We start from the raw sequence: 288358 nt of genomic DNA on the forward strand, positions 1-288358 counted from the left end.
GGTGTGGAGCCTACTTTAAAAAAAAAAAGTGTGAAGCTAATAGAGCCCTATTTGTTTCAGTCCTTCCTGTTTTTAGTTCTATGTGACAAAACAGATTATCACAGTTGAATACCAAAGTACGTTGTCTACGGGCAGAGTTTTTTCAAGTTTGTCAAGAGCTGAAATAAGAATTGAAGAAAATTTTAATGGTCCTCCCTTTGTTAATTACTAAAAAATGGTCGGTGCCTTATTTTACTTACGTCCCCGAGCATCTGATGGGACTTAACCCAAAACTGCAGGGACCATGTGGAAAGAATACATTAACATTTACCAACGACGTTCATTGATTAAACCTTAGAAAAGTAAACACAGTTCCTCAGTGATGTTTCAAACAATATGAATCCTAGAGAGGAATAATTAGGTCTAGAAGAACAGCAGCTGATGAAAAGCTTTATCATTATTTTAGGAGACTTGATCTGAGCAAAAAAAAAAAAAAAGTTTGAACAAAGTAAAAATTCACTTATTCAGCCACAATAAATGCCAATTTTACATTTGCTCATCAAAGAATAGGAATTACTAGATTTAAAGAATGACTGCATCACTAACTACAGGCAAGGAGATCAGACTATCAAAATGTGGGTGGATGATGAGAAAGAAGTCAATAGGAGCAAAGCAGCAAATACTCTTCTTTCATTTGCTGTCACCTGCTTGTGAAGTTGCTCGAAGCATCAGGAAAATAAAGAGATCACATTAGGGGTGCCTGGGTGGCTCAGCGGTTGAGCATCTGCCTTCATCTCAGGTTGTGATCCCAGCGTCCTGGGATCGAGTCCCACATCCGGCTCTCTACAGGGAACCTGCTTCTCCCTCTGCCTGTGTCTCTGCCTCTCTCTGTGTGTCCCTCATAAATAAATAAAATCTTAAAAAAAAAAGAGAGAGATCACATTAAAGGGACTCCACCAGGAATTATGGGTAGCAATTTCAAGCACATAATTGGATTAAAAAACAATTATATTCATAAAAACACACTCAAGTTCCTCATTAAAAAATTTAAAAACATTTTATTTGTAAGTTTTATACAAATTTAGTATTTATTATCTTTTGCTTGGTAGTTTTATTACAATTGTATAATATAAAGAAAATATAATGATTATTTTCCCCAAGACTCACATAAAAAGTCCTCCAAATCTCTCAAATTTACAGTGTGCTACATCATTATGTTCATTTTCTATGTGAGACACTGACACAGAGTCTGAAAAGCCCTACATACAGCTCAGCAGGGTCCGAGGTGGAATTATCCAATTTGAAAGAATCATGAATAAATACCTTCACCTCAAAACGGTGGAAAACTTCAAAAGAACCAGAGAAACTGTGTTGATTTACATAAAGTCCATCTCTACAAAACTTTTTAAAAATAAAGAGTTCCACTATATTGACAAAAAAAAAAAGCAAAACCACACATCTGAAGACATAAAATAAACCTAAGTGATCAAAATGACAGTTAAACTTTAATCCGAGGCCATCATTGTCATCACATGATTAATTTGAGTAAATATTAGATATTAAAAGCCCAATAATTCTGTTATATACTAATCTGAGTTATTTCTTTCTAGCAATGGCTCTGTTGAGGAATTGGTCCATGTTTTCTTCTGTTCTTGCGGTCTTATCTTATTTTCCCCTAAATCTGGCAAGATGAATCAAAGAGGATGTTTTTCCCTCCAAGAAGACATTTTTCCTTCATGGCCTCTAAAGATCTACCATATAGGATCATCTAGAGAAAGAATACAACAGCGAGCCCACTCTTCTCATAGGAAAAGCACGAGGGGCCCCTAACCCCTAACTCAACAGAAATCATATCAGGCCTCAAAACTGGTAATGAAAAGGCACAGGTAGGACGTTGGAAGTGGAAACCCAAGACCGAGTATTAGGAGCTATTTCCCTATAATGCGTGATCACATTTACTACTGCTGTAGACAGAACGTTCATTCCAGGAAGCACGAATACAACATATTCACGATAATAATGGTCAGCAGCAAATAGTTAATTTGGGGGCATGAAGAAATGAGAAAGAAGGAAGAGCATCTACCACATAGGCTGTAATACTATTCAATTCTCCAAGTCTAATAAACAATAATTTGAAAAATATAGGAGATGCACATTAAAACACAGTTGAAGCAAAATCTTTCAAGTAACGAGTCCCTGGAACCGTAAAAATTATTAAAATTGAAGTAAAAATAAGAATTGCTGCTATTGGTATTAGTCTTCATTATACTGTTTTCATAGTAAGGGAAGTCATAGACACTGTATCTCCAGAAGGTGCAAATCCTTAATAAATACATAGAGTTTATAGGAAACATGGCCTTATTGGAATGCCCTTTACGTTCAATTAAAAAGTAAAAAATTAAAAAATTAAAACCTCAACTAGATAGCAGCTTCCAAGATAGCAAAACCATTTAAGTCCCTTGTTATCTTTGGTTATTTTCCTTAACTCCAACCTTGAAAAAAAAAAAAAGAATTCAGGACACTAAAATCAGATACATTGTATCTAGACTGGAATTACGTTTTACTAATGTATATGAAAAATGCCGAGCATTAGGTATGAACTCTGAACTATTAGCATGACTTCGAATTATGACACAGTTTAAAAAGCTAAACATTTAGAAAAGAATTATTGGTGGGACATATATTTCACATTCAAAATCATGGGCTACTACGATACAGTTTTCCAGTTTTCGGCTGTCAGTAGAGGATCAAATGCAACAACCACAAAAAAAAAAACATACTGCAACATGTTTATTTAAATTAGCTTAGACATAGCAGGTGGAGTTCAAACATCACGAACAAATATTCCATCAGTGGAGTCACTGCAGCAGTTATTTTAACACCCAGAGCTACACCAAGTAGGGGTGTGCAGACAACACAGACATGTAATAGTGCTAAACATGTTAAATAACTTGCTGCTAGTTAACAAAAAATCCCTTTTGAGTTATTTTTGGCATCATGCCGGAGACTGCAGGGAGCCGGTGCGGCGCTGCTAGGGTTCAGGCTCGCAGCGGCTGGCACAGGGCATCTTCAACCGTCGCGCAGCTAAAACGTAGGCTTGTTCATATATTCTTCCATTGTCTGAAAGAGAGCAGGAAATTAGAACAATTGCCCCTTAAACCACAGCCTCTGGCAGAATGGGAAACCTTTTGCATTCTCTTACTTATTTTCTGCCACACAGAAGTTTCCGAAACACATCTGGACATACGTATCTTTGCTTTCGGGCGGAGAACGGCGATGTAAAGCTTGAGGATGATTTGCAAACGTGACCATATGGCCAGGACTAAATAACTTTCAACAGGCTTGATCATAAAAAGAATGTCTGATAAGACAAATGCTAGAGCCGCAGCTGCCAGTGTATGACCATTGACCTCAGATAAATGTGCCCACTAAAATGATCGTGGAGCCGCCTCCGGGCACAGGTATTAGAGCAATCTCCATTGTATTCGTGTAACATACGCCTCATACAGATTCTGGGCAAGAGCCCTTCGTGCGCTTATTGGCAAGCTACAGAGGGTAAACAGACCACGACTCCCCAGAATCTCCTCCATGTATTTTGAGGCTTTCCTCCAAGTATGCAAACTGTCTCCATCCCCACAGTTAGCTCGTTTGCTAGCACGCCACGGGACCGTCATCTTTTCCCAGCACTTTAAAAAAAAAAAAAATGCTTGGACAGATTCCCAGTTACAGGTAAGTCAAAATATACAGCGATGCTGCAAGCGCTTTACTGTGCAAGACAAGCGGGTTTTCTCTGGCGCTCTTTTCTGTTGTGAACTTAGGTATTTGTATTACGCCGGGCTCCTGGGCTGAATCAGAAAGAGGGTTCAGGGGGCAGCCTCGGGCAACGGCCCCGCCTCTCCCGTGCCAGCCGCGGAATCGGCGATGCACAGCCCGTTCTCAGGCTTGGGTCGCGGGTGCGGGATTCGCTTGCCCCGGGCAGGGGAGGCATTGACGGGCAGGGCCCAAACAGCAAGGCCATGGCTAAGCAACATTGTTCACAGGATAATAAAGTTAAAAATCAAAACAAAAACAAAAACGAAATAAAGTTAAAAACCAGGTGTTCAACTGTTTCTCACCAGGTCTGTTTAGAATTCCAGGGCTCCTCTGCTGCAATACCAGTGCCCAGTCACCCACACTTCCTCCTAAAGCTCTTTTACCTGCTGGATGGGCACCGGCCAAGAGAAGCCCACATCCTGCGGCCTTTCCCCTGCCTCCTCTTAACGGACGCCGTCTTCAGCGTTAGCCGGGGTATCACGCTGGCCCGGGGCCCACACCTATTTTGTGGGATCTAGAGTTTTTTATACCATTAAAAAAGGAACACAAAGGGGCGCCCGGGTGGCTCAGCCGGTGAAGCGTCCAACTCTAAAGACTTTATGACTTTGATATTCCATTTTACATAACATACTTTATAAGATATTCATTGCGTGTTATATCCACTTTGCACGGAGATATCCTACCTTTGCAAACCTGACATACGAGCCTGCAGCCTTGGAAGGGGCTCGGCCCAGCAAAAGGCTCTGGAATTGTCACTCTACTGGCTTCCCAGCTCACTGGCCCCTAGTCACCGGCATGCCTCACGGCCCTGGCTCAGTCTAAGCGCCGCCCTGACTGCTCCCCCTGAACCGTGCTCCTCCTCAAAGCACAGAAACCACCAGCACCCAAGATTAATATTACCTTGAGCTGGCACTTCAAAGGTTGAAACAGAGTTTTAAGATTGACACGACCCTAAGAGCCCTGCCCTGGCCTTTCACAAAAGGACCCAAATCTGTCCCTGGGACCCTTCTGTTACCCATCTCGCACCACCAAATTTCTCGTGGCTTCAGCATAGGCTGTACGACAACTTTGTGCTGCAGCTCGGCGTTGCTTGGCTGTTAACAGGGGTTGTGCTTTTCAGGGTGACGATGTTGGGGTGCCCCCAGGCGCTTCTCACCCATCCACACAGACACAGGCAAGGTAGCCTATGGTTCCCTGCTAACGAGGTAGCATTTTGACCCATGCTTCTCATTCTGCGCTGGAGCCTCTTCTGTTGCCCCTGGCAGTGCAGCCAGGAATTGCAACCCCCACAGGTAACCAGCACCATCTTTCCATTCAGTTTCTAGTCCCTTCTCCTTCATTTTTTTTTTAAAGATTTTATTTATTTATTCATGAGACAGAGACACAGGCAGAGACACAGGCAGAGGGAGAAGCAGGTTCCCTGTGGGGAGCCCCATGCGGGACTCGATTTTTCTTTTACCAAAATCAGTTGTCCTTAACAATAGAGTAATCATATAAGAGGAAATTTCATTATAGATCTATCCTTTACGTGTTTGATGAGGATTATATATTGTTGTAAAGATAATTTTTGTATAGAATGGCAAAAGACCATGATCTTGCATGCATGTTAAGTATTCTTGAGGCCATCTTTGTCTGAAAGGAAATAAAACAGTGCTGATAAATGTTAAATGACCAAGAAAAAAAATATATTCATTTAATTAAAAAAAAAAAAGGATCCCTGGGTGGCGCAGTGGTTTGGCGCCTGCCTTTGGCCCAGGGCGTGATCCTGGAGACCCGGGATCGAATCCCACGTCAGGCTCCCGGTGCATGGAGCCTGCTTCTCCCTCTGCCTGTGTCTCTGCCTCTCTCTCTCTCTCTGTATGACTATCATAAATAAATAAAAAAAAAATTTAAAAAAAAGCAGCACCTAGATAAGTGATGGATTGAATAACTAGGGTAGGAGTATTCAAAAAAAAAAAAAAAAAAAAGCCTGAGCCGAAGACAGATGCTTAACCGCTGAGCCCCCAGGGTGAGCTCAGCTCTATTCCCTTCTCCTCTGTCCACAGGTTGTTGCTCTCAAAGTAAGGCCCCTCCTAAAGTCACCCCCCAACCAATTAAACTGTTCTCTTCTTAATCCACATCACTCATGTCAAGCCCTGGGACGCTCAGGATACCTGTCAAGCATTTGGGAGATTTAAGACTATGTACGTATCTCCTTACTAAGTATGTGAGGACAGGCCAGCCTTCTTTATTCTAAGAAACCTTTATTAGGTAAGAGTCGGGAAAGTTCCAGGGGCTAAAAGCAAACGGATATTACAAAGGCCTCCTTCAATCTTTTGTAGCTACAGATAGTTGCGTGGGTCCAAGGACGGGGGCGGGGGGGGGGGGAGAAAGCAGTCATTCTTTTTGTCTTACATAATTATATTACTGGTGCCTGTTCACGCTAAACCCTGGTTCATCGACTCATTGACCGAGCTGAGGCCCCAGCGCCCAGGAGAGTGCTGATGACGCGGTGTCCATCTGGCAGGCGCTGCGGCTTCCCCATGGCCCTCACGACATGGCCCACTCATGCTGGGGCCTTGGGGCTCACGAGGGCCCCCGAGGCCTGCCCCTCGCGACCTGGCACTCACGCACCGGGCGCCTCAACCAGCAGTTAGTGTTTCACCGTCAGAGGGGCTCTCCCTTGAAATCCGCGCTCCCCAGAGCTCAGAGCACCGGCACCTGCTGCGGCACAGGCTCTTTACGAGTCCCCACTTCTTTCAGAGGAGGAATTCAAAATGACCCAGGTGTGCTTGGCCCCAGTTCAAAAAGCTTTCATTACTGTAACTGCCAAAGACCCTGGTTAAAAAAAAAAAAAAAAAAAAAAAAAGTCCCTTTCTTCCGTAAAGCTGAGATTCCACAGCCAAGGGCCCCGAAGACAGAATTATAAGTATTCTAAGAAAGGTTCTTCTGTGGAATTTCCAGACCACTGAGTTCTCAAGGACCCCGTGCAATTCCCTTCCTGCGCATTTGGAGAGAGCCACGCAAACACCAGAGTTGGAAAGCACTGCCCGAGGCGAGAACACCTCTGCAAAGAAACGCCCCGGCAGAGGCCTTCCTTGGGTCCGTCCGTTCGCCTGCGCGCCCCCTGCGCGGGCAGCAGCAAGCCATTGGTCGGCCAGGAAGAATGGCTTTAATGCCAATTTTTAAAAGAGAGTTTATCATCCTCTGGGATCTCCTGACCCGAGACTATAAAATAGGCAGGCAGGGCGGCCCTGGTGGCTCAGCGGTTTAGCCCGCCTTCGGCCCAGGGCCTGATCCTGGAGACCCGGATCGAGTCCCACGTCGGGCTCCCTGCATGGAGCCTGCTTCTCCCTCTGCCTGTGTCTCTGCCTCTCTCTCTCTCTCTCTCATGAATAAATAAATAAAATCCTTAAAAAATAAAATAGGCAGGTGGAAAAACCCCAGGATGCTGTGTGAAGAAGCACCCAGTGGTGGTGGAGCTGGGGTACAGCTCAGCTTGCGCTGGAGCAGGTGGGGTCGCTCATCAGGGAGGCCGAGGGTCAGAGGGGACGTGCCCCTTCTGGTGTCCTTGGAGGAGTGACGGGGCATCGCAGGGAACCTCCCTGACTGGGCATGAGGCAAATCTGCACTGTGCCCAAAAGACCTGCTGCGATTTATATAAATATCACAGAGGCAGGAGCACGACCCCCTAGGATGCTTCAGGGCCCATTTATGCCTCGGCAAGCAAGCCACAGTCTTCCCAATTTATTTCTGCAAATAGGAGCACCCATGCAGCCTCACCGGGAGGCGCAAGAAATTTTAATTAAAATTATAAATGCCATCTCCAGTAATAAAGTTCTAATATCTCCCGCAAATGAAATAATGATGTCCTCCTCTTCTCCACTCCCAGGGGAGCACAGATATTTTAATGAAAATCTTTTCATACCTTTCATGAAATTCTGGAAAAACATAGCACCGAGCTTTTGGTACCTTTGTGACAGTGAGGGGACCTCACTAAAGAAACTCAACCAAACAGAAGGAGCGAAGACTCTGGAGCCCAAGGTCCTGCCATCATATCTCCATTCCACACTTGCTGGCTGTGTGACATCAGGTGGACTGTTTGACCTCTCTGTGTCTCAGTTTATTCATCTTCAAAATGAGGGTAAAAATGCTACCCACCTCTTAGAGCTACTGTGATAATTAAATGAGTTAAAACAGGTAAGTCACAGGGCACCCAGGTGGCTCAGTGGTTGGCATCTCCCTTCGGCTCAGGTCGTGACCTTGGGGTCCTGGGATCAACTCTCACATCGGACTCCCCGCAGGGATCCTGCTTCTCCCTCTGCCTGTGTCTCTGCCTCTCTTGCTGTGTCTCTCATGAATAAATAAAAATCTTTAAAAACAATTTTTTTTTAAATACAGTTAAGTCACTTAGAAACTGCATGCTGCCCAGAGTACGCGCTCAGTAAGTGTCAACCGATATATAACCATCACCACCACCATCAGCATCTCTCTCCAAGGCACAAGCACTGTGTACTGACCTCCTGTAACATATCAGAATCTTCAATGGCTTTCACAGCAGACTTTTTGGACGTTTCCTGAATTTCTCCACCCATTATGAACTCGTCAAGAATAAAGTAAGCCTTTTCAAAATTGAAGATAATATCCAGCTCACAGACCTGGTAGGACAGAAACAAAACATTTCGATAAACTTGCAGGGTTATCGGGGCAAACGTACGTCAGCGTCTCAAGCTTTTTCAACACTTACACCCACGTGGGACCCCGAAGGCAAGGCCATCAGATGGTGCTGTGAGGCCAGAGACACAGAAGCAGGGACTCCCAGGGCTTCAGCGAAAGTAAAACCACATTCCATTAGGCAGACAATTTCCTTAAATAATATTCTTTTTATTCACAACAAGAAGTTTGAGAGTTGGGACAGGAATCAGGCAGCTCGGCTCATGTTTCCTTCGGCACAAATGGAAGCCAAGTCCCCGCTACGACGCCTCCTTCCTCCTGCTGTCCTGTCTGTAAATCTTGGCTCGGAGCGTTAGGACCCTCCGAAGCTTCCTCCTCAAAGGCAAATTAGCTCAACCGTGCTAATTTTTCTCAAAATTATGTCACAAGCCAGTGGTGCTCAACCTTCAAGAGCATAGGTGAATCACCCAGAAGGCTCCTTTAGGGACTCGCTGCTGGGCCCCAGCCCTATAATTTTGTGACTCAGTGGGTCTGGGGAAGGCCGAAGAGTCTAAACTTCTAAATGGTTCCCTGGTGATGCTAATGATGTGGGCCTGGGGACCACCCAGGGAGAACCACTGTCCCAGTTTGAAGCAGAGGCTGAGATGGGGTGCCTGGGTGGCTCAGTGGTGCCTTCGGCTCAGGGTGTGACCCCAGGGTCCTGGGATCGAGTCCTGCATCGGGCTTCCTGCAGGGAGCCTGCTTCTGTTTCTGCCTCTCTCTCTGTATTTCTCATGAATAAATAAATAAATAAAATCCTAAATTAAAAAAAAAAGCAGAGTCTGATAGATTTTGCTGTTTAAGTGAAGCAAGTGGCAAGAGCAGCCCCATAATCCAAATAGGCCTTGTTTCCAATTCCCGACCAAAGGCCACTCAGGCAGTCTGCTGGTGTTTTCCTCCTCACTTACCCCTCAACTCCCAACACTTCCCTTTCCTGTTCCACACCCGCTTGAAGGTTTCCACCGTCAACTGGAAGCTTTTAGCCCTCCCCAACCTTGACCTCTAAGCAGCACTGGATACCCTTCCCCAATCTTTTTCTTGAAAATTCTCTCTCCCTCTTGCTCCCCAACATTGGCAATACCATCCAACGCCAGCTCTTGTCCTGCATCTCCGGTGACTCCTCCTCAGGTTTGTCAGATGATCTCTCTCCCCGTACTTTGCATTTGGCTAAGATGTATTTATGGAGTGCTTGGGGCGTCAGTCAGCAAACCAACATCACTGCTGCATGTTGCTTACATTCCAGAGACCCAGCTTCTTCTTAAGCACTGGTGTTGCTCATGAGAGCCTCTCCTCTTTGCAACGCATGTGTTACAGACAATCCCATGGACGCTCTAGAGCGTGTCTAGCACGCAGGTGTCTTAGCAGACCTAGACATCTAGCCCTGATCTCCTGCTAGAGCGAGTCCAATACTTTCACCTGCTCATTAGACATCTCTGCCTGGAGATTCCTCGGGCCAACCAAGTCACCCACCATGTGCCAAAGTGAAGTGAAGCATATTCTTTTCCCAGTAAAAGATGTTTTGCTTAGTAGCTGCAATGTCTGTCTATCTGTGGTTCAATCAAATTCATCCCCCGGGTCCACTTATTTCCCCTCCCCTTCAGCCCTTTCCATCCTTCGGCATCATCCCTCTCTGCTTGATCACCAATTCCTATGGATTCTATGGTGTAAATGAAACCCAGCCTTTCCCGTCTTCCCCCCATTCACCACCATTGCTCAGGCCTGCACCCTCTCCCCTTAAGGCCATGGCATTGACCCCACTCAAGGCCAACAACCACTAACACTCTGATGAAGTGATGATCTTGTGCCTGCCCCGTGTGAGGTCTTATGTTCAGGGCAAAGCGGTAATTCTTTGGCCTGGCGCAGAGAAGTCTCACCACCCAGCCTGGATGGGCTCTCTGGCTTCCTTGTGTCAGCGCTCAGCCTACACCACCACACTCCACTAACTCACCATGTTACCTCTTTACCCTTCGCACATCCCAGCAATTCCTGGGATGGCCTCCCCATGCCCTCTCCTTTATTCTGCTGGTAAAATTAAGCTCATTTTTCAAGGTCAAATTCAAAAGTCAGGGGCACGCTGTTTCCACCAAAACCTCCTTTCCCCCATTTCAGATTTTCCACCACTTGCTCTGTGGTCTCTCTTGCATCTTGTGGGCCAGAGTATATGCTGACTTACCATGCTCTCCCCCAGGACTGCGAGCTCAGGCACAGACCTTATCTTAGTCATCTTGCTATGCCTGGTATCTAGCACACAAGAGGACGCGATATACGTCCGCAGGATAAATGAGTCATCACCACTTAGGCCTTGTTTCTATGATGTTGGGCACTAATGGCTTCCCAGATCCGCAGTTCTCTGATGCTACAGAGTGCTACCACTTTACATAAAACGGATGTCAACATTTTAGCAAACTGCTCCATATCGTTAGGAGTTAGGTCAGAATCCACAAGGTAAACGGTTAGGTAAATACCACTATCGTAAAGGGCCAGCTCAGAAAAACTCATCTAACTCATCTGCAAAGGTCACGGTCTCCTCATTCGTTAGAAAGCACCATCTGGTGGGTAAATCAACAACCAGCAGGTGTATATGTCCACAGCTACCTTCATCCTCCCTCAATAGTCTGCCTGCCTCTGTCTGCCGTGACGACATGGAAATTCCACGTAGAAGTTGGAAAGAATGACATAGATTTCCATAGACAGTCGTGGAAACTACTCCAAGATACATTTGTAAGGAGAGGGGGGAAAAAAGAAAGTTGCAGAATAATATGCATAATGCAATCCCATGTAAAAATAAAACCATGTATGTCTACAAGGATATGTAAAAAAAATGCATTCTTTTGCAATTTTTAAACAGTACAGATAAACCAAAAGAAACACAATACATCAGACATCCATGCTTATTAGAGAAGGAAGGAGAAGCAAGCAGTTACCAGAGGTCAGAAGAGGCGAGAGGTCAGGAGCTAGAGTAGCAAGAGCTGAGGAATCTCAGAGGCAGGCGGAGACCAGGAGTCGAGACAGACAGGAGCCTCGTGGGGAGAGACCAACAATCAGAATCCTGCAAGGTGAACCTGGCAGGCCCTAAATCCAGTTCTCTAGGACCATCTTGACCCCCCCTCAGAGCAGCGACCAGTCGGGCTGGCTGACACCCATGGGGCCTTCTTTCACTGCATCCAGTTTCAAGGGATGGGAATCAAGTAACATGGGATGTGCACACAACACACACACACACACACACACACACGCACACGCACAGGCAACCTGGATATACATTTACTATCTCCGGATCATGAGGAAATGGACCTTCTATTGGAATTACAGAGAGTATTATGAATGAGCCACCATTTCACATACAGCAACTCTAAGATGCTGCTTTTATGGTTCTGCTTTGAGCCTAACCTCAAGGGGTATCTGCAAGTAAGAATGGGAATCACCTCCCAGAATTCCTTAGACCAAATGCAGACCAGTTACTCAAATACTTGTGGCTCCGCCTCTAGGGTACCGGCCCAGTAAAGCAAGAACGTATCCCCCGTGCTCAAATGACTGCGTTTCCTCTAATTATGCAAAAACAAATAGTGTCCGTGTTTATCAACACATGAGCCTATTGATTTTTTTTTCCTGCTTCTGTGTATCTATACCCTGGATCTCTCAGCCTGCGCTTCACTATAATTCAGTTTGCAGGTCTTATAGCAGAACACGTGATGTAGAAAATGGTTTCTGGTATTTGAATAACTAAATACTTTCAGATGGAGTCTAAGAACCTTCTCTTACTAAATTCTCTTCTAAAGTAAATACAGGGGTGCCCCGGTGGCTCAGTGGTTGAGCATCTGCCTTCAGCTCAGTTCATGACCCCAGGGTCCTGGGATCGAGTCCCACATCGGGCTCCCCACAGGGAGCCTGCTTCGCCCTCTGCTTGTATCTCTGCCCCTCTCTCTGGGTCTCTCATGAGTAAATAAATAAATCTTTAAAAAAAAAACAAATATAAAATATTTAAATTACATACAGTTAAAGTATCAGACCATACATAAAATAATTAGAGTTTATGGTACAATGACATAGCAATTGGCAGTTTGTAATGTATTATTAATTACACAGTCTCTTTGATTCTCCCCACAGCCCCATGAGATTATCAAAGTAAATATTTCTATTAGCCTGTTTGAGTGTTATTTTTCTTATCTGTAAATTAGAGATCTATTCCGAGCCAAAGCACGGGTCTAGTTAGTGAGTGAGTCAACACCAGACCCAGTAGGACTCAGAAGCCTCCTCCTCCTCCAAGAAAACTTCCTAAATCAAGATCAAATGTCTCTGGGATAGGAACACCAATGCCCTCTGAGCACATCTGTAAAAACTCATACTATAGTCTATGTTGGGAAAATATGGCAGCCGACTAAATTCTCAGACAGACCTTTATCTACTGGGAGACTCTGTTGCACCTCCCCTTAGCCTCTGTAAATTGGGGTTAATGCTGTTGACTGAAGATTGAAAGATTAACTAGCTAATCCTTGTAAATCTCCCTGGAATTAAAAAAATTCTCCAAAAATGCATAAATTAGAAGACAGAGATTTTGATTTCTCTCTCGTAGAAAGGTAATATTTTCCAATGTTATAAGAGAAGCTCAGTACAGAGTTTTCACTTCAATAATATTAAGGACAGAGTTCCAGGAAACCTTCAGTATTAACACAAGGGAAAAAGAAAGCCAAAGAGAAATATATTATTACTGAGATGATGTCAATGAGCATGAATACTGGTAGGCTTTGCTCATCACAGTTAATTAATAAGAACTGAACACCTACTGGGCAGATAGCCTTGAATTGCTCTTAGCTGTTCTTAGTTTAATAAAAGATTCATTGAATTTTTTAGCAAATTAAATTTTGGTCCATGGCAAAGACAGAGCTTCTAGAAGTATGCCAAAATAGGATGAAAAATTAATGTTGGAGAAATAGGAATTCATTCTGATTCTCCTTATATCTTAACTAGGTTTGGCATTGGTGAAGGTGATTTAGATTCTCTTAAGAAAGCAACATGTTCTGAAATAGCTAAAATCTGTCCAGATAAGATTGAGATCAAAACTTAACCCCAATTCACATTACCACAGTCGGGTAAATCTAGAAAAACACAAGAGGCCAAACCAGAGTGCAGAAATTATGGGCAGAGGCAGGTCCTAGGAAAGCCTGGGCCTCAGGAAAATCCTTCAGGCCTTTCTAAAAGGCCACATCTGCAGTGGGTTTCAAAATGTCAGGCTTCATTTGAATAATGGAAAGCATAAAATTGAGTAATCTCAAGTTCAAAAACATGCTATTACACATCTGCACACCTCTCTTTAAAAACTAAAAATAAACACGGAGAATCAAGAGAAAGAGAAAGAAACATGGTCCGGCTGTCTCACTCTCTATACTGACCAATGACCTAAAATCTCCAAAGCAACGTGTAAGGTCATCTTCTAACATCACTGACGAAGGGAAATGGAGGGGAAGAAATAGGATGAAAGGAGGGAGGGAGAGAAAAATCCCTTCAAAAACCTTTCAAGTACTCACCCTGTGAAAACTGTTCCAAGAAATCTGATAACACCTCGGCCAATACTGCAAATGCTACTTACTCCATGGAACAGAGCACATAAAGTCTTGTGGAAGCGAACTCTCCCAACAACACTTAATAGAAATAAATCTACCGTGAGCCAGGGAACAGAAAAGAGAGCATCACTGAGAGAAATTACATCCCAAATCCAATGATTTATTTCTGAAGACTGTGGCCTGGATGACATGTTTCTGGAATGTTTGTTAAAATCTGGCCCAGAGCTGCTCACAAGTGTTGAAAAATCAAACAGCTAAGTCCCAGGTCATTATCTCGAGAGACTTGGGGTCTGGTGGTCATACAAAGCCGGCACAAGTTAAGGGTAATACCGGGCTGTTCCATGCGGCTGGACTGCTGAGCATGTCGGGGATAAAAAGAGAGGGCATGGCAACAAGGTTGGAGACGTGGCCTGGGACTGAAGTCTAGAAAGCTTAGAAGTTTGGCTTTTATTCATCTTAGATGATGGAAAGTGACTGGGGACATCTGTCACCTGGGTCCCTGCACACCAGGAGGACGGTAACTAACCACCCAGGAAAGGGTAGCAGAGATGAGCTCAGAGGCAGAAAGAGCCAGAGGTGAGATTTCAAAGGGAAACCACGTAAACCTGTACTAGTGGGAATGGAGGGGAAAGGGTGGATTTTAGTCCATCTGAATAGATAAAGGCAGCCTTTAGTGAAGGGTGGAGAAAGAAGAAAGAAAGGACCACTGAAGGATCCTGGGACATAATAAACTCAATCGTAAGACAGAACAGGTTTGCAGAAGAGGATTTTAGTTCTTGACATGTCAAGACTGAGATGGCTGGGAGAAGCCTGGAGAAGCCCGTCCTCTGCAGAGGAAGAGACAGCCATCTGGTCATGGATTCCAGAAGCGGAAGGCAGGTAGACACCCAAGGAGAGTAGGAGGGGTGGGGGGAGGAAGGGAGTTCGGGACAGAAACCAAGGAGAGGCCTTTAGAAACAGGCTGAGAATCAGCAGAACCCAGCGATGTGGCAAAAAAATAATAAAGAGGATCACTGACAAGCAAGGACCAGTGATGCAGAGAGGTGAGGTGGGTAAAGACTGGTGTTGACCATGAGGAAGGGGCCACTGGGAACTATGATTTCCTTGGAGGCTGAGCTGTAAGCTGCCACAGTGCGTGGGTTCTAAGGATGGCGGCACCTCATACAGGATATTACTTGGCACTAAATGCATGGAGATTAAATACCAATAGGAAAGAAAGGGATTTTGGTATTCTTGTTTATTTGTTTGGCATTTTTTAAATGTATAAATAATATTAAATAACCTTAGTAAAGAATCCAGAGGGAAGATTAAAAAATAAAAATAGAAAAGAGATGATACACAATGAAGAATGAGGAGGAAGCCTTCACAATTGGGGCATCTGGGGGGCTCAGGCAGGTAAGCTCAGGTCATGATCCCTGGGTCCTGGGGTCGAGGCCCGCATCGGGCTCCCTGCTCAGTGGACGGCCTGCTTCTCCCTCTGCCTCACCCCTCCCTTGCTGGTGTTCTCTGACTCTATCTCTCTGTCAAATAAATAACATCTTAAAAAAAAAAAAAACAGGAATCCTTCACAATTAAATTCTTGATCATTAAATGAGGCCTCTAGTGTGGTTGTGGTCTGAAGATGGAGGGGACACGGCCTGCCTCTTGAAAACTTTGGATCCTTTGTTTACAAAGAATTATGGGAAGTGGAAGAAGGTCTCATATTCTGATCCCTGCACAAATGCTTATTTTAGACATGACAGAGAGAGAGAGAGAAAGGTTGTGATAAGGACAGAACTGACGTAAGAGCTGAAACAAGGACTGATTCTAAATACACCTGAAAGACACTTACATTTCCAAAGTATTTGTCGAGCAACTCCACGTAACGATGCACAATCTCTAGTGTCAGGAGCTCGTTGTCCTGATTTTCTACTGCACAGCAAAAATACAAACTGGCATACCTTGAAAAGAAAAAAAAATGAAGAAAGAAAAGTAAAATTTGACGGTACATCAACTAACCTGAAGTGGGTGTTTTCCACAGCACCTATGCAGAGTTACCTCTTCCCCAGGGACTCTCCCCACCAGCATCCGAGAATGAAATCATCATTTGTCACCTCCACAGCCTCCCAATGTTAAGTCGAATGCATGAAAATATGGTGGCCATTGGGTTATTTCTGTTAATTACCTGAAATATTGTCCTCCGAGACCGCACGGTGAGACAGGGCCCTGGCCCGCAGCAATAGGAGGGTCTGCTCACGCCCCTCTCCTGCTTGCGACTGTCCTTTCTCCACTTCACCCCCCCACCACGGCTTTCGCTTCACACTGTGCTGCACCCACACATCTGTGTCCCACGCTCGGCCCAAGCGGCCCATCCTCCTGAGGCCTCCGCTACCCAGGATACTCCACCCCATGGCTCCAGCCGGTCCACGCCTCCCGTCCCGGCTCGGAGCTGGGAGGCCACGTCTTCTGGGAAATCTCCAACGCCCCTAACCACACCGGGCGCCTCACTCCGCTCGCCTGCGCTTCTCCCTCCGAGCAGCCAGCGCTCCTCGGCTTCCAAGCAGGCCGGGCTGCCCGGGCAGATGCTGAGGCTGCCTTGCTCACGTCCTCCCCACCGTGCACCCGGAGCTGCGGAGCTGCTGGGAGCTGCAGTAGCTTCCAGGAGCTGCAGTGGGGGGGGGGGGGGGCAGCACAGGCCCAGTCTTTACACAACGCTTTACATCACAGAGAAGCTCCAAGTCTGAAAATCCCAGCAGGTGGAGAGCAGCAGGGACAAGCTTCTTGTTGACAAGTGCTTCCTGGGCCTTCGCCTTCTGTCCCCCGGGCGCCTGGTCCTAAGGGGCCCTTGCCAACGTCTCCCCAGACGCTAGTACTGAAAGCGTTGGGCCCAGCAGAAGCAGCTTTGCCCAGGCACTTCCTGGCCATTTACTCTGTTAAATACCACCTGCCAGGCTGCCTCTGCTCCTCCCTCTTAGGTCTTACAAACGGCCTCGGCAGGAGCCTTCCCAGTGCGCGTCCTCACGTGGGAGCCACAGCAGGATGCGGAGTGCAGGGCCAGCTCGGCAGGTTCGGGTCCTGCCTTAGACATCAGTTATGTGGGGCTTTTTGGGGGGACTGCCCTATGTCTCCGGGCCTCGGTTTCCTTACCCATAAACTGAGGATGCTCACCAGTCCCGTCTTGCGACGGCAAGCCGCTGCAATCATGAGACATTATATAGGCTTTAAATCCAGAAGGAAGGGTGCCTGGGTGGCTCCATAGTAAAGCATCTGCCTTTGGCTCCAATCATGATCTCGGGGGTCCTGCTCAGCAGGGAGTCGGCTTCCCCTCTCCCTCTGCCCCCCACCTCCCACTCACGTGCTCTCTCTTTCTCAAATAAATGAAATCTTTAAAAAAATAAAAATTAAAAAAGCCAGAAGAACATGGATTTGAATCCTGGCTCTCCCAACTGCCATTTAGCTACTGCCCACTTAGAAACTCTCTGTGGCTTCGGTTGCCACCTCTACAAATATGGGTAATAATAGCAATGGTAAGAGCTGCCCATGTCTCCAGCATTTTATCCTGCATTTTTTTTTTAAAAATTATTTATTTATTTGACAGAGAGCACAGGCAGGGGGAGTGGCAGGCTGGGCCCCCGCTCAGACCCAGGCCTGAATCTCAGGACTGTGGGATGATGACCAGAGCTGAAGGCAGAAGCTCAACTAGTTACTGGACTGAGTCCCGCAGGTGCCTGCGTTCTCCCCACAGCAGGTGTCACTACCGCATAAGGTCTTGTTTGCCTGACCAGCGAGCACGCTGCCCAAGAGCTGCACTGTGGTGTCTCACTTGCTACGTCATCCACAGTCATTAGAAGGGCCTAGAAGCAATGCCTTGGATGCACTTGTACGTAATCCACACATAGAATCCATCCTGGCACGTGGAAAGCCTTTTGGCGAATGAGACCTCTTTTCTGTTAGTCTATTGGTACAAGTATTTGGAGTCCAGACTCCAAAGACTTCAGTAAGAGACAGAATTGGGTGTTGTAGCTGAAAACATTCAGATTAAACAGCCCAAAGCAATGATGAGAAAGACCGTTCTCATAAAGTTACTCACACCTTTTATAAACGAGTTTGAGCTCCTTCCAGTCAACAAAACTGCTCGTCCTCTGACCACGAGAGAGGATAATCTGAACAATCTCCCGGGTGATCTTTTTCCTTTCTTTGTCAGGGAGCGTCGTGTACCATTTCTGCAGCCGTAATTTCCCCTGTCGACTGAAAAGCAATATGAAATGTATCTAGAACAAATAAAGGACAGAGAAAAACAGAACTTGATCAGCTAAATCATTCTGCACAGACACTGGAAATTAGATGGCAGGGTTTACAAATGATGGTAACTCTGAACAAATGAAAAAATTCTCACCGGCGTGAGAATGATCTCATCCAAAAACTCCATTTACCCCATCTGAGAACAAAGAAACGTGTGCATCGAAAACACAGCTTATTGATATTAGGGGGGAGAGATAAGAGTTCAAAAAACATGATTCCTTTTTTTGGAGTCATGAGGCAGAAAAATCATATAGAAGACATACGTAACTCCTTTGAGAACACGATAAAATGTTCCTTCATGAGGCAAAAGTAAGGGTTAAAAACAGTGGAAGAGTTTACTTTAAAAACTACAGCCAAGTTCCCTGTCACAACTATGGCAACATGATGACAAGAGAGGAAGAGAAGAGGGAAGGAGAGGAGGACACGGTGTGGGCGACGGTGGGGAAGCCACACAGGACTGATTCTCAGTCCACTTCGGAGCAAAAATCGTCCACCCCGAAGGCGCACCACAGGGATGTGATACGGGTCGTGGCGGGGTGGCTGCTGCCGTCGAGCCCACCGACCCACCAACGTGTCACCGCCTCACATGGTGGCCACAGCGCGGGCCCACAGCTCCTCACGTCTGCTCCCAGCAGGTCTCCAGGACTCACCCCAGGGTCACGGCCTGCACTCAGTGGCGCCAACGGCAGCCTCCAGACACGCACAGCTGCGCCTTCGTGCTCCTCACCCAACCTCTCCCCATCCTCCCCCTTGCCCCCCCCCCCATGACCACCGTCCTCCCCGACGGGCCTCCGTGACTTTGACATTTCAGATCCCACATGCCAGTCAGATGGCGCAGGATTGGGCTTTCTATGCCGGGCTTGTTTCGGTGAACACGAACCCGGGTTCGTCCAGGATATCACGGACGACAGGATTTCTTCCTTTCTTATAACTGAACGTGTTCCATCGCGCGCACACACGCACACACACACACGCATGCACGTATATCCCACATTTTCTTATCCGCTCATCTGTCGGTGGCCACGCATCTTGGCTGCAGTGAATGAGGCTGCCACGAACTCGGGACAGCAGGCATCTCGTCAAGACACTGATTTCACCTCCTTTGAAAACATACCAGAGCGGGCCTGCGGGCACATAAAGGAGCTCTCCCTGCCATTACTCGAGAAAGCGCCGTGGTGGCCACACGGTCTGCAGTCCCACCAACAGGGCTCCGTTTCCTCCACACTTTCACCAACACTATTGTCTCTTCGGTAACAGTCACTCTAATCAAGGCGAGGTGATCTCCTACGGTTTGGATTTGCAGCTCTCTGATGATTAACAATGTTGAGCATCTTTTTGCATGCCCGTTGGCTATCTACATGTCTTCCTTGAAGAAATATCTGTTCAGGTCCTTTCTCCATTTTTTTTAAGATTTTATTGATTTATTCATGAGAGATACAGAGAGAGAGAGAGAGGCAGAGACACAGGCAGAGGGAGAAGCAGGCTCCATGCACCGGGAGCCCGACGTGGGACTCGATCCCGGGTCTCCAGGATCACGCCCTGAGCTGAAGGCGGCGCTAAACCGCTGAGCCACTGGAGCTGCCCCTTTCTCCATTCTTTAATCAGGTTATTTATTTTCTTTCTATTGACTTGTTTGAGCTACTTGTGATTTTGGATATTAACCTCTTAACAGATACATGGTTTACAAAGATCTTCTTCCATTCCCGGGTGGTCTCTTCCTTCTGTTGATTGTTTCCTTCGCTGGGAAAACGCTGTTTAGTTTGCTGTAACTTCATTTGTTTATTTTTGTTTTTGTTGCCCTTGCTTTTGGGTAATAACCAAAATATCCCCGCCCAGACCAATGTTATGAAACTATTTCCTTACGCTTTTTTCCTTTCTGCAAATTCTTAGATTTGCAGTTTCAGATCTTACATTTAAGTCTTAATCCATTTTGAGTTGATTTTTTTTTTAATATGGACGAAGGAAGGGAAGTAGGTAAGGAAAGTAAGAGAAGGGTGCAATTTCAGTCTTTTGCAAGTGGATAACCAGTTTTCCCAATGCCATTTATTGAAAGAATGTCCTTTCTCTGTTGTGTGTTCTTGGCGTCTTTGTTGAAGATCAAACTAATTCTTTTTTTTTTTTTTTTAAGATGAAACTAATTCTTAAATGTCTTTACTCCACTTTGTGGGTAACTTGGCTGAGAGCTTTAAAATAGATTACCTCACATAACAATTGTCTTTGTCATCACAATAGATTTGTAATGATTTAGATGGTGTGTTCATTATGTTTGGAAGCAACCCAATCTTATTTCCAATTAAGTTTCAAGATGTGTATTTTAAATAAATGTTTATATTTCAATGCATTTTAAAAGCATTAAGCAAATGGAAGACACCATAACATGCAGAAATTTACTTTGGTACTTTACAGGTAAGTAGACAGGTTTTTCAGAAATTATTAAATGTTAATCTCTATTTGATGGAAGAATAAGTTTTCTCAAGGTACCATGTGAGAAGTTTAGAATCATAATGTATTTCATCAGGTTTTTCCTTTTTTTTTTGTTTTTTTAAAAAATAAAGTTCATTGTAGAGGTTAAGTGTGTTATGGAAAGAAGAACAATATATACTGAAAGCCAAAATAATGACAGTTTTATATTTTATATTATTTATTTTGTAAGTAAGATATTCACCTCCTTTTATTGAAGAGGTTTGGCTTTGAACATCAGGGCATAAGTCATAAAAACTCACTAGGTGGTGATACCTGAGGGCCAAAAGAAACCAGGGCTCTTTCCTCAGAGGTCCCCCTACACCAACCTATAGAATCTGAGGTCTTCTTAATAAGGTTATATTCTGTCTTAGAAAGAAAACATCTCTTAGAACAAGGATTCGAAGACCAAGGCATCGCAAGTGAGGAGAAAACAAGCGTAAAAGCCCTGCTCATCTAGCAGCTTCAAGATATATCACCCTGAGTCTGGAATCTTAAATATCTGCTGAGAACATAGCATTTTCTTAAATATCAATTTCACTATCAGCACAGGTATAAATAATTCAGTAATGGAACACAGTGACTATTTTCTAAGAATTAAGTTGAGAACAGTATTCTTACTTCCAAGAAGACATCATCCCAAAAGTGACATTCTAAAAGTACAAAGTTCAACAGTGAACCATAAAACATGGGGCAGCTGGGTAGCTCAGTGGTTGAGCATCTGCCTTTGGCTCAGGGCGTGATCCCGGGGTCCTGGGATCGAGTCCCACATCGGGCTCCCTGCAGGGAGCCTGCTTCTCCTTCTGCCTGTGTCTCTGCCTCTCTCTGTGTCTCTCATGAATAAATAAATAAAATCTAAAAAAAAAAAAAAAAAAGAACCATAAAATCTCAGGGTCTTGAGAGCAAGGCTCAGCTTTGGATCATCACCAATGGATAAGTCTATTCCATCCAATGTCCAGCAAATGTCCAGACTTTCACTAGAGAAATGAAATACACACATTTTCTTCATGTTCACTTTGCATTTCCTGTCAGAAAATCTTTCTTCCCATCTAACCTAACCTCTTCTGTTATAGTTTAAACCAGTTTTTCCTGATTTTATCCACCATGTCTATTAAAAGACAGTAAGTCACTGCCCCAAGAGTAATAACCAACTCCACATGTATTTGAAGACAGCCTTTCAGTCTACCATGAATCGTCTTCCTTCAAGAAGAAATAACCCTGGTTTCATGCTATCTTCTTCTTGGTTCTATTTCCAGATCTCAAAAATCATCCTTGCTGTGATTCCTCAGAATGCTAAATGTTACTAAATGCTACTTTTAATTGAGGGCACTCAGATCGATGCCCAAAGTTCCAGTGCGAGACTGGAACTTGGGCTGAGTTTAATTGTGGATGCTTTGTAGTTCTGCATCGTAAGGGTCTCTCAAGCTCAGGTGCCTTCTTGATCTTAAACATGGATCAAGAATGTAGGACAATGAACAAAGAGCAACTCTTTATGTAGCAGTGAGTTCAGAAAGGATCATCAGGAACATAATACACACGTCTGTAAAGTCCACATAAAATACAGAAATACGATCTAAAATCAAAAGAAACAACAAATTGCTTCAAATTTAGCCCATGATTGCCTTGCCTAAGACAGTGTTGATTCAGCCCTCCTGAGTTCTGCTCTGAGACAAACCTCGCTCCTGTGGTGTCTGGTGTCTGTCACGCCTCCAGAGTCAACGGTGTGGCTTGAGAGAACCAGCAGATTAAACTGCAGTGATGCACACGAGTTCCTCACCTCCGGCCATTAATTTTATTCAATTTATCAGTTTAGTCATTCAAGGCAGATTTGAATAATAGGTTTCAAGAGGCTAATCAAACACCTTTATTGATTAGCCTTAGCTTGAGAGTAGGAAAAAGGCCATTGGAAGAGTTTTTTCAATATTTACAAAGAGCCAACTGACATTCAAGTTGATGTCATAAACAATCCCCATATGACTTCAGAAAACAAAACCCAGACTTCCTTCCATAATATTGCTGAGACGAGAGCAGTAATGGAGAGGCTGACCGGTAATACTCTTCTAGAAAATGCCAGAAATAACCATAAAATCCAATGAAGTGTGTTGAACAAGGTTGACTTCTTACATTTCGCCCAAATGCTTTGGCCTCAGGTGGACACTTAGCTTCGCCAAGACCTCCCATTCCTATCCCAGAAGCCCTTCCAAGGGGTCTGGTTTTATACCAGATAATCCTTTAAATCCCAACATGTCAGGTTTGGAATCCAAGGAATCCGTTTGGAATTCCCTGTCCTCAGAGCTTCCGCTAGTATAACCCTTGACCTCACTGGGTACGGCCTGAATTTCTCATTTTGACCCAGAATGCAAACTGCTCGGGGCATTTTTGTGATTCTATTTCTGAAGCGTGTCCAGGGAGGTACCAGTAGGCCTTTGCAGGAAGCACAGAGCAGACCAATCTACTTAGTCCGACGCTTTGAACCAGCGTTAGCATCTTCCTTCTCATTGAAGATAAAAGGTGAAAGCAACTAGCAGCACCTTTGGTTCATGATGTTTGCCAATCTCCCTGCTGCTGACCTGAACTCATGTATCAGACCCACAACTCCCTTCCAAGAAGAGAGGAATCCAGGAATCTTTCCCTATCCCCAACACTGTCACCTCATGAACACCACCTATTCCAGCCTGGCTTGTGTTTCAGGATCTGAGCGGTCAATACAAACGCACAGAATATGTTCCTTCCCTCCGATTCCATCAACCTGACAGGCCCAGCCTCTGGTGCCCTGGATCCCACAACACATCAGTTAAACAGCACTAATGCTAGAGTCCTCACCCCCTTAGCCCCTCTTCCAACTTCTGCAGCCTCTCTACCAACTCCCAACCCGGATCAGCGCGTCCACCCACATCTCCGCTGCTACACTGGGGCACCACGTACTGCTGAGAAAAATCACAGAGGACTTTGCAGATTGGAACTACTTTCGATGGATGATGGTCCAGCTCGGCGAAATCTCCAGTGTTACCTGGAAACTCTCCATCTACCTCTTCACGTCAAGGGTTGCTAAGCAACTCCCCCTTCTATTCCCTGCAGAGGTTATTGCAAGTCACCACCAAGCCCCTCCTATTCCATTCTGACTCCCTGCTCTGGGAAGATAAAAGTCAAGAGGATAAAAATCACGCTGCAGGATTTCCTTTCCTCCTCCCACCACCTGCACACCGTTTGGCACAAATCCAGTCACCCCCACCTCCACCCTCGCCAACGTATTTTCTCCCTGTGTCAGAGAACACACATCTTCCTCTGCCCTGGCTTTCCACCTCACCTATGTCTTCAGGAATGTGGATCCAGCATCCTGACACCCACCCTCCCTTTGAGACTCCGTACATATAGACACTGAATAATGCTAAGTTGCTCTCGTGTTTAAAAAACAACAGTCCCGGGGCACCCCGGAGGCTCAGCGGTTGAGCATCTGCCTTGGGCTCAGGGTGTGATCCTGGGGTCCCGGGATGGAGTCCCGCATTGGGGTCCCTGCGTGGAGCCTGCTTCTCTGTGTGTCTCAGGAATAAATAAATAACATCTTAAAAAACAAAAACCAAAACCAAAAAAACAGCTCTCTCTAGAATCTCAACCTTGACTTACACTGTCGAGTCCAGAAAGTGCCCATACCTTCTGCCCCAATAAGCCTACTGCTTACATCTCTATTAAGGATGGCCTTAAAATGCAGATATTTAAGCATTAATGCTCACTGTAGAGTTCTTTACAGTAACACAAAAAAATAAAACTGCAAACTACCTAAATTGCCAATAAGAGGAATTTTAAAATGCTATTTGTTAAACGATTTCAGTAAGTGAGAATGCCTACAATATAATGTCACATTAAAAAGAAACGGACTACAGCATAGGACACGGAGTACGACAACAACACTTTGAAACCATACTTAGGTAGACATCATATAAAGGAAAGACATGAACTTGTTCATACTGTTCATCCTGGAAGAGGGAATTATAAATGTCATCTTCTTCTCTGCACTCGCCTGGAACTTCCCAGGTTCACATACACGGTTTTAGAATTAGAAGGAAAAAGGGCTCATTGAAAAGGACGTTCGTTGGCAAGTTCAACAGAAATCAGTGGGCGTTCAACCTGAAGGCCAAACACCAAGCAAATGCCAAAGTGCTTTCAACACATAAAACTACACCCACAGGAGCCGTGGGCTACTCCCTGGCCTCAGGGCGGGGGCTTTCTAGAACATTCTGGTTTTTCCGGAGATGACCTCTGAAAAGCCCGGGGTTTTACTGAGCACCCCACGAGGACAGGGAAGGGTTTTCCTCCAGCTGCAAGAGACCTCGGGCCGCGGGCCCAGAGAGCTCGGCCGGACCCACAGACTGGGACGGGCAGCTGCTGCGCGGACCCGGGGCGCGGCTGCACAGGCTGCGGGGGGGCTCGGCCTCCTTGGGGCCCGGCCTGCGCCCCTGCACCGCCCTCCCTCGGGCCGCCCCTGGGCAGCGCAGGGCTCTCTGGAAGGTACGGGACAAGCACGGCTCCCTTCCCCCCCACAGGGTTCCCCTCCTCGGGCCCTAGGGCGCTCCCTCCGCACCCCCAATGTGCGCAGACCCTCCCGGCTCCTGGGGGATAGCCCCCAACACCCCTACTGTGTGCAGACCCTCCCGCTGCTGGGTGGTGGCCCCCAACACCCCCAGTGTGCGCAGACCCTCCCGGCTGCTGGGTGGCAGCCCCCCAACACCCCCAGTGTGCGCAGACCCTCCCGGCTCCTGGGGGTCGGCTCCCCCCAACACCCCAAGTATGCGCAGACCCTCCCGTCTCCTGGGGGGTGGTGGCCCCCCAACACCCCCAGTGTGCGTAGACCCTCCAGGCTCCTGGGTGGCGGCCCCCCAACACCCCCAGTGTGCGCAGACCTCCCGGCTGCTGGGGACGGCCCCCCAACGCCCCAGTCTGCGAAGACCCTCCTGGCTGCTGGGGGCGGCCCAACACCCCCAGTGTGCGCAGACCCTCCCGGCTCCTGGGGCGCCCCCCCAACACCCCTACTGTGCGCAGACCCTCCCAGCTCCTGGGAGGCGGCTCCCCCCAACACCCCCTGTGTGTACAGACCCTCCGGGCTCCGGGTGGGCTGCTCCCCCTGCAACACCCCCACCTAGTGTGCACAGATCCTCAGGGCTCCTGGGGGCGACTGCCCCCAACACTCCCACCTAGTGTGGGCAGACCCTCCTGGCTCCTGGGGGGCAGCCCCCCCAATACCCCCAGTATGTGCAGAACCTCCCGGCTCCGGGTGGGTACCCCCTCCACACCCCTAGTGTGCGCAGACCCTTCCCGCTCTGAGTGAGCGGCTCTCCCCCACTCTCCCCCCTAGTGTGTGCAGAACCTCTGGGCTCCTGGTGGGCGCCCCCCCTTGCCCCCCACACCCCTGCCAGGCCCTCTTCACAGGGGCCGCACCCCCCCAGCAGGAACCAGGGGACAGGTGCCGCCACCAACCTGCCCTGGCTCCCCTCTGGGGCCCTGCGTCCTCACCTGTGAAACAAGAGGGGAGCAGGGTCCCAGACTCCCATCCCCCTCACGGCTGACACAGGGCGGTCACCTTGCACGTGAGGGTAAAAGTCCCGGGTGATAGAATAGAGGGCGGAGGGACAGAGTGGCCCGGAATGGCTCCCTGTGACTAAGGGCACAGGCACAACCAGCCCCGCCAAGGGAAGTACCAGCCCGTGTCACCGGGTCTTCAGACTTTTTCTTTTCCAAAAGAAGCCTGAAATCCGGATGCTTATGTAAAATACTGGGATTATTCTAATGTTGGCAACTAATGTTAATAATAATACCAACAAAAGGGCCTTCAAGCCACGCACAGGTGAGTGGCCATGGTCTGGGACCGGCTGGGGTGGCGGCCTGGGCGACCTGCTGAAGGAGGGTCTGCAGAAGCCCCTCCTGCCCGGCTCTTTCTGTGGCATCTGCCCGCCGCCTGCGCACTTCCTTTGTTGGGATTCCTGAATCTGTCTGAGGAAGTGGCCCCGGGCCCGGGAACCTGCTCCCACGTCTCGGCCCAGGGTCACCGTCCAATCTCTCGTGACTCGGAATCCCCTAAGAACTTAAGGCATCAAACCATATAGGTTTCCTGTCCCCAAGATTTCTAGCTCCGGTTACTGTTTCTACAGTAGGAGAAGGTAAATCTAGCGCGGAGAGTGCAATCCACGCCACCGTCTCAGAACCTCATTTTGGCTGGTTGTGTCAGCCTTTCTGCTAAAACAAAATATTGAAGAGCAGCAGCTGCATAGGCCAACATCTTCGATTCTTTTCCCGGTCCTCGCACACCACCTGGTGGCAAGACAGTCCGCTCAGAAGGCCTGAGGTGCCCAGGGAGGGCGGCAGCCTGGGCCCTGGGCGGCAGGAAGCATTGAGCATCTGCTCAGGGGCATCGAGAGAGGAAGAAAGGAATGAGATCTGAGATCTCAGAAACAGAAGGTAGAGATAATCCACAAATTAAAGGATTAACTGCCGAGAATTAAAGGATTAACTGTGGAGAATTAGCTCCTGACCATTTACATAAAATTTTAAAGGTCCCTCTGCAAAGAAAATTCCTCATAAAACTGCCTGGTATCCACCTACCTGTACCACACCGCACAGTAGTGTTCACTGGAGGGAGGAGGGAGGAGGAGGCGGGGAGAGGGAGGGAGGGCCGGGCAGCAGCTCTAGGACAGGATAAGCAGCCTATTAGGGGTTGCACTGCATCACCCTAGAATTCTTATGTGAAGGTCCTGACCCCTAGTAGCTCAGAACGTGACCTTGGTCCCTGCAGATGTAATGAGTTAAGTCGAGGTCATACTAGACCAGGGGAGCCCCTACCCCAATAGGACACGCATCATTCTAGACATTTGTTGATTTGTTGACTTAGCACAAGCAGGGGGAGCAGCACCCAGAGGGAGAGGGAGAAGCAGCCTCCCCGCGGGAAGCCAGATGTGGGACTTGATCCCGGGACCCCGGGGTCACACCCTGAACTGAAGCCAGATGCTCAACCGCTGAGCCACTCAGGCGCCCCCCTTTTTTCATCTCAGAAGGCATCACTGCTGTTGTCTATGCCAGCAATACCTGCCATAAAACCCAATCATCTACGTTCTAGAGATAAGGTGAGCAGATTCCAGTCAACTTTGCAAATATTTATTCGGTGTCTACACAGTGAAGTATTTAAAATGAAATAATCCCTCATTCCTGGACTCTTAAAATGCTGATGTGAGAAAAGACAACAGAGCTGCTTCGGGGCAAACCCCGTCCTCTGAAGAGAAGGAACTGCAGACCCAGAGAGCTGATGGCTGGACCCGCAGTTGGGCAGTTAAAACAAGCTCCTGCTTCCCAGTCCATTTTTTCTATTTATGCAAATAATTATAACTGAGCCTTATGCTAACACCAGACCTGCTTTTAATGGTTGGTGTATGCTGAGCATGCGTAGGCACACGCTAAGCACTTCACCTGCAATACCCCCGTGTCATCCTCATCAAAATGTCATTCCCACTCCCACGTAATTGGTAAGGAAACTGGGGCCCCACAAAAAGCGAAGCACCTGCTCCAGGTCAATCAGCCTAGAAGACTCCAGAGCTGGGCTTTGATGCTAGAGCCCACTCTTGAAGTGGTTATGTAACGTCGCCTCCTTGAAGGGAAAACTAGCACCAGTGGGGCTGGCTTCACCACGTTTAAAGTCCCTACGATGCTGAACCACCCTTTGTAGCCAAAAGGCGACATTTTTCCATGACTGTTTGAACTGTGTTTAGGGCAACTTGAAGCCGCAGCGATGTTATCAATGGCGAACAAATACATCCACCAGCAGCCAAGTTTCATTTTCTTCTTGTAAATCACTGGTGCTCAGTGAAGACAACCCATCCCAAGCCTCAGACCTTCCATCCTCAAATACATCAGAAGTTCACTTCTAGGTCTTCCTTGTCCAGAAAGATAAAAGCCTTAGTCAAACATTGATTTTTAAATTTATATCTCAGATGAATCCAGAGGAGCCAAAATGACATGCAAATATTAGACGCTGTGGAGGCATCGAATGGCCCCCATTTCAGTTTTTAAAATGCAGTTTTAGTGTTATGAAATGTTACCTCTCGGAACGCCCCGTGTAAGTGCTGTTCACGTCCACGGCACGCAACAGTTAAGTGTCTTCTCCTAACAGCAGGGCATCCAGCCCGAGGGCAGGGGGATGGGTGCAGCCGTGCTGTGTCTCAGGCCAGACTGCTCTGGAACGTCTCAGCACAGCAGGTCACCCACGCAAATTGTATGCCTGAGTTCAGAGAACACGCGGGGAAGGTGCTGTGATTAGAACCAGAGAGATGAGCCTCGGTGACGGCAGTCTCGGCTCCAAAAGACACTTAAGAAGGACTTCCGTTTTCCTGGCCTTTGAGTTGAAAGCCAGCAGAAATGTGGGATGCGAGGCTGTCAGAAGTCGAACTCGAGCCGAATGCTGAATCCTGCCTCCCCTGCCCCGTATGTCTCTTCCCACAGGCTGAACGACAGCCCTTTAAAAACAAAGCAAAAAAATAAAAAATAAAAATAAATAAAAATAAAAAAAATAAAAACAAAGCAAACAGAACCAAGCAAAAAATAAACCCCCCAAATTATGGCGATGACAGAGCCAGGGGAAGTGGACACGCAGCCCCCCCAATCCATGCCTCGGTTCCTACTCCGGAACATGGGCCCCCCCAAGAGCTGAGGCTCAACCGCAGGGCCATCAGGCCCCGGCTGAGCTCACATCCCGAACGCTCCGAATTAGTGGCTGCGGATCTGTGCTGCCCACACGGAGGCCAAAGCGCTAACTAACGTCACTGTTCAGGTGCCGTGCACATGGCCAATGGCACGGTCCCTCTCTCCAGTTTTCCAGCTCACTGACTCCAACCTGTGGGATGACAGAAAAGATCAGGATCTTTGGAGCCAAACGGAAAGAAGGGAATTGTGCCAGTTGTGTTTGCACGTCCCTCTGGAACACTGAATCTTAGGGAAAGACGCAGCCCTGCATCAGGGTTATGGGCAGGAGACCCTTCGGTGCTGGGTACTCAGAAATCCCTGTCAGCCAACACGTGAAATGACGCAGGCTTGACACCTGTACAACGGTGATTCATGGCAAAAGAACCTGGGAGAAAATATATAGGGAGAAGCCACCACAGAAACGGTTTGCCTCTGAATGGCCCAGGCAGGAAAAGGCCGGCATCCAACAGAAGCCCGGGCCACCCGGGCTCAGGAAGAAGGAAGCAGTGACCAGTGCAACTTCACACACATTTACGTGCGATTTCCTGAAATCCTTGTGAAGACCGTGTTTCCTGCCATTACCATCACGACACACGGGGCTCCCCTTCTGAAGTCAAGACAAAAGCGCTCAGTCCCCACGTTGATCCTGCCACCTAAGTGGTCCATACGCTCCTTGAGATGTGTAGCCAACGTGTTCTAAACTACTCGGAGTAATAACACACACTCAGTACATGCTAACACCTTATGGTAGCTCAGGGTTACATCCCCCTTCTACATACTTGGGGGAAAATGTAGTTTGGAATATTACTCGGCCATAAAAAAAAAAGGGTGAAATCTTGCCATTTGCCATGACAGTGATGGAGCTACGGGGTATGATGCTAAGTGAAATACATCAGTCAGAGAAAGACAACTACTGTCATTTCACTCTTACATGGATTTAAGAAACAAGACAGATACACAGGGGCACCCGGGGGGCTCAGCAGTTGAGCTTCTGCCTTCGGCTCAGGGCATGGCCCCAGGGTCCTGGGATCGAGTCCCACATCGGGCTCCCCACAGGGAGCCTGCTTCTCCCTCTGCCTGTGTCTCTGCCTCTCCCTGTGTGTTTCTCATGAATAAATATAAATAAATAAATAAATAAATAAATAAATAAATAAATAAATAAATTTTAACAAACAGATGAACATGGGAAAAGAACAAAAAAGAGAGGGAGGCAAATCATCAGAGAGACTCTTAACCATAGAGAATAAACTAGGGGGTCCCTGGAGGGGAGGTGGGGGGACAGGGGCTAACCGGTGAGAGGGATTCAGGAGGGCACTTGTGCTGAGCCCTGGGTGTTGTATGTAAGGAATGAATCGCTAACTTCCACTCCTGAAACTAATAACACACCATGTATTAACTAACTAGAATTTAAGTAAGAACTTGAAACATTAAAAAATAATAATAATAAAAATATTTAGAAATGTAGTTCGGCATCTCATAGGCTGACCCGTACCTATTTCGTGTTCAGGTTTCCAGGAGTCGAAGCGTTTGTTTTCCCTTTTGCTCTATGCCTTTTACCCAAGGAATATGCATGATTTACAATGGTTTTCAGAACTTTTGCAGGCGACAATGACTCTAAGATTGACCCTCTTTCTGTGTCTTCGCTAGTCTGCGCACGGCAGAAACCTCCGTGTGTAATGGGGACCGACAACCACAGACGACACAGGAGAATTAGTACCGTAGTAAGTAAGGGTTAGAGAGAGAAGGAATGTCAAACATGTAACGTCTGGAAGAAGAAAAACACAGACTTGACTACAAACACTAGAAAAACTGCATAGCTCTCCAGCAGGCGTGCCTGCCAAGTTTAAGAGAAACCAGACAGGTTCCGAATGACCACGTGCTTTCGTTACTGTGCCAAGCCCAAGGAACCCCTCCCCATAACCACTAACACACGCCTTATTAAATTCACAGTCACACTTCCATTTTTGATACAAGCGAAGGATTATTCTGTATCACTTTACGTACATATTTTTATATCGTGTAGCTGATTATTTTTATATCCTATCACTTGTGTTTTAGCTACCTATTTTTGCTGCCTATCATTTTGTATCATTTTTTTCCTTTTTTTTTTTTTTTAAGAAGGGGAGGTGGACAGGCAAAGGGAAAGAGAGAGAACCCCAAGCAGGCCCCACACCCAGCAGGAAGCCCAACACAAGGGCTCGATCTCACCACACTGAGATCAAGAGTCAGATGCTTAACTGATGGAGCCACCCCGATGCCCCCATTTCATATCATTTCAGATTCTCCCTTTTACCTATCTTACTTTTGAAAGTTGACTTGATATTTTCAGTATTTAAAAATATATATATATATTCTTTTATATATGTGTGTGTGTATGTGATTGAGACTCTAAATATTCTTTCTTGGGGCCCCAATAATTTCAGATATTGTTCATGTTAGCTTTTTACACTATTTGGAGGAAAAAGTAATTGTATAAACAACATCGGAAGGCTCGCACAGGCATCATGTCAGGTGGTTTGTATTTTCCTCTTTGTATTTGTTTTCTCCAAATATTCTGTAATAATTATGTACCAGCTATAGTTTTTAAAATGTAAGGGGAGATCGCTATAGGAAGCTATAGGATACAGTAGCTGCCACATAACACAGGGAAGGAAGAACTGGGTTTTCTGGGACGCTGGGCAGCTGGAAGCAGAGCTGTCACTCAGGGGCACCAGAGCAAGCACTCACACACCCCAGCTCCCTGGCCAAGAAAACATGGCTTTGCCGACGCGAGCTTGAGGTCAAGAAACAGCCCAGTATTTGTAAGCATCCCCTTCATCAAAAGTGAAAATAGAGTTGGCATAAATTCTTCCCAAAGGGCAGGTAAGCCCCAAAACACAGGGAGGTAACAGAGCTAGAACTGGGAGTCAAGGATTTAGGGAGCACCATCCTGCTCTGAGGGCATCGTGGGCAGCTTCCACCCAACACTGTCCATGAGGTCCTGGGGACCCAGGCTGGGAAGTGCTGCCTCTCATCCTCCCCATGTGACCGTCTCTCCCTTTGGATACATTTTCAATTCTAGGCTATTACTGAGAATTTAATGGAATGCAGCATGGAAGGGGGCATGGGTGGGGGGTTGTTTCTCCTTTGGGTTATCTCGCAAACCAGGCCACAGAAGAAGGGCTCTTTGCAGTCACATTTACATTAGAAAGTTGCATGACAAATGATTTCTGCTTTAAATAGCTTATCTTTTTCATGAAGACAGACCCAAAAAGACCTCTACACTTCGATACTTTGATGGTAAATCAACCAAGAGGCCCCGGACTAATAGGAGCGCTAGAAAAAGGCGAAACTAAAGTTCCTTAAGATGATCAACATTTTCTCTTCAATAAAGTCTAACAGGTGGTGAAGTTTTAAGAGACTTGATTAAACAGGTCCTGACAATGACTTCGTCCACTACTCCCTTACCATCTGTTCTTAATATCGCAGCCAGATTGAACGCAGGACAGGTCACTCCTCTGCTCAAAATGTTCTCTCCAAGAAAAAGCCATGACCAAGTCTCCACCATGACCGAGATGACCCTACTCACTGTGCCCGTCCCTCCCTTTGATGTCACTGAACACTCTTCCCATTCCTCAGCCTGCCCTAGGCGTACTAGGCACCCTACCTCAGGGCCTTGGCACCAGCCCTCCCTGGACTCAGTGCACTCTGCCCCCACGTATCTGCATGAGTCACTCTCTCCACTTCCATCAAGTCTATTCGAACATCCACTTCTCAGTAAGGACTACCCTGACCACTCTACATGGAATGTGCTACCTGCCATCGCTGGCCCACCCCAAGACCCCTAATCCTCCAACCCTACTCCAGTATTTTTCAAAGTATTTGTGACTTAACATTTTACTTTATGACTGTATTATCATCACTCCACAGCATACAACATATGCTTCATGAGGTGGTCATGTAGTCTCTTGTTTATTGATGTGTCCCAAGCTTCCAGAACAGTGCCTGGCACATAGTAGGCCCTCAATAAATGCTTTTTGAATGAATGAATGAATGAATGAATGAATGAATGAATGTGGCAGATCTGCCTCTTGTAAGAAGACAATGAAGCAGTCATTTACTCAATAGTATTTCCATAATACAAAAAAAGAGAGAAAAGCTAACGTGTAAATGTAATCAGTCAACTCACAATAGAGCTGTGAGGATTTAGGAGATTAATGCTTAGAATAATATTGATAGCTTTTGAATTATGTCTAAATCAACCACTGCTTTACATCGTAACGGCAGAATTTTGCCCGTGGGAGAGAAGACAAATTAATTTCTCTGGGCAATGTTGATGTACTATCAGCACGCAAGTATATTTGGTGTCAATCTTTGGTGGATAAATCTAGAACAACAGATGAAAAAGCAACATGAAAACACGATGAATTTTTCTTCCTATAAATTTTATAGTAAAAAAAGGAATAATCCATCATATATAGTCAAAGAAAATCTCTCTTAGCCCATTTACTGGCAAGACTAACAATCATGAAGTAATTGCTAAGAGGATGTCATGTTTAGTTGATTCACATTGAACTTTTCGACAGGATGCCAAATATCTCTTCTTTCAGAACATTCAATATCACCCATCCCAGAAGACACCATCCAAGTCTCTGCTTTCAATTCTTTTGGACACGTACCCAGAAGTGGAATTGCTGGATCATATGGCAATTCTATGGTTAATTTTTTTGAGGAGCAACCATAACTGTTTTCCATAGCAGCCACACATCTTCCATTCCCACCAGCAGCGCCTAAGAGTCCCAGTCTCTCCACGTCTTTGCCAACACTTGTTATTTTCTGGTGTTTTTAAATAGTAGTCATCCTAATGGGTGTAAAGTGCCATCTCATTATCACCCTGATTTTTTTTTTTAAGATTTTATTTATTTATTACTGAGAGACACAGAGAGAGGCAGAGACATAGGCCGAGGGAGAAGCAGGTTCCCTGCGGGGAGCCCCGATGTGGGACTCAATCCCGGGATCCCGGAGGCATAACCTGAGCCCAAGGCAGACACTCAACCGCTCAGCCCCCCGGGCACCCCATCATCCTGAATTACATTTCCCTAATGAATCATGACATTGAGCTTTTTTTTCCATGTGCGTATCTGTCATTTTGATGTTTTCTTTGGAAAAATGTCTATTCAAGGCCTTTGTCCTTTTTTTTTTTTTCATTGAGTTGTTTTGGATCCATTTTTAACAATTCCATCTCTATACAATGGTAGATGCTGGGGACATTCTGATTTGACGGCTATTTGGAACTTGGGAGTCGTGCTTATGTGGTGGGGGCCTCTTGGACATAAGTTGTAGAAACTAGAATATGTGATTTGATAGTTCTTAGGTGTCCTGTGAGTAGTTTGAGGCTTGCTTATTCTCTTCCTATTTACTGTTCAGTTAGTAGAATAATAGCCTTAGGAAAAAATAACACAGCCTAATGGCGTAAACTGTGGTTACAATTCCGGATTTTACCAAGAACCAGGTCCATGTGATTATGCAATTTGGCCAGCATCTCTGGGGTGCTGGGTCTGGAATAACTTCCACAGTTCCTTTCAAACCCAATAGTCTGACACTAGATATCTACCGCACGAGGCAATGATAACCATATATTCTTCAAAATAATGGAAGGCAGAGGGTGATTCTCCAATGGGCAGTCATAAGGCATTTTTTTTGTACTTCTCAGATACCAAATATGATAGAAAAACACAAGTATCACATTTGCTGACCAGAGTCTTCTCCCCCAGGTATGTGAGCCATTGCTTACCTGGTGTAAGGCAAGTTCAATAAAACTTAGTTCTCTTCTAGCCTTTGCCCTTAGAGAAGGGGTTTTCAAGTTTGAGGGACTTTGTTTTTGTTTTGTTTTGTTTTGTTTTGTTTTAAACACAGACTGCCTATATCTAAATAAAAGTGAATTACAAAGGGTAAAAAGTGAAATCTGAGCAGCTCTGATTAAAGAGATGTTGGGGGCTTCAGGATCTCCATGGAGCCCTGCTTGCACAACATTGTCCCAGTGTTCAAATAGTGAAAAGAGAGGGAGGGATAAAACCAGAAATGTGCCATCAAGTCACAAAAACAAGTAAACTGGAATCAAAACTAGTAATAAGGCTAATGAAAAAAATTTACTTTTCAGAATGCCTGTGTGTCTCAGTGGTTGAGCGTCTCCCTTTGGCTCAGGGTGTGACCCCGGGGTCCTGGGATCGAGTCCCACATTGGGTTCCCTAAACGGAGTCTGCTCCTCTCTCTGCCTGTGTCTCTGCCTCTTTCTGTGTCTCTCAGGAATAAATAAATAAAATCTTAAAAAAATAAAAAAAAAACTGAGGACAGTCTTTGATTCTCCTTGTGTGGTAAATTTTAGTCGTGGCTCCCGTGTATGACACATATTCTTTGGGAGGAAGAGTCTGGAGGAGGGAAGTCTGGGAGAATCTGTCCAGGGTTGGTTTTGGATACAATCCAGGGAAAGCAGAGAGACTGGGTTAATTAATTCCAGAAAGACCTAAATAACAATTCTTTTAGGTTCTGATTTAACCCTCAGAGAACAATCACCTTCCCTCCTAAGTTTACGAACCAACCTCAGACCGTGTTAGTTGGGCATGAACTAACCTACAAGGAATGATGCGCAGGCTTGTAAAACCAACCTAACCCGTGAACCTTGCAAGGAAAACTAAAGCAACGGGCCTAGCTTCCTAAGAAATCTAAAAAGGTTTTAAGTCCACAGCAAAGAATAAAAGCACATAAACCATTCTTACGTGTATATTCCACAGAACACAACACTAGCAGAACAAACCTGACCCTCTTAGGTTAATTGGCTTGATTAGGAAAGTCAGGTGAACTGGGTGGTTATTCCTTTCATCCCCATATGTTTGGAAAAAACCACTTCAGTTGGTCACTTGACCAAAACAAATCAAGAGATCACATGGCCCTTCAGGAACAAAGTCAGGGCTCCAGGCCACGAACACGCAGCATTGCTAAGAGAAGCAGGAGGCATGAGCAGCCACGAGCTGTCACAGTCATGACAACCACAGCAAGGACCAGAGAGCTCACATTCATGCGAGGCCCCGGAGAGACCTCCTGGAATAGCCGTGCGGGGGGCCAAGCTCACAGGCTGGAGAATGGCAGAGAGGGACTCTGACACAGAAAGCCTGCGGTCTTCCCATCGCCCACACACCAACCCTTCCTACCAATCAAAGGTAGTCTTCAAATGCGCACGGCCACCGGAGACTGCTAGCTACCCCTGTCCCTGTGGAGCCATCGCCTCTGTGTGAGGTGGATGCGTGACTCTACAGAACAACACTGCCCGCAAAGGACCACAGGTAATCGCCATCACCTGGAAACTAGAATAAACTAGAATAAACTAGCCCACAGTGGTGAGATTAGCTCTCTATAGAAGACGCAGTCCAATCAACCTCGGCATGGTCGCTCCGTGGCTGGCATGGAAACCAGTAGGGGGCTTCAGGATCTACTCAACAGTAGCTTGTCTGAGGACAGATATGTTAGCAGCACTGGTCTGCCCAGAGTCCTTGGGGAAAAAGGGACAATTTGGAAGAATTTGTCAGCAGATCTCTAGGGGGAAAGATGCCCAGTGTGGCCCCTCTGAGTATCCTCTGTTGACCTGTTCACCAGGGTGGAGGTGGATATAGTATCATCTTACCTGACGGAGATGACACTAGAGACTGCCCCGTCTCACTGCTCTGATCCCACAGTCTCCCAAGAAACCTGACCATCGTTGAACTTCTCAGGGACCCTTTCTGTTCAGGAAGCCTTGGGTCTCTTGACTGTTCAATATGAACATAGTGTTCCACGTGGCAACTATATTTATCAGTAAAAACAAACCACTGAGGGGCGCCTGGGTGGCTCAGGTTAAGCGTCTGCCTTTGTCTCAGGTCATGATCTTGGGGTCATGGGATCAAGTCCTGCATCTGGCTCCCTGCTCAGTTGGGGCATCTGCTTCTCCCTCTACCCCACCCCCCACCAACTTGTGAGCTCACTATCTCTCTCAAATAAATATATAAAATCTTAAAAAAAAGAAAGAAAGAAAGAAAGAAAGAAAGAAAGAAAGAAAGAAAGAAAGAAAGAAAAAACAAACAAACCTGGGACACCCAGGTGGCTCAGTGGTTGAGCGTCTCCCTTCAGCTCAGGGCGTGACCCCGGGGTCCTAGGATCAAGTCCCACATAGGCCTCCCCGCAGGGAGCCTGCTTCTCCCTCTGCCTGGGTCTCTGCCTCTCTCCCTGTGTCTCTTATGAATAAATAAATAAAATATTTTAAAAAACAAAAAACGACCCATTGCATGGTAGGCACAGTTTGGGGTAAATTTATATGTAATATATTGTTTAATCCACATACTTAGGCGATGTATCATTTTGAAGATAAAAGAAATTGAGTTGTTGACACTTAAAAGACTTTCCTGGAGTCACAAGATACAGGTGGCAGAGCTAGGGTTTGAATTCGGGTAGGATTCTATATCTTCATAATAAACGCCCAAGGCCTAAGGATGACATAAAAGGGAAAGGGGTGCTGGTAGACTTCTCAAAAGTCTATGCAAAATTTTAGAATCATGAGCAATTGCTCTAGGGAACAGGTCCAGAAATTTTAGCAGATTTTCAAAAGGGCTTCTTATCCCAGAGGACGTCGAGAACCGCCAGCCGGGTATCTTCTGCATGCTCCACGCATCACGGGGACCTTATTTCCTTGTCACAGATGTAAGCTTTAGTCATAGGTAGACCATTTAATGCTATTTTAATTGTCATTAATGTGACCTCAGGGCTAATTATTTGATAGTGAATCTGACGTCCTGCCCGAATCTCATCATACGATGCCTTTCCGGGAGATGTGAGTGACCGAGGGCAGGAGCTGAAATAAAGATGCACTGGCCAAAGCACTTGCCCCCTACATGGTGGCCTCCAGGGCCTGCCCGCGAGAAGCTGGGGAGGGCACACCTCACCCTGCCCCGGCCTGGCCCAGGTTGAGGGGGAGGGGGGTGGATCACGGCATCCGCCCTGTGCCCAGGGGGCTGAAGATGGGCTCCGCATCCTCAGCCCTGAGCCCGCCTCCCTCTCCTCTGCCCTCCCAAATAGCATGAAGTGCTTCTGAAAGGGAGGATACAACAGATGTTTCGGGATCACGTTTGCTGGAAATAACCATTCTTTACGTCACCCAGGAGAGGAGCTACCAATGTCAGAAGAGTACCCTCTATTTTCTCACTCCTTTTCCTTGCACAACATGTTGAACAGTTATTTTAAAATTCAGAAATCAAATCTAATTTTAGCAATGTGTAGCTGCAGAATAGACTCTCAAGTCATTGGCACCCAAACATGTGTGAGTTGGCAGGAAAGCTGATATTTAATTATAAATCTTATCCAATCACAAAAAAAAATACCACCCCAAGATTTGTTGGTCAATTACATCTCAATAAAACCGGGGAGAAAAAAAAGATGCTTTGTAAAGAAAAGGAAGTCCTATTCTGTTTATGATTGTCTTATTTCGCATGAATAAGAAAAAGAACTTTATATCTCTTGGGGGCCACTTTTGTTCAAGGTCTAAAATTTTTAGCTCCCAGAGTTAAGACTAGTTACAGAATATGATTCTAAATTAGAAGTATATTTTAGAAACATTCATGTTGTAGACATTTGCTGGAAATACAATGATTATTGCAGATCTACTTATCTTAAATCTTCTATTCTTTGAACTCTTACTGATAAAATATCATATTCACTGGCTATAAGGAAGAGCTCAGGAGAATAGGATTTAGAAGCTGGTTTTATTAAAAAGTCTAATGCCACTGTGTTAGGAAAACTTAGTGTGGTCTTTAAAACATCAGCATTTTGACCTTGAAACTGATTTACGTGGCACAAAGAGGACACCGACGCAAATTGTACTGGGATAATGTTTGCTAAGCCAGTTGCTCCAAAAATTACTTTCTATCATGATTTAACAGACACTTTTGATATTGATTTTACTCATAAATATGGATAAGCATCACTTACTCAGACAGGCCCATTACTTCAAAGAAGGTCACTTCAAAAAAACTTTTTTCTCAGAGCACAACTTGTTTATCTTGCAACAACTGACAAAAGGATAACAGTCTTTTCCAACGTTACACAAGGAGCCAAAGTTGGAGTTTTTAAGTAAGTCTAATGTATGAATTTTAATAGGTATTGACATAGAGCTGCTCAATAAATACTGCCTGGATTTTGTTTATTTTTTTTAAGGTTTTATTGATTTGAGAGGAGGGGGGAGGCAGAGGCAGACAAGAGAAGCAGACTCCCCCCTGAGCCGGGAGCCAGATCGGAACTTGATCCCAGGACCCGGCATCATGACCTGGGCTGAAGGCAGACGCCGAATGGACTGAGCCACCCAGGCGCCCCTGAATTTTGTTCTAAAATGATCATAGGCAAAGGCAGGCTTAAGTTTTCCTAAGAAATGGGTATGGTTGTTCAACTCACATCCCATAAAAAAAGATGAACATAAAACTTTAAAATTTCATCTTAAAACTTCAAATCAGTGCCATGTACAGACTACCCTATACAATACCCTATATAATACTGCAGAGGGGCAGAGGTTTAGTCCAGGTGTCTGTCCCAAGCGCAGCCCGTCATGTGGCCCGTCCCCATCCATGGAGTGACGCTCCTGAACAGGAAACTAAAAAGCCAGCCCCTCGGACTGTCTCCCAGATGATGGACACGGAGAAACCCTCCTGTCTCCCAACATCTCCCACCAAAGTGCTCCACCTTGTGAACTAGATATCTGGGTATTTGGGGAGAGTGCGTGTGTGTGTGTGTGTGTGTGTGTGTGTTCCAAACCCACTCCCCCGTGGGCCCTGTCACCTGCTTGCAGGCCCTGAGACCCCTCCTGCCGGGGCCCACCTGCCACCCGCTCCTCCTCCCTGCCCACGTCTGAAGCACCCCTCCCCGAGTTCTGGACCCCCCTTTCAGGACCCACCTCCACACTCCCACCTCCCCGTGATCCCGAGCCCCTGCTGACCACATCTTCCTTTTCAACATTCTCTGAAGAAACCCCGAGTTGGGGGAAGCACACAGGCTGCTCTACTTAGCGGTCCCCACGGGACTCTTAACAATCTCCAATTCTGGGTTCAGACCACAGCAGGCGCTCAGGAGGCTTGTACCTAAAGCGCAAGGACAGCGCTGGGCTTCTCTGACACCCGCCCCGCCTGAAGCCCAGCGCACACTCACATCACTCTGCAGCCGAGCAGCCGAGCAAGCGATGCGATGACCCGCGATGCCGAGCTGTGCACCGTGGGAACGGCCCCCGCGCCTTGAGGCCAGCGGCCGACAGGCACCGCACCTGCCCGCTGCACCCAGGACAGGCCCAGCTCCTCGTCCGCAGGACACAAGGCCATGCGGGTCCGCCCCTGAGCTCCAGGCCGGCCCTGCCTCTCATTCTGGCACATTCGGAAAACAGGCGTATATCAGGTTTGCAGAGGCCCAGGGTCTTCTCGCGGCTGAGGACGCTCTGTGAGAGCCCAGAAGGCTGCTGACACCAGGCCCCAGGTCCAGGCCCCCGCGACAGCAAGATCCAGCAGGAAAGGTGGGGGAGCAGTGCAGGGGGGGATGGCTCCAGGGCCCCTCACTCAGCGCAGCAGCCACGCCGAGCGTTAGGCTGTTCGGTCTTCCTAGCACTGGCCATCCCGTGCTGCCGCTAAATTGATCTTTCCCTTTTTTTTCAAGATTTTATTTATTTATTTATTCATGAGAGACCCAGAGAGAGAGGCAGAGACACAGGCAGAGGGAGGAGCAGGCTCCCTGCAGGGAGCCCAATGCAGGACTCGATCCCAGGACCCGGGGTCATGACCTGAGCCAAAGCCAGATGCTCCACCGCTGAGCCCCCCAGGTGCCCCTAAAATGACCTTTCCTTTTCGAAACATGTGAAAGTGGGAGAAGAGAGTTTGGGGACAGACACACAGGGCAGTAGAGGGAAAGAACAGCAGGCGGTGTTTGAGAGAGAGATACACGATGGAACTCGGCCACCTGAGACAACACACGCCACTGGAGCACACGCGCACGCACACCCTTAAATACACCTGCAGATTTCAGGGACGTTGTACCTTGGCTGCCAAGAAGGCAAAACTTGTCTCCAAAACCAAGCAGTGGAAAAAAAACAAACAAACATACAAAACCAAGCAGTGGGATGAAATGAGTCTGCCCCTGACTTTGGACAAGCCTCAAGATACTTTTGATCTGTTTCCCCCAAATACTTGAGGAGGGTATTGACATTTTTTTTTTTTACTCTAAAATTCAAACACACACACACACACACACAACACCGTGCTCTTGAGCTATCTGGAAACCTACTTGTGAGAAGTATGGCTCTGGGATGACACTGGAGGAATCCTGTCCTAGTGGGGTCGACGGGAGAGCAGAGTGAGACAACGGGGTGCGGGGGGCCAATGGGAAAGCAGGCTCTCCCCAGGATCGGCACTTCCTCACCACCGGCCTGTCTCTACGGTCAGCTTATTAACCCTCCCCACTCACACACACAGTACAGTGTGTTCCGAGGAGCTCGAGACAGGATCGCGCTGCCCTTCCGGACTCAGGCCTGTGGCCTTGAGCCCTCCCGGGTCCTGCCTCATGGAATTCCTGCAGCCAATATATAATCTCACCCACAGACTATATAATCTCACCCACAGACTTTGGTGCTGTCACTCCCACACTCACCTAGATTTTCTATGCACGTAAGAAATTTCTTCCCAACAACACAAGCTTCTTGCCCTCAAGAAACAGATCTGACACTTGTAGGTTTTTCTTTTCCAATAACCTCCCCGGTTAAGAACTCAAAGAGGAGAACAAGTGAAGGGGGGGGGTACCCAGCCTGAAATGTGATTCACATATTATTTCTCCACATATCACTTCCTCTGGACAGAGTGATCGATTTGGAATATCCCAACGATACCTGTTAATCATCTGATTTCTGTCTTCTGGTAAATATGCCTGTAATTAGGATTTTCTCCTGGAGTCTTCTGAGACGCAGCCTGGCCTTTGGTTCTGTTTCAAATCACTTAAGGACCAAAAAGATACTGGAAATAGAGGGATAGCATTTCCAGGCGACATTTCCCTATGACTCCCTATGAAGCTGCATGAAACATTAAGAACTTGGGACCCTATTTGTATTTCACAGTGATGCTTATTTGGTCTTTCTTAATATGAATTTTTCTATAATCAGGAACAGTTTTGTTTAAGAGGCTGTGCTTGCGATGCAGCCCGCAGCACCCTGCCTGGTGATGACCACTTAAAATGTTTATTAAGAACTTTCATTTTCTCCCTAATGCAGCCTACCTGGCACTCATTAAAAAAATCTGTCCCCGGGGCCTTTATGCCTTGACAACGACGTCTACAGCCGTGAACGAAATTTGCTAGGAGGTGGGAGATGGCACATCCATCGTCCTCTTTGAAAAGTTCAAGTTTGGAGCCCCAGGGTGGCTCGGCGGTTGAGCATCTGCCTTCCACTCAGGGCGTGGTCCTGGAGACCCGGGATCGAGTCCTGCATCGGGCTCCCCCCAGGGAGCCTGCTTCTCCCTCTTCCTGTGTGTGTCTGCCTCTCTCTGGGTCTCTCATGAATAAATAAATAACATCTTTTTTAAAAATTAAAAAAAAAGAAAAGTTCAGGTTCAAGCTGAGAGATGGACCTCCCTTGTTATATAGTCGCTTCCCCCTTAGATTTTTACCACGACTGTGGATGTAGAGTGGATGGATAATCTGAACCCTTCAAGCATGCATGTCATGAGGCCCAAAGAAAGTCTGAAAGGTAGGCCTCATCCGCAGTGTACTTAGATCAGAGGACTTGGCTTCTTCATAAAGAAACTGAAAATACTAGTCTAAGCAATAACAGAAAAATGTCCCATCCCATATACACGCTGGGCTTTGAACCTCAGTGGAGAAACACTGTAATAGTGCAGTAGCCCTGACACCTTCTCTCACCTCCCTGCTGCTTACAGTCTAGGCTGTTTTGTTTCTTTCAGTTCTTTGGTTCAAATAAGTTTCCTAGGGCGTGGAAAACACAACTGATGAGCCATTTTTAAACATCTTGCTGGGTTTGTTTTTTGTTTTCTTCTGTTTCTCTTTAAACAAAAAATCACCTAGTTAATGTGGATGGAATGCGCTCTAGGTGCGAGGCCGCATGCCAAGGGCTTGCACTGGGTTATCTTGTTCAATCTTCAGGTAAATTGAGGAAGTCGGGCCCGTGCAAGGGGGCCAAGCAAAGCGCCCCAGGTCACAGGGCTCACACACAGGCCCGGGGCCGCGTGCCTCTCGTCTCATCCTGTCCCGGACACACCGGCTGCCGGCCGGGGCTCTGCGAGGGGGCACATGGAGGCGCAGGCCGGGCTGCAAGGCGCGGGGTGCCCCTTCCGCGGGGAGCAGGGGCTGTCCTCCCACGGCCCGCGATGACATCCCAACACTTCTCTCAAAAGAAACATGTTTCCAAGCCTTTTATCGTTTCACCTGCATCATGAAGAGCAGATGCCTTTTTTTCCCTTTTTTAAGGGAAGGCAAGGAAGCTGGTGGGGGGGGGGCGACCCTGGAACTGGGGGCAGAACAGTTGGGCGGTAATGGGAATCCGATGCCCCATGCGGTGGGGCCTTCCTCACTTTTTCAGGGACGTGACTTCTTAAAGTCGCTGGAACATTTGGCTGCTTCTGGAACGGAAAGCTGAGGGCCCGACCCCGGGGGTCTGAGAACCAACTCGTACTTGAACGGCTGCGTCCTTGAAGGGACTAGAGACATTCCACATTGTGACCAAAAACCTCCAGGGTTGGGCAGCCTGGGTGGCCCAGCGGGTTAGCGCCGCCTTCAGCCCAGGGCGGGATCTTGGGGACCCGCGATCGAGTCCCACGTCCGGCTCCCTGCACGGAGCCTGCTTCTCCCTCTGCCTGGGTCTCTGCCCCTCTCTCTCTCTCTCTCTGTGTGTCTCTCATGAATAAATGAATAAAATCTTTAAAAAAAAAGTTCAGGGTCGCTGAAATGAGAAAGATGAAGCACATTTTCTTCCCCTCGGCTATTCTCGGTTCTCAGATGAGAGCAAGGTGCGAACAGAAACCTACACGTCTAGCCCAGAGCCCAAGTTCCAGAAGCCTCTGTGCGCGTGCGTGTGCGTGTGTTTGTTTTCAGGGAACTACTTCAGCTTCCATCCCGATTCTAGACACATCCAACCTTCAGAAGTTACGAAACTCAGGGGAAAACAAGACAGAGAGTTTTGCTGGAGAAGTAATGAAAATGGCAAAATATTTTAAAGTCATGTTTCACATAATTCAGAAGAGACAACATTCAAATGGAGAAAACTGCATGGTCTGATAGAACATGTAATAAAAAGGGAAAATTAACCACACCAGATGCTTAGAGCCCTTCCCAGAAAGAATCGCTGCTGCTTGCATATCCTCCTGGAAGCCTCCAGCTTAGATCCTGGCACATCTGCCTTATGTCACACACATGGGGCCCTGACGTACAGGATGTACGCTGGCAAATTACACCACACCTGGATCCTTAGGGCGAACCTGCGAGGGGCTGGGGAAGCCAGGGTGTCCCGCCCCCCAGGCTCCGCTCTGGGAACAAGGCCTGGGATACGGATGCTGGACTCTGTCCAGCCAGGACCGGGTCACAAGGTGACCGAGGGTGGAAATGAAGGGACCCACGTCCTCAGGCCACAGAGCGCTGAAATGGCAGGGCCTGAAGTAGCCACCAAGGCGGGTCTGCCCCAGTCCACACGCCCCCACCGGTCCCCACATCGCCAGCCTCAGAAATGCCTGTGACGTCCGTGCAGTAAAAAATGCGATGACGATGACTCGCCAACGCTTTATCCTTTCTTCCCCTGTGTGATTGGCACAGAGTATTCCGAGAGTTTAGAGAACTTCCCACCGAGAACACAGGCTCCTGGACAGCGTGAGCTTCTGGTGGACGAAACACAACGCCTGGGGCGCAGGCCCAGGGCTAGTTTCCATGAACACAGGGTTCTTACCTGGAGCCCCCAGTTCAGAAGGATCCTGGACTTGGTCTGATGCTCCGCAGTCACCGTGATCAAGAATTTCCGAACAAGGGGTCCTCATTTTCATTTTGTACTGGGTGCCATCCTCCCCGGAGCACGCCTACCAGAGGGCGGCTACCCGATTCATTTGCCAAATCCACAGTGAATTCATGGAAGTCACCTTAGGACATGGGTCAGCAAACCACAAGGGAGAGCCCAGTGCTGGCCCTCCACCTGCTCTTATAAATAAAGTTTTATGGGAATATTGCCACACCTGTTTGCATCTTGCCCATGACTGCTTTCACTCTGTAACAGAAGAGTGACAGGGACACAGACTCTAGGACCCAAAATACTCACAAAGTATTTGGTTTTCCAGAAAAACTTTTCTGACCCCTGCCTCAGAACACCATCTCTCAACTTTTTCTGCCGAAATAACGGGAACCGCATAAAAAGGCAGGTAGCCTTGAGGTGTGGTGCGCTGGTCCCAGGCAGCTAGCCGTAAACAAGCTATTTCTGAGGTTTTTATCGTTAAGGTTGGTAAGCATTTTGCATCTTGGACCCAAATGCACTCTTGGTTTTGTGTAGAGAAGTTTCTTAAATCTAAAGCCATCTGTATGAGTCGCATTTGTCCCTTGCTGTCTCCTCCCTACAAGAATGAGTACAAGCTCCTCAGCTCCAAGCCACGCGCACAGCCTTAGTTTCCCCCCTTCAATGACCCAGTGTGGAAAGAAGGTTCCTGTAGAGTTTCAGCATCCACTGACCCACACCGCACTGCTGTCATTTCTTACCAGCCCTGAAGTCCTGCTAGAAGAGATCCAGCGAGGATCCTAAAGCACAGAATCCTGAACGCCCTCGTTCCAGACCAAAGCGACTCTAGCTCTGCGCCCTGTCACGCTGAGAGACTAATGAAGGCCTGTATTATTTTCGCCCAGGCACGATTCACAAACCAGTTAGGAAGCCAGTCCAGGTCTGAGTGCTCAGGTCTGCGGCTCTGTTGGAGATTTCTGGAGGCCAGCTTCCTCGAGATAGTCAGGGGCCCTGCATTCCTGTAAATAGTTTGCAGCACTCCCGCATCACAGCTCAAATGCACAATGTGTCCTGCTTTCAGGAGCCCCGGGATTCACCCATTTCCCCTGGCTGCTCGGGTGCGGGCGATCAAGGAGGGGCTGTGCCTCTGGTTCCTGCGCCCTCCTCTCAATCACACCATCTGGGGGATCCGGGCGGTCAAGGGGGAGTTGCTCCTTGGTAAATAGCGAGGATACTTTACAGAGAACAAAGAATTTTCCATCAGGGAAGAACAAGATGTGCCAGAAAGGAGACCTTATGAGGGACCAGTCCCAGGAAAGAAGTAACCCCTGTGACGTCTCTCATTGGGAGAACCTCTGGTCGGGGTAACAACAAAATAATATCGAACAAATGACCCCCGGAGCTATCCCCACATGCTCATCTCTGGGGGCTCTTCAAGGAGTCTCCTTGTTTGTGTTGGGGGGATGAAGAGGAGGGGAGTTAGTGTCATCTATTATGTCTTAGTCCATAATGACGTCATTCATGGGGCCCAAAAGGACACACACGGAATCACCCTGTGCCAGGGGGCTGGGGGTCCGTCAGCTAAGCCTCTGCCTCACCTGGGTCGTGATCCCAGGGTCCTGGGGTCCAGGGCCGCGCTGTCCTGCATTGTCAGGCATTGTCATTGTCGGGCTCCCTTTCAGCAGGGAGCCTGCTTCTCCCTCTGCCTCTCCCCTCGAATAAATAAATAAAATCTTTTTTAAAAAAATGTATTTATTTATTCATGAGAGACACAGAGAGAGAGGCAGAGACCCAGGCAGAGGGAGAAGCAGGCTCCCTGCAGGGAGCCTGATGCAGGACTCGATCCCAGGACCCGGGGGTCATGACCTGAGCCAAAGGCAGCTGCTCAACCGCTGAGCCACCCAGGTGTCCCTAAATAAAATATTTTTTTAAAAATACCCTGTGGCAAATACACAATCTGCTGACCATTTCCTTCCAGCTGCTGTTAGTGACCTGCTTGCTGTATAAAAACTGTGAGCTGTTGATGGGACTCGCCACAGAAGCCAGTAATGGAAACTCGAAAAGCAACAATCCCAACAGGCAGGGGTAAATACAAGTCTCACCGGTGTTGTTGAGACACCTTTCTCCCTCTGGGGACAAACGAACACCACAGAGGGACAGCTCCCTCTATTCCCAATCCCCTCTATGCCACACTGACCTCTGGCCAGCAGCCCAACCCAGGCCTCAGAACAGGAAAGGACGCATTACTGCAACAAACTGCCTCACCCTCAACCTAGACCTTAAATTGCCAAAATACACGCTTATGACAATTCACTTAAGCCTTGGACAACTACAGTGAGATACTGGGGGTGGGGAGAGGGGGATCGTTGCAGGATCGACGGGTTCACAGTTAGATTTCTCCCACCCTCTACAACTCCTCTTCCTCTTCCCTGTTTCCAGGATCAGGAACGAACATGAACTTTGAATTTCTTGATTGAGGAGAAGGGCACTCATGCTGTTTCAAACTATCAAGTTTTAAAATCACACAAGAAAATTTTTGATTTTTTTTTTTTACTGTAAGTCTATCTCATTTTAGACAAACAGCATACATTATGAGAACTGGATCTGTAACACAAGATGACAATGATTCACATTTCAGAAATGGGGCACCACATGAGTGTCTTTCAACTGGTAACTCCACTCTCGTTCACAATGTGGTTTTAAGAGTCACTTCAACTTTTCAGAAGCATGCAGACAGCATAAAGCAAAGTCCACTTGCATTTTTACTAAAGGTGTCTTCAAAGCCTTTCAAACTTTACCCTTTAAATCCCCACTGTTATCTTCTTCCAGGAAAACAAATAAAAGAAAATCCTCCTTTTTCCATTGACATTGTTGACCATTCAATGGTAAATGCTTCCCACTAAGATGTTTAACTACACCCGGGGTCAGAAACCACAGGAGTCCCTGAAACACAATAGCCCTACATTGTTTTCCATGGCAGAGGTTTCTAAAACAAAGGGTGCAGAAGTACAAAGTTGATTCCTACAAAATAGTACAGATACAAACACAGCCCCAAGAAGCACGAGGTCTGAAATCTCTGGGCCGGAAACCTGGACCACTGTCACAATGGAATGAAGAACCATTTCCTGTGTGGAGGTATCAGGCGGGATGCTGCGAGCGCTTTTCAGTTTCCTAAAGTCTTGAGAGCTGGCAAGACCCAGGAACAGAGCAAGAAAAAAGACAGAAAGTCACACAGTGGTCGTTGCCCAAAAGTCAAGCCGCTGGGCAACAGGGAGGGTCACTTGTTCTCCCCTAACGCACGGCAGGAGTAACAGATGAGGTGTCATATCCCTGCGGTCTTACGGTGGGCAAAGCTCTACATGCATTCACTTGCATTAACTCACCAAACCTGTGACTCCTTTACACTCTTAAAAATAGCCCCAAAGGCCTTCTATTCTCGTAGGCTGTGTCCCTTGGTATGTACTGTAATATGCATTTAAATAATATTAAATATGCACTTAAATGGGAAAAAAATTTTTTACATATTCACCAACTCATTTTTAAATACTATTACATGTTAACAGAAATAACTTTTTAAATGAATAGTAACAATATTTTCTAAAGCAAAAAAAAAATTACTGAAAAGAGTGGCACTATTTTATAATTTTTCAAATCTCCTTAATGTCTGGCTCAACAGAGGACACCCGGACACCCCTAGCTGCTTCTGCATTCACAGTGTCACACCATCCCAGGGCGTGTGAGCCTCAAGCAAGGTCCACATACAGTCACATGGGAATGAATGTGGAAAAGGCAAAAAATCTCCCAGTGCTATTAAGAACCGTTATGAAGATACTTGGACCTTGTGGACCTGTGACAAGTTGTAGGGATTCCTCAGATCCCTCAGACTGCACTTGCAGAACCCCTTCTTACCAGTTTGGAACAGTTTCTATCCCCATTTCACAGAGGAGCAAGCTGTCGCGCGGGGAGGTCAAGGGGACTGTCCAGAGACTCGGGCTGAAACAGGCCGGAGCAGGTAACGGCAAGGAGCTAACACTAGTGTCATCTGGTTGCTGCAAGGTTGCCGGAGAGGGGGTCGGAGGCCGAGGGCCCGGCGGCCTCCAGAAGAGCAAGAACAGGAGCGCTGCTGTGGGGGAAGGCCTGGGGGACAGGCCTGGGGACTCCACACACCTCTGGCCACCTGATCGTGTGACACCCGCAAGCACCAACAACCCTGCGCAGCCAGTGCTGTCCGGAGCAAGGATGCTGCCCTGCAGGAGGCGGAGGCCGCGGTGGGCTGCTCGGCCATGCCGGGCCTTAGCGCACCCTCCCTTCGGGCAGTGGCCAGCCGGGCGCACTGTCCCCCGCTCCCTGGGAAACCCGAGCGAGCCGAGCAAGGCGGCAGAGCTGCTCCATCATTTACGGCCTCCTTTCGGCATCGCGCTGTCCTCCCGGGAAGCCTCCGGGGGAGCAGCGGCCCTGCTCCGGGCAGCAAACCTCCAGGATCGAGCCCCCGTGAGCCCCGCGGCCCCGCCCTGCGCCCCGCATCTGCCCTGGACGCGGGCGGTGAGGGGCCTCGGGAGCGCAGGGCGCAGCTCCGGCCACCGCAGCCCCAGGGCAGGCCGAGGCGCCCGAAGTACCGCCGGGCCGTGCAGCGGGTCCCTGTCGCCGGGGCAGGGCTGCGGCCCCCAGCTTCCCCCGGGCCCTCTTCACACCCGCCCCGCCCCGCCCCGCCCCAGGCCCCGCCGGTGCGCGCCGAGGCTCCACCCGCCCGCCCTCTGGGTCCCGCCCCCGCGGCTCCGGCCTCGACCCGGTGCCCAGGGGTCGCCTCCCTGCGCGGTCTCCCTGGGCGCCTCTGCAGCCTGCGCCCCGGCCGCGGGCTCGGGCTCTCCGTGTCGCCCCGGAGCGCTTAGTGTCCCGGTAGACGACGCGCCCCCCGCGCCTCCCTCCTCCTGCTGCGAGGACGCAGCCCCCGCCCCAGCACAGGTCCGCCGCGCCCCGGCCCCGGCCCCGATCCTGACCCCCGCCCCGACCCAGACCCAGACCCCGGCCCCGACCCCAACCCCGGCCCCGACCCCCGACCCCAACCCCGACCGCAACCCCGACCCAGACCCCAACCCGGCCCGACCCCGACCCCCAATCCCAACCCCGGCCCCGACCCGGACCCCGACCCCGACACCGGCCCCGACCCCAACCCGGTCCCTGACCCCGACCCCGGCCCCGACCCCAACCCGGCCCCGGCCCCGACCCCGGCCCCGACCCCAACCCCGACCCCGCGCCTGCGGACCGCGGAGTGAAGGGAGGAGCGCGCCCACCGGGGGGCGGCGAGCGTGTGTCCCGTCGGGCGGCGGCTCCCGCGGCCGCAGCAGGTGCCCCCCCGTCACTCACCATGGTGGCCGGGCCTCCGCCCCCAGCCGAGCGCGGACCGCCGGGGAGGCGCGGGGGCCCGGGGCGCAGGCGAGCGCGGGAGCCCGGCCGACAGGTGAGCGGCCCGCAGACCCGGGCTGCTTCCCACAATGCCCTCGACCTGAAAGTTGGCAGACTCCTCCCCGCGCTCCCCGCTCCCTCCCGGCCCTCCCCTCCCCTCCCCTCCCCTCCCCTCCGCTTCCTCCCCTCCCCCCCCCCCCCCCGCCTCCTCCGCAGCTCCCGGCGGCGCCCCGCAGGCGGCAGCAGGTGCACTTGCACCTGCCGGGCCTCTGCACCGCGGGCACCCGGCAGCCCCGAGCCCGAGCCCCGAGGGGCTGGATTCTGCCCCGGAGCGAGTCGTTCCTTCATCTGAGAATCGTGCGTCTGCGCGGGCACCTGGGGAAAGTGGCGGAGGCGGGTGGGCCTAATCCGCCGGGGGAGCGGTTGGAGAGCGGAACCGGAGGCGACTGCGGGCCACGATTCCTTGCTTGCTTGCTTCCTTGCTTTCCTCTCAACCCTGCAACCCGAGGACAGACGGTTTCTAGGGCCTGGTCTTAAGATGCCTCTCCTAAGACTTCGTGGCTTCCAGTCTCCAGTCTCTCCCCGTCTCCACTTCATTTTTCTTGAGCCTCCAGTTTTTACCTGTGGCGGTGGAAGTCTCCAGAACCCCCACCCCCACCCCCACCCCCGGGGCTGTAGGCAGAGTTTTGAGTGTATACATCCGTTCTTTGGGGAGAGACCTTTGGTTTCCCCGAGTACCTACAGATCCCTGCCTGCCGGAGGGTGTAAAGGCTTCACCTGGGTGGTCCCTGGAAGCCAGAACAGGTGGAAGCCCTTCCCAGGACGTGCTGTGTAAGTTCCGCGGGGTGGGGGCCAAAAGAGGTGAGGGGAAGCCAGTCATGCTCCACCCACCCAGGCCTGCATGCCCCTCACTCCCTGCCGGTCCTACAGAAGGAGATGGGGGTCCCATTGGGCACAAACAGGCTTTCTCCAGAGGCACACAGTTTCTTGTGGGACAGCAAATAATAAACAGGTAAATAAATAATAATGATTTGAAATAATAATTATCAAGTAAGATGAGCGTTAAGTAGGTGAGAAGATTATAAGGAAGGTGAGCGCAGGTGGCAGGGATGGGCTGAGGGGAAGCCACCTTGAGCCTGGTGGGCAGCAAAGGCTGCCCCTGAGGCAGTGACACAGACCTGGAGGTGAGAAGCCAGTCTCAGAAGGAAGAGAGTGGCATTTCCCGAAGAACCTAGACTAAGCCTCTGTGTCAGGACTTGCATGATAGGACGTCAGAGAGCTGGCCGGAGCCAGAAGGCAGAGGGTGTTCTCTGCAGCAGGGCACCGTGCACACTCAGAGCCCCCACGGCAGCCTCAAAGTTCTCCCAAAGCTCCCCCCCCCCCAGGTTGCTGCACACCTCCTGCTGGCTCCCGCCCCGGGGGTTGGTTCATCTTCCGGAGAGTTCTGGAAGAGGGTGCCTAATAGTTACACCCCAGCCAATGGGGTGCTTGTCTCTTGACAGATGATCCATAATGTACCATGAATTTAGGAGACCTTTCTAAACGTGTCATTGTCACCCAGGGTGCGTTTGCTCCCTATCTCTGGCCTTTGACTTTACCCAGTGCAACTCTAACCTCTGTGTGTCTTTTTCTTTCTCGCTCCGGGCTCCAGTGCGGGACCCAGCCCTGCCCCACCTGCCTTGCCGAGCCTGGGACAAGCCCCCAGGGCCCTCTCTGCTTTAAGGGTTTTATTGCTCAAGGAAAGAGCTGGGATGCTCAAGTTGTTCTTGAAAACTCAAGGCATCTCAGTGCTGGAAAAGAAGAAGCGGAGGAAGTTCCCTTATAGTGTGACCCATGTTGGGGAACGTTTGATTCAAAAACGAGGGGAGTTTAACTTAGAAACTATTAATATCCGGGGTACCTGGGGGAGCCCAGGGCATGACCCCGGGGTCCCAGGATTGAGTCCCACACTGGGCTCCCCACAGGGAGCCTGCTTCTCCCTCTGTCTGGGTCTCTGCCTCTCTGTGTCTCTGATGAATAAATAAATAGGATCTTAAAAAAAAAAAAAGAAAATCCGTTTTCTTGACAAAACAGGATATGTTGATTCCAAGTGGAAGCACCTTACCCAATATATTTTAAAGAATATTTTCAGAAAAATTTTCAGTTAAGGATAATACAGGTTCATTGGAGATGAGGAAAACCAAGAAAAGTGTTGCCTTAAAATCCCCTTCTTGATCCTACCCTCAAGAAATAACCACTGCTCTATGTGGTGTAGTTCCTCTCAGATTTGCAGTTCCGTGGAGACAGAGGAGGAGAGGGACGTCGTTTTTTAAAACGAAAACTGGAATCCTGTCATGTGACTCTCTTACCGTCTGCTGTGGGCTCTGTTTGGTTTTTAGAGCATAGTTCTTGAACGGACGTTACCGAGCACGTGCTCTGTGCCCAGAGCTGTGCTGGCGGCGCACGAGGACAGCGAGCGGAGGAGACAGGGTCCCTCTCAGAGTGAGGGCGGGGTGTTACGGGAACGACAAACCCTAAGCAAATGATGGCATACAACAGTTACAGGCCCACAAACATCACGGATGCCACGGAAGGGAGGGATCAAGTGCTCAGCAAACGTGAAGTAAGAAAACTCCCCGTGAGACATACAGTGTTTGCCTCTTGAGGACCCGTTTCCCCTGCTTCCTGCACTCCTAGTTTAGGTTTGGGACCCACCCACGAACTCTTTGTCTGAGGGGTGGCCCTGGCCTAGTCTCAGCCGATCAGAGCATCGCCCATCCACAGTGACCACGACTGGTTCTGAAGCAGGCCAGTGAGTGCCCCGAGTCCGTAACCCGAGCCCACAGGACTGAATTCCGGGTCACTCTTGGAGAAGTAGATCCCCTCTCCCCACCGGGGCTGAAGGAGGATGAGGCAGCAGGAACAGCTGCAGCCATCTCAATCCCAGGAGGCCTCAGCTTCTCTATGGAGCCAACGCCAAGCAAATGGGGTCTAGAGGTGGAGACGCAGTCAGCCCTGGTGACTTGTTCTGTCTTGAACTGAGCCTGAAACTTACCTCGGGGTCGGCAGGCGTCTGAACTAGTTTGCACGGTCACAGCTTGGGGACATGAAGGTGACTGGGGATGTGAAGGTTTTCCCCGAGGCCTGGAGGTAGAAGAAGGCGAGACCGCGGTTGGCCTGGCCCGGGAGGGAGCTGAGGAGCACAGCCGAAGTGGAGGGAAGAGCCCGGGCATGGTCAAGGGCTGGAGAATGTGGGAGCCCGAGAGCCTGAGTGTGGGACCGGGCAGGTCACGGCCCCGGAGGGCACTTCATGGCCAAGAGATGAGAAACCATTCAAGGCTTACAGGCCGGGAGTGCCCGGGTCGTGCTGTAAAGAAGGTCACCCATGACCCTCGTGCGCAGACTTCAGAAGAACCGTGGACGCAGGGGACTCCCCGAGAGCTTCGCAAGCTCCGCAGGGGCCCGGTGACATTGTGACTGCGACCAGGATGCTTACCATGGGCTTTTTTACTTCATGTTATTTTGTGGGAATTTCTCAATATCGGTTTCTAATGTGAAAATAAACAATACTTAGAGGCCATACGGATAGGAGCCCGTTCTTGGGCTTATTCTATGTCCTTGTAACTGAGACATGAAATTCCTGGAAATCTAAGTCCTGACGACTAAGAACTGAGATTGTTTCTGGGTTTTATTTATATTTATCACGATGAAAATCTTGTGCATAAAATTTTGGCCCACGCTACTGATTACATGAGGATGAATCCATAAAATTCAAATTATTGGTGGGGTGGCTGGGGGCTCAAGTGGTTAAGCAGCTGCCTTCGGCTCAGGTCTGAGGGTCCTGGGATCCAGCAGCATATACAGTTCCTGGGTCAGAGAGGAGGCTGCTTCTCCCTTTGCCCCTCCCCCTGCTCATTCTCTCTCTCTCTCTCTCTCTCTCTCAAGAAAATAAAATCTTTTTTAAAAATTGAAATTACTGACTGAAGGAGTAAACCATGACCAGGCCTCTCTCTATATATACGTATATCCATCAAGAACGACTGTAGCAATTTACACAGAGACAGTTCCCAGCAATAATACACAAGCCCATGTACCTCTGGAATTAAGAATATATTTCACTGCCCTCTGGGTGGCTCAGTAGTTGAGCATCTGCCTTCAGCTCAGGGCGTGACCCCAGGGTCCCGGGATCGAGTCCTGCATCAGGCTCCTCACAGGGAGCCTGCTTCTCTCTCTGCCTGCGTGTCTGTGTCTCTTTCTGGGTCTCTCAAGAAAAAAATACATAAAAATCTTAAAAAAAAATAAAAAGAAATTCATGCCCACAGATTTAAATAGGCCCAGGGCAAGCTCACCAGCCACCTGCCCTCTCCTGGAGGACTACTTACCATGTCCCTTCCTGCCTCCCCTTCAGCGCCGGGGCCTCCCCCTCAGCCTCTATTGTGCTGAGAAAATGGAAGCAATCAGAGCAGAGCTTCCTCATCCTTGGAACCCAGGTTGGCTTCCCGCCTTCCCCCACCTGGGCTACAGCTCATCCCTCCCAGCCTCCCGGGGTGCCCACTGCCCCTCACCCCTCCTCCCATCCCAGGGGCACTCTGTGGCCCTGCAGGGATACCCTGCATCTTGCAGAAAGAAGCCAAGACGTCCACTGGCACCCCTTTCCCCCCCTTCCCTTGTGTCTGCCCCCATGTCTCTAAGTCACACTCGCCGTTATTCTGTCTTCCTTTCCGCGCAGCCCACATTCCTTTGAACTGACTGCCTGGGTTTGGGCCTGGCCAAGCTGCTCCCATCCAGATCCCAGTGAGGTCCCAGTGCCCACGTGGTGGAGCAGCTCTGATCACGGGCTCCATCCGCTGGCGGCCCTGGACCCCAACCGCTCCTGACCCCTGGGAGCCTGGCTAGTCAGCCTCCGGGACAGCACTTTCTGGGCTCTGCTACCTCACTAGCCCTGTCCTTTTCTCCTTTGCTGAATCCCCTTCACCTTACAGCCCTCTACCCCTCGGCCTACCCAGTGGCTCAGCGTGTGCAGCCCTCTCGTCTTCACACTCACTCCCCAGTCTAGCTGAGATGCAGGGCAAGTTAGGACAGTGGGTGTTTTAAAGTGGCAAACGGACCAGTTTTTAAAGGGCACTGGTGCCAGTCAGTGAATGTACACCTTGCTTTTAAACAATGAAGAGCTAATGGTTTTCTCAGGCAGGGTGAGAGCACGGTGCAGGGAGTCCAGGAGTGCAGGGGAAGGGGCTAGTGTGTGCTGGAGCACAGCGGTGCTTGAAGGACACTAACCTGGGGACATGTCCAGCTGCAGGCATAGGGCACGATGTCTGAAGGAACTGTTCTAACAGCTCCGTGCTCCATTGGGTAGGATTTTTCGATGTACTTTTAGAGATTTGAGAAAAATGAGTGATCCTGGCCAAGAAATTCAGAGTGTAGGTGTAACTTAATTCACAGACACGCATGCGTGCGCGTGTGCACGTGCAGACACACAGACACACCACGTGCAGGCTCCTGCACAAGGACACCGTTCCTTTATGGGTTTTATCACTTCCTGAAATAAGTCACCAGGGAAGGCAACGCATGCGCTGTCAGACTGTTTCCATCTACATCAACAGACTCCCAACGTGGTTTCATGCAGTGGGGATTTACGGGAAGCTGCGGTGGGACCGGGACACATCCTTGAGAAGGGGGAAAGCCAGCAAGTGAGCTGCTACAGATACACCTCACCCCCACCTGTTCTCCTGGGCAGATACCTTGAGTAGGTCCCTGCCTCTTCAGGTAGGTTCTGGAATGCCAGCCAAGTCCTTTTGGTCCATCCTTAACCCGATTGTGTCTATTATCTCTAGAGACCACAAACTGGCTTTAAAGGCATCACTACATGCGTTGTACCAAGAGCGATCTGGCCTGTCACCTCCTCTGGGCCTGTTGAAGGATTCTTGCGTGTACGTCAAACCCTCGAGAATGTGAATTGATTCCAGAAGGAGACAGATAACCCTGCAGAGACCTGCATCCCTGCCTTAGAGTTTTTAATCATCCATCCAGACAACGTATATGCCAATGAACACTATTCCACTGTTATTTCATCACACAGCAGATGCCGTATTTTCTTTAGAAAAGACAAAGGTGCAAAGTATGCCATTTTCTGTGTGATTATGGAAAGCACTTCCTGATGGCTCCTGCCTTCAGAACCATAAATCTTTGTGACTAAGTAAGACTTACTGATACCCAGCAACACGTGTCAGGAAATGTGCAAGGTCTTTCTTTCCGATCGTAGTGGCAATCTGGTTAAAGGCTAACTAAACTAAAGATAAGTGGGGAGGGGAAGAGCAGCTCCTGGGGTTCTCATTTGATTCGCCAAATATGAGATACCTCAGCAAAGCAGGCCGATGGTTATCACCACAAAGTGGAATGCAGACATGCTCTGATGTGGGCCGGCGGCTGCAGTCACCATGAACAACGCAGGAGGAGGTACCTGGGGGGTTAAGTGTCTGACTGGACCTCAGCTCCGGTCTTGATCTCAGGGTCATGAGGTCAAGGCCCACACTGGAATCCATGCTGGGCGTGGAGCCTACTTTAAATAAATACATAAACAAAATAAAAATAAAAATGCAGAGTATGGTGGCGTCGTGGGTAAGACCAAGTACCTCTGAAGCAACCAAAATGTCTCATACGTGAGGATTAGCCTTTGATTTGATCTGTCTGCGTTCCTCGGCTCACCTTCCCCGCTCTGGGTCCCTGTTGAAAGGGGTTGGCACCATTCCAGATTGCTGCATTCCACTTGTGTCTGATTTCTGCTACCATTTCCTTACGACTCATATCCACCCTGCTTTGGAATTCTGGAGACTCAGACAACAGCCACACCCCAGGCTCCTGGGCATATACGGTGTTAGTGCTGATGAACTGCCCAAGACACAGATGTCACATTGAGGGGCCCGGTCTAGAGCTGGGTAGGAGACACCTTCCCGTTTGAGAGGCCTCTGGTTCGGTCTGCAGCTTGATGCCACATTGGTATATACGTTGCCAGCCTCTTAAGGAATGTGCTGGAATCCCTGGTTGATGCTTAAATTCCAGCATCAAGCCGAGAAGTGCTGGCCCCGGGCTCCCAATGAACAGTCTTTGCTTCTCTGTAGGTTTTACTTGTGAAGCCCCCATGCAGCCCCGTGAGCGTGGGTAGCTGAGCATGACAAGCACAGGGTCCCTGGATAAACGTGTGTGTCAGGCAAGGAACCAAACCTCTCAGCTGGTGATTCAAGAGCTGGAAGAGGGACCAGGAAGGGTGATGGAGAACAGAATCACCTAGCTGTGCCCTGGGAACTGTGGCCACAGACCTGTCTCGGTGCTGGGGTTGCCTTAGATGACGAGAGGGGCCTGCAGCCAGAAGCCCTGAGTGCCGGGCCGGTTTCTCCTCCGATAGGTCATGTGACTTTGGGCAAGATGCTTAACCTCCTTGTGACTCAGTATTCTCATCTGTAAAATGGAGCTATCATTCTTATGCCTCCTAAAGACACTGCCAGGATTTAAAAGTCAGTACTTGGGGCCCCTGGGTGGCTCACTGGTCAAGTGTCTGCCTTCGGCTCAGGGTGTGACCCCAGGGTCCTGGAATCGAGTCCCGCATCAGGCTTCTCCCTCTGCCTGTGTCTCTGCTTCTCTCTGTGTCTCTCATGAATAAATAAATACAATCTTAAAAAAAAAAGTAGTTTTCTTCTTCTGTCGAGAGAGATCAAGAACGTTGACTTCTATTTCTGTCCCTATGACATCACACGGCCATAAACCTACGTTTCCACAGTGGCTCTTCCTGGTGTGGGTCAGAGTTCTAAAGCCAGTGCAGTGCTCCCAGGCGAGACGCTAACCGTTAACCTTATCTCCGAGGCGACCACTCCGGCCTCGATGCTGCATCCTGAGAGTGGAGTGAGCACACAATCGCCAGCCGTGCATCCGACGGTGGAGGTTTCCCGTGCAGGCTCCTTCCCCCCTTTATTGTCATCGTAAAGCACGTTCTTCTCCCCTACCTCTCGTTTCCTCTCTGGTCACACGTTTTGGAAAGAGATGCTCCAGCTGTTCTGGGTAAGTCACTGGCTCCCTTGCACAGACGAGGAAACCGAGGCTCAGAATGGTTCGGCTTGTGGAAGGTGCGCAGCTGGGGTTCAGATGGGCGTCCCTGCCTGCACAGCCCGCTGCCCTTCCAGTACGGGCACCTTTCAGCCCCCAGCATGTTTTAGACTCTGACCTTTCCTTTATCTCGTCCTCTTTGCTCCCAGCTCTCTGGGGCATTTCTCCGGCCAAACCTTGCAGCGTTTGTGAGTAAGATTCTGAAGAGGGTTCCCTCTCCCCCGCATGGCGGCGCCCACACCCTCCTGCAGTCACCACCCTCCACGCGGGTTGGCTTCCGCCTAATGAGGAGGGGGACCTCACACACCTGCGAGGAAAGCCCCGTGGAGACCGTGGAGGCCCCCAGAGCTCTCGACCCCTCTCACTAGGCCCGTGGCCCTCAGGCTTCCCTGTGCGGGGCCCGCTTCCCGCTCGGCCTGTGTCTCTGCCTCTTTCTGAGTGTCTCTCATGAATAAATACATAAAATCTAAAAAAAATGAAAAAAAAAAGGGAAAGTCTGAACGTTAGCTCAGAGCTGGATTTCCGGGAAAGTGAAGCTCCGGAGCAGCGAGTAACCCTGAGGGGTGGAGTAAGCCCTTCAGGAGGAGCAGGAACCCGGGCTGGTCGAGGCCGGATGGGGGAGGTGGGGGGGTGGAGACCCCAAGTGTCCATCCCGAGCAATAGCTCCCGCGCGAGCCTTCCCTTCTAGGGAGGAAAATTGACCCGCTGAAGTGGGAAAACGCTTAATGCGCCGGGGCCGTTCCTCGGGCCTCATCCATCCTTCACCAGAGGCCACCTGCCAACCACAGCTTGGTCAACGAGAAGCGAGCTTAAGGGCGGTGGAGCTGGGACAGGGGCTGCGGAGCCCTGGTGTCAAAACAGAAGGTTTGGGCCCAGCACCGCCCAGGCCCTTTCCAGCTCTCCGGTCCAGGAGCCGCGAACCTGGTCCTCGCCTCGCCCGTTGCCTTGCCCTTGGCTGGCGTGGCCAAGTCCTTGGGCCGCACCACGTTCCGAGGTCACAGACCAGGCGTGGGGTCGATTCCGCGCCCTCTACTCTTGTCAGGACTGTGGACTTGCTCCTTTCCAAATTCCCACCCCACCTCCCGGGCCTGGAAGAGTCGCGGCCGCCTGTGCAGGGCTGCGGCCTCCCGGCCTGCGCTCGGGCTCCCCTTCCACGGCCGCCTCTGCCTGCAGGAGCCCCGCGCGAGTCCCAGGGACCAGTCAGGCAGCGGACAAGGAAGGTTCCGGCCGAGCCACAGCCGCGGGCCTTGGGCCTTGTCACAGCGCCAGCGGCCAGGCTGCCTGACCCCCCCCCCCCCCCCGCTGGGGGCAGCGACGCTCGGAGCCCTGCATAGTCCTTGAAACTGTGCTGTTCCCGCCTAGCTTGATGGAGGAGCAAAGCTCGGATCTATTGGGCATCGAGCAGGGGGCGGGCCGTGGTCAAAACCCTGCGTGAGGGGGCGCCTGGGGCCCGGGGGGGGGGGTGCAGCGCCCGCTGCTGCTTTCTGCGCAGGTCGTGACCTGAGGGTCCTGAGCCCCAGCCCCACAGTGCGCCCTCCCAGCAGGGACTAGGGTGCCCTCTCTCTCCTTCTGCCCCCCCCCGCCCCCTCTCATGCACTCTCTCTCTCTCTGTCTCGCAAATAAATAAATGTATCTTTAAAAAAATACACCGTCTATGTATTAACTCATGTAATATTCGCTATGACAGTGTCTAGACATATTTACTGTCCCACCTTACAGGTCAAGACATCTGAACCCAGAGGTCACAGAACGGGTCTGCGGCCACCAGCTCCCCGGGGGGATTCCGGCCCAGGGGCCGCCGCCGCAGCGCCAACACACGCTGAGGGAACCGATGTCCAACGAAGGTTTAAAGCCAAAGGGAATCACCTGAAGATCCCAGGGAGAAAGGTTCCCAGGGTCCAGAGCCCCTAGCACCTGCCCTGCCTTTCTAGACCTTAGGGGGTCTCTGCCAGCAGCTCCAGCTGGGACCCTTGCAGGGATTCTCCCCGTGACTTCGGAGCACTCGGCCCCCCTGGGAGACTGCGGCCCCCCCACAGCCCCAGGGCTGCTCATTCAAGTCCTCTGTGTTCCTTCTTGAACTGGCAACAGGCCCCCAAGGGGCTGGGCCAGAGAACACCTGCACGGCACTGCCAGCTATCAGCCTTTCTAAAAGGCTGTGAACCAGGGGACGCCGGGCTGGCTCCAGGGTTGAGCGTCTGCCTTCAGCCCAGGGCATGATCCCAGGGTCCTGGGGTCCTGGGATCAAGTCCTGCATCAGGCTCCTCGCAGGGAGCCTGCTTCTCCTTCTGCCTGTGTCTCTGCTTCTCTCTCTGAAGAATCATGAATAATTAATCACTAATAAATAAATAAAATCTTTTAAAAAAATAAAAGCTGTGAACCAGGAACTCCAAATGGGATCAAGCCACACATCCCAAGTCTACCCCAAAGTGAGCTTTGCCTCGAGGGGGGCACATGCCACACAGCGTTCTCCTCTTCTCCATCAACCTCTCCAAAGCAGGTTCAATCCCTGCTTCATCTCTGTCACTTCTAATTGAAGTGGGGAGAAGAAAGGTACTGATATTTATTATCTACTACGGATACTAGGTCACCTACTTTAAATGCCTTAATCTTTCTTTCTTTCTTTTTTTTTTAAAGAGAGAATCTTTAATTAATTAATTATTATTTATGATAGTCACAGAGAAAGAAAGAGAGGCAGAGACACAGGCAGAGGGAGAAGCAGGCTCCATGCACCGGGAGCCCGACGTGGGATTCGATCCCGGGTCTCCAGGATCGCGCCCTGGGCCAAAGGCAGGCGCCAAACCGCTGCGCCACCCAGGGATCCCTAAAGAGAGAATCGTAAGCAGCCTCTGTGCCCAGCACAGAGCCTGAAGCAGGGCTCCATCTCACAACCCTGGGATCCAGACCCTGGGGTCATGACCTGAGCCGAAATCAAGAGTCAGACTGACGCTTAACAGACTGAGCCTTAAGTGCCTTCATCTTTATATTCATGATATAATTGTACTTATTTGCCAAGTAAGGAAAGCAACAGGCGCCCAGAATGTTTGCAATAGCTTGCAAGTGTTAGCTTGGCAGGTGAGCAGCTGCTTTGGAATTCAAACCCAGATAAGTCCAGGGCCAAAGTCTGTGCTCTTTCTGCCCCAGGTGTCCTGAAGGTGGGCCTGAGCACTTCCTGCTGGCCTCCTGTGCGGGTCTGTAACCACTGTGTGGGAAGGGAGTGAGAGGGTGCATTTTAGAAGCAGAAAACCTGGAATTTGAGGACCGTTTCTACAGAGCATGCTTAAAAGGATTAAATCAAATAACCCAGGTGAAGAATTTGGCACCGAGGTTAGAAAAGAACAGGCAGGCGGTGCAGGTGAGCGATCCTGCTCCCCCAGGGCCGGAAGGGGGAGCGTGGGGAAGATACTCAAAGGAACAGTTAAATAAACAGATGAACCCATATCTAGATCCTCTTCCAAACGGTTCTTCAACGCTCCACGTTTTTATTTGGTTTTGTTGAAATAACCAATTGACTCTAAGAAATGACCCACTTTTCCCTAAATTTCATCAGAGATACCTAGAAAAACATAACGAGGCATATGTTTTCGTTGAATTGGCTCTAACAAAGCCCCTGATGCCAGAAGAAAGGCAAGGGCTGTGAGCCTCCCACGAGGTGCACACACTTCCTTTTATGTTCCTTTCAGTATTTGCTGCTCAGATCCTGAGCGCAAACACCGACACCAAGTCTCCAATGGTTTTCTGTGTTCTGAGATGTACAGGCCCCTCCGGATCCTGCTGTGACTCGGTTCTGAGACTCAGGCCACAGACAACTCCAGCGCTTAGGCACCTAAGTAGAAGCTTCCCCGGCATCCATTAGCAGGCAGGTCAATAAAGAGGTGATCAAAGGGCTATTGAAATGATAGGAACCCAGAAACATCCTTGCAACTGGAGAGAACTTTCCTAAATTGCGTTTTTCAACACAACTAGGTGCTTATTTGTGTCCTATCCTTAGTTAATGCATTTTAACACGAAAAACATTAGATTTGTTTTTAAAGCTACTTTTGTCTACTTACTGCTTTTGGAAATCAGAAAATAAATACATGAAGACTCCTTCTTACACTCTCCCCAATACGTTACTAAAGTTTTAAATGGTTCAAATCCACTCACGTGTAATTTGCTTAATGTTTGGGGGTAATTTTTTAAGTTTCTCTAAGACATTTGTACAGTGCCATGTGAAAACATACACTTCACCTTCCCAGACACCAGCCACAATTTGACTCAGCTGCATGATGAGGTCTTTGGTCATTTTTATCAGAATTAAATATGAAGATTTGAGATAACACACTGTACACTTCCTCGTTTCCATTTATGCACTTTCACAAATTGTGGCTGAAATGTGGCAGAAAAAGTCTTCAAATAATTCGCGATCATTGTGTCACTGATATCCAGGTTTTATGAAAAGTATAGTTTCTCGGGACAAAGAGGGGAACACAAAATAGTAAGAGCACTCAGCACTCAAGCAATTAAAGAATTCAGTCAAGAAGCAGGATATAATTTCAAAAGACAAAAAACAAACACAAAACAAAACCCAATAACCTTTGTTTGTAGGATTATCGGTTCAAAAATCCCGTAGTAGGCAGATGTCTATTTACCACAGCAACAAAAATAGAAAAAAAAAAATCACTTGGGAATAAATTTAACATGAAATGTTGGAAACCTCATTTGAGAAAAAAAAAACAAAATTTTCCTGAAAGACACAAGATGTAGATTTAAACAAAAGGGCACACGTTCTCGGTTTTCCATAGGATTACTCAACAGTATAAAAGCATCCGTTCCAGTAAAAATACCAAGACATTGTTTAGGGAGCAGGGCAAGTAGGAGTAAAGATTATCTGGAAAGATAAACGCAGGAACAGTCAGGAAACATTTAAAAAGAAGCGCTTCAGGGCAGCCCAGGGGGCTCGGCGGCTTAGCGCGCCTCCAGCCCAGGGCCTAATCCTGGAGACTGGGGATCGAGTCCCGCGTCGGGCTCCCTGCATGGAGCCTGCTTCTCCCTCTGCCTGGGTCTCTGCCTCTCCGTCTCTCTGTGTGTCTTTCATGAAAAAATAAAATCTTTAAAAAAACAGAAATTAAAAAAAAAAAAAGCGCTTCCGCATGGGACCAGGCCTGCTCAACGCGGCCACGTACACGAAGTCACAGAAGCTCTAGAAAGAGCCCCGGCACCCTGGCAGGTCCACGACAAAGCTGGCACCTCCAGGAGGGACGGGGCAAGGATGGGCTTTTCTGGATACATGATGAGGGGACAGTGATTCACCATCTGGAAAAAGATAAAATTCGATCCGTATCTCACAGCACAGAGGAGATGAACCTCCAGGTGAGTCACGGATCTGAGTGACGTACTTTGGGGATGTTGGTGAGGTGCGGAGGCCGCGGAGGCCACGGAGGCCACGGAGGCCGCAGCAAGAGTTGGCCCGACGACTTGGGGGCAGGCAGGGGATTTTCTGACAGTGGGGGGGGGGCGCTGATGACACACCTGGGGGTTGGGGAGGCAAGGCCGAGGGAGGTGTCCGAAGTGACTGCCGCGTGCCCCTGGAGACCCAGGCCCCGGAGGCCGGGCTGCCGTCCAGCCAGGGCGGGGTCTCCCTCGGGCAAGGCGCCCCGCGTTGGCCCGGGGCGGGCTGGGGACTGGGCAGTCGGGCGGGCTGGGACTGGCAGTCGGGCGGCGGTGGGGCCTCGAGGAGAAGGCTCCCACCTGGAGAATCACGGAGACGTTGGTAAAGGGCGGGACACTCCGGGCTGTGAGCTCGGCTAGCTGCCCCTTGGCTTTCCCCTCCCCAAGCTTCAGGCAGCGGGGTGCGGGGTGCGGGGGGTCCCCTCTAGTGCCCTGCCTCAGCCAGCCCGCTGCTCCCTCACCATGAACGTGGGGGGAAGAAGAGGAAGGGAGGGCCGCCCGGGGCCCGGCGGAGCAAGGCCTCGGCCCAGGGCGTGACCCCGGGTCCCGGGATCGAGTTCTGCAGCGGGTCCCCGCAGGAGCCTGCTTCTCCCTCGGCCTGTGTCTCTGCCTCTCTCTCTGTGGCTCAGGAATAAATAACTAAAATCTTAAGAAGACGAAAGGCCAAGTCCTTGCCAAGGCCGTCAGGCCCTGCACACACAGCCCCCACCGAGCTCTCCCCGCGCTGGAGCTCCAGCCTCCCACGCTCTGCAGCAGCCGCTCTGGCTCCTTGCTTTGCCTCAGACACAGGAGGCTCACTCCTGTCTTGCAGCATTTTGGCTAGAGCTATGGTCTCTGCCCGGCACCTCTTTTCTTGATTTTCACTCAGCTAAATTTCTCACCTCTTTCAGATTCTTTGAATGTGCATCGTCCTGATGACTCCAGGATGGAGTCAAACTGCCCCTCGCCCATGTGCTTTCTGTGTGTGCAGTAACCTGCTTTTTCTTTCCTCCACAGCACTCATCACCTTCCAGCATACTGTGGAATTTATCGTTTTTAAAAAGATTTTATTTATTTATTCATGAGAGGCAAAGAGAGAGGCAGAGACACAGGCAGAGGGAGAAGCAGGCTCCCTGCAGGGAGCCCAATGCGGGACTCGATCCCGGGACCCCGGGGTCACACCCTGAGCCCAAGGGAGGCACTCAACTGCTGAGCCCCCCAGGCGTCCCAGAATTTATCTTTTTATTAGGCTTATGGCTTATCGTCCGGCTTCCTCTCCAAGAACGTGGATTCCACAGGAGGGGAGATCTCTGTTTTGTTCGCTGATGTTCTTTTAAGAATCTAAACTAGTATCTATATGTGATAGGTACTCAATACATGCATCCTATACAGTGTAGTTATGTCGTCCATGCTCAGGAATGGAAAATTCTGTTAATTCCAAGCTTTCCGTGCCCTAATCATGTTGCACCGCTGCATAAGGAGCAAAAACATGGAAAAATCTGAATACCTTTCAATGTGGCCAATATAAGAATCTAATATGCTTAGTCCAGGCTGGGTCAGTTCAAACCAAATTCAACGTGACCAGAGGGAAGACCTCAAGGAACAATTTGGAGAGGAGGCAGGGGGTCGGCAGTGGTGGATAGAACCACGGAGAAAGTCGGAAGAAAATCATGAGGACCATGACTCCTTGGCTACAGGCTCTTCACGCACACTTGTGGGAGAGGAACCTGCTCGTGAAGCTCACCGGTAGGACACTGCCTTGTGTCCACATCACTTGTGTCTCTTGTCTCAGGAATAGACACACAAGGTCCGCCCTTTGGATACCAGGTGGGAACGGAGTCCAGTGGCCCACTGGCAGGTGGCTGTCGCGTGTGGCCAATCACCCTGCAGCTTAGAAGCTGATAGCAGCTTTTTTATTTTGTTCAAAATTTGGAGGGTCAGAAATTCGGGAAGGGCTCACGTGGGCAGCCTGGGGTCTCACCGGGGCCCCGGGGTCTGGATCAGACCTGTGGAACCAGTGCCTGAGTCCCGGAGGCCCAGGGCATTTCCTCATGTCGCTCCTGTGCATGGCCTCCGAGGCCTCCCTATGCCCTCCTCCAGCCGCTCCTTTCAGCCCCTGGGAGTGGGACAGCGGCCTACGGGTGGGATGGGACGGGCAGGGGTGGTGGCGGAGGGACAGCCACCCACACCGCACACTTGCACTCGTCCACACGAGCTCTTTTGAGTTGACCCACATAGGACCCAAACTGCACAGACGAGCATCATTTATTAAGCACCTACTATGTGCCTGACACGGAGCTCAAAGTGATCGTGTCAACAACTTCCTTGTCCCGAGAGCAGTTAGAACGGGGAGAGCGACAACTGTGAGGGCGGACGGGAGTATGCAGGGAGAACACGGACCCGGGGGGTGGGGGGCGGGCCACGTTGGAGCGTGGGCCTCTAGTGAGCGGGATGAGCTGAGGGTTTTGTGCACAGGTGTGCTGGGAACAGGACCCAAGGGGCAGGGGCAGAGCAAGGATGGTTAGGAGGCTAATGGAATCTGGGACGCAGGGTCAGGTCGTGGTCCCGGGGTCCTGGAATTGAGTCCCACGTCAGGCTCCCTGCTCAGCAGGGGTCTGCTTCTCCCTCCCCGTTGGCCCCTCTCCCCTGCTCATGCTCTCTAATAAATAAAATCTTAAAAAAAAAAAAAAAAAAGGAGGCTAATGGAATCATCCAGAATGGCACTGACCTGGACCATGGTAAGAGCAGCTCGGTGGTGCCAAGGGGCCATGTTGGGGGACATTCGGACAGTGGAGCCCACAGGCTTGTACTAAGGTTTGTCTGCCAGCCTGCGTGTGTTTTCAGCACACGTGCACCTGGGACCCATTGGATAGACCAGCGAAGGCTCCACGTGCTGCCGCACGGTACGGGCCGTCACTGCCTGCCGCGGCTCCACGGGAGCTCCGGCTGCGGGAAACGTGCCACAGCACTCCTGCTGTAAAGAAAATTCCACTACCCTGTCTTTCTCCAGAACGTCACACTCAGGACTTAAAAAAAGGAGCATGGGCTTCGAGGTCAGACAGACTGGGCTGGAACCTTCAGTCTCCCGTGTGGGTTTGACGCAGGAAATAGTTTTAGGCCCCTTCTACCCTGCAAGTGACCACACCGACGGTGGTCCTGGAACCCACTTCTCCACTTTCCTGAGAAACCGTAGGTGCTGACAGGTAATGGGCTTCCCGAGGGAGAGTTTGCTGCACAGTTCAAGGAGAGAGACCTAAGAGAGAGATCTAAGAGAGAGACCTAAGAGAGAGATCTAAGATAGAGATCTGAGAGAGACCTAAGAGAGACCTAAGAGAGAGATCTGAGAGAGAGACCTAAGAGAGAGATCTAAGATAGAGATCTGAGAGAGACCTAAGAGAGAGATCTAAGATAGAGATCTGAGAGAGACCTAAGAGAGACCTAAGAGAGAGATCTGAGAGAGAGACCTAAGAGAGAGATCTAAGATAGAGATCTGAGAGAGACCTAAGAGAGACCTAAGGGAGTGATCTAAGAGAGAGACCTAAGCCAGAGACTCAGGAGCTGAAGGGGGAAGGGAAGGAAGCCTGGGACTCACACACGTGAACCACTCACCTAAGAACATTTCCTCTTACAAATGTGGAGCCCTAAGCTAGGTGAAATCTCAAAAGGGAAGGCGAGAACAAGAACTTGCTCACGTGTTTCCACTTTCCAAGTGAAAAGGGGTCACCTGACCGTCCGGCAACTTTGGCAATGTGCACATCAGGTTGTCACGATGGCATCAGTCATCCAGTCGGCCTTTCTCCCTCTGGGCCCTTGGCTGCTCAGGAGCCTTCTGGTGCTGACCTGGGTTCTACCTAGACTGTCCTAAAGACACATGGTCTGGGGACACCTGGGTGCTGCAGCCAGTTAAGCGGCCGGCTCGGTTTCAGTTCAGGCCGTGATCTCAGGCTGGTGCGATCAAGCCCCACATCAGGCTCTATGCTCAGTGCAGATTCTGCTTGAGACTCTCTCTCCCTCTCCCTCTGTTCCTTCTGCTTGTGCTCTCTCGCTCTAAAATAAATAAATAGATAAATCTTAAAAAAAATCAGACATGTGGTCAGGTTGGGAGATACAATTCTCATTTAAAATAATAAACTGGGGATCCCTGGGTGGCGCAGCGGTTTGGCGCCTGTCTTTGGCCTGGGGCGCGATCCTGGAGACCCGGGATCGAGTCCCACGTCGGGCTCCCGGTGCGTGGAGCCTGCTTCTCCCTCTGCCTGTGTCTCTGCCTCTCTCTCTCTGTGACTATCATAAGTAAATAAATAAAAATTTTTTTAAATAATAAACTGGAATTCCATATGTTAAGGCATTAAGATATGTCCTTTTATTCCCTGTTCAAAGTAAGAAAATTCAAGTGTTCGCAACAGTGTGAAGGTATCAGCAGTAAGAATAAAAAACTTAAAATATGCATATTCTTTTTTTTAAAATTATTTATTTATTCATGAGAGACAGAGAGAGAGGCAGAGTCGCAGGCAGAGGGAGAAGCAGGTTCCCTGCAGGGAGCCCAATGCAGGACTCAATCCCAGGACTCCAGGGTCACACCCAGAGCCAAAGGCAGATGCTCAACCGCTGAGCCACCCAGGTGCCCAAAACATGCATATTCTTTGACCTAGTAATTCCTAGTAATGTTAAGATCTATCCTGTGAAAATAATTGGAAGAGTGGGCAAAGGGACGCCTGGGTGGCTCAGTGGTTGAGCGTCTGCCTTCAGTCCAGGGCACGATCCTGGATTCTGGGGATCGAGTCCCACATTGGGCTTCCTGCATAGAGCCTGCTTCTCCCTCTGCCTATGTCTCTGCCTCTCTCTCTGTGTCTTTCATAAATAAATAAAATATTAAAAAAAAGAAGAGTGGGCAAAGGCATGCTGAGTTTAGTATTCTTAGTCTTTTAATTAAAATTATTAATTTAATAATTAATAAATTAAATATTAAATCACCTGGTGCAGGCTGGGTGATGCCGCAGTGCACACACACATGCTCACCCTACCTCAGGGGGCTGAAACTACAAAGCCTTACTGATTCCCCAGGCAGGGTAGTCGGGCTCCGGGGCATCTTCTGTGTCTGGGGCTGTGGGAATCCCACGGGGGCTAAGCCCCTCACCTGCCAGTGACGGCTTCCCCTGCACTTCTTTGGCCAAAGCCAGTCATGCGGCCTCACTGACCCTCAGGGCCCCCAGGGCAGGTCCCACAGCACAGAGTCGCATCCCTAAGTGAAAATGCTCCTGCGGAGCTCTGTTCTTTGATGCGGGCCAACAACCCATAATACAACAGGTGGGGGCAGGGGGAGTACAGCCCCTTAAAACTGTATCCACAGGCGTTTGTTACAGATGCGCGCACACATTTAACAAAAACACTGCGAAGACCTCAGCCCGAGTTGAACAGTGTTTTCTCTGTGTGGTGGGACAGAGGGCCCAAGACTAATTTTAATACTTTTTGGTATTATCTTTTTATTTTTGCTTTCTTTTTATTCTTTATTATATGTCATTTTATTACATATTATTTATTAGATAAAGCGAGATTGCTTTGGGGAAACACAGTAAACTGCCATGCTGGTTTCTAAGAAATCAACTTCTTATCAGCTGAGCAGAGGAATCAGTTCTCCTGGGTCTGAACCACCCTGTGTTTATCCACAGAACTGAGCGTCTGATGTGGAGAACACGGCACGGACGCCCAAGTCTCCGTGGGACTCAGGGAGCCTAGGCGTCCAGAGCCATTGGGCTTCGAGGCTTCACCAACCTCCAAGGAGGTAATAATACTTGACCCCTAACCCTGACAGGAAACACTCATTACATGCTAGCGCGTGAAAGCAGGTGGTATTGGAGAAGGCAAGTGTTTTCGAGTCAGACAGACGGACAGACGGGTTTTCTCATCTGTAAAACAGAGATAATGATGCTCTGCAGAGGAGCTGCCAGGACTGAGAAGTATCATGCAGACAGAGCCCCGGGCACAGCTGGTGGCTCTATTACTGCCTTATGTACAAACAGAACAGAAGCTGAATTAAGCAACAGAGTAACAAGCAAGGAACATTTTATTGTGTATGTATATTCTCAAAAAAACCCACAAAAACTGAACCCACAAACAGGAGCAAAGAACAAAGTTTTCTAACTCTCTGGGATACACAGGGCACCGCATCTTATAGAAACAGAGCTAGTACAAGACAAAATGTACTAATCAACACCGCCCTTTGCTTCCCCCCGTCAAAAAGGCTATAGAGTAAAACACTTTAAATTGTATCCTAATATAAATTTGTTGCACAATTAATCGATTCACTCAAAGAGTTACTGTACAGTAAACTGCAGAAAATAGAGTAGGTGTTCAATGACCTGCTCATAATTAACAATTAAGCAATAGACACTTGAATAAATACAGCATGTATCACTTATTTGTTAGACCTCACATTTATAATGGGCAGATGGTTATCATTAATAGTAACTGGTTCCTTACATTTTAGAAGACATCAGATCCAGTAACGGAAGTAGGAAGTAAATGAACGAAACCTCTCATTTTAGAAAATATTGCCTCGGGTCTGAGTCACTATGGAATTTATTATATATGCAGGTAGGCCAGTTTCAACCAAGTGCCACATTCTAGAGCCCTATTTTTTGTTCATATCCTGCGGGCAGCAGGCCAGAAGTAGGACGTGGTGAATAGAGGTGTACAGTACACTGAATAACCTGTGGCCAGCTAATGCCATGGGGGTGTTTTTATCATTTGCACTAAAAAAAAAAAAAAAAAAAGCAATTTTAGAACATGTCTCCAATGAAAGATTGCATTTCCTTATTGCATCTGTACTAGATCTAAAACCCAAGAATCTTCTCTAACATTCTGTACTTCTTAACCCCTAGCTATAGAAATCCGCGTTAAGTATTCAGGAATGGAAAAACCGTGAACTGTTAGTTGAAGAGCTACTTTAAAGGACCCGTTTAAGAGTGATGCAGACAAAATAAGGCAGGACCTAGAAGTCTAGCTGGGTTTTCCTTATGTGTCCAGTCGGCAGAATTCAGAAAATAATTTTTGCCCACCTCTATAAAAAATATTACCCCATTTGCTCCCTGGTGTGTGGTAGAGACAAGACAAACCTGCTGTGTGTGTTTTTAAAAAGCAAAGTGCAAACAGGCTCTGGTAGAGAGAAAAGTCAATGAAAACACACTTGTCTTTTCTGGATACCCCTCTCCATTCTTCCTTCCCTGTGCCTTTCCCTTCTGGTTTATATTAGCTTAACCCCTAATATTAGGAGGTGCTCTCACGACCTTATGTTCCCTACAGAATACTGGGTTCTTCATTAAGAATTTTTTAAAATAAAAGAAAGTAGAAAGCTACGGCATGATATTGTGCTCAGTCTACCACAGATTATAAAACCACATTTTCCAGAAGTTGAAGGCAAACAAAACCACAGTTCAGTACTCGTCAAAAGGCAAGAAACAGATCCTGTCCTATTTTCCCTTCAGGACGTTGGTGAAATCCCCAGTAGAGCACCTGTGTACGCGCCGGACCATTAGCTGAACAGGAGCTGCCCTGGAAGGTCCCCTTCCTCCCGTCTCCTTCCAGCCTGTCTTAGTTAGCATCAGTCGTTTTGCAAGGATTTTACAGACCAGTCTTTTTTTAGAGGAAACACGCTCCTCAGGTGATAGAACACAAAGGTTACACGGAGCGACAAAACCCTTCCGTCTTATTTCTGAAAACAAGTCCATTTTTAATGCAGATCGTTCTAGAATATGAGCTGACTGACCTCCTTTCCTTATTGTTTGTGTCCCTTGGCCAGGAGCACATCTCCGTTTAATTACCAGTCTTAGACACGATAGTCCGTCTCAGTCGTTAAAAACCAGATTTAGTCCCTTCCTGCTACCGCACGGAGCCACCACGCCGCCTTCATACGACCTCGGCACAGTGACGCAGTAGTGAGTTTTTCTCAATTTCCACTAGGAAGACTCACAAAAATGTTGCTGCTATCTACTTTAAAATTTGTCATTAAGACAGGTAGGCCTCTCTGCACTCACCTGCACAGCCCTAAAGTAACAGGTACATGGACTACCGTTAAACAGAGAAGTAAATATTGGAATATTCAAGGACAGGCTCGCCGTCCCCCGCCGCTTCCCCATCCTGGTACCTTCCCCACTTGGTACCGAGTGGCCCAAAACTCTAAAAATGCCATTTGCTACGGGAGCAGCTTACAAGGTAGGAAGGACCGTGCGGGCCCGGGCAGGGATTAGCGCTCCAGGTGACTCACTCCCGTCCGTGACATGGTCGTGATAGTCCTTACAACGAGAAGTCAGCAGAGTCTGGAAAGCTTTGGAGTTGTTCTGTTTTGTTCTTCTGAGGCGCGTGGTCCCCGAGCGGCCACCCCCGCAGGGGCCGCCTGCCGCCCACTCGCCCCACTGAGCAGCAGAGGACGTCAGGCGGCGGCGGCGGCTCCCACCTCAACAGCACCAGGAACACGTCGTCCTCAGAGCACATGCGGGGAAGGGGCGGAAGGCGGCAGGACGACGGCCGGCGAGGGGCCCGCCAGGCGCAGGGCGAGGAGGGTCCCACGTCCGAGGAGCGCGAGGCCTCCCGCAGCGCGGCCCAGGGGAAGGCGCCGGCCCGAACTGCTCCAGGAAAGTCGGAAGCACGACGCCCTCGGGGACGGTTCTTTCCTCACAAAGTCGCGTGGGCCAAAGGGCTCCCTCAGCCCACGGAGCTCGCTGCCGGCGGGGCGTCTCACCCAAGTCACTCCTCGCCTCAGGGAACCGCTACGGATGAGCTTTCGTCCCATGCTCGTCCCCACGGGTAGTTCCACAAATGTCCCCAACACACCTTACGTTTTTTGTTTTTTTTAAATGTCGTCGTGTTCTGTTCTGTTTCAGTGGCCGCTGTCCATCCAGGTGACAAGCGGGGAGCCACGGGAAGGGCCGCGCGGGCAGGTGCGCGGGCAGGTGCGCGGGCAGGGGAGACCTCGCCCGGCTCCCGGGTCAGCGAGGGGCGAAGCCGGCCGCCAGACTGCAGCCCACCACGGGCGTCATGTCCCATATCTGCAGAGGAAGGACAGGCCGCAGAGGGCAGCGCTCACCACGGGGTCCCAAGGCAGAGCTCACCCCGAAAACAAACGGAGTTAAACCTGAACAGGGGTCCGAGGGCTCACTCGGTCACTCCGTCACTACGGACCCTTCTCAAGACCTACACAGTGAGGAAGCCCTGGCGCACCCACACGTGAGTAAAGCTTATAGGTGGTTGCCTGAAGGTTACGTGACAACGTGTGCCATAAATTTAATTCCAGTTTTAATAAAAGGCCTGCTGGGAAAAGCCCCTCTTCAAAATGAAGCGTGTCATGGTCTCACAACTCCAGAGCCGTGCTCAGTGTAAAACCCCTGCTGTTAGCTTCTGTGCTAGCGGCCGAGGGACGGAGTGGACTGAGTGAAAACAAATGTGTGGTTATTTCTGACAGTGAGCAAACCCGTCCAGGACGACAGCCACACCAGCCAGGAAAGGGGGACCAGGAAGGGGCTGGCTAAGGCCCGACGGGCCGGGGGGGCAGGAGCCCCGGGCGGATGCAGGGCTCTGAGACAGAGCTGGTGCAGGAAACCCCTGGAGTAAGCAGCCACGGACCCACGGAGACTCAGGGCTCCCAGCCGGCCACAGGTCGCAGGCTGCTTATAAGAAGGGAAGGCGGGACGCCTGGCTCAGCGGTTGAGCGTCTGCAGTCGGCTCAGGTGGTGACCCCGGGGTCCCGCAGGGAGCCTGCTTCTCCCTCTGCCTGTGTCTCTGCCTCTCTGTGTGTCTCTCGTGAATAAAAAAAAAAGGGAAGGTAAGGACCTGCTGGGTGGCTCTGTCGCTTAAGGGCCTGCCTTCGGGTCAGGCTGGGAACCAGGGTCCTGGGATGGAGCCCCACCTCTGGCTCCCTGCTCAGGGGGGAGCCTGCTTCTCCCTCTGCCCCTCCCCCTTCTCCTCTCTCTCACCCTCTCTCTCAAAAATAAATAATAAAACCTTAAAAAAAAAAAGAGCGGGGAAGGCAAGCCTGCCCATCAGAAGCTGAGACTGCAGCAGTATCCAGCCGTTCGCGGCACAATCACGAGCGGTCTACGCACCGCGCACGTCGGGACAATGGAGGTTACCTTTACGATGCGGTCGGTCCCACAGGTCACCATCAGTCCCCTGGCTACGTCCATGGACATGTGGGAGATGTTATGCTTTCCTTCGTGAAAGGTTGCTAGAGAAGTCCGGCTGACAAAGAGAAAAGAGGAAAGAGACGGCTGAGAGCTCCCCCGTTTCCAGGGCCGAGGGAAGACTTGACCATAAACGAAACAGTGTTAAGATTTACTTCTAAAAATGGGGCTACAGTTTGGAAAACTTCATAATTAGAAGGCAGAAGGCACGACCAGCTGCCAGGCTGCTTTACGTAAGGTTGGACGGAACTCCCTGAGTAACTGCTTCCCGTGGTGTCAGTGGAGAGGCCGCTGTGTCCCCGACACAGGGCAGGGGCCTTGGGGCGCTGTGGGGGACCCCGCCCGGGGGAGCGAGGCAGGCCCGGGGCCCCAGCGTGCCCGGACCGTGTCATGCTGTGCGAGCTTTCCAAGTTCGGCCTCTGCCAAGGTTTGCCACTCTAGCACTTTCGAAGAGGATTCGAAGGGAAGGAAAAGAAAATTAAACTTTCCATGCGGGTGTGCAGAGGCTGGTGCACTGGGGCGAACCGGCTCTGCCACCGGGGCCGCTTGGGCTCATCCCCGCAGGGCACCTGGGTGCTCCCGGGGCCGCACCTGAGTGCTCCCGGGGGCCGCAGGGCTGCTCTCCTGCTCTGCGCAGCCCCAGGCCTCACCACGGCTGGGAGCACCTCCTCTGAGGTCACAGGGCAGGGACGGAATTCCTGCCCCAGAGCCCAGCATGTGGGCAGACACACAATCACGTCACTTCCCAGGCTCCTCCCCCCGCAAGGTGCACAGTAGGAGCAGGGCCCGCCAACACTCACTCCTCATCCTTGATGGAGTCGTAGCAGGAGTCACACACCCGGACCTGGAACTCGAAGCCCATGACGGGGTAGCTGGAGCGCTTGCTGCTGCACTTCCCACACACCGCCTGCCCGCACTTCCTGCAGTGGTGCTTCAGCATGTGCGGAAGGAGGGAAGGGAGAGGAACTTTCACCTCATGCTCCTGATTTCCCCTCAGGGTGGGGGCGTGGGGTGGGCAAGATCCGCCCTGAGTCGTAACTACCCCATTTGGCATACCCATTAACACAAAAGGGAGACGGATCAATACTTGTCAAGGATTTCCAAGTATCCTTGGTTTTACTGGTCAAATGCTACTTTTTATTCATTCATATTATCCACGTAGATGTCAACAGGCAGCATTATTAAAACCAGTTTCAAGTTCATTTAGGAGCTCAAATGAGTACAGGTTTCAGGGGAAAAAAATCTACTCCCATGTCGGAGAAAAGTTTTGAAATAATGTAATATGTTCTCACGAAAAACTGAATATCCATAATCATGTATTTCACTGTTTCTTTTAATCTTTCAAACTGAAATTCTGGTAATAAGCTTCAAGAGCATTCAGAATAGTCTGGTTAGTTAAGTTTGTCATATTCTTTAAAAAGTGTAGTGACCCATACCTTTCCTCTCTTCTAGTACTTAATTCATAAGATGGAAACTAATTTCCTCGCGTTTCCTGTAGAGGCAGGGACCATGTCGCCCATCAGCTACAAGGCACTAGCTCCCACAGGGCAGGCACTGTGGGGAGCAGGCCTACGATGGGGCATCAGAACGCCACAGGAGTGCTAAGATCACACCTGCGCGGCCTGCCAGCCTCACGTTAGACCTTGTGGTACGGCGGCTTTGCGGGTACAAGTAAAGAAGGTTTATTTAATACACACAAACTTTAGGCCAGTCCCTCCTACAGGTGCAAAGACATAAAATCAGCATTCTTTCTTCACTCACCTGCACCAGTTCATAGTCAGTCTACTGGGCGACCTTCAAGGTTGCATAGAAATCTGTTTTTTTGTAGGACTTTAGAATTATATGAACACCTAGTGATAAGGGCATCTTTGAAATCTACAGGCTATTTGGGACATGTTTCTTTAATCCAAAAAGAAAAAAAGAAAAAAAAAGTACCAGAAACATGCTCAATAAAAGTGTTCCAGGTTCGCTTTACGGATAATTAAGGTTCTTAGTGTTGGGAGTGTTCCAGCGAGGGCCAAACTGTCACATTTTTTAACAAACGATGACAGCATAAGGCTCACAATCACATGAGCTGCTTCACTGTCATTCTGTGTGTGGCGCATGAACAGTGCCTCCAACGAGCAATACCCCTAGATGAAGGCTCTTCCGTGCACTTACAAACAGGCTCTCGGTGTTGCACACACATCCCTGCTTTCCCAACACCAGACAAGCGATGGGACACACAGATAACCATCTCACAGGCCCCGGGAAGGCCCCACTCATGTTAGTCACACAGAGACCATGACGTCAAAATGCCGGCATTCGTAGCACTTGTACGAAAAAGTGTAATTCCAAACAAAATGACAGATTAACACCACACATAAGATACATGATTAACACAGTGACCGTTCAGCGTTGGCTACTCACTTGTCTCAACCCCAGCGTCTTTGTGTCCCACATCTGCTTTATGTTCCAGAAAAAGGGCTGCTCGCACTTCTGGCAAGAATCACTCTCCAGCCACTGAGGAGCCTGGGGGAGGGGAAAGCCAAAGCCACCGTTAGAGCATCTCCTGGTTTCCTAGGATTTCTCAGGGTTAATGCAATGGTTTTAGGCCTTGTTGGTTGTTAGCATTTTTTAAAAAATTCCTCGTTATAGCTGTTGCCATATTCAGTGTTATGTGTGTTCGGTGATCTCCATCATTTTAGCAAGGTTGACAGGACTGCTCGATTTTTAATCTAGAGATAGGAAGGAGTGATTCGGTCTTCACTGTGAACTCCTCAGGGCTCTCTTCATGTGGTTCTTTTCTATGCCAGAGTTGTTGAGCACCTAGGTCAGTCGAGCGAGAGCCCGTGTCTTACAGAACCTGGTGAACTAGCACTTGGGATGTCTGGTGGGGTCACAGGGTGACCAACAGGAGAGCTCTTTTGTGTGCGTCCCCCGTCACACAGACTTGCCACCTCCCAGCTCCTATGAACGTCCCCCCATCCTGTGTGCGCACGGTACCCCCAGCCCCTCTCCATGCCATCACCCTTCATGCACTCTTCCTTTCTGCCACTAACCTGTTACACACTGCTCTTGCCCATCCTTGTATACAGATGGCCTGTCACGGACGAGGTTCTCAATGAATTTTTATTGAAACAGGACGATTAAAGTCTCAGCATTACTTTAACAAGAACTTAGAAAATATTTCTCCAAACAAACCATTACAAATCGTACCCGATCAGGGGCCCCTGGGGGGCTCAGTCGGTTAAGGATCTGCCTTTGCTCAGGTCACGATCTCAGGGTCCTGGGATGGAGCCCCAATGTCCGGTTCCCTGACCCTCCCCCGACTCATGTGCACACGTGCGCTCTCTCTCTCAAATTAATAAATGAAATCTTTAAAAAAACAAAAAATTGTACTCGATTACAAGATAAAGCTGTTCAAATCTATTATTTAACCTCAGTCACTTATTATATATGTGCAATAACAACAGAAAATACGTATTTCTGTCAATTAAACCAAAGACTGAAGAAACAATCTTTTCTTGATCGTAAAGTTGAACATTCAAGAAAAATACACATGGTAAGAGGAGACAATGCTGGGAGAGCCAAAGACACCCCATCACACCGGCCCTTTGCACAGAGGTGGAGACAGAGGGCTTCCCCCGCTCAAACGGGAACTGCCAGGGGCTTCAAGGGCAGGTGACTCTGCTTCCTTCTTTTGCTTCCTATTGCATCAGAATTTTGGGGGTTCCTATTTCTGATTTTAGATGTCACTAGAAACAATGCTACACCTGATGGCCACTACAAAGGGGTTTCTTGGTGGGGGCGGGAGTGAGCGCTCCCAAATTGCATGTGGTGGGCTGAGACCCAGGAGAGGCACCCGGGAGAGAAGGGAGGCTGGGGGGCAGAGCAGGCAGAGGCGGCACGAGGAAGCTGTTAGCCGGTGCCACCACCACAGCAGGGGAGGGGGTTTGGGAGCACCGACACGGTGGGCAGCGGCTTGGGGACTCCGCAGGGAGGGAAGCTGGGACCCCAGCAAGCCAACGGGGCCAGATGGCCTCAGGGCCACCCCATGGAGGGAGTGTGGTGAGTGCAGGCCATGCCCCGAGGGGCTGGTGCCCCAGCAGCGCCCTAGGCCACACTGGCCGATGCCCGTGCCTGTCCGCCCCGCCCCATGTGGCAACACCCGAGCATCCCTGCGCATGGATCTGGGCGCCAGGCCCAGCAGGGGCTCCCTCAGGGGCTCCACTCCGTCTTGGGGCTCAGAAGACAATATTGCTTTGCTGAGCTGGAGGGGACAGGGGCTCAAGGGAGGAAACGTGCACATGAAGTGATTTGACAACATGACAAACAAAAAACATCAGAAATAAATAGGCTTTCTGATTTAGTGTAAGAAATACCCATCATTTTGTTTCTTTTAACAGGACGAAGTGCTGTGCTCCAAGCTGTAAGAACCATCCTGTTACGTGCTTGTTCTGTACAGAGAAAAACAATTTCTTTCCTAAGGAGAGCAAAAGAGAACGTTACCCAGGCTTCCTGACTGTTCCGCTCTCTTCTACATACTGTTCCATCTGCCCAATTGTCACAAAGATGACGTGGCAAGAATAATCCCCCTGCACCGCTGTTATCAATTGCTGTAATAATCCCCGCTGTACTAAGGCAGACCATACACACTAGTCTACACCGCTATACACCCACTATCCAGCCGTTGAAAATAATGTCCTCTGTTAAAGAGGATTCATAATTAATTATGAATTATTGCTAATTATTACTTGCTCATCTATATCTCATGCCTACTTCCAGAAAGGAGCAGGGAGGCAAATGTACTTCCAACCTGCCCAATCAGTATTTCCAGGTAAGTCAGAAAGAAATTCCAAGCAAGCAGGTGAGGCTAACCGATCTGGGACGCACTCCGTATGCCTTTGCCCAGGGAAGTCCTACACATGGTGCAAACCCTCACTCAGGGCCAGGGCCTTATGGATCATAGGCTGTTGGCCTTCACACTATACTCTGCTGGTTAAAAAAAATTACTACTACTAAAAATAATGCATTTTTTAAAAAAGATTTACTTATTTATTTGGGGGAGAGAGAGTGTGTGGTGGGGGTAGGGGGCAGAGAGACTCTCAGGCAGACTCTGCACTGAGCGTGGAGCCCGATCTGGGGCTTGACCTAAGATCCTGAGATCACGATCTGGGCTAAAAGCCAGGTGCCCCAATAATGCATCTCTTTGACATAATTTGCTCCCCCACCGACACGGTCAACTATGGAGAGGGAAGCTATTAGAGCATGATGTGTTACCAGCCAGTGTGACATGACCTGGGGTGACCTTCCACAGACGATCGAAAGCAGGCTCGCCTGCACAGGAGGCATCCTGAGTGACAGGGCTGTCTTTTCTTTCCCTAGATGTACAGATAAACTCCACCATCACGTAACCTTGAAGGTGGGAATCTTGCTTTTATCTTTTAACTTTTTTTCCTAAAGGAATTTACCAAGGATGAGAATCGTGGACTGAAATCCACGTGGGTAAGCCCTCAGGAGAACCACCAGCAGCACTGGCCCCAGGGGTCACCGTCCCACGCGAGCCAGGGAACACATCTTCTGTCCTCAACAACCACAAACAAACAGGCCCAGAGTCAGGGGAACCGAACAGTACACTAGCTGTCCTCAATGCCCATAACCAGCAGCTGCTGTAAAACAGTTAAAATTAGTCTTTGTAAGGAAAGCGTTTATAATTAATATCAAGCCAACGTTGTATGTATTTAATACGAGTCACCTTAAGCTGTACCAAGATACTTTGCCAGTACACAGGTAGTCAAGAGTTCCTCTACTTAACTCATCTCACTGGGTTACTACAAAAGCTAGCAGTCACCACTTCCCCACATTATGGACTTCATTTTATTCTTTATAGGGTCGTCAATTTCCTTCCTGAGATTACAAGCCTATAAAAAGCAGGCAACAACCCCTGGGTATAGAGCATGGGGGCCATAAAGTCTGGAAATGAGTAACGCCGCTTAGTTTTTTTTTTAACAGATCAGACCCCTTGACTAGGTCTTCTGTGACACGGAGAAGACGCAGGTTTATTGAGTGAAAACGAGACTCCCAAGGAATCGGAGGCGACGCAAAACAGGCGCACAGTCTGGTGGGAATGCCGCACCCACACCGGGCGGCTGCTTCTACGGGGCACAGAGCCGGCCTCCCCTCCGCACAACTCCCATCACGTCGCCCAGCACAGTGCACAGCGCCATGTGGTATCGTAAGCCCTTGACGATGCCCGCGTGCCTGCGTCCAGGCGCCGCAGCCACCCTGCGGGGGCTCAGTAAATGCCTGCAGTTAGACTGTAAGTCCTCGGTCTCCCAGACTCTGAACTCTCTTTTGAGTCAACAAGAAGTCTCTTCTGCTATTTACATCACAGGCTGGAAAAGACCGGTAATACCCGTGCTGGCAGACATGAGAATGGAAATCCTGCCTGGAAGTCACCGGACAACATCTATAAAAAGCAGTAAGAATGTACATCTCCTTGTCCCAGAAGGTCTATTTTCAGAAATTTGTCTGAAATAAATAACTGAACATGCACACAGTGACGAGATCAAGAACAGTCGCTGCAGCATTATTTAAAATAGAAAAAAAGACCGAGTTGGCCCCAGGTAAGGGAACAGACTGCAGTCGCTACAGAAGACAGTTGGAGGGGGGCAAAGGGTGAAGGGGGTCAAAAGGCACGAACTTCCACTTACAAGGTAAGTCAGCCCTGGGGACGTGACACACAGTAGGGGGCTAAGGCAGGCTGCACGGTGTTTTTCAAAGTTGCTAAGAGAGTAAGTCTGAAAAGTTCTCGTCATAAGAAACGAAGTTCTGTAACGATATGTGGTGCTGGGTGCTGGGTGCTGGGTGCTGACCAGGCTCACTGCGGCGATCACATCCCACAATATATACAAATGCTGGATCGCTCTGCTTACACCTGAAGCTCATATAATGATACGTGTCAGTTATTCCCCAATTTAAGAGGAGGCGGGGAGGTTGTGTAGACAATCAGATGGGTCTCAAGACCCAGAAGCAGCTTTGGAAGTTGTGTGGCTGAATGAGTTCAGTTTATGGGGGGAGGGAACAGACCCTGTGAGAAACGGTGACCCTCCTCTCAACAGGGTCTCACGACTCTTCGTGGCCCAAACAAATGAGAACTCAGGTCTCCTGAAAAGAACACCATAGCGACGTGCACTCCGCGGAAAACATAGCGGAGAGCAGAGACAGCGTTTCCCAGGAGAACGTCAGGCTCCGGGCTGGTCCCCGGCACCGGTCACAGCAGGCCTCCAGGCATCGGGGACAGGGATGCTGCAGCCGCGTCCCCGGGCTCGGGTGTCTCTGTCAGCTGGGTCTGCAGGCGATGCCTGTCACTGCGGAAACCCTGAGACAGGGAAGGGATGCGCCGCACTGGGACCTGCAGGACCCCGTCAGACGACACCGGGGGTCACGAGGGCAGGGGCCCCCCGCCAGCCGTGCCTGCTCGTTCTCTTACCTCCTCTCTGCTAACGTCCATGTTCCACACGGCGATCCCTCCATCCGAAGAACAGGAGACCAGCTGCCTCGTGAGCTGAAGGTAACACAGGGCCTGCACCCTGTCACTGCAAACGACACACAGCGGTCACTCGTCTCAATGTGGAAAACACAGATGCTGTCTGCACCCAGGCGCGGGTCCCTCCCCGTGCTGGAACCAGCGGCTGGCATTTCATCACTGGCAACTGGGGACATACTACGGCTTCTAGCGTGAACGTTAGCCAGAGTCCTGTGACTTACTCTACAGCACAGTCTACGGTGTCTACGAAAGAAACTCTACTTTCACATCAGTCCCTCAGAACTGCAGGCCCCACCCAGGATGGCGGCCACGGCTCTCAGGGCCGATCACTGATCTCCACTCCTCCTCAGGTCCACAACATTCACCCACCGGCCTGCAGATTCGCGTGTAGACTCTTTCCTCGGCTACTTTACAGCCAGGTTCTGCTCCACTGCACAGCAACAGCCTGACCAGCAGGGAGCAAAGCAGAGGCCCATGTGTCCTTGTCCTCTCAAAACGGGAAGGTAAAGGCCTGGGTATCACACTGTCACAGTTTAGGTGACCGCGTCAAACCCCCCCCCCCATGTTTCAGAATAAAAGAGCAAGTCAGGCATTCAGGCAACCCTCCTCTCAGTCAAGGTCCTCACCTGCACCCCCAACCCAACCCCCCGTGTCCTAAGCAGGTATTTCAACAGGGTGGTTCCTCGGGAGAGACAGGTGGCAAGGGCTCTTTGGACTAAGAAGGAAGGCGAACGTGGCTCTCTCTGCTACGACAGCAGACACCCAGGACTAACAGGAAAGCAGCTGGAAGGGCCTGAGCGAGCCCCAGCAAACGGCCGTCTTGCCAGACGGGGTTTGAGAGAGCAGCAGTAGAGTGCGAACGCCGCCCCACCTCCCACAGGCTCAGATCCTGCCCCCAGCCCTGCAAACGGTCACAGCCACGGTCACGCACTGGTGGCCCTGCAGCAGGAGCGTGCGGCCTTTGCGGCCGCCGATGTCCCACATGATGATGCTGTTGTCAGAGGCTCCAGAGAAGAGCAGCCGCTGAATGGGGTCCCACCAGAGGCAAGCGATGCTACCTACGGGGAGAGAGGGACAGGTAAGTATAGCCCCACACCTGGACACACGCCCCAGAAGTCTTGCCTTCTACAGATTTCTCACTCAGGGTTCTACAGATTACTGCTTGCCTAGGAAAAATGATTGATACACTTCATAAAAGTGACCCAGTCGCACAAGTTGTTTGTATTTTCATGGCTACAGAGAAGACTGATAACGTCATATTCCCAAGCAAACAACAGGGACTAGCTTCTAATGGAAACTTAACGTTAAGTGAAAAATGAAGTGTTCTGCAAAACCGGCCTCAAGCAACAATTATGCATAAATTTAATCCTGGGCCCCATAGGCTTCAGCTAGAGGCCTGCCAGCAGATCAACGTGGTCCTATAAACGCCACCAACCAGTTACCAGAAGCCAGTCTGTCCTTAGCAACACAGACTACGTGGGAGCCTGGGGATCATGAGACCATTAGTCATAAACACAAGTGGTTTCCTTAGGGGCTGTGCTTTCCTGCCCAAGTTCATTCTGACTTCTATTCTTCTCCGTCTTTCTTTTGCTGTACAAGGTCCATGATCTGACACACTCAGTTTCACCCAAATAGCTTAGCTAGAAAGCACCGAGTACTTGTTTCACTGGTTACACTTAAAACACTATTTTCATAAATAAGTTCATCATCAAGTCTTTGAACAAATCCCTGAATCTTCGATGTAAACCAGACAGTGTCAAAGCTTCTAACTTGTTACCCCCCCTTACAGCCAATGGGGTTTTCAAACCCTTCCATGGAACCTGGCCAACTCACTGCACTATAAAAATAATAAAATTCCACCCATTCTTTCCCTTCAGACTCACCAAGCAGAGGCAGAAGTAGCCCAGACATTTCTCCTAATTGATTGCTCTAGCAGGTCTTGTACAGTATCTCAGATACTGACAAATTAAAAAAAAAAAAATCTTGGCGCTGCCTGGCCGGCTGAGTTGGTTAAGAGCCTGCCTTCAGCTCCGGTTGTGATCCCGGGGTCCTGGGATCAAGTCCCACATTGGGCTCCCCGCTCAGCGGGGAGCCTGTTCCTCCCTCTGTCCCCTACTCATGCTTGCTTTCTTTCCCTCAAATAAATACATAAAATCTTCAAAAAAAAAATTCTTCTAAAAATATCACCATTTCCAAAAAAATTTTCAAAGCTCTTCTAAAAATAAATTAAAAAGGCAAGCAAAATAGGAAGTATTTATCCACACAAGCAATCTGGAAGGGATTTTGATGACACAAAACCCGAGGTCCCACACCCCACTTTCAGTTAGCTTTCAGGTTCTAGCTCTCGGCTCCACGTCTGGCTAATCACACTGAAACTGGCAGTCTTCAGAGCTGAGAACTAGGTCTGGATGCTCACATTAGGTCATCACATGCCCTACCTTCATGGCCTTTGAGGGTTGTAATGACTGAGCAGGTATTCTGTTCCAGCTTCAGCAGGGTGATCTGTCCAGAATAATCACCAACAAAAGCATACTGAGTATCAAAATCGTATCTGTGGAGAAGCAGTCAAGGATATACAACACAATCCATCGAAAAGCTTTAAAAGAGAAAAACGTGCATTTTAAAGAATTAAGCACAAGTCTAACACAGGACAGGAAGTACCCAACTGAAATTTGGGCAATATGTAAATATTCAAGAAAATAAGCTGGAAATTTTCTTGGGAAAGTTAATTTTCATTCATTCGACAAGAATTCAAGTACCTATGACTACTCCAATCAATACCCTAGGAGTTAGCAGTAAAAAAGAGCTGACAGCAAAGACAGGCAGGGAAACAAGTAGTTATAATCAAATTATAGTAAACTCTAAAAAAAAGTAAACTACTCAGTATTGAAATGGCGAGACAGAACTGGAAAAAAATGGGTATTTATGAACTATCTCTGGAAATAATGTAAAACTGATAGACATGAACACCCATCTTTCTTTTGGCGTGGATAAAACTGCTTTAAGTGAAAAGCATGGTTTATTTTAAATTGCCCTGGAGAGTTTAATCATCCCAAAGGCAGTTATTTGGGGTAGTGGTAAACTTAAATTTAAAAAATATACTATTAGTAACAGCTGATTACTTTCTCGGCCACTTAATGGCCATAGACATTTGCAGCCAATCTGCAGTTTAAACACATCAGGGTAAGCACTGCTTTAACTCCAAAACACAGGAGAAAAGGAGCATCACAGGCTGGGCCATGACTCTGTGCTTCTGTGCCATTTTTTATCAATCCATATGAAGAGCCTAGCACATCACAGGAACATTTATTTAGCACATGATATATCTGAGTATTTCTCTCTTACTTGGTTGTAAAGTGTCTGGTACTGCTTTACTGTTCACTGTAAACATCTCATGCCATGTATCCATATGTAGCAAACCTTTTTTTTTTTAATATTTTTTTTATTTATGATAGTCACAGAGAGAGAGAGAGAGAGGAGAGCAGAGACACAGGCAGAGGGAGAAGCAGGCTCCATGCACCGGGAGCCCGATGTGGGACTCGATCCCGGGTCTCCAGGATTGCGCCCTGAGCCAAAGGCAGGCGCCAAACTGCTGCGCCACCCAGGGATCCCGTAGCAAACCTTTTTTATAGAGGTTTTTGATGGGGAAAAAAAAGAATTTACTATGCTAGACATCTGACTCTAAAAAGAAACGACTGTGGGGTGTTTGTCTTGCTGACAGCCTTGCTCCTGCTCTCACTAAGATACACAGCTACCACGGGCAGCCCAAAGCAAGGGCAAATTCTACATGAGACAAATTCCATACAGTGGTGAAAAATTGTGAAAGCAGTAATCCTGAGGCACTTTCAGAATATTGAAAGGATCATGAACCCTCTCCACGTTCACACAATCTATAAAATTCCTTTAAGACCGTTTATGAACTTCAGGATCACAATCCTTATTATATTCTCTTTCAGGGTCTGCAAATAACCAAATAAAAGATTGATTCCTTTTTTGTCCCTCTTTATTGAACAAAAAAGTCCTTTCTATCACCTTGAAATGCAAAGGAATGAGGGGGTGGGAGGTTTGCATTAATGAGGTTTAGGTTTCCAGGATTCTATTATAAATGGACAGTACCTCTCAATAAGAACAGCAATTCATCTCATTATTATTTTTAATATGCCCATTTTATACCAAAGAAAAGCAGATACAAGTCTTGGATTCCATGTGAAATACACAGCAATCACTCAGCCTTTGGATCTCTATGGACAATACGGTCATGCTCCAAGCTAATTACTGAGAGGAGGAGGTGCTGGGCAGGAGAAGGTCCAGCCCTTCAAAGGATACTGTAAACACGAGGCCCAGGAAGTGAAGAAGTGCCTCCCGAGCATGTTTCCACTGCGGGTGCACATCCAGCTGACACACTTGTCGTGGCCGGTGCTTATCACCCACTCTGCCGCCAGGCTGAAGATAATCGCAGACACCCGGTTCTGATGAGCTGCAGGAACAGAAAAGGAAGTCTGTGCCCTTCACAAAGAAACGGGGCCTTCCGACTCAGAACCAAGGCGCACCTCCTCAGGCTGCTCGGCCTGGAGGCTCATGGTCTGAACAATCCTCCCATGGAGACGCCCGTGCTCTGTGAGCAGCTTTCCCATTACCTGCACCACCCAGCTCACGACTGCAGGCTTCCCTGGGTCCCCCCAGCCCCCACCACAGTCTCCCTGCTTGGTAGACAATCAGAAGCACAGACGACTCAACACTGATGCTCAAGAGGGATTCCAATAACCAAAGGCCAGACCTTCTTTCCCTTTTTGCTGTCCTCAAGAGAAAATGTCTACTTTGCTCTTATTATCAAGGTCCATATGGAAAGTGGTAGTCTTTTCTTAAAGGAGCAACATTATTTTATTGTCTACCACTTTAGTATTTTGACCTTCTAGAAAACACTAGCATTGTAGCGGCACCTGGGTGGCTCAGTCGGCTGAATCACCGACTCTTGGTCTCGGCTCAGGTCATAATCTCAGACATGGAGCCCACGCTGGGCTCCAGGCTCACTCAGTGGGGAAGTGGGAAGCCTGCTTCTCTCCCTCCGCCCCTCCCCCCCTCCTTGCATATCATTCTCTCTAAAATCAATCAATCTTAAATGATACTGGCATTGTAAATAATTTTCTGAAGTTAAAAAAATAGTGTAAACTTTTTGTTCCTGAAATAATTTGTGTGTAACCTATTATTTATAAAGAAAAAGTATTTATAAAGTTCTGTATTCCAAAATAATAGCTGAGAATGAGGAAGGTATTCTATTACCTAACTCCTAAGATGTCTGCATTTCCAGGTTGATTGGGAGCCACACTGGGCCAGTGACCGTCTAGTCTCCTTCATCTACTACAGGACCTGGCAAACAGCAGGTATCTAGTAAGTAAGTGCCCAGTCTGATGAACAGAGTCAGAGGCTAGAGAGAGAAACTTCTGACCTTGCTCTAACTGTATAGGTTGCTTTGGAAGAACTGAGAGACACTTTCTTATAAATTAGAAAATAGCATACTCTGTGGATATATGGGCAAAATCATGAACATTCATCAAAGGTAACAAACGATTGACATTAAGGAAAGCTTAAATAATTTATAAATTGAACTGTTTTGACTATCCAACTGGCAAAAAAAACCTTTTTTTTTTTTAAGATTTATTTATTTATTCATGAGAGACACAGAGAGAGAGAGAGAGAGAGGCTGAGACACAGGCAGAAGGAGAAGCAGCCTCCATGCAGGGAGCCCAAGGTGGGACTGGATCCCAGGTCCCCAGGATCACACCCTGGGCTGCAGGCGGCGCTAAACCGCTGCGCCACCGGGGCTGCCCCCAAAAAAACACTTGTAAGAGCAATGTCGTACAGACTAGATGAGAACACTCTCAACCACCACTCATGGGATTATAAAACTTTACACTAATGCTGGGAAGAAGTTTACAAAACAAATCTAGAACAGTAAAAAACTTTTTAATTTTTGACCCAGTTATTCCATTTTTAGGAATCTGTCTTAAATAGAAGTAACCACGGTTACAGGATTAGAGTCAGAGCAGTAGTCAAGGACACACACACGTGTGTATATATGAAATATACCCTCACAGATACATATATGTTATCATATATGTTAGTGTGTATTATCAAAAAATGGAAGCAGTACATTTGCTCAAAAACAGAATGGTTAAATTAAATCAGATAACACGCTCAACAGAACAGTATGCAAAAATTTAAACACTGATAACAGGAAAAGGATGGTAAATAACTCTAACGAGTTAACAGCATCCTACTCAACTGGGGGAAACACATCTAAAAAGTTAATGTGAAAACCTAATTTTGATCATAAGGGACCATGCCGTAGTTGTGTGTGTATCTATCTCATGCACGTGTATGCAAGTACGTCTGTGTGTTATAATTACCTGGGTAGGTCTTGATAAAGTTCATTTTATTAAAATCTTCAGAAACGTGAAATTCCTAAAAGTAAACACATGCAATAAGAAAAAGTTAGTGGTTTAAAAAACAGGAACTTAATTTTCAAAACCGTAAAATCCACAACTAGCTATGGAAGTCATGAATTTTTAAAACACACACACACACACATACACACACAGAGGCACCTGCTCACCGTGTTGGTATTACAAAGTACAAAAAATGTATCAGTATGTATTTGTGTGTGTGTGTGTGTAAAAATATATACAGCATCCTCACACACTGAGGATATATATATACACGTGCACACATCCCCAGTATAAATGTATTAGTATATATATCACTGTATAACTACTACTCTGTATTGGGTGGAAAATCAGTAAATCAACTGCTAATGAACGATAAACTGGATTTACATTGGCTCTTTGCACTGAAGAGCGTTTACGTGACTGTCCTTTAGATGCTGTCCTGTAATCAGAGTCCACCCTTGCACCAGGAGCCACAAGGAGGGTCCCTAGAGAAATGGGCAACCACTGCCACCCCTGGAGAGACTCTTTGTGCTTCATGCCTTCTGGTTATGTGTGTCTGCACATGACCAACATACTCCTATAAAATTTTCAGAAGGAGAAAAACAAGAACATGTGCAATTACGACGACGGTTATTTGCAGCGGCCCCAGGCTGATGGGCAGAGCACCTGTCCTTTCCATGGCTTTTTGATTCCCGGCCCTTAAACACACTCAAAGCTTCTTATCGTTTAATTTCAGAAACAAGAAAAAAAACAAAACTCTTTTCGCAGCGACTTCCTTCAGCCCCTTCTCTAACCATCAGCCCACCTGGCGCCCCACCGCAGGCTCGGAAAGGGCCTTCCTCGCTTACTACCAGCGCTCCCTGCCATTCTCAAGGCCATTTTCCAGGCCTGACGTCATCTTCTGCTGCACCTGACACTGTTACTCACCCTCACATGAAGTTCCATGGAATAAGTGGGTCAAAAACGAAACAAAACTGAGTTTCAAACGGATGACATGGGGATGCCTGGGTGGCCCAGTGGTCGAGAGTCTGCCTTTGGCTCAGGGTGTGACCCTGGGGTCTCGGGATTGAGTCTCCCATCGGGCTCCCTGCAGGGAGCCTGCTTCTCCCTCTGCCTGTGTCTCTGCCTCTCTCTCTCTCTCTCTCTCTCTCTGTGTGTCTCAGAAATAAATAAAATATTAAAAATAAATTAAAAATAAATAACAATAAAACTCTGGAAGCCATCTTAACCCTGCTCTCTATAAAACACCCACAACAACTAGACATCAGTCTGTTGCCCAGAGGGCTCTCAAAGCCAACACCACCCCAGCGTTGCAGTGGCACAGACCCGGCACTGGGATGCCTCCATTTCAGCCTTGTCCCCCCAAACACCTCATATTAGCACACTAAGCTCACAAAACAGAACCCCGGCGATTCTCTCCTCCCCCGCTTACTGCTCCTCAATGGCTCCCCTGATGCACCTGACCCTGAGGTTCACACGACCACCAGCTGACCCACGAGCTGGGCCCTGGCAATGGCAGCCAGAGGCTCCTCGCCCGGAGGCTGTTCCAAGCACATGGCCCTGACAGTGAGTGGTGCTGGGGCCACCTGGAAGATGTAGGTGGCTGAGCCCACCTAAGGCTCCTGGTGGGTGGGGGCAGAGGTCTACTCCTCTTGCCGCCACTCAAGACCAGCCTTTCATGGAAGCTCCCTTGCTTATTAACCCTGCCACCCAGCCCTCTGGAATGGTCTCTTTCTGCAGTGTCTCCCTGCCCTCCGAGCATGGGGGCTGGTTTCAGATCCCACCTGGGGAGTCCCCAAGGTTGCGAGCCAACATTCACCTGGAAGACTTGCTAAACTACTGACTCCCAGATCCCCTCACCTAGGGATTCAGGAGCTGGGAACCTGGGGTGGAATCAGAGAGCACGTATTGCATTCAGTTCCCTAAATGATGTGCAGGACAGCGTGTGTCTGAGAAACTTGCTTACAGAATACAGTCGGAGCTTCTTACTACACACAGAAGGATCATGATCCCCCCTTCTTCCCCGGTGGACGTCCCCACTAACCCCACGTCTGAATGTTGTTATTTAGGACCCAGACCTGGGCCCTCGCCTCTCTCACTCTCTCCCCCAGGTGAACACAGCCATCCGTATGGCCTAACAAACGCCCAACGTGCTAACGTCCCCCCGCCCAGGGGCCCAGCTCTGGGCCTGCATAGCCAATGCTGACCCCCACGGCCACCAGCTCCCCCGGTCTCTCAACTGTACAGCCGGCTGACTGCTTCCCTACTGTCCCCTTTCCTCCCAAAGGCTTCTTCCCCCCACATCCCCAGTCTTTCTCTTCTCGGTAAAGGACAGCACTGTGCACCCAGTTACTCAAGCCAGAGACCTGGCTGTCACCTGACATCCTCTTCTTCCTCCCCTCCTCATGCCCAACCTCTCCCAGATGCACCTCAACTCCATCCACTTTTGTCCACTCTCCCCTTTCATCCAGGCCGCCACAACAGCTGGGCCACCAGCTTCTATTCCTGCCCCGCCCCATGACCTCTTCTCCAGCGAGCAAGGCCACAGGGATCTTGTAAAGGCCTAAATTGTATCATGTCACACGCCTGCTGAGAGCCCTGTAAGAGCTTCCCCCGGTGCCCACGACTGACCCTAACACATTACCCACACCTGCCAGGCCCGGCGTGACCTGGCCTCAGCCCCCTCCTCCATCGGCCCTCAGCCCCAGCCGGGCACTCAGCACCATCCAGCCTGTCACGGCCTCAAACACAGAGATCTCCCCACCTCAAGTCTTCAAGTGGACATTCACTTCTGGAAAACCTACTCTGGCTCTGTTTGGCTCCTCCCCGTCCTCCAGGTCTCAGCTGAAATGTCCCATCCTGGGAGCAGCCTCCCTGATAATCCTGTGGGGTGAGGCCGCAAACCGCCCCGGATGCTCTCACTCACCGCCCTCTTCGTGTCTCTGCAGCACTTACTACAGCTTGCAATGGGGCGCTTCTTTATTTATGTATTATCTGAACTTCCCACAGGCCACAAGCATCCTCCCCCAACCGGCCCAGCAGGATCACCTCTACTTTCTCCTCGGTGAGCACTCTGCTCAACACCCAGCGCTGAAGAAAGGCGTTCTGGGATCCGCTCCAGCCGCCTCCCTGGCTGCGGGTGTGCAACGCTGCAAGGTGCCTCACTGCCGTCCTCCTCTGCGGTCTGGAGGTCCTCCTCCACCCATCCCGCCCCGGGTAGCTCCTCGCCACCCTCTAGGACTGGGCACATTGGTGAGCCTGCTCAACCCTCTCCAGAGCTCTGCCTAGAGGAGGGTGTGCACACCCGCCCACAATTCCTGCACTCCGTGCGGCCGTATTCACGACATCACTTCACACCCACGGGACCCCTGCTGGCTAAGTCTTACTCTTACTGTTTCTATTCTGTAAAGCAGGGCTACTCAGTTGGTCTGCAGATGGCTGGTCCTGATGAGAAAAGTGGAGAAATTAGCAGTGAGTGTTCAGAAACCTCGAGAGCAATTTCATATTGTTATGAATCCATGGACTTTCTCATTCAACAATGTAACATCAAAAGTGTCAAGCCAGCAAGCTAAACCCAAAGCAAATAGAAGGAAGAAAATAATAAAATTAGAGGTGAAATAAATACACACAGACCAGGAAAAAAAAGAAAAAAGAAAAAGACCAATGAAACCAAAACTGGTTCTCAGAAAAAATGGATGAAATTAAGGTACATTTAGCTGGAGCAATGAAGAACAGCAAGAGGACTCAGATCACTAACTTCAGGAATGACGGCAGCACCTGACGACCAGCCTCACAGGAGCACAAAGGGTCGTGAGGGGCTACCCTGTCCATTTAACAGAAAACCACTCCATCACAGACAGCAACGAGCTGCTAATTCAAGCTACCACAGGGATGAACCTTGGAAATGTCCTGCTCAGTGAAAGACGCCAGACATAAAAGACAACACATATTATGTGATTCTGTTCACATAAAATGTCTAAAACAGGCAAATCTCTGGACTCTGAAAGCAGGTTCATAATTGCCAGGAGTGGGTAGCCCGGGTGGCTCAGCGGTTTAGCGTCGCCTTCAAGCCAGAGTGTGACCCCGGGGTCCCGGAATCGAGTCCCATGTCAGGCTCCCAGCGTGGAGCCTGCTTCTCCCTCTGCCTGTGTCTCTGCCTCTCTCTCTCTCTGTGTCTCTCATGAATAAATAAATAAAATCTTAAAATAAAATAAATACATAATTGCCAGGAGTTGGGAGAAGAGGGAGTGAAGGCTGACTGCTAATGGGTATGAGCTTATGGGGAGGGGGGGGAGTGATAATGTTCTGGAATTAGATGATGTTAATGGCTGTATAATCTTGTGAATATATTACAAAACCAGTGAATCGCATGACCTTAAAATGGTGAATCTTGTATGAATCACATCTCCATTAAGAAAATATACATCATAAACACACACCCACACAATTAGACTCACAAAAATTCCTACCAATCTGTAACAAATTGAGATTTTTTTAAATATCTGGTCCTTCACCAGAGGTAGTTTGAGGAGCTGCTGGTTGGATGATGCTCCCTGGCCTTGCTCCCCTCCCCGTCAGTGCTCACTTGCACTTACCCACACACAGGCAGCACGTGGGCTTCCCGCCGTGCCCTTGGGCCCCAGCCCCCTCGTGGGCTGAGGATGGGGCTGCTACACGCCACACAGTCTCTGCGTGAAGGCTGTGCTTTGTGGGCTAGCCCAAGCACCAAACCATCAAGCTTGAAAGCATTCTCAGCTCCACGGCTGGGTTTAAAGTAAGCAAATTAAAATTAATCCACATGGAGGCCTAACAGGCGTACTGAATTAACCATGGTTTATGCCAATGATCAGGCGTTCGCCGATCTTAAACTGTCCAACAGGCGTGAGCACCGGGTGGTCAATACAATGGAAACACGGCGAGAGGCACCTACCATTACGGCGCCGTTATCCTGGCCCACGAACACCCGTCTGCTATCATGATGGTAAGCCATAGCAGAGCAGGGAGCTGCCGGAAAGACAAAGACCACGTTAGAAGCCAAGCTGAGCCTTCTGAGTCATCGTTCAAAGTACATTATTAAAGAGTTATCCAATTTAGGTTTAAGAAAGAGATCAAGAAGGTTTTATAGAAAATAATGATGTACATGAAAAATGCCATTGAAGTTCGTTCTGTTATTTTAGCTCAAAATTCCAATTAAAAAAAATCTTCTACATTATTTTTAGGACTTTGAAGCGAGCCAGCAGGAAGTTTCCTCTGCTTGCAACTCCTGCCCGTAGACTGCAGAGCGGGGGGCCAGTGCTGGGCATGAGGGATCTGTTGCCCAGGCCCAGCAGACCATCCTGCCCCCAGCCCTTCCCCCGTAGCAGGTAGCAGAGTAGCTGGAGTCTGTGGAAAGGGGTTCCCCACACCAGAATCCCCAATCCCTGCTCGCGTGACCAAGCCAGGAAAGCCACTTTGGGACTATGTTTTCTCTCCCAAGGGTCAAGAGAGGTTCTGTTTCTCATGACGCATACAATCTCAGTTTGTGGTAAGTGCAGCTGTGAGATGTATCCATGCTTCTTTATCCACAGCAGGGTTACGTGCCCGGGATAGCACCCGCTGTGCTCACGTCCATACCCCTTCCAGGTTCCACATGTCCGTCTTCCAGAAATCGTGGGCCACAGAATGAGTTTCAGAAAGGAGACACTCTAAATCATTTCCTTCTGCTAAAAATCAGGATTAAAGTGCTTTGGAACATGGAACATGTGGAAGAAGAAATGCTTGGGCTCAATTCAGCCCTAAAGAAGGTTAACGGACCATGGGAGAACCACAGTGAGGGAATACACACCACGAAGCACACAAACCTCAGTTTACTCTGAGGTAACACTTCTTATAAAAAAGTAAAAGAAAAAAAATCTTAGGACTTTGCTGTTTGATAATAAAGTTTTCTCTCTCCAAGGGGCTGATATCTTCCACCGAGGGATGAAAGTAAACTCTAACACTGGGCTGCACCTGAAGGCCAAGACACCGCTGGCTGCGTGATGCGATCATGGAAAGAGGCTCTTCTCTGGTGCGTTCCGAGAACCGCCCAGCCGGCAGGTAGGAGCGGCAGCTGTCTGCACGCCACACAATCACGTGCGACTGAGGCCTGTACCCCTCGTCTCGCACACAGAACAAGGAGCCTAGCAACAGTGACGGGGGCGCCTGGTGGCTCAGTCAGGTAAGCATTCGACTCTTGATTTCAGCTCAGGTCATGATCTCAGGGTCAGGAGATCGAGCCCCATGTCGGGCTCCAAGCTGGGTGTGTGGAGCCTGGTTAAGATTCTCTCTCTTTCTCAGAAAGAAGATTGAGTTTAAGAATTCTAACCGCAGAAGTACATGTATCTCCTTCATCTAAAGCACCCTTCAATGACTACCATCAAATTACCTTTGGCAAATCAAACATGCATGGATGGTTTCTGGTTCATTGTTGCTATTTTTTTTTTTTTTTTTTTACTTTTAGGTTGGTACAAAATCTTAATGCTTTAGTTTTAAGCTTCTTTTCAATTCTATTTATGCCCAACCTTGTCACTATACATAAATATGTAAAATCCTCTTGTGCAAAATTTACAATGTCTTGACGTACTTTTACGACGCTAGAGAATTCTTACGTTAAAAAAAAAAAAAAGCCTCTCTAATCTATTTGGTCTGTATCTGAAGATGTCCTGGCATTTTTCCTAGGAAGGAAGCTTCGAGTGAGATAAGTGGTATTAATTAAAAAAAAAAAAAGTTTGGATATTCACATAGTTTTATAAACACGCAAAACACAAATCATCTTGCAAACCAGTGGCCTTTTAAAAAGGCATCATCACCATCCAAAATCATACGGTTAAAACTTTAGTTTTGGATATAGAGGTACTTTTGTTTTTCTGGAATACAGCCAGGCTCCTCCATTTACATATAGCTCGTGGTTGCTTTCACGCTCCAACAGCGGCAGAGCCGAGTGGTTGCCACCGGGACCGTTTGGCCCACGACGTCTAGATCTTCACAGGCTGGCCCTTGGCAGGAAAAGTCAGTACCCACCCCGGGGCGGTGGTGGGCAGCACAGTTCTGGAGTCCGAAGGGCGCGGATCAGAATTTCACCCCATGCCAGGGACTTAACTCCCCTGCCATCAGTTTCCTCATTTACAAGTCATGAAAAAAATCATCTGCTTTGCACAGCTGTGTGATTTCATAAAATGGTATCCCCAAAAACACAGGCACAAGTTATCATTTTTCCTCAGCTGAAGCAGATTCTGAAAGTAATTCTTGTTACGTGAGGCAAAGTCATGAAGCAACGGGATCGTGTAGAGATCCCTAAGGCTTGGCTTGGTGATCACTGCGTCAGGTCACAAGAAAAGGTCCAAACCAGTGGACAGCGACTAAAATATCCTCAACTGGAAAATCTGCAGAGAGTTCTTAGAACCAGCGGGGCACCTGTCATCTTCTGAATCCAGCCTTCGGCCCCAAGTCATGGAAAGCAGTCACCGCCCCGAGGTTGCCGGTTCGGGCACTGGCCGCGCTCCCCAGTGGCGCAGGCCCGGCCGGGCTGGGAGCAGCATCTGGAAGCAACAAGCTGAGTAGGTCTGGGAGCTAACAGGTGGGTGGCGGCCACCCGCGGCGCCGCCGTGCCCGTTCTTTCCAGTCGTTTCTGGTCCCACACACGCAGCCTTCTGGGAGCTGCTCCCGGGAGGGACCTTTACGCAGAGCTCAGGAGGGACGCGACAGAGCCAGAGCCAGGTGCGCGAGGCCTGGAAGCCAAGGGACGGGGTGCACCTGCACTGCTAGAGTTGGGGGCGCAGCTGACAAGGCCCTACCAAGTACCTGGGATAGAGACACACCGAGGAGGCGGCGGCGGTGGAGTAAATAGGAGCCAAAATCCAACTCGGCCTGCGCTGCAGGGAGCACGGTCGGGCGCTGAGGACTTGAGCCGGGAGGCCACGGCCGAAGCGGGGGGGGGGGGGGGGGGGCGGGGGCAGGTGGCCTTCGCGCTGTCCCCGATCCCGCAGTCTGACACGCGCCTGGCCAGCTGCAAGCAGGCTGCCCTGCCGCTGCACCCCCAGGCTTGGGGCAGCTTCCAGGCGGCCTCCTCGGCCACTGCCGCCTGCAGGGGTGGCCCAGTGCCCGTATCCCACCAAGCCTTCACCCCCACAGCTCGGTCACCACGACCGAGGGAGCAGGTGCCCCGCTGCCCGGAGAGGCGCGGCAAGCCCTGACTCCCATCGCCTTCCAGTTCGTCCCGAACATGGTGGCAGGGTCCCGGCCGCGGGCACACGGAGAAGCGCCGGCCCGGGAAGGGGGCGCTCAGGGGCCACCCCCCGCCCGCGGGGTCTGCTGGAGAACTGGCTGCTCCGTGTTTGGGACTCGGTGCGCTGCTGCGGAGTGAGCCTGGCCAAGCCCTGAGCCCGGCCAAGCCCTGACCACTGTCCCCAGCGGCCACAGCGCCTGACAGTGCCCTCCGGGAGCAGCAGAGCAGCAGCGGCCCAGAGCCCTTGTCCCCTTCCCAGGGCCTCTGAACACGGACACCCTTAACTGAGGACAAGTTTTCAGTGAGGACCACACGGGGAGGGAGTAAGCAGCTGGGAGGACAGGACGCGCCCCAGGGTGGGCCTGACGGCTTCCCCTCCGCCCCTCGGCTCCCTTCTCCAGCAAGGATGAAGAGGGGTGGTGGGAAGGATGGAACGGTGGCCCCGGCGCCTGGACCTGAGGTGGGATTTTATGTCACTGCATCTCAGGACTCTCGCAAATTCTCAGCAAAAGCTTTACCTTCCAGGTTTATTTCTGTGAACATATGCAAGCACTGAGAACATTCTCCGTGGGCAATGGGCCACACCGTGGACCCAATCGCGCAGCCGTACCCAGGAGGTTATGAAAAGGCTGGGCAGAGGGCTGGTGATGAGGGCACGGGGCGCCCGGGCTGCTCCGGTGTCAGGAAGCCGCTGCCAAGCGCAGTCACAGGCGCGGCTGGCAAAATCAGGACACGGGGAACCCGGGCCGACGGCGCGCCCCTCCCCCACCTCCGCTTTTTTTTTTTTGTTTTGCTCAATCCAGCCAGTTGCAGTCAGGCCGGCAGACGGCAGACTGATGGCAGATGGCACAGGCTGACCCGACTTCCTCTGCACAAGAAAAAGGAGCTTTCCTGCCGTTGAGCACAGCCGGCCGAGTGTTGGGCAACTAAGAAACTCACTTTGAAATCTAGTAGCACTTTTTTTTTTTTTAAGATATTATTTATCTGGGGACGCCCAGGGGGCTCAGGGGTTGAGCGTCTGCCTTCAGCTCAGGGCGTGACCCCAGGGTCCCGGGATCGAGTCCCACCTCGGCCTCCCCGCAGGGAGCCTGTTTCTCCCTCTGCCTGTGTCTCTGCCTCTCTCTGTGTCTCTCATGATTAAATAAATAAAATCTATTTTATTTATTTAAGAGAGAGAGAGGAGGGGCGGAGGGGGATGGAGGGAGAACCTCAAGCAGACAGCCCACTGAGCATGGAGCCAAAAGCCGGGCTCGATCTCACAACCCTGAGATCATGGCCTGGGCCGAAATCAAATGACTAAGGCTTCGCTGACTGCGCCACCCAGCGTCCCTCTAGGAGCACTTTTTACCCAGGCATTTTGAAATTTGAATTATCAAAGGCACTGGACACACTTCCGCCCAGCGAACAGTTCAGCTACTCACAGGCCATCGTGTGATAGATGCTGGGCCAGTACTGACCGCTGTCCCTTTTCAGCCATACTCGGATGGTTCTGTGGAGAAAAGAAGAGGATGGAAGAGCAGCCGTTAGCAATTTGATCTTATCTGTGTTCCAGGGAAAAGTGATCATTTACTTTATTTTTAATCCTATTTCCCAACTAACCCTTGTAACGTTCATTAATCAGACAAATGAGATAAACAGAGCAGCACCCAGGAGAGCAGCACACGGGACGTTATCCGTGGTGCGCACACCACACACCCCCATCCAGCTACGTCTATGGGGCCACGTATGGCAGGTTCATGGGAGCCACGAGTCAGGATTTCAAATGATCCTGATGATACGGTAAATCTTATTGTAGAAGGATGTACAAAGAAAACTGCTGTTCTTCTTAGTGAAAAGCCACCTGTGCAACTTGGTTGCTTGCTGTTGGAGCCAAGTGAGGGGAGCAGAAGACCTCTGTGGGAAGATGATGCTTCTGGAGAACGGGAGGTGCGCGTGGAGGGTGTGCCCACCACCGGCCGTCCTGCCCCAAGGAACGCCGCCCCACACCACGTCTCCGGGCCTCTCGTTTCATCAGAACCCACACGGGGAGACAAGGAAATCCTGCACACGGGCAGGACAATGACAAATGACCTAAATAGCCGAACTGATATCCGGGCTTATGGGGTCAGAAGGGCGAGCACCACCAGGCCTCCTCCCCGCACAGCCCCGCCCAGCACCCACTGCCTCCTCCTCGGCACCCCAGGGAGCAGTCGCGCAGGCCCGGCTGCCTCGGCTCACAGGGCCCACTACCCACGGCCCACCCCACAGCCCCTGCAGCGACCTCTGTCGCGGTCCTGCCACTATCTCTAACAGTGACATAGACGCTGCCCAGAGTCTGCACTGATCAAATGTCTGCCCCTCAAACCAAAATACCCAAGACCAAATGTGGACTCTCTGTGTCTCCATCTGGTTTGACTTTGGAGACACGGGTGACTAGTCTATGAGGGTAAAAATCAGACTAGTGTTGCTCCTGGGGGAGGAAGACAGAACGGGAAGGGATGTGCAGGAGCTTTCGGGGGCCTGGCAAGGCTCCGGGGAGTTGGCTTCACGAGTCCATGCATTTGCCAGGACTTGCCCAACTACAACCAAGGTCTGTACAGGTTACTGTGTATAATTAGGTCGCAATAAAGACAGACTAGATGCTGACCTTCATTCATCCAAATAAATTAAAGAGAACCTAGCAACACATTGGGCAAATCACCACTTTGTATGTGACCTGGATACAGGCCACAGAGGAGGAGAAGCCACATGTTCAAAGAGCCACTGGTGACGGGTCACAATGGAACCCAGGCCAACTTTCTACACTTCCCACCCCTGATCACAACTGGCTGGACCAGAAATGGGCATCTAATCCTAGCTCGATCAATCAGCTCCTCCCTTGGGAAATCAGAAATAAGGAGAGCGAAAAACAGATCAGAATCTCCCAACGGCTGAAATGGCTGTTTTTGGTCATAGGCTTTGCAACTTGGACTGCAGAATGTTGCACATCAAATAAAGAGAAAGAATGAAGTCCACCTATTACAGGAGGCAGAGGCAAGTTGAAGAGCATCCCTCATGCCCAAGACTGAGCTATTTCCCTCGCCTGGGGTTCTGTGAGGTGGATACCTCGGCAACCTTCCCAGAAACACTCTCAGTAGCTTAAATCAGCCTGAGGTACCTCTGCTGTTGGCAGTCAAGCAGGTACTAATGTACAACAAGGATACCAAGCACAGTTTCTTCAGTTGGGCACCATAACAGATCCTCCGTCATGAGCTTCTCATGGCAAGATAATCAGACCTGATTCTGAGGGACCTGTACTGTGACAGGAAGTTCTAAAAGTCTAAGTTCACATCCCAAATTAAAAGAGAGGGGGAGGGAGATCAGAATACAGCCATGTAGGAAAAGACCTTTAATATTTATAGTTTGTAATTCCATTCCTTTTTTAAAACAGGATAGATTTATTTACCTATTTATTCATGCGAGACACAGGGAGAGAGGCAGAGACACAAGCAGAGGGAGAAGCAGGCTCCCTGCGGGGAGCCCGAAGCGGGACTCGATCCCAGGACCCCGAGGTCACGACCTGAGCCAGAGGCAGACGCTGAACCTCTGAGCCCTGCAGGCATCCCTGTAATTCCATGTCCTCATGGACACACAGCTCGAAGAAGGACTCAGTGGCACATGCTCTTCCCTCGTGTAAGAGGAGAATACTCACTAACAGGGAAGTTGGCCATGAGAGGGAAAACCCTAAAGGTTATGTCTGCCATCCAATCATCTAACCTTGGAAAGTCTAATTTCAATTTCATGAAGTTCAGAATGATATATAAAATAGCCCAAGGTCAAAATGGAAACTCTCCAGCCACCAGCATTTTGGGAACACAGTGCCAGTTCCTTTGGAGGACAAACGTTAGGACTCGAGTTGGGTCTGCACCCGGCTGACACACTAGGAAACTGGTAAGACTTAAATGATCACGCAGCATGTTTCATTTGAAAATCGATTATGTCCAGGCTGGCCGAAGACCATCCTTGCTTGGGTTGCGGGTTCCAAAATTCCAAAACAGGCTCAAACTTGACCTTGATAGTGAGCTCTCTACCTCTTCGTATTCACATCTGAAATTCCATCCCGCCTCTTTTCATGCTCCTTCCGTTCCTTCCACGATAATGCTACAATCTCCCATTTCCAAGATTAAGTCAAAATGATGGTAAGTTTAACCCTTAACACTCCGGTAGTGCCAAGAACCTACAAATTAAACATACGTCGTAAAATTTCTATTAAGGTAATATAAGAATTTGTTTTGTGTTGTGTTTAGACTGTGTCTCGACTGGGTAGTAAATGGTTGTTTAAAAAAGGGCTTAAGTTGGGCTGCTTATTAAAAAAAAGTCAACAAATTTGAGAGACCAAGAAAATTTACTATTCAGTAAATTGGAAGTAAAATCTATTTGATAAGTTGAAAGCAATACAAGAATAGAGTTTAGTAACATTTGCAGGAGAAAACTTTTAAAAACTCTAGCACGTTATTAATAGACCATGTAATCACCAAGCGTCAAGATCAGATGGTTTCACTTCTACAGAACCACAATATTTTCTGCCTAGCTGAATGTCTAAGCTGCTTTCTCTACCAAGTTAAATTAAAATATAACAGCTTAACTTTTCCTTTAATATTTTGACAAGTTCACACCCACTCACCTAAACTCATTCTATGCTTTGCTTGCTGCTCAATCTAGCCATTTTTTTTTTTTTTTAGTGGATGAGTTTTTTTTTTTTTGAGATTCCAAGACCATGTCAACCTGAAAAAAAGTCTTTCCTTAAAACCGAAACGTCAGAAACACGTTCACCTTTGCCAGGCTCTAATTTTAAGTTGTTTTAAAACAATAGTTTGATATTTTTCCAAGAGGTACTTAGAGAGGAAATGTGTCATTTCTTTCAGAGCCTAAATAAAACATTTTCAGAGTTCTCCAAGCTACTATTACCTACAGCAACCTCCTCTGCCCTCCTAGTTAGAGAAGCATGGTAATATTTATGCATCACTACACGGGATGCCCACCACTACCATCATTTTACTTGTCTATCATTATTTTTTTATAAAATTTTTATTTATTTGAAAAAAAAGATTTTATTTATTTGATACAGAGAGAGAGCAAGAGAGCACAAGCAGGCTCCACACTGAGCAGAGAGCCTGACGTGGGGCTCAATCTCAGGACCCTGAAGTCATGGCCTGAGCAGAAGGCAGATGCTTCACTGACTGAGCCCCCCAGGTGCCCTGTTGCCTATCGTTCTTCAGCAAGGTGGATGATCCATTTATTTTCTGGAAAACAAGAAGCCAAAGCTGGATTGTATTTTTTTTTAATTTTAAATATTTCAAGTGTTTAAAACATATTGCTATGCAGGGCTAAGCAAATGAACAACTGAAAAGAAGAATAAAAAGCCATTTCTAGGGTTCTTGTAATTTTCTGTCAGCACTGGGAATCAGAACTCTTTGGCAAAAATTTGTCCCATCTACTGAGAAAAACGTTTCCTGCCTCATATTGCTGCTGCTGCTGCTACTACTACTAGTGATAACCGCAACCAAGTGATTTAGGAACTCCATACTTGGCAACCGATTCTGAAGAAATTATTTAACAGGAAAAAAAAAAGGAATTAACACATTACAAAAAAGTTCCTATGAGCATTACTCAAAGGAGTAAAAACTGGGGGGAAAGGTGAAATAACGAAATGGGTTAATGGCCTATTAATTCCATAGCCTACGCAGTTGTTACAAATCGTTCTGAAAATCATGAGTTCATGATAAGCTACTGAATTAGTATGCTTCACAGTCATTAAAAATCCTCACAGAGATCGTGAACCCATGAGAAAATGTTTATGAAATGTTAATTTTTTAAAAGTATAACATAAAATGATGTAACTTCACTTCTATAACTGGGCCAAGCCAGGTAGGAGAGAAGGATCATAGCTGTAGAGCCACCAAGGCCTTCAGCGACTTGGGGGTGGCGGTTGGGGGGGGCGGGTCCTCGAGCCCAGAGACTTCAGTCCCCAGCCCCCAACTCAAGGAGCAGAATGAGCCAACAGTTGAACGAGTCCTCGTGAGCCCTGCGCACTCAGGGATGAACGTCTGACGTCCAGGCAGCTGGCTGGGGGCGAAGCCCGTCTGCTCCCTACGGACGCCTATGCTCCCTCATTCGGGCAAGAGCAAGCAGGCGGGGGAGGAAGGCAGGCCTCAGGCGGAAGCTCCAGCGCAAGTGTGGGCACTAGAGTCAGAGGCGATGTCAAGTAGGGGGACCCACCGAAGCTGGTGGGAGATCTGAGCATCCCTGGGGTTAGCGCACAGGGCCCAGGACACCCAGAGCTCACAGGGAGATGCAGACCCAAGGACCGGGACACCAGGGTCGAGGTGCTGGATGGACAGAACCTTGAGCATGTCAGCAGGGGACACAGCCAGTGAAGGAATCAGAAGCAGGAGGGCAGGAAACAGACGACACCAAGAGGCACCAGGGCCACCAGGCCTGAAAGACACAAGGCGATAAATACTCCGTGCCTCTTAAAAAACGTGTCCCTGCCTGAGTTCTTATGAGTTCACAGCAGTGAACCGTAGTGGCAGACAGAGCTACTTCCTGTGTTCTAGAAAATACTCCAGGATAGGAGAAAGGCTACTGTTGGTGGAGAATGTGAGCCACATCCTCATGACAAGACGTCAGCCAAGGCCTCCCTTTTATACGCAGGGAGGCAAATGTAAGGAGAGTCAAGGTTCTAGAATCAAACAAAACATCAGTTTGTTGAAATGCTTTGTCCAATTTTATTGCTCTTTTATAAGAGGATAATAAAAATTCACATTTCAAAACATTACAAAATAATTCAAAACAAAGCAGCTTTACGTGGTAAATAATACGTAAAACAATTTATTTTTTAAATTAAATTTGTCTTTTCTTTTTTTAAGATTTTATTTATTTATTCATGAAAGACACAGACAGAAAGAGAAGCAGAGACACAGGCAGAGGGAGAAGCAGGCTTCATGCAAGGAGCCCGATGTGGGATTCGACCCTGGTACTCCAGGATCACACCCTGGGCTGAAGGCAGGCGCTAAACCACTGAGCCATCCAGGGATCCCCTAAGTAAAACAATTTAAAAAAGAAAAAACGCTTTTCAGAAAATTCCATATTTTACCCTCCAAAGGAGTTAACCCCTAAACAAAAAGGACGCATGAAAAAGTAAATTACTTTTTCCCTCCAAAAAAATCCAGACTATGCACAAGTCGAGGTCTAACTTCAAAGCTCTCATTTAGTTCAAAGAAACCCTAACTTCTGTGCTAAACAGGAACAATGAGTCCAACAAAATCTCTCTCGATTAACACATATTTGGTATGTTTCTCGTTTCAAATTTTTATTTAAATTCTGGTTAACAAGGAGGGTAATACTGCTTTCAGGAGCAGAATTCAGGGATTCAGCACATGCACACAACACCTCGCTGTGCCTCCTTAGTGCCTGGCGCCCACCTACCCCCTCCCCACCCACGACCTTCAGTTTGTTCTCAGTTTGTTCTCTATGGTCAAGAGTCTCTTATGGTTTGCTTCCCTCTCTCTCTCTCTCTTTTTTTTCCTTCCCGTATGTGTATCTGTTTTGTTTCTTAAATTTCCCACGAGTGAAATCATACAGCATTTGTGTTTCTCTGACTTATTTTGCATTAGCACAACACTCTCTAGCTCCATCCACGTTGGTGCAAATGGCAAAATTTCATTCTTTTTGGTGGCTGAGTAATATTCCATTGTACATATAGTTTGCCCCTTCTTTATCTATTCATCAGTTGATGGGCATTTATTTTTACAATAAACCAGAGGAGAAAAAGTTGTTAAGAAAATCATCAGGAAGAGAGAATCCATTTATAGTACCATGCCATATAAAATCCACATATAAGTGGACCTGCACAGTCCAAAGCCATGCTGTTCAAGGGTCAACTGTACTCACTGTTTTAAGCCACTGAATCTTACCTGGTTTGTCTCATGGCAGAAACTAAATGATACAATGCTATCTGTTCAAGAAATAGAGTATCGTTGATTCTGCCCTTAAATTAAAAAATAGGGGGATCCCTGGGTGGCTCAACGGTTTAGCGCCTGCCTTCTGCCCAGGGCATGATCCTGGAGACCCGGGATTGAGTCCCACATCGGGCTCCCTGCATGGAGCCTGCTTCTCCCTATGCCTGTGTCTCTGCCTCTCTCTCTCTCTCTCTTTGTCTCTCTCATTCTCATAAATAAATAAATAAGATTTTTTTTTCAAAAAAAGATAGCACTTGGCACTTACTGAGTGTCAGGGATTTAAAAGTACTGAATAAACAAATAAGTTCACTTCACTTTGAACCGAAATAGAGGATCCTCGCTTTGCACAGATGTTAATTTTTTTTTTTTTAAGATTTTATTTCAGAGAGAAAGTGAGCAAAAGAGAGAGACGGCATGCCCATGCGCGAGAGAGGACAAGCCAGGGCAGAGGCAGAGGGAGAGGGAGAAGTGGACTCCCTCTGAGCATGGGGCCCAACATGGGGCTCGATCCCAGGACCCTGAGATCATGACTTGAGCCGAAGGCAGATGCTCTACTGACTGGGCCCCGCAGGCATCCCTGCGCAGATGCTAAATTGAATCCCAAGAAAATAAAGAAGTTACTGTAAAGCATAAACGAAGTTACTACTCTTAATTATTATTCAATGTTTTTCATCCTATCAAGGATCAAAATTCTGCATGTTCTTAGCTTACTACAGTAGATATATGAGAAGCAGACTAAAAAACACAGATCTGGTTAAGAATGAAGTATGTGTTCCAGTGAAACTAGTCTGTGCCCTTCTCAAAGATATGCCTGATGGTCAGAATAGATGGAGGAGCTCCTCTCATTTCTTCAAGTCCCTCTGACTCCCCTCAAAGAGCTGATTAAAAGCAACTTAAAAATGTACTTTAGGAAATCACCAAGTCTATAAAGCCTCATTTGCTTAAGCTAGAAAGAGGAAGAAAGAAGACAGATTCCAAGCATGCTTCTTCTGGTGAAAAGCGCTGGCTCTCAAAGCAGGGGCATCTTGTGGGAGTGCTGATTAATATCGTTTTTAAACCTAAAACTGCATGAGGACACACATCTGGATTCAAGACATTTTATTTTCCAATACGATTACCTTGAAAATCACGCCCACACTTTGGTAAAAAGATTCAAAGCGCACACCAGTGCTGCGGTAAAATCACAAGGCCAAATTCTGTCTCGCCTGACACATCAGCATTTCTAAAACCAGATCTTTTTTTTTTTTTTTAAAGCAGGTTCCACACTCAGCGTGGAGCCTAGTGCATGGCTTAAACTCACTACCTTGAAATCAAGACCTGAGCTAACATCAAGAGCTGGACGTCCAACTGACTGGGCCACCCAGGTACCCCTTTTTAAATTTCTCAAAAACACCTTAATGATCCCCAAACAGCTAAATGAAAGCAATTCAACCATTTTTACATTATAAACTGTTACATTATGCCAGGATTGCTCAACTGACCAACTGAACACAGAATACAGAGGATAGGATATGTTTCAAATTAAGCCCAAGGCCTGCTTCTGTTAAACTCTTACAATAGTTAAGTTTGAGGAAAGTCACTGTTAGGGCTGCTGATACTATTTCACATCTTGATAAATCACCAAACATTTCCGTTACCTTCAGCAAAGGATATTTTTTCCTACTCTAACTACTTCCGGGGGCTCCAGACACAGTGTGTGATTCTGGTCGCCTCCAGAGCTTTCTCTAACATTAGAATGTTAGCCTAAAAGAGAAAGAAAAGGACATGGCCATCAGTGCAATCTGCTTTTATCAAATAAATAGCAGTTTCCTTTCAGCCAAGTCTCCTGAACTCTGCCCTCTTCATTCCTGTAACAGAAAGAAGCCTTTCTCCTTTGGTAACAAAGGGGGGAAAACACTAGATTTTTACTGAACCAACTAAACGAGTAGGCAGGGAAACCAGCCTCTTTTCACCAAGGAAAATTAGATTGGCCGAGAACAAATTTATATTCCCATCTCCTTCTACAGTCCAGGGAAAGAACTGTGAACAGCTTCAACGGCCCACGCTGGTGCCTCTCGAACTCCTGCTGTTGTCACAAGCAGATGTTTATCCCAAGAGGAAGGCCACTTATGTGGCATCCCCACCAGCTCCTGGACTGCCTCTCCAGAAGCCAGATGGCTACTTTCCTACCTGCAGATGTGTTCTTTTTCAGTTGAGGAACCATTCCTGCTGCCATCTGTTCACTGTTAGCATCGCAATGATTTTTTGCCACCTCTGTGCTACCAAGAAGGCTGACGGCCATCAGAACCTCGAGCAGCAGGAGCGATCAGGGCAGGATGCAGTCAACACAGGGTCCATGCAACACTTTCTTATGTCACCAAGAGAAAAGGTTCAAGCTCTATCCGTAGCCTAGATGTCTCAAAACACAGGGTTAAACCAAATCCAAAAAAGTACAGTTTGAGGCAGTGAGGAAGAGCAGCCTAGCTTCCAATTCTGTTCCACACTTCTTTCTTCCTTCCAGGTCTGTGTGTTGATTCACCCAAGCTAACAACACTGAGACCAGCGCACACCTGCTTCCTTCTGGGAGTCTGGAATTTCGGCAAGCGCCAGGCAGAGGGCACCTACCCGGCCAGCCCCCAATAAAAGCGGTGGGCACAGAGTCTCTACTGAGCCTCCTGGTTGACAGTGCTGCACCCAAGGGGGCATAACTCAATGCGGAGGGATGGAGCCCCTCCTGTGGGTCTTCCACGGGGCAAAGATGCACAGGAGCTCACGCTGATTTCCTGCGGCCCCTGTGCCTTTCCTTCCACCAATGCTGTTTGTGTCCTTTCACTGCAATAAATCGTGGCCACGAGCATGAGCTTACGTCAGCGGTCCTCCTAGGGAATCCGTGGGCCGAGGGGTGGCCTGAACACAGCAGGGCACAGGTGTTATGAGGGAAAACCCACGACTGACGTGGCTTGTAAGTGACTGATATGGAAATGATGAGAAGGCACAACTCAAAGACAGTTACCAGAACTTAGGTTTCTAAGTGATCCCCAAATGGTTACTGTCCTACTTCATACAGAAAAAAAAAAATTTTTTTTATTTCCACACGCACACAGAGCAAGCAAACATCTTAAGCTTTTAATGAGATTAAAATAATTACATGGGAAATAATAACAGACAACATGTGCAAACTGCTTTCCCTGTGCTGGGCACCGTTCAGTGCACTGTGCATATTAATTATCCTAATTCTCACAAAACCCTGATGTCTGTCCCCATGTCACAGATAAGAAAACTATGGCACAGAAAGACTAAGCAAACTTTCTTGAGGTCACACGGCTGGGACTCAAACTCGGGCCTTCTGGATCCAGAACTGGCCCTCGACCGTGCCATAAAAAGAAAACGATCCTCACGACGAAGGGCCACTCCAACAAGAGGAAAAAATCCTTCCTCCTTCTCCTTTCTTCGTTTTGTTTTCTAACAGAGTCCACTTTTCAGCAGTGCGTGATGACAAAAACACGGCAGTGAACACCCCAGTTTAATGTGTAAGCCAACAACTTCCAGCTATGCCAGGTTTTCTCCTAAGCGTAACACTTTAAAAACTCAGGTTGTTTATTCAAAATGACTTCCGCGTGAACAGCTAAAAATATATAATTTTTCCCTCAAACTACCTTAATGTGCTTAGAAACATCTGAAAGGAAACAAGTGTATCAGGATAAAAAGCTGGTTTATAACAATGGCAAGAAAAGCAGATGCCACACTTTAAAAGTTGGATTTCTGTAACTGCTACTGTTTACCAGCCTAAGTGCAACATCCTACAATATTTCAAAACACATGAGATCTGCCTTTGTTTGACTTGGGCCAGACAAGCGAGTTTCTGGCGGAAATCAATGGTGGCCTCCATTCTTGCGTCAGGGCAAAAGCATAAGCACGCTCATCCTCAAACTGTTTTCCAAAAATGAAGATGGCAGGATGGTAGCCTTATTTCTTTTTTCTTATTTAAATATTTTATTTTGGGCAGCTCACGTGGCTCAGCGGTTTAGCGCTGCCTTCGGCCCAGGGCGTGATCCTGGAGACCCGGATCGAGTCCCACGTCGGGCTCCCTGCATGGAGCCTGCTTCTCCCTCCGCCTGTGTCTCTGCCTCTCTCTCTCTCTCTCTCTGTGTGTCTCTCATGAATAAATAAATAAAATATTTTTTAAAAAATTATAAATAACTTAATTAATTAATCTTTTATTTAAATTCAATTTGCCAGCATATAGTGTAACACCCAGTGGCCTTATTTCTAAGGCTTTATCATGAAGTTTTTTCTTTTAAAAATTCTATGCTTCAACTGATTCTAAAAGTATGGTGCAGTCCACAGCAAAAAAAAAAAAAAAAAAAAAAATCAAAGGGCAATGTGTCCTGGGAATGGGTTCTCAAGGTCTCAGCACATTTCACTTCTGTTCAGAAAGCTGAGTCTCACTTTCTGTTTCCACTATCAGGAAAATGGTTACTGTAGTTCAAATTCTACAACTTACCACCCAGGTTTGGTACTTTTCTTTTTACAGTTTTCTGGCTAGAGAGAGTCCTACTTTATTGATTCGACAATATTTTTTTAAAGATTTATTTATTTATTCATGAGAGGCACGGAGCCAGAGGCAGAGGGAGAAGCAGGCTCCCTGCAGGGAGCCCGATGCAGAGCTCCATCCCTGGACCCCCCAGGTCACGCCCTGAGCCCAAGGCAGAGGTCCCACTGCTGAGCCCCCCAGGCGTCCTGATTGGAGAGAATATTTTTTTTTAAGCTTTACAAATGCAGCATACTTGGCATGTTCAAAAATGGCAGTTCCCAAGTTCAGGCAACTGCAAACTTAAGTTAAAAATACACATTCAGGTGTAGGGTAACAAGAGTGCAGTAATGAGGCCCTTAACAACGTACAGGCAGGCACACAGGGGAGCAGTGCCACCTTCTGCTGACCCTTCTGGGGCAGGAACTCCGACAGTTTCTGCTCAGACCCCAAAGCTCGGCACCCAAAGCATTACTAGTGAATCCTGGTGCGAGGGGCTTAGGCTGGGCATTCTGCAGCGGGTTAACACTCCCCGAGGGGACGGTGTGTATTCAGACGTGTCCCACACGGTTTGGTTTTAATGGGAAATAGAGGGGTACAGGTAACGGACTCCAGGCAAATATATCCCTGAAAAGGACACAGAAGAGGACAAAGTATTCGCCCCTCGTGGGCCTGCAAGGCAAACACTGTGCCCACAACACTCGTGTAGAAGAGCGGTTCTCAAAGTGGGGTTCCTGAACCAGCATCATCAACATCGACGTCACTGGGAACCTGGAAGACATGCAAACGCTGGGGTCCCATCCCAGCCTCGCTCAATCAGAATCTCCATCTGATTCTGATACATGCTCAGGTTTGAGAACCGCTGTCTGGGGAGACCAGAGAAGTAAGTACACTGAGCCTAACCCCGGCTGTCTCAACCACGGTGCTACCGACATCTGGAGCTGCTAGTTCTTGTTGTGAGGTCCTGTCCCGTGCCTTACAGGATGCTGGGCAGCATCTCTGGCCTCCACCCTCTAGATGCCAGCAATCCCCCCCTATAGTCCTGCCAACCAGAATGTCCCCAGAGACTGCCACATCCCCCTGTGGGGGCAAAATCACCCCTTGTTGAGAACCACAGGCCTAGTTTAGAAAAATGGGCACTAACTTTAGGCAACCCTCATGTCTCACTTTTCCTCTCAAAATGCTCTCACGCCAGTTCTCACTGCTTTTAACTTTTACCAAGTGAATTAACTTTAGCAGGAGCCTACTTTAAATTTAAAAGTTGCCGTTCTGAGCATTACAGCACAAGTTATATTAGAAAAGGTACAAACTTCAAAAACAAAAAACAAAAAAACCAAAAACCTAAAAGGAAGGAAGGATAGCTGAATTATAGCCAAAGGTGGAATCCTAGCACGTCACACTTGCTGCCAGAACAGTCAATCATTGATGGATACCGACTGGATTCAGTTTCTCCAAATGCGCAATAGGGCCCCCTGGTCGCACCTGGGTTCAAATCTCAACCCAGTCACTTACTAGCTACTAGGCCTTGAGCAGTTACTTCAGTATCTTTGTGCCTTGGTTTCCTAGACTGTCAAAGGCCCACTGCCATCAGAGGCTCACACCCACCGTCTGTCCCATAACACTGCGGGGGCCCAGGAGAGCTGCTTCTGCGGGAAGACGGACAGACACACCGCACGGGATAAAGACTACACACGGTCCCATCTCTTCAGGTCAGGTTTTACCACCAAGGAGTCTTCAGGCCCAGTTTACGAACCAACAGAACAAGCCCACCTTCGGCTTTCACAACACACTGAATCTCGGAGCTACTGACAAGGGAGATGCCTGTACTCCCCACCTCGTGGGGAACGTGAGAGGGATGCAGCCCCATACAGAGGTCCAACTCTGCACCAGTAGGGAGCACGGACTTTTATTTTATTTCATTAATTCATTTATTTTTATTTTTATTTTTTGAGAGAAGGGACTTTTAAAAGGTTTAGCCACTGTTATTTCCAAAGTACAAACTCGGGTCCTGTCACTTGCTTTGAAATCTCTGATGGTTTCTTACTGAAGTCAAACAGCCCACACTGGCGTACGAGGAAGGCCCTTCCACAACCAGACACTAGGCCTTCCAGCTCTCAGGACTCTGTCCTGCTGCGGCCACTCAATACCCTTTGCTCTGGTCACCTACAAGTAACCGTGCTCCCTTACTGCCCCTTGCTCTTTCCACCTGCCTGGGACAGGGATGTGCCCCTCTCCTTCCCACAGCCCACTGCTCTGTCCAGGAACGTCTCCTGAGGCTGTCCTTAAACCCTGGCCCTCTAGGACATGCTCCCCTCTTGTGTTTCCCCAACACCCTGGAAGCTGACAGCACAGAGCCATCTCGTCACCAGTCTGTCCAGCCCTTCGGTAACAGATTTTGGCATCACTTGTCTTTCTACCCCACAGGTCCAGCACACAGTGTCTAATAAATGCCTGTCTGATGAATAAGGGTGGTCAGAGTTCTGCTTCCTTAATATGCTGGTTCCATCAGGTCAAGAGCCATAAATATCAATGAATCAGAAGTCAGGAGGGCAAGTGCTGACTTTTGATCCCTGTTGTATTCCCTAAGCCTGGCACTCAATAGGTACAGTATCTCTAAGTATATGAATGAATGAGTGCATGAAGGTATGAATGAATGAATGACTAAAGAGTACGGCACATATTCATGACAATGTTAAAGATGCACCACCATATCCAACGACAAAAAACCCATAGCCACGTGCTTCCATAAATCTCATGAACTAAGGCACCTGCTAAAAAGCATCCTGCCTTCAAGGAAGCTCCAGGGGCGTGAAACACAAATTACAAACACAAGTCTTCACCCCTCACCTGGTCCAGTCATCGGCAAGGGCCCTGCTGGGCTCCCGTGAAAAACTAGGCTGATCTGAGGCTCCCCTGGAACATTTCAGTCCCAGAGCAGCTAAGTAATCACTTTCCATAAAACATTTATCAGCACTGCTCCTGGCCAGTAATCGCAAACATTCGGCAATTCACCCGACATCATGAGTCAGGAATACGATATTTTGCTGCATAAGATAGCTAAGTTTTATAAAATGTTGCCTGCATCCAAGTTCATGTCGTGCAAATATCATTATGGTGTCCTTCGCCCTTTTGCCTTTTTTCCACCTTCCCTTCTTCTCTCTTTTCCTTGCTGCTTCTGCAAAGCAACAGCTAGGTCCTCGCAATAGCTCCTCTCCTCCTTTGAGATCAGCTCCCTGCAAATGAGCTGGAGAGGCCACTGCCTGCTCATTAAACAACGGACTCAAAAAGCAAAACACAAAGGTTGACTAGGCACCGGGGGCTTCAGGTTCTCTGTTCCCAATCAGGACAGGCCCTCAACGGTACTTCAGAAGCTCTATGCCTACAAACGGCGGGACAGTGCTGTCCGCTCTAAGGGGACACGGCAAGTACCTGCTGTCTTCCAGAAGGCCTTAGGACTTTTGGAGTTCACCATTTAAGAGCACTCATTGTGGGAGGAAACCCAATTTCACTGGCAAACATCAGTCATATCCTCCAAATTCCCACCGTAAAGCCACAAACCTTTTAAACATTCAGGGCTTTAAAAACACTAAAGTTTTAAAGCAAATAATTTCTCTTCAATCCAATCACACAGCCCTGGGCAGACCAAAGAGCTGGAGCCTGGGTTGCGTTCCGGCTTCACCAGCATCTCTGTGACTCTCCAAGGGCCTCAGTGTCCTTCCTCTTGGATGAAATGAGAGAATCGGATCAGATCAGTGATTCCCAAAGCGTGGTGGGCAAGTTGTCTTAGCACAAGAAGGAGATGACTTTAGGCGCACAGCTACGTGCTTTAGCTGAGTTGAATTCTTTGGGGCAAGTGATACTGGTTTTCCATTAATGGTGGAAAATAATGTTTTCTTTCCAAGAAAAAGCAGACCTTCTAAAACATAAGTCCCCTTTAGGAAAACAACAACTATGTGATAAGTAAGAGTTCAGGTGGTTCTTGCAGCTGTAAAGAAAAAAAAACTGATCTAGGGACCCCGTGTTGTGCAAAAAGAGTTGTCAAGGCAGCATAAAGCAGAAGAAAGGGATGGAAGCTCCTGGAGGTCTGCGGAGAGAAGGGAATCCCTGGCACCCGTCCCGCGGCGACCTGCCACCAGGCTCCTGGCTCCAGGCTCCCAGGCTTGGAACCGACCACAGCCAAGGGCCCAGAAGCCCTCCTCCCGCCCCAGAGATGGCAACGCTTTCTAGGAGCAAGCAGAGCCCCGCAAAGGAGGACAGGACCGGGATCCCAGGCTAGGCCGGGCTGTGGGGGGCACTGCCTGGAGGGGCTCAAGGGGACGCCCCCCCCCCCCGCCAGGGGGCGCGGCCGGCAGAGGGAGTCCCCGCTGGAATGGGGGGGCCTCCAGGATCCCAGGCTGGGGGGGGTGGTTACTGGCTGCAGGGGCGCTGGGCAGGGCTCCCGGCTGGCAGGGGCAGGGATCCCGGGCTGGGTGGGGGGGCGTCCCGGCTGGTAGGGGCAGGGATCCCGGGCTGGGGGGGTGTCCCGGCTGGCAGGGGCAGGGATCCCGGGCTGGGGGGGGGGGTGTCCCGGCTGGCAGGGGCAGGGATCCCGGGCTGGGCGGGGGGGTCCTGGCTGCAGGGACAGGGATCCCGGGCTGCGGGGGGGGCGTCCCGGCTGGCAGGGGCAGGGATCCTGGGCTGGGGGGGGGCGTCCCGGCTGGCAGGGGCAGGGATCCCGGGCTGGGGGGGGTCCCGGCTGGCAGGGGCAGGGATCCTGGGCTGGGGGGGGGGTCCCGGCTGGCAGGGGCAGGGATCCCGGGCTGGGCGGGGGGGTCCTGGCTGCAGGGACAGGGATCCCGGGCTGCGGGGGGGGCGTCCCGGCTGGCAGGGGCAGGGATCCTGGGCTGGGGGGGGGCGTCCCGGCTGGCAGGGGCAGGGATCCCGGGCTGGGGGGGGGGGGTCCCGGCTGCAGGGACAGGGATCCTGGGCTGGGGGGGGGGGTCCCGGCTGGCAGGGGCAGGGATCCCGGGCTGGGGGGGGTCCCGCTGGCAGGGGCAGGGATCCCGGGCTGGGTGGGGGGGTCCCGGCTGCAGGGGCAGGGATCCCGGGCTGGGGGGGGGTCCCGGCTGGCAGGGGCAGGGATCCCGGGCTGGGGGGGGTCCCGCTGGCAGGGGCAGGGATCCCGGGCTGGGCGGGGGGGTCCCGGCTGCAGGGGCAGGGATCCCGGGCTGGGGGAGGGGGTCCCGGCTGGCAGGACACAGCCGCACCGCGGGGCGTCCGAAGGGGCGCGGGGGAACCGGGGTCCCGGGCTGGAGGGCGAAGGTGCGAGCCCCCGGGGCGCGGACTTGGCCCGGGCCGTGGCTCCCCTCCCCCCCGCCCCCCCCCCCGCCCCGGGCCTCCCCCCTGCCCCGCCGGCCCTACCTGTCCTCGCTGGCGGTGATGACGCCGTCCTCCTTGGGGATGAGCAGCGCGGCCGTGACGGCGTCCTGGTGCCCCTCGATCTTGCTCAGCAGCGCGGGGCGGCTGCTCTGCGGCCTGGAGTGGATCTCGGCCGCCATGTTCGCGGCGGCGGCGGCGGCGGCGGCGGCCTCCCGCGGGGCCCATCAGCTGACGGCCGGGCGGGCGGGGACGCGCCGGTTCCGCGGGGGCCGGGCCGCGAGGGCGCCGCCGTAGTTCCCCGAGCGCTGCCGCCCGCGCCCGTATTGCCTGGGGAAGCGGCGCAGCGCGAACCCGCGGGGCCGGGCCGGGCCGGGCGGCGGGGCGGGCTGCGGGCGCGGGCTGCGGGCGCGGGCTGCGGGCGCGGGCTGGAGCCGGGGGCGGCCTCCGCGAGCCGCCCCCCACCCGGCCGGGCCTTCTGGAGACCGGGTGCTGCACGGCGTGTGTTCCGAGGAGCCTCCGTCGGGGGATGCTGCGCCTGTGGCGGGAAGAGTGAGGGACGCGGGCGCAGGCGGGGACGCTGGAGGACGCCCCCGGCCCCATGCCCCGCGGTGGCCTTCTTTGTTGCTGGCGGAGACGAGTGCTCCCGGATTCTCACTGTAGGCCGGAGGAGTCACATCACTTGCTTGATTAAGGTCGAGCAGCTGCTGGAAGAAGGAAAGCGGCGCCGGGGCTCCGGGAGCTGCCCGGGCCAGGCCTCCGCAGCCCGCAGGCCTCCACGGTGCCCCTCCACGCCCCCACGTGAACGCCCCGGAACACGGACTTGCTCGAGCCACGAACCTGGACAAGCCTCCCTCTGCACTGGCTGCTAAGGCTGACCCCTGCCTCCTCGCCAGTTACAGCGTGAGCCTCTGCCCAATCTTTCTCCCTCGGGACAAAACGCAGGCCTCCAACCTTAGGAGGATCCCCACTTCCTGACAGCTTCCAGGGCCGTGCAGAGGAGAGACCCTCCTTCAGCTCTCCCTGAGACCGTCTAATACAAACCCAAACCCCGCAACAAGCCCTTTTCGATCACCAACGCCCCGTGGATCCCGTGATAGGCCTCCTCCTGCTGATGAGCAACCGACCCAACATGCTCATCTGTGACTGTCGCTGGTGCCCTTGGGGCCGGAGCGCATCCGAAGCTACTAAGTTAAAGGGTCATGATGAGGACCCAGAAAATCGCAGACGTCGGAGACCTCCCCTCTCCAACCCACACTCCCCTTCCACATGCTGTATTATTCTGCCTTGCGAATTGCAGGATTCCAGTACAGCTATGCTGCGGAGGGGGCTATCCAGAACTTTTTTTTTTTTTTTTTTTTTTTAATGATAGTCACACACAGAGAGAGAGAGAGAGAGAGAGAGAGAGGCAGAGACACAGGCAGAGGGAGAAGCAGGCTCCATGCACCGGGAGCCCGACGTGGGATTCGATCCCGGGTCTCCAGGATCGCGCCCTGGGCCAAAGGCAGGCGCCAAACCGCTGCGCCACCCAGGGATCCCGCTATCCAGAACTTAAAATGTGGCCAATCCAAAACTGAGTTACGGTATAAGTGCAAAATACACACTGAATTTTAAAGACTTAGTGCAGAACAAAATTTTTTTGAAAAATAAGATATTTCCATAGTAATTTTCATATCGATTACATGTTGAAATGATAGAACTTAGATATATTGTGTTAGATATTTTAAGAATTAATGTTACCTGTTTCTCATTATTGTCTAATATAGCTAATGAATTTTAGATTACATATGTGTTTCATGTAACTGTCATTCATAGATGTATTCGCTTATTAAACAAACGTGTTGCACACCTACTAAGCACCATATGCTGACAAGACGAATAAGACATGGTTCTTGCAAGGCTTTTACATGTGATGACGAGACAGGCTACTGAACGACTGCTTTCACATAACAAATATTTCAAATAACAAAATTCATTGAGTGCCTGCTATGAGCCGGGCACCATTCTAAATGCAGCTGTGCTCCAAAGACACAAAAATTGCGCTGCCATTAGAATGTATATTCCAATGAAAGAACCACGTAATAAAAAAAATAACTAAATTACATCGTATATTAGAAGGTGTTAAGTGCAGCGAAAAAAATAAAACTGTGGAGGGTGATAGAGATGATAGAGGGTATTGCAATTTTAAATGGGGCGACATGGAAGATTCCAAGACACACGGTACAATTTCGCCTTCATAGAAGGGAGGTGGTCTTGGGACCCCCAGGTGGCTCCGCGGTTTGGCGCCTGCCTTCAGCTCGGGACATGATTCTGGAGTCCCGGGATCAAGTCCCACGTCGGGCTCCGTGCATGGAGCCTGCTTTTCTCTCTGCCTGTGTCTCTGCCTCTCTCTCCCTCTCTTTGTATATCTCATGAATAAATAAATAAAATCTTTAAAAAAAAAAAAAAAAGAAGGGAGGTGGTCAGCACACACTCTAGAGCTTGCAGACCCCTTCAAGGCTGAGAGCCACCATGGCTCAGCCACGCCCTGCATGGGGCACCCAAATTCCGTAACTACATGAGAGCAGAATATAGAAGCCTGGCCACGTCCCTATAGTGCAGGACCCGCTGATAGAGCTCTCTCCCAGGTTGGATGACGCCTTGTCGGGCCTGTATTGCAGCTGCCTTCTCCTGCCTAATCCTGTTACATCTGCCTCTCTTCACAGCTGTGAATCCCTCATAAATATTCAGCACGCCAATCTCTGCCTCAGCATCTGCTTCCAGAGGATGCAGCCTGAGGGAAGGCCTCATGGGGAAGCTGGCATTTGAGCCATCAGGGAGAGTAGGGAATAAACCCTGTAGAAATATGAAAGACGTCCTCTCCCGGAAAAGGAAACAGCAAGTGCTAAAGCCCTGAGGTGGGAACCTGCCCGGGGCTGTCTAGGGAAGGCAGGGCAGCCGGTGTAGCTGGAGCAGAGTGAGTGAAGAGTACAGAGAGATGAGGAAGAAGGGTCACCAGACAGGACACGTTGAGTCCTGAGGCCACGGTAATGACTTTGGCTTTTACTTTAAGTGACACAGGAAGCCAGTGGAGGACTTTGAGTACAGGAAACTGCTTTAATCTGCCTTCAGTCTTAAAAGTCAGGGGTCTGAGTCAGTTGGAAGACGAATAAGATAAAGCAGTTGAGAGGTGATGATGGCTTAGCACAGAGTGCAGGTGGTGTGAGGGCAGCAGAATCTAGAGACATTTCTGGATGGTGGAGCCAATGAGCTTTATTGGATATGGGGTATAAAAGAACAGAGGAGTCGGGATCTGTGGGATGACCAACTGGAGGAATGGAGTGGCCCTTTTACCAAACCGGGGGAGATGTTTGGGCAAGAAGACAGGGAGTTCAGTTTTGGAGGTATGAAGCTTGACGTGCGGCAGATGTCCAGGTGGAGGTATTAGCACACAATGAGGTGCGGGAGTTTTGTATGCACAACTGAAGAGCAGAGAGGCCGATACTGAGCACAGAAGCTCGGGATTGGAAGGAACATAAACAAGGGGATGTAGATGACGCAGACCCTGTTTTCTGGGCCTGGGTCATAGAACTGAGAAATCCCCTTAGCACCTGGTTTACTGAATAAATAAACAAATTCATGAACGAATTTTAAAAACTGGTTAATTCCTCAGCTTTGTGAGTTAGTTAGTTAGTGGTAAAAACTCCCCGAGACCCTACATTTTTGGTTTCGTAGACAATGTTCTCATTGTTGTATTTACTGAGAAACTCTCAATACAGAGACACCTCATTTTAGCATAACATTATTTGCTTCAACTACATTATTAGGTTATTTCCCCCAATAAATGGACTATTACAGAAATAACAGTTCCCTGTGCTTTCTTCTATTTATTTGATTAATGTTCAACGGATATTCTTTTTTTTTTTACATGTAGTATAGATCATTGAAACACAAATACTAATCATGATCTTCTCTTGTCCCTTCTTAGAGAATTTGCTTCACCCAGAAATCCATCAGCTTGTTTTATGATATGTGCCAACCCCCTATTTCCTCTCTTCCTCCCCAAAGGGAGAAGCCTTTTATAGGCTAAGGTGAACCACTCAGATTTTCCCTTTTGAAAGGTTAAGCTATGAGCCTTAAATTGAGTTGTATCATCTATCAAAGAAAAACAAGAGCTACACAATAGTTAAAAACAGATTTCAGGGCACCTGGGTGGCTCAGTCCATTAAGCATTAAGTGTCTGCCTTGGGCTCAGGTCATGATCCCAGAGTCAGGGGATGGAGTCTTGCTTCAGGCTCCCTGCTCAGTGGAGAGTAGGGAGTCTACTTCTCCCTCTGCACCCCCACTACACCCCCCCATCCCGCCATGCTGCTCTCTCTCTCTCTCTCTCTCAAAAATAAATACACAAAATCTTTTAAAAATAATAAAAAAAAACATTTTATTCAGGAACTATTGCAATAAGGGTGAAGAGACCTCTGTATACAACTGAGCTCAATTCCAAATACAGCATGGACCAGGGGAAATTTATAGCCATGGGGGCTGGGAGTTGTCAATGAACCTTGAACTAAGTAGAAACATCAAAGGTAAGGTGGGGGGCAGGATTCTAGCTAAACCAACTCGACAGGATTTTTCAGAAGGCAGGCAGGAATGATCACCTAACACCTGGGGATGGTGGTTGGTGATGAATTTGATTGGATATTAAGGGTAATCAGATACTGAGGGTAGGGGAATCCTTTCTGGACTGAATTGGGAGCCTGACTCAAGTTTGATCAAGGGGAGAATCTTTGCTAGAGCCTAACATTAGCGATTTTCTTTTCTTTTCTTTTTTAAGATTTTATTCGTTTGACAGCGAGAGCAAGAGAGTGCAAGCAGGGGCAGCAGCAGGAGAAGGAGACTTCCTGCTGAGCAGGGAGCCGGATACTGGGCTCCATCCTAGGACCCTGGGATCATGCCCTGAGCCACCCAAGTGCCCCTAACATTAGAGATTGTAGCCCGGAGCCCACCCTGGGTGAGTGGGGGCAGCGATGCTTCCAAGCACAGGGGCCGCAGCCAAGGGCCGCCTGGAGCCCAGGTGGTCGTGCCACTCAGGACTGGCCTTCCTTTGTGAGTATTAGATGGGAACATTTACATTAGCAGTTTGGTAGGAAAGTCTCCATCAAGAGTGCAAGATAAAGGGGGGGGGGGAAGGCTTATTCCACTGCTCTCATTTTGGTGTATTTTTTCCCAGTCCTTTCTTTTGCGTGCTTTAAAAAGTTTGTGCTGTCAGGAGTTTACACCTTGGTCAAATCAGCACCCCTCGGTCTGCGGCTCCTGAAGACCCGCTGGGGACCTGCTCCTGCAGCGTCTGCGGCACTTGAAACTATATGTTGACAAACAGTGTTTTCTTTTTTTTTTTTTAAGATTTATTTATTTATTTACTTATGATAGTCACACACACAGAGAGAGAGAGAGAGAGAGAGAGAGAGAGAGAGAGGCAGAGACACAGGGAGAGGGAGAAGCAGGCTCCATGCAGGGAGCCCGATGGGAGACTCGAACCCGGGTCTCCAGGATCGCGCCCTGGGCCAAAGGCAGGCGCCAAACCGCTGCGCCACCCAGGGATCCCTCTTTTTTTTTTTAATTTTTTTATTTTGAGACTTTGTTTCCTTTAAATCGAGAGTGAAACAGGTTTCTGTGCTAATGAGGAAGGAAAGATCCAAGCAACACCCCGCGCGCACTGCGCGCCGAGCTCCCCTGCCGGGCTCACCCCGGGGCGGAGCCTCGGTGGGCGGGGCCCAGAGCTCGCACCTGCGCAGTCAGGCCCAACGGCCGCCCCCGCCCCTTCGCGCTGGCCCCGCCCCGCCCTTCGCGCTGGCCCCGTCCCGCCCCTCGCGCTGGCCCAGCCCCGCCCCTCGCGCAGGCCCCGCCCCGCCCTTCGCGCTGGCCCCGCCCCGCCCTTCGCGCTGGCCCCGCCCAGTTCCGGGAGGGAGGGGGACGTGTGTTCCCGCGACACCGCTCCGGCTGCCTTCCTTCCGCCCTCTATTGCCCTCTTTTAAAGTTTCCTTTTATTTTTAACGGAGCCCTGCGATGGCCTCCGGCCTGGGGAGGCTGCTGGTACTGGGGCCTCGCTGCCTCCTGGCCCCGGCCGCCCCCACGCTCGTCCCGCCGGTTCGGGGCGTGAAGAAGGGCTTCCGCGCCGCCTTCCGCTTCCAGAAGGAGTTAGAGCGGTGGCGCCTGCTCCGGAGCCCGCCGCCGCCCGCGCGCCGGTAGGAGCCGCGGGGGGGGGGGGGGGCGGGGGGAGGGGGCGTAATTAAGCGTGTTTCTTCTTAATCCTGTTCCAGGGCTCCGGCAGAGAAAAACTTTTTTTTTTTTTTAAGAGTTTATTTCTGTCCTCAAGAGAGGGAGCGGCGGGCTCCCCGCTCCCGGGACCGGGTCACGCCCCGGGCCGCAGGCGGGCGCTTACCCAGGAGCCCCCGGGCGCCGAGAGGAAGGCGCCCTGCCGGCTCCCGGCGATCTCCGACCTCCGACCTCCGACCTCCGACCTCGGGGTCTTGCTCCTCTGCCTCGGGTCCCGCGCCGGCGTCCTTGCTCCTGCTGTTGCAGCCGGTGAACAGGGACCAGCTTCGAAGTGAGCGCTCCTTGGGAAACGCAGTCTGAGATTTGATGGCTACTTTGACATTCCGCCCCGCCCCCCCCCCCCCCCCGGAAAGTTGGACCAGCGAGTGCATTTATCAGTAAGGAACGTGTACACCTGTTCGTGTTCCTATACTCGGTCAAAGCGACAAGAAGTCATTTTCCTAATAGGCACAAAACAGTACGTCTGTATTCACACTTCTTGGTTTATTGTGGGGTGAGTCATTTTAAGGCCTTTATAGTTGCAAAAAAAAAAAGAAAACTAAGGATTTATACAGGTCACATGCCTTTTATGACTCACAACCAAGATCTTCGTGTTTTACTATCCGTTTTTACCTAAACGTTTTATTTGGATTTTATTGGTGTTTTTTTTTTTTTTTTGACTTTTAGGCATTATTGGGGAATGATTATGAACTTTTAGCGTGCTTGCAATGCTTCTAGATTATTTAGACACTGGTTTGTTTATTTATTTATTTAAGATTTTATTTATTCATTCATAGAGACAGAGAGAGAGAGAGGCAGAGACACGGGCAGAGGGAGAAGCAGGCTCCACGCAGGGAGCCTGATGCAGGACTCGATCCAGGGACTCCAGGATCACACCCTGGGCTGCAGGTGGTGCTAAACCGCTGTGCCACCGGGGCTGCCCTAGACACTGATTTTTTTTTTATTAATTTCTTTTTTTTTATTTATTTATGATAGTCACAGAGAGAGAGAGAGAGAGAGAGAGAGGCAGAGACACAGGCAGAGGGAGAAGCAGGCCCCATGCACCGGGAGCCCGACGTGGGATTCAACCGGGTCTCCAGGATCGCGCCCTGGGCCAAAGGCAGGCGCCAAACCGCTGCGCCACCTGGGGATCTCTAGACACTGATTTATTTATTTATTTATTTTAATTAATTTTTATTGGTGTTCAATTTACCAACATACAGAATAACACCCAGTGCTCATCCCGTCAAGTGCCCCCCTCCGTGCCCGTCACCCATTCACCCCCACCCCCCGCCCTCCTCCCCTTCCACCACCCCTAGTTCGTTTCCCAGAGTTAGGAGTCTTTATGTTCTGTCTCCCTTTCTGATATTTCCCACACATTTCTTCTCCCTTCCCTTATATTCCCCTTCACTATTATTCATATTCCCCAAATGAATGAGAACATACACTGTTTGTCCTTCTCCGATTGACTTACTTCACTCAGCATAATACCCTCCAGTTCCATCCACGTTGAAGCAAATGGTGGGTATTTGTCGTTTCTAATGGCTGAGTAATATTCCATTGTATACATAAACCACATCTTCCTTATCCATTCATCTTTCGATGGGCACCGAGGCTCCTTCCACAGTTTGGCTATTGTGGACATGGCTGCTAGAAACATCGGGGTGCAGGTGTCCCGGTGTTTCATTGCATCTGAATCTTTGGGGTAAATCCCTAACAGTGCAATTGCTGGGTCCTAGGGCAGGTCTATTTTTAACTCTTTGAGGAACCTCCACACAGTTTTCCAGAGTGGCTGCACCAGCTCACATTCCCACCAACAGTGCAGGAGGGTTCCCCTTTCTCCACATCCTCTCCAACATTTGTGGTTTCCTGCCTTGTTAATTTTCCCCATTCTCACTGGTGTGAGGTGGTATCTCATTGTGGTTTTGATTTGTATTTCCCTGATGGCAAGTGATGCAGAGCATTTTCTCATGTGCATGTTGGCCATGTCTATGTCTTCCTCTGTGAGATTTCTCTTCATAGACACTGATTTAAATGAGTGTTTTTAGGGGCACCTGGGTGGCTAAGCATCTGCTTTCAGCTCAGGTCATGATCCTGGGGTCCTGGGATTGAGTCCTGCCTGGGGCTCTGCAGGGAGCCTGCTTCTTGTCTGCCTGTGTCTCTGCCCCTCTCTCTGGGTCTCTTGTGAATAAATAAAATCTTTTAAATATTTTTTAGTACTTAAGAGATAAGTATAGAATACTTTGGTTAATAGTGTGAACCTGTGAAATTATAACTCCTATTTCATGCCTAGGTATAAAGCATAATTCCATGGTAATAGCAGAAATAAAGAATCTGAAAGGTAGGGTAACTAACGGCTTAGTTTCTGACGTTGAAGAACTTCTTTAATGTGGCAGTTGGCCCAAGGGGAAAATGAATCCATGTAATGTAGCAAAGAACCACAAGGAATCATCTGACTTGAATTTTAACTTTCAGAAAATCAAAGTGTGGTATTAAAAATGAAACTCAGTCGTTTTAATTTCCTTAATCAATAAAATTGCAACACAAAGGTTTTGCGTCATTGTAACATCTTGTTTTCTTTACCATCTCTTACTGTCTTCTGTTTTACTTTTCAGTTCAGAGAAGCCCAACTGGGATTACCATGCTGAAATACAAGCATTTGGACATCGGTTACAGGAAACCTTTTCCTTAGATCTTCTCAAAACTGCATTTGTTAATAGCTGCTATATTAAAAGCGAGGAGGCCAAGCGCCAAAACCTTGGGATAGAAAAAGAAGCTGTCCTTCTGAATCTTAAAGATAATCAAGAACTCTCTGAACAAGGGACATCTTTTTCGAAAACTTGCCTCACACAGTTTCTTGAGGATGCATACCCAGACTTACCCCCTGAAGGCATTAAAAGTCTTGTTGACTTTCTCACCGGTGAGGAAGTAGTGTGTCATGTGGCCAGAAACTTGGCTGTGGAGCAGTTGACCCTGAGTGCAGAATTTCCAGTTCCCCCACCTGTTTTACAGCAGACTTTCTTTGCAGTAATTGGAGCCCTGCTGCAGAGCAGTGGCCCTCAGAGGACTGCTCTTTTCATCAGGGTAGGTAATGCTTACAGTGCATTAGATGAGCAGAAGGAAAAGTTTTGCTATTTCTTTGTTAATGTGATCTTAGAAGGTGATATGTGGGCTTTTCTTCCTACCAAATTCTGAGAAAGACCTAAAGGTGTTTGTCTTTTTTTTTTTTTAAAGATTTATTAGAGCGTGCACACATGCATGCTGGGGGGTGGGCAGAGGAAGAAGGAGGGAGCCCTAAACAGATTCTGTACTGAGCCTGAAGCCTGGTTGTGGAGCTCGATCTCACCACCATGAGATTACGACTGAGCCGAAAGCAAGTGTCAGGCCTAACCAACTGCATCACCTCACTTGCATTTTATTTTTTATTTATTTTTAATTTTTATTTTTTAAAGATTTTATGTATTTATTCGTGAGAGAGACAGAGACACCGGCAGAGGGAGATGCAGGCTCCCTGTGGGGAGCCCAATGTGAGACTTAATCCCAGGTCTCCAGGATCACGACCTGAGCCGAAGGCAGGCGCTCAACTCCTGGCCACCCAGGTGTCCTTCATGTGTGTTTTAGAAACATCATTTCTTTACGCTATCTCCTTTTCTAGGGAAATAGGATTAGAATATTCAACCTACAATCCTACTGAAAGTTCTAATAATGTACTAGTAAGACCAGAAACCTGTAGGGAACAAATAGGAGGCATAGGTGATGGCCAGAAAAATCCAGACTTTTTTTTTTTTTTAAAGATTTATTTATTCATGAGAGACAGAGCGGGAGAGAGGGAGGCAGAGACACAGGCAGAGGGAGAAGCAGGCTCCATGCGGGGAGCCCGATGCGGGACTCGATCCCCGGTCCCCAGTATCACACCCCGGGCTGAAGGCGGGCGCTAAACTGCTGGGCCACTGGGTCTGCCCTAGATTTCTTTTTGTGTTCCTACTAACATCTTAGGCATTCAGATTGTTTTTTCTTCACCTTACAGTTGGTTATTCTGTATTGCAAATAAGCCAGTGATTTATACATAGATATAAGTAACCGCATGTCTCTCGTAAGGTAACTCTATATCTGTGCATTAAAAGATTCAAAATCCCCTACTGAGAACTTGTAAATTAAGATTTTTTTGTTTCCAGTGTAATTAACGTATATCGTTGTGTTAGTTTCAGGTGATAAATATTTTTTATTACCAGCTGTGGCCAAGGTCACAGAGGTGGCTGCCTGTGTTCTCCTCTAAGGTTTTGATGGTTTCCAATCTCACGTTTAAGTCTTTCATCGATTTTGAATTTATTTTTGCGTATCGTGTAAGAAAGGGTAGAGTTTCATTCTTTCATATGTTGCTGTCCAATTTTCCCAACACCATTTGTTGAAGAAATGGTCTTTTCTTCCATTGGATATTCTTTCTTGCTTTGTCAAGTATTAGTTGACCATAGAGTTGAGGGCCCATTTATTATTATTTTTTAAATTATTTTATCTTTATTTCATTTTGAGGTGTGGGGAGGGGCAGAAGGAGAGGAAGAGGAAGAGGAAGCAGGCTCCATCCCCACCACAGAGCCTGACACTGGGGTTGATCTTAACACCCTGAGGTCATGACCTGAGCTGAAATGAAGAGTTGGATGCCTAACTGACCCTGCCAGCCAGGTCCCCAGTCCCATACGGTCTTGATCACTGCAGCTTCGTGACATAACTTGAAGCCCAGAATTGTGACGTCTCCAGCTTTGCTTTGCTTTTTCAAAACTGCTTTGGCTAAGATTGTTTGTTCTAACTCTGAAAAATGCTGCTGGTATTTTGATGGGGATTGCACTGAGTGTGTAGATTGCTTTGGGTAGTATGGACATTTTAACAATACTTGTTCTTCCATACCATGAACATAGATTGTTTTCCCATCTCTTTTTGTCATTGTAAGTGTTGCATATTTTTCAGAGTACAGATCTTTATTACCTCTGTGGCTAAGTTTATTTCTAGATATCTTAGGGTTTTGGTGCAGTTGTAAATGGGATCTATTCCTTGATTTCTCTTACTGCTCCTTCATTATGGGTGCATAACAGTGCAGCAGCAGATTTCTGGACATGGATTTCGTATCCTGAGACTTTACTGAATTCGTGTATCAGTTCTAGCAGGTTTTTGGTAGAGTCTTTTGAGTACTCTGGTCAGAGTGTCGTGTTGTCTGCGACAACTATGATTTTTGTAATAAAACTTCCATGGAAAGCTATATGGACATAAAAAAGAACAGTACATTTTGTCTTTTTCAGTTCCCACTAAGTCCTACAATTCTGTTAAAAGCGTACATTTATGGTCCTTTTTTTCTTTATATTGCTTTTAAAGTATAAATTGTATTTTATATGCAGGACTTCTTAATTACTCAGATGACTGGAAAAGAACTCTTTGAGATTTGGAAGGTAATAAATCCCATGGGGCTACTGGTAGAAGAACTGAAGAAAAGGAATATTTCAGCTCCGGAATCTAGACTTACCAGGCAGTCTGGAAGCACCACAGCTTTGCCTGTGTTTTTTGTTGGCTTATACTGGTTAGTAAAATTGTAATCTTAACTTCATAACATTGATTGGAAGCCTTAAAAACTGACTTTTCACATTTGCTTAATATTAGCTCTAATTGTATTAACAGATTTAAACTCAGTCCTCTGATTATCTATTTACCACTTCCTTTCCTGTTGGTCAGTCTTAGGGGAAAGTAAGTAATCTGTGGTTTGCTAATAGTAGCTGTTGACCAACTCTGCATTGTAGAATTCCATTCATTTCAACAAAATAAGAATTTCATGTTAATCTAAATATTTCTGTAGAAAAATAAAAGTTCTGATTCATAAGTGTTAGAGATTTACCCCACTCCACACCTGTAATAGCTTCAACTGAGCCTAGGACTGGAAAAGGAAGGGCTTAGTTGTCCATCAAAATACATAAATCAGCCCATGTTGAGAATGTTTTAGTTTTGTTAGTAAACAGTTGGCTTGCCTGATTGAATATTAAGAGACCTAGATTAAAATTTAGGTAAGTAGTTTTCTGATCCTTATATGATGTAGGATTTTATGGAAGACATCACAATGGAGAAAATGGACAATGTTGTAAAAAGTTTAAACCTTAGTTTTAATTGAAATGCAAAGCAAAATGATGAGTTCCTCTTTTGCTTACCAGCTTTGTAAGTCTTAAACCATCCTTTATTAGCAGTTCATATACTCCTAGTAGAAGAAGAGTGGTACAGTATTTATGTCAGTAATTTTGACAGAACGCCAAGTCTTTGAATTTTTCGTGTCCTTTGATTGGTATTCTCACTTCAGGTGTGTCTCTCCAGGATGCATCACAATGTGTAAACAAAGATGTTCATTTGTTGTCACCCTTTATACTCCATACCTAGAACAGTTATTAGGACATGGTAGTCAATAAACAGTTGTTGAACTAATAGCGTTTTTTAAAATAGACAAAAATTAGAGATAATTTTGGTATCTAGTAAGAAGAAAATGATAAATGCCCATGATAGAATATAGTACAGCTAGGACAGGTGATGTGTTTAAAGGGTTTTTAGTGACATATGGAAGTTTTGAAGAATGATCTCTTATTTTTAAACGACAGAGTTTGCCCTATTCCTATCAGTGGTTGTCTTTAGATAGCAGGGTTATTTAGGTTTTTCCCTGATTTTACCTAAAAGTATTTTTTAAAATGATCAATTTTTAAATGATCAACATTTTGTTCTTTAAATTCACTTAGATGATTTTCTCTATTCCATACTATTACAAATATGTATGTGTATAATTATTGTTGTAAAGTTTAATCTATATGATCTTTTTTTTTTTTAAGATTTTATTTATTTATTCATGAGAGAGACAGAGAGGGAGAGAGAGGCAGAGACACAGGCAGAGGGAGATGCAGGCTCCATGCAGGGAGCTCGATGCGGGACTCGATCCTGGGACTCCAGGACCACGCTCTGGGCCGAAGGCAGGTGCTAAACCGCTGAGCCACCCAGGAATCCCTCTTTGTTTCATTTCAAATTACTACCATAGCAAATGTTTCTTAGCAAATTCCTTCCACGTTGTTTTTCTCTACCTGTGTAGTTTTGCTCATTTTTCTTTAAGTGTTCACTGTGCTACCTCAGTATCTTTTGGGACTAAATTAGAGTGGATTATAGTGTATAAAATAATGTCTTAAATCTTAGCAAGTTTTACAGATCTAAAGCTCTTAATTTAAAATATAGAACTGATTTCTCATTTGTTTTAAAGTTTAGATGAGAAACCAGAAAGGCACAATTTTTTTCCATAAAATTTTCTCTCATGTCACAGATTCAAATGAATTAAAAATACTGTAGCTATATTTTTCATGAATATTTATAATAGTTTCAAGTTTTTTATAGCAAGATTTTTGTATATTCTTTAAATTTTCACCAATAGCACAATAGAAAAAACCCATAGTTACTTAGATGTGCCTTGAGTTTTTGATTTGAAAAATACTGGACCTAGGGAGTTTATATCTCTATGGAAATGTCAATACTTCTTTTCTAACTACTGTATGTAATGAATTTGCAACAAAACTGGTTAATATTAAAAAGATACTATATCCAAAGCTCTTGTGTTACTTCTGGTAGATGTTATTGCCAAAATAAGTTTTAAAAACCATAACTGATTTGTGGACTGTGTCTTATGATCACGGGTAATTTTAGACTACTCTTGTTTTTTTTTCTAGTGATAAAAAGTTGATTGCAGAAGGACCTGGGGAAACGGTCCTTGTTGCAGAAGAGGAAGCAGCTCGAGTGGCACTTAGGAAACTCTATGGATTCACTGAAAATAGACGGCCCTGGGACTATTCCAAGCCCAAAGAGAATTTAAGAGCTGAAAAGACTATCACTGCCAGCTAACCTGCCAAAATTGTGGGAACCCGAAATTCGTGAGCCAGAGAATGAGATAAATGTCAAAGATGTTCAAAGTTTGGCATTTTTCATATTGTAAAGAAATGTCTTATTTCTCGTAATGAGTTCCTAAAATTAAACAAATATTTATCACATCATTGATTTTTTTTTTCATTTTTGTCTTGTCAAAGTCTTTTTGATGTTTTTCCAGTAAATTTTTTCTAAGGTCCTTGATTTTATTATTTTATATAACCTGTACAGTTTTATTCCTAGCTTTGAGGTATCACCATAATTCAAATATATATTTTATGTGAACTTTAATCCCAATTAAAAAGTCACTTTTTTTAAAAAAAGATTTTTATTTATTCATGAGAGACACAGAGAGAGAGAGGCAGAGACACAGGCAGAGGGAGAAGCAGGCTCCCTGCAGGAGGCCCGAGGTGGGACTTGATCCTGGGTCTCCAGGATCACACCCCGGGCTGAAGGTGGCGCTAAACCGCTGAGCCCCCCAGGCTGCCCAGAAGTCCCTCTTTCACTGTAGATTTCATTGTAGTTTAACTTGACATACTCAGGTTGGTGGACTTTGTCTCTAATATGATTTTTAGCTAAAATAATAACTCTTCACCTTTAGAAATGTAAAAGTACAGTTTATCACAGACAGGTATTTAAATGATCCCTAAATTCTGTCTAGGTTTAAAGGTCTGTGTACTAATTCTGTGTAAAAGTCTGTGTACTAATTCATCTCACTGTTACTCAGTTTCTATAAAACAGATACAAGGTAAACTTTATACTTTAAAAAAAAAACCAAGGGAGAAGCAGCTAACTGAAAAAGTTTACATTCATCAATGTTAATGGAAAAATAAAGTATGTATTTATCAATTTAGTATTCCATAATCATAATCATAGCTACTGTGTACCACACACTATTCTAAGTATTTTACTAAGACACATTGTGTTTCTAGAGGACAAATCTTAAGAGCATGTCTTGGTTGAGTTCAGTAATCCTCCAACTGCAAATTCCTTCTTTGCTTTTTCATTTTTTGGCAAGAGTAATAATCTTTAGTTTCAGTTTGTCAGTAGTCACTCCCAAGAGTTAACAAGAAAAATAGGACTTGGTAATTGAGAATAGAAATATTAAAACTGAAACACTTTTGCCATAAAAATCTTTTTTTTAAGATAGATTTATTCATTCATTCATTCATTCATTCATTCATTCATTCATTCATGATAGCCATAGAGAGAGAGAGAGACAAAGACACAGGAGGAGGGAGAAGCAGGCTCCATGCAGGGAGCCCGACACGGGACTTGATCCCGGGACTCCAGGATCACACCCTGGGCCAAAGGCAGGCGCTAAACCGCTGAGCCACCCAGGGATCCCCCATAAAAATCTTTTAATTTATTTATTCATGAGAGACACAGGAAAGCAGAGACACAGGCAGAGGGAGAAGCAGGCTCCCTGGGGGTGGGGGGGTGGGGGGAGCCTGACGCAGGCTCTATCCCAGGATCCTGGGATCACAACCTGAGCTGAAGACAGACGCTCAACCACTGAGCCACCCAGGTGCCACCCCTCCCTTTTTAAAAATTGAAATATTTTTATGTTCAAAGAGCTGGCATTAAGGTAGGCATCTTGGATGACCCATTCAGGGAAGTACACTTAATCCAACTTACTGAAGCCTGCATCCTTTTACCATCCTTTCACCAGGATGGAGATCCTGGTGGCACACACTGAGGCCGCGTTTCTGGATCAGGCCATCCCCGTTTGAGCAGGTGTGGCAAGAATGGGACTCCCTGGCTGAGTTCTCTTGGCTCCCATAGAGCTGCTGGTGACCTGTCTTGCTTTCTTGGCTGCAAGGAGGCAAAAAGCTTGCCATAAAATCTTCTAAAAGGAAGATGAAGGGCCTTTGGAACCCCTTCCGTGAGGCTGCTCAGGGGAGTGAATGTTGTGTCCTTTGTAAGGGGGCTTTGAGCTATCTACAGGTAAAGCAGAGTCTGAATTTAGAGGGGGAGGTTTGAGGACTACCTAATTGGCCGAATTGGTGGGTTAAATGATTTCACCTTTGTTTTGAAAGTTAACTCCTAACACTCGAACATGGGGATAGAGGGCCAAACCCAGTAGTAAAAAACGCCACCCCTGGGTGTGTCATCCACAAGTGAACATGCTTTATGCTTTGTAAGCCTCTCCTGGATGCTAGAGAAGAGAGATCGTGGGAAATTTCTGAAAAGCACAAGATAGTAAATGTCCTCCAACCACTTACTCATCCAGTACATGTAAAATGTCAGGTTTAACTAGAGAAGTATTCTAATTTTATTTTAGGTAAACTTTTTTTTTTTTTCAAAAGGTCTTTGGAAAACAATCCAATCATGAAATGGGCAAAAGACATGAACAGAAATCTCACAGAGGAAGACATAGACATGGCCAACAAGCACATGAGAAAATGCTCTGCATCACTGGCCATCAGGGAAATACAAATCAAAACCACAATGGGATCCCACCTCACACCAGTGAGAATGGGGAAAATTAACAAGGCAGGAAACAACAAATGTTGGAGAGGATGTGGAGAAAGGGGAACCCTCTTACACTGTTGGTGGGAATATGAACTGCTGCAGCCACTCTGGAAAACTGTGTGGAGGTTACTCAAAGGGTTAAAAATAGACCTGCCCTACGACCCAGCAATTGCACTGCTGGGGATTTACCCCAAAGATACAGATGCAATGAAACCCGGGACACCTGCACCCCGATGTTTATAGTAGCAATTCCACAGTAGCCAAGCTGTGGAAGGAGCCTCGGTGTCCATCGACAGATGAATGGATAAAGAAGATGTGGTCTATATTCCTCAGCCATTAGAAATGACAAATACCCACCATTTGCTTTGACGTGGATGGACCTGGAGGGTATTAAGCATAATGCTGAGTGAAATAAGTCAATCGGAAAAGGACAAACATTATATGGTCTCATTCATTTGAGGAATATAAAAATTAGTGAAAGGGAATAAAGGGAAAGGAGAGAAAATGAGTGAAAATATCAGTGAGGGAGACAGAACATGAGAGACTCCTAACTCTGGCAAACAAGAGGTAGTGGAAGGGGAGGTAGGTGAGGGGGTTGGGGTGACTGGGTGATGGGCACTGAGGGGGGCACTTGGCAGGATGAGCACTGGGTGTTATGCTATATGTTGGCAAATTGAACTCCAATAAAAAAATTAAAACAAAACAAAAGATCTTTGGAAAATTCAGTTGCAAACTCAGTCCTTCCTTTCCTCTACAAGTAGTGCTGATAACGTGATCCCAAATTTCTCCTGTTCAGGGCATTTTGCAGGACCTTATCCTACAAGGTTGGAGGGGAACCATCCTTGCCCTTCAGTTTTCAAGCTTCTGAACCATGAATCTTCTAGACTTACATGTGTGACAAATCTAGCTGAAGTTCATAAAAGCTACTTTGCAAGTAGATCTGGATCCCTTATGAAGAATGTGATTTCAATACATTTCTAAGGAAAGTCTCTGAATTTAAGTTGTACTTTTAAAAAGCACCCACTAGGGGCCTGGGTGACTCACTGGTTGAGTGTCTGCCTCTGGCTCAGGGGGTGATCCTGATCCTCGAGTCCTGGGATCAAATCCCGCGTCGGGCTCCCTGCATGGAGCCTGCTTCTCCCTCTGCCTGTGTCTCTGCCCCTCTCTCTCTCTGTCTGTCTGTCTCTCATGAATAAATAAATGAAATCTTAAAAGAACACTCACTAAACTATGATGGGCTGGAATGTAGAAAATAAAACACAAACTTTTGCAGTTCCATATGAAATTGCTTGAAAGTTGGAGCCAACCTCTAGATAATTTTAATTTGCCACATAAGAGCCAATAAATACCGTGTACGTTCAGTGCGTGGGCAAGAGGAACGTGGGTGTGAGGATGTTGTCAAAGTAGCATGTGACCAAGAGCATCCAGTGACCCTGTGGAGGACAGTCTTTTTGACCAATGTCTGGCTGACATAGAGAAGACAGTCGTTATGACCATAAGGAAGTTGGAGAATCCAGTAGCGCGAGTACTTGAGCTTGGCCTGGCACCACAGAACGGCCTTAAAGTCATTGCTTTGAAATTCTGACATCCTTTCCCACCACTTCCCACTCGCTCCCTTCCCTGGGCCCAAAGTATAAAATTGAGCCGGAAATGCATGACTCTATTACACGGGCCTTTTCCTTTCAGTCCATACCGTTTTCATGAGATGCGTATATAAAGCAAGGGATCGTATTCTCAAAGTGTTTTACATGGTTACGAGGAAGGGAACTGTTACTAGACGCTCCCAAGTAAGAAAGGAGCAGATCAGGGCTGTTTCTGTGTATGTTCACATGTTCTAGATCTTGGCCAGCAGGTGGTGTGGTAATCCCACTTCCTAGGTAAGTAGGGAGCCAAGTGCCTTTGCGGGAACGGGGTTCTCCCTATATGGGGAGGAGACGTATAAGGCAAAAGATTGCGGTGAAAACCGACTTTACGAGGCCTCTGAGAGCTCTGGTAGCCTATGAACGTGGTCCCAGAAGCTAGCCCATCTTGTCCCTTAGGACGTGAAGGGTTTGACCCGTGAACAGTTCACCTATGATGCCAACGTATGAATGCTTGAGCTCTTTAGATTTACTGAAAAGGGGGAAAGTTGTAGCATTGCCATAGATAAAACATTTAAAGACTTCTATTGCTCCCCTCTTTTTAAAAAAGTTTACTTATTCATGGGAAACCAGAGAGGCAGAGACACAGGCAGAGGCAGCCCGATGGGGGACTTGATCCCAGGACCCCGGAGTCACAACACAACACAGGCACTAAACCACTGAGCCTCCTAGGTGTCCCCATGCCATCCGTTTGAAACTCAATTTTGTTTTGTTTTTGTAAGGTTAAAGGTCTGATGATGATTTAAAGTGATATCTAACTTTTCACATTCTTTTTTCTTTTTGAGGATTGTATTTATTGATTCCTGAGAGACACAGAGACACGGGCAGAGGAGAAGCAGGCTCTTGCGTGAGGAGCCCAATGCAGGACTCGATCTCAGGACCCTGAGATCACGCCCTGAGCCGGAGGCAGATGCTCAACTGCTGAGCTACCCGGGTGTCCCTAATTGGCCTCTTCTTGCTGCTCTTTTCTTCCCCTTTTCTGTGACGGGAACAGATGCCCTGCAGAGTCAAGGGAATCTTACTAGGCATCTTGACCCTTCATAAGATGTGGACATTTTTCCCACTTGGGGGAACGAGCTCACAGCTGGGGGGTGCCCACAGAGGAGGCCCAGCTGGCAGCATGCAGGTAACATCTGCATCCCTAAGCCCACTTGGTGTTCTCCTCTCTTCAGTTGACCCATGTCATCTCTCGAAACCTCATTTTGTAAATCCCCTCCACCATCGTCCCCTAGGACCCAGAGCTGAGGCTTTCAACTTTGGCTGGCTGTCAGGGCCCTTGGAAGCCATGGTTTTCTCTAGAATACCAGGAATGACTATTAGATTAAATCTCATCTTGCAAACTAACAAGTTTTTCTTCCCCCAGGAGAAAATTGACACAGTCCAAAATCGTAACCCCAAGCACACATGCTCCTGAAAAAGGACACAGGTTCGGCGTTGGTAGTGGCTGCTTTCCACTAACACTCGTCCTCGGTCAGGCGTCTGGCTGCCTGTTGGTGCCCACTCGCAACAGAAGACTAACAGTCCCCAGAAAAGTTTCTGGGAGAAAAGCAATTAAGAAAATTAAAAACATTAACGTGTTCCCCCTTCAAACGAGGAATAGCTCCATTATTTGTCCATCCTGTATTAAAATCATCAAATGAACTAGTGAGTTTGTTCAAATGGGTTTTGCAGAAGAGACGGTAACGAGGTCACTGAATGCTAGAGAAGAATATTTCTAACCAGAGCGGTGGCCGGGCTTTCTGCAGACGCGTTCTCTGTGTAAGTCATCGCTCGGCGTCTACGCAGCAGGGCACCGGGTCAGTCAGGCCAGAGGTATTCATCGGTAGGCAATCCGGTTAATAAGACAAACACGGGAAAATAAAATCAGCTCATCATCCACGGGCTACCCGGCCCCCAGCGGCTCTGTGACACCCCCCCCCCCCGTGGCGAGGGAGGCCCGGCTCGCAGAGACTGGAAAATGGGCTTCCACCGAGTGCGCGTATTCAGGGGCTTCAGGTGCGAGCCCGACGATGGGGCTCAGCGCGGTTCCCCGGGACTCGCACCTGCATCCTTTCTTCCCCAAGGTCTGGGAGAGGCGAGGGAGCAGGCGGCTCGGGAGAAGTGGGCGTTCAGAGGCAGCGCTGCTGCCCACTCTCGGGGGCCTGAGGACGGTAGGTAGGACGCGGGGTCTGTCGGGTCAGGAGAGGCCGTGGACACGACGTCGTCGCCACTTGGGCAAGTCCGGCCGTGCCTCTCCGGGCCCGGGACCAGCCCTAGGAGGGGGCCTGCTCCCCACTGGCCCAGAGCCGGCCCTCCCTGCTCGGCCGCTCGGTCTCTAGACCTCTTCGCGGAGCTGGAGCTCGGGGCGCCTTCAGGCTCTCACTTTGAGAAAACCGGTTCCTGGTACAAAAGTCACTCCCTGTGTCTTGTGATTGGCATTTTTTCCCAGGTACTTGTCATCTCCCTTTTATGACAAAGCCTCACAGACCAACAAGACATAGAGCTTTCGAGTTATCTGGGTCAGTGCCTCCTCTTTTTTCCCATCGAGTCTCAGGCAGAATGGAAAGTCCTCATTAAGTGTCAGGGGAGTGACTTGGCTGCTCGTTGGCCTCAGTTCCATAGGTCCACCATTTTGTCACTTTAGGAAAATTGCAGCCTGTTTCCCACCCAAACTCAATGTGACATCTGATCTATATGATAAATTGCTCGAATGTCCACGCACACCACACATACACACTCTGACACCCAATTTCGGTGTGTGGAGCCACCGCCCCCCTCACCAATACTCGGACACCAGCTGGACACCAGCTGGACACCCTACAGTCGACGCCAACACCATCTACTAAGAGGGGGATCACCTCTCGTGGGGTCAGTGCTCAGGCCCACAGGCTCCTCCTCTGCCACTTCACATGCCACTGGGCACCCGGGGTGTCACCTGTGCTTCTGATCCTCCGGCTGTAAACCAGAGGTTCCCACGACCCGCCCTTGGGTTCTATCAACTTGCTAGAGGGACTCACAGAACTCGGAGGAACATCTTATCCGCTACGTGGCTGGTTTATAAGAGCATGTAAGTCGGGGACCAGCCAGGTGTAGGAGAGGCGTAGGGCAAGGTCCCGGAGAGGCCGAGGAGCTCCATGCCCCCCCTCCTGCAGCACTCACACCCACCCCGGGTGCTCGCTCGCCCAGAAGCTCTCGGAACCTGTCCTTCGGGTTCCTATGGAGGCGTCATTACAACGACGATGCAGTTGATTAAATCATTTGGCCACAGGCCGCCTTGATTTAACCTCCGCCTTCTCCCCTGCCCAGAGGTCAGCGGGGTGGACCTGAAAGTTCCAGCTTCCAAATCACACACTGGGGTCTCCTAGCAACCAGCCTCCCTTCCGTAGCAATCAGGAGCCCCAGGTGTCTCTCACTGGAAGATGCGGGCGGCAGCCCCCAGATCCAGCCCTGGTTGGCGGTCCAGATCCTGCAGGCCGGCCTTCTGGGGAAATAGGCACGTTTGTGTAGGGCTTGGAATTGGGTAGATGCCTCCTAACTTCAAGAGCTCCTCCCGACCCAGCCTCAACCCAGCCTCACCCCGTCTCCCCCAGCCTCCGAGGCCTGCCTAGTTTGGCCAAAAGTCTCATCATTAACATAGCAGAAGAGACCTCTAGAGCTGTCCACTCCTTCCTAGATCTCTAGGGTTTGGGGAGCTCTGTGCCAGAGATGGGGAGGAAAACCAAATACGTATCTCTTATTATAAATCACAACTTCCGGGTGCCTGGGTAGCTCAGTCATTTGAGCGTCTGACTTCAGCTCAGGTCATAGTCTCAAGGTCTTGGGATGGAGCCCCCCAGCCCGTGTGGAGAGTCTGCTTGTCCCTTTCCCTCTGCGTCCTCCCACCCCCATGCTCTCTCTGTCTTTCTCAAATAAAATCTTAAAAAAAAAATCACAATACCACAGCAAATGTGATCTTTTATGACAGGTCTGCAATTTTTTTGTGGGGGTCTCCATATCTTAAATTTGTTTCCCTCAAGTAAAGGAGTTTTTCTAAATTTCATCTTTTGGAGGACAAGGTCTATAGACTCATCGACTGAAGTGTATCAAAAAATAAAAGTTGAATTATATAAAGGCAATACTTTGGAAAGAACTTCCCCCTGGTCCAGAGATTATAAACAAGTTCTGGAGGCCAACAGGGTCGGGTCAGAATCTGGGTGCTGACCGGTATTTCTTACCCTTACTCCTTACCCCTTCTGGGCTAAAGATGAGCTGGGAAGATCAAGTGAAAGCAGAGGGAGGAGCGCTGCACTGGGCTCCATGTTGGGCATGGAACCTACTTGGAAAAAAAAAAAAAGAAAGCAAAGCAAACTGTCCTGGTCCTTTCTGGAATGAGAACTGCTGGAGCCAAGAGCTCAGGGGTCTAGTCTCAGGGCTGTAGCCACTCTAGGCTTCCCTCTTGGTCCTGCTCGCCCACCTCAGAGGTACACTTATAACCAGGTAGGTATTTGGCCAAACTGGGATTCACTGTTTCCCTTCCATGATTACCTTATTTGGGGGAAAGGACACATTTATCTCCATACCCCCTAGTGCTCAGTACCCAGGAGGTACCCAGATGAAGAAACAGAGTGTATAATTCTTGGATCACTGCTAACGCTATTTCTAAGACTGTTCAGAATGACCAAATAGAATGGGACCAGAAAACCAGAAAATGAGCGACGCTGGCTGTAGAAGGCCTTAATGACTACACCAGCATGTTTGCTAGAGCACAAGTAGTCTGTGTCAACCCTTCAAAATACACTTTTGGCACTTACTCTTAATTAAGAAAAGCGATTACCGCCCCCAGCCCCCTCACACCATTTTCCCTTCTCTCCTGGCTAACCAAAGTACCCATCCTTGAATAGTTGGAAACAACAAAGCACAGCCCGCTTGACAAATAAGAATCACAAATGACAAATTGTTGGAGTGCTGAGTGTAAAGTTTTAATGTTAATGTATAAAGAGTGATGAATGAATAAGTAGAGCGCATAGGTCTTTATTTTTTTTTTCTTTTTTAAAAATGTGACTAATAGGTTTTTTTTTAATTTTTTTATTTATTTATGATAGTCACACAGAATGAGAGAGAGAGAGGCAGAGACATAGGCAGAGGGAGAAGCAGGCTCCATGCACCAGCAGCCGGACGTGGGATTCGATCCCGGGTCTCCAGTATCACGCCCTGGGCCAAAGACAGGCACTAAACTGCTGTGCCACCCAGGGATCCCGCGCATAGGTCTTTAAAAAAAGTTTTTAAATTCTGATACTTTATTTATTTTTAAAAGATTTTATTTATCCATGAGAGACAGAGAGAGAGAGAGAGAGAGAGAGAGAGAGGCGGAGACGCAGGCAGAGGGAGAAGCAGGCTCCATGCAGAGATCCCAACGTGGGACTCGATCCCGGGACCCCGGATCATGACCTGGGCCAAAGGCAGATGCTCAACCACTGAGCCTCCCAGGCATCCCGAAGTTTCAGTATTTCTAAATTTCTAAAGGGCTTCGTTTCTTCCGTCGTATTTTCAATCACAGGGAAAGGATTTTTTTTTTTACTACTCATAACACTTTATTTTTACTTTGTACAAAATACAAAAATGCAAATCCAAAGAGTACAGACCAGTAGTGACAGGCACACTGCACAACAGCAAACCTTGTCTAGCAAGACATTAGTTTTTAAACTTTATTTTAGTGAATACATGCATTATATAAAACAACAACAACAAAAACACACAAAGAGGCTAGAGATTTCACTATTTCTACCCCCAAAATAATGCTTACTATCAAGACTTTGGATGGGACCAAAACGAAAGAATTAAAACGGCCAATAATATTCTTTTCATAAAAAAGTAAAAGCTACCATAAAATGTGTTGCTGCAGGTGGTTTTTTTTTTTTTCATTTTCCCCCCTCCTATCACACTGATTAAATCTCTTCTGAAATGCCACACATGTAAACAAAACAAAACAAAATTCCTGAACTGGACAGTAAATACTCAAGAGGGTTAGCTCAGTAGTTTAAAGGATTTTTTTTTTAGAACTTTTTGAAGCCTTTCTTTTCATTTGTCAGTACAGTGCTCCAGCCGTCCGCCCCTTTTTCCCTTTGATAAATCTCCCAGAACCGAAATGCCTGCGTCACTCAGTCTCTGTTCCTAAGAACTAGTTCTGAAAAAAAGAAAGTAATGTACAAAAATATTTAACTGAACTGTGAAAGATGCAGGAAAAGAGTCTTGTTTTCGCCCCAAAGGAGCCTTTGCTCTGCCTGGTTTCTCTCTCACACTCTTCAGGGTTTGTAGATCTGCCCCATGAACAAGACGGCACCTGCAGGATTAAAGCAAGGCATAACTCTATGAAAAACATTCCTAGAATAAGCTAGAAGGCGTGTTTCAGGGACAGTCCCTAGGCTGCGATTAACCAACCTACTGTTCTCAAGCACCGCGGTCCAAGACAGCCTTCTGCAGTGATGGAAATGGTCCGTATTCCCATTGTCTGACACAGTAGCCACTGGCCCCACATGGCCCTTGAGCCCCAAAAACATGGTCTAAGAAACTGAATTTCAAACTATATTTCATTTTTCATTAATTAAGAGTTACAGTCAAATAGCCACATGTGGCCTGAGGCTCCCGAACTGCACCGCCGTGAAGGAGGCCTGCGAACTGTGACGTTACAGATGCAACAGGACAAAAGGATGACGAACCAGGTTGAGCTACTGATTAAAAAAAGAGTAGATGCTGACATGTGTGAGTTTCTACTCTGGACCAACGTGAAGCCAACCTCCGTCCACAAGGACAACCTTCCTTACTCCTCAGGATTGGGCCACGAGGTAGAAACTACTGTTATTTGTGTTTTAGAGATGAAGCTAAAAGGGCAGAGCCAACCTCAAACCCATGACTTACAGAGCCAAGACCCATCGCATTAACAGTCCTCGGGCCGTGACAATAGTGGGGCTTACGGAGGTTGAGGACATGTAGCTTCTTATAAAATTTAACTGCTGCATTTACAAAAATGGGGACAAAAAATCAGTAGCTGTCAAAAATCCCCACCAGGGCTGCGGCGCTCACTATCTACGCCAAAGCCCAACAGGACCCATAAACCTAAAATCAGTGTTTAGAAGATTCCATTACACTCCAGAAACAGAGCTGCGGGCTTCTTCTTCTCTCCTCAAGGGGCCGGGGGCGGGGGGGGGCGGCCGGGGCTTCTATTCCTCAGTGTTGGCGACAGTTGAGGGAAGAGAAGCGGGGCTGGGGCTGGCTTGGGTCCACAGCCTGGGCTCCACGGCCTGGGCCTGCGAACACCGGGAGGGAGGGACCCTTACCTGTGGGATTGTGTCGGATGAAAAACAGGAAAGGCCGGTCCACTATGAACCAGGGAGGTGACGACCTTGCGATGAGAATCGCGGCTACGGGGAAAAAGAAAACGTGTTGTACACCTGGTGGAGGCCGTGGCTGGCCGGCGTGGGGCTGCTCCGGCCCGGTCCCCGCGGCTACCGACTTCTCTAATGAGTGTCCTTGCTCGGGGGGTTTTTATGGCCGTTAAAGGACAGGAAGCCTATTACATGCTCCTGGAACAGTGCTTGTCACTGGAACACTTGCTGCACGCTCACTGTTATTATTTGCTGTTCTTTTTTTTTTTTTTTTTTTTTTTTTTAAGATTTCATGTATTTATCCATGAGAGACCCAGGGAGAGGCGGAGACACAGGCCGAGGTAGAGGCAGGCTCCCTGCAGGACCCCACGCGGGACTCGATCCGGACCCTGGGTCACGCCCTGGGCCGAGGGCCCTGCTCAGCTGCTAAGCCCCAGGGCGCCCCTGAAGCTGTGCTGCACACACACCACCCACCGTGCTGGGGCCCCGGTCCCCCGGGCCTCACCACATCCGTCCTGCGCCCCGCCTGTCAACCACTTCCCCTGTGCCTCTGTGCCCGGAGGCCTCTTCTCCCGGGTCTCGGGCCCCGGGCCGCTGTTCCAGCCTGTGTGCAGACGGCCCCACGCAGAGTCCCGTGGGCCCCGGGGCCCAACACGCTTCCTCCGCTCGGCCAGGCGGTCCCCCTTCCCGAGCCTGGGACAGGGCCCTGCGGGGCGGGGGTGCGACGCCAGACAAGCACCGCACCTGTGCTGCGGTGGACGCTCCCCTGGCCGAGCTGAAACCCCATCAGGTCGGTGGGCCTCGGCGGGACTGCGCCCCGAGGGCCCTGCGCTGACGCCCCAAGCCCCAAGGTACTTAAGTCTGCTCGAAGGCCCGAGGGTCCCCAAGACGGGGCAGCCGGGCGCACGGCGGCAAGCACATGGGCAGGGCGACCTCGGGGGCCGCGGGGGGGGGGCTCGGGGTGGGGGCTGCCCTCCATCCCAGAGGGGACTCCCGCGGCTCAGGCCCGCCCGCCCCCCGCAGAGTCCTGCCAGTGACCCAGTGGTCATGCTCGGGAGAAGCCCACGGGGCTCGGGGCCACTGTCTTCACGTTCTCGCTAAGTGTCCCCCGAGCGCCCCGCCAGCTGCTCCAGGCCCCGTAGTTACCCCGATGGGCAAAATCGGTCAGTAACTGGAAATTCCGCTCTGACTTAGAATTACCCAGAAAGAAGACGAAAGGCGTCTTAAAAATCCTAAGGACTCTTAGTGGAGGTCTTTGTGTGTAGTGCTATTTTAAAGCGTTACAAATTAAATGTTTATTCTAGAAAGGCAATAAAGTGTCTATTTGGAGCAGAAGCGGTGCCCCTTAATGACCAGAAATATGTGACCCGCTTACAACCCCGGCTGGGCCGCCGGACCTCCTCCCCCGACCTCAGGTGGGCAATTAGGGGCGCGGGTGGCAGCCTACACCGGTCTGTTTTCTCCTCCCTTATGTAAAGCCGAGGAGAGAGCAGACGGGGTGTTCTGCTCACCCAGGGAGCTGCAGGGCCCGTGCTGTCCACCCCTGGCGGCTACACCCGCTGCCCGCTTCGACTCTAGAGCCGGCTCGAAGCTTCCAGAGTAGGGCTCAGCCACCAGTGTCCCCGGGGCTGGTCTGACGGTCAGATCCCACTTTTAGAAATAAAGCTTCTCGGGGCCCTGGGGGCTCAGGGGTTGAGCATCTGCCTTCTGCCCAGGGCCTGACCCTGGGGTCTGGGGATTGAGTCCCCCATTGGGCTCCCTGCAGGGAGCCTGCTTCTCCCTCTGCCTGTGTCTCTGCCTCTCTCTCTGTGTCTCTCATGAATAAATAAATAACATCTTTTTTAAAAAAACAAGAAAGAAATAAAGCTTTCCTGGGACCCAGCCATGCCCATGGGCTTAGTGCTTTATAGGAAAACAGTGTCCACTCTTGTCCTGGGGGAACGTCCTAGGGAAAGGCACGCACTGAGGGCTCTACTGAATGAAACAGTCAGAGCCTCCAGGAGGAGGTGAATGTGAATGTGAATGTGAATGTGTCTACATTCACCTCCACCATCACCTGGGTGGGAGCCCACATGCCCAGGGTGGGGGGTGGGGTGGTTCATTACATTTACTGAGGGATGGGAGAGCCCCACCCCTGGCCCCTGCCCCAGCCCCCTGGCCCCTGCCCCAGCCCCTGGCCCCTGCCCCAGTCTCCTGGCCCCTGCCCCAGCCCCTGTCCCTGCCCCCTGGCCCCTGCCCCAGCCCCCTGGCCTCTGGCCCAGCCCCTGGCCCCTGCCCCAGCCCCCTGGCCCCTGCCCCAGCCCCTGGCCCCTGCCCCTGACTCCCAAGTCCGATCTTACTTGTTGCTGCTGAAGCTTTGGTTCCGTCTTCGCTGACTTCGATTTTTGCTTTCTGCAAGATGTGAGACACGTGCAGGTTTTCTGACCCTGTTTCCAGAAAAGAAACCAGACACAGCATTTATGTGATAGGCAGGCCATCTGTTGGGCTGGGGAAGGTAACTTCCAATCCATGGCAATTTCCGGTTCTTGAAAGGTGTCAGGAGAAGCGACCTCCTTCAGTCTGGTGATTGAAGGCTGGAGGGTGACTGTCACCTGCCGTGAATTTCAGTCTCTGCTAAGCGAACTGTGATACCACTTCTGAGGAGGGCAACACCCGCCCTGAATGCGTTTGGGCCTCTAGCAATTCAACTCTGACCCCTGAGAATTGCATAGAGAAATAAAAAGAGCAGAGCTTTAAAAGGGAAGCCTGTTTCCCAAGAAGCAGCAAGAGACAATAATATTATTTGTCACTCACAGAACGTCACGTCCGGAGAGGATTTCAGATGGCACGTGTGGACGGGTAAACTGAGGGCCCGAGTGTTAAGAAATCTGCCCTCAGATCATGTGGTTGGTTAGTGGGAGAGGAAGTGCTGGCTTCTCACAACAAAAGCTACTCGGCACGTGGCCGTATTAGTGAGAGGAGTGTAAGGAAGGTTCAGAACCAGACTCAGAACGGCAATTGTGCCTCAGAAACCTTCTAGTGAATTCCCTTTCCTCCTCAGCACAGCCTTCTCACCCCAGCAATTCTCACTGGCTATAGCATTAGAGGAAAATGCAAACGGAAGTTAATGCTGGCCTTGATGGGACGAAGATCTGGAGAGAGAGGGAAAAAGCGCCTTCCTTGTCACTTGGTTTTCAACTGTCTGCACCGGCGCGGGGCTCCAGCTCGGACGATGGGGAACGAGGGGGATGTCTGCAGGGCGTAGGTCACCGGCAGGTTAAACATCAGACCCCAGGAGAATCTCAGGCACCTGGTCGGCCGCCCAAGCACCTGCAAACTCCCCAGAGCCACTGTGCGAAACACGGGCCACAGAAGAGAACCCAGGAGGGGAAAGCGCAGGTTGAAACGATGCTCTTCAACTTCCCTGAGCTGAGGAGTCCTGCTAACGTGATTCCGATTTGGTCTGTCTGGGTGACACTCAAGACTGTCCCCTTCAAACAAGCCCCCAGGGGATGCTCACGCTGCTGGCATAGGGATGAGTTTGGTCATCCAAGGACCAAAGAGCGTCAGAATATCCCTTCAGCTGCACGTCCGCCAGGGAGGTCAGGTGTGGCCCTGGGATGGGTGCACAAGTGCTCACCTGCAGGCCTCCCAGGTTAGTGATGAACTTCTCGAGGGGAGGAACACAAATAACGTCTAAGCCATAACTTTTCTCTGGAAGGAGGCTGCTGTGCTCCAACCGAGAAGGACCAAGGACTGACGATTGAACATCACTCCAGGGAAAGGTACATATGTTGGCAAACGAAGCGATACGATGCTAGCTTCGTCTTAGATGCTTTGGCAAAGAACGGTTCCAATCAGACCCCTATGAATTTATATTATTTTGGGATAATGGGCATTAAACGCCGAAACACATATCCGGACATACTGCTTGCCTGTTACGGTTTGATGGAAGCAAGTATCCGAGAGTTTAAAAATTTGGAAAGACTGACATTTAAGTAAGAGCTAAATTTTTATGTAATAAAGACGATACACGAATGTCTTCTCTGTCTGTAGAGTCACTTGGGCCTCATGGGAAATGTGTGTGTAAAACGTAGGGATGAATGATTTCTGCTGATTTAAAGGACTGACGATGAACAGCATCATTTGGTGATAAATCAGATTAAATCTTGGGAGAGTTTTAGGGCAACATACTCCTAATTTGGATCTTTTCTTTCTTTTTATTAAATTTTAAAGATTTATTTATTTATTTATTTATTCATGCATTTATTTATTTTGATTTATTTATTTTAGAAAGAGAGAGAGAAAGAGAATTTGCGCAGGGGGAGGAGGAAAGGGAGAGAGAATCCTGAGACTCTGCACCGGCCTGGAGCCCAACACGGGGCTTGATCTCACAACCCTGAGTTCATGACCTGAGCCAAAAATCAAGAGTTGGATGCTTAATGGACTGAGCCACCCAGGCGCCCCTGACCTTTGCTTTCTGAAAAAAATCAGAGACCCAGCTTGTAACACAGTCCTCAAGTTAAAGAATGAGCTTTAAATTGAACCTACTTGTTATTTTTGCAAAATTTGCTTTTGACGGATCAAACATCTCTGTGATGCCGAGAGCTTTCAGTGGCTCCTTCAGGTCTGTTTGTGCTACGGCTGTGAACCTGGCAGGAAAGGAGAAAATAAGGGGGGAAATCATTATACCATAAAAGATGTAAAATGATATAATCAGCGCGGGTGGGGGAATGTTGATAAACCAATTTTTTTTTAATTTTTTATTTATTTATGATAGTCACACACAGAGAGAGAGAGAGAGGCAGAGACCCAGGCAGAGAGAGAAGCAGGCTCCATGCACCGGGAGCCCGACGTGGGATTCGATCCCGGGCCTCCAGGATCGCGCCCTGGGCCAAAGGCAGGCGCCAAACCGCTGCGCCACCCAGGGATCCCAAACCGATTTCTTTTTTAAGTGTGCTCTGAATACCAATCTAAATGGCATCTTAAGCTGTAGTTCCAAGATTTAAGTAGAGAGCAACACGTCTCTCAGACACTTAGCTGGCAAAATGAGCAGGAACCCAGCAATCCTGAACAAGGGTAGCCTGACCCTCAGGTGCAACCACCCTCCCTCCCCCCGTTCCAGTTCTCAGGGAGATCTGCAGGAGCACTTTCCTTTATGCTGAGGGGGCAATACCTGGAATACTGAGTGGGATGTCTACAGATTTCCCCCATTCCCAACCAAATGGCTGTCATCGTGGCTGCCGTAAAAATGATCCTTGTTGGTATCAGGGATGGTCAAGAGAGGAGACACATTCCTGCTCATTCTCGTTGGGATTTTTAAAGCATTTTACTATCAAGATTTTAAAGCATTTTACTATCAAGGAACAAACCATCAGGCATCGGTGACAATGCATTCTATTTGGGGGGTCACGAGAGTTTCTTGGATTCCTGTGATCTGGCCTGACGGCCGTACTGACATAAATACCAGCCGTTGAACTTATCGTCAGAGGATGTTTCACCAGGTTTTCTCCCATTTTGCGGAAGAGCATTAAGGGTAGGTGAGCAGATTTTCATCGCAGATGGGTTCTAATGATCATTCACCATTATAATTGTGCTTTACCTGTCATGTCCTCCTATCTGCACGCCTACCACCTTACTCATTTATATCATGTGCTGCCTACAGGAAGGCTCATTTCCACAATGAAAGAAAATCTTGGGAGGATTACTAATCCTTGTTATGTGTGCACTCCTCTGATTATACTCAGCGACTAGAGAATTGAAAGCTATTAGAACTGGAAGGTATCTCCCCCCCCCCCCCCCCCCCGAGATGTGGCTGGTTGAAAGCTCTGGGCATTGGGTAGCATGATCACAGACAGGGGATGTTCACTGCTCATTTCACAGATCTGGGTAAAGTATTCAGAAATTTAGGAATTCAAGCAGAATCTGGGATTGCTTGTCCTTTTTTTTTTTTTAAGATCTTATTTATTTATTCACAAGAAACACAGAGACAGAGAGGCAGAGACACAGGCAGAGGGAGAAGCAGGCTCCATGCAGGGAGCCGGATATGGGACTCGATCCCAGGACCCCGGGGTCACGCCCTGGGCTGAAGGCACACGCTCAGCCACTGAGCCACCCAGGTGTCCCTGCCCCTTGGTTTTGAGTCATAACAGTTCAAATTCCACCAATATTGCACGTTTAGGGTGTAATAAAGAACTGCCATAGTATGATGCTAGTGTAAGAACTCTGCCTAGATGGTTTCAAGTATTTCCTTACCATGGAGATTTTGGACCTTGGTCTTCAGGAACTTTCAGCTAAAACTTAAGAAGACGGACATGAATCTCCTTATCAAACCACTGGAAACACTCCTAACCTGTACTGTGTCGTTATATGTGTGTTTTTCAGTCTTTTGAACAAAATCAGATATGTGAAAATCCCTCAAAATGGTACAAGGACCTTGAGGTCTTGGAGACTCAGAGGTCAGGCTGCCTACGTCCCTCCTCTCCCATTATCCTTAACGCTGCACATGAGATGCATGGGGGGCGGGGAGGAAGCTTCTACAAAAGCAGAGCCTTGTATTCCCACTGCACAATTTCTGCAAAGTCAATCAGGCTTTGGGAGCTAGGATGTGCCATTCCTTAGCCTCACGTTGTCCGCTACCGGGGGCTGAGCACTCCCGTGGTCTTCTCGTCAGGGGCGGGGAGCACTTACTTGGGCAAGATGACCTGCACCCTCTTGGGCACCATGGCGCTCATCCAGCTGTCTATGGTCTTGGTGCTGATGTGCGGGATGATGGCCGACAGCGGGGTGGAGCTCTCGGTGGGCAGCGCGATCAGCATGCTGATGCTCTCGCCGTGGTAGGGGAGCTCGATGAAGTTGTACCAGAGATCATTGGGGGTGCTTGTGGACCCTAGGGAGATCAGAGGCAGGTTCAGGGTGTCCCTGACGATTCTGGAAGTGGCCCGAGTGTCTCTGGGCACGGGGGCAGCTTCAGGGGCAGAGGGCGACTCTCTTTTCCGAATAGTTTCCTTAGTAGGACAGAGATAAAGACGACGTCCCTCCCTGGGCAAGCGTCCTCTCCCTTCCACTGAGACCCACCTTCGCAAAACGCCCTCGGGCGCCACTAAAATAACCTGACCTCGGTGGAGCAGGATCCCGCAGACGCTGAGCCTGACCCCGGGGGCCCAGGAAGGGGCGCCGCTGCCCCCGCCGGGGTGCGCTCAGCCAGCGCAGGGAGGCGGGCAGCCATGGGGTTTAGGGCCCCGCCGAGCAGCCGGGCCCCATTAGGGGGCACAAGCTGTCCCGTCTCCGTCCCGGATCCGGGCCGGGAGGCCCCAGTTAGAGACGTCGACTTGCCAAGGGCGCGGGGGCTGAGCCAGGAGGCTCTGGGCCCACTCCGCCCTCACCGGCCCAGTCCCACTCTCCTCGCCCAATCTGGTGACTGTCCCCGTGGCTTCTGGAGACCTCCTGCTATTGGCACTTGCTAATAGCAACCTGGGGACAATTTAGACCCAGCACTTCTCAGAACGTGGGTCATCCAGAGAAGACAGGGCGGCGTGACGCGTGGAGGCAGGCTCCCTGCAAGTCCCTAACCCGCACCAGCGCCAAGGCTGAGCGCCTGCTGTCCCCCTTCCTGGTGACTGGACGGGACCGTCCTACCCCGCCCGGTATCCGCAGCCCCACGCCACACAGGCCGGGCCGGGGGGAGCTGGGGTGCGTGCCCTGGTGCAGGGGGGGCACCCGGGGAGTTGGCCCGCGACCCTCACGGCAGGCCCGACACCACCCGGCCATCAGTGCGGAGCGGAGTGCCATCCGGGGATGCTGCTGGACGCCGCAGCCAGCGACCCGCGCTTGACCTCCTGCCCGCTGGAGGATGGAGGCGCGGGTGGAGGCACGGGCCCTGGGCGGCGGCCCCGGGGGCATCGGGGGCATCGGGGCAGAGGCAGGGCAGGCGCCTGCAGGGCCCCCCTCGGCCGCTCAGCCCCAGACCTGGGGGATCGCGCTCAAGAGGAAAGGGCGAGCTTCTCTCACGGTTCCCGTGTCTTCTTGGGGGAAGGCGCCGGCCAGTCACCATGGTGACCCGGGCACTTCAGTGAGCCGGCTCTGGGGGGGGGGACCCCGAGGCTCCCCCGAGCTCCCGCCTTTGTCAGCAGCGAGCAAATATGATACAGAGTAGCCAGGCCGCTCGGGCCTGTGAGCCGCGGCTGACGTGGGAGACCGTCCTTCGGGAAGGCCGTGGGCTGCGACTACCCGCGGCCACCCCACGCGGCCACCGCACACGGCGCGGCCCCACCACTCAAGGCCGGTTCTGGCTGGGGGCTGCCTAAGAAGCAAGGACGGGACCCGGGAAGCTTCCGTCTACTTTGTGGGACACGACGGTGTCGGCAGAACCTGGGAAATCAGTGGGGAGTCAGAGAAAGACCCCTTGCGGCTGAGCCCTTCTGTCTCCCGGGGGCCCCCACTCGGGCAGCGCGGTTTGGGAAGCGGTGGCTTACGGACTGCTCCAGGCTGTGGAATAAGGACCTGGCGGCAGCCGTTGGCCACTTCTGGAAGAACTGGGGTCGTGGATAATGAGAACGGGTGTGTCTTCCACGGGGGGGGGGGGGGGGGCGGGGACAGCATCTGGCTCCAGCGGAGAGTCTGGCCTCCACTGGTGAACCATTAGCTGACCAGTAACATGAATAACCACTATTTTGCACCCAGTCACTCACATTCACTCAATGATGCGTTTTTCCGTGGCCCCATTTGTGCTTTTTCCTTTTTTAAAGATTTTATTTACTTAAGAGAGAGAGAGAGAGAGAGGAGAGAAAATCTCACGGAGACTCTGCGCCAAGCCCAGAGCCCAACGTGGGGCTCGATCCCACAACCGCGAGACCATGACCTGAGCCAAAACCAAGAGCCAGACGCTGACCCGACTGAGCTACCCACGCGCCCTGCTGCTCCCACTTCTGATGGCAAACGTGGGCCGGGACACCTGTGTGCACACTCTGTCCGTGCTTATCTGTGCTGGCTGCCTGGGAGCGAGGGACCAAACAACCGCCCTCCTCTCCGGACCTGATCACTAAAGGGCGAGATGTCTCAGCACCATCTCACAGAGGACCAGGGCCGAGGGTAAACACATGGGATCTGGAGTTCTAGGACCTGGGTTCAAATCCCGCCTCTTCTGACCCACCGGTTCCAGGTACTGGGCAAGTTGCTCGACTCCAAGGCTTGGTTTCCTTTATCTGCAAGATGGGCCAGCCGTGCGTGGCCTAGAGGGCTGCCCTGGAAATTCAAGGGGACCGTACGTGCAGCACAGTGCTCAGCACAGGGGCTTGAACATAGGAAGAACGTCCCTCTACGGATGGAAGGAGCTTCGTAAGATACTTGTCTCCTGGGGCGCTCGGTCACTCAGCTCGGGGCTCGGGCAGGTGAGACGCAGCCTCAGTCCAGCGAGAGGAAGCACGCCTGCTGCAACGGGCCCGGCTCCCGGGCGGAAGGGCTCAAGCCGGGCAGGGGGACTCGGAGCCTTGGGTCGGGGCAGGGAGCCTGCCTTTCCCTCACCACGTCCCGCCAGGCTCTCCACGAGTCAGCACCTAGGAAGCCACCCGAGGGCTCTTCATTGATGCTGGAGCAGAGAAAGATGTGAAGGGAGCAGGTCACTCACGCGAGAGAGGGGGACGCGGAGGAAAAGGGTTTCCTCTTAGACGAAGGGGGATCAACAAAACTTTAATGAGAACACGCAAAGAACCAAGTGTCAAAAACATGGAGAAGATTTAGCACCTGCTGTAAGCGGTACTTGGGGGATGCCCCGGTGTTCTGGAAGGCCCCCAGGGTACTCGGATCCTTCCTAAGTCCCGCGGGGGAGGAGGTGGCGAGACTCGCTGAATGTTAACGACTCCTCTTGGCCTCGCGCACGGAGAGAGTATTTTAAACGTTGAATATCGGGAAAACCCTACAGGTGAGGATCCCTCCAGTTACCCTCTACTACACGTAGCTCTAGGGGTTTCCTGAGCTCTCGGGGAACTGTACTTTGGAAGGAACTGGAATGCAGGCCTGGAAACAAGCAGCAGATCTACTGCGCCGCGTCGTGACGGGTCCGCATTCCGGCTGTGGCACAGCGGGCTTAGGGACAGCTGATGGGGGGAATCAGCTGGGCGAGCAGAGGGGCCGCCGCTGGGGACAACGGAACGTGGCGGGAGAACCAGATGCCTGAGGACGGGAATACATTTCGTCTGCAGAACTAAGACTTCAGGGACAGCCACGCAGGGAGGTGACGTGGGGAGGCAGGAGTAGCACCCGGGGGAGTGGAGGCCGGAAAAGTGCAGGATATTCGTGTATCTATTTACATAGGTACACACACACGCATATGTATGTTTGGGATTCTCTGTGGTCTTTTTTCAAAGTAAAGTCTTTAATGTCTGAATTCATGACCATAAACATAAAAAAAAAATTGTAACGGTTTTTGACTCAGCCACTCCTATCCAAGGGAGGTACCTTTATAAATTCTGACTCAGTTTCTAAAGATTTACATACACGAAGTGCTCACGACATGAGAAAGGTAATGATACGTATAATAATATAATAATATTGGGACGCCTGGGTGGCTCAGCGGCTTAGCGCCACCTTCGGCCCAGGGCATGATCCTGGAGACCCGGGATCGAGTCCGTCAGGCTCCCTGCATGGAGCCTGCTTCTCCCTCTGCCTCTCTCTCTCTCTCTGTCTCTCATAAATAAATAAATAAAAATCTTAAAAAATATGTAATAATATTAATAATAGCATATTATATATGTTCTTATATATTTTTGTTTCATTTATTATTTATATTTTATATTTATATTATATATTTTATTATATATGATTACATATATTACATAATAATATGACAATATCCACAGGAGACTTGACTACATTTGGACCATGGAATATTACAGAGATGAAGGGATCAAGTAAATCCATGGGAATCGACAGGAAGTTTTCCACGACGCGCTGTCTAATGCACAAAGCGGGTTAAGGAAGGGTGGTCACAGTGTGACCCTGCGTGTGCACAAAGGCCCCAGAGCCGTATTTTGTATGTCCACACGACAGGTCTCCGGGAAGAGACCTGCTGCTAAGTAAGGGTTCTTACCCCGGGAAACGGGAGCACAGGACATTTACTTTCTGCCTCGTTATGATGGCTTATTTGTAGATTTTGCAATGAGCACGGGATATACATCTGCAAAAAAGATTTCAGGGGCACCTGGAGGGGCTCAGTCGGTTCAGCGTCTGCCTTTGGCTCAGGTCAGGATTCCGGGGTCCTGGGATCGAGCCCTGCGTTGGGCCTCTCCCTCTCCCTCTGCCCCTGACTCCCTGCTCATGCTCTTGCTCACGCTCTCTCGCTCTCTCTCAAATAAATCTTTACAAAAATAATATAAAGATTTCAAGAGGGGATCCCTGGGTGGCTCAGCGGTTTGGCGCCTGCCTTTGGCCCAGGGCACGATCCTGGAGTCCCGGGATCGAGTCCTGCGTCGGGCTCCCTGCATGGAACCTGCTTCTCCCTCTGCCTGTGTCTCTGCCTCTCTCTCTCTCTCTCTCTCTCTCTCTCTCTGTGTGTGTGTGTGTGTCTATCATGAATAAATAAATAAAACTTAAAAAAAAAGATTTCAAGGGCCTTTTTTTTTTTTTTTTAAATTAGAAGAACATCTTTCCTCCAAGCGCTTCTACCTTATGGGCAGTTGGAAGGGTTCCCCCCTTGTTCTGCCTTCCACCCTCTCTTTCTACTGTTGTTCCAACATCTCGGTGGCATCTTGGGGGGATGGTCAGGGGGCCGACACGTGGGATGGCAGCCGAGTTTCCTCAGGGACAGGGCACGTGGTGAGGCCCAGGACGTGGGGACAGGGGCTGCAGAAGCGGCGCGGGGAGCCCCGCGGCCCACGGGGATGGGGAGGGCCGAGGGCTGAATTCAGGGCAGGCCAGTCGGGCCGCAGGAAGACGCGGGACACCGAGCGGCTCACGGAAAAGGAGTGTCACGACGGGCGTGCTTCCAGAGCGGGAGAGCAGAGGCCCCTGAGGACAGACTGCAGCACCCTGGGCAACAGACGTCACCTGACGCGGGCTGGGAGCCGACAGCGAGCGCTCGTGGCGCACCTGCTGACCCAGCCAGCGGACACCTTCCTGCAGGGACCCGGATGTCGCGTCCCACACCCGGTCCCCCCGCATCCCGGTCACCTGCCAGCTCACCCCACGGCCACGGGAGCCCCGATGCAGCCTCGGGGGGCTCGCGCTGGGAGCAGAGGGCAGATGCCATGGGGTGCAGGGAGGACACCCAGCCTGCTGCCGCCTGTAGCAAGGTCCCTGAGCAAGAAGGCACAGCCGTGACCGTAAGGCACACGCGGGGACGGGCGGTCCTGATGGAGAGATACCCAGGGAGGCAGCTCCCTCCCCAGGAACGAGCCATGTAGTCAAGGAAACCTGTTCCTTTCCCGTGAAAACAAACAGTGAGGTCTCATAGGAAGGTCTACAGGATCCTTGCGTCTTTATCTTTAACTCCTGACATTCATTTTTCAGCAAGAGAAACATAAAATTGAGGCCCTTCACTTTTAGGTGTTTTGTGTGTGGATTCTTTTTTTTTATTTTTTTTCTTTTTTTTAATTTAGAACAGAGAATGTGTATGAAGATTGACCTGAAATAAAATGGCTTTGCTTCACATAGGAGCTGGTGGCCGTGCCAGCGTCCCAGCGAAGTCTTCCAGGCAATGCCACCTGGGAGCGGAGGCTCGGCCCACCTCTGGAAAGAGGGAATGACTTTTGGGCAAAAAGAGCCTTTTATTATTCTCAGTTGCTGAGCACACTGTCTTTCCGCAGGGCTTTCAAATATGTATTCTCTTCAAAACAAAACATTTGAGTGAATGACAAAATTTTACCTAGCAGCCTGGTGAATGGTAAGCAAGGACAGTGGCTTTGTTTGGGGCACCCCTCACCCGAGCCATCCCTTAACTTAGAGAATTACGCGGCCGGCAAAACACGGCGCAGGGCTGGAAGCACAGACTGACCGTGCAGAGGTGATACTCGGGTCCCACGTGTTCGGGCACAGACTGGAGACACAACCGCTAACTTTCAGAGGGAAAAGATCAACTTAAGTTGGACAGCAAGTGCTTCAATGAAACTAGGCTCGAAAAATAATCGTCAGACTCCGTTCGTCAGTGCTGTGGCGATGACAGCAGGGGTCGGTCATTGTTTCCTCGATTGTAAAACTGACTCGTGCTTGTTTTAAAAATTTGCAGATTCAAATTAGAGAAAAATAATCATTTGAGATACCACATTCACGTTTCACTGAACATCCTCCAGGACACGTCTCTACAGACAGAGGAGTATGTAGCACGTGTTTTACGTGAACGAGATGAATCGGCACCTGCTGTCCTACAACTTGTTTTCTGGAATCAACCGTATATTGTGTCATCTTCCTACTGACTTGAATCTAAGTCTCTTTACCACATATGTTCCACTATACGTAAGTTTCTGGCTTTTGCTTACTTGCTGGGGTAAGATGATCTTCAGGGTTTAAGTTCCCTGGTGTGGGATTGCCGTAGAGGCTCCAGGAAGCCCCCCGTCCCGCAGCAACTTCTACCTGCGGTGATCGGGGCACCCATGTGGCCCCCCAACTCCCAGAGCCACGACTGGGCTTTGCCAATCTAGTATTTGTGAGACTGGCAAGTGGAAAATAAACCTAATTTTTACTTGTATTTTTTAATTTGGTAAAGTAAGGTAGCCAAAGGTGACTTGATGATACACTATGTGCCGAGTGCCTGCTTACATTTTGTATTTTGTGAACTGTCCCCTATCTTTAAATTTCCAACCTAAAAGCCTGTATGTCATGTATTAATACATTACCTTGGTAAGTGGTAAGAAACTTTACCATGAACTTAAAAAAAAAAAATCCTGCCCGCCTCTCCCCTGCCCTTTTTAAAATATAAAAGTCAGATCTGCTCTTGGACCAAGTGATCTGGGGCATCGCCAAGCGAACACTTACCGCAGCGGAACACAGAGAGCTGAGCTAGCATGGGCACTTGATAGGATTTCCCGTCGTCTGCCACAAACGTGCGTTTCTTTGTGTTCTCAGGTTGGAAACGTGATTTCCACAAACCCTTAAAATACACGGCATTGACCAGGACCAGTCTTGTGAGCGCACCATCGATGAGATTTGGGGACAGCAGGTTGTCGATCATGCCTGGGAAGTCACAGAACAAGCAAGGAAAGCTCAGGATTGGCGGTCTGTTTGAGGGCAAAAAAGGCAGTGATGGAGCACGGACAGTCACAAATTAACAGAATTTTTTAAAAAGCCTTTAAAAAGGAACTGTTTACAACACCCTTCTGGAACTTTCTCGGTCCTCCCCCTACCTCACTAAAAAATGAAAGCTAAAAAATTGAAGCTAAAATCAGAGAATCTGGAAAGACCTTAGAGATCCTCTGTTTGGGGGTTACCACAATTTTCATCAAGGAATTCTTTTATAACTGGGGCTCCCGGGTGGTGCAGTCAGTTGAGCGTCCCCCTTCGGCTCAGGTCATTATCCCGGGTCCTGGGATCGAGTCCCGCATGGGGCTCCCTGCTCAGTGGGGGGTCTGCTTCCCCCTCTGCCTCTATCCCGCCCCCCCCCACAGGCTTGTGCTTGCTCTCTCAAATAATTTTTTTTAAAAAAGCAATTCTTTTATGACTAATTCCCTATGAACCCCATGTCTTAGAAAATTTTACTCATCTAAAGAAGCTACATTTAATTAATGATGGATTTTCCTATCTTTGCTAATAACTGACACGTGCAACTGCCAAGGAGAATTTGCCATCAGAAAACAAGATATGCAGTTGTCGTTTCAACCCCTGGGTGGGTTTAATCCCAGTCAAAAATGAAGCCCTTCGGCCTGTGCAATTTTATCATAGATAGACACTTACTTCCTCTGAAGGTTTCAGAGGTGTTGGGCACTCGTCTGGAACCCCTGGGACCACAAGGCCCCACAGCTACCTAAGAGGGGGCTGGAATTCAAAATTAGTGTCTACATTTATGGGTCAGGTGCTGAGCTAGGTGGTGACATTATAGAGATAAAAAGAAACGGAGTCTGTCCTTGAAGTCCTCCTGATGTTGAAGGAAAATTCGCTCCACAAAATGTCAAGGACGCTCCATCTTGTTTGCATCAGGAGGGAAGGAGCTAACAACTGTTCTAGTTTCAGAACGTTCTTTGGGGCCACGGCGATCTTCCTCAAATGCTATCTGTGCTTGAGGGTTCGGGTTTTCCGTGAGGCTCCTTTTGCTCGGTCTTTGAAGATTCAGCTGTGTGTGTGTGTGTGTGTGTGTGTGTGTGTGTGTGTTTATGAAGGATTACTAACACCCAAAGCAATTTAAAATTAGTTTACTAATTAATTTAAAATTAGTTTAAAACTAAAAATTAGTTTACTGTAGGTTTTGGCCTCAGCATTAAAAAAAAAAAAAAGAAAGAAAGAAAAAGAAAAAAAAAAGACAACAAAACACCATGTAGAGTCATAATTCAAATGCAGATCGTAATTCTTTAAATGGTTAGAGTAAACTCAATAGTTTCTGGAAGAAGCAAGATTATCCAATTCAGCTGGGAGAGCCCTAAAGTCCTCTTAGAGGATGATCAAGAAGATTCGGATGTCCGATAAACAAATGTTTGCGTAAGTCGTGGTAGGGGGTGCACCCAGAGGTGGGGGCCCTCTGAAAAAGGGGCCTCTGTAAAAGCTTCAGCACCACTCCTTACTTGCACAAGGGGGCATCGATGCCACCACGGTCAGCATCTGAAGGAAAATACCCCAAGCTATAAGAGGCCACCCTTCCATGCAAGGGCAGCCTCTGTCCTGCGGGAGGGAAGTTAGAACTCGGTGCTCCCGCTGTAGCAAACTCCTTAGGGTTGGCTCCCCACACTGAAGGCTGTGCCCTGCCTTTGCTGGGAACATCACCCAGTCCAACCCCTATGCGCCTGTAAGGCGTAGCTCCGCTCTCTACCTATAAAAGACCTCCTCCCAAACTCCCAGGACTTTCCATGAAGCTCAACACTCAGCACCACCATTTGCCTGCGGTATTTTGTTCTAGCCAAATCTAACGTGTCTCTCTCCCCTCAGCTGGACCACGAACCGCACAAGGGCCAAGACCCTGCTGTTTGCTTTTTTAAAAATCAAGCCTGTCTCTATGTTCAGCACACAGTTGGTGCTCAATAAGTGTCTAAAGAAATCTCTCCAGCACTTTCTTTGTTGTGCTAACTGAAGCCTCTGACTGACACGGGTAGGACTAAGGTACAATTAGGGGGCATGAAGAAATAACAAGAAATGATGAAAAGGTAAGGAATGTATGGTTGAGAAGCAAGGAGGCACGTGGAGGACCCGCCGTCAAGAACATGCATGCAAGTAAACATGCATCTACCTAGCCATTCAGCCACCCACTCATCCACCCAGCCACTCGCCCACGCATCCACTCACCCATCCACTACCCACCATCCGTCTTGGATACCTACCTATCATGTGCCAATGACCATCTTCTAGGTGAGAAAATGAACAAATAAAAAATGAAGCCTCCCCTCAGAAAGCCATGGAGTCCAGAGAGCTGGAGACCGGCACGAGGACTCAGGAAACCGTATGTAATAGTGAAAATACCTCGAAGCAGAAGTTCTCAAAGATGTGAGGGCCATTGAGAGGGGGATCTGATCTGGTTCATGGGTCAGGGAGGGGTTCTCTGAAGCATCACTGTGAACTCACAGGTATAAAAACAGCTCGTGCCTGCTGAATATTCGGTAAGTGCTAGGCACTTGGCTGAATGCTTTATGCACATCATTTACCTTCCCATAAAAAGCTTAAATTTTTTTTAAAGATTGTATTTATTTATCCATGAGAGACACAGAGAGAGGCAGACACACGGGCAGAAGGAGAAGCAGGCTCCATGCAGGGAGCCCGATGCGGGACTCGATCCCAGGACCCTGGGATCACGACCTGAGCCGAAGGCAGACGCTCAACAGCTGAGCCGCCAGGGGACCCCCAAACCTTAATGTCGTTCTAACCACCTTAGTAGGTATCCCCATCGTATCTGCATTTTTACAGAGGAGGACTCTGGGGCACAGGGAGGTTAAGAACTTGCCCCGCTTACACAGCTGGGAAGGAATGAATGGTCATCTCCCCAGGACGGGCAGGGCCATCTTCCGGATGCGGACTGCTAGATCACCAGGGTCCTCTTGGGCCCTTCCAGGTGGGGAAGGGCTTCTCACCCCCGGGGGTGATGTGAAAACAGGTAAGAGGGTTTAGTTGAGTGGCAGGTGGCCAGAGATGCCACTTGTCTCACCACGTTCCAAACAGTCCCATGTACTAAGGACCCGTCCTGCGGGCTGCAGACGCTTCCAACGCCCCACTGGATATTCGCACCAGCGAGAAGCTGGCTCATCATCCTCTGCGCCCAGAACCTCAGCCTTCTTTCCCATGGAAACACCAAGTTATGTGTTCGGGGGCGTGTTCTTAATGTACACGGAATCTTCTACGCATGCGACTGCCATGCAAACTGAGTGGAGACTCTTCTTAACTTTGTTCCTAGATTTACCAAGTATTTTGCACTGTTTTAGAGAAAACTGCTTCAGAAGGACAGGAAGGCAGCTTGTGGTTTTCACGTCACTGGCAGGACATGCCTGTGTCAGCCTGTTGTCGTAGCTGTCAATTCACAATTTTGTCACGTACTCAGGCGCAGCTGTACCCGAGGGTTTACCCACTGAACTACGTACATAAATTAGCTTTGTTTTTCCTTGTATTACACTTCAGCATTTCATTAGTTAATTTTTTTAAATGCTGTGTATTTGTGGGGCGCCTGGGGGGGCTCAGTCGATTAAGCGTCTGCCTTTAGGTCAGGTCATGATCTAAAGGCCTGGGATCGAGCTCTTGGTTGGGGTCCCCAACTCGGCGGGGAGTCTGCTTGTGTCTTTGCCCCTCCTCCAGTTCATGCTCTCTCTCTCTCTCTCTCTCTCTCTCTCTCTCTCTCTCAATCTCAAATAAATAACCTTTAAACATTAAAAAATAAAAAAAAAAGAATGAAAATGTTGTGTACTTGCACGTAAGGTTACGTGAGCTGTGAGTTTCATTCCAGAATGGTAGAGTGAATAGTAAAAATCTTTGTTTATAAGGAGGGAGTGGGTCTGCAGGGCTGAGAAGCACTGCCCGGGCTTAGCCACACTCCCCTCCCCAGGTCCGGTGAGCAATTGAGTCAATGCGTGTCCACGTGGTTTGAACAGTGTCAAGTGGCGCACCGGTGTGACCTGCTATCCCCAGCCGGCGGGTCAGGAGGGCTGGCGGGGGCACTGACCGCCATAGCCATGCAGCCCTCCAGCTCTGAGTCCGGCGGCCTGCAGTCCTTAGGCCTCTAGGCCCGGGAAGAGCCACGCCGCCCCTCACATCTGCAGGTCTCCTGATCCTTCTGTGGTTTGGGGAAGGGAGCCTGGGCTGCAGCGTCCAGGATTCCGTGGAGCCGGAATGCCGTGGATTCCCCAAAACCACTCTGGCTCTCCGCCCTCCGGAGCACTCCTGGCCCGGCGCCTCCCTGGTCTGTCATGTGCTCTCAGACACTTGCGCATGCAAGTCTGACGGTGGAGGCAGCTTGGGGGCACACTCATTTTAATGCAGAATGCTAGGCCCCTCGCTCACAGGTTCTGATACAGGAGGTCGGGGGCCGGGGGCCGGTGACCGGCACTGGAAACAAATGCCCTGGGTAATTCTGATGCAGGCGCCCCCGGAACCGGGCTTTGAGGAATGACCCGAAAAGCCAGTTTCCTTGCATTCTATCCTTGGGTCCCAGTTGAGAGTCTCTGGGTCCCTTCCTGTGGCCTTGACTCTACCTCCCATGAGAAAAGGTCCCCCAGTCTCTAGCTGCAGCCTTAACGTCCCTCTAATGTTCTGGACCCATCACTACTGCCGCACATTTCCAGCCCAGCCCTCCGGGTTACTGCCCTGCTCGGCAGTCCCTCCATCTGATGAGAGGGAACTGCGTGCAAGCGCCGTAAGGAAGGGGCAGCGGAAGGCCGGATTGCACGCCAGTCGTGGGCACAGAGGAGGCCCCCCCGAGGTGACAGCAAGACGGATGCAAAGCAAGGAGAGGGCTCAATCCCGCGTGGCGCGGGCAGGGAGGGACAGGCACCGATGCCCGGCGGCTGCACCTTCAGGACGGGCAGGGGCTGCGGGGACAGGCTCCGCAGAGACGAGCCGGGGGGTGGGGGGCGGGGGCTGTGTTCCGCTCCGCTGCCCGTGCCACGGGGACAGAAGGGAGACTGAGTCACGGATCCTGCCGAGGGGGAAGGCAGAGCGGCCAGTGGGTCCGCGCGGACCGCTCCGGGGAACAGGGCCACTCACCCCTGGTTTCGTTCCTGACCCACACGTTGATGGAGTCGCAGGCAGAGGCCGGATCCTCGAAGCTCACGTTCTGGACTTCACACTGGAACACGTCTTTGTTCCTGGTAACAAAAGGCACTTCCATCTTAAAGCCATTCTTCACGAACACCGCGTTGGCCACGGTCACAAGGTCTTTATTCTTCTTGGAGCCGATGGCCTTGTTGATCTTCTTTAACACTTTACCGACTCCTACAGGAGAAATGGAAAAATGCAGCAATTCAGAAAAGCCCTTTTTTTTTTTTTTTTTTTTGGGATCATCTTTTCCTCAGCATGGCAATAACAGTACAAACAAGATAGGCCTGAGTAGCGAGAGACCAAGTCTTCTGCTTCCTCAGTGGCCTGGTGTCAAGAAAAAGGTGGGGGTGGTAGTAGTAAGTGAAATTATTATTGGTTTTTTTTTTTTAAGATTTTATTTATTTATTTATTAGAGACACAGAGAGGGGAAGAGATACAGGCAGAGAGAGAAGCAGGCTCCCTGCAAGGAGCCCGATGCAGGACTCGATCCCGGGTCTCCAGGATCACACCCTGAGCCCAAGGCAGATGCTCAACCGCTGAGCCCCCCAGGCGTCCCCCAAATCAAGTCAAATTATTAATAGTTCTTGAAAATCAGTGGCGCTTCTGGCACCCTAACTGCATATTCGTGGCACCTCAGCACATAGGCCTCATCCTCTGGGAGATCTCCAGGGAGACTAGCCAGCTCTTCCTTACGTAGCCATGGGGAGTCAATCCAAGGAATCTTCCTAATTTGTTCTCTTTTTCTCTCTTAACCATCTTTAGCGCTCTTTTCCTGCCAAAGATTTAACAATGTGATTTCTTTTTTTTCTATTTTGGAAAAAAAATGGATAAAATAGACATTTAAAAGACCATAAAACATTGCTACGTGCCACCATCCAGGGACAGTGTGATTTTTACCTAATATCAAGCTCGAAAAGCACAGGGATTAATTTCATGGCAACGTAAGCTTTATTTTATGGGAGCCATTCATACATGCTCTGTTTGCTTTCAGAATATGGAAAAGAGGAAAATAAATTACAAGAACGAAACGTGTTTCTACAGGGAGCTTGAGCGACAGACTCTTGGGGTCCTTTGAAAAGGACACTGTCCTAACAGCCTGCAGTGTCGCCGCGACAGTCTCCAGAGAGCTGACCTGTCCCCCACTGTCTGCAGACCCACTGAATAGGGCCAGGGTGAGGGCCGGGGCTGGAGGAGGGGCCCTCTTACCGCCCTACCTGCGGTGCTGTTCCGGGAGCAGGCCCAGGTGGGCAAGTGCAGGGTGGAGGACAAAAGCCAGCACCTGAGGCTTCCGACCACATGGCTGGTCCCCCACCAGGAAAGAGGGTGCAGACCCTCCTCACTGGTCCAGCACCGCCGGGCCTCTGTCCTTGTGAGCACATCCCTACCCTGAGCACTCGGCCTCTGTCCTTGTGAGCACGTCCCTAACCTGAGCACTCGGCCTCTGTCCTTGTGAGCACATCTCTACCCTAAGCGCTCTGCCTCCATCCTTGTGAGCACGTTCCTGACCTGAGCACTTGGCCTCTGTCCTCGTGAGCATGTCCCTGACCTGAGCGCTCGGTCTCTGTTCTTGTGAGCACATCTCTACCCTGAGCGCTCTGCCTCCATCCTTGTGAGCACGTTCCTGACCTGAGCACTTGGCCTCTGTCCTCGTGAGCACATCCCTGACCTGAGCACTTGGCCTCTGTCCTCGTGAGCACATCCCTGACCTGAGCACTTGGTCTCTGTCCTTGTGAGCACGTCTCTACCCTGAGCGCTCTGCCTCCATCCTTGTGAGCATGTCCCTGACCTGAGTACTTGGCCTCTGTCCTCGTGAGTGCGTCCCTAACCAGAGCTCTGAGGCCTAGGCGGAGCTAGGGCCTGTAGGAGCCTGCAGGCAGCTCTGCAGGGGTCTGTCCCAACTGCAGCCCCTTCTAGAACATCCCTGCTGGTGCTGCAAGAGAAAGAAGGTGGGGGAGCTAGCAGGAGCATCAGGGTCAGCCCCACAGGAGGGCAGCTTAAAGAGAGTGTGGCTCAGGACTAGGGCCACAGCAGTGGCCACTCAGGCCACACCCACCGGCAGGGTGGCAGGGGGAGGGTCAGCGCCCCAGGACAGGCGGGAGGCTCCGGCAGCGATTCGTCCGGAAGCCGCAGCTTCCCGAGGTGTTTGCGGGTGTTGGTGCCCGGACAGGGTGGCGCGCTCCCAGGGCTGCACAGGGGCCGACTGCGGACGTGCAAACCTGTAGGCCGAGTTACCGGCAGGGTGCTCTGGGTCCCGGGGTCGGGGGGCAGCCCAGGGGCCACACTCGATGCACCCGGCAAGGGCACAGCACCAGGCCCGGGCGACCCGGACCCCTGCCTGGCCGCTCCCTTGCAGCCAAGGGCATCCTACAGTCAGGACACCCAGGACTTTGTGAGGCCAACAGGTGCACGAGGGCATGGGGAGGGCGCCTCCCTGGTTCGCCACCACGGCGGCCAACATTGGACACAGTGACTTGCTCCCAGCGCAGGCGCGGCGGTGGCCCCGAGGACAGTGAGGGCCGCTCTGCTCCCTCACACGGTGCCTGTACACGAGGTCGGCTGGGCCTGGGGGCGGGGGGGGTCCGACCGCAGCCCGAGGCACCTGTGGCTGCAGACAGACACCCTGTGGGCCGTGCCGATGGGGCGCCTGCACGCGCTCGGGCGCTGAAGCGGCTGCCTTGGGCTCAGGTCATGATCCCGGGGTCCTCGGGTCGAGCCCCGGGTCTGGATCCCCAGTCAGTGGGGAGTCTGCTGCTCCCTCTCCTCCTGCTCCTGCTGTCTCTCCCTCTCTCTCTCAAAGCAATAACTAACATCTTTTTTTTTTTTAAAGTTTACAAAAAAAAAGTTCCCACAGATAATTTGAAAGGATTCAAATCTTTTCCATTGGGCCTTACTTCAAAAAAAAAAAAATACTTTTTTAGCTTTTTATTCTGATATAGTGATAGATTCACAAGAAGTTGCAAAACAATATCCAGGGTGGTTCCATGTGCCTTTCACTCGGTTTCCCCCCAGTGGTAATACCTTGTAGGACTGCAGCTCAGTGTCACAGCCTGGAGATTGCCCTTGGGTCAGGTCGCAGAGCTCATGCACACTGCCCGGGTTTACAGGTGTGTGTGTGTGTGTGTGTGTGTGTGTGTGTGTGTGTGTGTGTGTGTGAGTTTTCTTTTCTTTTTTATTTTTTAAGATCTTATTTATTTATTTCTGAAACACACAGAGAGAGGCAGAGACCCAGGCAGAGGGAGAAGCAGGCTCCCTGCGGGGAGCCCGATGCGGGACTCGATCCCTGGACCCCAGGGTCACACCCTGAGCTGAAGGCCGATGCTCCACCGCTGAGCCCCTCAGAGCCCTCTGATTTTTCTCACCCACATAGATTCATGAGGTCACCAGCACAGTCAGGACACGGGACGGTGCCATCCCAACAAGGCTCCCCACGCTGCCCTCCCTGGCCACACCCAGCCACCTGCCCAGTTCACCCGGCTCACGGGCTCTCAAAGGACATTCACAACCATGACGCACCAGGGACGTGGGGCAGGCGGGAAGCTTTCTCTTTAGAGATGAGTAACCAGGGGAGGGTGGGGAGATCAAGTGACTGAAGTCCCATGGCGACGGGACACAAGCTTCCAGAAGCGTCACAGGGTCCTGGGGAGGAGACCCTAGCTGCCAGGGTGGTACCCCCGAACCCCACCAGGTGCAGGCCCCCTCGCCGCCCCACCAGCCGGAGCTCAGAGGACACACACCGTTCACGCCGTATCTCATCACCGTGGTGAGCTGCTTCTTGGTCCTGCCGTCGGCTCCCAGCTGGAGCATCCCCAGGACGGACGCGATCCCATGGGGGGACACAACCACGTTGTCATGAGGCCGGGATCGGACAATCTGGTTGAAAACCTGGATTCCTGTGTTGGAGCCTAGCTCCTCCAGGGACAGCGGGTTGAACTGGGAGCACACGGAGGGCAAGGTCACTGTGGCCACGAGGAAGAAGGAGAAATGCCAATTCATGGTTCCTTTCGGCAAGGACAACCTGGAAAATTAAAAAAATATATACATGTGGATTCTTAGATGAACACTTTTGGAGGGAACTACATTATAGTCAACTAGGTATGAGTTATTGCACCCCGTATAATTGAGCGCCTCGTTAATTTATTTAAGATGGAACGGTGTGGATTAAATCCATTTTCGCCATTTTTTGTCAGGGGGCTGGGTGGAGGGAGAGGACGGGGGCCTCCGACTGGTAGGCTCCCAACTATGTGCCAGGCACCATTCAATCTTTCAACTGCCCTTCACTTAACTGAAGCGATTATTGCCCGAGTGCTGGTGGGTGCTGGGCCCTCGTGGACGTGCTGGGCATAGCACTAGAGATGGCTGCACAAGCCCCCTGCCCCCCTGGACCTTACATTCCCCCAAATAAGCCAGCAGGCAATACAGTAACCTCAGAGAGGGGTCAGGGCCCTGTGCCTGTGAGCGGGGCTGAGGCAGGGACATCGTGGGGGGGGGGTCAGGTCAGGGAAGACACCTCTGCCTGGAGAACACGTGCGACGCGTCCCGAATGAGAGCGAAGCCCTGCTCCCCGCACCCCGCCCCCCACACGGTGCATGGTCCCCGAGATGGGAGTTGGGAGAGGACGCGAGAGGAGGAAGGCCCAGGTCCCTGAGGCCCAGAGACCCCCGTATGTATGGCTCCTGGGTTTCCTTCTAGGGGTCCCAAGAAACAACAGGAGGGCTTTAAAGAAAAAAAAAGAAAAAAAGAAGGCGAATCCGTCAGGTCGCTAGGATTACCTTATAACCACAGGTCCTCAATTATTATTTTTTTGACCATACACACGCATGTTACTTTCTTAATTAAGGGACTGTTGATTAAAATAAATGATACCCCCACATCTACAATAGGGCAGAACGATTGGCAAATCTGTCCATTGTGAGAATGGCACCATTTGCACGGATATTCTCGATTACAGTGATTTGTCTGAAGTCCGCTTTCTTTCCTGATTCCCCCTTACTGAGCTTCCTTTGGCTGTGACAAGGAAGAGGTGGGAAAGTCACGTGCACTTACGGAAAAGCAAATATTTCCATTAAGTAAGAACTTGAAAGAGGCAGGTGGGAAAACAAAAGCCGAGCTGGGCATGTGGCTAATTTGGCTCCTCCCCTGCGGACGCAAACCTCTGCTAAGCACTAGTTTCCAGAGGGGCCGATCTGTCCTCCTGTCATGTGCCCTGAACATGTGGGAGATTGGGAATGTCTGCAAAGAATGAGAAAGAGGGGAGCCTTTTAGGAAACAGGGGAGCTGGAGTGCAGGGAAAGGAGGCCTATGCGCTCTAGAGAAATTAGGCAAAATCGGGTGTTTGGGGTTTCCCTTGCTTCCCCTTTGATGCATCCCGCTCCGCTTCCCGCTCTGGGTCATGATAGATGTTTAGTAAATACAGGTGGGATTAGACCTGATGCCTAATACACTGTCTGTTTTTGCCGATTATTTTTTTTCCTGCATCAAAATAATGTTTGTTGAGTGTGACTTTAAAAAAGTGATTGTGGGGATGCCAGGGTGGCTCAGCGGTTGAGCGTCTGCCTTTGGCTTGGGGCATGATCCTGGGGTCCCGGGCCCCACGTAGGGCTCCCTGCGTGGGGCCTGCTTCTCCCTCTGCCTGTGTCTCTGCCTCTCTCTTTCTCTCTCTCTCTCTCTCTCTCTCTCTGTGTGTCTCTCATGAATAAATAAATAAAATCTTAAAAAAAAAGTGATTGTGTTTGGTTCTGAGCCTTGTGGTGAGCTCCAGACACTTTCCAAAGGGAGTGAGATTCTCTGGGCTGGGGAGAGGACGGTCATCAAAGTGCCCCACCAGCACCCTTGCTCCCCGCCCCTCAGGCCACAAGGTGAGCACTAATGCCCATCATACAAGGGGATGTTGCAATCGTCTCCTATATTGTGAAACAATTGCATTTTTAAGAATTTAGAACACACAGAGCTTCTCCAAGGCTTAACTATAAAATAATTGTGTTACGACGGCCTGTCTAAATTCAAAACGTGTAAGTGACCTACATACGCTCCTTCTTGGGGCTTTCCTATGGCCAGCGTGGCCTGTTTCGGCTTTGGCACCCTGGACTGGCTGTCATACCATGGCAATCCCCTGAGTTTCGTTCAGCCTGTTGGACGCTGGAGAGCTTCCAAAAGCTGACTACGGAGGCCTTACTCATTTCATCTAAAAATTAAGACACTGTGTCCGCCCGTCCTCCCTCCGTCCCTTCTCTCTAGAAATAAATCTCTTTGAGACTTAATATACCACCAAGCATATTACAAGTATAAAACCAGCTGGATGATCTTTTCTACCAACGGTTGAATCTGGTCACTTGCACCAACTTCATCAGCCTGAATCGTTGACTCCCGCGTGAGAGCCTGTTCTGACACCACCTCCAGGACACCTAATCTCTACTCCCCAAGCCTCCCAAAGAGATCCTCCTGGATTACTAACGGTTTGAAGAAATATTTGAACCTGCACATTCACACAGGACATCAAATGGGTTCTGTCTCTGATAGCTTAAAGATGATTCAACCCAATGCTATACAGATTCACGTAGACGACTGTAAAACAGGTAGAAAAGATCAGTAAGAGAAAAATCTCTCCGCGCCGATGTTTCGGAGTCAGCAGAGACAGCCCTCCCAAATAAATAACCATCTTATTTAGCAGGGTTTTGCTTGGTTATGGCTTTTTTTGCTAAAAGAACAGTTTCATTATGAAGCAGGCGGAGGGCTGCCATGGGTGTTTTTCTTGGTTTCGTGCATTTGGGACATTTCTGAGAGGTGCCTATGCGCAGTTTCATAACAGCATGTTGGGACGGTGTCGGAGCTGTGCAGGGCTTGGAACCGGAGCTATTTTTGATTGATGTTCTGGGCATAACTTCTTCTTGGCCTCAGGTTCCGAGGTGAAACGCTCCCTCGTTCAAGCTCACCTGGCTTATGTACACGTCTGCGGCTGAGCTTTCACTCCTCTCCAGAGTTCAGGAGCCAGGAGAGCGGGTGCTGATCCATAAATTACTCTGGCTTACAAAATTCCTAACTGATACATATTCATGTCCAAGTAGACAGTCTTTTACATGAAATAACTGCTGGAGTTAATCAGGCTCGAAAATGCTTACTCTCGACAACAAGCAGATTCTCATTAGGGGAAGAACATAGTAACCTCCTGTTTATTTTTTAGGAGAAATTACACTTGAAACTTTCACATAAGAGAGAAGGAATAAAGCTATTGCCCAAATGCATTGCACCGCCTGTACGGAAGATCGTAAATCTGTTTAAATGGTTCCATTTCTTGAATAATCTTTTCATAACAGTAAACACACACACACACACACACACACACACAAACCAAGAAGAGTCTGGGTTAGGCCATCACTGGAGGGAGACTGTAAACCTATAAATAAAGCCATCACCACAGGCCTACCTTCCAAATGTGGGATTCTCTTTCCCCACATACTTCTGGTGTCTCGTACTCCAAAACCACTCCTTCCCCGTGTGAGGATGTCTGGAAAGTGTGTACTGCTCTGAGCTTCAAATGAGATTCAGTGGGGTGAAAAAAAAGAACGAGCTGGGGGTTTTACCAGGGCCAGATGGGGAGTGCAGCCTTACGCGTAGCAACACCTCCCTTCCCGGCTCTGGACGTTAGAGAAACACCACCCACAGGTGCCATCACGTCCACCATCACGTCCACACAGGTCGTGCTCGGATCCGTGGCTCACGGTCTCAAACCCTCTGCTGAACTTCGGTGTCGTACTTCCCCGTTTGCTGTCTATGTTCCCCCGACTGTTCAGAACACTAAATCGGCCTGAAAAATCCCCCGAGGGCGGCTTATGGAAGAGGCCAGCGGTTTGTGAAATCTGCCGACTTTCCTCCTAAAGGGAGGCCCTGGTCTTCCCTGTGCTTATGTCCTCGCTTCTCTCCCTTCCCCCCCTGGCGACAGCAGTGCTCCCCCAACTCCACGCACGGCCTGTGGGGGGCTCCCCCATGTTGTCCCAGCTGGGTCTTCTTACCCCCTCTGAATTTCCACAGCGTTTCCTCTCTTTACATTTCATTTAGCTTTTCCAGTCTGTTTCTGGAAGCTCATGGAGAGCAGGGCCGTGGGACTTTAAAACCCGAGTGGGCCCCGGGGTCTTATTTAGGGCCGGGTCACTGGGAGTCACCGAATCAGAGGCTGACTCACGGGGCTCACCCCGCTGCTTAAGGGCTCGGTTTGGAATAAAAGGCAGCCTAAAAGTATTTTAAGCAACTCCAAGTTAGAAGATGTCACATGCAATCTAGATTTAGAGTTATTCTCAGGACAAACAACCCTGGTAGCACTGGGTCCTCATTCCTAGGGCACACAGCTTGCCAGGCAACCACCACGGGGGGGGGGGGGCTGGGCGCCCCCCTCCCCGCCCCCGCTGCCTTGTGGCTCCACTTACATCACCCCCCAGGCTGTGAAAGCGCTTGTGGGTCACAAAAGATGAAGCTTATTTTCATGAAAAGATGCTTTCATGAAAAGATGAAGCTTAATAGTGTTTTTTTTTTATTTTCTATGAAATACATTTTACATACAATACATGAGCAAAAGATAAATAAAATCATATCTGTCAGCTCAAATGATAAATAACAGGATATCTCTGTCAGTTCTATTTAGCATAACAAATAAGATGTACGTAAACAGTTTTGGGGAAACACTGGAAGACTCTTCTGGCTCTAACTCTGAGCCAGATGATTCACATCTGTTTTAGGAGGACCCAGGAGTGTCTAATAAACGGCGAGTATTCCATCCCTTCTCATTCTTTGAAATACGTGTCAAGTGACATATTTCGTAAAAATGTGTATGTCAGAATCTTTTTTTTGTGTGTGTGTGTCAAAATCTTAATGTCATGGAAGATTTCCAATGTATGAAAAATAACAAATCCCCAGGACCTAACATCCTTTATAAGGTAGTGGTCAACTCCTGGCTTATTTTATTTCTTTTAAAATCAGCAACTGTCTTGCAGCAAACTGGAGACATCATATAATTCAAAATATCTTCAGCATATACTCAAGAATATATGTGTATGTGTGAATACACACACACACAGTATCATTATCCCACTCAAGAATTAGTAACTCTTTACTATGTTAATATCTAGCCAGGGCTCAAAAATTTTTAATAGTTTATTTGAATCAGGATCTTAAAAAATAAAAAAGCTCCACATACATATTGCAACTGGCTGATAAGTCTCATGCCTTTTAAAAAGTCTTGCTTTCTTTGTGACTTCCTCCTCCGAGTTTTTTTTTTTTTTTTTTTTTTTTTTTTTGTTGTTGTTGTTGTTGTTGGAGAAACCAGGTTGCCTTGTAGAGTGTCCCACGGTCTGGATTTTGCTAACTGCTGCTCAACAGACTCCTCTGTCTTCTGTACTTGCCGCGAGCTCGTGGTCAGACCTAGAGCAGGGGTCTGCAAACTCCCGGGCCAGATCTGGCCACACTTTGGTCTTGGCTACGATTGCACTGAGCCCCCAGAGCAAGCTGTTGCAACAGAGGCTGCGTGGCCAGCAAAGCCAGACACATCTACTCACTACCTGGCTCTTTATGGAAGGTTTGCCTCTACTGCTCTAGAGCCCGATCAGATTTAGATTTCTCTCTCTCTCTTTTTTTTTTTTTTTTTTAAGGAATGTCTATAGAGGTGTGGTAGCAGGTGCTGGAAGTGGGAGAAAGTGGCCATAGGTGTCTCTTTTTTGTGATGTGAGAGGCTGTTCATGATCACTGCCTAAGCGCATTGTTTTATTAGGGTTGCCAAAGGATGCTATTGTCATTCTAACTTTATTAGCTGGAACACTTCCATAAAAAGACATTTTCCATAACCAACTAATTCCGTTATCCTGAAGTTCAGCTTGTACAGCAAAAGGCAGGATGAATGCTTGATTCGGTTCCTAAGATTGTTCTTAAAATGATGAGTTGGTTACCCCGCATCTCAGAGCTGACCAGAGAGGTTTCGTGTGTTTGTTCATTTAGTATAATTATGAACTTATGTTTTTCAACACATTTTAATGGTATCGATTCTGCAGAAATTTCATTATTTTTTTCTGATGCTCAAAACGAGCCTCTTCAGGTTGAGCTCTCATATGACCTCATAGTCTCAACAGCTTCCTTGTCTTCTGCTTTGATAAGCTATTCCGGGCTCATTCTGCACCCTTCTGGCCCGAGCTAGAATCAGCCACTTCCCTAAGGAGCTCTGGTTCTTCTTCGTGGGAGACCTTATTTAGAGACAACCAGAGTATCCTCACCCAGTAAACTCCGAATTAACTGTGGGAGTCCTGAGCAATGTGGAAAATCAAAAATCCAAAGTCTACCGACCACACTGACATCCAAATATTAAAGTTCAAACTGTGGAAGAGAGACTGCTTACCTGGACACGGAGCCCAAGGCGGCACGCCGGGTGAGGAAAAGATGGGGGAAGAAGCTGGGCATTCAGAGCTGGGCTGGGATAATCAAAATGGATCATCCTCATGCGAAGGTGGTTAGTCTCCTGGATCAAACCCATCCCGAAGGCTTGTGAGAACCAAATAATGAGAGCACCTAGAGTGAATCCAGCATGGCAAGGCAGGGTCCCAGGTTTATCACAGGTGGGAAGGGGTGACAACCAGCCCCTCGCCTCAATGAAAGCTCACACATTTTTCTAGAACCGGGGAAGTGCAGATACCCTTCTGGTCTCTGTGTTTGTAGACTCGGCCCCATATTGCTCTGCCCTTAGACTGAACATTACTTCTACAGCAGCTACAGGAGGCGGAGGGAAACTGCACATGGGATTATATGGAATCGCGGCCTCTTCTGCCCGTTTTCCCCAGAGAAACAAGCATGAAGGGAAAGTGCTGGGCTGCCAGGGAGAGCCGTTCAAGTGGCCGTTGCCCAGCAGTCAGGCCCAAATACTGCCCTCCAACACTGCCAACAGGCAAAGGTCGGACACTTAAGGATGTTTGGCAAGAGGCATTCTAGAGACGTCAGGAGTTGATCCACGGTGATTAAGACTGAATCTGCAAAGTGACAGTGCTGGTTATGCACAAATGATTGACATTAAGCCTCAGACATGGTCCTATAAATGCAGAGACGACTCTGGCACCTCTGCGAACATTACTGAAATGGAGTCCACCGAAACCTGTCTTCATTTTCCTAATATCTAACACGTGCTCTTAAGATGGAAAATTAGATGAACAAGCAAAACCGACGTGCATCCTGATACCCCTGGGAAGCCTGCAGAGTGTTGGCAGAATGAGTCAGCATCTTTACAACTTAATAGAAGAAACAGGAAATGCCAGCTGATCAAAGTGACGGTAGCCTGGTGGTTTTAAAATGTTTTTTTTCAGGTTACTGAGAGAGGGTGAGAGACCTCTTGGATTTTTTTTTCCCCTTAAATTTTTATCAGACTTCAAAGTACATGATTGATCTATGACATGCATTAATTTAACCAAAAGGAACCTAAAAACAGGCACGAAATTTTCAGCCACTGAAATATATGGGAAGATATTTAAACGGTTCCTTTGAAGAGACATTTTGTTAAGTACACTCTGACAGCCAAGTGCCTTTCATCCACACATCATTCGTTCTGAAATCTCTGTAAAAGGGGAAGGCCAGGAGGAAGAAGACAACTGGGGCTTTGTTAGTTGTCTATCTTTTAGAATATAGGATTATGGGACATTTATTCTATTTTCCTCTCAGTGTCAGGGGGAATTCATCTAAGGTTCAAATTCCAATTTTACCATCTCACCAGCCAAGAGATCCAAGGCAAGTTACCATCTTTGTACCAACCTCAGCTTTCTCATCTAAGCTCTAGTTGAACTCAAATTCCAATACTGGTGATGGGATTTCCATAAGCACGAGAGAAAGACAGTAACTAGCACAGCACCCAGCTCAGAGCAGTACCCAACGAATGTTAGCTCCCCTCCCCTTGTCTTCCTCAATGTGCAAGACCTGAAATAGTCTGATTTTTATTTCAACAGCTATTTAAAAAGTCTCAACGATCAAGCTAAGAAAATGGGTCAAACACAATACTTCCACCTTGATTTAGCCCTGTTTGTATCCTGAGAACCTCCTCAGGTTATTTTAGGGCACAGTAAGACAATGCTAGTGTATTCCATGTCTCCGTAAGAGAATGGAGGGCTTCCCCGATGATAGTTGAAGGGGGTGTGTTCCAAAGAAATGTCTAACGTTTTTCTGTCTGTTGCCTTAAGTCACTAAATCTGTTTTATTTGTGGGATCGAGTTTGGTAGAAATTTCTTACTGAGAAATTTTTAAGATGCAATAGTTCAAATGGGTGACACCCTCAGTGGCAGCCAAGAGATGACCTAAGATGTTATAGTGCTGGTGACCAGTGGCTCTCGAGCTTTAAAACAAGGTAGCACCTCCTTTAGACGTAAACGTTACAGATACTTCCCAACTAAATATGCTTTTAATACTTGTAAAGACATGTGATAAAAGCTACTATGAAAAAAAAAAGCTACTATGAATTCGTAAATAGTTCAATAAAATGTAAAATCTTTTTTTTATCTGTAATAACATCTGGATACATTTTAAAAAATCATATTGTGAGGTTATTACTTATTCAGTCTGTTCTCAGAGCTGGACCATGAACATGACTTTTCTGACCCCTTAGAATAACTCCGATGTTGTTCACAGGTCCTCAATTCGTAAGTGAGAAATCGATGCTCTCCCTAGGTTGTTGCTGGTAAAAAAAAAGACCAGTACATGTTGGAAGAGTAAATTGATAAAACAAAACAGCTTTCTGAAAGGCAATTTGGGGTAGGCCTAACCTTAAACATGTATATACCTGTCAGAACAGTTACACCCTCTCTATTAATCAATCCTAAGGTAATAAACAGATTTGGGCCTAAAACGTTCACTGTGGAGTTATTTCTAATAGCAGAATTGTCGCGATATTCTTTGCCATAAATAACTGCAGTAACGACGATCACTGCAAACCTAAATTTCCAATGAAGGGGTCATTTTACAAGCTTTGTGTATCTTCTTGCTAATATTTGTACCTGTTACCTTCCCAACCCTGCTGGGAGTTGGAGCCCATTTTCTCAGTGGGCCTTACGTGGCTGGGAGTTCACATCAGCGTCCTTTGTCCCTCTGGAGGCCGACAGCCACTAACTACTGGTCTAAGAGTGGCAGAGCTTAGTTCCTTTGCCGTTGGTGGCAGAGACCACTTGAAGGAGGAGTCAACTCCCCAGGGCTCCCCATGGGATTGGGCTGCGGGACCTCACTGGTATCGCTCCCTAACTGGCTGCTTCCTTTCTAACCCCCACTTCCACCACTCAAGTCACTGTTTCACCCCAGAGCGCTTCCTCAGTGAATCATTCACACTTTCTCCTTGGCTCAGGGACTGAGTCTAGGAGAGTAGAAGGGTCAGTTCACGACATCCACCCAACATGGCATCATCCAGCTGCTGAGAAACTCTATTGGAAGAAAATGTAAAGATATGGTAATATATTCTGGACATATCCTAATTGAAAAAGGAAAACTACGGTATAATCAACCGTGTGAAAATAATACACAGCACAGAAAAAAAGATGGTGGATATCCAGAGATTATCTATGTAATCATTCTGATGGGGAAATAGAGGAGTTTATCATTCTTTATACTATTCTGTATTTTTCAAAATTTCTACAGTGAACACATCGCTTTAAAACGAGTGTCCCTTTTCATTTATAAAACCACATCAGCTGGAACTTAGATCAGGTGAGATGTATCGTGGGGGGGGGGGGGGGCAGAAAAGACTCCAGAGCACAAGAACAGTGGTTAAATCACAGGGTCGTACAGGCCTGAGTACAAAAATGGTAGTTGTTGGAGAAGGAGAAAGAGTTGAGAGATAGAGTGGGATCCCTTTATTTATTTATTTTGCAGGATTCAACAATTTTTTAAAAATTTAAATTCAATTTGCCAACATATAGTATAACACCCAGTGTTCACCCCATCACGTGCCCTCCTCAGTGCCTGTCACCCAGCCACCCCATCTCCCCACCCACCTCCCCTACTGCAGCCCTTTGTGTGTTTCCCAAAGTTAGTCTCTCGTGGTTTGTAGTGGATCCATTTATACACCCGCAGATGCATGTCACACCCCATTCCAACACACAGACCATTTCATGGTGAGTTTTTTCATAACTGATGGCTTTATTTCAATGAACATGATTCAACACACTTATATGGCTAAATCTACCTATTAGATATTCAAAGGCAGGGATTATGGTTTACAATTTTTTTTTATTCCCTGCATTTACCATAGTCCCTGGCATATACCAGGAACTCAGTCTGGATGAAACACGTTGTATTTCAATGGTTATTAACTGTTCTGATCACTATATCAAGTAGCAGCAGCAACTGCTAGTGCTGATTTATTTTTTAAAATTTTTTAAGAGATTTCATTTATTTGTATGAAAGAGAAGGGGTAGTGGGGGAGGGGCAGAGGGAGAGAGAGAAGCAGAAGACCCTGGGGTCATGGCCTGAGCCGAAGGCAGACAGTTAACCGACTGAGCCTCTCAGGTGCCCCTGTTAGTGTTAATTAAAAAAAAAAAATTCCAATTTGCTTAAAACTTGTGGATACAGGGGCGCCCGGGTGGCTCAGCCAGTTAAGCATCCAGCTCTTGATTTCAACTCAGTCAGGATCTTAAGGGTCGTGGGTCATGAGACCGAGCCCTGTGTCATGTTCCACCCTGGACGGCGAAGCCTGCTTAATCTTCTCTCTCTCCCTCTTCCTCTGACCTCCTCTCCTCTGCTCCCTCCCTCTCTAAAACAACAACAATGACAACAACAACAACAAGAAAACGAACTCGTGGAGTACATCCTCAGGTACTCAAGAAAAAGTGTCATCCTTCATTGAATGCCTACTACACACCAGACACTGTACCTAGAGTTTTGTGCCCTCAACATCTAGCTGACTCTTCAACTTAAGGAGGCGTTAGTATTTACACTTTCCAGGGGAAAAGACCAGAGCCCCAGAAAACTTAAATAGCCTGCACAGGTCGTACGCAGTGAAGATATGTCTGAAAACTGACACTCTTGGCCAATATGTCATGCTGCTTCCTGTGATGGGGCTTAAAGGGTCAACCAAAGAAAAGGGGAAGAAACACCGCCTTCCTTCTACCTCTCTGCCCTGTGCTTCAATTAGCAAATACTGGGAGTAAACAAGTGGCCACAGCTTTATGAGGCACAAGAGTTGAACAGAATATCTGTTACCTCAATGCAGTGGTTTTCAGTGGGGAGGGCGGTGACACTGCCCCCCAGGGGACATTTGGCAATGTCTGGAGACATTCTGGGTGGTCATAACTGGGAGGAGGTGCTACCGGCATCCTGTGGGTTGAGGTCAAGGATGTTGCTAAACATCCTACATGAGCAAGACAACTCCCTACACAAGGGCGAGAGCCTTGCCTGAGCACAAGGAAGCACACCTTCCCACTCTCCCCCACGCTGGCTGGCTCCAGGACACCCTGACTCTCCTTCATTTAGAATCCAGGCTTCAGTCTGAAGTCCAAGACTGTTTCCTGCCCTGACACCATGGTGGTTCTCCCTAGGGTTCTCAATCCAAGCCTTTTCCATGTGGGAAAAGACGGAATCCACAGCTTCCCTTCGGGGAATCTCAGCGGGGAGGCGTGTCACCAGTAAGGAAAGCTTTGGGCTGTCAGCCCCCCTCGTGGAATCCCGTTCACCTCCAGCCTGTTGTAGAGATGTTCTGCGGCCGGGGTGTGGGGCGCCGGGGTTACACCGAGCTGCAGCCAGGAGCCCCGGGAAGAACCTTCCACCAGGCCCTCTCCCACAGGGAGAGGAGGGAGAGGAGGGAGAGGAGGAGCCCCAGCCTCCCCTGGAGGCGGTGGCAGTGGGGAGCCGGGGCTGCCGGAGCAGGCCCTGTCCCCCAAACTGCTGCCTGGCTCCCCCGCCCCCACTGCAGCCTTGTTTGCTAGGCCCGGGCCCGCTCCAGCATTCAGACTTGGGGGATAGGCCTACCAGGTCAGAGACAGGGCGCCAACACTCAACCCTCCTCGATCCTCCTGTGGCCGCTGGGCTCACCCCCTGGGAACTTGCTGAAACTAACTGCATCTGGTTATGAGCTTTGCTCAGCAAAACTGAGCCCAAATCCTGTTTCCCTCCTTTCCCTGGTGAAAGGGACCAGGGCCCAGCCTGAGGGAGAGGGACCCAGCGGGGGAAGGCGGACTCGGGTCTCCAGCAGGGCCCCGTGCCGCCCCCCCCAATGCCCCTGCAGGACACCCTCTTTTTCTCCGGAGGAGGCCGGGAGTTGGTGGCTGCGGGGCCCCGTGCTGGCCACCAGGGGACATGGGCTTTAATGGGGCAGGACAGGGAGGACTCGGGCACCCTGGGCTTAGCTGGGGAGGCCAAGGCAGCCCAGATCCACCTGCAGAGAGACGACTCCAGGTTCCAGGGTGCAAAATCCACAGCTCGGCTCTTCGGATGTCAGGGTGGGAGTTCCCCGGCCGCCTCGTGAAGGACTGATGGCAGTTGCCATTTGTCCACTTACTTTTCACAAACGTTAACGGACACCAGCGTGACGGGCACAGTGCTGAGGTCAGAACCCGACACACGGGCAAGACACACTCAGCACCTACTCTCCCAGAGCTGAGGGCCTGGAGCCAAGGGGCCCCACCTGGGCAGGTGTGTCCCCCAGGGAACATCTGCAGACATTTTTGGCTGTCACCACAGGGCGTGGGGGGCTCTACTGGCTTCTAGAAGGCAGAGGCCAGAAACCCTGCTCAACACCCTCGAGGGCCCAGGAGAGCCCTGCGCAACAGCAAGGGGCTGTCGGCTCCACGCATCAGCAGGGCTGAGGCACAGCTCCGAGGGGGGCTGCATCGGGGGTTGGGGGAGAACACTGACGCTGAGCTGGATATGATGGGACAAAGGGGGACAGAGAGGGGGTGGGAAGGACTATTCCAGACGGAAGACCTCATGTGCAAAAACATCTTGTGTTAGGAGGTGTCGTAAATGGTTCTGGAAACTACTGAGATTCTGGAAATACTGTTCTTTTCACACCATCATCATCTTACGGTGTTTCCAAGACAACATCTACCCTGTGACAACCAGCTCACATGACAGCCACCAGAGGCCAAAGCAGACGGGAGCTGGGAGAACCAATGTCCACCTTGTCCCACTGCCTTCTTTTCAACAATCAGGCTGCTGCATCAGCAGAGGCAGGAGTCAAAACCTTCTTTGTTCTTAGACTTGATACTAAAAGCAAGACTCAGAAAAGGAAAAACTGATAAACTAGACCTCATCAAAATTAAAAAATATCTGCTTTGCAAAAGACTCTGCAAAGAGGACGAAAGGACAAGCAACACCCTGGGAGAAAGTATTTGCAAACTGCATATCTGACCAAGGACTAGTATCTATGATATATAAAGAACTCAGATAATACAACATTAAAAGAAAAATCAAACAGTCCCATCAGAAAATGGACGAAGACACTGACAAACATTTCATTGAAAAGAATCTATAGTTGGCAAGCAATCTCCCGAAAAGGTGTTCAACGTCATTTGCCACTAGGGAAATGCAAATTAAAACCACAACGGACCATCACTACACAGCTATCAGAAGGGCCAACATAAAAGCTAGTGATCATGCCACATGCTGGAGAAGAGGCAGAGAGACAGGCTAACTCGCCCTGGTGGGTATGTAAAACGACACAGCCAACTCTGGAAAGTGGTTTGGCAGTTTCTCACAAAGCTAAATGTGCATTCAATCATATAATCCAGCAATCCTGCACATTTATGAAAACTCGTGTTCACACAGAATCCTCTACACAAACGTTCATAGCAGCCTTATTAGTAATAGCCGCAAACCGGAAACAGCCCATGTGGATGGTTAAAAAACTGCAGCACATCCACACCATGGGACACCACTCAGCGGTTAAGAGGAATGAACTACTGGTACACTCAGCAATTTGGATGGATCTCAGGGGAATTAGGCTAAGTGAAAAAAGTCGATTCCCAAAGGTTACATGCCATAGGATTCCATTTACAAAATATTCTTAAAATGACAAAATTACAAAGGTCTATAAAATTATAAACCACATATTAGTGGTTACCAGGCACCAGGGAGGGTGGGAGACACACAGGGTCCTTATGATGGAGCAGGTTCTCTTGATGCTACCTCCCCTGTGGTGGGGGGCACACAAATCTGCACATGCTAAGACTGCAGACAAGTAAATGCACACGCACCAGTGAGTGCCTGTAGGAACCTGAGTAAGATGGAGGACTTGTACCAATGTCAGCTTCCCAGCTGCGGTATTCATCGTCGTGTATAGTTATGCACGTGTTACTAGTAGGGGAAATAGGGAAAGGGTGCATGGGATCCCACTGCATCGTTTTTTTTTTAATAATTGCATACGAATCTACAACTATCTCAATATACAAAGTAGAAAAAAAAAGTAAGACTCAAATCCTTAATTAAAAATTTCTGTCAAACAAATGCACCTAAAGGCAGATCTTTTTAAAATTTACTTTAATTGTTCCCGATCCTGCAAGCATGCTAAAAAAAAAACCTCAATATTCTAAAAAAGGATACTGAAAATATGTTTTTGCATACTTATGCCTTTTCATAACTCCCTGATTAGTCTTCTTGGCCTCTGCAGGCTCCTGAGACAAACCAACCAAGTTCAAATCCCAGCTCCATTACTATATGACTTTTGACAAGGACTTTGCAGCATAGTGCCTCAGTTTCTTCATCTGTGAAATGGGTACATATAATAGCAGTCTTGTCTTATGGGCTGTTGTGAAGAATAACAATGGGTAACACATCTCAGGCTCTTTGGACAGTTCTTGAAGATACTAAGAGCTCGACCAAAGCCAGTTCTGCCATTACTGCCACTTACTACCATCGTCATGGTGGCTCAGGAGTCCTTGGATCTCTCCTCAGCTTCTCAAGGCCCACACACCAACCTATCTTCATAGTTCCCTCAATTGCAAAATACCCCCAAATTCCAATTTCTAAAAATCAAGACAAATTTTAAAAACTGACTTTTCTATTTACTTGTCTTTTTTTTCAGTCACGGGCCATTTCCTTCATTTCTTTGCTGTAGGAGGAATTCAAAGGTCTAGTATGTGACTTTATCAGGGCTTGACAGCTGGTCACAAGTCCTCAGGGAAGGTGGCCTCATGCTCTAGGGGGCAGCAGCCAGGGTCCATGCAGCCTCCAAAAACGGCCCTGGTGATGGGGTCAGGAAATGATGGATGGTCACTGGGTGACTTTGTAAATGGGCTCAGACTCTGGTGACTTTCCTTGTGTTCTTTCCAAGACTGCCAGGCTCATGAATAAGAAAAAATGTTTTCCTCCCAGCTAAACATGAAATAGGGTGGGATTAGATTAAAACCATTTTTAAAAATTTTAGTGCAGTGAAGCCAGATGAGACCTGCCCTAGTGGTTGAGGGCCTCAATGGTGCAAGTCTGACTGCGAGCCGACTCTCATCTCTGTTTTACTTGCTTAGATTAAAAAATATATCTAATACAGAAAATGCTTGATGATTTCCCAAAGAAGCCATTTAGAAATAATTCTGAGCTATAGTGGAAAGCCTATTATGGTGGCAAGCTGAGAGCAGAGGTAATAGAGGAGAAATACCTTACATTTCAGCAAGCAGAGCTGACTCAAACAGTTTCCTCTAAAAAAAGAAAAATTAAGGAGGAAGATATATAGGAGTCCCTTCATCCATCTTCATAGAAATTCTAAGATGCGAGGAAAAAGGACATATTCATCCCTAAACCTGCCATTCTTCCAGGTTCTACAGCCCAGGTGGTGCAGTACCCCAACCATCCAGAAATCTAAGCTGAAAGTATGGCGGGTCCCCCTTCCCAGGGGGGACCTCACCCGAACCACCAACAACTGCTGCCACCATTCTCCCTCTGACATAGTTCCTGGACAGTCTACTCTCTCTCTCCTTTGTCCTCAGAGTCAAGTCACCAGCATTTCTGGAGTAGAACGTGTCTGACACCCGATCCATTGTGTGTACTGTCCCAGTGACCCTGCTGACCAGGAAGGCTGACCACGACCCTTGGCACCAAGACCAGGTGTCCCTGACTCTTACAATGAAATAAAATTCCCTCCCACATCCCGTGAGTTGACCTGCTTTGTCTGGACTTGGCTTCCTTCCAGAGACACACGTGTCTCCTGGCAGGTCACAGGAGAGGCCAGGTTCTTTCCAGCCTTGGGCCTCCATGCCCATGGCCCCCTGCCTGGAACACCTGCCTCTCCCCCTCTCTTCATGCCTGTGAGTGAGGGGAGGCCCCTGTGTGTCCTGTTTGCCACTCTTCCCGTGCATCCAACATGGCACATGGGACACTGAGGTGGCTCACAAGATGTTGAGGCAGGTTGTATTCTAAAATATTTGGGGAAGTCTTTTTTTTTTTTTAAAGAAATTCTAGAGCGAGGCTTCATAACGTGGGCACTACATTTTTTGCTGGATAATTCCTTGTCAGAGGGACTATCCTGTGTATCGTAGGACGTGTAGCAGCACTGCTGGCCTCTACCCACTAGATGCTAGTAGCACCCGCCCCCCCACCCAACCACCAATTGCAACAACCAAATGTCTGGAGACGTTGACAAATATCCAGAGACCTTAACCAACGTCCCGGGGGTAGGAGGAAGGATCACTCTGGCTGAGAACCACTGATGCAGAGAAAAATTAGAAATTGGTGGTTAGGACTTTAATGCTGACCACAAAATACCTAATTAACCTACCCTCTGTCTGAGTCGCACTGAGCAATAATGCATTTCAGTAATCACCTAACCGCCATTTACAACATCATTACGGTGGGAGCACGCACTCCGGCTTCCCAGTAATAGTCATGAACGGCCGCGGAGAGGCCGGTTGGTCCATCCCGAGAGCCACCTCAGCTTCCTGCATCAGTACTTGAGGTCTGCTGTGAAATGGCCGGCAAAGAGTGGAGGGGGGGGGTAGGGGGGGCAAGAGAAGAGCTGGGGGAAGGACGGGGTTCCCTACACCTGACCTGATCTTTTGTCATGTCCAGTGCATGAGACTAGGTAGGAGAGAGAAACGAGAGAAACAAGACCACATCTTCACGTTGGGGGTCTCTCGTGGGAGCACCACCCAGAGAGCCCCCAGTGGGCCAAGCATCCTCAGTCTTTCTGGGGGGGGGGGCGTGTAGCCCAGGAATGCAAAGGGAAGGACTGAGTCTCAGTACCGCGCTCACTCCCTGTCCACTGCCTGGCCCTCTGACTAATGGAACGCTGCCGAGCTTGGGGCGCCTCTTCGGGAATGCGAAATGACATCCTAGTTCTACCTGCCACACTGCAACAATATTTTCAATTATTGGTTAAACTGCAAATGCCCCGTGAGTCATTTAAATAAATCTCGCATGTATGAAATAGTCAATTGTGTTCTCAGAGCAATTCCCAGCTGTAAAAATAGAGCCACACGGAACATATTTTTTCTGCGGCTAATTGAAAATACTGCACATATAATGCATGATTTAAAGCACCCGGGAGGAATTTCAATTTGCATTCCCTATTTTAAAACGTGCAATCAAGTGCTGTCTTAAAGCGCCCTACACATTCAAGCCACTTTGCTTCCCTCAAGCCCCAGCCACTTCGAAATTTTCCGGCCATGGGTTGATGACTGAGGGTTTTAATGCTCTGAGCGACTTTTCACCCGGTGCCTTTAGCAGGGCTGTGTTACCCCGAGAAAACAAACACTCTTAGGCTGACTGGTTCGAGCCCCTGCAGCCCGGATGAAATCCCCCGGGGCGGCAGCGAGACGCGTGCCAGGCGGAGGGGAGCGCGTGTAAGGCCCCCCATGCAGGCGTCCCCAGGCACGGCCTCTGCAGAGACCCATGAGGCCCACCCCATCCGGGTTTTCTGCGTTTATTACAGCAAGTGAAACGGTCACACACAAGAGGCCGGGAATGGGTGTTGGAGCAAATGGTCCCCTGGTCCCCTCATTTTAACTTCTGGGGGGGAAATTACAGGAGGCGGGCGTCTTCCAAAACAAATATACGCGAATCTATCGGCACAGGATCTAGAAACGCTTCCCGGGTAGGAAGAGGGAACAGAGGCGGAGAGGGTAAGAGGAAATAGTTGACGGCTTTAGGACAGGCCGCTCCTGCGCTGCCTGCTGCCGGCCCACGTCTCGGGGCAGAGACAGGTAAACACACAAAACCCCCAAGGAGTACTCGGAGGGACGACGCGTCTATACTGACCCACGTGTCTGGCAGGCGAAGTTCTGCAAAGCTCAGAGACGGGCCGGAGTGATGGGACGGACGCATGGCTCGGACGCGGCCTCTGGCTCCCGGGCACCAAGGTCCTTGCCTTAGCCTGCCTCTACTTCTCCTGCCGTGCTCCCTGCCAGCGGCTCCCGGGGCTCGGCTGGTCACAGAAGGAAGCTGCGCCCCCATCAACACAACTGTGGTGCAGGCCCAGGCCTGCCTGCGTCAGGCAAAGGACCACAAGTGCCCTCGACTCGGTCTCTTCAGCTGTAAAATCAAGGGCGACCCTCCTCTCCCACCCCATCCCTCAGAAGGTCACCGGAAGGATGACAGGAGACCTGGTCCCCGGCCCCGACATGACGAGCTGTACGCACCACGCAGCGTTTCCTCCCAAGACCAGCCTTTTACTTGCCGGCGTCCAGCGCGGAGGCAGAACAAGGACTAAAATCCATGACGTGACCAGAGTCCCCCTTACCTGCGTGTGGCCTGTGCTCTGAGGTGCTGACGGGCGAGCTCGGGCTGCGGGGGTGAGCCCGCTCCGGTGGTGAGGTCGCGTTCCAGAAGGGCACGTGCCCCAGGCCTGGCGCCACCAGCCGCGGCGCTGACAGCACCCGCCAGAGACGGGCTGCGGGAAGGCCATCCGGAGAGCTCCCACCGCGTCCCCAGCCAGTGAGCACGTCGGCTCACCGAGGGTCACGCGAGTGCCTCTGGATGCAGCTGCGGGAACAGAGATGCAGGGGGCCCGAGCCATCCGCCCCTGCCACATGGCAAGGCCCGCACGCCACCGTGGCCAGAGGCCTCTCCACCCAGGGCACCTGCCTCTCCCTTGTCCAGCCCCTGGGTCCCCTGGTTTCCTCTCAGAGCTCAGCATTGACACAGACCCCATCTCCCAGCTCCCGCCTTCTCTCTTGTTCCCACGTGCCATTCCCGGGGTCCCTAATGATCCTCTCTCGCCCCACAAAGCCCCCCTCCCCACCGCCCCGTCTTGCAGGGTGAAAGTCTTTCATTGATCGGGTCCTACTGGCCCGTGTGCTCGTGGATGGCCACCTCCCCTTTCTGGCAGCCCCCCCTTCCCCAGCGAGAAGATGCACAGCACGTCCCCTTCCTGCCCGCCCGACTTCTGGCCTCCCTGACTACACAAGCCTCAACGAGCGTGTGAAGCAGCATACGCTGTGATTCAGAAGGGGTCACTTTTCTTTCTGTTCTCCCCTCCCATGAAGCACCTTAACTCGGAGGTTTCCCGACATCGTCTCGGGGCCTGTCATCGCGCTGAGGTGTCCAACCGCTTCGCCGCCGAGCACATCATCTCCTTTCCACCCAAGTTGCCTGTGATACGGCACTTTTCAAATCCATGTGCCACACTGTCACTGAAAAATCTCTCCTAGGCCACGAGAAGCCCTTCACGGGCCACCGGGACAGTGGCCTTGCCCTTCACGATGGCCCCGGAGTACCACTGACTGCTTGGCTTCTTAATGTGAGCCTTAATAGTCTTTGCAAAACTTCGCTCGATGGAGAGTAGCTACCTCCTCAGCAAACCCGTCCTCTCCTCTCCAAACACGAGTTGGGGCTACACTTCCTAGCTGCTGCAGTACGTGGACAGCAGAGCGTCCATGACACGGGAACATACTCAGTGAAATGGGGACAGGAGTGACTTACGCCCCCTCGGACCTGGCCCATCAGGAGCCACCGAACGCAATCCTCCGTCATCCTTCTGTGTCCGCTAGCTTGACGCTGACATGCACCATGGCCTTGGGGGCTGCCTGCTAAATTAGCGGAGCCAAAAGATGGAAAGGGGCCGGTTCCCTGAATCACCAGATTTGGGACATACATGCCCATTTTTGGGCATTATTCAAGTGGAAGTTCGTGCCATGGTTCACATTCGGGCTTATTTATTACAGTGATCAGTATTACCTTAAAGAGCACGGCATTCAAAATTTGGAAATTCTGAAGTCATGACCTCAGGAATAATTACTAAATCCGTATTCCAATTCTGTGTCCCCCTTTTTTTGTAAACCCTTTCGTATGGTGCAACCTCAGCGAACATTCAGAATAAACCTTGATTAAGGGGATGGCAGGCTTACGCTCCCTTCTCTCTTCGTTCTCAAGACTCACTCATGAGTTTCATCCAACGAGGGCTTTTGGTGAACTCTGACTAATGAACTTATCATGACCTTTGTAAATGGAAGACTTTGAAAAGACCCTGATATATAGGAATCCCCAATCTCCCTGAGGAATAATTCTGGGGAAATTTTTCATTTTGCATTCACGTACACAGTTTTCAAATTAGAAAACACTTTTTTTTGGGAAGCCTGGGTGGCTCAGCAGTTGAGCATCTGCCTTCAGCCCCAGAGCATGACCCCGGGATCCTGGGATCGAGTCCCGCATCGGGCTCCCTGCATGGAGCCTGCTTCTCCCTCTGCCTGTGTCTCTGCCTCTCTCTCTGTGTCTCTCATGAATAAATAAAATCTTTTAAAAAAGGTGTTTTTTTTTTTTGCACAGAGAAAAATTATACATTTTGGTGCCTATTAATGACTTATTAAGGCATCACTTTGGCACCATTTTTGCCTTGCACGCCTGTCCCAGAAGAGATAAAGCCTTCATGCAGTTTTGTGTTCTCTAGTGTCTTGTACTCGTGAGCATTCAATGAAAGGACAAATTGTAGTGTCTTACATCTTTTCAAAGTTGCCCACTAAAACCTTTTTCTTTTTCTTTCTTTTCTTTCTTTTTTTTTTTTAAGAGAATTGCTGTCCCCTCCATGAAGGAGTCGCCTCCTTGTATTTACCCACGGAGAGCACCTGAGAGACTACATGGCTAACTCTTATCGTTACTACTACAAACCCGTAAGCAGCAATCCACAAAATTTAGAGCCAAAGGGTTTTGTGGAGAGTAATGCGCCAAAGGGGGAAAAAAAAAAAAAAAAGGACTGCCTCACCCACGAGGGTTATCAAGACATTTGTGTTTATTAGAGACTTGACGTTGCACAATGTGCACAGACTTAGCTCTCCCACACACAACCATCAGGGGTAGCTGATATTTAAGAAACTTCCATACGTGAAGGGCTTTGGCATCAGCACTGCTGAGCCTCCTAGACTCCTGGAAAGCTGGGCATTCCCACCTTTATTTCATGCAGAAGGACAGTGAGACCTGGAGACTATCCATCACTTGCCCTCATCCACAGAATGACCGTAAGCCGCCAGCCTTTCAAGGTTATCAAGAGGATGCAGGGAAGGAGGGGCAATGCATGTCAAGGGCTTCCACAGCCCACGACCGCTGGCACCGTGGCTGCTTTTGGGGTCAGGGGCACACACCGCTCTCCTGGAGCCCTTCCCAGAAAGAGGGAGGGGAGAGGGCTTCTGTGCAGCCTTCGCGGCGATTCCATCCACACTAACCCCTCCAGTCTGGCCTCTGGGACATCTCGTTCAAAGCACTCACTTTGGCGGTGGACTCTGACGGGCTCAGTGCAGTCCTGGGGTCAGTCAGGATGATGGAGCTGCTCCAGGGGAAGAAGAGCTTATCACCATGGTATGTGATGGTAATAAAAGGCTAAGCGACCGGGAGGTATCTTTGACTATTGCATTGAAATCCTCTATAGAAAATGTACCCCCTTATTGCTTCCGCCCACAACAGTGTTCCAGGGTTCTTGAACCATTAAAGTGTCACAGATTCGTGAAAGTGCCCATCTGGAACTGTTAAAGAATCACAGATACGCCCTTTCGGTGGAAATACAGAAGATCCTCCAAGGCAGCTTATTTTGTGGATACCGCCGTGTGCCTCTGAGCACCTGGTGGAAAAAGTAGCTCGTAAGCCAAACGCACCCAGACACAAGAGGGCTGCCACTCTGAAGTCCCGTGTGGGTGCAGGTGTGGCGAGAGGTACATCCTGGGGAATGTCTTTGCTCTCTGGGAGTAACTCTTTTCAAGAAGAAGGAAATGAACAGCACAGAGAAAAGGAGGACGAATCAGTGGCTCGGCGGGGATGGATGGTGACAGTCCCCACGTCAGCGGGGCGCTCTGGGGGCTAATCAAGGGTGGGTGACAGGTGATGGCAGTTCTGGCGGCTGTGTCTGGACTCAGTGATGGGAGAGGTGACAAGTAACAGGAGCAGTGACCCGACTTCCCAACCTGCCTCAGCCCTGACCCTGCCACGTGATTTAAGTCACTAATGGCCTTCTCCCTGCTGCGCCACAGGGACGATGCTGCTGTGTCTATGGGGAATGCAGCATCCTCATCAGCTCCATTCTCCAGCTTCGGAAATGAAGCCCAGAGAGGAAAGTCTTTCGTGGGCATAAAAGTACTAACTGGAGAGCTGGGGTTTAAGTCCAGGGTTCTCAGAGTCCCCAGCTCTCCGCGCCCCGTAGCGTGGCCCTGCCCCGCTGCTCCACCCGCCGCCCCACGCAGGCCGTGTTTCCGAATGAGCGAGGCGGTGGCGGAGGCACACAGACCTGGAGGGGCTACCCCGGGGTGGGGGCCCCCGCAGGATGCTCTGCACAGCCTGGCCTCCGCTTCCTCGCCTGCCAGCTAGCACCAATCTCTACCTTCCCAGGATGGCTGAGATTCAATAAGGTGATGAATAAAATGTGCCTGACACTCCTTGACATACTGGAGATCCACGCTCTTTCATTTCCTTTCTTCTTTTTGGGCTCCTTTGCATCAGGTACCGTGGAAAGGACCCAGGAGGATAAGACGCGCGTGCGCGCATGCACACACACACACACACACACACACACACAATCCTCGAGGGTTCCTGACGGGGCAGACGAGACACCCGGAATGACAACACAAAGTAGAGAGTAAGATAAAAAGCAAGATTTTGCCGTTGTACGTGTAAAAAAATACATGCTTCTCTGACCCAAAAGAAATTTTAAAGCTATTGAATAACCCACACGCATAGAAACAACTCTGCGTTCAGTACTTGCTGAATTCATTCACCGTTACATTCCTGAGTCACCACCGCGCTGCACGGGGACAGGAAGGCTGTGAACACCCGGCACCGCTGGCCAGTCCTCCAAATTGCTATTTTAATTAACTGTCATCAAGAGATGAACACATGTTTGGCGTAAGATGATATGAGTCTATCGGTACATTAATTTCAAAGGGTGACAATCCCCACATTTAGGGAGAGGAAGCTCCTCTGATCATCGTGTCATCGCCCAGGTCAGTGTCCCTGGTGGCCCCTCGCCCGCCGTCCGGCCACAGGGCCGGTGCGGGCACATGCGGAGAGCTCAATAAAACCCCAAACACCTGCTTGCCAGTAAAATCCTAAAACCTATTAATGGCGGCAGAAAATACCACTTCCTATCTGGGGAAGTCCGCCGAGGCTGCGCCAGCAGGTGGAGAACTCTGCCGTGTACCGAGGGGCCCAAATCATCATTACTCGACCGTCTGTTGACAGTAGAGTCGGTGTGTGTCTGAAGTGATTATTTCTGCGTGCTTGGATATTAACGGCCCATGGGACACAGAACATTCTCACCGTCCCAAAAGCAAGAACAAGATGAGAAGACTCTGGCTACCACACTCGCAAAGACCAAAATATTAAACCAAATAGATTTTTTTTCTGCTGCGGAGACATTTATTAATTCTTCAAAACTAACACATATATATAAAAAACCACCCGGGATGCCTGGGGGGCTCAGGGGTTGAGGCACCTGCCTTTAGGCTCAGGGCGTGACCCCGGGGTCCCTGGATCGAGTCCCGCATCGGGCCCCCGCAGGGAGCCTGCTTCTCCCTCTGCCTGGGTCTCTGCCTCTCTCTCTGGGTCTCTCGTGAATAAATGCATAAAATCTTAAAAAAAATAAATAAATAAATCAGCTGCCCGAGAAAGGATGCCTGGTCACACAGCGGAGACGGGAGCTTATTCCGCGCACCAGCCACCCTTCGCTCCGATCTGTCCCGGGGGGCCTGGAAGCCCGCAGAAGGGACAGACGTCCTGCCTGCCGACAGCACTACAGTGGAACCAGGCCCGCGAACACGCAGGGCAAGTCACTTATTTACCACAACAAAGACACAGTGCAATCATGAGTCCCCGAGGACAGCGACAAGCAGAAGCCCGTGGCCACGTCGGCCCCACTCTAGCCCCTGGCTCAGCACCTCAAGTGTACGCTCCGCCTCATCCTCCCAAGCATAAGACCCGGGTGCCTTCCCGCCCAACCCACAAGGAAAGAAGCCGAGGCTCCGAGAAGTCTAGTAACCTCCGGCCCTCGAGCCGTGGCCGGCAGCAGCTTGCCGGAGCAGTCCATCGGCGTCCAGGCCTACTCTGAGAACCTCACCGTGCAAGGGGGGACGGGGAGGGGGGTACACACCATTTAGACAGGACAAATTTTGAAAAAAGGCAACTATTAAAAAAAAAAAAGAGCTATAAGGGGTCCCTGGGAGGCTCCATTGGTTAAGTGCCCGACTCTTGATTTCAGCTCAGGTCACGATCTCAGGGTCATGAGATCAAGCCTAACGTGCTGGGCATGGAGCACCCCTGGGCACGTGCTCTTCCTCTCAAAAAAGAAATAAAAACTATTAAAGCAAAAGTTAAATCTCAAACAGTGTTCTAAGTCTCCACACATTTGTGAAGTTCGCTTTGGTATTTTTTTCAAAGATTTATTTATTTATTTGAGAGAGAGAGAGAGAGAGAGAGAGAGAGAGAGAGAGAGAGAAAACAGGTGGGGGCCGCGGGGAGGGAGAGAGCATCCTCAGGCAGACTCTACACCGTGCACAGAGCCCCATGTGGGGCTTGATCCCAGGACCCCAAGACCATGACCCCAGCTGAAATCAGGAGTCGCCACTCAACCAACTCAGCCTCCCGGGTGTCCCCTCAATTACTCATCTTTTCAAAGTCACGTCACACTTGTTGTTTGGTTATGCTGACTTGTATCCAGCTCGGCCTAAGTTAGTCAGTTACTCCCTCCAACTCTGGGTAAATGCACCCTACCTTTTCAACCCAAAGGTCAGTACTGATTTTACAGTTTGAGTCCTAGAAAAACAAAACAAAACAAAACAAAAAAAACCCACAACAGAACAAAAACAAGTGTCTAAGGAATAAACTGGGTAGGAAGTGTTGGGCTTGGGGAGCAACAGGCTTAAAAATATTCCCTCCAAAAGAATGCAAAAATATTAGCCTTCTTCCACCTCGTGAGCTTTGTTGTTACTGAAGGATATTGAGCCGCCCAGTGAGAGAAGGTGGTCTTTTGGAAGGAGGCACTGGTTTGACAAGAACTTATTTTTGGAAAGTCATAAATATTGATGAGATATAAATCTGAAAATTCATGGTGCCAGCTCACAGTTTGCACATTTACACACCTGGCTTCAGGCTCTGGCACTGACACATCCAGGTGGTCTGTATGACCACAGAAACTTCGGCGGCTGTGCGCTCCTCTTTCCCAACTGAGCGAGTGGATGGTATGACCATCTGTCCTACACGCGGGGAGAAGGCTCCAGGAGACAACAGAGAGCCGCCGTCAACTGAAAGCAACTGAAAACACGGGCAGTTGGGGTAACCTGTCCAGCACACCCCTCTCAATACTCTTTCCCCTCCCCACCAGACCACAGGTTTGGACATGTGACTCAGGCCCTGGCCAATCACAGTATCTCATTCCCCTCACCATAGTCACTGGTCCAGGGAAGAGCACATGACACAAAAATGCGCCAATCCAAGTGCCATCCTAGGACTTTTCCAACTGGAACTGGCAGGAAGCACCTCCTTGCTCTTGGGTCATTAGACTGTTGGGAGGTAAGCCTGAAGCTACCTGCGGCCTGGCCCCTGAGAGGATGAAGACCACCTGCAAAGAGATGAGAGCCCTACAGGCCCAAGTCTCTGGTTTCAGTCCCCTCCAGGGCCAGAGGCAATCCCACCATCTCAGGGTCTGCAGTGCACGTCACAAGGTTCCCCTGGCACCCCATCTTTTTGCATCACTTAACCGTGATTTGGGTTTTCTGCCCTTGAAAACGGAAGATGAGGCAGTAGTTAATAGCTCATGTAATCTGAACGGTGACCAAATCCCCAAGATGGTTTCTTCCCAAGTGGATTCCTTATTTCAAGAATGGAAAATAAATTTAGTTGAAGCAGCAAGCTCGGCCATTATTTAAATAGCATTTTCTCAAAAGAAAGGAAGAAAAGTCTATTTTCATTCGCAGTCACCTTAGTCACTTCCAAGTGGGCTTCATATTTGGTGTTAAACGCTCTCATATACCCACACCCACTTTCAAGATTTGGTCCATGAAAACTCAGGCAGAAACAAGTGGTTATTTTCTCTGTAGCTATATTAGTTGGCACTAAATAGAAAGGAAAAGTGGGGAGGGGGGGAGAAAGCGCTGATACTATTTTTGGTATGCTCTTAGGAGAAATTCCCCAGGTTACCAGAGTCTCACTGCAGCAAGTGGGGGAGGGCATTACAAAAATAAAACAAAGTACATTTACCAAGATTTGCCATTGCAACAAGAAATCCTTTCTGCCTTTTCATAGGATTTTTCCCCTTTTATATTAAAATCTCCTTCACATTACCTTTCTCCCGAGAATTAACTAATAAAAATAGAAAGGCATGATGGGTTCCAGCTCTTGAATTATCCCTCCTGAAGCAAAGGGCAAAGTCTGAGGCCAACCTGAAGCAAGAGTATGTGGTGTTCTTAGGCTGATCTTGAACTGGGGCATCCACCCCAACCTTTGAAGGAATTCAAGGATGAAACAGGGGACATGTTTGTCAAAATGCAGGGATGGAATTGCAAAGAGAACGGCTTAGACTCGGTGTACGTCCCCATGCACAAAAAAGAGCCCCAGAAAGAACGCCAACTTCTCTGGACTGGGCTTACATCCAGACCTAGAAACCTAACAGCAGAATAAGGGGAGAATCATTGTGTAAATAGACTTGCCCTGTTGGGTGAGAGGCAGCATTTCTCAAAAGAGAAATTAAATCATACTACTCTTTCAGTGTTCTGAGATAAACTGTGAACTTACAGATAAAAAACTAACCTAAAAATGTAGTTTATTTGACTCTACTCCACATCTAAGGATATTTTTTTCTTTAACCCAACATTGATTTTCAGATCAGACATGCAATCCACTTGTGAGGAACGATGGTTTTGGAAAGAGAAGACAGGCACATTCATAGGTGGAGATGGTCATTTACAAAGAGGGTCAAATACAGGGGATCCAATGTCTTTAACATTTTTATAAATGCCTTTAAGTGGGGATACAGACTAAATCTTCATGTTGGCCCTCAATGCTATTTCTGAGAACTAAAGAGCCAAGCTGGATGATTTCATAGATTTAAAGGAGAGACGAAGAGAGGGATTAAGGGTTTCATGTAGATAAATAATGCATTTAAGAAAAAATTTCATCTAGATCTGATCTTTATGAGAAAGCTGGACCAAGAAGGAAAATAAGTCAAGAGGTTATAGGTTATTTTGTTTTGCTTAAATTTTAATTAATTAATTAATTTATGAGAGAGAGTGAAGCAAAGAGAGAAGGACAAGCAGACTCCTCACTGCGTGCAGAGCCCAACCCGGGGTTCGATCTCACAACCCTGAGATCAGGACCTGAGCCGCCATCAAGAGTCAGATGCTTAACCAACTGAGTCACCCAGGTGTTTTTGTTGTTTTTTTTTTTTTTTGACATTGTTGATTTCATCACACCCATTGTGCAGACAAAAAATAATTAAGTTCTAGATGATTAACTATACAAATCAGCCCAGACTCTCATCCATCCTAGGGCTCTTTCCATCAAATTTGACTAAAGATATTAGTTAAAAAACGACCAAGGCAAAAAATAAATTTAAAAAAATTATTTTTAAAAGCCAGCAAGAGGGTACCTATCACCATCATTGGAAAGGTTCACAGAAGTAAGCCAGAGAGAGCTCTCCTACCTTGTACAAGGCACAACATACAGAGTCTGGCCCAGCCAGTGGATCTCAAGGAAGACAGAACCAAGCCAAAAGAGGTTCAGATGAGGCTAACAAAGAACATAGGGACAGGAGTACTTCTGGGTCAGACTTTGGCTTTTTTCTAAGTAATGTTCTATCTCAAAAGACATGACTGATCCAAAATATTTTTACTATTTAATTTAATTTAATTTATTTTTTTTTACCGTGAAAATATATATCTGCTGTAGAAGTACCAGAACAGGAGTGGCAGCCCTGGGGGTGGGAAGCTCCCCTCCAAGCCCACAAGTCAAGCACACTTTCATAAAGTGTGTGATAAACTTTAAAAAACCGTAAGTGCGGTGGTTCCGTTCAGATACCCATGAAACGCCTCGGGTGATGCACCACCAGGTGTGAGCGCCGGGGCGGGCCGGGCGCACAGGTGTGCACGCGAGCCCACGTGGGGCATGGCTCGGGACCTCGGGGAACCTTCGCGACGGACGACGCTGGACCCGAGCCTTGCAAGGGGGGGAAGCCAGCCAGACACTGGGCAGTGACGGAGGAAGAGTTCTAGGCAGGGGCCCGGTACCACGGCCGGGGCAGGAGGCAGGCAGGGGAGCAGGGTGCGGGGCGGTGAACTGTGCGGGCAGGACGCCGGGCCGCTGGCCCACGAGCCACACCACTGCCGCAAGGTGCCCGGCTGAACGCGGAGGAGGCCGGCCCTCCTGCGTCTGCAGTGACCTGGGGGTCCACCTGGTGACCTTGGGGTCCGCCCAGTAACCTGGGGGTCCACAGTGACTTGTGGGTCTGCCCGGTGATCTGGGGGTCCACACAGTGACCTTGGGGTCCGCCCAGTGACCTAGGGGTCCACAGTGACCTGGGGGTCCACCCGGTGACCTAGGGCCCACAGTGACCCTGGGATCCGCATAGTGACCTGGGGGTCTGCACAGTGACTTGGGGTCCACACAGTGATCCTGGGGTCCACACAGTGACCTGGGGATCCATATTGACCCTGGGGTCCACACAGTGACCTTGGGGTCCTCCCAGTGACCTGGGGTCCACACAGTGACCTGGGGGTCTGCCCAGTGACCCTGGGGTCCGCCCAGTGACCTGGGGTCCACACAGTGACCTGGGGGTCCGCCTAGTGACCTGGAGGTTCACACAGTAACCTGGGGTCCACACAGTGACCTGGGGTCCGCCCAGTGACCTGGGGTCCACACAGTGACCTGGGGATCCGCCCAGTGACCTGGGGTCCACACAGTGACCTGGGGGCCTGCGCAGTGACCCTGGGGGCCTGCCCAGTGACCCTGGGGTCCACACAGTGACCTGGGGGTCCGCCTAGTGACCTGGAGGTCCACACAATAACCTGGGGATCCACACAGTGACTTGAGGAGCGACCCAGCCTCGGCAGCTGTGGCCTCCCTACCGTGGACTCCACCCTGGAGGCTGGGGAGGTCTGCGGAGATGTGGCGAGCGGCAGACACTGCTCCACGCAGGCGGAGGTCACCCAGGGACTATGCGACCACCACTGTCCTCGCAGGTCAGGGTGCGCTGAGGCCCTGGGCACACACTCCTAAGGGTTTGCCCCAGAGGCAAGAGGGAGGCGGAGGGACAGGAGCTGACGTGGATCTGCCCCCCGAGGAAGGTCCCCGCACCCCTGTGGAGACGGCCGAGAGGGCTGCAAGGCCAGCCTTCCAGAAACCCGGCTGCCCAGGCAGGCACCAGGGATTCACGGGCCTCTGATGGCCCCCTGGCCCAGGGGTGCTAACTCAGAAGCCCATGAGGGCCGAGAAGCTTCTGGAAACAGGACCACAGGTCCAGGGAGAACCAAGAAGCCAGCACCCTGGGCGCTGGAAACTCCACACCAGCCACGTGCTGCCACGTGGGAACGGGGGCATCATGTTCCAGGTCTCCTGATTTTTAAGAGAAGTTATAAATCCAAGCGATATTTTGATATTTCTAGTATTCACTTTTGCATACTTTTTCAGGCCAACAACACACCCGTCAACCGGAAATGGCACACTGGCTACCACTTGGCTGGTCCCGGCCTCTGAGGCAGGGCAGGGCCGCAGTGACTGCGGCAGGGGGCCGTGATTTCACAGCTGCAGAGGCAGCAGGACTTGGGGCTGCGTGCGGGGAGGGCTGGCGGGTCGAGCCTCACTGGAGGCTTTCTGCTCTAATACCCTCACGACTGGTAGAGCCGCCACCAAAGAAAACAAACAAAAAGAGCGGCCAACCCTGGCCAATGATGAAATGGGTATGGGGTGGACGGTGAGAACTCAAACCAGTCAGTCCTGGCCTCCCTGCAGGTTTTCCACCTACAATGCATGGATGGATAAGCCCCCTAGACTGTAGGTACTCGCCTGGAGCCACCAATCTGGGACTCACCTTGTACTGGGGGCAGTTGAGGCTTGGGGAATGTGCTTCACCCAGTGACTCTTCACAGAGCAGAACGGGGATCAGGCCAGAGCCCTGGGTAGCCCCGGGGGGTACTGGAGAGGCACTGGGGGCAGAGGGAAAACCAGGGGGACATGGCAGCTAGGAAAGAGGGAGAAAGGATCAGAAAGGAAGGAGATGCCCAGTGCCACAGGGAAGTCTAGAGAGAATCTGCAGGATCACTGTGCAGGAATTGTGGGGCCTTCTACTTTGGGGAGCTTCTGGCCAGCTCACAGGGAGCGGAGAAGACAGCAGAGAACGAGGGGAAAGGTTAAGTCATTTGAGAAGCCTATAGAGAAACGGTGGTCACTGAAAAGGAGGTGGGGATGCAGGGGCAAGGGAGATTAGGGCATTCTAAAAATAGTTAAATTAGGGAAGCGTTCTCGGGGAGACACTAGGCAGTGCCAAAGGGAGGTCTTCTTTCTAATCTTCCCTAAGTTCCCTGCCCCAGTTTGATTTTTCTTCTATCATTCTACCTTATTCATGTTACCATGGCACAATTATGTTTTGCTGTTTGCCTGTGTCCTCCCACAAGAACGACAGTTCCAAGATAGCAAGAATCTGCTCTACTTATTACACTTTGGGGCCACTCAAAGCGCCTGGACACGGTAGGTGCTGAAGAAGAGGTCTGGGAGGAGGGGGTAAATTTGGAAAAGTTTGTGGGAGGGAAACAGGGTAGGACCTGGAAAGACTTCAACTCAATGGCCCCTCCTGTCCAAGTGGAGTGGGCCCTGAAGTCACCTGTCAAACAGGAAGGAGGGAGGGGAAGAGGTCTCCTGCACTGAGGAAGAGCTGCAGGGGGAGCACCAGTTTGCAGCGTGGAAGGCAGGAGCTGGTGGCCGAGACGCTGGCGTTTCTGATTTCAGAAGATGAGCCTCTCTGAGCCAGGGCAAGACCTGGATGGAGTTAGAGGGCTCGGTTGCCAGAGTGGGTGGAGGTCACTGGATTTGAGATGGTCAAGGAAATGGGAAATAGACCCCCATGTGGCCTTCGGGGCCAGAGGGGGGGAGCAAAAGCCCAGGAGCCAGAGTCCCTGAAAGAGAATGACTGGCTGGCAGAGGATGGCCGCGCGGAGGGGTCGGTGGGACATGGCCCATTTCCAACCCTAGCACCTCGATCTCTCCCTGGCATCTATTCACCCGTGTGCAGAACTTAAGAACTGATGTCCTTTGGAGACTGAGTCATTTCTGTTCTTTCGAAGTCACACTAAAGTGTGTGAAGTTCACAGGAGGCCGGGATTTTCTGCATAGATTCATTTTTTTGTTTAGAATCAAGGGATGGGCGGCATCTTTTTTGACTTTCAGTAATCGCCATACACTACAATGTCTCCGAACACCGTTTGCATCTGAAATCAAAGTTGGGGGGTTGACAAGGCCCTTGGGTCATTCAGGCTAACACCTTCATCCGCACAGCTGGAGAGCATCTCTGCTGAAGTGCTGCACACAGCAGTGATGACTGATGTGGACGTGCAGACGGCATCGGGAGCACCCTCAGTCTCTGAAGCTGCTCTAGTACGCGAATCAGCGATGCTCGCGTCTCTTCCAGGCTATCTCGGCTCAACTTTGGGGGTGAAATCTGCGAGGTACAGAACCATCACGTCAATCGCTCCCGAACAGTTCAGAGCAGTGAGCTGCTTCCCGGCTCGAAGGGGGCGGCCAAGCCTTCCAACACCCTTTTAGGTGGAGGCTACATGGAAGGACGCTGCCTGCAGAGTGGCCACAGCAAGGCTCGGCAGCCTGTGCGCCTCCCCCGGAGACACACGGGAGGCCGTTCCCGTTCATCAGAGACCCCGAAGCCTCCGGCAGCGCCTCGCGCAGCGAGCGCCGGGGGGTGGAGCGCCGCTTCCGAGACAGCCGCCCCGGTGCCCGCGCGGGTCGCGGGCGCATCAGCACCCGGTGCTGCCCCGAGCGTCGGGGTCCTCGTGCCCTCCCTGCGGCCGCCGAGCCCGCGGGTGAAGACGGCGGGACCCTGCCGCGGGGGCTGGAGCGCTCGCACAGGCCGGCGCCGCGCCCGGGGAAGGACCCCGCAGGGCCCCGCAGGACTCGGGGTCCCCGGCGGCGGCGCGCACCCAGGTCCGGGGCGGGGCGCCCGAGCGTCACCCGCGGCTCCCGCGTCCCCTGGGGCGGGCGCACCTCCTGGGCGGCCCGGGTCCGCCGCTCGCGCTCCCCGCGGGCCGGGCACCGAGCCGGGCAGCCCGAGGGGCTCAGAAAGTTGCTCCGCCTCGACGGGGCCGCCCGGGCCCGCAGCCCGCAGCCCGCAGCCCGCAGCCCCGCAAGGTCGCCGGGCGGCCCCCCCCGCCCCCCGGGTGCCCGCGGTCGGCTCGGGGCGCGCAGCCCGTGCTCACCAGCCCGGCTCGGGATCCCGCGGCGGCGGCGGCGGCGGCGGCGGCGGAGGGGGGCGCAGGGCCGAGGCGGCCGGCAGGTCGCGGGAGCGGGAGCGGGAGGCGGCGGCGCCCGCACTGGCCGCGCAGCGGAGCAGCCGAGCAGCCGCGCAGCCGAGCAGCCGAGCAGCGGCGTCCTCAGCGCGAGCAGGGCGGCCGCGCCGGGGGCTTTATCGCCGCGCGCCCGCCCCGCCCCGCCCCCGCCTCCCGCCGCCCCCGCCCCCGGCCCGCCCCGCCCCGCCTTCCCGCCGCCTCCTTTGTGTGCAGCGGCCGCCGCCGCCCGGCGCCCCACGCCCCCTCCCCCCCGCCGCGGCCGCGCGGGGACGCCCCAGGGACTCCACGCCGCGGGGGGCGCCAGGGACGCGCGGGCAGACGCGCGGAGCAGCACATGGCCGCGGGGGTCGGGGGGCCTGGAGGGACCCCGCGGGGGGGGACCCGGCCTGGAGGGACCCCGCGGGAGGGGCGGGGAGACCCGGCCTGGAGGGACCCCGCGGGGGGGGACCCGGCCTGGAGGGATCCCCCGGGAGGGGCGGGGAGACCGGCCTAGAGGGACCCCCCGGGAGGGGCGGGGAGACCCGGCCTGGGGGGACCCCCCTGGGAGGGAGGGGGAGAGGGACCCGGCCTGGAGGGACCCCGCGGGGGGGGACCCGGCCTGGAGGGATCCCCCGGGAGGGGCGGGGAGACCGGCCTGGAGGGACCCCCCGGGAGGGGCGGGGAGACCCGGCCTGGGGGGACCCCCCTGGGAGGGAGGGGGAGAGGGACCCAGCCTGGAGGGACCCCGCGGGGGGGGACCCGGCCTGGAGGGACCCCCCTGGGAGAGGGGGGAGACCGGCCTGGGGGGACCCCGCTGGGGAGGGGGGACCCAGCCTGGAGGGACCCCCCTGGGAGGGGGCGGGAGACCCAGCCTGGGGGGACCCCATGGAGGGGGAGAGGGACCAAGCCTGGAGGGACCCTGCAGGGGACGGGTGGGGGGGGGAGACCCGGCCTGGGGGGACCCTGTGGAAGGGGAGAGGGACCCAGCCTGGAGGGACCCCGCGTGGGGGGACCCCGCTAGGGAGGAGGGCACCCAGCCTGGAGGGAGCCCCACCGGGAGGAACCCAGCCTGGAGGGAGTCCCCCCACCCCCTGGGAGGGAACAAGCCTGGAGGGACCCCCTAGGAGGGGGCGACTCAACCTGGAGAGACCCCGCGGGGGGTGGGACCCAACCTGGAGGGACCCCGCGGGAGGGGGAGGGACCCAGCCTGGAGGGACCCCGCTGGGGAGGGGGCACCCAGCCTGGAGGGACCCAGCCTGGAGGGACCCCGCGGGGGAGGAGGAGACCCAGCGGGAGGGGACCCCCCCCCGGAGGGACCCCGCCCCCGGGAGGAACCCAGCCGGGAGGGACCCCGGGGCTCGCGGCGCGGCCTTGGGACGCTGTCCGGTCGTCCTGGCTGCCCCCTGGGGGAGATGCGGGGCGAGGGGGGCCCGGGAAGGCGCCCCCAGGGGTCCGGGGGGCGGGGATAACGGCGCGGGTCGTGGCCGGGGAGGGGCGACCGCACCCCTGGAGAGGCTTCATAGGGTTCGCGGGTCGCCGTAGGGAATGTAGAAATCCGGGTTGGTGGCTGCGGTGACAGCGCGGCACCCGCAGGGTCCTGAGAACACCGCGCTACCGTCGGTGCCTGCGGCTGCTGGGACCTTGGGCGCGGGAGGCGCAGACCCCGGGGGGGGGTGGCGGGCAGTGTCACCCTGGGGCTCTGGGCTCCGTCACCCCATCTCCTCTGGGCAGCCCTCCCTTCGTCCACTTGGGTGTGTGGGGCGCGACTTTAACGACCTCACTGATGGTGCCGCGGGCCAGAGCCCCCCGCAGCAGGCCCGCGCCCACCTGCCAGAAGCAGATGAAGATAGTGGCATCCGGGCACTAGAGCACCTTGGCTGACCTACAGTTGGTGTGTAGGCGGCCGTGCCAGACGGGGAGTGCGTGTGTTGGGGTGAAGGAGTCCCTTTGAAAAGTGTAAAATCTGGGCCAGCCGGAGGGTATTCACAGCCTCTCCTGTGGGGAAGCCTGCTCTGGGAGGGTTGGCTCTTCAAATAAAAAGGAAGCACCGTCCACAAAAAAGAAAACCTGTTTCATTATTTTACACTCGTGCCTAATATTCATATTTCATCACAGGGCAGGATATAAATGCTTCTTCCTTGCTGTTCTCGCTGCCTAACGTGCTCCCCTCCTTACCCCCCGCCCCCCACATCCTAAGACGGCCTCCCTACAGGCAGGGCACAGCTGCAACATCACCTTCTCTAGGAAACCTTCCCTGACCACTTGAGCGGAAGTCACATCCAACTTTCTCCAACTTACGGCTTTCTTCATCATTTGAATTTTTTTCTTTTTTTATTTTTCTTGGCTGGTTCTCTTCCACCCTTCCTCATTTAGAAAATGTACTTGCAGAAAACGGGGAGAGAAACCAGTTCACCTTGGTTTTCATCTCACTCCGTCCCTAGTGCTGAGAGCCAACAGGGCACACAGTAGTTGCTCCATAGATCTTTGTTGACTGGTGGGTGAACAAGGGCCGGGTGACTCTTGACATGGTAAGTGTGGCTGTGGGGACAGTGTTAGGGTTTCCTCTAGCCTGGTGTGTGTGTGTGTGTGTGTGTGTGGCTGGACCTGGCAGGAATGAAGTGGAGGGGGAAGCCAAAGCCCCAAAACCCAGAGGTGTCTGAGATGCTGGGAGGAGGAGCCTCTTCCAGATGCAAGGTCGTTCAGGGAACTAGTGGATGGAGAGATAAATTAGAACCAGAAAGTGTGGGTAGAACCCAGTGAGGAAAGCCTGCCTGGTTCCCTGCACCCATTTCCACCTGAATAAATTTTTTTAACTGAAAATTTTATTGGGGTAGTTGTAGGTTCTCAGGCGGTCGTAAGAAATAACACAGAGAGGCTCCTGGTGTACTTCGGCCAGTTTTCCCTAATAGTAACGTCTTGCAAAAACTATTACACGATATCCCAACTGGAAGGTTAACATTGATATATTGAGGTGTATCTCAAACCCTTTGGTTAATTTTTTGCAGTTTAAAATTTTGAGTGACGTTGCTCTAGGATCTTGAAGGGATGCACCACTGCTATTTTAAAGGATTCCGGTCTCTTGTTTTCACGGAGCCAACACTTTTTTTTTTTTTTTTTTTTTTTTTTAGGGGGAACATGTTTTATTTTCCCAATTAGGGCGTAATTAGGGTCCGGATTCTTCAGCTATAAAGGATAGTCAGACGTCTTTGGGACTTAACCTCTTTTGTTTACATTTTCACGACTGCCGTGCACCTCCCCGTTCGACCCAGTACTGTCGAAGGAACGTTTTCAGCAATACTGTACGTGACTTGTCGATTCTGAAGTCAGACAGGATGCAGTGTTAACTAATCTGCTAAACTAAGCCCAACCGCGACTGTGCCTTTCTCTCCCCACGGCCATCGGATGGGACTGCCAATGAATGAGTGTGTCCCAAAGGGAAGTGAGTCAAGACAAAGACCCATTCTGCCGCGAGGCTACGCGGGGAATACCAACTATGCCCGTTGCAGCGTGTGCATGGCCGGGCTCGGCGGGCCTTCCCGATGCCAGCCGGCGGGTACAGAAGCAATGGCCTAAGCTTTCCATGACATTCAAGTGGCCAGGCACTTTGACACCCATCATTAGGGGCTGCCCCAAGCAGCCTGGCCCTACCTCCGTTGGTGCCCATGACCCACCATGCTTCTCACATCTGACCCTCTTTGAAGGCTCTTTCTCATACACGCGTGCTTGGAAAGTGTATTTCCTTCCTGTCTCCGCCTGGGTCTTATTTGAGAATTCCCGATGACCCTCCTACCTGCCTCTTCCTTCACGGTTCACACGCACCGCAGAACTTCATCTTGTCCCTCAGACGGCATGGCTTGCCTTCATCCTCAGATAGAGCTTCAGATTGTGTATTCCTTAAAAAAAATTTTTCAAAAAGTGACCTGGAGTTTAGCCAGCTCCAGCCAGTCTCGGAGCTTGGCTTTGTGTCCATAAGCCACAGTGGAGAGAAACGCACGAAATGCCCAAACAGAATAAAACAAATGATCTATTTAGTCTCGTTTCCTCTCTTGGAAGAGATCCAGCGTTGAGTGCTTTGGACGAAGATGAAAATCCCCCTGCCCCGCCCCCACTGCTCCCCCTACACCCAAACAGTATGACCTTGTATTTAAGGGAGAACTGTCCCCACTTCCCAATGGGCAATGGTGTTTTGTCTGGAAGAGTGACCAATGTCACGATAGTAAGATAACAGTGGTCCCTCCTCCGCTATCTAACCCCGATTTAAAACACATTATGCCACAAGACTACTTGTTACACAACCTGATGGATGTAAATGTTGTTATGTAAGATTGTTTCAACTGGGGGAGAGGAGGAGACTGGCTATAACAGTTCACTTAGACAATTAGTTGCTGGGACTGTTGCATCAGTGTGATTTTGTGTTTTAAGCTTACAAAGGACATTTGTCTTTTCATCTTCCTCACTGGGAAATAAATCCAATTTATTCTAAATAAATCCAATCTTCTCTTTCTGTAACTTCTGAAACAGCTGAAACCAGAGCATCTATTCACACTTGCCCATGGTCACTACTTTTCACAGGAGCCTTAGAGAAAACACATCCGCAAGTGCCGCGCTATCATTCTGGCTCCTTCTGTTTGGCCACAGGGGGCGGAAAGCCCTGGGTGCTGAGCATCACTGCCGTGCTGCCTCCTGCAACCCCCAGCTGGGGTCTTCTCTTCACCAGCCAACAGCGGTCGCCTGCTGGCTGGGGCTGCCTCCTTGCCGGTTGCTGCAGCTTCTCCGGGACTCCTTAGCATCTTCTCTCCCAGTTTTGTAGCCAGCCTTTCTCTTCCCCCTGCGGACCCCGCACCCCCACCCCGTGCGCTGCTCTGGGGGCTTCCCGCATGGTCCTCTCCCCTGCATACTCCTGCAATGGGCTGATCCTTGCCCGGTGGTGGCCACGCAGCATCCACCCCTCCTCCCGCCTCCACTTGAGAGCCAAGTCTGGTTTCACTTGGAAGGTCATCTCTCCTGCCGTAGGTGCCACCTGGCCAGGAATGGGAGACGGGGTGTCCTTGCTCCGTTTAGCCAAGCTGTGGGTGCGTGGCCAAGCCCGGGGGATCCCCTCCAGGACTTCGAATCCCGAGGAGTGGGGAAGGTCCTTGGAGGCCACACCTCAGCCTGAGGCCGTGGTTCTTCTTCCCACCCGGGCTCCGGGACTGTTGTGGCTCCTGCCCCTTCTGGGTGCAGGTCCCCAGCGGCCTCTTGATTTCTTTGAGCCTTTTCTACTTTTAACCAGATTTGGTGTCTTCTGCTTGCAGCTGGGGCCCCCTAGCTGACCTGTTCTAGATGCGCGTAGCCTTGCTTCGGTGGGAGTGAATTCCAAGCCTGTATCTCGGTGACCTGGCCCTCCATGCCCGCGTCCTACTGTGCGTCTCCGAGGGCCCGGTAGATGCTTCCACCTGGTGCTCGGCTGTCACCCCCACCTAGTCTGGAGCCAGCATGCTCCTGTGGCCCCCAAGCGGTTCTCCCCTAGGCGCCCCGGAGGGGGTCGGCCTCCCTGGTGGGAAGTGGGAATGAGGCTGATGCCTCCTCTTCCCTTCGTTCACGCATCTCCAGCATTCCCTGGGTTCTAGGAATAGTTTTCCCCCTCAAAACGGCTCTTATTCTCCCATCCCTCCTTTTTTAAAAAGACTAATTTGGACCCTTCTCACTTGATACCTGGACCCCTCCAACAGCACCTCGCCACTCCCTCAGCTTCCAGAATCGACCCACCGTTGCCAGCTTCGATCGGGCCACCTTGACTTAATTCCCCATCTATCCCTAGGTCCAAATTCCATGGCTTAGGCAATCTTCTGTCCAAGCCATGGTCACACTTCTGCGATGACACTACCTGCGTTCAAATTCTCTTCCCACCACTCTGTGATTTTTTTTTCTGTTTTTAAAAAGATTTTATTTATTTATTCATGAGAGACCCAGGGAGAGGCAGAGACACAGGCAGAGGGAGAAGCAGGCTCCCTGCAGGGAGCCCGACGTGGGACTTGATCCGGGGTCCTGGGATCACACCCTGGGCTGACGCTCTGGAGCTGAACCCCGGGTGCCCCAACATAGATTTAGGTGAGGCTTAAGTAGCTAATCCACGAAATGGGTTCAGGGGAGTAGACTAAGTGCTCAATAACCAGTTATTACGACAAAAACTGTCCACAACGTAACTCCGACTCGCCCGCTGGCCTTATTTTCCCACTTCTCTCAGGTCACCCTAAGTGTTTTCTCATCAGAATCGCTCACGTACTTTCCTCCTGCTGCACCCACTCAAGCCACGCCCCCTGCGCTGTTGCCCTGCTCCCGTCCCAGCGGCACAAGCATCCCCTCCGGCTCCACACACCAGCCCACCTCCAGTCTGTGGAGTAACCATGTGGTTTGGCCGCGGTTCTAGGGTTGGCCGGGCAGGGTTCAGCTGGATGGCTCATCTCCGACTGTCCAGGGTCGTCCTGGTCACCCCACTCGTGCAGCTGCAGGATCCAAGGTGGCCTCGGCCTGGGATGGACGCGCAGCCGGGCTGCTGGGACCCTGCCACCCCTTTCCCCCACGCTCTTCCCTCCTGAGCCTTGCCCCCGGTCATGCTTCCAACGGAGGGGGTCCCCTCGCACGGGTCCCCAACAGTCTGACTCCCAGAGGGCGAGCCCGGGGGTTGCGATTACCGCGAATGCACCAGCCTCGGATTTGGACACCCTGTGGGGTTGCAGCGGGCCAGGCAGCAGCCTCACACTGAAGGAGGTGGAGCCGGCTCCTTGCGGCCTGTGTCTGATGAGATAGGACAGGTCGGCGCTTGGGTAACAGATATTTTGTTCTCTCAAAGTTCCGGGGGCACAAACCCTGGATCAGGTACCGTAAGTGAGACTTCTGTTCTGGTCATGTAGGGGGCTGCCTTCCTGCTGTGTGCTCGCCTGCTCTCTGAGAGAGAGAGACCGAGAGAGGGGCAGAGAGACAGAGAGACAGAGAGACAGAGAGAGGAGAGAGATAGAGAGAGAGAGAGGGAGAGAGACAGAGAGAGAGGAGAGAGGGAGAGAGACAGAGAGAGAGGAGAGAGATGGATCCTTTGTGTCTCTTCCTCTTCTTATAAAGACACCAGCTCTATCAGATTAGAGCCCCACACTTATGTCTTCCTTTAGCGTCAGTTACCTCCTTGAAAGACTCTGTCTCTCAACAGTCACTGGGGGTTGGGGCTCCAGCGTATGAGGTCTGCAGGGACACAATTTAGTCCACAGCAGGAGGAGTGGGACAGTCCCATGTCAAACGTGCATGCAGGATGGAAGGGATGGCTGTGCCCCCCCCTTGGACATCACCCACCACCCTTGCCTGCCAGCGACATAATCTCCATCCTTCACAGTTTCCCCCTCTGGGCCTAGCCGGCTCTGATGTGTCCTTGCTCAGCGCTTCTGCGGCCTAAGTGTGGGTTGCTTACTTCACATGACCACATCCTGCCGTGGATGTAAGCATTTGGTTTAGGCTCTAACCACAAGGCCACGGCCATAGTTTTTTTTATCTTTAAGTTCTCATGCAGCACTTGGCACACAGAAAGCCATTGTAGATGTTTGTTGAGTGAATAAACAACACACATAATTTTACCGTTCCAAAAACTGAGGGCCACCGGCAGACTGGGTAAGGTTCGGCAGTTGGGTGGTTTGCAGGTCGTCACCACTTCTTTGCTGTTCTCAGTCTTCTCGCTTTTCCCGCTCTTCAAACCATTGCCTGTGGGAAGAACCCAGAGGTCCCAAGGCCTTGGCTTTGGTCCCAGTTCCTCCCCCTGTTTATTGTGATCCTGGGCAAGGCATTTGATTTGTCTGCACCTCAGTCTCTCCAAGTCTACTAGAAGAATGACCATACCTTCTTCAGGTTGTGAGAAAGGAATATGACAACTTAGTGTTATGTTAATAGTAAGTGTTACTATTATAAGTATTTTGAGAAATCTGAAGGATTCCACAGACATGATTGCCTGTGTTATTCTGGTGGCGCCATCACAGCAAAACACCACAGACTGGGTGGCTTAAAGGAAAGACATTTACTTTCTCCCTATCTGGAGGCTGGAGATTCCAGGTCAGGGTGCCAGCACGGTCAGTTCTGTTAAGACTTTCCCCTTCAGGAGTACCTGGGGGGCTTACGTGGTTGAGCATCTGATTCTTGGTTTCAGCTCAAGTCATGGATCTCAAGGTTGTGAGATTGAGCCCCGCACTGGGCTTCAAGCGGGGCATGGAGCCTGCTTAAGATTCTGTGTCTCTCCCTTGGTCACTCCTTACCCCCATCTTTCCCTCAAAAAAAAAAAAAAAAAAAAGAAGACGACTCTCCCATTGGGGTTTGCAGATGGCCTACTCCTGGGTGTGCTCACATGGCCTCTTTGTGCATATACAGAAAGCCAGAGAAAGAGAGCTCTGTGTCTCTTCTTACAGGGACACTAATCCAATTAGATGAGGGCCCCACCCTCATGACCTGATTTAACCTTAATTTCTTCCAGAAAGGCCCTATCTCCAATTTCTGTCTCATCGGGGTTGGAGCTACAACAGATGTGTTCAGGGGAAGGGCGGGGAACAAACATGCAGCCCATAGCATCGCTGTTGTTAACTCTGAAGCACGCGATGGCCCTTCATCAGCCTCGCTTGGTTCCAGCTGGTTCCGCGCCACACCAGCACCTCCCGCGTGCAGTCTCCGGCGGCTGGCACCCAGCAGAGATCAATAAATGATAGTATCTGTTACTGTTTCCCCAGATGTTGGAGGAGGGGCAAGCGAAGCTAAGTGTTCTGTGATCAAACAGAGGAAGGGGTCTGTTCTTTTAGGTCCCCACCTTTACGCCGGGTTAGAGAGCTTTCTGAGAACTATGCTGGTTGTCTCCGAACGCCCAGGAAGACCCCCGAATCCTCGAATCCCACTCAGATTGATGGCTGGGTGGGATTACCAGCCTTTAAAACTCTAAAGAATAGCTTCTGAGGAGAAAAGAAAAACAAAATTCATTTTTAAAAATTGCAGGCTGCCGAACCAGCTCCGCGGCTGCTCACAGGGCAGGAGCGGACATGCGCTGCATCTTGCACCACAGCAGAGCACTTCTCACCCTTCCGGGCCGCCAGCCTCCCACTTCAGGGAAGGACCCTGAGTCTCCTCTCCCTCATCTGCTTCCACTTATCACCTCTCCTCATGCACCATTTTAGATGTAATGAGGATAATGATGCCTTCATCTCTGTGAGACCCTGAGGACAGACTCGTTCTTTTTTTCTTTCTTTCTTTCTTTTGTTTTTTAAGTAGGCTCCATGCCAGTGTGGACCCCAACATGTGGCTTGAATGCAAAACCCTGAGATCAAGGGGAGGCTGGGTGGCCCAGTTGGTTGAGCGTCCAACTCTTGACTTCAGCTCAGGTCGTGGCCTCAAGGTCCTGGGATCAAGCCCTGCGTTGGGCTCTGCACTGAGTGTGGAGCTTGCTGGAGATTCTCTCTCCCTCTCCCTCTGACCCTCCCCCACAAAACAAAACAAAACAACAAAAAACCCTGAGATCAAGACTTGAGTTGAGATCAAGAGTCAGATGCTTAAGCGACAGAGCCACCAAGTGCCCCAAGACTGGTTCTGATTAAATAAAAACCAATTATTAAGTGACACAAGACATGGAGATCTATGGTCACTTTTTAAGCAATGACTCCTAAAGGTCCCTGGGAGACACTTTCAGCCTCTCCAGTCCACTCTGCAGACTTCTGAAGGACCTAGGAAGAAGCAACTCAGCTGTGAGGCAGCCTGTGACCTTTGACTCACTGCATCTCTTAACACACGCTGTCAATGCCTGTGTTATCTTAGCATCAAGCATGACTTCAGAAATTCTAAAATGAAGACAGGACCTTATCGATCCTCGGTCCAGCATTTTTAAAGAGTGTGGTCCAAGGATGCTCTGCAAGATCATCTTTGAGATGATAGATAAAGATGCACCTGGGAACCCATACCAAGATCTACTCATTCAGCATTCATCTGAATCTGGATATTTTAAACAAGCCTACCAGATGTCATTTACATACACACACACGTACCCCAGCACTGATGTAGACCAAGCCCTTACTAGTACTTAGACCAGTACTATCAACGCCACCCAAGACCTCATCAGAGATGCAGAATTTCAAGCCTGCCCCAACCTACTGTATCAGAATCTACATTTTAATAAGATTCTCACTGGAGTCATATGAACATTAAAGTTTAAGAATACTGGTCTAGTCCACCTACCTAATACACAAGGCAGCTGGGGCCCAAGAATCCAAATGATTTGCCCAAGGCCACATAGGTAAGCCAGGAGTTGGATAACTGGGTAAGAGCCCATGCTTGGGGTCAGATGGTCTAGTGTTCGAGTCCAGGCTCTCCTCTTTGTTAACTTAAAGTCTTAGATAATTCCCTGCATATATCTATAAGCCTTTAATTATTTGTTGTTAATCAAAGTAGTAACACTACCTCACAGGTAGTATTGTTGAGAAGATACAATACAAAGCATGTAAACACCTAGAAACAACTTTTACGATCATTATTCTTAGATATCCTGGTTCCATGCAGCCGTGTAGGCATCCCAGAGTGTATGCAAGAAATGAGAAATAGTGCTTTATGTAAATTCAGCCTTTTTGAGACTATTATGTCTAATTTAGATTCTAGGGTTTGAAAGAATGAGGACAAGGGTTTCCTCATTTCTCCGGAGTAAAGTAAATAGAATCTGGTACAGCTGAGAGATTTCTCAGACCCCTGCTCTCCCAATCCCCTAACCTGGCTTGTCTGTGATGACCTGCAGAACCCACCAGCCCCTGGAGAAACGTGCAGGTAGATGGGGCTTTCACCTATGCTCTTCCTCAGCTTCTGGCTGCTTCCCCTCCTTTGTCTCATCGCTGTAGCCATCCTCTGGCCCCAGCACTCTCGTGTGGGCTCCTTACAGACTTCCCAAGTGGAGCTCACCTTCTCTCTGACTCCTGGGAGGCCTAATAAATTTGGGCCCTTCCCTCTACACATCAAAAGTCACCTGCCCTGTGCTTCATCCCAGAGGACTGGCCAACTAAGGTGATAAATCAAGTTCAACACTCGCTTATATTTGCATTTTAATGAAGTCTTTTCTTGTCTTAAACCCTAAATAGTGAGCAATGTATCACTCAGTGGAGCAGATATTTTTGCGTGGAGTGACAATGGGATCCTTTACACTCCACAAATCCTACCAGTGTGAGCAACAGTCAGCAGCATGTTGATTAAAACGGTCTCTAGAGATCCTCCCTCCATCATTCCCTCCTTCCTTTTCCTTCCTCCTTCTCTCCTCATCTTACAAATGGCACTTTTTTAAAAAATAAACTTTTATTTTGGAGTAATTTCAGGCTTACAGAAAAGCCGCAGAGATAATAAAGACAGTCCATCGAATACTTGTCAAAACTTAGAAATTTACACTGCCACACTGTCATTAACTAAACCCCAGACTTTGTCGGATTTCACCAGTTTTTTTCCCCCTGAGAAAATGATTTGGCTGTCATGTCATGTCTGTGGTGTCCTCAGTCTGTGACAGATTCTGTTTTTCCCAGTTTTTCATGACCTTAACTGTATGAGGAATCCTCAGCAGGTGTTTCAAACAATGTCTCTCAGTTTGGGTTTGTTTGAAGTCTTCCTCATGATTAGACCAGAGTTGCAGGTTTGGGGGAGACGATCACAAAGATCACAAGAGATGTCCTTCCCATCACAAAGCATCAGGGCTGCATTCCCTCAATAGCATCGCTGGCGTAGCCAACCTCGGTAACGTGAGTAAGCGAGTGTTTGCCATGTTTCTCCACTGTTAGATCCTATTTCCCCCTTTCCCATGCTCTGTTCTTTGACTACCTGTCACTCAGTCCAGTGTACCCTCGAGGAGAGGTGGCAATATCTACTTATATTATGTGGGAGCTCTTCCCTGAGGAAGATCTGTCCCTTCTCCCTGTGGATATACTTCATTCAATTATTTACTTATATGAACAGGTACTTATTTTTGTTTGTTTTAGTGTTGGGGTTGTAACACCATACCACCACATTCATTTTGTTGCTCAGATTTGTCCAGATTTAGCCGTGGGAAGGTCCTCTTCCATCCCTGTGACATGTCCATCCATTCGTCTTTTGACAACTCTCTTGCTTTCTGGAACTCCACAATGCTCCAGGCTCATCTTACTTACCCACCCAGCCCTAGAATCAGTCATTTATTCAAAGAGCCCTGGTTCCTTCTGTTGGAGAAGAGCCTTTAGAACACAAGATCTAAGCTTTCTATTGTTTATTGTTTAAGACATGGGACACGTTTGAAAGCTAAAGTTTGGTGTTATACCATTAGGTTTGAGATAATCCACATGATCCCTCTTTAGCCCCATGTCTCCAGCATCCTGAGAACTCACTCTGGTTCACTCATGAGAATTGTTTTTCATGTGCCCCAGGGTGCACACCTTGGTAATATTTGATATCCCCTTGCATCTTACTCATGGGAAAGTGCTTGCTCTAACATCCTACAGTAGTACAGACACCTCGATACAGCACTTTTCTCTGACACCTATTAACATATCAGGATGTTCATATAATAGATTCAATACTCAGGTCAAAATCTGGAATGTACTGTGGAGAGATTATGATATTCTGCAGCACACTGGTTACCAACCAAGATGTAGCAGATACGGTTGTTTATAGCATGTAAGTTGCCTACGCAATTCTCATTCAAATACGAAGAAATGGCAGCAAAAGAGAGAGATTGATTGAATAATCATATGCACATATAAAGATGATTGCAAATGCCATTCCCCTTTCCTGCTCACAGAAATTGGATTTTGTTCAGCCATCTATTCATCTATCTCTCTGATACCTGTTTTAGCAGTAAATTCTGGTTGATCTTGGCCAATCATGAGAATTCCATTCTCTGGCCCGTGTTTGGTTTAGAAGTAGAAATAATTTGCAGGGATGTCAACTGGTGGGAGGGTTTCTGAGAAAGATTGTCTTGATAATGAAAAGAGATTCATATGGAAAGAGATCACTTCTGCTTGCTGCCCGGAACTACACCAGCCATCTTGTGACCATGAGAAGAACTAAGGCAACATGTTGAGGACAAAGAGATAAAAGATGGAAAGAACCTAGGTCTCTGATGATGTCATTGGGCTGCTCCTAACCAACCCAAGGGGGCCCCTACCCTGGAGTCTCTTGTTATATAAGATAATAAGTATTCCTTATTGTCTTGGCAATTTGAATTATTTCTTTTACTTACAGCTAAAAGCATCATAATAATCATGTCCTATTTTAGAATATTTTAAAGCAATATTTATCTCAACTTTTATTGAGATCCAAGTCCCTTTTCAGAACTTATCCATCCATCCATCCTTCTGTCCATTTATTTTTAACAAATGTTTACTAAGAAATGGCAACAAAAGAGAGAGAGGAGAGAGAGAGAGACATTGAGCAAATAATCACATGCACACATAATAACAAACTATGATAAATAAGAAGAAGGGAAAGTATAAGGAACTATGTGAGAATAACTGAAGGATACAATTTAGACTGGGAAGGGGTGGCATTAAGGTAAGACTTCACTTAGCAACTGATGTGTAAACAGAGGTCTGAGAGCCATTGTAGGGGGTGGTAGGTATTAAGATGGGGTACTGCATGTACCAAACCTTCAGGTGGGATACAGCAAGATGCCCTGGATGAACCTGCAGAAGATCTGTGGAGCAGGGGGAAAGATGAGGGGAAGAGTAGCACCTCTAAAATGAAAGAGGTCAGCAAAGTCCAGATGACAGAGGATTGATCTTGGAGACCATAGTAAGGGCTTTTCCCTCTTTCCTTAGAGAAAGAGGGCTAATGAAGGGTTCTGAGAATCATGACCCAACCAGCTCTTTTTGGGCACCCTTGGCCTCAAGACCCTTGGTCTTGCCATAGTCTTGCATTCAAGTGCATTACGCTGTCAGTAAGTATTTTAATCATTACTTGGGCCTCCTAAAGGGGATTCTTGACAAAAAACTATTAGAGCTCTCCTAGTATCTATTTGCTCCTCTCCATTTTCCAGGCTCCCTTGCAGTTTGGTTGGGACCATGAGATTGGGTCTGGCAGTAATGATGTAAATCCTTTCCAGGACTTGTTCTTAAAAACATGTGTGTTATCTTTCAATCCTTCCTTCTCCTGCTTTCATGAACTTGGAAGTCATCTTTCTAGACAGTGAGATGTACAAGGGCTGTGGTGACCTGCAGAGGTCAGACTTTGGGTGAGTGAGAAATAAGGTCCTGAAGTTTCAGGGTTCCTTTGTTACTGCAGAGTGATTGAGCTGTATTAGCTCCGTAGAGCTACTATAACAAATTACTACAACCTGACTGGCAACCGAAATTTAGACTGTCACAACTCTGGAGGCTGGAAGTCTGAAATTAGGGTGTTAGCCGGGTCATGCTTTCTCCAAAAGGTTTAGGGAAGAGTCCTTCCTTGCCTCTCCATAGTTTCTGGTCCTTCTGGCAATCCTTGGTGTTCTTTGGCTTGTAGCTGCATCACCTAATCTCTGTTTCCATCTTTACATGGGTTACTTCTCCATGTGTGTCTGTCTTTGTGTCTTCAGATGGACTTATAAACACCAGTGCTGGATTTAGGGCCCAACCCATCCAGTATGACCACATTTTAATGGAACCAATCAGATCTGCAAAGACCCCATTTCCAAATAAGGTCACATTCTGGGGTTCCTAGCGGGCACGCACTTTGAAAGGACACTATTCAATCCACTACAATAACTAACCCAGGATATAATTTATAATACACAGCAATATTTCTTAAAACCACCACTTCTATCATTCCCAATTCCAGGGCAGCTCTGGAACCTGTCTCCTCTCCCCCCCCCCCCCAACTCTCTTCTTCTACCCTTACTCTTCCCCAGTTTTCAGCCTTACAGGGCCATTGTTCTATCATACCCTCACCTTTTCTCCCACCTTTATGTGTACCGTCTCCCCATACATTCATTCTGATTTAAGATCACAACAGTCCTGGGAATTTGGCTGGCAGGGGAAGAACAAAGGGGAGGAAATTAGGAAGCAAGGCCAAGATACTTTAGTGCATGAGTAAAAGTGGAAGTTAATAGGTTCCCATCAAATCTACATTTCAAGAGATCATTCTGGCCACATTTGAGTCTGATGATGGGGAGCAGACAAGAGCACCCAGAAGTCAGGCGGCCATTGAGAGGCTATTGTAAGAGTCCTGAGAGTTTGGACCAGGGTGACGATAAAGGAATGCAGGTGCAGATGTATTCCAGGGACAGTGCTGATAAGATAGAAGACGTGGGGCGAGGGAGAGAATCTGACCAAAGCTATGGACTCTATTTTCAGTGAAATTCATGTTCAAAAATTTTTTTTCTAAAGATTTGCTTATTTAGAGACAGTGAGCACAAGCAGGAGGGACAGAGAGAGAGGGAGAGAGAATCTCAAGCCAACTCCACACTCAGTGGGATGTCCAACCCTGGGCTCAATCTCACAACTCTGGGATCACCGCCTGGACTAAAACCAAAAGACAGACACTTAAATGACTGCCCTATCCAGGTGCCCCTGAAAAATTTTTATACAAGCATAATGACTCCTGTTATAGACTTCTAAAACCCATTCTCATTCCTGAGCTAAAATCCTGGTTCTTGGGAAGTAGTTTGAGACCTCTGGAAAAATTGCCCCTTCATCCCAGTTCCCAATAGCTATTGAGCAGCAGCCAGGCTGAGTTCTTCTCTGTGAGGGTTGTCTGGAGTGGTTCAATGCTGCTCCAAATGAGTGAAGCCATTGACTTCAACAGCACCATGTCTGAATGAGCCAGGGGGACAACCACAGAAAGGGCTTTCATAACTATTCTTTCCCAAAAACAATGAACAGAGAAGAGATGCAAATTCCACATGGGAAAAGCCAGTGGCTATCCAGGGGAAACCTAGAGCATAGGTAAGAGGCAAGTCCCCAGTGAGAGAACATCTAGGACAGATGCCAAGAAATTGGGGGGCATGTGAGAGGGAGCGGGGCTGGTGGGCGCATAACCCCCAGCCCCGCTTGTATGGAGTCAGGCAGCTCACAGCAGCCCTATCCTGCTGACTACAACTGCACGTAGACGCCGTCACCCTGCATGAACACTCACCACAGCCTGCCCCTCGCCACGTGGGGCCGGTCAATACAACTGGACTTCTGACTTTGCAATCTGTGTGGTGAGAATGTGTTTAAGCTTGGTCCCCAGGCATGTGAGGCCCTCCCCCACAAACTCGTAGGGTATGGGGATAGGCTCACTCGCCCGGTCTGGGGTCACAGAGACTGACAGACTTGGGGAGTGACGGTTTGGGAGATCCTGTCTAAGGAAGGGAGAGGGAGCCAGTCATCTGCATAAGATTGGGCTTAATGTGATTGGCATCAGGACCCTCGTGGTCCCGTTTGGGGACTGAGGATACAGTAGTAAGGAGTGGTGGCAGTCAGCTTCGGTGGACAGAAGCGTTTTCAATCCCGGGAGAGTGTATTTGGAAACGAACAGTGTTACTGACGGATGGCTGGCAGGCTGAGGAATACGGTTCCGGTCACTGGAGAGAGACGGGGACAGAAAGAGGCTGGGCGGGTTCTCGGGGTTCTGATCCAGCAGGGGATGGACCAGGAGCATGGATCAGGATTCTGGATGGACTGATGGGCATATGAACTACTGGATGGGAGAGGGGCTGTCGTGGGGTAGGGAGTGAGTACGTAGGTTCTAGTTTTGGTTCTGGAACTCCTGGGTGATCGTTTATCTAGGTACAGGGCCAAACACTGAGCATGGCCCTAGTGGTTTGGCAACTGCTAATACATCACCAGGCATGGGTCTCATTGGCTTACGAGCTCTGCCTGAATGACCCGTCAGATAACAGGTCTTCATCCTGGGCATGCCTGAGGTAGTCAGGCACTGACATTGTTTGGCATATGGGTTCCCGCTGAGGCTTGAGACCAAGCCCAACCCCCTGTTCAAAGCCCAGGAGGCTGAACTGGATTTCCTACACCGGCTCAGTTTTTGTCATGGCCTTCCAGCTTCCCCCAGAACCCTCAGGCAACTTCCCAGCAGCGTGGGTTCTCCGTGTCCACCTCCAGCATTGGGTATTGCCCCTGGGAAGACAGTGATTTCCAGCCTGGGCCCTGGAACCTGATCACATGGTCTGAATTCCAGGCTCTGATACTTCCTACAAGTGTGGTCTTGAATACATTTCCTCACCCTCTGAGCCCTAGTTTCTTCATCTTCAGGTAAGAAAAATAACCCTAAAGCAAGGGTGAATAAGAGAATTACCTGAGATCATGTAAAGCACTTGATGCAAGCACATATAAATACTACCTGATGTTATTATATCTCACAGTTGGCTAATTTGGTTGGGGTCTGACCTTATAGCAGGGGCTGCTTCCAAGCTTGCCCTGGATCCTCCTTCTTACGGCTCTGTCCCTTCTCCAGCAATCTGAGAGGCTGACATGCTAACATAATTTCAGGCTGAGATGCCCTAATACACTCTGGGTAAACTCTGTTATTACCTTGTGGTGAGGAAATATTCACATGTATTTGAAAGGAAGGATGGGGATCACACCCAAGTTAGTTCTTTTTTTTTTTAAGGATTTTATTTATTTATTCATGAGAGACACACAGAGAGAGAGAGAGAGGCAGAGACATAGGCAGAGGGAGAAGCAGGCTCCATGCAAGGATCCTGATTGTGGGACTCAATCTCGGGTCTCCAGGACCACACCCAGGGCCGAAGGCAGGCACTAAATCTCTGAGCCGTCCAGGGATCCCCTCAAGTTAGTTCTATATGATTGTTCTTTTTTAAAAAATCATCTCCATTCTGAATGAAGAATAGATAAACCTCACCTCTTTTGGGAACACAGTGAAGGTGACACCTCTTCTTTCAGAAAAGCTTGTTAAAGCTCAAGCACATAGGACTGATGGTGGAAGACTGGTCCTTCAGCTTGATTCATGGCAGGATCAGAGATAGGTTTAAGAATGGTAAGCATATGAGGAGGTAGAGGAAGGGTAATGACATCTTTTTCTCCACCATCACCAATAATAGTACAAGATTAAGTTAAATTTTTTATAAGAAGAAAGATTCAGTTTAGGTACAAAGAAAAGAGGACAGATATAGTTTTCTAGTAGAACCAGCTTAGAAAATACAAAAACTGGAATTGTTCTAGGTATCCTGGAAGTCACATTCCACATGGGAAGTGCTGTGATGTCGACATAGGCAGGCATCCATACTGGGTCTGTTTAGTCTGCGTGGTTTCATAGGGAAATAATAATTATTATGGCATTTGTTAGTGATAATAGATTTATTTCCTTCTTTGCTTATCATTGTCTGTGTTCATTTTTCCCTCTTCCATATGCTCTGCTCCCTTTTCCACATTTCCATAGTGATTATAGCAGGATCTACTTAATACCAGTTAAGCTGAAAGCTAATGCCCTCTCTCCTTTCAAATTGCCCTTAAAAATACTTTATCTCCCATCTTCACCCCAGGTCTTGTCCACGGAGTTTTTAAGTGATATTTACAGGTCTCTACACAGAGCTGAAGATGATAGAGGACGAGGGGAAGGAGTCTTCGCTTTAGGTTTTATTCAGCTTCCCACCATTTTTTGAGTTTGGACTTCTGTGTAGACTTCTGTCGTTTGATTTCCCAGCACTTGTTTCATGAGTCAAGTTATGGAACCCTGATGTAGCTGTGGGGAACTACCTCCCTTCCCTTTGCACACTCTGTCCCACTGGGAGCAGTCCTCGTGGGCCTGCCAGTTGAAGTGGCCCAGCCCTGCCTTGGGGAAGATTGAGTAGGTGACACAAGTTAGGCCAAGTAGATGCTCTCTTCTCAGAACTGGAATCAAAACCAAAATGGTACAGAAAGGCTTAAAACAGCTGAGGATTGTTCATCATGACCATAGCAATTTGAAGAGGTAACACATTAGTCTCTAGCATCTTGTACCTAGAGCTATGCTGTTCCTTATCTTTCTGGAGTCTGCTGTTTTGTTTTGTTTTTAGCTTCTGTGTTGATTATGAAAGCCATACCATACCTTTCCCAGTGCGTCCCTTTTTGGCATAATTTAGTCATGGTTGATTTCTGTGTTTTAAGCAAAGAACCCCCAGAGACACTCTGATACACTCTTCTTTATGAGATTATCAAACACAACAAAACAATTCCCAAATGTCCTTTTAAGTATTATTTTCTCTTGCTTTAAGGCATTAACAAAATGTTGATTATTGGCATGATAGTTGTAACATTTGGGGGGAGTCACCAGATGGTGACATTACATATTATTTCCTAATCCAATTTATCTCAAAATGTGTGTTTGTTAAATCTCGAGGAAATGATTTATCATCATGATTGTATTATAGCTCTGCAGTCTAAAAACCAAGCCATAGGGTGTCTTGTGGGGACAGATTTTGGATGTGATGAAAGCAGTTCTTTGGCAATATCTCAGAAACATACACCCTAACTTCAAAATAATTAATGTCCAAAACGTCTGACAGCAAACAAATATCCTCAGTAGGGGAATATTTCCTAAGTGGATGGAGCCAATATGTAGATTTTATTACAGCTCTGTCCCGGGAACCAATGACTTATCCATTGCTGTCGCTCACACATAAACCTTTCACGGATTATGATAAATGCTTTTTTGATGCAAAGGCACTGCTCTCAGCAAAACCCTCAAGCAGTGGACTCTGACCAGAAGCCATGTAGGTGGTGGCAAAAGATCTTTGCTTTCGATTATAAGAGAGATTGCAGATTAAATCATCATATGGTTTCATTCATACGGGGAATGTAAGAAATAGTGAAAGGGGGATTATAAGGGAAAGGAGGGAAAATGAGTGGAAAAAATTAGAGAGGGTGACAAAACATGAGAGACTCCTAACTCTGGGAAATGAGCAAGGGGTAGTGGAAGGGGAGGCGGGCAGCGGGTTGGGGTGACTGGGTGACGGGCACTGAGGGGGGCACTTGATGGGATGAGCACTGGGTATTATACTATATGATGGGAAATTGAAATTCAATTAAAAATAAATTTAGAAAGTTGTTATGATTAAGCAGTGGCTAGAAAAGATTTCTACATTTATAATAAGAGGTCCATGGACATTAAAAAAATTGACCAGAGTTATTTTTGATAAATCAGATGAAAAAAAGAAGAAAATAACACTGAACCCAGTACCATTGACTGTTAGAAACTCTTACTGATAAATATCAAAAGGAAACAAAATATATTTAAGACAGTATTTTCTATGCTGCTCTTCTTTCAGCTCTGGGATTTAAAACAGCCAACAGGGGATCCCTGGGTGGCGCAGCGGTTTCGCGCCTGCCTTTGGCCCAGGGCGCCATCCTGGAGACCCGGGATCGAGTCCCACGTCGGGCTCCCGGTGCATGGAGCCTGCTTCTCCCTCTGCCTGTGTCTCTGCCTCTCTCTCTCTCTCTCTCTCTTCTCTCTCTCTCTCTATCATAAATAAATAAAAATTAAAAAAAATAAATAAAACAGCCAACAGTACTTAGCGCACGAGTTTCTGGGTTGCTAGTTCTTCTGGTCTTAGCTGTGCTTGCTCATGAATCTCGGATGAGTTGGTGGGCTAGCTCCTGGCTGGCTGTGGGATCTCGGCTGTAGCCACACATTTGGTGGTTGGTTGGCTGCATGCTGGCCTAGCACGTCCTCAGCGGGAACAACTGGGCTCTTGTCTGCTCATCTTCCAGCAGGCTGGCCTCTGCTGATTCAGATAGCCACGTCAGGGTTCTGAGAGGACAGGCAAAAGATTTTTTGGAAGCCCGAGCTCAGAATGGATACACAGTCACTTCTAGCTCAACAGGAGGAGCTATGAAATCATATTACAGAAGGTATAGAGCTAGAGAAGTATGAAACGGTGCTGGCAGTTTTAACTTCCCACACTTAGGAATGTCGCAACTCTGCTAGTCTGGTATTTTTTGCAACATCAAATGGGAAGAATGGGCGGAGAGGGGTAGTAAACAGAGGAGGTGGGGGAAGAGAGTGAAAGTTCATGTGGGTTGAATGTCAGAAAGAATTTTGGGGATTTGGCAAGGGAGAGGCTTCAAACAACTTCTGTAGAGGAAAGAAATGGGTGTGAGAGGAAGTAGGGTTTGGCTATGGGTTTTCATGGTTTAGGAATTTGATCCCTTCTGATATTCTATAAGAGATGCAAGTAAAGAATGGAATTTCCATGAAGTTACTTTTCTGAGCCATGCATTTTCCCTGCAACTGTGTAAGACAGAGCTATGTGGGGTCCCCAGACTTGTTTGGATTAAACGTTCATATTTCTAAAGGAAGATCTTTAAGAAAAGAAAAAAGACTCTTCCAAACTAGAGGAAAAGCAAAACATTGATTTCTTCTCTGCCAAGGAGGTCAATCAATCATATTCAGACGTTTAATATTTTTTTGAGCACTATCAGTTTTAGCATGTCAAATTTTGAGCAAATGCGGTGCTCTCTGAAGACTGTGATTTTAGTTTTTCCAAATATCCATGGAAATGTAAAGAAATGATGTATTGACTAATCCCTAAGTGTACGATGCTGCCAGTGTATTTGAACATTTGACAGCTCCTCTGGGCACATACTCCTGTTCACCCGTTTCTGTCCTAATGGTGTTGGTGCTTGAAATCTATAATAATACCTACAGAATGAATGGGAGAGGCTCTGGAAGCTAAAACTTGAGGGCTTGAAAGTTAGCCCATCCTGTATTCAAATCCTGACTTCAGTCTACAAACTACGTGAATTTAGGCACGTTTCTGATCTGACTAAGCTTTTTAAAAAATCTTAACAGGAGGATAGCAATCCTTTTGCTCGAGTTTATCATAAGAATTAGGGATATTGTGGGTAGCCCCGGTGGCGTAGCGGTTTAGCGCCGTCTTCGGCCCAGGGCGTGATCCTGGAGTCCTGGGATCGAGTCCCACATCGGGCTCCCTGCATGGAGCCTGCTTCTCCCTCTGCCTGTGGCTCTGCCCCTCTGTGTGTGTGTGTGTGTCTCTATGAATAAATAAACAAAATCTAAAAAAACAAAAAAAAGAATTAGGGATATTGTATAATCAGTGTTAAGTACATAAATGTTTATCTTTGATTCCTCAAGAAGAGGTTATAGACCAGCCTTTCCTGAGCCAGTGTCAAGATACTACAGATTCCCCAAATTTGGTAAAATAAGTTTGTCAGAAGCCCAGTGTCAGGAAGCCATTGAATCAACAAAGACATCTCTTTTCATTATTGCTTGTAGGAGAGAAAGAAAGGGATACCTACTAATTTAGGTGTTGATGCTAGGTGTTAGGTGCTGTGCTGCTGGAACCATATAAAAATAAATTATCTGGGATGCCCCAGTGGCTCAGTGGTTGAGCCTCTGCCTTCGGCTCAGGGTGTGATCTCGGGGTCCTGGGATCTAGTTTCACACTGTGCTTCCCGCAGGGAGCCTGCTTTTCACTATGCCTGTGTCTCTGCCTCTCTCTCTCTGTATCTCTCTTGAATAAATAAATAAAAGCTTAAAAAATATAAATTATAAGATATAGCTCTTATTTTCCATATAGTTATTCCAGATCTCAAGACACTTATAATTCAGTTGGGGAGAAAAGACAACAGAAAACTTTGAAATGCAGCAAGTATTAATCAAACGCTAAATTTGGAGTTTTAGGGCCTTCAAGGGGAGATTGATAATGGCTGAGTGGGTATTGAAGGTGAGGCAGTCTCAGGGTAGAGAGATGGCGAAGGGAGCACTCTGAACAAATGCCTAAGGGTCCGTGTATACCAGAAAAGAAGGTAGAAATGAGAGAGACAAGGGGATGGTGGGTGGGGAGCCTGATCAGGTAGGAAGAAAGTAGATGATGGAGGGTTTTGAAAGCCAAGCAGGAGACCCTTGACCGGCAGATCACTAACGATTTCTAAATAAGTGAAAGAGATCATGAAGATCAGTCCCTGGCAGGGACTTGCAGATTCCTGAGGCAGAGCCAGGAATCAAGTGGCAGTTGGCAGGGAGTCAGGCACATGGTGGTGAATCTGGCCCAAGGTGGTGGTGGTGGTGGGGGCAGTTTATCATAAGAATTAGGGATCATGTCACGAAGGCTCTTGGCTAGGGAAGTTTGGGAGAGGGGTAGGTTCTTCTGAGCCCCATCTAGTCTAGACTGCCCAGTGCTAGCCTGGCTCAAGCCTCTGCTTTGGGCAGAAGATTCAGAAGGCAAAGCTGTCCTGTCGGATAGAGGAAGGGTGACCTGAGATCCCTGTTCCTTGTTGTCAACTTTGCAGAAACCGGGGATTGCCTGTTAGATGCTCACACGCAATGCCTAGTCCTTCAAGTATTTGAGAAAAAAGAATGAGAACAGCATGTCTCACCTGGCAGCTCATTCAACAGCTACAATTTTCTTTCTACCCAAACTCTATAATAAGACGGAGGGAAATTTCTCTCCTTATCCCCAGGCAAGGGACAAATAGGAAAGTGGAACGTGGCACGGAATAACATGGGTCATCCCCTCAATTACTAATGTTTATTTCTGCCTTCCCCAGACTGTCAATTACGGATAAACCGGCTCACACACACTTCAGTGAAAACTCAAGGTCAACAAGTCCTCTGATTCAAGTATCATTCGGACTTCTAGGACTATACTTTTTTTGCCAACTAAAGGGTGAGAACTTGAATATTTTTCTGTGACTTCTAAATAAATGACATCTGTCTCCAACCTGGCCTTCAGCACGGAACAAAGGAGGGAAAAGATTGAACTGAAGACTCCCAAGAGTCAAGGTAAATTCCCTTCTCTTCTGAGACATTTTCCGATTGAAAGGGTCTGTCATGATGGATGAAGGGGAGGGCGGCAGGGGGTATTACTGTGGAAGGAAAGCAGTATTAAAATTCAAAGCTCAGATATTTATCTACAAAGAGCATCCATAGGAATCAACAATTTAAAGCAAATTATAAGGCATTCGAATTTATCTATTCAGCAAGTAGTAACTTAAGGCCCACCCTGTGCCAGACTATGTCCCAGGAATGAGGAATAATACATCAGTAAAGGAAACAAGTCCTGGCTTCTATGTGGTTGACATGCCGGTGGGGGAAGATATATAATACCCTATAAAAATGTATTCTATCAGGTTGTCATAAGTGCTAAGAAAAATTAGTCTGGGAATGGGGATGGGAAGCGACTTCACAAGGTGGTGTGCTTTTTTAGGCGGAGTGCTAATGACTGGCCTCTCCAAGAAGGTGATACCTGAGGGAAATGAGGGGCTGAGCTGTGTAGACACCTAGAGAAAGAGTGGCTCATGCAGAGGGGTTAATATGTAGGGATGCCAGGTAAAATACAGGATTCCAGTTTTAATTGGATTTCAGATAAAAAGCTTTTTTTTTGTATAAGTATGTCCTAAATGTTGCATGAAACACATTTATACTAAAAAAAAAGTCATTTACCTAATATTCAACTCAGACTAGGCATGCTGTATTTTTATTTGCTAAATCTGGCAAACGTCACCAAATCTTGAGGAAACAGTTTGGTTGTGTTTCCGGAACACTGAGAAAGCCCAGGAATGTGAGCAAGGGGAGCCTGACAGGAGCTGAAGCCCTAGAAGTGGCAGGTGGCTGGGTTTCAGAGACCCTGGGAGGCAACTGTAACAACTTTGGCTTTTCCTTTGAGTGTAAGGGGAAGAAGCCAGTAGGAGACTTCAAGCAGAGAAGTGTCAAAATCCATTGATTTTTTTCCAACTGTTTAATCGATTTCATTCAATAGCCATTGAGACAAATTATTGAATACCTATTAGCTTTATTGAGCTAGGACAGTGTTGGGGCTCTGTTTTTGCTTTCCAGGTCCCCGTCCACTATCCAGGAGAGAAAACGCTTAACCAAACAGGTAAATAACAATATAAACACTTGGGTCAGCATGGGTGGTTTTGCTCAGAGTACCATTGGTGGATGGATTACCTGGGCTAGAAAAGTCTGGGAAGCATTTTGGAGGAAGTTAGACAAACTGGGCCAGGAAGGATAGATGAGAAGGTTCCTATTTTCCTTCTATTTCAAGGCGGTAGGTGTTGTTTTTTAAGATATGGAGGGAGCCCTGGGGGGGTATTTTGGCCTCTGCATCTCTAGTGTTCTGGGGATAATGATCCTCGCGCATGCCATGCCTAGACAGCACTTTCAAAACTGAATGAATGGACTGTGAGATAAGCATCAGTCCCCAAGTAAAGGGCCAGAGGGCCAGAACTCTGAACAGGGTCAATGTATGTGCCATATGCACAGCCCTTGTCTAGAGTAGGAATGTGGACTCCAATAAATGTACATTTAACAAAACAACCCCTACCTTTCTTAGGGATTCTTGCCTCTGGGAAGTTAGCACCCTGAAAAATTCCCTCTGCCCCAGAGAAACTTATAAATGCTTGTAGAGTAAGTAACACAACTTTTGCATCGATTTTCAGAAAGCACTTTAAAGTGTTTCTAATAGAATAATCAGCTTCATCAATTAGCTTTAACTTAACTCATTTTTTTTTTCAGACTCCTTGAGTAAGCACAGGAGAGATCACATGTTCTGTGGCTTCTTTAAAATGGCCTGAGAATCCCAGAGAAGGGCCATGCTTGTAGTCTGGAGCCAGAGGACCGGAGGGGAACAGAGCCTAGGTCTTAAGTCCTGTAGCACCTGTGCCAGCCTAGGAATACAGTCAGTGTAGACTCTCTTTTCTCTATTAAAAATTTCAATTACTGTAATGGCCGGTTGGCATTCTCTGAAGATCAGCCAGAAACAAATTCATGGAAACTCCCTGATTTCGTTTACTAGGCCTGTTGTAACAAATGACCACACACTGAGTGGCTTAAACCCACAGAAATGGATTCTTGCACAGTTCCAGAGGCCAGACCAGAGTCTGGCAGGGTCACACTCTCTTCATTCTTTTCAGAGAGAATCCTTCCTTGCCTTTTCTATCTTTTGGTGGCTCCAGGTGTTCCTTGGCTGTGGCAGTATCACTCCAATCTCTGACTCTGTGGTCACATTGCCTCTTCCTCTTCTGTCCCAACACTCCCTGTCTCTTATAAGGACACTTGTCATTGGATTTAGGACCCACGTGGTTCAGCTCAGTTCAAGATCCATAGCTTAATCACATCTGCAAAAACCCTTTCCTCAAATAAGTTCACATACACAGGTTCCAGGGGTTAAGATATGGATATATTTTCTGGGCGGGGGGACACCATTCAACCCACTACATTGCCCCAGTATATAAAAGTGAAGGGGTCGAGAGAAAAGGAAGGTACCTGAAAGTGAAAATGTGTAAGAAAATTGTTGGCATTGCGTAGCCTGTGCATACACACACCATAGCCAGTGCTGGGACTGCCCTGTTCACAGTGCCTCAGTGGCCACCATTTCCAGACACACCAATGGCTTCCAACCTGTAAGCTCCTCTCACTCTGCCCAAGGGTTTCCTCTGGTTGCTAGATTGTGTTTGGCCTATGAGCAAGTGAAGCAGGCTAAAAATACCAGGGAATTAATGCTCCAGGGAAAAGACTTCAACTGATGATGGATAGGATGGAGGCGTCCAATACCCCAGCTTCCTTACCCTCTGGTGGTACAACTTGAGGAGAGTAAACTACCTGCACAGAAATACTTGGCTCAGGATCTGCTCCAACAAGAACCCAGCAGAAGATTCTTAAATATATGTGCTTCCATTTACTGAGTACTTTGATGTCTTTGTGCTAAGAGCTGCATCATACCTCATTCACTATCAGCATAGCCAATGGAATGCCACATTATTATCATTTTACAGATACAGAATCAGAAGCTCAGACAATGTAAGAACCTCACTTAAGAGTTCACAGGTGATAGTAAATGGAAAGCTAGGATTTGAACCGGCTCTATGAGGCTTCAAAACCCAAGCAATACCTTCTTCCTTTATGAAGGCTCCTGTCTTGGGTTCCTCAGGAAACAGATCCTGAGATGGAGATTGGTGTATGGAAAGTCCATTGGGAGTATTATCAATATCAATAATACTGGGAGATAGATGAAAGCAGGCTTGGTCATAGGGAGAAATTGGCCTATGACACATTCACAAAAGCCTCATTTTATTCCGTGGGGAGCTCAGAAAATGGAATAGTCCTTCAGAGTTGTCCTGCTTTGAGGCAATGGACCTTGTTCTTTATACCCTCCCAGGATCATCCAGTCATTGGATGTGGGCTGCTAGGGAGAAGAAGCATGACCTCAGGTGAGGTAACTCTACTTAACAGAGGGCAATTTCTAGGGAAACTCATCTGAAAGTTTTCTGTTGTCAAAACTCCCAAGTGGGGGAATGGCTTCTCTAACCTTGAGAGGGAGGATCTGAGTGTTGTACTAAAATGTGCTCTACTATCTACCCTTTACACTGCTTAGGTCCAGTTTTTTCATACAATATCTTCTGGGAACAACTCCCACAGGACTCTGTAATCTCTTTCCTTGGGTAAACTTACAAGAAAAAAAATTACTAGGGTGATCTACAGGCCCCACAATTATAGCTGGTCTTAAAGCTGCAACTGAGCTGCCCATTCTAGGTTTATCAGTATATCTTACTCTCAGCTGCCATTTCTGCTGGTTTGAGTGATTTACCTGGTGGGATAACCCAGAGTCTCAACCTGAAGGCCCTGAACACTGGTCGATATGCCCTTCTCAGGCTGTGCTTTCATACATTTGTCCATTAACTATTAAAATTGGTCAGGGAGTACCAAGAGAAGCTCAGCTGGGCTCTCTGGGTGCCAAACACAGTCTTCTCTCCCCTTCATGGGGTAACAGCAGCCTCACCTCCTCCTGATGATCAGAATCAGTCACTCCTACCAGACTGGAAATAACTTGCTTTGCCTTGTTTCTTAGCATGAAAAGACTGAAAGGACTGGATGTAGCCTAGAGGCTTAAAGTTGAGTGGGACTCTTGCTTTTCCCCTGGTACACGTGTTTCTACTCTAGGAACTAGGATCTTTAAGTCCACAGAGACTGGAATTCTTAGAACTCAAAGCACGCTACTAGGCATGACGATAAGTGGGACCACTCCTACTCTCACCCCTTGGTTCTGGGCACATGAATTCTACCTTCTGTGGACCCAACACCATATAATGGTGATTGAGTTGGAGTATATGCTAAATCCTGGGGCCAGGAGGCACACTTGTGGGCTGTCATCTCCAAGCTGGCACCTTAACTGCACCCTCAAAACTCTGTCCCATTGCTCTCTTAGGCTGGTAGTTTCTAAGTGGTTCAGTGAGTAATGGAACCAGTAGATCCCATGGTCATATGACAACTTCCATATCTCCTAGACCCTCTAAAATGTGTTTATATGTCTGTCAGAATCAACCACTGTCCCTTCCATGATGGAAAAGGATGATGTCCTATCACAGCAGTTGCTTCGGCCAATCCCACAGGGAGCCAGGGAGCAAAAATAGGCCCTCAGAGTTGTCTTTACTTAAGGCAAGAGGGCTTCACCTTCATATTCATTCCCTTGCCAACCAGTCATTGCATGCTGGCTGTCTCCTGGAAGGCACGAGAGTTTGGGAGAAGCAGCTTCCTTAGCTGACACAGATTTCCAAAGAGCAACTCAGCTGACAGCTTTCAGCCCCCAACTACCCCAACAGATGGGGAAGGATCTGGCAACAGGACATCCACTGGGCTGTTTATCTTCTGTGAGTGGGACTGTTGACACATTTTTGCTGTTGTTTTTCCTCCCTGGAGAAATGGATTGGCCCTGAATGGTCCTTACTCGAGCAGTTAGCAGATTGTTGGTTGTTGCAGCAGGAATTATTTCAATGGAGTGTTGGGAGGAGAGAGGAATCCAGAGAATTAAGAAGTAACTCTGAAATTAGGAGCCTGAGCTAACAAGTCTAAACCTCTCTTGCAAGGAATTTTGCTGAGAAGAAGGAGGATTCTGAGGATTTGGGGAGAATGAATTAAAATACCCTTCCTTCCCCAGTGAGTACACTTGCAAAATAATGGCTGGGGTGATAAGGGAAAATTGGAAGACTTTTTTTCTCTGTGTGAATCTAATTAGTCCCTGGGGGAACTGAATCTGTAGCTCCAGCTTCATTAGTATCATCCCAGCTGAATCAACTGGCTGGAGAACAACCAGGCTTCGGGCAAGCTATAACAGTCAAATCCAAGATTATCCAAGAGGTCAAGTTATTTACTAAGCCAGACAGACAGGGTGGTTTATGTTCATGTTATCTACAAAACGGTTACATCATAATGTGTGAGGTCTGACACTAGGGAGTCAGTCTACTGGCGGTTGGCTGAAACTTTGAGAAAGTATTCTTATTTAGGTCCAAAAAGGAAAATAATTTTTTTTAAAAGGAAGATAACCATTAGTGCCTCTGGGATATCTTGATGGGACAGATTTGAAGAAGGTCAATGGGTTCAGATGTGAGTAGGACTTTCCATGTCATCAAATCAAATCCAATGCAATTGTACTTTCTGAGCATCATTTTTCTATTTTGTGTGTAAAATATGGAGAACCAAGCTCATTTTGTTTTAATATAACTGATGAGGGAGGTGGAATTTTCATCCACTCATGAATGATTTGAATAACTTCTTAAGTCCTGTGTTTTACAATTTCTTCACCTTCTAGGAAGATGTGTTCTCAATTTAATCAGGAAGGGTGAAGTCTTCTAGAGTAGGGCTAGGAGGTTAGGAGAAACTGAGCAACCTTAGTTTCTTATGTTGTTCATGGCAGTTGGAGGGGTGGGGGAGAGGATGGGTAAGAAGGTGGGTTTCATTCTAAATAACGGGAAGCTCCTCCTTCTTATGACTATATGAATTATTGTCTTGAGTTGAATGAAGAGTTAAACCAGGTATGTATGGGAGTCAGGCATGTTCATCCTTGGACATCAAAATATGTCCTTCATCAGCATGACTGGCCTCATGCTCAACAACATTGAAAGCACCTCGTCTGGAATCGTCTCACGCCCCTCCAAACTCTTCTCATGGCTATCTCTTACGCATCCTTCAGATCTCTGAGCTTCAATGCCCCTCCCACCGAAAGTTGAGAACTATCATTTGGCAGATAACAGCTGTATCTAAAGTCAATACTTCCCCGTAATTCTCTTTCAACTGTTTCCTTTGTAGCACATATTCCAGTTTGCAATATTTATTTATTTACTTACTTACTTATTTATTTTTACATGTTTACCTATCTCAGTCACTTGAATGTAAGCTCCATAAGGGCAGGGACCAACCATATTATTTCACCAATGTCTAGTGTGTTATGATTAGTCAATAAACTTACATTGATTGAATAAATTGTACTGAACAGATTTGGCCTGAAAGATTCATAAGGCAATGGCAATACTTCATTTTATTTTTTTTATTTTTTTTTCATTTTATTTTTTAGAGAAATTTTTTAAGTGGAAAAGTCTTTTTTTTTTAAATAATTTTATTTAATTATTCATGAGAGACACACACAGAGAGAGAGAGAGCGAGAGAGAGAGAGGCAGAGACACAGGCAGAGGGAGAAGCAGGCTCCATGCAGGGAGCCCGATGTGGGACTCGATCCCAGGACTTCAGGATCATGCCCTGGGCCGAAGGCAGTCACTAAACCACTGAGACACCCAGGTGTCCCAGGAGTCCTTCTTAAAAAAAAAAAAAAAAGATTTTATTTATTTATTCATGAGAGACACACACACAGAGAGGGCAGGGACACAGGCAGAAGGAGAAGCAGGCTCCCTGCAGGAGGCCTGATGCGGGCCTCAATCCTAGGACCCTGGGATCACACCCTGAGCCAAAGGCAGATGTTCAACCACTGAGCCACCCAGATGTCCTGGTAATACTTTGTTTAAAAGTCAAGATATTGAGCTTGGTCTTAGCTCTGCCATTAACCAGATCTGTGACTTTGGATATGACCTTCAACCTCTCTGGGAGTCATCTATAAGATGGGAGGCTAAAGAGGTTCATCCTAATTCCAGAGTTATGTGACTAGAACTGAAACTGACTGTGATTATCCTGGAGTACTCTGAGTGTGTTCACACAGTAGTCTTACCTCAAAAGTTTCTCTTTCTAACTGGTTTATATACCTTATTATTCTACAGAGCAGCTTGTTTTGACCCAAGTCATATTTAAGCCAAAAGTGAACAAGCCTTTATTGCAAATATATGTCCATGTAATTAAATTCCAGTACTCATGATTTCCCAAACTACTTTACAGAGAGAATATGGTCGTCAGTCTAGAAATCCCCAATACAAATTAAATTAAGCAGTAGGGCTCATTCAAAACTATTACAAATGATACGGGAAACTCAAAGCTTTCGTGATCTTTTCAAAATATTTCATATGTTTGAAGAAATAACAGTATTTACTGGGGTATCAATTTGTTCTTTCATGTTAAGAATAGAGATATTGAAAAGTTGAGAAATATCCTTACAGACTTACTGGTGAGGACAAAGCCATAATCATCATATTTATTTTTTGACCGCAGAGAAGTAGTCATCAGGGTTCATGGAAACACAGGACCCAGACATGAATTGCCACTTGAGCAAATGGCATTGGGCTTAGGTCCCTTTGGACAGGTTGATGCCACTTTCACAGTGTCACAAGGAAAAGGAAGTCATGTCTGACTTTTTAAGTGTCTGTGTTATGAGCAAATCTTTTCTGGCATTGAGATGTTTGCTGGTACCCAGTTATTCATTTCACTACTGTTAAAACTCTAGTGGTGGCTTTTAGTCGGAAAAAATGGAAAGCAAATCCCAGCATCTGTCATCATTATTAGCATTATGTATATTTTCCTAAGTAGGTTGGAATCAAGTGTTTAGTTGACTTAGAGGCATTAAATACTACTCATTGCCCTGAACTTCTGAATCAAGGATGTAGGTAACAGGTTGAAAGTAAGCTCAGGCACAAGGACTCAAAAGACCATCTCAGCTGAGAACGGCTGGCCTAGAAGTGAGAGCTCCTACACAAAGTGGCCAGACTTTATCCATGTGACCATGGATGACCTGGTGCTTTTTTATTAATAGTGCACTGTGATGGGGCCTTCAGTTTGGATTTACATGCAGAGAGAGATTAAATGCATTTCTGTGTTTTAAGGGAAGTTAGAAACCTATAAACCAACAGGATGGGTTCCAGAAGAAGCTGACTTCTTTAAAATCTGAATTCCACTGACATTGGCTAGACAGATCTTTGAGCCAGTGGCTAAGGATGGATTTATTCAGGCCTCAGCTTCAAGTCTCAGTAAGAACAACAACAACAAAAAATGTTCCTACATGTAAGTAAACACACTTTGAACTCTGGTTAATCTGCCCCAGGCAAAAATATTTCTTTCCAACCTCTCTTTCTTAGAACTCATTAAGAGGTCTTCGGTCCTCCTCTTCCTCCTTCTTCTTTCCTTGAATCCTCTCCTGTCTTTGCTCCTTCCTTTACCCCACAGCCTTTTTTGAAAATTACTCCAGAGTGCCAAACTGTTGGCCTTACTGATTCTTTATTTCTGCACAAGAGGATTCCCATTTCTCTCAGCCTCAGAACTTTTTAAAAACATGAGTTTTAAAGATTCCCTTCTATATATGTATGTATATGTATGAACATGTATATATGTACATATACGTATGAATATATACTTAATGTATAAGAAATGTGTGTATATGTACGAAATATAGGATGCTTATTAAGTATAGAAGCATAAATAAGATGTTATTTCTTTATAAATTAAAGATATTGTGGGTGACAGTTTGCATATTTGCCTTTTTTTTTTCAGACTCTCAGGACATTGGTACATCTCATATCCTCTCCAGCCCCCATTACTGAAATCTATCCATGAGTTTGAGGCTTTGGTTTGTATTAAAAGGCTATCATGTTAAGCTGTTTAGTCACATACAACAGAGTGAAGGAGTTTTTTTGCTCCTTCCTGAGAGTAAGTTTTGCTAGGGCAGACTGTTGAGGGACATACTAAAATGGGAACTGGAAGATGGGAAGAATTGTAAATGATGAGTAAGCCAGGGCTTCTAACCCCCTTCCCCTATCCCATCTCATTACCTTCTCAGTTTCTGCCAGAAAGAAATGATCCGTGTCCAGTAGATTAGCCTTCCTCTGTTTTTCTCAGCCTGGCCAAAGACTAAGAAACCCTAGGTTACTTCTTTCTTCTGGTATACTCTATTCAGTCATGTTTTGTTCTCTACAACATGTCAGGCATTATATTAATTGTTGGATGAGCCTTGGCACACCAAGCACACTCCTGCCTTCCCAGGGCTTATAAACCAGGATCAACAGGAAACAGGCAAATAAATAAACCTATAATCAACTATGGTTAACACTATGAGGGAATTTAATGGGGCTCTGTGATAATGAGTGACATATTATTATAAATGGGGCAAGACAGCCTCTCTGTGGAGGTGAAAATGTATGAGAGAGAGTCCCAACCACATGAACTGGAAGATGCGTGCTCTAGGCAGGGGAATAGCAAGTGTGAAAACCATGACTCAGAGGGCAAGTCAGAATTTTAAGAATGTTAACCCATGAATCATTGGTTCTACTTGAGTCTTCAGCAAATGTCTTCAGGAATTGAGTGTTCATCATTAGGTGATTTATAGATTTTGTACCACTTGACTATTCTTGGGCTGAGGAACACTAGAGTAGGATAGTAAGATAGTATTTTAAAAATATTTTTCTTAACCGTATTTTAGGAAATTACAAACTGGAGAGGAAAAAAGGGAAGTTTCTAAGGTCTAAATGAAACATAATTACCCAGGGGTGCCTGGGTGGCTCAGTCGGTAAGTGTGGGACTCTTGATTTTTGCTCAGGTCATGTTCTCAGTATCCTGAGATCAAAGCCCCATACAGCCCCTCATCAGGCTCCACAGGTGGAGCCTGCTTAAGATTCTCTCCCTCTCTCCCTCTGTCACTGCCTCTCTCCTACCCTCCCTCTCTTCATCTAAAAAAACAAAAGAAACATAATTTTTCATGAAGTAAATTAAAAACCGTTTTCTTTGAACTCTAGGCATTGTGTCTCATTCATCTTTGTTGTTGTTGTTGTTGTTCTTACTACATTTCTGAGTGCCAGCTTTCAAGTCTCCTTTCAGCAAACATCTCAGAAGGGAGTGATACTACTTGGAGAGAAGAGGGTTTGCAAATGTGCTATGGGTTAGCACAGGCATTGGGAGTCCTCGGTTGTAGCTTGTGTAAGAAAGAGGAGGCTAGGGATCCCTGGGTGGCGCAGCGGTTTGGCGCCTGCCTTTGGCCCAGGGCGCGATCCTGGAGACCCTGGATCGAATCCCACGTCAGGCTCCCGGTGTATGGAGCCTGCTTCTCCCTCTGCCTGTGTCTCTGCCTCTCTCTCTCTCTTACTGTGTGCCTATCATAAATAAATAAAACAAAAAAAAAAAAAAAAGAAAGAGGAGGCTAGCTGAGCCCTGAGCTTATTACCTTCAGCTCATCAGCACCTCTGCTAGTCTGAAAGTCAGTGTATTTTATACTAGCCCTCTCTTCTGTGTGCCTGCACATATCTCTTCCTTCAGGAAATTGTCCCTCCCACCATGTTGCCATGTCGTTGGTCCCATTTGCCTTGACTCTAGGGTGGGCTCATGCCCTAAGATTGGCCAGTCGGAGTAGATCATTACTCTGGCCATGGTGATTGGTTCAGCCATGAGCACATGACTCAGGTAAGAGCAGCTAGTACTCTTCAGCCAGATTTGATATGTGAAAGCTGGAGGACATTCTCTCCTTCTAGGATAGGAAGTGTTAAGGACAAAATGGGTTTAGGATCATGAGCAGACATCTGACTTCCAGATGGAGAAAGGAACTGACGTTAACACCCAGCAGAGGTAGTGGAAAGACAGAGATGGAGAGAGGGAGGGAGAAAGTTCAGGCATGGAAACCTGGGCCCTGATTTCCCCATACCTGAAGTAAGATGCATTTCTCAGACTTCCCAGACAACGCTTTACCTTTTAGACTTAAGTGCTAGTTTGAGTTGCATTTGCATCTCTCTCAACCAATATATACTTTCAAAATTCTATATATATATTTCAAAAGAGTATATATGTATATTTCATTTCCACTAAATCTTGCTATACAAAGTAGATGTAAATTCATGTAAACTTTCCATTCACCACCAAACATTAGCAATTTCTCGTGTAGGACAGCTAGATAGTTTTCTTGGACTCACTCAGATTTGTAAGAGAAGACTTTCAATTCTTTAAGTACAGATTATGATCCAGAAGAAAAATCAAAGGGTATGTTTGCATCTGTGATAAGAGCAAACAATGTTAAGAATGAGGTGCTTAATGGGAATGAATATTCCTTCTGAATGTACTTTATTACAACCTTACTGTGTAATTGGAGGTATTATTTTCAGACAAAGCTCTGTTCTCATCTATAACCAGAAAACTATCATTTTCTTAGGTTGAGAAACAAGCAGAAATACTTTTTTTTCTTTGTTTGTTTCCTGGATTTAAAAAGAAGACTCATAAATTGGAGAGGTTGGTGGTCTGTATTTGTGACTTGTGCAAACTGCTTCCACATCTTCCTGAACCATCAAAGGACAAATCACTGTTGAAAATAGTGGGGTTGTTGCAGGCCACTTAAGGCAATCCTGAAGATGAGTCATTGGATTTAAACCCCAGGAAGTGAAGACTCAGAAGGAGAGGAGATGGGTCCATGACCTCCATTTCCATCCTTGTCCACCACAGGGAAGAAAGAAAGCCCGACACATGGATAAACTGGAAATCCTGGGTGGGTGTGGGAGAGCCTAACTTCAGACTTGCTTCTACCATGGTTAGGAAATGAAAGTGCATCATCATCTTTAAGTTTCCTTACTCAAGTAAGACTGTCTCAGGGCTCTGGTGAACCGTAAAATATCTTGGATTAATGAAGCAGCCAATAGTAGACATTTTTAGTGACCTTAGTACTCAAAGGCTTGAAATCCCACTTAGGGAAAATGCATTGAGTCTTTGGGGAAATAACCATTTGGCTTTGTAATCCTAATTGTATTTCTGCAAAGTCAAGTGGGCCTGGGAAGTCCCGGAACTCTTTTTTATAGAGTGATACTCATTGTTGTTGGTTTTGTTTCTCCTTCCTCTTTAGTCATTTAGTGAAAATGACCAAAAACAATATTATAAAGCTCTGAGGCAAATCAGAAAGTACTCAAGCTGGAAGAGAACTTAAAATTCCCTTTCTAGATGAAAAAAGAGTGTCTCACGGCAGTTGTGAGATTTGCCCAAGGTCTCATAAAGGTCTGATAGTTTTTAGGGGTGGCTTCATCACCAGATAACTACATCAGCCCTTCTTAAAATATGTGTATTGTAATACTGGTGAACAGTTTTCCTGTGCAAAAAGAATTTGCTAAACAAATGGATTTGGGAAATAGCACACTGTAGCTCTTCTTGGAACATACTAATGACCCAGATGTTTCACAGTAAAAAAAGAACAAAAAATCATTTCTCTATATTTATCAGAGAATTTTCCCAGTAAATATGACCAAGAAACCCTTGTTCTGTATAACACCTACCAACATTTTTTTCCTTTATTTTTTTTTATTGGAGTTCAATTTGCCAACATATAGCATATCACCCAGTGCTCATCCCACCAAGTGCCCCCCTCAGTGCCCGTCACCCAGTCACCCCAACCCCCCACCCACATCCCCTTCCACTACCCCTTGTTCGTTTCCCAGATTTAGGAGTCTCTCATGTGCTGTCACCCTCACTGATATTTCCCACTCATTTTCTCTCTTTTCTCCTTTATTCCCTTTCCCCGAATGAACAAGACCATATAATGTTTGTCCTTCTCCAATTGACTTATTTCACTCAGCATCATACCCTCCAGGTCCATCCACAAACACCTACCAACTTGAATAGATCGAGTTTTCCATGCAGGAAAGACTGATACGTCTGGTTGGTGTTTGCTCTGCCACATGAACACATACATGCTCCTGGGTACATTTTTAACTTTGTTCTGGGCTTTAATGGGCTAGTTTAGATTTTATGTAAAATGCTAAATTAAAAAATTAAATTTTCTAGAGAGGAAAGGTTTTCAAACATATTGTTTCTGGTACTTTTACAGTATGACTTGGGAAATACCAAAGTGCCATAACTCAACGAAATTCAGCATGTGGTTCTTGGAATCAAACAATCTGACAATTAACTGTCTGAGTAAGCTTGAAATATGAACCCATGAGTCAGCATGACCAAGCCAACTCTGCATGGGTGTGCCTAGCAGACCAGGAGTTGTTAGTTACCCTGAGTGGACCTGTTAGCCAACATTTTACTAAACATCTTCCAGTGACATTGCTAAATCTTTCTAGGGCTCACCAATTCAAATGCCTTGGGGCAAGAGCATAAATGGATAAAAATGTAATATAGAGTGGTAGAGACCATATTGAATTGGGGAGCACTTGACCCCTAAAAGCAAAAGAAAACATTTTTGTAATTTCTTCCAAACAAAATTTATTTGGGGGCTGAATTAGTTATTAGCCATGATAGTGTGTAACCTCTGTCTTGACCTTAAAAGGAGAAGCAAGGTATCAGTAACACCAGCTAGAATGATCCTAGAAAATAGTGGCATTTTGCTAGCTAGTAAGATTAGAGAACTGAGTAACTGGTTTATCAACATCCTGAATTTACAATTCATGGGTATATTGAGCTTTATCTTATAAACAATATGCAGTTTTCCATTCCCATGAAATTGGAATTTAGCATCCAAACTAGATTGATCATTATCAATTCTTCCAGTGATTCAGAAGACACTGGGGGAAGCTGGCAATGCTTCTGGGGCATCATTTTGTCCAAGAGTCCTATTGTACCAGGGAAACTCAAAGGAGGTCAGGTGCAGGGATTCTTCATTTGATAGTACAGTGCTAATAGGAAGTTTGCGGTGGTGAGATTAGACTTGTGGAATTTTCTGGGAAAGTCAAAACACCATGACTCAAAACAAGAGAAGATTGCTAAAAAGTGATTGAATAGGTGAAAATTGGTAATCACCTAGAAAATTAGAAGGAGATGGCCTAATTTCACTGTAGAATTGTAGAAATTACCAGAAATCTGCTACAAAAAGTAGGTTTTCAGGAGAGAGGGTTGTTATTGAAAGAATTTCTTTTTGGAAAAGGTTTTAAATTAGGATAAATGCCTGTCATCAGTCATTGTGAAAGTGCATGCCTTCCTAGACACAGAAAGAGCCATGATCCATGCAGGTTGCATTCTGATTCAAGAACATTACTAAACGTCTTCTAAGAGCTTAAGAACATGGGAAAATCCACTTGTGAGTTTTCAAAGGGTGCTGATGTTTCTTCTTTGGCCTCAGCAAACCTCCCACAATACCTGTTACTATGTAGTACCCAGAGTAGGCACTCAACACACAAACAAAATGTGTTCCTCAGAACAGCTGGCTAGCACGGACTGAGCCCTTGCTGTGTATGAGCAGGGCGCTGAACTGAGTGCTTTATATACAATGTCATGAATTCTTCTGGCAACTCCTATTTTACAGATAAGGAGACTGAACTTCAGAAAGAGTGGGCACCTCATCCAAGGTGATATAACAAGCTAAAATGACAGAGTCAAGAGCTAATGCCCATATGCTTTTCAACATATCGTGTAACTAAATGTAAGTTTACAAACATGGAGATGTTTGAGGAACAAGTGGGTTTGCGGGGGGGGAGGAGAGGAAAGGCTACAATCTATAGAAATAATTGGGCTGCATTTGGGAAGGTATTAATTGCGATGAGACTTGAGGAAAGAATGAAAAAGCTATAGAGGGGTGAGAGGGTGTTACTGATTAAGATTACAAAGAGCCCAATGTCACCCGTCATATCTGTGCTTTAAAATCAGGTAATGCAACTATTCATAGCTATGAGGCTGGGAACATGTTGAAAGATTGGGTCAAGAATGTGCAGTGGGTCAAATAGTGATACTCTACCTACCCTAAAAAAAGAGATATGTCCGAGTTCTAAACCCTGGAACATTAGTATATATGATTTTAGAATAAGGGTATGAATAGAAGAGAATCTTAGAATAAGAATATGATCTTAGAATATGATCTTTGAATAAGGGTTTTTGCAGATGTAATTAAAGTAAGAATATCCAGATGAGCTTATGCAGCGTTAGGGTGGGCCCTTAAACCTAATGCAGAGTGTCCTATAAAAGATGGAAAATAAGACGCAGACATAGAGGGAAAGCCATGTGAAGACAGAGGCAGATATTGAAGTAATTTGTCCCTAAGCCAAGGAATATCACAGATTTCCAGAGCCCCTAGAAGCTAGGAAAGAGGTATAGAAGACGTTCTCTCTCAGCCTCTAGGAGCCAGTCTTTTTCATGCCTTGATTTCAGAATTCTGACCTCCAGAACTATGGGAGGATAAATTTCTGTGTTTTAGCCACCAAATTCATGGTACTCTGTTATGGCAGCCCTAGGACACCAATTCAGGGTGTCTGTCAAATATGTGTCTGTGGACCTGCTTCCTCTAGCCCTCAGGTTTCTCTTGGGGCTCATGGAGCTTCTTTAGAGAAATGATTTGATAACAGGGAAACTGAGCTGGGTATTCTGGTTTGGAAGCTAGAGAAGATATATTCCTTAAAGTGACCTCTCAGGTGGTAGCTTTTATGTTCTCACTGTAGAATTGTCTAAACTGGCCCCAGAACCCAGACGATTAGTTTGAATTCTCCGACTTCTCATCTTGATTCTTCTTTATTTCCTTCTGTGGTTTAAGCTCCAGCAATGTAATCAATATCCGTCTCCTGGGTGGTCCTGGACTGCACCATCCCTGCTTTATGCAGGTGTTCGCCAGAAAGATGGAGCAGTCTGCATCTTGGAAATGTCACAGACTTGAGATACGCTAAACCCAACGGACTAATATCACAGCGGCTTTCCAGTTTTTCTATCCCAGAGGTTGTTGCAGATTCATCCTTCGATGTCAGAGAGTTAGTAGACACCCCACAAAGGGTTAATATTCTGGCATCAGAATATTGAGACTCCTGATGCAAAGCCTCAGTGGGCACCAGCAGCAAGCCTGCTGGGGAAACAAACCCCCAGGGCTCTTAGAAGAGGCTCCGAGACACACCTTTAGTGTTGCCATAGATGCAAAACAGACACCATGGGTCTGCATAAGCTGAAGCGCTTTATCCCGGCGGATGGATCTCCCGACCTGTGCTACCCTGACAGGTTCCTGTGGGTGCAAGGCTCAGGTACGACGTGCAGGGATGAATAGGTATGAAAAGGAAGTATGTCCACCATATCAGAGATTCTGGGCTGTGAACTGTCCAAGTCACTTCAGACCCTTTTATTTCCTCTTCCACTCTGTTCTCATAAGGTTTAACTGAGGTCTTATCTCTGCAGTATTCATCTCTGCTATCTTTTGAAAACATCTGCTGTCTTTGCTAGTAATGAGGAGAAATGTGCTGTTAGCTGGTGAAGAAACAGTGCTGTTTCCACCCTTATTAATGCTTTAAAAAATCTAATTTACTCATTCATTCCAGTTTTTCAGCAAATATTTATCAATAACCTCTTTGTGCAGCTCTCTTTTAGGTAGAAGAGAGAAGGCAGGGATTTTAACAGACCACATTTTTTCTCATGGAGCAGCTAGGCTGGTGGGGAGAGACTGACAACGAAAAAAGGAATAAATGTGCACTAGTTCAGATAGTGATAAAGGGCTATGAAGACAAACCAGGTAAGGTAAGTAGGGAGAAGATGTTGGTAGGGGTCTTAATTAGCTTAGGCTGCTATAACAAATGCCATAGACTGAGTGCCTTAAACAATAGAAATTCACTTTCCCATAGTTCTGGAGGCCGGGAAGCCCAAGATCAGGGTCCCGGCTGATTCGATTCCTGGTGAGGTCTCTCTTCCTAGTTTATAGACAGATACTTCTTCACATGGTGGATAGGGGGCACTTATAAGGACACTAATCAGATTGAGTCCCCATCCTTATGATTTCATTCAACATTAATTAATTCCTTATTCCAAGTACAGTCCTATTGGGAGTTAAGGCTTCAACATATGAATGCTGGAGGAACACAAGTCAGTCTATCACAATGGGACAGTGAAAGTTGCTATTTTATGTTGGGTGGTCAGGATAAGCTCCCCTGACATTCGATCTGAGAGCCAAAGAAGTGAGGGAAGGAAACCTTGTTGGTAGCCGGAGTCTGCTTTCCAGACAGACAAAAAAGCAGAGTCTCCACAATAAGAATGTGTGTGGAGAGTTTGAGAAACAGCTAGGAAACCAGTGGGTGTGGAGTTCAGTGAGCCAATCAGAGAGTGCAAAGAGTTGGACTGAGGAGAGCCGCAAGGGTTGGAGCCGATGGGACACCACTTTGTAGATCATCGTAATACCCCGAGTGGAGGGGTGGCATGGTCTGACCTAAGCTTCAGAAGGATCCCTCTGGTGGTGTTGTGTGTACTTCTCTCTCCCTTCTTCGAGTAGTGGGTCTCAAAAGATGGCTCACAACACTTCCTTCCAACCTGCACACGCACATCTCTCCTCATATCAAGAAATAGAGCATATTTCCTCTCTTCTTGAATCTGAGTTGTTCTTACGGTTGGCTCTGATCACAAGGATGCAGGGAAAGTGACATCATTGGACTCCTGAGTCTAGACCAGAAGAAGATGGACCATTTCTGTTTTCTGCCTCTTGAAACTCAGCTGCCATGCTATGAGGAGCCCAAGGCCCAGGGAGAGGCCACGTAGAGGAAAACAAGAAAGCTGCAGTTGGCAGCCAGGGGAGCTCCCAGATAGCAATTGGCACCACTGGTCAGCTGCTCTCTTGGACTTTCCAGCCCTACCGGCTCCTTACACACCTGTAGCCTGAGCCAGTGTTACATGGATCTGAAGAGCTGCTCACCTGAGCCAGCCAACACATAGAATCGTGAGGTAATAAGATAGCTGTTGTTTTAAGCCACCAGTTTTAGGGTGATTTATTATGCAGCAGTGGGTAGTTGAGACACCACTTCTCATCCCCCTTTCCTTTCCCTCTCCTTTCTACCTCCCTCCTTCCCCTACCCCCTCCCACTTTTCCCTTCCCTCTTCCCTTCCATTTATTTTTCTTTCCTTTCCTTCTTTCTTTTTTCTATTATCTTTCTTTCCTTTTTATCCTCATGTACCATCATCTGTTCATTCCGTACATCTATGCTGAGCCCATGTAGGGAAAAAAAGGCTAAATTCTTATGTCTAAGAAAATATTTACTAAAGAAGGGAAATAGCTAATAAGACGGGGAGGGGGTGGCTACCTATATATCAGAGAATAGAAGAAGAAAGAGTTGAGAAAAATATAAAAATTGAAATAATTTATTTCCAACAGTTCTTGGTCTGAGATCAAGCTGGTTGTCCCAGAACTTATTCTTGCAAGTCTCCCAGGGATTGGGAGAGCACTGTAGTGTCTCATCCTTCCTGGAGCAGGAATAGGACTCTGAAGGCTGAGGATGTCATTGCTCTTTTAGAATCTTGACTTTAGTTACCGTTACCCTAAGAGTAATTAGCTTTCTCCTGATGCATAATAAATTTCCACAAATTTAGTAGTTTAAGACAATACCCATTTATAAGCTCTCATTGTCATAAGTCAGAAGGCACATGCTAGGTTTTCTGATGAGTCTCAAAGGGCTGAAATCAATACATCAATCAAGCTGAATTCTTGGTTGTAGGCTCTGGAAAAGAATCCACTTCAAGCTCACTCAGATTATTGGCAGAATTCAGCTTCTTGAAGTTGTAGGATTGAGGTTTCCATTTCCCTACTGACTTGCAGCCAGAGGCTGTTCTCAACTTCTTCTAAGCCACCCACATTTTCTGCCACATGGTTTCCTCCACCTACTAGTTAGCAAGAGTACATGGCATCCTTCTCCAGGTCCCAATCTCTGACTTTGTCTTCTGTGATGTGCTGGAGAAATTCTCTCCTTCTAAAGGGCTCATGTGATTAGGTCAGCCCTACCCGGATAATCTCCCTATCTTAAGGTAACTGTCATATAACATCACCTTATCATGGGAGCGAAATCCACTATATTCACAGTCAGGTGCACTGTGCAGAGGGTACATACTGGGCTTGGAAGAGGGGACCATCTAATAATTGTGGTAAGCAGCACCAAAACTTGACAATTATTAGTGTTTTAAAAGATTTCACTCTTTAAGGAGCAGGAGCGCCAGACAATGAAGCAAAAGTCTGTGTGGATCGTGCTTGAGTTTTATCTGAGTACGTAAGCTGATATGCATAGATACTTGTTTTTTTTAATATTTTATTTATTTATTAATGAGAGACAGAGACAGAAAGAGAGAGAGAGAGAGAGAGAGAGAGAGAGAGGCAGAGACACAGGCAGAGGGAGATGCAGGCTCCATGCAGGAAGCCTGACGTGGGACTCGATCCTGGGTCTCTAGGATCACGCCATGGGCTGAAGGCAGCGCTGAGCCACCCAGGCTGCCCAATACTTATTTTTTTGACTAAAGAAAGGGGAGAACTTTCATTTTGTCTTCTTTTTGTTGGTGAGTGTCCACAAGTGGGGGAAGAGAATAAGAAGACAACTTGGCCTGTACATTCCTCATCACCACCATGAACTGACTCTGAGCCCCTACCAGAGAAAAAGGAAAGAGCACAGGTTAGAAGCAGAAAATGACTGAGTTCAGGGAATCAGGAAGATACCGGTTCTGTGAGGATTGCTTCAGAATTTTAATAACAGAGTATGGAGACCTCGACGCCCTTCCAGCATACCCCCTAGCCTTCCATACCTATGTTAGCTTTAGCCTCACTTGGTAAAGTACCGAGAAGAACAGCAGTATGGCCAGAGCTCCAGGCCCTTGCAACAGCAGGGGAATGGTGGTGTCAAGGACAATCAATCCTGGTCATAGTTCTAAACAGGGAAGGTAAGTTTGAGTGGCTTTTTTAAAATAAAAGAGAAACATCAGTTGCATTTTATAATCCTAGATCAGAATGGGAATCATGACATTAATTTCTGTTTTACCATCTCTTATTCCTAGAAACAGTTTTGTCAGTTCCCTTTCTAGAAACTGCAACGAAAATTCACAAGCTTATTTTGCTTTGTTGCTGATAACACCCATGGAACATTTTTCTTTGTCTGGCTCATCCAATTGTTTAAAGCCTTTCTGATTACATTACTTAGAGCTGTAGACTGCTTCCTCCTGGGTACCAGGAACCTTTATGAAGACTTCAGTTAGTTCCCTCATTTTAAAGACTGTACAGACATCAACAGAAGATAATTGCCACATGTTGTGTTTCCAGTAGCATATAAATCACGTAAAAGTAGACAAGAATAATTTTTATATTAGTGAGACATAAGAGCCCAAGGTTTAATTAAGTGAAACTTGCTTGTAAATTGTTCTTTTTAAGAATGGCTTCACTGAGCATCACCTGTCCCTTCTCTTGATCGTGAGGAGAGGCTCTGCAGTGTAGTCTCATTGGTAAATAAATGATGTCATTTGGCTGGGAGATTGAGAACGGGAGCGCAGTCTTGCCTGTGCCCAGGCAAAACACATGTAGGGCGGATTGACTTTCTATTTGTCGAGCTTGCTCCTATTGCAGAGTCTTTGCGTACACTGCTTCCTTTGCCCAAAATGCTCTTCTCCCAGGTCTCCAAAGGCTTGGCGATTTCCATACTCCAATGGGTACTTCTCTGTTGCTGTTGGTCACAGAGCCCTATTTTGTTTCCTGCATAGCATTTATAACTATCTGAAATCATCGTGTTGCATGTTTTCTTTTGTAACCTGCTGTTGACTGAGACCTTTTATATTACTTTTAAATAGCTGACTTAGGTTCAGAGCTGAGGACAAGCAAGTTGTTATATACCTCTGAATTCTAAAAATTGCCATAAAAGATCAGGCCAAGGTCCCTCCCTTGGGTAACTAAATAACTACAGATATGGCCCTGTTACCCGCAACAGATTGGGGAGGGGGTTCTAGAAATGAGTGGGGGTGGGAGCCAGGGACCACTGGCCTTGTGAAATGGTGGGAGGTTACTTCCTCCACTCCCATCACTATCCGGCCCAACTAGGTGACCCCAGAGTCTCCATAGTCTTGTTCCTAGAGCTGGAGATTTCATTGGCGGAAGGCTGGTATCTCCTCATTGGTAGATGATAGATGACTGGCCAGCTGCAGAATGGGCAGTGTGGTGAGGGAGTGACTAGAAGAGTTGAATGTGTTCTGGGGGGGAGCTGATGAACACAGAGTGTTAATTCCTTTTCACCTAGAATTACCTGAAGGTGGGATGCTTAGTGGAGCAGATGGTGCCAAAGGAGTGACTATGGACTGTGGTCTGAGGTACCTTATAAAACTGCTATTTCCCATGGACTCTAGAAAAGCTGGAAGAGGACCTTCAGGGTTCCTGATGCTCTCCATCAAGGAGCACAGAGGTCAGAGAAGAACACAGAGTTGCACTCCTGACCAGGTAACAGGAAGATAAAGCCCTCTGAGGAATGTTGGGAGGGGTTCAGTGTCCTAACGCACAAGCCATGGTCTATGTTAGGACCTGATCATTTAAAGACTGTTCTGTCTCACAGATGCTTTTCTAATGAAGCTTTATCAAACTGGCTCAGCTCAGAAGTAAGATATAATAGTGACAGGAGGTGTCAGCACTACACCATCAGCTAAAAGCTTTGTTTGCCTAAAGTAGGACATCTGGTCACTTCCTGGCATGCCTTGGTGACCATTTCATTGTTTGGGAGGAGTTTCAGACATAGGAAAACATGTCTCTAAGATTTTACTGAGGCAGATATTTCTTAAATGTGAGGAAAAAGATTCTAAACAAGGGTATGACTCAAGAGGGAAGGGCATTTGTGAGAGTACATAAGGCAGGAAAGGAAGTCTCTAAAACAACCCAGATAGTCTCCCAGGGAGTTCTCCAGTGAGTGTACATTTGAAAAGGTCATGTACACAAAAAATTGAATGAGCAAGAGATAACCAAGAATGAACAGTGAAAGAAAGTGTTGTAAAAGCTAATGACTAGGCTCAATTATCACTGTGAAAAGTGAAGGAAACAAAAGGCATGATGTCTATTCTCAGATAAGAATATGAGAAAAATGGCTCAGAATAATGTTTTTGCAAAATGGTTCAACATTAGGTAAAAAGAAGGTCAGAGTTTCCTTGCTTCTGTCTTCTTTCTGTCTCCTTGACCAGGAACAATGAACATCAAGCTGGGTGAGTATGGAAGAGGCATTACTGAAAGAGACATGAGTTGTTCATAAATGGAAGATCTGTCATGTTCCTGGATCAGTGAGGGTAGGTATTCAATTCTTGCCAATGTTATGTATAGAATCAACAAAAATTCCAATTAAAATCCCCATAGGTAAATGTTCTCCAAAGCACACGTTGAATAATGATTATTGCAGCACAATTCAGGGTAGCTGAAAACTGGAAATAATCCAGCAGAATATATAGATAAATTGTTGTGTAATCACACAGTGGAATACTATACAGCAGTGAGAAAGAGCAGCTACACTTTACAACATGAATGAATTTTGCAAACATAAGGTTTATTATAAAAGAAGCCAGACACAAAATAACACACACTGTATGACTCCATGCATAACAGGCAAAGCTAGTCTATACTGTTAGAAGTCAGGATGGTAGCTACTGTGAGGAGTAAAGACTAGAAGGGGCATGTGGGGCTCTTAATTTAGAAACTGATTAGGAAAGTACTAATTTTGTGAAAATTCAGGCGTACACTTGTGATTTGTGTACTTTCCTGTAGCTATGCTATGTGCTAATGAGATGTTTACATCATCTACAAGTAAAGAACTAGTTCCATGGGATTTTGTTTTGGAACTTGACCAACTCTTCTGAAGTGTATATGGAAAATGATAATTGTTAGTGCGTGTATTAATCAGGGTTCTCCAGATAAACAAAAAAATATATATATTTGATTTATTATAAGAAATTAACTCAGTCAATTGACGAGTCTCAAGATCTGCAGTCAGCAAGCTGGAGTCTCAGGAGAGCCAATGGTGCAGTTGCAACATGAAAGCTGGCAGCTGGGAGACCCAGAAAGAGCCAATGTTTCTGTTTGAGTCTCAAAGCATGAACAAAATGTCCAGCCCAGAAGCAGTCAGGTAAGAGCAGTTTCCTCTTAGACCTTTTTTTTTTTTCTATTTAGGCCTTCACCTGACTGAATGAGGCTGACCCACAGAAGGAGTACAATCTGCTTTACTCGGTCTACTAATTGGCAAACACCCTCACAGACACCCAGAGTAATGTTTGACTGAATACCTGGGTACTCTGTGGCCCAGTCATATTGATACATAGAAATCAACCATCACAGTCCAATCCCTGCCAAGTTGGCACCCAAGGGCATCTCCTTAAACCATACTTAATCTCCAAATAAAAACAATAACAAAGTCATAATTCCACCCAAGATGATACAACTATCCTATATATGACTAAAAACCCACTAACTAGTAAGGTTATAGTCCTTGCTCTTCTCCTTGACAATCTGTAATTTAAATACTATAATGAAAAATTAACAATATTTCAATATTATGATATAAATAATGAATATAATATTATGTTACATGATAAGGGAATAGGAGGAATAAATAGAGATGATATCTGTTGTATACACTCATATGTGTAGCTATATTTGCACATGTATATAGTGAACATATATATATGTTAAGATAAATATTCAAAACAAAATAAGGAAAAAATACCCATGACAATTATAGTTCTCATCTCTGAAACTGGTCATGTCATCTTGGCCGATATTTATAGCTACCTTCTTGGGACACCTGGGTGGCTTAGCAGTTGAGCACCTGCCTTCAGCCCAGGGCCTGATCCCGGGGTCCTGGGATCGAGTCCCATGTCGGGCTCCCTGCATGGAGCCTGCTTCTCCCTCTGCCTGTGTCTCTGCCTCTCTCTCTCTCTGTGTCTCTCATGAATAAATAAAATCTTAAAAAAAAAATACAGCTACCTTCTTCCACTACCCATTTTGTATTTCCTTTGCCTTCAGCAAATGCCTTAGCTGGTCATGATTCTTCACCTGGTGGGATGACCTAAACCTTCATTCCTAAGGGGTCTGGGCCATTAATAGCCCTGCCTAGACTGGGTTGTTGTAGTTTTCCATCGGCCTTAGTAGCAGAGCATAGCCATACTAGGAGCCGCCGTAAGGGATCTCCTGTATTCCAGACGTATTCTTCTCTCCTCCATTGTGGAGTTGCAGTCCGGTTTCCCGTTGGCAGGCAGAGTCAGTCTCCCCAGACAACAGTAACTCCCTTCTTTGCCTGATGATTCAGAAGCATGAGGAGGCCAAAGTGGCCAGGCAGCAGTCTTAACTTCCAGTTCAATTGAATCATTGTTGTATCTTCTGGTGGAAGCATTCCTCCTTCTGGAACTAAGACCTCTAGGCCAGCAGAGCATATGGTCTCGGGAACAGGAAGCAAAGATTTTGCTAGTGGGTCACTAGGGGTAAGTGAGCGGTGCCATTCGCATTTCCACCCCCAATCACTAGACTCTGGAGTCCTGGCAATGGGAGACACAACACTGTATACTGGATGCTGTTTCAGAGCATCTGCAGCCCTCAGAAGAACTTTGCCCTAGCCAGTGCTGCGTCCTCAAGAGGCCATACTACTGTTCCACCAAATCAGTGGCTTCGGGTGGGTGGGGAGCAGGGTAAGACCACTGAATCCCCTGAGCATGGGCCCACTTCTACACTTCTTTTGCTGTAAAGTGGATTATTTGAGCAGAAACGATGCTGTGTGGAACACTGTGACCATGGCGGAGGCATTCTGTGAGTCCACAGATGGTAGTTCTGGCAGAAGCATTGCCTGCAGGGAGGGTTCATCTGTATCCAGAGGAAAAATGGACTCCATTAAAAGCAAAACAGCGTCCCCTCCATGAGAGAAGTGGTCCCCTGGGCTCAGCTGGCTGATCACGCGGGGAATGGTGCTCAGTGGGGACAGCGCTGCTCTCCTGCCAGCACTTGGGCAGTCAGTGGTGGCCATAGCTAGATCGACCTCAGTGCGTGGGACTCGCCATTCCTAGGCCCATGCAGAACCTTCGTCTTCACCATCACCCGCACTTTGCTCACAAGCTCATAGGTGATCATGGAAGTAGGGGGAGTGGGAAAGAAGGGGCCGAATCATAGCTACAGGACGGGTTACTTGATGATTATAATCCTCCTCTGCTGAGGTCACCCGTTAGTGAGCATTCAGATAGGACACAGACACAGATAGCTTCTTGTTCTTTGCCACAAACTTCTTTTTTAAAAATATGTTACTTATTTATTCATGAGAGACGCACACAGAGAGAGGCAGAGATGTAGGCAGAGGGAGAAGCAGGCTCCCCATGGGAAGCCCGATGCAGGACTCGATCCAAGGACCCCGGGGTCACACCCTGAGCCAAAGGCAGATGCTCAACCACTGGGCCCTCCAGGTGTCCCTTGCCACAAACTTCTTCCCCAAATTTCATTGTCACCAATTTTCCAATCATGTTCCTTCCAAGTCCCTGACCATCCAGCCAAACAAATGCCTGCAGCCCATGAATTGTAATATAATCACACATTTGGTCACTTTCCCTCCAAGCAAAGGCAATAACCAGAGGCATTGCTCAAAGGTCTACCTACTGGATGGATTTCCCTTCACCACTGTCTTTCATGGATGTTTCAGACTGCTGCAACTGTCTACTTTTAAGTGGTACCTCCATATTGTACAGAATAATCTGTCAAATATCCGAATCTTCTCTCCTTCTGTCCACTTATCATAAGGAAATTCCCCATGAAGTGCAAGATGGGGCAAAAAGTCAGTGTAGCAGGAGAGGACCATGGGGGAATAAGTCACTTCTTCATGACTTATTTGTGCCTGCAGGGTCTACTCAGACCCGGTCATGAATATACCACTTCCATTTAATGATGGAGTGTTGCTGTGCACACCCAAATTTATGGCTTAGTGGGTCCACTAACACCCAGTTCGTGATGGGTAGGTCAGGTTGCATGGTAACTTGGCGGCCCGTGGTTAAGTGCTCAGTTTCTGCTATGGTTCCGCAGCAGGGCACAGGCTGTTTTACCCAAAAGGGGGTAGTTATCTGCAGAGGATGGCAGGGCTTTGTTCCAAAATTCAAAGGGCTTCACCTGTGACTCACATATAGGGACCTGCCTAAGATCACAACACCATCCTTCGCTGTCACTGATGCTTTAAGAGCCATTGGACCTGCTGTATCATGTGGCTCATGGAGCAGTGCAGCCTGCACAGCAGCCTGGAGCTGTTGAAGAGGCTGCTCTTGTTCTGGGCTTTTCCCAAAAGTAGCAGCGTTTTTGGTTACTCAAAATTATTCTTTACTTTAGAAGGGATATTTGGACATGTTCTTCACCATTGGACCCCTGGAAGAAGTTTCACTGAAGTAGAAGTCTCCCAAATTTCAGTCGGATTTGTGTTCCACCCTCTGACACACAAATGTCTTACCAGTAAGTCTAGAGGAGTTGCTACTCTTTGTTCGTCAGGTCCAATCAGCATAATGTCATCAATGAAAAGTCGCTCAGATCCTTGCTTCCTATAAGTCATTGATTAGGAGTATCGAGTCGTGATGTTTTGAGTATCTTTATTGTCAGATCAGTGGCTGTCTTCACTACTGGAAGTAGAGTCACATGACCACACAGAACTGAATCTTGGAGTAGCCGGTGAACTTAGGAGAGAATGCCAGACCTCAGATGAGAATCACAGCCCTGCTGACACCTTAAAACCCTCAGCCTTGTGAAATTCTGACCTACAATAAATGAGAGATGATAAATTGGTGTTGTCATTCAGCCAATAAGTTTGTGGTGATTTAATCTATTGCAAAGCAAGAGAAAATTCATATGAGAATTGCTTAAAATCTTTTGAAAAAGAATAATCAAAAAAGGCTGATTATGTTAGATTTTAAAACTCATTTTGAAACTTTATAGTCAGGGACACCTGGGTGGCTCAGTGGTTGAGCATCTGCCTTCAGCTCAGGGCATGACCCCGGGTCCTGGGATCAAGTTCCGCGTCGGGCTCCCTGCAGGGAGCTTGCTTCTCCCTCTGCCTGTGTCTCTGCCTCTCTCTCTTTCTCTCTCTCATGAATAAATAAATAACATCTTTAAAAAGAATAAAACTTTGATAATCAAAACAGTGTCATCCTTTGCACCAAAAAGTGATATTAAAAAAATCACCAGAAAAGAAGTAGTTCCGTAATCAGTTGAGTGTGTGCATTTGTACATATTGTGTCTAATATAAAAGAATGATTTTCAATAACATTATTGGGAATGCTGACAAAATATTTAGAGATAAAATTAAATTTAAAATCTTATCTTGCAGTTATGACAAAAATATGAGAGTTAAATCCAAGAAAAAGTAGAGATGGAGAAAGATTTATGAGTATAAAATATGGTGACATAGCCCATGAGCCTTAATAAAATTCACATTCCTACTCCTGGGAAAATATTCTTAGAAAACTCAGAAATGATTAAAGATTTTTGAAGAAAGATTTTTCTTTTAGCATCATTTATGATTCCCAAAAATATCCAATAGGGAAATGTTTACATAAATTATGTTGCAGTAATTTAATATTATGTACGCAGTCTCCAAAAAAACAAGAGTCTAAGTGCATCAGGCAAAACACTTTTACTAAAAGCAAGCTACAAAAAATCCCTTTAACTTATATTATGATGTTAAGTAGATAAACAAGAAAAACCTATAAAATTACGTAAATATAACATGTTTCTGTAGAAAATTTAGAAAACGTATTTTAAAAAGAGAAAACACAAGCTCTATATAATCTCACCATCCAGGACTAAGCTTTGTTACCATTTTGTTGAATATCTTTCTAGACTTTTCTCAACGTACATACACATTTAAGTAAAAACTATAACGACACCTTATACCATATTTTGTCACTTATGTTTTCATTCAACTACATGATAAATTATCTTCATGAAAAATAAGTCACAGTCTAAGGCTGTGATTAACTTCATAGTATTTCTTTATATATTTCTTTTTATATAGCATTTCTTTTAATGTAAGTGATGTACTTAATCATTCCCATATTACCTTTTCCCCCCACTTTTTCTTTGTAATAATATTTAATGCTGTGAAGATCAACCTGATAACCAACTCATATCCTTAAAAAGTTGCTTTAAGGTATATGGGGTTTTTTAAGCACGAAAATATGATAAATGTTATGATTCATAATTAATGTGGAATTATGAACATGAATGGGAAATGAGCTCTAAGATGATAGAGAATTTACTAAGAAAGTTACTTTGATTTTTAATTTCCAAATATATGAAAATGCCTTTTAAAAGTGGAAAAAAAATATGTATAGTTAAAAAGTCAAATATGCCAGAAAGGTTTCTAAGGAAAGCAGCTCTGTGGAGAAGGGTGAAGCTTGTTCATTGTCTAATTTAGGTGAAAGAGCAGTATTCCTGTGGTGTTGCTTTAAAACCTAATCTTAGAATGTACAGATCATCTCTTTAAGGTAACATCTCCCACAAGGGCATTTGTTCTCTAGAATTTTCCGTTCAATTTTTAAGAAAAGAACTCTCCTTCCTGGAAGGGTAAATGCCTGTCTACTGGGGCATCTAATCCTGGGCTGAAGGTTGGCTTGACCTATTAGTTATAGACTTCAGTTGTCCACCTTGAGCCTCTGATGTACCCAGAATTCCCAAATTCAAGCTTTCCTGGGGCTCTTGAAATCAGGTCAGACTATCTTCCTTTGCTGATACTCATCCATCTCTGCATATTCTTGACCACAAATTCTTCCACTTAGATTGTCCACAATGCCTACATCTGCTTTCCATTTTTCAGAAATGTATTGACATCTTAAATCTACTCATAGTTGTCTCCTTTTTCTTCCTTGTGGTAAGTTTATACCTTTAAAAATTATTATTTTTCCCCTTGCAATAAATTAGTGGAGGCTCAGGAAGGAGAGGAGATAGATGTATGTCTAATACATCACTTGGAACCGTAAATTAACTATTTGTTTTAAGTGTAACTTTATTATTGATTCTAGGATGGGCATCTTGTGTATTCAGCAAGTTGGTATCACTGAATTTCAATTTCTCCATCTGTATGACGGGTTACCATAAAACAGGGCCTGTCTACTTAGATGGGATCAAAGGAAATTATCACATGCATGCAAAAGGGCTTTATGAAGCCCCAAAACTACACACAGCTAGGGTTTATTTTATTGCCTCAGTCTTCTCCCATGTGTGATATGGTTATTTTCATCTTATAACCTGCCTCATAAAGGAGGTTTCTTAAAAACTATGGACTCTTTCTCTTCTAAACCTGTTTTATGCTTAGCAAAACATCATAGAATTTTTTAATCAAGCCCATTTCTTCAAAAAGGGGTTACTTTTTGGATCACCTCTATGGTGCTATTTTCTTTTTATTATTTCAAAATGTCACAGGCCTTAGCAAAATCGTCTAATAGGCAAGACCACGCTACGCTGCTTTTTTTTTTATTATTATTATTATTTCGGTAAGGAAACCAATTAGCTGGTGAAAGGAGAATAAAAGTACCTGTGAAATCTTTAATCAATGTGCTAATTGAAAAAGTAGTTCGTTTTCCTTGTTGTTGTCAGATCATTAGGATCATGTTGTAATTCATCAGCCTCCAAAGAAGAGGGAGGAAATGTGAAATCGCTCAAGCACCTTGGTTCCTGGTATTTTTACTAGACATAACTTTCCTCTAATGCCTTGCCTTATGCATTCTAGCTGACCTAAAGGCAAATTCAAAATGATCAATACAACCAAGCTTTTATTCTCTCTCACTTGCTGCTGTGACTCTGTGCAGTTCACTTTTTGGTGATTAATAACTAGCTAGGGCAACTTGCCTGTGGACATGCACAGCATTTCCTGTCCAGTCATCAAGCCATTAATCTGCATGTATCAGCAGTAGGCATTAATCATTAATACTAAAATACAGGGTTGTCATTAAGCAAGAGATTAGTAGTGTAGAATGTGTCCATTGCTAAAAGACAAAGAATTCAGTATCCATTTCCAGGCCCCCAAATTATGCACCTGAAAATCATTACTGTCCATAGCCTGTTACTCTAGGATTAACACAATTATGAGCCATAACTTGCTTTATATATCAGTTCTGCCCTTCACTTCTGGGGACAAGGAGACTGAAATACATTTCAGTTTGTGGAGATCATACTCGTGAGAACGAGTGGTTATTTCCGTAACCTGACCTCAACCCTCCCCGCTGCTCCCCAGAAGTCACAATTCTTGGTTATTTATTTTTTTTACAGCTTTCAGTGGATTTTTAAAAGCTATTAAAAGTCAGTATAAGTTTTTTCTAATTACATTTTAATTTGTGTTCAATGAATGGGGCAGAAGAACCAAATATTATGAGATTTATAGAAGTTGACATGCAGACGTTTCTTTATTCCAAGAAAGTTGTAAATATCTTCCAGACTAACATTTCCTAAGCTTGCATGACTATAGGGATCATTTAAAGAGTCCTCGGTGATCTACTCTAGAACTCGGCTGCTTCAAATGGCCACCTATTATTGCCTTCCAATCTGCAGGCTGACTGTGTGTCTGCCAGTTAGCTCGGTGTGTGTGTTCTCGGCCAGGCTCCCTGTGTGTCTGCAGTCAGCTCTCAGGTAGGTTTGCGTGGTCTCAGGTGTCTGGGGCTGACTGGCTGTCAGTTGGGTGATGGGGCGACAGAGGCCACGTCTCTACCAATGCAGGCGGGGCTGGCTATCTGGCCACAGTGAGAGAACCAGTAGAAACAGGCAAGGCCATCTGAAGCTTAGGCTGGGAAGTGGCCCAGTGTTCCTCCGCCCCACTGCTGCTCAGGGCAAGTCCAACAACCAGCCCGACTCAATGTGGGGAGATCAACTTTACATCTTCACGGGAGGAGTTGCAGAGCCACATTGCAAGTGACATAGATACAGGGAGGGGCAGAGGGTTTTGAACATCTTAGAGAAAAAAAAAATCCACCCCACAGATTATTTAAAAAGACAGGTTCCTGGGCCCTACTCCACAATGTCCATCTTAGGACTACACAAGGTTGCAAATTCTATTCGGTTCCACTCCCATCCAGGGCCCTTAGAAAAATCTATGAAACTTTCTAGTCTACTGTATTTCACTCTCTGAGATTGACAAAGTAAATGAAGACTTCCCCCAACCCCATTTTTTTCTGCAAAATAAAATAAACTAGGTTGAACTACTTAGTTTCTCTTTCAAAATATAGGACAATAAATCTCCCGGAGTTCGACAGTAGCTCCATGGTGTTTGTATGCCAATATTACTGGTCATTTGGTCAAACTTGGCTTTCAAAATATGATGCTATTAACCTAATGGAAGAGTATCACCGAGTTCATTACCCTGACAAATATTTATTGAGTATCTAGTATATAAATATAAAGATACTAAACACAGCCTTTTTGGTTAAACATTGGGTTTACTAGAAAAAAGGGGAGGATTTTATGCCAGAAAACTTTCTAGGAATGTCTTGGAGTTAGTGGTATTAGTTAAATAATATATTTTCTTACATATATATTTGCCCTAAGCATCAACAAAAGCCCTTGTCTTGAAAGTTCAGGTAATTTTTGGACTGCAGGAATACTAAAAAAGATCATTTAATGTTCAGATTCAAAGTTAACACCCTCAAATTCTGTGTTCTTGTGGTTTTTTTTTTTTTTTTCTTTTTTGGGATAGCTTGGTTATTTGACAGCTAGTAACACAAAGAGCGGGATAGATTTTAACCTAAATTCACAGGGTGACTACAGGTGGAAGACAACACTTTATGTCTCGTCAAGGACCGTGGCGTAGATGAGACCATTTCAGTGTTCAGACTTAACGAGCCATATCGGTGGGTGTCTCATATGTTTTCTAGTCTAAAATAATGGTTCTTAGATAACGAAGCTTTTCCTTCCCTCCGTAAACTTTTTCCCGGAGTGCCTATTAAATAGGAAGCACTTAGGATGTGTCAGGTTGCAAAACAAAGGACCCTGCTTTGCCGATTTACTGAAATCCTAAGGAGTCCGCAGTCTTCAGGGATTATCGGCGCTGGTAGCAATCCCTTGTGCTCAAAGGAAAATTTTAAAATGATGGGAAGTAAGACAGGTACCACGTTGTAGGTGTGTTGGTTGGAAAGACTTCCCCAGAAGGTCTTGATTTCAGAAGGTATCAACTGTGCCTCCCCTGAAACATCTATTTCAATCATGAAGTGCTGGAAAACAAGATAGGAAACGCTCTCCAAGGAGCCTGGGGATCTGAGTGTCCAGGGAGGAGCATGGGAATTGGGGGATTCCAGGTTCCCAGAGAGGCAGGAGCCCAAGTGCTGAGGAGCAGGAGGCGGCCTGGAGGCAGCCCTCAGCCAGGGCCCACAGGAAGCAGAGGGCGTGGCTGGCTAGGGCTGACGGAAAATTCCAGAGCCTAGAGGCAGTGCCTTGGGGACGCCACAGTGTCTTCAGCCTGGGCTTCATTAAACAAACAATAACAAAATAGCCCTCAGGAAACAATAACAACAAAGATCACCCCTAAAGTAGGAGGCTTCAGAAATAAAATAAATAACATGGAGGTCGTTTATTTTGTTACACAAGAGCAAAAAAAATGGTCCCGGCCTTCAGGCCTTGTTAATAGAGGAGCCTTCAGGAGAGAGCAAGACACTGCGGAGGAGGCAGGCAGGATGGAGGAAGCTCAGGGCGCGTCTGGGGGAGCCAAGTCTGAGGCTGAGGAGGCTGGTCTGGGAGTGACAGGCCTGCCCAGCTGCACCGGAGCCTGAGCAGAGGGCGCTGGGAAGAGTCCGAGGAGCTGGGCTCAGTGTGTGGTTTGGGCCAGAGCACATGTGGTGTCCAAAGAGCCAGGAGGGTTAGAAGCTCCCGGGCTCCCGGGCCCAGGCAGCCACATCCGTCCACCCGGCTCCACGCCGCGCAGCCACGGCCAAGGAGCGGGCCCGCTCCCCTCCACTGAGCGGCTGCCAGCCACGCGGCCTGGTTCTTCTGCCCCTTTAGGACCCTCAGCGTTCGAACTGATGTAAAAACATTTAATCTGATCATCGGGATATAGATACACAAGTGCAGATATGGCCCAGGGACGTATATTATTAATAGAACATTTATTACTCACAATGTTAGCCTGTAGGTGCGACGTGCGTGACCGTGGCGAGGAGAACTCCTTGGGCTGGAACCGAACCAGAGGGAGGGATCACGGAACTGGGAACCTTCTGAGAAGAGAGTGCGTTTGGCCAGTCTGAAAGTCAGTGCAGATCGAAGTCAGGCATTGGGATTCCAGCGTCAACCCTCTTTGGTTTTCCTTGGATTGCTGCCGCTCACCAGCTCCGTGACCTCAGGCCAATACTGACTGTCTCTTGCCTCAGTTTCCCCTTTTGTAATCCAAAGGATTTGCCTCACGGAGTTGAGGGTTAAATGAGTGCATACGTGAAAAAACCTCAGAAGAGTCTGTCCCACTTATTTATTTATTTTTTTTTAAGTGGGAAATATCAGAAAGGGAGACAGAACACGGAAGACTCCTAACTCTGGGAAGCGAACTAGGGGTGGTGGAAGGGGAGGAGGGCGGGGGGTGGGGGTGACTGGGTGGTGGGCACTGAGGGGGGCACTTGACGGGATGAGCACTGGGTGTTATTTTGTATGTTGGCAAATTGAACACCAATAAAAAATAAATTTATTATTAAAAAAAAGAAAAAAGAAGAGTCTGTCCCATCAACACTCGATAAATGACGGCCCTTATTCTCTGCTTCCGAGGAGTTGTCAGAATGGTGGGAGGAGTTTATCACCAATTTAAATGTTTCCAAGGGCAAGACAGGTGAGGCCCATTGTGTGAAACCAGGTGGAGAATTGGAGAGTGTGTGACCAGGTCCAGATCTACCCCTTTCCAGTCTTCTGTCAAATTTTCTGATTTGTCAAGAGAAGTTGGATATCAGGATTTTTATATAAGACCTCCCAGTTTTCAAATACTGGAAACAGTCTTAAATTTTTTTCTAAAGTCTGTGCAGACTCGTCCAAACTACCTGTGACCTGTGTCCTGCCCACGGGCAAAATTTCTGTCACCGCTGATGAGCGTGGTCTGACACGGCCCAGACATTTGAGCAAAGATTACCTCAGGGGAGCACCAAGCAAGACTCACTGTCAAGTAGGTGTTGTTGTTGTTGGTTAGTGTCAAACCTGAGCCCTCTGCGAATGTCTCCTTGTTCCCTCTGACAAAGGAGAAGGACAGTTATCAGGCACACAGTCCTATATGCCAACACACTTTAAGAATGAAACCCGAAGGGCTGTATTTGGTGTTCATCTCCTCTTGAAACCTGGGCGATTTGTACCAGGCCACCCTACTAACCACATCCCTTTGTTAACTAGAGCAACCTCAGCACATTTATACCCGGCTGCTGCTCTGCCCAAGGTCTCGTCTGGGGCCCTGAGTTGGCTATAAAATGGAAACAGATGCCTGCTTGGCCCAGAAGAACCTCCATGCAAAGGCATCAAAGGTAGATATAGTTCAGATGTTTGGGAACTGATTCAGGCCCAAGCTTGTGGGTCAGTGAACACTTCCATAAAATTCAGTTACTGGGGTTTTTGGTTTTGGTTTGGACATATTTCCTTAAGTATGGCCTTGTCCTAGAACTTATTTACAATACTGACTTGTAAGTTTTGGGATTTTGCATCTGGGAGGTACGGCATAGGAAGTGCTAAGTCTAAATATGAGAAGCACTGCTGTGTGTTAAGTGTATACAATAAAAAAACATTCTACATTTGAGAATTCAATATTTTAGTTGTTTCCTGGCTAAAGGCCAGTTTTTGTTCAGCTGCTTGGACCTATTCGAGTTATTACTGTAGCTTGCAGGGAAAGAATCGATATTAAAACCATAGAGATTCACACAAGACAGAGGCTTCTCTAATAGCCTTGGTCTCTTGGTCCTGTCTTCTAATTTGTTCTTGAAACTACTTATACCTGTGGCATCACACAACCGTGTGTGCCTACTCTACATGCAACCTCCTTCTGAAGAATGTGTCTTGGGGAGTTCAGTCTCTATCTTCAGCCTCCTTACTGCCAAGGCCCCCGTCACCCCGCCCACAAGAGATTGGACCTCTGGTCTTTGTCATAATGGAGAAAGAACTATAAGGAAATCTGACCATGAGGTAGCTTGCTGAGATGCTGCCTAGAGTAGACTTCCAAGGTGAAGGTGACACACTGGCCCCAAAAGATCTACTCTCTTGAGGACAGTGAATGAGAAGTTGACTAGGGAGGGAAGAGGCGAGAAGGATGTATGCTTGGTCTTGGATCTTGGAGACAAGATGGCCGAACCTCTTGGAAGATCATAGATGTTCAATTTGTTGGAGCAAAACAAGCCATGATTTTCTCGGAGGAGAGTGTCCCATTTATTTAGCACTCATTCATTCATGCATCAAAACAGTTCGAGTGCATATCTGTTGATACCCTAGGCACTGTGGGGACACATCTGAGTTCATTCTTAAAGAATTTAAGTCTACTTGAACAGTGAGATAGATAGAAACTTAAAGTTCAATTTAGGAATTCAGTAACAGATAAAGTGTTGTGATTTCTTGGCTTTTCCAAAACCAGCCTCCTTTCGGGTTTTTCAAATATTAAAAAATACAGAACTGTTTTTGAGTCCTCTCCAGTTACTCTATTTTAAGTCGTAACCCGTTCCTCTCTTCCTGACTTCCGTCACCCTTGCCCTATATTTCTTTCATCACACTTAGCACCTTTGACCATAATGTATTTGTTTGCTTCTTTGCTGTATTCATCGGTGATTGACTATCTCTCTCCACAAAAATTTAAGCTTCCCAAGGGCAGAGATTTTTGTTTTGTTTCCTGATACATTTCAAGTACGGAACAGTGCCTGGAACATGACAGGTGCTCCCCTGGGTGAGTGTAGAATGAATGAAACTAAAAGATCATGGATGAAAATGGTTCTAAAATCTTTTTTTACTTCTTGCCTCCTTAACTGATCTTCTAGAAAGAATGTAAACTGGGTTTTTCTGGGGGGTGGGGTGGGGCAGGGTGGGGAGTATCATACTGAGGCACTCTCATTTTGTTGAGTTTTTAAGTTGGCCTCAGGGCCTACTGAGGAAGGTAGGGCCAATGTCTCCAACTCTGGGGTAAAATACTGCAGATGGATGCCTATTTGAGTTCTGGTGGGTCAGCTCTTCTTTGCTTTCAATTGACCAGAGGTACTTTCTCAGCACCTCTCAGGGGAACCTCTTCCTGCTTTGAATTCCAGGCTTGGGCAGCCTGGGTGGCTCGGCGGTTTAGCGCCGCCTTCAGCCCAGGGCCTGATCCCGGAGACCTGAGATTGAGTCCCACGTCAGGCTCCCTGCATGGAGCCTGCTTCTCCCTCTGCCTGGGTCTCTGACTCTCTCTCTTTCTCTCTGCCTCTCATGAATAAATAAATAGAATTTTTAAAAACAAAACAAAACAAGAATTCCAGGCCTGCTCTGTGGTGGACTTGAGAAATCCTGAGAAGGAAATGTGCTGTATTTGTACTGGAAATGAGGCATTCACTTTCAGATCTTATTTTCTAATTCCTAGTCACATCAAGAATATTTTAAGCTAAGTTTCCTATTGCCCATTTATGGATGGAGGAAATGAGAGCTAGAGAGAACAAACAAAATTTGTTCCAGTTCACTTGATTTATCAGTGGAAGGGATGGGACTGGACTGAGGTCTCTCTAGAGAGAGTTTTACCTTTAGAGTTAGCACTCTTTTCTTACCATCATTTTGCTTCAGTGAAGATCTGGAAATGTGTTCTTTCAAATACTGTGTATAAATTTCCATTCATGACACTTACACTGTGGCTCCTGACTTCTAATGGGACTTAATTTCTTCATTCTCACCTTTTTCTTCTTTTCTTTTCTTTTTTTTCTTTTCTCTTTTCTTTTCTTTTTTCTTTTTTTCTTTTCCTTTCATTTCTCTCTCTCTCCTTCCTTCCTTCCTTCCTTCCTTCCTTCCTTCCTTCCTTCCTTCCTTCCTTCCTTATAAAGTTGAAATTTCAGGTGGCAAGGTTCTGGTCGAAGATACTTTATAGCATACGCCAAGGAGGGGAATATGCTCTTGTTTCCGGAAGGCCATGGGGTTCCTTTAGAAAACCGAAGAGGAATTTTCAGATTAGTGCTTGAGTCCAGAACAGCATGAAAGAGCAGATATTTGGACAAACAGCTCCTTTCAACATAGGGCAGATGCTTATGATTACGCCAGTGACAATGGCTTAGACAGAATCAATAGAGACCAGCTCCTTCATGCTTTTCCAGATTGGAAGGCAACACTCCTTCTCGAGGGGAACGGTCGTGTATCAGCTCCTGGCATCACTTTAGAGGTTTAAGAGTAAATGAAAACAAATTCCTAGGCTCCTGCATAGTGAATTAGAAAAATGAAAGAGAAAATGACTTAATGAGATCGGGATAACAATAACACGCTTTATATTATCAAAAATATAAACAAACATTCCCTACCTTTCCCACACCTCCCCCCCTTTCTCCATGGAGACTACTGTCTCGGCCCTCAGGGGTCTAAGAGTGACAAATAGCCCTAAGGCTTGGAAGCAAATACAAACTTTGGGCTGGGAAAACAAACAAACTTTGATTTACACAGAGCCCAAGGGTTCAGATTTCCTCTCACCACTTCTAGAATAGGATTATATTCTTAATAATTATGCCTGGCTTCTACCCAGATGAAAGGGTTCAACAGTTGCCTTTTCTATGGCCAGAACCATCTTTGCATGGTTCCCACTCTCTTCTTTCATCTATACTTCCGTTCTCTTCCTTTTCCCAACGTTGTCCTTATTTTTCAGATCATTTGGCCCCAGACTTTTGGTCTCCATTTCCAAAAGGCTGTTTTCTTACTGACTTCCTCTTGACCATCCTTTGGTGGCAGGTGGTCCTTTGGGATTGACCACCGAAAGAGTTTTCCTTATCCCATAATGGTGGGAAGAGGGGGTGTGACACCAGACTCATGAGGCAGATCCAATGACTTTCAGATTAAATTGGCTGCTACCATAGAGGCCTGAGGCAATTCTCAGAACTCCAGTGTCTCTGCTATCATTTATTTATTAAATTCCTCACTCATTCATGCTTTCTATCTCACAACAAATGGCTTCATGCCTCCATTTGTCAGGGCTCACAGATAAATAAAAGCAGAACTTTCTGTCCTCTTTGGAATGTTTCCTCCTCTATTCACTTAGTTAACTCTTATTCATACTTTAAATTCCAGCTCAGTAATCACCGCTCCCCAAAATCCTGCCCCAGCCTATAATTTTTGTTTTGCATTAATGAAATCTTTTTCCTTAATTGCACTTAACACAGTCCATGCTTTTATTTTTCGATGGGGTCTTTTGGTTGTTGATTTTCTCCACTAGACTCTAACCTGGATGTTCATTTTGCTCACCACTGACCATTCAATATCTAGCAAGTATTCAAAAAACAGTTTATATGACATATGTAGACTGAGGAGGTAAGTCAGAAAATGATTGGAGTGTTCGGTATGACGGCAGAGTAAGCACTGGTGTTCCTCTAATGTGGGTTAGGTTGTGGGGTAGGTAGGATAAGAAAAAACTTCCAGAAATGATCCTTGACCGAGCCTGAGATTGTGAGGCGGTGGCCCAACAAGGAACACAGGAGTGGAAGCCTGTGGTGACAGCATTCCAAGTTGAGGTGACACTTTGAGCCACACTGGAAATGTGAGAGAACATAGCTGCTGCTTGAGTAAAGGCAGAAATCTCAGTGACTCTGAGGTACAAAGTGCAAGCTGGGAGTGGAGCTTGCTTGGGTGGTTAAGACTAGACCTGTGGACTGAGGACCCATCCGGTAGGCGTTACATGCTATGCTCAACAATTCTGACCTCCTCCAGCAGGCGAGGGGGAGACCACTGAAGTATTTTCCGTCGTGTAGAGGCACGAGGCAGACATGCCTCCTGCTCGGATGGGTGTGTGGGTCCTGGCCTGCGTCAGGCTACTGGAGGAAGGTCAGGAAGCTCCTCATGCAGCTAGTTCTGGAAGCAAGTCGCCAGGAGAAGTAGGAGTCCCAGAAAAGATGGGGAGGCTGTTGCCTTAGCGCTCTGTAGATGTGAAGGAAGAAATCTGGTTACGATTAATAAGAGAACAATTTTATTTTTACCTCAAAAGCCAGGAGTTGGGATCCCTGGGTGGCGCAGCGGTTTGGTGCCTGCCTTTGGCCCAGGGCGTGATCCTGGAGACCCGGGATCAAATCCCACGTCGGGCTCCCGGTGCATGGAGCCTGCTTCTCCCTCTGCCTATGTCTCTCTCTCTCTCTCTCTCTCTCTCTCTGTGTGTGTGTGTGTGTGTGACTATCATAAATAAATAAAAATTAAAAAGAAAGCCAGGAGTTTAGAAACTTATCTTTTATTTTCTGGGGTTGAGGGGGGAATGTAGTTTGGGAGCTCGGATGACACATAGGAGACAGGAACCCGCAAAGACAGGCATCGCTACCCTTTTCTCCCTTGGAGTGACGTTCAGCGATTATGCTTCACTTTATGTACCGGCCAATGGGACCAGCCACTTTTTAATCTTATCATGATGCTTGGTGTTTTAGCAAATGCACACAAAGGAAATTCTAAGAAAATGATGCGCGAGAGAAGGAATTACGTTGTGTTTTACCATGGAAATAATTTACGACTCAATCATCATGGTTTAATTAGGACTCCCTTGAAGTTTGTCCTTCTGGGATGTATGAACGCTTGGTTTTCATTCTTTTAAAGAATTCTTTCCCTTTTACGTGCGGTATTTTGACTTTACCACTTGCCAAGCAGCCTCTTTCCTCTTAGCTCAGAATTACCTTAAATCCTCCCCCTCAGAGCCGGGGAACCCTAACCCTGTTTTGGCTCAGGAGCCTCTCCAATTTCTTCAGTTGGAGAAGGGATCCCGATCTGTGAAAGTACCTGCCCAAACTCATTTCATTCTTAACATTCCCAAATGTCCCACCAGCCTCTGCCAAAGGAGAGGCAACACCCCATAGGGGCAAAGCCGGGGATGTGCTTCCCATGGTGGAATAGGAGCCAGCTCTTCGTGTGGGGCTCCCTAAGTGGGCTGGCAATATGTGGTCCATTCTAGAAGAAATTGTGAAATGAATGACCTTTGACTTTTCCTCACATCTTCATTTGTCCCCAGACTTTGTTCCCTGTCCATGTTAGCTTCATTTGTCATCAGTCACACAGCCTTGCCCTGGAAAGACCCTCGATTTAAAATAATAGAATCTGATTGGAACTCTCGCTTCTAGTCCAAACCAGATGGACATTGTGTCAGGTCCTCCCAGGACTTTCCCTTCATTCATAAAAGCAGAATCCAGCATGTTGGCTGTGAGAATTGAACTTCGTGGTACATTTACAGGTACTTTGCAAACTGTAGAGTGCCTATTAAGATGAAAGATATTGTTAGGGGTGATACCCAAAGCCAGAACCTGCTAGACTGCTTCTACAATCTTCCCCTATTTCTCCTCAGTCGCCAGAGAGGCATTTAGCCTGGAGATAATTTCTCTGTCTTGTGTGCTTGTTCTTATTCTCCCTTCTTCCCCAGCTGGTCCTGTACAACCCCTCCCTTCGGCTCATGTTTTCTGCCTTCAGTACTGTGCCTAGATATTCAGATAAAGTCTTGCATCTCAAGGAACTAGTAAAAAGAAGAAGGTAGTGTGGTATAGTGTGTGCATTGTGATGCACTTATGTATGTCGGATAAGCCTCTATACATGAATGAGGCCTCCCCTAGTAAAGGAGGGTTTACCCTGTGGGATGCTATGTGAAGGACAGGAGGCCACAGATGTCCACATCTCTCCCTCCTTCTGCTCCCTTACTTGTTTTGTGATTTAAGCCAGCATTTACAAAGGTGTTACAGAAGAACAGAGAGATCAAAATGTGGGATAGTCTGGGTTAAACAAAGTCAGCTAAATTTCTTTGCTACGGGATTAATGTGCACTGGGAATATACAGGAAGGGCATTTATGTATCTTTTTTTTTTCAAACTTATCTGACCAATGAATGCCTTTTATCCCCCCCAAAATGAAGCATCTAGGTGACTAGTACTTTACGGTGTGCACTTGGGGCAATTCTGCCTTTAGCAAATTCTGAAAAACGGAATAATGATCACTGGCCCCAGGGTAGCTATCAGGATTAATTGAAGTAAGCAAGGGCTCTGGGTACTGAAGGCTTAAGTAGCATTGTCTCAGCCTCTGAGAGCTCTTTAAGGGCGATGCCTGAAAAATGTCATGGTGTCGACAAACGGGCAATGCAATCTCTGTTGGACTCTGAACAGGAAGCGATTCCTCTCACCTCCCTGAAAAGGGCCTAACAAACCTTGCCCATCTCCAGCACCTTGGTGAAGCCTCCCCCCGATCAGACCCTGGGGGACACAAAATGAAGACAAGATTTCAGGGCAGAGAGCACAGGTTAATATAGACTGAAGACTCTGTGATGATACTAAGGACTCTCCAGCAAGAAGGAGAGCTTGGGAGACAAAATATGGAACATTCGAGAAAGGATACGGATGGGACTCACACAGAGCCTTAGCCATGCTGGTTAAGTTGGAAGCCAGCTCTTTAGTGAAAAGGAACTGAAACCCAATACAAAACCCATTGTCCCTCCTTCATAGTTTCTCATGTGTGACCATATTCAAGACACAGAACTTGTTCTCATCTGGGGCACGAGATCGGCCATCCTCAGTTGTCTTCAATGGTGTTTATCTGTATCATAAATCTCAAAGTAAGATTCCTTCACGTGCTCAGAAGTGAGTATCTGGTATGACTTGACCTTTTAGACTGGCATCCACCGAGGGAAAAAACAGATTAGCAGTGCCCACAGAATGTTGTTTTTAAATTAATAACATCAGTCACAGAAGGCGTATACTGGATGGTATACCCTGTACTCTAATGTATTATCTCATTCATTCATCTGCTTGCTTCACAATATTCTTTGAGCACTGATTCCATGATATTCTTTGAGCACCTTTTCTCCGATGGGCTCTGTGATAAGTGCTGAAACTCAAAGTGAACACAACAGACAAGATCTTGACTCTCATGAGCCTAGATCCGGTAATGGAAAAGATTTTTTATTTAATCCAAAAGGAAGGACAGAAGGAAAATCCTCCATCCCCTCTAGTCTGCCTATGTCATCAGCATTATGATCTCTTAAAGGCCTAGCATTTATCCTCTGGTCCAAAGGTTTGACTCTAACTTAAGATTTCCAGGTGGTTCCATGTGATGTTCTGTCCCATGTCCACATGAGTGGACAGCAGCCCTGAGTCAGGCTTCTAAGGTATTTGGAAAGGCAACTTCAGAGCACTCAGCTCTTTGCAGGTAAGTGCCGGTTTTGCCTGTAAAGACCTGTTTTGCAGTGAAAGATCACATTCACTTTTTGTTCTCTTGGGCAGAGTCTTTACTCTGGGAGACAAGGCCCCTCTGCCCTGATTTGAGTGGAAGTTTGGTCCAGATCTACCCAAGATGAATGACCAGTCCCAAGCAAGTGAGCATGTTGGACTGTGAGTCAGAGTCCCATTGAGGAATGTTCCTGGTACAAAGTCTTCTCCCTCAGTTTACTTCCCACCTCTTGGTGTTAAATACAAGTGGATACATTTTTTTCAAGATTTTATTTATTTATTCATGAGAGACACAGAGAGAGGCAGAGACACAGGCAGAGGGAAAAGCAGGCTCTCCCATGACGAGCCTAATGTGGGACTTGATCCCAGGACCCCAGGGTCATGCCCTGAGCCAAAGGCAGACGCTCAACCACTGAGCCACCCAGGCGCCCCTACAAGTGGATACTTGAGCTGAGATGTCTCTGAAGAATCTACTGATTACTAGCGTGTGACTAAAAAGCCTAACATTCCATTCTGTGCTATCACTTTTCCTTTGTATACAAGTTGTCTAGACTATAGTAGAAATGGATTCAAGTTTTTTTTATTAATTATAATCGTTATTAGGAAGAGAACTATAATAAATGGACAAAAGGTGATGCCAACAGTCCTTTAGAAGCTCAGATATCACAGAAAGAAAAACATTGTTTTAACTTTACAGATGGGACAGCAATGCAGATAAAAAAGAAAAAAAAAGGAAATGAATGATTGCAATAAATGGCAACTTGACAAATGGCAGATATTTCCCATAAACTTGATCTTTATAGGATTCAATGACAAGTACAGAGATTTAGTACAATTGTGAAAAATTAAGGGGCCTGGGAAAATAATAAGAAATGCTCACAGACCTCAGCGATGCGTCTCAGTCTGAGTGCGTTTTTCCTCGTGCTATTCTGATACCATTTGCTATCAATTTTCTTTTCATTAATATGTGAAATATTGCATCGGTATAAATGGCTTATTGACTCGTCTTATTTGTTCATCTGTTCATTCATTCATTCATTCACTCACCCAGGTAGGAAGGCACCTCCTAAGTCCGAGGCACTGAGATAAGAGACTGCTTTCAGAGAGTTTATAAACTAGAAGGGGAAATAAAACATCACTTTGATATACGTGATTCCTTGATATACAATGAAAAATATACAGGAAAAAATAATTGGAATATAAAGGAGAAACACATGATGGTTTCACATTCTCATTTCTGCTCGAGTCCTTCCTCTGAGATCACAGTCAGCACAGGGCATAAGGGCATGGCTCTGTTTTGTTTAGCCGTCGAGGGCAACACTGGGCTTGATCTCACAACCTTGAGCTGAAGACCTGACACTTGCCCGACTAAGCCCAAAGGTCATGGTTTTGTACCGGACAGGATAGGCTGACTCAGTTCTCAGCTGTATCATTGACCAGCTGAGTCACTTTCAGCAGATTATTTACCCCTTTTAATCTCAATTTTCCCATATGTAAAATGGGGATGATATTATTACCAACAATAAGAATGGTACCTCCTTCTAATGTTGAGAACTGAAGGAGGCAGTGATTCTAAAGCAGTTAGCAGAGTGGCACCTAGTAAACACTAAATAAAACAAATTACAGGTTTATCATGACTTACTGTCCCTCCTGACGTCCCTTTCTACATTGATGACATTCTTATTTCCCTGGTCATGGAGACCTCGGGAACTTGCTCTCTTTTTTTTTCTCTTTCACCTTGTACATCTAACTGCCAAGCTGTGTGTGGCTTGTTTCTGCTCGAGGTCCCTGCACTCGCTTCCTTCATTTCCATGCTCCCACCTGATCTGGGCCATCATTTTAACATTGACTACCAGCTGACTTTTGGGAGGGTACCTGTATTTTCTGCACTTGTATTATTTTCTTTATCTATAATAACACCTGTATGAGGTGGCCCATTTACACAAGGGAAACTAAACTTAAAGAGGTTGAATACTCAGCTCAAGATCACAGAAGTACGGGAACCAGGGCTGGACCACACCCGTTTGCTCAGTGTGTCCCTATTCTCCAGCCTCCAGCTCCACTTGTCAAAATCTTTTCCAAGAAGAAGGTAGATTCCTGGCTGTCTCAGTGAGACGGACACACAACAGAACATACTGCTTGAAAATCCAGGCACCAAAGCTTGACTTTCTGAGTTCAAGTCCTGATCTACCATCGATGAGCCATGTGACTTTGAATAAGCAACTTGTCCCCAGTTTTTTTCAATTTTGTTCGACTTTTTGAAATATAATTAACAAATAAAATTATAAGATATTGAAAGTGTACACCATGACAATTTGATATCATACATACATGGTGAAAAGATATTTACTCTCGAGTTAACACGTTCACCACTCAACATATTTACCTTTGTGTGTGCGTGAGAGCATCAAGTTCTATTCTCTCAGCAATTTTCATTACACATTATTATCAACTATAGTCACCATGTTATATATTAGACCCTCAGACCCTATTCATCTTATAAGCAAAAGTTTGTTCCCTTTTACTAGCTTCTCCCGGTTTCCCCCACACCCCAGTCCCTGGCAACCATCATTCTAATCTCTTTTTCTATGAAATCAGCCTTTATTTTGTTTTATTTTAGAATCTATCTATCTATCTATCTATCTATCTATCTATCTATCTATCTATCATCTATCAATCATCTATCTATATCTGTCCATTTATCCACTGACAGGCACGTAGGTGGTTTCCATACCTTGGTATTATAAATCACACTGCAGGGTATGTGGGAGTATAGATTCCTTTTTGAGATGGTGATTTCATTTCCTTTGGAAATATACCCAGAAGTGAGATTGTGGGATCATATGGTAGTTCTATTTTTACTTTCTTGAGGAACCTCCATATTGTTTCCCATAGTGACTATACCAGTTTACACTCCCACCAATAGCACGCAAGGGTTCCCTTTTCTCCCTACCCTTGCTGGCACCAGTTAGCACTTAAAAGATACCTAAACAGGTGTGAGATTATATCTCATATTGTGGTTTTGATTTGCCTTTTCCTGATGATGAGTGATGTTGAGCCCCTTTTGGTTTACCTGTTGGCCATCTATATGTCTTCTTTGGAAAAATGTCTTTTCAAGTCTTCACTCATTTTTTTGATTAATTTTTTAAAATATTGAATGTTATGAGTTCTTTGTATATTTTGTATATTAACCTCAAGTCAGACATGTGGTTTGCAAATATTTTCTCCCATTACAAAAATGACCTTTTTATTTCTTTGATGGTTGCCTTTGTTGTGCAGAAGTTTTTGAGTTTGATGTAGTTCTTCAACTTTAGAATGGAAACTGTAATCATCACCACTCCAGAGAGTTCTTGTAAAAATTCAAAGAAGTAAAATAAAGTGTCGAGAAAAATGTATGTAACCACTTAATATCTACCTATGTTCAAGGAAAAGAACAGATTTTTTTTTTCCTGTTTTTGCCTCATCATTGACCTAGCACAGTGGCTTGGGCATAATAAGCACTCAAACCACAGGTTGATTAATATGAGAGCTGTGGTGTTTTTCTGAATAAATTAAGGACGTTATGCAATTAATAGTGAGAAAATCTTAGGATATCAATAGGAAAACTATAAAAGCCTAGTAAGTGAAGCCATTTAAATTAATAGTGTTGTCTTTTTCCTGGCTAATCTTTTAGATGAATGATTTTTTTTAAGTAGTAAATAAATGTGGTGCTAACTAGCCAGAGATTATGAAATTTAATCTACTCCAGAACTGGTTTGTTTGTTTGCTTGCTTGTTTTTAATTGTTTAATTAATTGAATTGGTTTAATTGAACTGATCCTCAGGCTATGTGTTAGAGCTGCTAAGCAGCTGGAATGGGGGAATTTCACCTGGAATGGGGGAAAAAGATAATATTAAGATTTTCATGGATACCCTTAAGTGACTTGACTGTACCTCTTGCCTTACTGGAACAACTGGGTATATCGTCCATCCCTGAACAGGTGAGAAATTGCTCAGTGAATGCAATTAGCCTTATTGTTTTGAGTGGTCACCAACAGCAGCACCTCCTGAAACCTTGTTATAAATGCAGCATCTGAACACCACCCTGAACTAAACAACAATTTGCATTTTAACAGGATCCCTGGGTGCTTAGTGTGTATATCAAAGTTTAAAAAGCTAGAGTCTAAAAAAGTCTAGAGGATAAAGGATAATAGGATTAGAAGTAGTGTTTCAGTTATATAACATGTTGTTTTCACCGATGTACATGGGGAAATACAGCTTCAATTTGTGAGATGGGAGAGATGAGGGTCTATACCTACATCCTCTTCTGAAAATGAACCAACTTCTAGCATTTGAAAGCAACTGGACTGCAAAATGATACCACATTGTTCAAAATCTATACTCTACTACAAACTGTGATCATTGGCCAGACTGGAAGAGACACTCCTGCCTCCTTGTTAATTTTCAGGAGAAGCTCAATGACTAGGAAGCACACCAACCTGGCCAAATTGTGCAAAGGGCACACCTAATACGTTAGACATGAAGACTGCAGAGTGAGTGAGGTTGCTGCTGAGTGGTTATAGCTCAGAGAAGACTCGTGCATAAAAATTGTGCCCATTCAAAGATGTTTTTAAAACTTCAGGAAACACTTGTTCTGGGTTCTTAAGACTATTGGAGAGGGACATCTGGATGGCTCAGCAGTTGAGCATCTGCCTTCGGCTCAGGGCATAATCCCGGGGTCCTGGGATCGAGTCCCATATTGGGCTCCTTGCAGGGAACCTGCCTCTCCCTCTGCCTCTCTCTCTGTGCCTCTGCCTCTCTCTCTGTGTCTTAATAAATAAATAAATAAATAAATAAATAAATAAATAAATAAACAAATCTTAAAAAAAAAGACTATTGAAGATTACAGGGCTTTAAGCAACTGTAATTTACCTACTGTGGATACATAATATTTGGCTAATAGAAGTAATGATGAAACTTTCTTCTAATGCAACGGTGCTAGCCTGCTTGGTGACTGAAGAATTTGTTCTGGTTACAATTTGGGCTAGGTGGCAAGTAAAAACACAAAACAGCTAAACTTGAATTTAAAATAATCTGGGGATAATTTTTTAGTATAAGTCTATCCCATGCAATCTTTGGGTCATTTTATATGGCAACCCAAGTTCCAGCTTATGGGACTGGATGCTAAAGATTTACCTAGCATCTTATATGAGAATTGTATCCAAGAAAAGTATGTCACCTCCATGCTTTCCTTAAGGACCTGCCTTTCTGGCAAGATGATTACACAGCTTGTTTTTGAACCAACCTTAGAGATCCTCAGTCTTGTTTTTCTGAGTTTCAAAGAGATTAAGTGACTTGCCCAGGGCAACAGGGCTGGTTATTTCGGGATCTGCTTTCTCTCACATGAGTCATTTTGAATAATGGAAACTTGAACCCCAGGGTACTAAATTTGACGTAGAAACTGTTCTTATGAATGATCTACAAGTAATGAGAGGGAGGAAAATGACAAGCAAAACAAAGTAGGGAAGTAATAAAACTAAGCATGGACTATGGAGACAAATATACTAAAAATTTTGAAATATGTGTTACATTGAGGTTGTCATAATAGTAGAAGCACTTAAACTTTTTTGTGTTGAAATGAAGCTATGAAACATGAATGGAATTTTGTTGACTATTTAAAAAAATGTATTAATCGAATTACTCTGAATATGTCTTTTACTCACTGTATTAAAGACACAAGGGGTTTGTAATTAGAAAAATGTCACTGAACCATAAAATCTGAGCTGCACAGAAGTAAATACTGTTATCCTGGGACTGTACAAAAAAAAAAAGAAAAATTTAGCTGAAAGTAAGACCTAAGATCCTAATTAATAATTTACATAAACAATTTTTAATATATAGAAATCAGTTCAAGAGGAAGAAAATAACAGGAGTTACCTATTGAAATTCCAACATTTTTGAGCCCTCTTCTGGCCAGTAAATGGTGACAGAAAATTCAAAGCCAAATAACATCTGGAGTATAACAAAGATACAATAACAATAATAAATGTATTTGTGCTTGAAAAGAAAAATTAAACAAAATTGTTTCACTGGATCTGATGAAAAATTTCTCTAACCGAAAGACTTCATTTTCTCCATCTCCTATCTGCTTTATGTGTGAATAGGGAAAACATGCAATAATCTTGAGAGATACTTTGAAGCAATAATAAGTAAACCTTTTTTTCTTTTGTGGCAGGAGGAGAGGAAGGAATGCATTTGTGTCTAAACATCAATGAAATTGGATGATATGAATTCCAGAAGCAATGTCTTGTCATTCGGCTTTATAAATAATTGTACTTTATTGGGTGTTATCTGGGCTGTATACCATCAAGATCCTCTTTTGTGTTCCTTTTAGACATTAATTTGGGGAATTACGGATGCCAACGACCTTAACTAGTAGAACCAAAACCAAAGCCAAAAGCTCATCAATAAATGGAACAAAATTGCCTTGTATTTCTGATCCTTAAGTCATTCTACAATTCACCAGCCATCTAGAAACCACACCCCAAATAATATTCAACTCCGCCGAGTACAGCCTCACACAGATGTTTCTGGGACTACCCAGCATTTAAGGAGTCCTCCAGCAGGCAATAGTTTGTGCTGGCACTAACTCCCAATCTTGTGACCAGATTGGGATGGTAGCACTTGTGTTGGAGTGGTAGGGTCAGTGAAGATGTATATTTCCATGAAGAAATGTATTAAGAATATTTTACTGAGTAAGGTGCACACCTTGCCACAATTGTCTTTTGAGATTTTACGTCTCTGAATTTGAAAATATTAAAATCTTAAAATATTCTATTAAAGGTAGTGAGATTGTGGCAAAACAATTTGATTGCAAGAGCCCCACTGTGAATTTTTTAGGGGTTAAATTCAAGGAATTATTGAATTCCTTATTGCCTTGAAAGACGGCTACTATAGAAGTAAATTCAAAATGAACATGTAAGAAAGACAGAGTCAAGGCTTTTAATAATTGGTTGGTAGCAGACACTTCTAATAAAACTAAGGAAGACATCAGAAAGCATCAGAAACTGTACAATTTCACAGAGTGAAGAAAGAGAAAATAAGTCTGGTCCTTGACTTTGTTGATGTTAAACAATGCTTAAAATACACAAACTTTACAGGAAAAAAAAAACACAAACAACAAATTTTTTTTTTTTACAAACAACAAATTTGAGGCATCATAACCAGAATGAGTTTAAATAGAACAGATCTTCCTTTGAAAGACTATTTGCCAAGACGAGTCTCGTGAAAGCTCTTGGGGTACTATCTGTGTAGACGATACTGCCTTTCTCTAATAATTATCAATTTTTTAAAAAGAGAGAAAAAATGTTCTAAAATTTTGGCATAAGCTAGACTTAAAATATGATAGTGAAGAAACTTCACTTGAGGTTGCTGTGGTCTCCCCTCTCTTTACACTGGCAGTGACACCTCTTCTCGCTCAGGATAACAATAAGGGATAGCAGTCTTGTATCTACTAAATAATGTCACAGTATAAATGAAAATGAAAGTGAATTTGATCTTGGCCATATCAGGATCCTTAAACTGAATTCTAAAAAGAAGGAAATTCAGTTGAGTGCAATCAAATATTTTTATAAAAATGCCCTGCTAGAGATGTTGGTACGTTGGGTGTGTGTGCCTGAGTGTGCATACGTTTTGGTGGCGGAGGAATGTCAATGAAAAGTAAAATATGGGGGAAATGACCTCATTCAATCAACCTGAATTATCTAACATAATTTCACATCAAGTAGAAAGAAATGGACTTGCACACAGGCAAAGAGACCTTAAGGTCTTGGAAGACTTGACATGGTTTTTAAAGAGTAATTATGTAAATGACAAATTCCATAAAGCTCCAGAGGAACAGTTGGATTTCTCTCTTTATTTAATTCCTTCCCTAAAATATAATACAAAGACCAAGAAAGCCCCAAATTTCCCAGCTAGTTTCATTAAAAGTTGAATTTTTTTTCAAAAGTCATCAGGCCTGAGATATTAGATCCTTCACCATGAACTTTGCATGGCCCCCATGACTTCTTTTGAATTTATAAGATATATTCTCCCTATATCCTGAAGAAACATTTCGTGAGAGACCACTGTGTTCCAGGCACCATGGTAACTGTTGTAGGATATTTTTTGTTTGCTTTTGACAGAGTTGGCAATTCCTGGAAAGCTCTCCCTATAAATTCTGGCAATTTTCTCCTTTTAATTATCAATTTTCTTTAATCATCAACCTTATGGGAGTGACTAAGCACATCAGAAACTTAAGGTCTCAGATAACATTTCCATCGCTATTCAGATCATCCCCAAGCACCCAGAGTGTTGCCATCTGATAGGAATTCAAAAGAGAGAAACTATTTTTTTAATAAATTAATTTTTATTGGTGTTCAATTTACCAACATACAGAATAACACCCAGTGCTGAGAGAAACTATTTTTACCACAGACTTAATAAAGCAAAATACAGGTAGAAGGTTACATCCCCGCATAGGATCCTTGGGGACATTCCATGAAAAATATACCCTTTTTTGCAGTTGTTTGCAATTTTGTTGTATCTGGCTCAAGGTTTCCCTTACTAGTATGTATACCTGAGAAGTCTCCTCCTTGAGAATGAATCACATCCTGTTTTTGTAACGTGGTGGGATGTTTGGAAGAATATGAACACATATATGTATTATAATACACACACACAGTGGAAATATCATTCAGCCATAAAGGGAAAGGAAATCCTGCCATTTGTGACAAGAGGAATGCAACTTGAGGACATTATGCTAAGTGAAATAAGTCAGATGGAGTAAGAAAAATACCGTAAGGTCTCACTTATATGTGGAATAAAAAACAAACAACTCATAAATACAGAGATAAGATTAGTGGTCGCCAGAGGCAGAGGCTGGATGGTGAGTAAAATGGACGAAAGTAGTCAAAGGTACAAACTTCCAATTATAAAATAAATAAGTCCCGGGGATGTAATATACAGTGTGGTGACTATAGTTAATAATACTTATCTTAAAAGTTTCCATCACAATTTGGAAAAAAATTATAAGTATGTGTGGCAGTGGGTGTTCACTGTGTTACTGTAGTAATCATTTTGCGATTTATGCAATATTGACTCATTATCTTGTACATCTGAAACTAATGTGGAAACAGTATAGCTGTGATCCAGCTCAAGGCGAGAATGCATTTACTTCCCAGTCACCACTGAGGGCCCGTATCAGAAGAAGGGAAGAAGCATCTGCATCCCCAGAAGGTCCAGGAACTTAGGCAGGGAAGGTAAAGCATGGATTTGATGGTCCAAGCATCGGCAAACTGGATTTCAAAGCCCTTCTGGCAAGTAAGTGGAAGTGATGCTCAGCAGAATGCCCCTGGCACTTCCAACATAAATGTACTGGAGGAGAAGCTTCTAGTTCCAGCCCATAGAATTGTAGCTATGTGCTCCCGCCAATCACATCCTTACTGCGTCGAGCAAGCTGAAGAACCGTAAGCAGAGGCTCTGACTCAAGGGGCCTCACCCACCCGCACACTAAGATATACTAGAAGGTTGTAAAAGCTGTATGACATAGTTAAGGAAGACATAAATAAAGAGAATAGAAATAAACTGAAGGATATGGAAAAAATTAGAGAGGCAGGTAGGGTAGTAAATACTTGGAGTCTGGGCTCTGGAGCTAGCCTGATTGGGTTTGAGTCCTGGCTTGCTCTGTGACCTTGTCTAAGGCATGAAAAGCTTCTGTGCTTATCTCTTTCTCAGTAAAATTAAGATAATAATAGCACTCCTGGGGTGGAGAGGAGAGGGTTAATACAGGAAAAGCCACTTACCAGAGTTCCCTGAACACAGTTATCCTTCCCTCAGAGGGAGCTATCATTATCTGGTGAAAAAGGTAGCACTTTCAGCAGGAGAACATGATGATTTGTTTGGTGAAAGGTGTTGTGACCACTGGCTGAGCGTATGGGAATAAACGTTAGCTCCTGTCTGAATATTCTATACCAAAATAAAGTCCAGCTGCATTAGGAGACATACAATTGGAGAAAAATATATAGGTCAATATTTAAATGATCTGTGGTAGAAAAGACCTTACTAAAAAAGTTAAAATAAAAAATAAAATAAAATAAAAACAACAGGAAGAAAACCAGAAGGGAAAGGAATATGGATAGAATCGATTATATTAAAAAGTTGAAGTTTCAAAACACAATAAACAAAGCAAAATGAAAACCAACCTACCCTAAAAAAACAATAGAAGATAAATAATAAACTAAGAAAAATATTTGCAATTTCTAAGGCAGGCCAAGGTGTACTATACTCTTATCTCGAACACGATTATATATTATCCATATAGTAGAGCAAGAATATATTATAATCTCTATGCTGTTATTATAGAATAAATAAATCTTACATGTCAATTAATGTAAATCAGTAAATAAAAGCTTAACCCCTCAGCCAGAAAAATAGACATACAACATTATGAATAAGTCATTCATAAAGAAAAAATATAAATGGACAAAAAAGATCCAGGAAGAAGGTGATGAACCTTTTATTTTTTTACATTTAAATTCAATTTGCCAACATAAATACCCCGTACTAATCCCATCACATGCCCGACACCCAGTGACCCCATCTCCCCCAGCCCCCTTCCGCAACCCTGTGTGTTTCCCAGAGTCAGGAAAACTCTCACGGTTTGTCTCCCTCTCTAATTTTTCCCACTCAGTTCCCCTCAAGAAGGTGATGAGTCTAATGAGTCATCAAAGGGATGTGATTTAAAATGAGATAGCATTTTTCACTTCTCAAATTGGCAATGATTTTTATTTGTTTTGTTTGTTTTATGTTTCAAGTTTTTATTTAAATTCTACTTAGTTAACATATAATGTAATGTTGGTTTCAGGAGCAGAATTTAGTGACTCATCACTTACATACAACATCTAGTGCTCATCACAAGTGCCCTCCTTAATACCCATCAGCATTAGCCCAGCATCCCCTCCCGCCAGCGACCCTATTTGTTCTCAATGGTTAAGAGTCTCTTACCGTGTGCCCTTCCCTCCATTGCTCTCTTTTCCCCCCTCCTTCCCCTATGTTCATGATTTTTAAAGGACCACAACAGTAATGGATGAGGCTGCAGGAAACAGGCTGTCTCCCAAACTCTTGGCAGAAGTTTGAATTGGCTCCACCTCTCTGTAGCGCAAATTTTTAAAAACTACCTGATGTACATAACCTTTGACCTCACTTTTATAGTTCCAGGAATTAAATTTAAAAAGATATTCTGAGATGCGAAAAGAAAATAAATTTAACTAGAGAGATACTTTTGCAGCATTTTTAATAATAACAAATCATTCAAACCACCTTATGTATCATGTTACTGGTTAAATAAATATTTATACATCTTTGGTGGCCTAGAGAATGAATGTCACTGTTCTCCGACTCCAAGAAGTGTAGTTGACCAGGGGCCCCCAGCCGTGATGCTCTGAAATGCATCCCCTGCTTGTGGAGAACTGGAGAAATACAACATCCACACAATATTTTATGATGTAGACATCCAGATAATGAGGCAGAAGAACATATAATGACTTAGATGTTCCACCTACACAGAGGGTGTGTGCATACACACACGTGCACACACACGGGATAACAGATATGCATATGGTGATCTCGTTAGGAGAAAAGGTACATAAATCTATGCATAGACACCAAATATTAATGTTGTTCCTTCAAAGTGAAATTAGGAGTTCTTTTTATTTTCTTTTTCTCACTTATCCAAATTTAATTTTTGCTCTGTAAGAGATATATATTACTTTATAAAGAAAAAAATACCTTTATAAAGATTGTAAAATGTTAACGTGTTTCTTTTTGTTAGTTAACTTTGACTTCTATTTTGCATTTTTATCCATGATCTAATACTCATTTCTTCTTCGGCAACTTAATTTCAGATGTGGAAAGTGAGATGCTCAAAAAATAACTAAATTCTGAATTAGAACAAGGATTTGACGTCTCTTATGCATGAATGCTGGTCCTCAAAAGAGTCATTCCCAAGGACTTCATTAAGCTGTTAGATTAGAAGGGTGGTGTTAGGGGTGCATATTTTCTTTAAAAAGTCTTTTTATGTTGTTGTAAAGTTGTCTTGACTGTAAACAACATGGCATGCATCATGCAGCCAACGAGATGACATTCACCAGACTCTGGGATTTTCCTGCCCGACTCTCGGGATTTGAGCTCAAGCACAGGCTGTTCTCCTGGCCAGGACAGAGCTCTGATCTTTGGCTTCCTCTTGTCACCTGGAGTCAAGTCGCTTCCCACTCACGGCCTTGAGAGGCTTTAGCTTTTGCTCGGGGGCCCCCAGGCCAGAGTGTGGGTGTCCTCCCAGCTTACCCATTACAAGGAATCCTGCCTTCCCCCACACCCCGACTCCCGCCCTAGGTGCTTCTGAGAGGTGATTTTACTCTTAATGGTGAGAATCAGACATTCCATCCTCTATGTTATTTTCTGTCAAAATGGTTTTCTAAAAATTCTTGCTTAGCTCTTTACAGCCATGACAGACTGTAAACAGTCCATCTGGATAGTCTCACGTGACCTGTCTTTCATTAACTATCTGAAGACAGATTCCATGTGACCTGGAGATGCCTCACGAATGGCCCCTTAAACTATTAAGAACATCTAAGGGCCCATGCTTACCAGGGGATGCATGTGCCCATCCAGCCTTTTGCCTCCACTTCCTAGTGGAAAGGAAGGGATTTTTTTTTTTTTCTTTTTTGCTCCCTCTGTCTGGCTTCCCACAAACCCCTGCTTATCACTCTCTGACCTTTCATCTTTGTGTGTCCTATCCCCTCTGGGCACTAGTTTGTGAACCATTATGTCTCAAGTAGGCAAACCCGAGGTTTGGTGTGCATCAGAATTACACAACAAGGACAAGACAGTTGCCCTTACCCACCCATAAAAATTCTAATGCAGTAGGTCTGGATAGTTCTAGGAAGGAGGGCTTTGGTGAGCCTCATGTTTTAGCACAAATGAAAATAACTTGGAAATTTTAGAAAGCATACACGCCCAGGTGCCATCCTAGACTTCCTGCAGGTGTACAGTAAGTAAAGAAGGGCAAGGATTTCTCCTCTTATTTGCCATTATATCTCAATGCCTAATGTGCCTCAGCAGAGTGCCTAGTTTGGTCATGGGGATTGAATAGTATCGATGGTGACACCATATACATAGGTTAGTGATTTGTGCAACCTGGGAATCTTGCAAAATTGGCATCTGAAAAGATGAGCAAATGAATGGGTGATTGGGAAAGTCTACAGTATCTTACTTCTCAAGTAGCAAAAAATATTAAATATAAAAATAGAGCAAGGTGAGGGAAGCCTCTTGTGGTAGGCTGAAGGATGACCTCCAAAGATGTCCTTATCCTAATCCTTGGAAACTGAATATCTTACATGGCAAAAGGAACTTGCAGATGTAATTATGACTTTTTTTGAAGTATAGTCACTATACAATATTAAATTAGTCTCAGCTATACAACATATGCTTCAACAGGTGTATACATTACAAAATGCTCACCATGGTAAGTACATCACAATATTATTGACTAAATTCCCTATGCTGTATGTTTCATTCCTGGGACTTACTTGTTTGATAACTGGAAGTTTGTATTTCTTAATCTCCTTCCCCCATTTTGCCTGTCCTTCCATTCCTTCCACCACCTTGCTCTCTAGATTCATGAATCTGTTCCTCTCTTTTGTTGTTGTTTGTTTATTCATTCGTTTTGTCCTTCGAATTTCACATAGAAGTGAAATCTTTAACTGGCTTTTTTCACTTCGCATAGTGCCTTGCAGTTCCACCCATGTTTTAAAAAGTTTTAGCTTTATTAAGGTAGAATTGACATTTAAAATAGTAAGATATTTAAGGATACATCATGGTGTTTTGATAGAGGATTCACAGGACAGATTCTATCTGTCGAGTCAACTAACACTTCCATCACCTCATATAGCTTCCTTTTCTGTGAGCAGCTGGAGAAAGTTCTGCTTTCAAAGGGCTCCTGTGATTGAGTCCGGTCCACTGGACAGACGTCTTTGCCCCTAAATGGAGCAGTCATGGAGTGAAACCTCATCATACTCACAGGTTCCCTCTATACTCAAAGGAAAAAGGATAATACAAGGACAATGGTTTTAGGGAGTCACTCTTAGAATCCGGCTTGTACAGGGAGCTTCAAGTTTAGCCTCAGTCAGCATTAGAAGTGACTATTTTCCCAAACCAGGCCTGTCCTGAAGACTATAGGCAAGCAACCATGTGAGTTCCATATCCAGAAATGGGCCATATCCTACATTTTCTGTGAATGAATAAATAAATGGACTCTGGGTTAAGCTAGTGTGGGATGTAGGAGATTGAAATTAAAAGGAAAACCAACATCATTCACTGGTTTTAATCATTAGGACTTTCTGTTTTGTATTTTCTTGATTTTTAGGTGACCAAATTCCGTGAATATTCACTGAGCCTTGCAGAAATGCTATCCCTAACTTTCTTCCGTCCTTGCTCGTCTGCCCTGGGGCGGGTCTGACCACTCCCTTATCAGCAGACTAAAGGGATATACGCACTGGCACCAAATATAATCAAAGTCCCATTGTGAGATCGGATTCCCATGCAAAACAAAGCACCATAACGAAAACAGGAAGAAGACCAAAGAACAGAACATACGAAATCTGTCTTAAGCAAGTCCTTTATTTTCTCTAAACAGTGGATTTTTACTCATTTGATGAGGCTGATTCATTTTTTTAAGTCATTGAACTTTAAAAAGCCTGTCCATTTTCATGTGGCTTAAAAATCTTCTGAGAGCCAGCTACGTCTTCAATCCTCTCCCTGAAGTAATTCTTGTTCCATTTCCAATCTACAGGGTTTTCTGACTTTCTGCCTTCAAAGTGATTTGGTAGGCAGGGGTCACAGAAGCCTCTTCTCACCTCATTTTATCCCCAAGTTCAGCTGCCCACCCAGAGCCTTTGCTGGACGTTAGCACTATTTTTGTCCTATCTGGTTAATGCCAAAGAACAATGCCGTGGTCCCATCACTGAAGCTCTCAGGAGCATCTGCTAAGTTACTTTTCTATTCTTCATTTCCTGTTATTTCCTGTCCCGTCTTGCATCTTCTCGAGGTCATCCAATTTGGAATTCCTGACATGTTTTCTGATATTTGCCCATTCCCTGAACAGGAGAAATTTGGCTCCTCACTCTCCAAAGCAAACTGATGGCTGATTGCTGGTTTAACATGCCTCCCAGTCCCTTACCTTCCCCAGGGAAGTCTGGACTCACGAATGGGATTGTTACATCACATCTCATCAATAGCCTGCCACTATGCCTTTTAAGAAGATGCGTTCTGGAAATTTTAATGCTTGTAAACACATGAAACAAGCTGTTGAGAATTTAATTCCCATGTGTGAGCCTGTAATGCAAGCATAGGACAGTTTGTTCATGACACACTTGAGGTAGGAATTAGATCATACTCTTTTCCTGTTACCCTTTTGTGCCCCTTGTTCCAAGCTTGGAGTGTTCATTTTGATAGAAACATTTTATCAATCATTCGTCAACTTCACATGGCAACCATTGGTAGTGGGTATTTGATAGGATTTGAAGAATCTGGGAATAGCTGAATTCTCTTTGCTTCTTAAGCATGCTTCTTTCCTCAGGGTTCTCAAAGGAATAAGACAGATGAGAACCTATTTATCATTTTATTACAAATTGTCTTAGGGCTCAATTTCTCCACAATGAAGCATTCTGGAAAAGCTCAGAAGTCACTCCTCCCCACCCTAGACTGCAGTGTACCTGAGTGGGGACGAAGGGAGGGCGAGAGGACAAGATGGCTAGTTCTGCTCAAGGACCCAGGCTCTGCCAGACTGACCCAGCTAGCTGCAATAAGAAAGAAACAGGGGGGCAGCCCCAGGGGCCCAGCGGTTTGGCACTGCCCTTGGCCCAGGGCATGATCCTGGAGACCCGGGATCGAGTCCCATGTCAGGCTTCCTGAGTGGAGCCTGCTTCTCCATCTGCTTGTGTCTCTGCCTCTCTCTCTCTCTCTGTCATGAATAAATAAATAAAATCTTTAAAAAAGAGAGAAAGAAATGGGGTACATGATTTTGTGATATGTCTTCCTCCAACCTGCTGCTTTTTCACTGTGGGCCTTCTTTCCTTCTGTAAAATAGGCCAAGTTCTTTTCTTCTCTTTGGACCTTGCATTCGTTAGTAATGATCTTCCCCGACAAAGTCACTTTCTCCTTGACTTCAGGTCATAACGCAGATGTTGCCTCCTCTGAGAGCTTTTCCTCACCCATCCTAGCCAAAGCATCACTCCTGGCCCTCTCCACATATAAGCCTATTTCACACCCTTGGTAGCACTCATTCATGAAGTGTGTGTTATTCCCTGCCTGCTCTCATTAGAACATCAGGGGTACTGTCTTATTCTTTGAATTTCCAGAACCTAAAACAGTGCTTGGCTCAGGATAGAAACTCAGCAAGTACTAGCTGAGCAGCTGCCAGCAACCCCATTCACCAGTAAACATAATCCAATCAATGTCTTGAAATCTGGCCAATCAGATTAGCATTACCTCTGCTAAGAGAGGAATGAGAAAGACCGTGGAAGGTCTTTTGTATTAGTCATCTATTGCTGCGTACATAGCATATTGCCCACCTCACGCCTCCCAATGACTTAAAACAGTGAGCATTGATTTTCTCGGTTTTAGGGGTCAGGAATTCAGAGCTGGCTCAGCTGGATGGTTCTTCTTCTGGGTCAGTTGTGAGGCTGCAGTCACTAGGTTGGCTGGAGCTACCGCCATTTAAAGGCTCAAGGGAGCTGGATGACCTGCTTCCAGGAAGGCTCACTTACGGGGCCATCAGCCAGAGCTCTTCCCCACACAGACCTTGCCACAGGACTATGTAAGTGTCTCAACAACCGGGAAGTTGGCTTCCCTGGAGCCTATGATACAGAGAAAAAAGCTGAAGCCACAAAGTCTTCTCATGACCTACTATCACTTCTGTCACACCCTATGGTCACATATTCCAATCCCGGTATAATGGAGAGGGGACTATACAGGGTGTGACTACCAAGAGGTCAGGATCGTTAGGGTATTTCTTGGAAATTACCTACTACACTTTCCTTCACTCATTACTTAGATTTTTCTGTCTGCAGAACCAACTTGCTGTGGTAGACTAGGTTGAAACAGACCAGAGGAAGTGAAGACTGGAACTTAGTCACTGACTGTCGGGCTGTGGGTGCAGTGTACAAGGTGAAGAGAAAGTTCACGTTTAGCAGACAGAAAAAAAATATCTGGAGAGAAAGACAACAGATAACAGTGTCAGCTGTAGGAAGTTGTCAACAAGACAGAGTGGGGCACACGATGGACAAAAGGGTGTGGATAGAGCCCAGCAATGGGGATCCATGAACTCTAGTTGAAGATTAAGGCAGAAAGACATTGAAATCCAGAAAGTAGAGTATCAAGTTCGAACTCCATTTTTTTCTTTCTTTTTAAAATATTTTATTTGTTTATTTTAGAGAGTGACAGGGGCACAAGCAGGGGGAGGGGCAGAGGCAAAGGAGGGAGAGAATCCCAAGCCGACTCCACACTGAACATGCAGGACTTGATCCCAGAATTCTGAGGTCATGACCTGAACTGAAATCAAGAGTTGGACCCTTAACCAACTGAGACCCAGGTGCCCCTCAAACTCTATTCTTAAGGTATCAGATTAGGACTCCAATCCCAGAGAGAGCCCCATCAAGTCCTTTACTGGTTCTCAGTCATCCTCCATTCTGTTCCCCTCAAAAATGATTCAAAACATCACTGCTCACTTCCATTTCCTGAATCACAGAAGATTTTCTGCGTCTTACTTTATTGAGAAATTTGAAATCAAGATTCTTTCTTTATTGGCTCCCTTCCTGCAGCCAAGAGAAGCATGCAAATCTCTCTGATACTAAACAAAAACAATAAACCTTTCTTTTACACCGTGAAACTGCTAGGAACTGTCCAACATCTGTACTCCACTCAGAAGTCAGAGCCCAGCATTTCCCTTCTTCATGCCCCACTTACTCTGAGATGTGGCTCGTTTCCTGTTATTTTGATAGAACTCTCACTAAGGTCACCAACAGCATCCGTATTTTACCACAAAAGCGGTGTGAGTCCTTTTCATCTAGGGTCTCTCTGTTATACCCAACAGCACACCATGGACCACACCCTCTTTACCAAGCTCCTTCAGCCTTTGACTTTCATGGAATCTCTCCACCCTGGCACTCCTCCTCCTGAAAAAGCTCTTTAATGCTTTGCTTTTGGATTACTGCTCTTTTCACTCTGCAAGCCCTGTTTGAGTGATCTGGCGCATTTTCATGATTGAAATTGAGACTTAGATGTTTCTGATGGCCAATAGATCTCCCAGGCTAGAAGCTTCAGATTCCTAGAATAATCTATCTAACTTCTCCACCTAGATATCTCCAGACAGAGAACCCTTAATTGTCCACGACATAACATCAGCCTCTTTCCTAAATCTGTTTCTCATACGCATTTGCTCTCATTGGTTGGCAGGACCATCTTGCTAAGTCCATACTAGAAGGCAAAGTGTCATCCATGGTGGCTTTCTTTCCTCATCCTCCCATTCAATCAGACATTACGCCTGCCAGGTTGACTTCTCTGATGTTTCTCTCCATTTCCATCTCCCTTCTCCTACCCTGGTTCAGGGTATCATTATCTTTGTCTTTCATTTCTTTATCTCTATCATTATCTTTCTCTTGATTAGCATAGTTGGCTCCTATTTGGTCTCCCCACATCTCTTTAACCCCCCTTGAAACTTTCTTTCACAGAACAGTCATAGTACTCTATCTACAAACACAAAGTTGACTGTGTCGTGGACTGAAATCCTTTGATGGTTGCCCCATCGTCTTGAATCTGAAGTGAAATTTGTCTTACATTACATACAAGACTGTCCAGGAGTTGGTACCTGCCTTCCTGCCTTTCTAACTCCCTCTTCTTGCATTTCCATTAATGCCAATAGTGTGTACTTGTATGAGCACACAACCCTCCTTTCTTTCGCTTTCCTTTTGGTAATGCTAAGCCTTTTCATGGAATACATGTTTCCATTTTTCCTGACTAATCTCTATTTCTCCTCTGAAGTCTCTCTCAGGCTACCTTCTTAAGGTGATTTACCTGACTGCCTCTGTCTACCCTGATAGTCCAAGTAACCTCAGCCAGAGCTCCCTGATAACCCTCCCTTCTGGTGTTGCATTTATCTCATCTCCCCAGAGGCCTCGTAGCTCTCTAGGGCAGAGACCAGGCCTTCTGTTATTGCATCATCAATACCTTCCCAGTCTTGGCACATCAGAGGGCTCATTGACATCTTTATTGATTAATGGAATGAATTGTCGAAGGGGCTTTTCCCCACTTTCCACTACAGTGTCAGAACAGAGAATGTTGTCTGCTATGCCTTAGAGAAACCAACAGAAAGTGAATGTTTTCAGAGGCTCAGTCCCAGATTGTCACCCAGATATGCCCAGGACATGACCTCGAAGGTCATAATAGCTGAGGCAAGAAAGCAGCATTATATAAACCTCAAGAAAGGGCATCTCTGGGCAGGGACATGCAGGTGGATGCTGCTAGGGCTAAGATACATGGGAGTCAGGAGGGCTGAAGAAACCCTGCAACAATCTAGAAGTGAAAACATATCTGGATAAAAGGCTGTACTTCACAGCCTTTTTTGCAGAAAGATCTGGTCATGTGACTGAATTCTGGTCAGCAAGATTTCAGTGACACTGTGTGTTACATTTGTGTAAAGTGTCCTTAAATGGAGTACGTGCTCTTGTTTTTTCCTCCTTTCTTCTGGCTGGAATGTGGATGTGTTGACTGGAACTTGGGCCACCATCTTGGACCATGAACTAACAAGGAATGCAGGCCACTGAGGGAAGAGCAAGGAGAAAGAAAGGCAGGGCCAGTGACACTTGCAACTCCATACTGGTCTTGAAACACCTATTTCAGACTTTTATATGAGAGAGAAATATGGTTCTTGTTTAAACTATTCTTTTGGTCCTGTGTAGCCAAACCTAATCATAAGAAATATAGGTAGTTTATACAACATTCCTCCCTAATTTTAGGATTCTTAGTATCTTAAGTATATTCCTGGACTTGAATGTATAACATTTTTACTTATTCAAGATTTTACTCATTTAAGATTTGTAGAATAAGAAGCATCCAAACAGGCAAAGTGAGCTTAGAAATAGAAAATACTTTCAGAGTGCCTGGGTGGTGCAGTTGGTCGAGGGACTGACTTGTTTCAGCTTAGGTCTTGATCTCAGTGTCCTAAGATCGAGCTCCATGTGGGGTTCCACACTTAGCAGGGGAGTCTGCCTGAGATTCCCTCTCTCCCTGTCCCTCTGCCCCTCCCTCCACTTGCTCTCTCTCTCTCTCAAATAAATAAAGTCTTTTAAAAAATTTCAGGTAAATATCATAGGAACACTCTGACATTTGAAGAAAAACAATGTTAGTGAAGGCTCTCATGGCTTCTGATGGGGTCACACATCGTTCATCTTGGCCAACACTCTCTCTTCCCAGGAGTGTCTACATATTCAACTCCGGTGGGTGTGGTGTCAAGGCAAAATTGACCAGTGAAGGGACTGGGATGGCAACCCTGAGGCTGTCAGCTCAGTTTTGGGGTAAGGAGTTTCTTGGAATAATCAAGGAGCCCAGAAGAGCCTCCAGACCATAACAATCGACCTCCTGAAAACACTTTACCACTCAGAGATGTGTCCGAATTAACAAACTCTCCCTGAACAGTTGCAAATGCATCCGTCATCCATACCTTAGTGATAATTGCTTTAATAAGACAAATAATTAGCAGTGGCCAGGTGCAAACAAATGGGGTTTGCAAGCAGGCAGTGGTGGGGAGAAAAAAAGATTGTGTTCATTTGGGAGAACACAGACTTGAATGAGACTTAGAAGCTCAGAGTCTGCAAAACTGGGAGGAAAAATATGTAGAAGGACTGGAAAAGACTTGTCCCATTCCCAGTCTGGCTCAGGGCTTCATCAGAGCCAGTGGGCACTTAACATCGCCTTGACACTGCCCTGGCATGCCTTTGGCACCTGGGAATGCCAGAGCTGCCATTTCAGGATTTTTTTGGAGGCTGTAAATCACGGCCTACTTTGAGTGGGCCCGAGCCCACTAGCTGATGGGGGTGGCCATTCACTGAGTCCTATTGGTGAGGAAACTGACATTCAGTTAATTTAACTAATTCATGAGGGTCACAGATAGCCATTCTGACCCTACTTGGCAGGACCCCCAAATGCAGATATCCTTAGTGCAGGGCAGCCAAGGGCCTTCCCATCCAGCTTCCCCTCATTCTTTCCAGTAGTTAGTGGAAAGACAAGAAGCAGAAAGCGATAAGAAGTACTAGCTTTCTGTCGCACAAGAATTCAGAGAGACAGCCAGGATCCTCCTCCCACGTGACTTCTGCCCCCTGGTCCTCTCACCTTTTCTCCTTCCATCTTTTCTATTGTTCTTGGGAGTTTTTAGTGATTCCCAAATCTGGCTGCTCAGGAAAATTTTGAAAATATGGTTTCTAGGCCTCAACCCAGGAGATCCTAATTCTGAAAGCTTTGGTGTTTATGATCTGCAGCCCAGGCTGTGGATAGAAGGAGATGGGGGATGGAGAAGCCCCAGTTATCTCCTTCTCAGATGCAAAGGTCTCCAGTATGTGCAAACGCTTTATGAGTCAAAATACTTTACACCCCTGTGGAAAGCCAGTGAGACGAGTTGAGAGAAACCTCATCCTATGTTTGATGGCTGAGGTTGAAAATTTAACTATTTTAACAGACCAGGAAATTAGATGAAAACCAAGCATTCCTTAAAATGCTTCCTCAGTTTCTTTAAAAATTTATTTCCCTTGGATAACCAGGAAGCAATCATGCTAAATTAAGAAAACATAGAAAAGCAGGTAAAGTCTGCTTGGTTTCCACCTTCACATTCCTCTGAACAGGTGCCTAGGACTTCCATTTGGCTCCACAGAAGGTCCCAACACTACTTCTGTACCACTGCCTACACTGATGCTTTACAGGCAGTGCACCCTCCTCCTCTCTACCTTCTTCACCCCTGGCCCAATTCAAATTCATAGATCCTCATGTTCACGTAGGCCGAGAGGAGTCACTTGGAAAGCAAGCTAAGAAGTGGATGCCCTTTGTGGTACTGGTGACTTCATACCTCCCCTGGGGAGTACCACACTTCCTGAGCTCTTTGTCACCCACTCGGTTGGTTGATGAACTTAGTGAGAGGCCAGATGCCAAGGAACTCAATAATTTCCCTTAGGAAGAATCAAAAGTTGATGAAAGACTCTAACCATGGAAGCTTGGTACATTTACAGTTTAGCTCCTGGTGAATAAAGAGGAGAGTGTAAAAAAAAAAAAAAGGAAAGTGTAGATGAGGACAACAAGTCAGTTCAGTGTCATCTTAAATCTATCATCTCAAAGTATTTTTGCATATCGATATGCAAGATGATTGCATATCGTGCTCTGTTCAAGCAAGTGGCCATCGTCTGTTCTTGCTTGAGTGTTCACGGGTGGTGGAAAGATAAACAGTGGCCTCATGATCATTTCTATTCAGACAGAGAGAGAGATGTGACATGGGTCATTCAAAGTCAAATTCTACCTAATTTAAGGATGTACACTACGGTTAGGGGTACCAGGAGGCTTGTTCGATGATCACAAGATGTTAGGGTCAGAAGGGACTTTTCAGAGTGTATTCTCCTTGAACTGATAGCAAAATTGGTTTGCCATCCCTGAGCAAATGGGAGCTCATGGGAGAAGGAGGTAGCCCGGATGACTGTTACGTGTTAAGGCTTCAGGAGAGGGATCAAACACCTTGAAGGCAAAGGGGAAGGGCTGTTCCTGGTGTCCTCCAGATGCTCCTTCCGGTGCGCTTCAGTAAAATGGAACCAGCTTTTGATGACTGGAGACACTACTGGTATTCCCACAGTTATTCATTGTTCAGAACACACCACCCTAAATGACGACCAGACTTGTGGGATGGCACATTATACCCACAATGTAATGAGCAACGTCAACTAAAAGGCCCCAGAATATCCATCCTGACAGCAGAACTGCAGGAGTAACAAGTTAACACACATGGTTACGTAAGACTTCGTGGTGAATAGTAGGCAACAGTAAGGTACCCTTTCAATTCTTGCCCCGCCGGGCCCCCCAATCCCTGTATGTCCACAGCCTTTCCTCTAGTTGGCCATTGTGAAGTCAACATCATCTAATACCTCAAAGACCTCGGGCAACTCGTGTCCCCACTGCCTCAGCTTCAGCTGCCAACACGTACGTGCTGTGACACCCTGAGAAAGGTTGCTCCTGCCATCCAGGTTTATACTTTTAATTCAAACATTCCCATAAGCCACATGACACTAGATTTTTACTTCATTATCCACACTTTTACTGGAATTATGTGTTTATAATAAAGCTATTATTTTAGGAGCATATTGAAAATGGGCCCAAAGCACAAAACCTGCAAAGTTTAAGTTCAACCCCCTGATCATAAGACAGGAGATCTGTCTCTTCTTAGACCCCCTTGGTGTTGGCCAGACGTGTGGGTTTTGAAAGATGGTGCTCTAACTTCTCTTCAGGCAGGCTCCAGCCTGCACTGGGAGTTGTTGGAGGCCTGGTAGCCATTGCAGACTTCTGGGGGGTGTCTGCCTAGCTGTGCTGTTGTGAAATCCAACCATGGCAAGAGATTCTTTTTTCTTGTGTATCCCTTTTTTTTGTTTATCAGATGAACATGCAATCTTTTCCCTTTTGTATCACGCATCTCAAAGCACATCCATACTCAATGGCCCTTTTCCTTCTGCTGCCATGAGTAGGCATGAAGAGGATGAAAGCATGAAGAGCTTTCTTGGATGCTTATAGCATGATGACCCCCACTCACCTCCCAAATTTCACAGCCTCTTTATCACCATCTGCCAGAGGCCATCAAGGCAAATCTCATCAGGCACTACTGGGAAGCTAGGACCCTCCCCCACATATCGCACTGTATATCCTCTATATGTCCTTATCTCCCACTCCCTCCTATAAAGCAAAGCCTACCCACGAGACCCCCTGAACTCACTTCCCTCATCCTTTTACCCTCTCTGAATCCCAGATGCACCCCAAGGGCACTTCTTGCCCCATAGTTCTCTCTGGTGGTAACTCGTCTAGCTCATTCAGCCCTTCATATGGGCGGGCCTAGAGAGGGGAACAGGTGTTGTCCTTGATCCTATTATTCCTCTTCCAAACTATCATCTTATCTCTTCCTTCCTCTCTTCCCATTTTTAAGGCTCATATCATCAGACTAAGTCACTTGCTACCCCTCTTTTTTGCAGTCATCTATAAACCCCAGAATTTCTCACCCTTGTTTCTTCTGGAAGAGTTTGGTTTCTAGATCCTTGTCACTCTCCAATGATACATTTATCATGATCTTCGAGGATTTTGTTAACTGCTTAGGTAATTCTTCTAACCCTTAGCCTCTGAAGCCCTTGACCTCTTCTCTAATGACTGTGTCTTACTATACCTCATCCACAAATCTCATTGATCTTAGCCTTGTCACATGGTCCCAGCCACTCATTGTACAATCCAATGTGCTCAACTCAGGTGCCTCCCCTGCTGACCACATTCTCCCAGCTTTCAGCTCACTCCCTGGAGTATCTCAGCTTCAACCATTCTTCATTCTGTTGGGACTGCAATAGGTTCCAACTGCTGCTGTGACACATTACCACACGTTTAGTGGCTTAAAACAACACAAATGTATTACTTTGCAATCCTGGAGCATGGAAGTCAGAAATTAGTTTCACTGGGTTCAAGTCATGGTGTCTTCAGAACTGGTTCCTTCCAGAGGCTCTGAGGGGAGAATCCAGTTCCATGACCTCTTCAGCATCTAGGGGTTACCCGTTGTCCTTGGCTTGTGGTCTCTTCCTCCATTTTCAAATACATCCTTCTGATCTCTGCCTCTGGTGTCATTATATATTGCCTTCCTCTCTGGCACTAACCCTTCTGTTTCCTTCTTAGAGGACTCTGTGATTATATGGTGTCCACCTGGGTACTCCAGGATAATCTCCCCATCTCAACATCCTTAACTCAGCCTCATTTATCCGTTTTGTCATTGAAAATAACATTCACAGTTTGCTGAGGTTAGGATAGGGACATCTTTGGGGAGGCGGGCATTATTCAGCCTACCATGGGGACCTATAAATCAATGGTCCTACCACCTCTTACTCATTCTCCAGCTTCCTTATACCTTTCTTACCCTGCTTAGATTCCATGTCAAGCATCACAAACAAGCCCCTGCATATATCCTGGACTCTCTTGTGTCTCTCTTCTTTCATTGCAATTGCCTGAAAACTCCCAATTTGGCTAAATGCAACTCTGGATTTTGAAAACCTAAACCTAATGATTTAAATTCTTAGGTACTAATTTTATATGACTCAAGCCAGCCCACCGTATTTCCCTGGTCTGTTTACCCACCCTCACTCCTAGATGATTATTACACAATGTCTCTTTTTGGCTGATATACTTGCTTTTAATTTCACTGAAAGATGGAGCAATCAGGAGTCTCCCACCAGTCAGCAACCAACTGGCCTCTCTCTGTGAACATAGAAGACACTTTGCCTTTCTTCTAGCACTGTGGAAGGATGAGGTTGTTCTCATGGAAGAGTAAGCCCACCCCTCCTGCTCTCTCCTGAGTCCCATCCCTCTTTGCAGGATGTTACACTAGTCTCCCTCTAGCATATACCTTTGTCTCGCCTGTGCTATTGTGTCCCTCCT

General features: G+C 47.7%; 4 protein-coding genes across 4 annotated transcripts; 1 reads left to right on the forward strand and 3 right to left on the reverse strand.

Moving 5' to 3' along the window:
- Positions 1 to 1086: 1086 nt before the first annotated feature.
- AP1S3 (adaptor related protein complex 1 subunit sigma 3) lies at positions 1087 to 50984 on the reverse strand. The gene is made up of 5 exons (XM_055345009.1): positions 50875 to 50984; positions 18117 to 18295; positions 15877 to 15985; positions 8292 to 8429; positions 1087 to 3099 (listed from the first exon to the last, which is right to left on the reverse strand). Exons 1-5 carry the CDS (start codon positions 50875 to 50877, stop codon positions 3064 to 3066), a joined length of 465 nt encoding a protein of 154 aa, XP_055200984.1. The 5' UTR covers positions 50878 to 50984; the 3' UTR covers positions 1087 to 3063.
- A 19454-nt stretch (positions 50985 to 70438) lies between these two features.
- Positions 70439 to 114888, reverse strand: WDFY1 (WD repeat and FYVE domain containing 1). Its single transcript, XM_055345383.1, has 12 exons — positions 114676 to 114888; positions 98208 to 98275; positions 93475 to 93548; positions 88506 to 88560; positions 86425 to 86575; positions 84537 to 84649; positions 83030 to 83156; positions 82042 to 82147; positions 76977 to 77078; positions 75368 to 75498; positions 74517 to 74625; positions 70439 to 73436 (listed from the first exon to the last, which is right to left on the reverse strand). The coding sequence occupies exons 1-12, from the start codon at positions 114810 to 114812 to the stop codon at positions 73377 to 73379; spliced, it is 1233 nt and encodes a 410-aa protein (XP_055201358.1). The 5' UTR covers positions 114813 to 114888; the 3' UTR covers positions 70439 to 73376.
- Positions 114889 to 120602: 5714 nt separating this feature from the next.
- MRPL44 (mitochondrial ribosomal protein L44) lies at positions 120603 to 128969 on the forward strand. Its single transcript, XM_055344986.1, has 4 exons — positions 120603 to 120851; positions 123537 to 124005; positions 126309 to 126487; positions 128649 to 128969. The coding sequence occupies exons 1-4, from the start codon at positions 120673 to 120675 to the stop codon at positions 128818 to 128820; spliced, it is 999 nt and encodes a 332-aa protein (XP_055200961.1). The 5' UTR covers positions 120603 to 120672; the 3' UTR covers positions 128821 to 128969.
- A 9507-nt stretch (positions 128970 to 138476) lies between these two features.
- SERPINE2 (serpin family E member 2) lies at positions 138477 to 196601 on the reverse strand. The gene is made up of 9 exons (XM_055345700.1): positions 196444 to 196601; positions 163378 to 163658; positions 159590 to 159817; positions 154241 to 154438; positions 146966 to 147164; positions 144827 to 144927; positions 142636 to 142722; positions 140249 to 140332; positions 138477 to 139254 (listed from the first exon to the last, which is right to left on the reverse strand). Exons 2-9 carry the CDS (start codon positions 163634 to 163636, stop codon positions 139217 to 139219), a joined length of 1194 nt encoding a protein of 397 aa, XP_055201675.1. The 5' UTR covers positions 163637 to 163658; positions 196444 to 196601; the 3' UTR covers positions 138477 to 139216.
- Between the last annotated feature and the right edge of the window lie 91757 nt (positions 196602 to 288358).

The sequence above is a fragment of the Nyctereutes procyonoides genome, unplaced genomic scaffold, assembly GCF_905146905.1.
Source record: "Nyctereutes procyonoides isolate TBG_1078 unplaced genomic scaffold, NYPRO_anot_genome, whole genome shotgun sequence".
NCBI lineage: Eukaryota > Metazoa > Chordata > Mammalia > Carnivora > Canidae > Nyctereutes > Nyctereutes procyonoides.

Excerpts from the sequence above, each read along its gene's own strand:
- AP1S3 (XM_055345009.1), bottom strand. Across the intron at positions 15,986-18,116 it reads CTCAAACTCGTTTATAAAAG|GTATGCCAGTTTGTATTTTT; the intron begins GTGTGAGTAACT and ends TTTCTTTTCAAG. Across the intron at positions 3,100-8,291 it reads ATTCTGATATGTTACAGGAG|ACAATGGAAGAATATATGAA; the intron begins GTCAGTACACAG and ends GCTCTCTTTCAG.
- WDFY1 (XM_055345383.1), bottom strand. The coding sequence starts at position 114,812 with ATGGCGGCCGAGATCCACTCCAGGCCGCAGAGCAGCCGCCCCGCGCTG. Across the intron at positions 83,157-84,536 it reads AACCCTCAAAGGCCATGAAG|GTAGCATCGCTTGCCTCTGG; the intron begins GTAGGGCATGTG and ends CTCTCCCCGTAG. Across the intron at positions 75,499-76,976 it reads AGACGCTGGGGTTGAGACAA|CACCACTGCAGGAAGTGCGG; the intron begins GTGAGTAGCCAA and ends CACATGCTGAAG.
- MRPL44 (XM_055344986.1), top strand. The coding sequence starts at position 120,673 with ATGGCCTCCGGCCTGGGGAGGCTGCTGGTACTGGGGCCTCGCTGCCTC. Across the intron at positions 124,006-126,308 it reads GGACTGCTCTTTTCATCAGG|GACTTCTTAATTACTCAGAT; the intron begins GTAGGTAATGCT and ends TTTTATATGCAG. Across the intron at positions 126,488-128,648 it reads TTTTTTGTTGGCTTATACTG|TGATAAAAAGTTGATTGCAG; the intron begins GTTAGTAAAATT and ends TTTTTTTTCTAG.
- SERPINE2 (XM_055345700.1), bottom strand. The coding sequence starts at position 163,636 with ATGAATTGGCATTTCTCCTTCTTCCTCGTGGCCACAGTGACCTTGCCC. Across the intron at positions 159,818-163,377 it reads GATGAGATACGGCGTGAACG|GAGTCGGTAAAGTGTTAAAG; the intron begins GTGTGTGTCCTC and ends TTTCTCCTGTAG. Across the intron at positions 140,333-142,635 it reads CAAAGCTTCAGCAGCAACAA|CCGCGATTCTCATCGCAAGG; the intron begins GTAAGATCGGAC and ends TTTTCCCCGTAG.